Source organism: Equus caballus, chromosome 4, assembly GCF_041296265.1.
Source record: "Equus caballus isolate H_3958 breed thoroughbred chromosome 4, TB-T2T, whole genome shotgun sequence".
Lineage (NCBI taxonomy): Eukaryota > Metazoa > Chordata > Mammalia > Perissodactyla > Equidae > Equus > Equus caballus.
In genome coordinates this window covers 43573846-43862203 of record NC_091687.1, presented here as the reverse complement: position 1 = coordinate 43862203, position 288358 = coordinate 43573846, and the positions used below count along the sequence as shown (strand labels likewise).

The following is a 288358-nucleotide window of genomic DNA, read 5'->3' as shown; positions in this document are numbered from 1 at the left end:
GAATGTTAGAAGGTACTTTCCAGATAGGAACAAGAGAGCAGAGCCCAACATCCGGGTAACTGTATGCTCTAGCACCTTCAGCTTGCTCTCTGAGGTGTATCCACATCCTCACCGATGCAGCATGACCAAACGCAAATTTTGCCATGGGTGCTTCTAAGCCACGTTGATAATACTACGTCTTAGCACCACTTCTGAGCATATCATGCTGCCCATGGTAGGTATTCAGTAAGTGTACTGAATGACGAGACTCCATCTTATGGTGATTCTTCTCCCTCCTATGTGGCTATATCTTGTTTCCCCATTAGGATCATAAAGAGGGACAACACATTACAATTCGCCTGCCTTACAGTTCCTCACAGAGCATCACACACAGAGCGCTCTGTAGAGACATTGAATCCTTAATGCTTGCCAGTGCTCACAAATAGATGGGCATTTTATATTTATGTTTATTTATTCATTTACATTATGCAGTACAGTGTGGCCTTTTAAACTTTCACCAGCAAACAATGACAGCTAGTATAACACACCAGCCCCTAGGTGGAATTAGTCTTCCTTAGTTCTGTTGGAGAGCAGCAAGAGACAGAACATACGATCAACTTTATATGATATTTGATAATTCATATCCTGTTACTAAGAAGAATTACAAGCAAAAAAAAAAACATTGTCCTCTAGATAAATATAAATTCTCTCATTCAAATGGATCAATTCAAATGAATCAATCATGCAGATACAATCAAATGGATTATATTTATCCATTTTCAAGACCACTTTCCATTTATTTGGTTCTCTTTTCCGAAGTGTTTCTGAGGAAAAATAAAAGACATATTTCCCGTGAGGTAGTCTATTTGGAATGAATTATTCAAAGGGCAACCCAGCAATGTGTGCGCTTCCATAGGCAACACGCCGTCCACTGCTTTAAGGAAACATAATGTAAATAGATAAAGCAGTTAGCAGGTAATTACAAGCATTAAAGAAAGATTTTCCACTTTCCAAGGGAGAATTACTGCAAGCTTCCGTGTTGCATTGAACAGGAATTTCAACTTTTAAATTTTGATTTGCATAAAACTTTTTGTAACAAAGGCACACCTATAACAAGAATTTCTCCTCTACCGGAATTTGGAGTTGGGGCACACAGACTCCTTAATGGCAGCAGATATGCATTTCAGGGCCTTTTTGGAAATGCGAACCCTACACTGAAAAACCTGTGTGGACAGCAATTAGAAAAGCCAAACCCACCGATGAACATCTCTGCTAATTATAATGAGGAGGAGCCTGAGGGAGAATCTTCTAGCCCTGATCGCTAATCCAGTGAGATTACATCTGCATTTGAAAGGGGGAGGTCAGACCCCTCTACAGCTGTGACCCATTGGGTTGCCGGCCAATCAAAGACTCAGTGTGCAGCTGGGCCTGGTCATTTTTTCTCCCAGATCTTATCAGGCTTGACTCCTTTTCCCATTAGAACTCCCCTTTCTCACTTTCAGCCTCAATTTTCCCCAACTCACAAATACCCGGTGGAATAGGAAGGATCTTAAAATTCTTTTAATCCACTGATTTTCAAACTTGTTTTTTTTAAATCAAGGAATCTTTTCCTCAAACGAGGGCTCACCCAGAAACCCAAGATGTAAAACAGAGCCACCTGGATGTATTCTGATCATGGAGGGGAGCCCGGCCCACAGCCCACCTGCTGCACTGACCTGCCCCTCTGAGTAAGGACTTCAAGATAGAAATGCATTTCCTCCATGTGCGAATGAAGAAACTAGAGGTAGGACTCAGTGTTTCTCAATGAAGATGTCATTGGCATCTGGGAGCAGAAGCAGTCTTTACTGTGTAGGATTGGTCTTTGCATGGCAGTCACTTAGCATCCCCAGCTAAGTGCCTATAGTGCCTTCTTATACTTGTGTTGACTAAAATCAGCTACAGAGAGAGAGTGGGCTGGTTCCACCCAGGCTGAGAATCACATGGCCCTGGAACAATTTGCCCAGGGTTAGTCAGTGGTCATGGCCAGGATGAACCCGGGTTTCCTGATTCCCAGCCTATGTTCTTTTCTCTCCACCACGTAGACTTTCCTGTCAGCTGTAGTTTCCGCCCCCACCCCCCGCCCCTTTTGAGCTTTGTGCTAACAGTCAGGCACCTGTCCACTGAAATTCAGCTTCTACTAGCCTGTGACGCTGCCTTATTGTATTGCTACCATTATGGCTCTTGAAGTGGGATCCAGGAGTCTCTTCCATCTAAGAATAGAGATTAGTGTAGACGAAGGAAAGATACCCCCAGAACTTTCTCAGCTTCTAGAGAGCACAAATTTAACTCCTGGCTCCATGACCCAATGCCGCTTTTCAGTGAGATGTGATTTTCAATTCACTCACCCAGATGAGCTGATTCTTTTTCTTCTCCCCAAATTGTGCTGATTCTGGATCATCTATATGCTATATGACCTTGACTCTAGTAGATCATTTCTTGACTGCCATCCTCAGCAAACAGTAAGGGCTTTGGAGCCAGAGAGATGTAGGTTTGATTCCTGCCTCTTCCATTCATCAGCTATGTGACTTTATAAAGGACACCTGCTCAGTTTCCTCATTTACAAACCGAGGAGAAGAGAAAACTTGCCTTGCAGGATCCTTGTATGTATGATTGCAATAACGCATGTCCAGTACTAAGCACTGCCAGTTGCTTATTAAATGGCTCCTGCCACTTCTAAGATTATCACCATTACCATTTCCTCACCTTGGTATAATCTGTTGGAATAAAGTAAATTCCCCTAAGGTAAGTTTCATAAAGTTGTCACATGGAGGTGGCTGAGCACCCTAATTCTAGATTCCCTGCTCAGTTTCCTCTCAGCCTTCAAGCTTGCCCAGTAATGGCAGCCCATTTTGGAAGAGAATGGTAGACTCCCCTCTTCCTCCTGTAACAAGACCGGTAGGCATCCCTGTAGTCATCCGAGAGATCTTATTTCCCACTGATAGAGGGGTCGGCAAATTTCCAGACCTTTTAAAATGGGTTTTTACGAACCGTCTATCAAGTCTCCAGAGGGAGCTATCATGTCTGAGACAGCTAGGATCCTTTTTTTACTGACAGCTTGAGCTATGTGGTTGAAATCATTTTTGACAAGAAAAAAACAGGCTCAACTACAACGAAATCACGGACCGTCCACAGTGACCAATTTTCAAACTTCAAAATCCGTATGAGTGCTTAATTATGCCACACAGAAAAAAGAATTTCCATGGAAGTTTGATGCAAATTTTTGTCTTTTGCACTTAGTACTCAAAAACCAGTCGAACAATTTCAAAAATCATGGCCATTAAGTCAAACTAAACCAAACACATTGTTCTGAGGTAAATTTGCCAAAAGTTCTTTCAGCGTACAATTTGCTTTGCTGAATCAATTAGTTTTTGCAAAGTTATACTCATGTGGAGCCTTTGTTAGAGGCCTGTTTAAAATCTATCCATATGGTTAGCGTTTTAAACGATATATACAAATGTTGTATGTATATGAAAAAATACACTTTATTGAAAATAGTTAAGACCCAATAAATCATAACAAAATCAGTATTACGTTCCATGTTAGGAGTCTTTCAGTAGATCGGATTCAGCAGTTTTTCTTAATAGAAAGCTTTCGTTTGTTTCTGAGGAAATTTCGCCCAAGGAAAGACTGACACAGATTCCCAAGCTCCATTTCCCTGCTCTTCTTATTCTCAATGAAACAATAATTATGCAATTAATCTTGTCAACAAGTGGAGGTTGGTTTCATTTCTGTTGTTTACTAATTATTGTTGGGTAGGTCTTTAGATCCTTGAAAATGTTGCCCAATTGCGACAAACTACTAATGAAGCAAGACTTGGTTAATTAGGGAATAAGAGCAATTAGCTTGTCAGCAGTTAATTCCAACAGTCCCAAGAGAAATGCTACATTTAAGGATGCGTGCCACAGGAGCTATTGACCTCCAAACCTTCCTCCTTTTCTGTCACTGCGGCTTAATGGAAAGTCAGTTATTTTGTCAGGCTAATAACCGAGGTAATGAAGTAGCCTATGGCTCCAGCTTGCTACTCTGTTTTTCTCTTGCTAATTTTAGAAAGTTTAAAAATAGATGAATGGGTCTATTTTGGACATCATTAAAAGAGGAAACCCAAGGTGGGACTTTACAGCGACTTCTGAGCGCCTGCTGACCACCCCCAGAGCTATCTGGAGCTCATTAGTCCTCACAGAGTTTTCTCTGCCCAAGAAAAGTTGGTTGTGAAATTTTTAAATTAAAAGGCTTTTATGAGCCAAACCAGTTTTGTTTGAGAATTTGATTTAATAGATGAGGAAGGATGATTCTAAAAGATATTCTCTTGTTTCCATGTTTACTGACTGAAACTGTCTTTAAAAAGCAATGGATTTGGTAATTCATTTACGGCCTTTTTTTGTGGGGAGAGGGTGAGTCAGGCTGGGATGGGCGTTACTTATCATAGATCTTAGAAAATACCTTAGGACAACTTGACAAGCTTGACTTTACTAAAGAGTAATAATTTAAGTCAAGACAATATGATTGTTCTAATCTTGGACTCTCCATTTTCAGTGTAAATTCTGTGCAAAATATTCCTTCCACATCTACGCTGTGGCTGAGTCTGACTGAGACTGAGATATTTCACTGAACCAATCTGCTTTTCCCTGTCTCCCCATTCCTATAAAAGGCTGAGACAGGAAAGTGCAGGCCTTGCTCTTAGAAGACCAGTCACGGGCCAGAGCCTGTCCACCCCGTGGCATGTTTTAGAGTTTCACTGACCTCACCTTCACTTTTCCTCTTGGGAGCACTGTGAAAAATTCTTCTAAGTTTAAGCCATTATACCAACTACAAAGGATATAAAAGGAACATGAAAGTGGAGACGAAAATGCAGGCAACTAATCCCATCTCATCATGTAGTTTTGCTGAAGTTGTTGCCAATATTAGAGGCAACAGTGCTGATCTCGTTGGAATTCAAGGGACTCGATAAATAGCACTTCCTTTTCCCCCCTTCAGTTCTGAACCAAATAAGAAATAAGACAAAAAGGGTAAGGTGGAGGAGAGCCCATATTATCTTTATTTTCAATTGGTAGAGTTCAATTCAGATTTTACTACATTCTCAAGGGAAATTACCTCAATATTTTAAAGAAATCACCAAAATGTGACACTTTTAAATATCATATTAGAGAATGTGCTTATCAGAATATGGCTTCTATCATAGACAAGCAGGCTTCCTAACTGGACTAGACTCCAGGAGTAGAAAGACTTATTCCCCCAGCGACTAAACCACCAGACTACATCACATGGGAAAACTGCCCGTGTGGACCAAGGAACTGAGCGGAAGATGTGCTCGTGCTGGTGGCGGCATGCTGGAGAGGGAAGAGCTGGTTTCACACGTCCAGCTTCTCTTTCTAAACTCAGTAATCAGTTTAAGTCACTTCTCCAAGGGAGCAGTAAGGATGCGGCAGGAATAGTGTGCTTCCCATGTAGAATTCCTTCCACTGGAGTAGGGAAGAATTCTTCCTTTTAACAAGTTATAGACATAGGTTTTCCATATGATTACATTTTTCTGATTCATTAAGAAATGAAGAGGAGAGTAAAATTGGAATTAAACCTCTTTAATTTAAAAATTAAGGTGATTAACAATTTCTGCATTGTCAATAAACAAAGAATCTATAAAGCATGTTAGCAGTATCTAGAATTTTTGAGGGACTATTTTGATTCCTTAAGAGAAGATACTAATTTTAAGACATTTCAAAGTTCTCCTTCAAATAAAAAAGGACTATGCTAATTATAAAATATTGTTATTTGTCCAAGTAGCTCATATAGGCATATGTATTTCATTCTTACCAGAACAGTGGAAATGCTGAATAAAACTAATTCAATTATTTTTATTTCATTCTTGATATGCCATATTCTACCATATGCTCTACGTTCAGCTTACTGATGATTTAAGAAAGACTGAAAAGAAAGGGAACTCTGGGTTGCCCCGTATTTCCCTCTCCTTCTACGTGATTGTTTTCAGCTTAAATGATTAAATAATATGGGGGAGTAATACAAGCAAGAGAAGATATGATAGGCTTCCCTGATCATTTGTCTTTCTTATAACACTCTTGCTTTCCTCTTGCTTTTGAAACAAATTCTGTTTGGAACGGGAAGTGGTCTTTTGGGGCCCTTAGTGTACCTCCCCCGCCCCCTCTACTCAGTCCTAGATGTAACAAGCTTACATTGTTCTTGCTGTGAGTTTTGCCGAACTCCCATGCAGCCTGGGTTCGCCAGAGTTCTGTGCTCAGGGGGCACTGTGAATGCTATCCGCAGATGGGGCAGCCAGGAAGAGTGGGAGTTATGCTGCGTACACCTCCCTTGCTCACACGCGTGCTTTACTGGTCCATCAGACAGCATGTACGAAACACGAGTTCAAAGATAAAATTACTAAGAATTTCAAAACAGAGAAAGCAGAGAAATCAAACAAATGTGGGGCCTTTTTGAGCACAGGGCGCTGTGCAATGGCACTGATCATATGACGGTAAAACCCTCGGTAGAGGGTTGGGCCTAAGGGAATTCAGGCCACAGATTAGCAGCAGGGAAGCCCTCCTTCCCAGTCTTCCTTTCCCTCCATCCAATATGAATTCCAGGATAGTGAACTGAAAGGGAGAACAGACGCTGAAACAAGCCCTAATTCTTGTTTTAAGCAATTGCTCTCACTTTTGCAAGGGGGTAAGAGTACCAAAAATGAATGGGCCTTGCACTCACAGAACACTAGAGGCAGCAGACTGTTGCTGGCAAGAGTATTAGGGGTGACTTACCTCTCAATAAATACGAAGTAATTCTTCTTAAATTGTTATTCAAAGTTTTATGGACCCAATTTAGCGTTTGTGCTAAATTACGTTCCACTAAGCATAAAAGTATGTGAGTTTTGCTGCATTTTTGTGGGCATCTTGCAACAACCAGTCTGGTTAAATAAAAGTTTACTGTAATTTTTCAATTGATTTAGTAAAATTAGTATAAATATGTAGGTTTGGTAAATTAAACAGCTTTCAAAGTCCCTTAACCTCATTACATTTGCGACCTCTTTACAGTTTACAAAGTGCTTTTCCTACAGGATCCCCATTTCACCCCCATAATAACCCTGTGAGGTAGATGGGCAGACATTATTATCCCTACGTATGGATGTGTTTACCAGGCCTCTGAACTGGATTTCATGAACCTACATCCCTCCATGGCCCCAGCTGACTGGAAAGACGGGGGCATTTAATGCAAGGAAGATCAGACCATCAGCTAGACAAGGAATGACCTAGTGTGACCAGACTCTAAAAGATGAACTGGGCCAATTGGATGCATCTCTCAGCAGAGGTTAGGTAATTTGTCCAATACAGACCTCTTTATACAGCTCACACTGAGTCTCAACATTTCTAAAATAGGTCTATTGAGACATTTTCTCAAATTGCTCCTTTCTCAGTCTTCTCCAGCTTAGTAAAAGGCACTTCCATCCACTTACTTGCTCAGCCAGAACCCTAGGAGTCATTCTTGAGTCCTCCTGTCCCTCTATCCAATCTATCAGCAAGCTCTGCCAGTTCTGTCGATAGCTTCAGTCTATCTGCTTCTTTTCATTGCTACTGCCCACCCTCTGGTCCAAGCTACAATTATCTCTTGCCCAACTTTGCAACAGCCGCAAAGCTTGTCTCCCTGATCCATTCTTGCCCCATTGTAATCCATTCTCCACACGATAGCCATTGTGAACTGATAAAATGTAAATCAAACCATGTCATTCATATACTTAAAATTTTTCAGAGGTTATTCATAGTTCACGAGCTCATTGCCTTGACTTCCAAGGCTCGACATGATCTGGAATTTGCATCCCTCTCCAAGCTGACTCATACCAAGCTCTTCAGCCTCACTGGCCTTCTGTTAGTACCTGGAGCCCATCAAGCTCTCTCCACCTCAGGGCCTTTGCACTTGGTAGTCCCCCTGCCCAGAAAGTACTTCTGCCAGCTCTTTGCAATGCTTATTTTGAAATTTCTGTGGGATTAGTTTAAATGTCACTTCCACAGGGAGGGCCTTTGCTGGTCACCCTATCTGAAGTGATTCTCACCCCCAGTTACTCTCTATCCAGCTCCTATTTACTCCCATCATAGAATGTATCACAATCTATCTTATTTATTAATGTCTTTGCTTGTTTATTGACCTTTACCTCCATCAAAATGTATGTTTCATGAGTGCAGAGACCTTGTCTAAATCGTTTATCACTGCATCCCTAGCACATAGAATAGTACCTGGCACATAATAGGTACTTGATAATTTTTTACTTGAATGAAGAATGGGGAGGAAGTCAAGTGGATATATTAAAGTTGCCTGAAGTAGTGGAGACTGGGCCACCTGAAATACACTGAAGACTATGTACAAGTGGAGGAAATAAAAATTATGCACAAGTAAAGGAGAAAGCGGACATGAACAGGATTGCAGACATGAGCCAAAATCTGACAAAGAATGAATACAGGCCCTAGAGCTGCCTTCAGTGAGAACAATGGCCCAGTTCTTAACTCAGGACAGGTGTGTTCTGACAATAAATTCTTTTTCCAGATGCCCAAAGTCTCAAGTTTTTTTAAGTTACAAGACCGAAAGTACTTCTGCAGCATTGTCTTCTACCACTGTAGCTTCCATCGCGATTCTTTTAGCTACAAGTAACACATATACAAGTCTAGTCAGCGTGAAGAAAAAAGGGACTTTTGTTCACCTAAAAGAGTAGGAAGTCTGGGGACATTGCTGGTTTAGGCCTGGCTGGACTCAGAAACTCAAATTATGTCATGTTTTCTCTCTCTCTCTCTCTGTCTCTCTCTCTCCCTCTCTCTCGATTTCTCTCTCTCTGGATAGATAGATGATATACAGAGACAGATGATAGATAGATAGATAGATAGATAGATAGATAGATAGATATATTAATACTCATCTTTTTTTCTTAAACTTGCTTCCCTCAGTGTTATGGATTTATTCTCAGGCAAGTTTTCATCTTTTAGAGAAAAACATAGCCATAGTCACACGCAAAGCCACATTCTTACAACTCTTGATCCGGACGGAAGAGATCCTCTCTCTCTCCCAATGTCCTTAAGTGAATTTCACAGGACTCTTTTACCTGACTCAGTTTGCATGGGTTCAGGAGGCCAAGTCACTATGAATGGTCATTCTGGATGACCTGTCTAATCCTACAGCCAGAAAGCCAGGCACAGTAACAAGCAAGCCATGAAGACCACATGGAATGGGTGAGGTGTGGCTTCCCCAAGAAAGAGGTGCTAGCAGACAAAAATGACACATCCTCTACTGCTGTATTCCAGCCCCCTCCCACATGCCTTACAATACCCTGCACACTCCATGCTCTTCTAATTGACCAGGGTTTGCTCATGCCCTGCCTTGGATTCCCTTCTTTCTCAGCTGCCTGCTGAATTTGAGATGAGATGGTTCCTCTCAAAGCACTCTATGGCTGCCTCCGCGATAGCTAGCTCACTGCCCTGTGTTCTTTATCTTTGTTTACGTGTCTGTCTGTCTTTGTCAGACTGTGAGAGTCTTGACTTCAGGAACAGTGAGTGGGTGCTCAACATAACAGGTGCTCCACAAACAAAGGATGTGTGACTATTTCACATTCAAATGTCACAAAACTAGTGAATTAAGGAGCCAAGACTAGAATCCAGTGTCTTTCCCTTGGCCCATTCTTCAAAACTTGTACGGCATTATAATTGTATAAGATTCTTATGAGGGAAATGCTGTGACTTTCTCAGCCGTTGCAGCAAAAGCCTTAGTTTGGGGATTAATCTTGAGAAAAAGAAGAACAATTCTTCACTGAATAAATAAATACAAAAGGACTTATAATGCTCTACTGAAGTAATCGTATCATTGGAGTTTTGATAGCTTAGGGAATTTTTTTATTTTTAAGTTCTTTTTATAGCCTTTCCAATAGTTAATATTCCAGGTCAACATTTATCCACATACACTTACTTAGTGGATGTTAAATATGAATCTGACCACGCCAGTGACTGGGGACAGAAAGATAAGTAAGCCATGTCCCCTGCTATTGAGGAAATATAGTCAATAAAAGAGTCAGACACAGCAACCTACATGGTCCTTTAACATCAGATAAATCTTGTCACTCTTATGTTCAAAAATCCCCACTGGTTTCTCTTCTCACTTGTGGTAGTCTCCAAACTCCCTACCATGACCTATAACACCCTCACAGCTTGGCCTCCCCCTACCTGTCTGACATCCCTCCACTCCAGTACAATCAGGTTTCTACCTCAAGCCCTTGAACTGTTTCTCTGCCTGAAATGCTCTTCCCCAGATATCCATCATTCAATCCTTCACTTCATTTAGATCTCTGCTCAAATGTCTTCTCATCAAAAAGGATTTTCCTGTCCAGACTATCTACCATCCAGTTCTCAACATCATTCTCTAACACCTGCACCTGGCTTTCTTTTTTTTCAAACACTTACTACTAACTGATATATGTTTGTTTTTTCTAGTCTCTCTCTCTTTTTCATACACACACACACACACGATTATAAGCTCTATGAAATACAAATTTGCTGTCTTATTCATATTCAACAAATAGTTGTTGAGTGAATAAATGAATGAGTTCTTCAATACAAACTTTTTCAAAGTATACTGTACCCAATTATAAAAGTTATTCTCTTAAACTGCACTGATGATAGTTCTCACTAATGAGAACTGAATCCTAGTGTTTAGGTTAGGGCCTGGCTCTAGCTGATGAGGCTGTTTCTTATTTCTAGAGAACCGTTAAAAGCAAGACAGCGGACCAGATGTTGTGAAGGGCTCACATAGGTTTAAAATAAGATCCAGACTTCAAGGAGACTTTGGTCTCATAGAAGAGAGAAAATCCACACCTGATGGTACAAACGCAGTCAGTAACAGGAGTCTGAAGACAGAACGTGTTATGAAGGCTCAGAAGAGAGAGAATTCTGTTAGCAGGGTCAGAGAAGACTTGAAGGATGAACTGGTGTTTCAGTTAGGCAGTGAAGAATAGGTAGACATGTGGGAACGACAACTGACCATAGAGAAGACTTAGAAAGCAAAGCCATGAGACCATAGGAGAAAGTCTAGTCTACCTTGACTAACATTAATGACAGTAGAGGAGATAAAGATAGAATGATCCACTTAGATCATAGGAGTCAGTGAATAAGCTAAATAGTTTGGACTGTGGGAAGCAGGTGTGTAAACCTGTGCTCAAATCCACACTGGGCCTCTTGGACTAATCTAACTCTTTTGAAACCGATTCTTTAGAAAAATTGAAATAATACCTCCTTATCAGAGTTCTAACACAATAACATATTTGAAAGCACTGCCACATATTATATTTCATTAGTACTGGTTTTTGTTTGTTTATTATTCAGAAGACATTGTCTAGTCATGGAAGAAGTTTGAACAAAGGGATGACACAATCAGAGCTTTCCCTTATTGTCAAATTACCTGAGAGATCTGGCGCAATTTGGTTTTCCCTTGACCAGGTGTTTTTGAAATGCCAAACTCAGTTTTCTATTCTATATGTCAGCCGAAGACATAGTGACATTAGCCTCTTCTTCACACACATGCCACAAAATGGAGTATCCAAACTTAAACATTCAAAAAAAAAAATCTGAAAACGTTATGAGGTGGGAGAGCCATACTGCCTGGGTTTGATGTTGCCTCTTCCATGCAATAGCTGTGTGATCTTGCACAGGTCACTTTACTTCTCTGTGCCTAGTGGTTGGTGCTATGAGAATTAAACAAGATAATGCATATCAAGTACTTAGCACAGAGCCTGGCATATAGTAGATGCTCAATATATATTAGCTATTGCAATGTCATTGACGTTCTCTTAGATCCTAGCTAGATGAGGATATAAAGTTTAGTAATTTGGTTTTCATGTTCTTTATTAATAATATGACCTTTAAAAACAGAAGTTTTGAAGAGTAGGATGTACCTAAGTTTGAAAGATATGAAAAATTGGACTTAATCAAAATTTAAAAACTTTCTTTGTGTATCAAAGGACATTATCAAGAAAGTAGAAAGACAACTTATAGAATGGGAGAAAATATTTGTAAACTAGACGTCTGATAAAGGTCTAATATCTTAAATATATAAAGAAGTCTTGCAACTCAACAACAAAAAGACAAACAATTTGATTTTATAGTGGACAAAGGACTTGATAGATGTTTCTCCAAAGCAGATGTACAAATGTCCAACAAGCTTGTGAAAATATGCTCAACATCATTGTCATTAGTCATTAGAGAAACGCAGATTAAAACCACAATAAGGTACCACTTCACACCCACAAGGATGTCAACCCTCATACTTTGCTGGTGGGAACGTAAAATGGTTCAGCTTCTGTAGAAAACAATTTGGTGAGTCCTCATAAAGTTAAACATAGAATTGCCATGTGATCCATCAATTCCATTCCTAGGTATATACCCAAAGAATTGAAATCAGTTACTCAAACAAATACATGTATATGCATCTACATAGCAGCTCTATTCACAATAACTGAAAGATGGAAACAGCCTAAATATCCATCAGTTGATGAATGGATAAACCAATTGTGGTATATACAGGCAATGGAATATTATTCTGCCCTAAGAAAATGAAGTACTGATACATGCTACAATGTGGATGAACCCAGAAAACATGCTAAGTAAAAGAAGCCAGACATGAAAGATCACATACCGTATAATTCCCTGTATACAAAATATCCAGAACAAGTAAATCCATAGAGACAAAAGGAGATTGGTGGTTGCGAGGGGCTGGGCGGAGAGGGGAATGTGGAGCCACTGCCTAATGGGTATGGGGTTTCCTTTGGGGATGATGAAAACATTTTGCAGCTGCACAATATTGTGAATGTTCTAAATACCACAGAATTATTAATTTTTAAGTAGTTAATTTTATGTTATGTAAATCTCATTTCAAAAAAAATATGAAAACAAAATGGTTATTTCCATAAAGATATTAGCTTTACAGCCTTTCCTAAATAATCTTCTTATTTTGTACTCCCATGACCCGTGTTTCCTCCATCATAGCTTGCTATTCAGTGTGTTCTATTTTGTTTTATTTATACACCTACTACAGGGATCAGTAAACTATGGCCCACAGGCCAAATTTGGACCACTGCTGGTTTTTGTGTCGTTTGCAAGCTAAGAATAGTTTTTATGTTTTTAAATGGTTGAAAAAAATCAAGGCAAGAATAATATTTTGTAACACATGAAAACAACATGAAATTCAAATATCGGTGTCCATTCATAAAGTTTTATTAAAACATTGTCACTCTCATCATTTTATGTATTGCCTATGGCTGCTTTCATTCTACAGTAGCAGAGTTGACTAGTTATGACAGGCATTATATGGCCTGCAAAGCCAAATACATTTACCATCTGCCCCTTCACAGAAAATGTTGTTGATCCCCGATCTACTAGATTATAAGCTTCTGAGGGAAAGGAATCCTTTGAGCACTGAGCCTGATAATTTGTATATTCGAGAGTTTTGATAAATGTCTCTTGCTTTAACACTATTGTAAACTTTTAGTATTCAAATGTGTACCACAGGATTCCTGCTTCTATAATATAGTAAAATTGAAAGCACTAATTTCTTTATATTTCTACAAAGTTTGGCAGTTACCTAGTTTGATATTTAGCATAGGAATTCTACAAAAGATTTTTTTTACAGAAACTATATTGCAATAAGAATTTATCATACTCAAAAAGAGAAGTAATTGTGCAGTCTTTTTAAAAAAATATAAAATAGATGTTCATGTTGAAATCTTGAAAATTACACTAATGTACCATTCAAACTTTAAATGTCAGTACATAAAACTATGTTAGTTTTCTAGCACAAAAATAAATCAAGGATTGAGATTTTTCTGATCCCTGGCATTGCATCTCTTGAAGATAAATTCAGAACTAGTATTACATTAGTCTTTAAAAACTTCTATATTTAATATTTAATTTATTAGGAAAAATAGAATTCTATAATCAGTTTTACAAAGTGAGGCAACGCTTATGTTCAGGAGAATATAGGTAAAGATGTAAACACTAAACATTCGTGGAGTAGATATAAGGAAAAAGAGAAGCAAAAAAAACCACAGAGACTAGATTTTTTTTCCTTGATTGTAGGTGAAAAATGAGCCAGAATCTTGTAGGATAAAATGGTACTAAGCAGAAATCACTTAAATTTCTCAGACACTTTTCTAGCAAAATTTCTTCTTTCTCTGACTTTCAATATCTTTCATTCCTTATATCTCTGTGTTTTGCTCAGAAGGTTGTCTGAGTTGCGTGGGACTGTCAGTATAATCAATCAAGCAATCAAGTCAGTGACATTGATGTCACTAGCCTATTTGGAGTCCAGAAATCTCAACACTAAGCCAAGTGACTTTGGGCCTGTTCTTTCATCTTTCATCATCCATGATGACTCCATGTTTTCTGAGAGTCCTCCATTCTAACATTCTGGGAGCCTGAATAATAAGTTAAATTTATTTTTGACATTTGTGATTGACAAGTTACTCAACAATTTAGGTGAATCACATTTTTTTACAGTAATATGTAGATTTGGGCCTTTGTTCAGTCATGCACTGCATAACGACATTTCAGTCAATGATGGACCACATATACGACAGTGGTCCCATAAGATTAGCACCATATAGACTGGGCATGCAGTAGGCTATGCCATCTAGGTTTGTGTAAGTACACTCTATGATGTTTGCACAGTGATGAAATTCCCTATGCATTTCTCAGAACATATCCCAGTCATTAAGTAATGTATGACTGTATTTCTTCTTTCTCAAATATTCTCTGTGCATCTACTAGTATAGCAGACCTATATTTAATAGGGCAATATGAAAGCATTCTCAAGGGGTAAAAAAGCTATATGAACTTTAAATATCAATGGACTAAATGCTCCAATCAAAAGGCATAGGGTGGCTAACTGGATAAAAAATCAAGACCTATATATATGCTGCATACAAGAGACAAACTTCAGACCTAAAGACATTCACAAACTGAAAGTGAAGGTATGGAAAAAGATACTCCATGCAAAAGGCAATGAAAAGGAAGCTGGGGCAGCAATACTTATATCAGACAAAATAGACTTTAAAACAAAAACTGTAACAAGAGACAAAGAAGGGCACTACATAATGATAAAGGAGACAATCCAACAAGAAAATATAACACTTGTAAATATCTATGCACTCAACACAGGAGAACCTAAATACATAAAACAATTATTAACAAACATAAAAGGAGAAATAGACGGCAACACAATAATGGTGGGGGACTTTAACACTCCACTTACACCAATGGATAGATCACCCAAAGGGAAAATAACTAAGGAATCGGAATGAGAAAAAGAAGAACAAACAAAGCACAAAATCAGAAGAAGGAAGGAAATTATAAAAAATCAGATCAGAAATAAATGAAATAGAAACTAAAAAAATAGGAAAAATTATTGAAACGAAGAACTGGTTCTTTGAAAAGATAAACAAAATTGACAAACCTTTAGCTGAACTCACCAAGAAAAAAAGGGAGAAGGCTCAAATAAATAAAATCAGAAATGAAAGAGGAGAAATTGCAACAGACACCTCAGAAATACAAACGATTATAAGAGAATACTACAGAAAGCTGTACACCAACAAATTGGATAGTCTATAAGAAATGGATAAATTCTTAGAATCATACAAATTTCCAAAACTGAATCAAGAAAAAATAGGGAATTTGAATAGATCAATCACCAGTAAGGAAATTGAAACAATAATCAAAAACCTCCCCAAAAATAAAGTCCAGGACCAGATGGCTTCCCTGGTGAATTCTACCAAATATTCAAAGAAGACTTAAGACCTATCCTTCTCAAACTGTTTCAAAAAATTAAAGAGGAGGAGAAGATTCCTAACTCATTCTACCTGATACCAAAACTAGACAAGGACAACACACAAAAAGAAAATTACAGGCCAATATCACTGATGAACATTGATGCAAAAATCCTCAAGAAAATATTAGCATATCAGATACAGCAATACATGAAAAAGACCATACACTGTGATCAAATGTGATTTAGTCCAGGGATGCAGGGATGGTTCAACATCTGCAAATTAATCAACACGATACACCACATTAACAAAATGAAGAATAAAAATCACATTATCATCTCAATAGATGCAGAGAAAGCATTTGACAAGATAGAGCATCCATTTATGATAAAGACTCTGAATAAAATGGGTATAGAAGGAAAGTACCTCAACATAATAAAGGCCATCTATGACAAGCCACAGCTAATATCATTCTCAGTGGAGAAAAACTGAAAGCTATCCCTCTAAGAACAGGAACCAGACAAGGATGCCCACTGTCACCACTCTTATTTAACGTAGCATTGGAAGTTCTAGCCAGAGCAATCAGGCAAGAAAAAGAGATAAAAAGGGATCCAAATTGGAAAGGAAGAAGTGAAACTGTCACTATTTGAAGATGACATGATTCTATATAGAGAAAACCCTAAAGATCCACCAAAAAACTTTAGAAATAATAAATAAATACAGTAAAATTGCAGGATACCAAATACATAAAAAATCAGTTGCATTTCTATACGCTAACAACAAAGTAGCAGAAAGAGAAATTAAGAATACAATCCCATTTACAGTTGCAACAAAAAGAATAAAATACCTAAGAATAAACTTAACCAAAGAAGTGAAAGACCTGTACACTGAAAATTATAAAAGGTTGTTGAAATTGAAGAAGACACAAAGAAATGGAAAGACATTTCATGCTCTTGGACTGGAAGAATTAACATCGTTAAAATGTCCATACTTCCTAAAGCAATCTACAGATTCAAGGCAATCCCTACCAAAGTTCCAACAACATTTTTCACAGAAATAGAACAAAGAATCCTAAAATTTATATGGAACAACAAAAGACCCTGAATAGCCAAAGGAATCCTGAGGAAAAAGAACAAAGCTTGGGGGGGAGGCTGGCCCGGTGGTGCAGCGGTCCGCACATTCCGCTTCTCGGCGCCCCGGGGTTTGCTGGGTTGGATCCCGGCTGTGGACATGGCACAGCTTGGCATCCCACGTACAATGTAGAGGAAGATGGGCATGGATGTTAGCTCAGGGCCAGGCTTCCTCAGCAAAAAAGAGGAGGACTGGCAGTAGTTAGCTTAAGGCTAATCTTCCTTAAAAAAAAAAAAAAGAACAAAGCTGGAGGTATCACACTCCCTGATTTCAAAATCTACTAAAAAAGCTATAGTAATCAAAAAAGCATGGTACTGGTACAAAAACAGACACACAGATCAATGGAACAGAATCAACAGCCCAGAAATTAACCCGCGCATCTATGGACAGCTAATTTTTGGCAAGGGAGCCAAGAACATACAATGCAGAAAGGAAAGTATCTTCAATAAACGTTGTTGAGAGAACTGGACAGCCATATGCAAAAGAATGAAAGTAGGCCATTGTCTTACCATAAACAAAAATTAATTCAAAATGGATTAAAGACTTGAATATAAGACCTGAAACCATGAAACTTCTAGCAGAAAACATAGGCACTAAACTCTTTGACATCAGTCTTAGCAGCATACTTTCAAGTACCATGTCTGACCAGTCAAGGGAAACAATAGAAAAACAAATGGAACTACATCAAACTAAAAACCTTCTGCACAGCAAAAAGAACCATCAACAGAACGAAAAGACAACCTAACAATTAGGAGAAGATATTTGCAAACCATATATCTGATAAAGGGTTAATATCCAAAATATATAAAGAACTCATACATCTCAACAATAAAAAGCTAACCACCCAATTAAAAAATGGTCAAAAGATCTGAACAGACATTGCTCCAAAGAAGATACATAGATGGCCAATGGGTACATGAAAAGATGTTGAACATCATTAATTATCAGGGAAATGCAAGTCAAAACTACAATGAGATGTCACCTCACACCTGTCAGAATGGCTATAATTAACAAGACAGGAAATAAATGATGGAGAGGATGCTGAGAAAAGGGAACTCTCATACACTGCTGGTGGGAGTGCAAACTGGTACAGCCACTATGGAAAACAGTATGGGATTCCTCAAAAAATTAAGAATAGAACTACCATATGATCCAGCCATTCCCCTGCTGGGTATTTATCCAAAAAACATGAAAACATGAATGCATAAAGATATATGCACCCCTATGTTCATTGCAGAATTATTCACGATAGCCAAGACTTGGAAGCAACCTGGGTGCCCATCAAGGGATGAACGAATAAAGAAGATGTGGTATATATACACAATGGAATACTATTTAGCAATAAAAAGCATGAAATCTGGCCATTTGTGACAACATGGATAGACCTCAAGGGTATTATGCTAAGTGAAGTAAATCAGAGGGAGAAAGTCAAATACTGTATGCTCTCGCTCATAAATTGAAGATAAAAACAACAATAAACAAACACATAGAGACAGAGATTGGATTGGTTGTTACCAGAGGGGAAGGGAGGGGGAAAGAAGGCAAAAGGGGTGACTAGGCACATGTGTATGGTGATGGATGGATTGTAATTAGTCTTTGGGTGGTGAACATGGTGTAATCTACAAAGAAATCGAAATATAATGATGTACACCCAAAATTTATATAATGTTATAAACCAATGTTACTACAATAATAAAAATTATAAAAAAATAAAAATCTAGGGGGCTGGCCCCATGGCCAATGGTTAAGTTCACGCGCTCCACTTTGGCAGCCGAGGGTTTTGCCAGTTGGGATCCTGGGCATGGACATGGCACCCCTCCTCAGGCCATGTTGAGGCAGCGTCCCACATAGCACAACTAGAATATACAACTATGTACTGGGGGGCTTTGGGGAAGAAGAAGAAGAAGAAAAATAAAGATTGGCAACAGATGTTAGCTCAGGTGCCTATCTTTAAAAAAAAAAAAAAGAAAAATCTATGTGAATTTAAATTATTATTACATATAATCACACAATGTTAGTAGGATTAGAAGGTTCTCGAGTTCACCTACATGACTTTCATTTCACAGGTGAGAAAACTGGGTAAGATCCAGAGAGGTGAGGCACTGGAGATGTGAGCTTTTCTATTATTTCACGTTGCCCCATTCTAGTAGGGAATTGCATTCCAAATCCTTGCTGTTCCTGCAGTATTTGCCAATATTGGCTTCCTCAATTATAATTTTTTTCAGGCAATATTCTATTTTCTCACACTCTTACTTTTTTATTCCCATGGTTTGATTTCAACCTAGTCTCTGTTTCTGCAAAACATTGCATTCTTTGGTTGGTTTATCAAACAGTGATATCTAAATAGTATATTTATATTTCATCCAAGCATAAGAAGTCTATAGCTCATTAGAATTCAAGGCTAATGATATAAGATTAAGAAAAAGAAACAAAAATGAAATAAAGGGAAAATTTTTGCCTTATCTGGACAATTTTGATGTCAGATTCTTCTTCAAAACTATGGTTTTATAAAGAGACATAAATTAATCTGTCAAATTATACCTTCTTAACCAAAAAATCAGCAATAGTAGTAAGATACTTCTGGCATGAGTCCATTCACTCATTCAACAAATATTTATGGAGCCCTATAAATAGCAAAGCACTGAAGGAGACCCAGATGAAAACGAATGGATTAATGAGTTCCTTCCTTCCTAGGAAGGAATTTAAGAAATAATAATAATGACTTACGTGTATTGAGTCCTTCCTATGTGCCATGCTGTGTCTCACATGAGTTATCTCTTTTGACCTTTACAACAATATATTATATCCTAGTATATTATATTGATGTCAAGTTTAAATGAGATCCTAGATAAATCTTCTAGGACAGTGCATGGAGTATATTAGATTCTCCCAAAATATTGATTTCTTCTCTGTCCTTTTATTTTGCAGAAGACATCACCATTTTCCCTTCTAGAAAATATATCCCAGGTAGTAGGGGATTTCAGAGCTGACTGAATGATGCAACCAAAAGAACCTCCTGACTGAGCATAAGAAATACCCGCAGATCCAATGTGCAGCTTGAGGAGTGGAATGAAGGTCAACTGAAGGCAGAAATAGACAAATGCTCCTCTAAAGGAGCCAGAGACTGGTGCCCACAAGAGATGCTTGGAGATGGGAGGTAAACATACAGGCTGTATCCTAAAGGGTTGAGACAAGAAGAGGCCTGGGCTCTGTTTAGTCATGTAAAGGCTCATGTAGTCTGGGAGGCCCAGGTCCAAGAAACACACTGCAGGAATTGTGGGCAGAGACGCAAGTGACAGATTGGAGCCTGTCTCATGATGCCCCAGCCTAGATCCTTTAGATCATGGCTTCCAGAACCACAACAGACCAACGCTTTCCACAGAGATGGGGAGGAAGTTGCTAGAACAAACACTATACTGAAACTTGCCCCAAATCTGAACCTAATCAAACCCCAATGTTTTCTTGAGGTTAGAAAAAGCCTGGCTTAGCATTTTTAAAACAATATCTATTTGCCTTTTGTCTCCCTTTGCAGCCAGAAGTGGAAGTTCTAAAAACCCATTAAACCTTTGGGTTTTATTTTGTATTTATTTCTTTACTATATGCATTGCCTGGCCAAAACCAGAAAATGCTGGAACAGCACAAGCTCGTTCTCCTGAGATATCCAGATCAAAGTCGTTTGGAACTGCCTTGGCTAGGCAGCTGAATTTTTCCATTCTTATCCAAACCAATGCTTCAGTCCTTTGCAATTTACTCATAATGCACCCACCTTCTCAAGTGTTCTGAGGCATTTCTTTAGGCACACACGTTGGCCTTCAAAGGGTAACAAGCAATTGTGTGCTGGCAAAAGCTGTATTTTCAAGTTTGTACCTCCCTACCATCATCCAACAAAGAAAACAAGAACTTCTGGCAACTTAGTCCACTCTCTATATATTCCATACAGAGTGAAAATATAGGAAAGGCAACATCAAAGACACTCTTGCATAGAGATTTATTATTTTGCAGTGTATTTTACACTGCTAAATTATCCTCCCTCTTAAATATGGAAATCACTTTGGCCAAGTAAAATTTTAAGGCAGTGCATGTCATCCAACCAGCAAATTTACTGGAAAACTGGTTTTATTCCTTTCTTAAGGCTTTAGAGAGATTTAGAGGACCATTCCTTGAGAGTCGTCCAGATTTGGCCTATTAGAAAATTTGCATTTTTGTTGGGTAACTCACAATCTACATTCATCGCCCTATAGGTCTTTCTTATTCTAAGTGACTTTGACGCATAGATCCGTTACTTTTCAGAAAATTATTAAAAGTATAATGCATTGCATGCCACAATCTTAATCTTGTCTTCATAAAAAATTTCAGTTTATCTATAGATATTTGCCATGGTAATTCTTACCTTGATTTTCTTTTTTCCATGGGATCAACAGCAAACTAAAGTTTATTTTACCAAAAAGTCAACTCTCAGAATATTCCCCCACCTTTTCAACAGGATGAAGAAAATAATGATGTACCCTGCTCAAAGCTGCCATGAAAACATAGTAACGCCCATCCTTGCCTGTGACCTGTTTTAGTCTCAGCTCCTCTTTGGGTACTAGGGTATTTCTTCAAGGATTTTATACAGCCTTGGCTATTCCAGGCTGTGTATTTGCAGCCATGTTCGTTAGCACCATCTTTTTCCAGTGCCAAACGAAAACCATGTTTATTATCAGATAGATGAACTTTTAAGGTCAGCTACCCCATCTCAGTTTCTGATGTTTCCAAAATACACAAGTGCTTCTTTAGCTTTATAAACCTCCACCTGCTTCTTCCTTTCATGTAATTCGCCTTTGTTCAGTTATTTTGCGCCACCCCTGGAGTGTTTTCAAATATATTTCAAACCCCCAAGCAACCCCATTTCAGCTGATTGACTTCAGAGAACTCTAATGCCAGCCAGGCATTTTGCTGCAACCCCATTTAGACTCAGCAGGAAGAGCAGATTTAAAAGGCAGATTACGTTTTTAGCTTTTTAAAAACTACTTTATTAGAGAGGCTAAAAGCCACAGTGGTGGTAAGCTGAATTCTTTTGAAATACAAGCAACTTCAAGACATCGAGGGAGCAGTTCTTCCCCTGAGGAACTCCTCCTTTCGGCTTCAGTGATGGCAGAGACCAGCTGGCTCCAGGCATTTTTCTTAAGGGTCCTTGTGGCTCCAACAACAGAATTCATAAAAGCACCAAAAAGCTTTCATTTAAGGGTCGGAGACCTTTGAAAAGCAGCTCACCGAGGTTCCCACCCCTGGACTTCTGGCAGGCCATTTTGTGTGAAAGGGTTGGTTACATACTGGCCTCCATTAATTGTAGGGGTTGGCCAAGGGACAGTGGGTAGAGAACCATGGTGTGGGTGTGAAAAGCCACTTAGAAAAGAAGAGAGAATATCTGCAGGCCTCATTCTTATGGCAGGCAGCTAGGAGTCTAAATGGATAGAAAGATGACAATGATAGACAGATAGACAGACAGATAGGTAGATAGATAGGTAGATAAATGGATGCCACATCAGTGGGTACTGTTTCACACGTCATCTTAAAACATGTGCTGCAGGTTTTCAATGCCTTCCCTTTCACTTATTTGGGTCTGTGTTTGAACTATACCAGGAGCTTCTTGTAAAGTGGTCGAGAATTCATGAAAAGAAGGTGGGCATAATGAGATTTCTAGAAAGTCAACGAGATTCCCTAAGGAAGGTTTTCTTTAGAGGTTTTGAGACGAAGTGAACACTACTGGATTTTGAGAATGTTTATAGGGAAAGTGTACTAAGAAGCTGGCTGGATCTTATTTAGAGGCAAGATACAGGCTTAAACCAGAGATCTAACTAATCAGAGAGGGCAAATAGATGGCATCTATGCTGCCACCCACTCCCTCTGTGCCACAAGAGAACATCAGTAACCAATCATAACTCTTACGTGAAGTCCAGACACAGCCACAGAATCCTTCTCAGTAGCCTGTTTCAATCCTGCATGAATGGGAGATTCCTAAAGATTTGTATGGATCAGTTTAGAACCCAACCCAAATTCCCATGGGTGGGGCCAACAGGTGACAGAATTAAGTGGAGCTGGGAGGCTGGGTACTAGCAGAATGTCAAGTGCATGCCCCGTCTCAACAGGGCAACAGGTAACTCAGCTTCAGATGTTACCCCACAAGAATCTGGGACCAGTGTGACTAGAGTTTTCAAGAGTAAATAGAGATCCAATTTTGACTTGAAATCTCTTGATTTTTAAATGTTGGATCCAAAAAGAGGGGAAAAAAGTTAATGCTATATGGGTCAAACCAAATACATATGCAGAAAAAAAATAAAATGAAACTACATCTGCAGCCTAAAAAATGAAGCCTCAAGGCTTAGGAGAATTGAAGGAATATTCCAACTTGCTCTCATCTTTCCTGAACTACCTTGCTACTATCCTCAGCTTAAAAACAAAAGAAAACCATCTCACCAGGGCTTGAAGAGGGCATGTGACAAATTGCAGATAATTATAGCCAACGTTTTGTGGTTGCTGATCTCCCCTGGGTTACACACTAGCAGAGTCCTGAAAAAACAGGCAGACTTCAAAGATCAAAGTTTCCACGGCTGCAGAGGGGACCTTTCAACCAGCTTGCTTTTGTCTCGATCCTCCCCTACCCCAACCCCTTTTTGTCAATCACAAAGCAGTTGTCTGAAAGCTCCAATTCTGACATTGTCAGAGGCTAATGACAATATCAGGGGCCGTTTGCTTGTTGCTTATTTCATTCAGTATTCCAACCCTCTGGCTCTTGCTCTCCCTTTGGGCTGTTTACATACAATTTCCTTCTGGGTGGAACTTTGTTTTTCCTTTCCTTCTTTTGAGGCTGTTGTTTTTTCTTAAAATAGGAGGTCATTTCAGGCAGAAATGTGTTTTCGTCTCCTTGCTTCCTCTATGGCTGGGACTGGGGCCCTTTTGGAAAGAAGGAAATTTCCACTTTGTTTACAAGGAGGGATTGGTTTTCTTTGGATATTCTATTCGTTTGCTGGGTAGGGAGTTTGGAGTTCCTAGGATTATCTAAGGGGATCAGGAAAGTCATTTCTTTGATTTTTTCTTTAATGTTATACACTCTGCTTTCCTTATTCTTTTTCTCTAACCGGTTCAGGTTTTCCGCTGAATCTAAGCTTCCCATATGTCTTCCCTGCATTTCAGCTCTCTAGGTTGTCTTCCCAAGATCGTTCAGCTTTAGTTGTCAATCTGAATAATTTGACCAACATTCTGGACTAATTCCAGCATGAGTCATAGTTTTATTCTTCCAGTTGGAAAAGTAATTTTCCCCTTCCCTTTAAAATGCAGCCATGACCCATTCCTGTTACTGGAAAAGACAGACTTGATCATGCATACCTTTCTTCACCCCATCCTCCCATCTTCACAGGCTACATCTGTCAAGCAATCCATCACCCACATCAAATAATGTCAATATGCACCTAGGTGGATGTGGATTGTTCTAGACACCATTGAGAGTTTACCCTGGACCTCTGGAAGAATACATTCTAAGATAGAACATTAACCAAAAAGAAAAGTTTCCAAGCATTCTGAAGACAAACAGAATAAAATCCCTCTAAATAGGTCTTGTGATAACTTTGGTATGTTTGATGCAAAAGAAATATTAATTTTAAAATAACTTATTCAAGGCCACTTCCTATATGTGGTTTGTTTAAAGGACCACATTCATGAACAAATAATACTTAAAAACTTCAATTAAATGAATTCAAGCAATCAGATCTCAATTTTAATTGTTCAGTACCATTCCATTCCATAAATGCTTATGGTTTATTCTAACCCTGAGAACAAAGGTAAATAATGAAAAGTAAGGTAGGTGATCAGAAGGATTGAGGTCAGAAAACATGTGAGCAAAGCAGTTTAGGATGGTGCTTAGGACCCACATCCCAGATGCGGGATGAGTTCTCGGTCACCTTGGTACCAGCTGAGTGGCCTCAGGCAGGTTACTCACTCTGTCTATTCTTCAATTTTCTCATCTGTAAAATTAGGATAATAATAGCACCTGCCTCACAGAGTTGTTGTGAATTAATGTGTTGAAGACATGGTAAGTGCTCATCCCACCAACACGGCAATAATTCCAACCTTTATAGGGCGCTTACTCTGCATCGGCCACTGTCTTTACTTGAATAACTCTATGAAGTAGGTATTATTATTATTATCCTTATTTTACAGATGAGGAAATTAGGGACTCAGAGAAGTTAAGTAACTTATCCAGGGCCACAGAGCTACTGAGTAACCAAGACAGGATTCCAACCCAAATGAACTGGCATTTAGCCCAAGCCCTTAACCACCATGTAGCTTTTATGATCGACATCTTTTTAATGTGAAATGAGTCTTCATTATTCCAGGTGATGTCCTAAGGTTATTTCATCTTTAAATCAACCTCTTATGTTGCCCGTGACGGCACATACAATGTTGTACACTGAACAGAGATGTTCAAAATGGCAACTGTGTTCTCCGTAAGATAATCTCTGTCTCTCTCTCTCTCTCTCACACGCACACACACACACGCACACACACACACATGCACACAGATTTAGTTACCCTCACTGGACTCTACTTCCTAAGTCAAAGGAGTAACTGATGTATTTCAAAAACATTTTTGACAGTATGAAAAGAGAAAAGGGTTTCTAATATATTTTTGGTTTTGAATTAACCAAGAATTAGTTACTTAAAACCTCTTCTTCCTTCTTCCTTCTTCCATTCCGGTAAACTGAGATTTTTCCATGCAATGAAAGAAATACACATGGTTGAAATTACAGAGTCAAATAGTTTCAATTCCAAAAGTTACAAACTGCTCTAATTTATCTAGTTTCTAGAGAAGCAAACATTTTAGATTAAATTGTTAGCAAAAGTCCAAGTAACATTTTTGTTGTTCTGAGAAGTAAAATTTGAAGAACTGGAAGGAGAGTGGGTATGACATCAGAAACAGAAACATAAAACTGGGCCAGGAGTTTGTCGCTGTAGTATATTCTAATAATAAATAAATTAAACACCACAGGATATGTTTGCATATTTATAATAATATGCTATCTTTGCATGTAGCTTATATTTTATTTTATATTTTGCTTTACCATGTATGACTTCATTTGATTTGCAGAGGAGAAATAATATTTAATATTAGGTGAGGTAGGCAATAGAAATAGTATCAATTCATTTTATGTAGGAGGAAACTGAGGCTCAGAGAACCAATGACTTGACCTAGGTCACACAGCTGGTTACTTTCAAGGCCAGGACTTAACGTTTCCTGCTATTTCTACTAAATCACAATTCCCACTGGCACTTTTGCTGAGCTCAGTTTGACAGTTTACTTAGACTATTCTAAGATGGCTATTCCCCAAGGGTTGGGAAGCAGGAATGATTTCTGTGGGGAAAAGTCCAGAACAAGAGGTGCTAATACATATGGGTATGCCCCTCCCAAACCACCTCAGAAGGCCCTAGGCAGAATTTGAGGAAAAGAGGTCATTGGCAAGAGAGGGAGAAATAACAAAGGGCAAATGTCCCAATTTTCCCACATCTGGCTATGCTCATCCCACATTTTATTTTGTGTTAAAACTATTGGCTCTCAAGTAAAACTGCAGAAGTTGAATCCTGGCTCTACTATTGACTAACCTACTTTTGCCTCATTTCCTTGTTGTAGAACGAGATTCGTAATAGTACTGATTTTGTAGGGTTGATATGAGAGTTCAACAAGAGAGCCCATGTAAAAGATTTAGCATTGTAGCTGACTCGTGGTGAGTACTTAATGAGCACCAGTGATTATCCTCATGATTGTTTCATGCAGAGATATAAGTGGCAGAGCCAGGATATGAACCGGCCAACCAAACTCCAGAGACCAGTTTCTTAACCACAATCCCATACTGCCTTTGTACTTGCTCCGTCCATCTGTCTGGAACGCACTTCCCTAGATACCCATCAGCATGGCTCCATTCCTCTCTCCATTCAGGCCACTGCTCAAATGTCACTTCCTCTGAATGACCTTTCCTGGCTGTGTGATCTAAAACAGCACTCCTTCTGATTCTCTATGCTTTTAATTGGCTTCATTTTTTTTCATAGCACTCATAGCAACCTGATATGATATTGAATATTTATTTGATTATTCATGGATTGCTTTCTCTACCATTAGAAAGCAGCCTCCACGAGGGCAGGAGCTTGGTTTGGCTCACATCCATAGTCTTATTGCTTATAACACATTCAATTGTTTGCTGCATAAATCTATAAATTAGTAAGTAAAACACTCCTCAGCAGCAACAGCTAACATACTGAACCACTATTAACAGAGGAATTGAAATATGGATAAGATCTAGTTCCTACTCTTAAAGGACTTGCACTTTAGCTAGAAAGGGGCTCTAGAAAGGTCAGTAGAAACAGACCTAACCACTATGGTAGAGCATGCCAAGGTTGAAAGAGTGGTGCCAACCTCTGGGCACTCACACTCTGAGTCTCACCTTCTTACTAAGGTGCTGACTTCTCTACCAAGTCAGTCTGACAGTCTAACCTTCCCTAATGAAATGTTCTAGAAGCACATCTCAAAAAATCAAATGATATAATTCCAGAAAGCCATTTCAAGAGAGTTTAAATGCTCAACCCCACTATCTCTATGAAATCAGACATATCATTCACTTGGGATTGACATTCCCCAGAGAGTTGCAGAGAAAGTACATTGAGTTCTACTCAAAGCACATTTCCTCTTGGTATAATCTACTCCCAGGAGTAAAGTGGGGAAGTAGCTACTTCACAATTGCTAAAGATCTCGGGAGAGTGAAAAGCAAAATAGGCATTCAGCCTCATTCAGCCCAAACTGCTGGACTGTCTCTCCCATGTGTGAGTCATTAATCAATCCCGTTAAGTTATAATTCTTTGCCAAGCTAAGAAAACACAACCCAAACAGTAGCAAACATTTCCTCCCCTTGCCACTTACCCCTAAATATGAAGAGCAACCTTCCAAAAACTTCAGTCTTCCTGAGATTAGCAGGTCTGCAAAATGTCCATTGGATTTGTCCAGAGAAAAAAGGTGCCAAATTCGATGAAGTGAGAGAACACTGCTTGATTCTGACCACTCGCACTCACAGCTATTTCCATAGCCAAGTTAAAGCAATGCAGAGCTATACAGGATGACATGACTAAAATAAAATAAATCATTTACAACATGATTTCCCACTGAGCAGTGTTCTAAGACGTCCCAGGGTGGATAGTTGTTAGCTAACACAGAACAGACCCTAGGCTCTTGAGTAGCAAATCCTTTTATATGACAAATGACATTGTGTGTGTATTGATGAATGGTGACCACAGAAAAATGGCACCATATAGTAGAAACATCAATGGTTACAGCTGAGGAAGACTACACTGTACTTCATCAGAGAAGTTCACCTTGATGAGGTGTGATGGACCAAAGGGATGAATAGCCACTGGGGCAGTCAAATCCGCACTTATAAACAAGGGCATAGCAAGTGCCCAGGGTGGTTTATTTAAAGGGCAGCACAACGGAACATAATAGGTCAAGCGTCTGGTATACGTAATGTTATGGGTTAGGGGTTAAAGAGATAAAGATGCACAAAACACATTCCTGCTGTTAAGGAAGAGGAAAGTACTTACTTAAATGTGACCTCATTTAATTTGGGTCTCATAAAAACCTAGGTGGGTATATAGAGAGGTTCTATAAAACCCCATTTTACAGATAAGGAAGCTAAGGCTCCAAGTGATAAATGATGTGCTCAAGTCTTAACATGAGTGAGGTCTGAAGCTGGGACTTGACCCTCAGTCCCGGACTCTTACTACTACATCACACAGCATCTTTTAGACAACTGAAAAAAATGAACTCTTCATTCATACTTAACCCTGAGATAAATTAGAATCTGACTGACAACTCAAAACTTTTCATCACTTCGATGTGTCATGGCAAATATTAGTTGACTTTCTTTCATCAAACCATGATGCGCCCACTTGACCCAAATAGCCAGACGATCTCAGAACAGAAGCTCTGCTTCCACCCACAGTATAGTTCAGGACTTAAGGATGGCAGGCTGGATCTGAGGTGCTGGGAAGATCAGAGGGTCCTGAAATTCTGATTTTGCTCTGGGTTGGATCCTAAACGGTATAAGTGACCCAGAATTGGTACATTTACTCTCCATGGTTTACAGCTGGGGCTATCTTTCACCTCCTTCACCTGGTTTCCTTTCAGTGAGTTTTCATTGCACTTTTGGTTCAAATACCATTTCTAAACATTTTTGGTCATCAGAAGGTGTTGTGCCTTCATCATTGCAGTCATAGTAGCATTTTTATCACTACCTCTATTTCTAATGAAACAATATTTTCTACTTGTGTTATCGTTGTTTATGTATATTTTTATGCCACCTTTGAACTCGAAAGCCCTTGAAGACAGTATTTATAATCAAATGTTCTCTCTCTTAAGAGATAACCAACATGAAGTCTTGAATTTGATAAGTATCCAGTTTGTTGAGTAAGTAAATGAATCTTTCTCTGGTTTCTGCTCACCACTATATCTTCTTCAGAGAACTTCTGCTTGACTTTAGTCCAGCCTTATCCATAGACGGTCCCTTTTTACCTGTTGTCTTTTTGTAGTTCTCCAGCTCCATGATACTTACTTGTGTGGGGGTTTTTTAAGCATTTCTTGAGCCCAACATGAAGGAAAGTTCATAAAATTTTCAATTCTCTCAAAAATATTACTGGTGATCTAGTGAAACCAGGATCATCATGGGTGAAGAAAAATTGCCGATCAGTATTTGAAGGAGAGGTACTTTTCTTTTCCTCAGAGCCTTGAAATGCCCCAGTGAGCAAAGATGTTAGATTTACCTCAGTCCTGAATCTTTGGATCTCCTGACAAATTAGGAACTCCTGGCAAAACACACCTTATAGAGAGAGACGGAAGTTGGGAGACAGAGTAGATCACGTAATTCAATCTGCTTGTATTATATATGAAAAATGGAAGCCCAAAATGGTGATATAATTTGCCCAAACTCACCCAGCTCCTTAGTGAAAGGCCCAGAACTAAAACCCAAGTGTCCTGCCTACTCAGGTGTTTTTTTCTTTTTTCTCGACTAATCCAAGCTGCCTCTCTTTAAAAAAATAAGTCCTACTGATATTTTAGTTTCTGTTTTTATTGAATTGGTTTGGTTCCCTGAATCTTCCTCCTGTTGTCCTGCCTATCCGGAGTGCTAGGCAACTCTGAACTAAGAGCTCAGTCCCCTTTCCTCCAAGAGGCCTCTACTGAGCATGAAGGCACTTGTCTCACCACCTTGGGCAGTACCACTTTCCCTACTTAGACAGGGCATCCTTGTATTAAATCTGTCAGCCTAGAGTCCTTCAATAAGTGGCAGAGCTAAGAGATCATGCTCAGACTTGTATCGGTCAGGTGGAAACTAATCTACAACCGTGGGGCAAGTGATATTACACTCACTCTAGCGAACTTTGATTTAAGAATCAAAGGGTTTATTGGAGTCCTTTGTCATTATATTACTAACTTAGCTACCTCGTTTTTCTAGTCCTACCTTCTATTTTTTAATATTTTGCCTTTCTCCTATATGTTTGAAATGTGATTACTTTGTTTACTATTGCTTGAATTAAAAAACAACTATTTATGTAAAAAAAGATGAATTGATCAAATTCAATGTAGTATTAGAGTAAACTCTAATGGAAAGAACCCTAGATCTGAAATCAGATGATTTGAGTTCCAATCCAGACTCTCAGCAGCTCTGTGACTTCTACCAGGCACTGAACTTCTCTGAGCCTCAGTGTGTCATTTGTAGAAAGAGATAATAATTCTACAACATAGAGTCTGGGGAAAGCCGAGTGAGAAATCACTAAATGCATCTGGTGTGGTATGTGTTCTGGTGCTTGGGCTCTCACTATATGTCGGCTGAATCTGAAACAGAAGGATTTTCAAGAACATAAGAACAACTTCATTTATCAGAGTTTCTTTCACCATTGCTCTGGTTTCTCTTTTCTTATTCTATTAACACTTTCCAGAGTGTGTTTTAGAAATGCCAGATTAATTTTTAAAAATATAATTTAAATGAAATGGAAAGGTATCATAGTACGTATTACTAAACTGCTTATTACCTATGTACCTCTTAAGAGCTTAGTAAAGAAAAGTATTTATTCAAGAGAAGTGGGTTAAATCATTGCTAAATTCAGGCAACATTGTACCTAGGAGGGCAGAAGCAGAACTTTGGATGTCATCCAGAGAAAAACATTAAACAGCATGAACACAAAATTTTCCAGCGTGTACTAGAAAATAAAAATCTGCACTAAATTGAACACTGAAGAGGTCCTCGATTTTTCTTCTTTTTTATGGAGATCAAAATGGCAGTCTGAACAACCAATTTTTAAACTGAAAAAAGCAGCATTCATATTTTTAAATGCAATTCCAAAATAGTATTAAAATTAATAAGTTATCAGCAAGCACATGACCACAATCCATGTATTATCTTACTACATTTTACCCTCCACTTGTACATAGACTTCAGATAACGTGTAATTGTATTTTGAATTCTACTAACTCTCCCTTACATTATATTAGAAACACTTTCCATTTATTTAAATGGCTGCATAATATAGTTCATCATGCTGCTGAGTCTAGATTTAATCAACTCTTCCCCTAAGCCTAGATATTTATTTGGAAGTTCAATTAAATTCAGTGATTAAGAGGTTTTTAAAGAGCTCCTATAGTTTTCATGTCAGAATTCCCTTGCATTCCCAGTCTCATGGCCATTTCCATGATGCAGACTATGGCAAGAAATAAAAGAGGTGGAGAAGACAATCAAGCCCTTAAACCTACTATTATGGGGGGGGGGGGGGGCGGGGAAGGATAGTAAGGAGCAGGAGAGGCACAAAAATAAACCAAAACACCTTGTTTTAATGTATGTCTTCATTTATTGGACAGAATGATGACTTGGTTCCCTTATGGGAATTTGTTTCACCAGCCACTTTTTCTAATTCTGTATTCCCTTTGGCCAGGTAGAGAGAGCCTTAAAACAGCTGCAGGAAAGAATTCTGGACATAGTTTGCTGTGTGTTCATCCGCATGGTTTATATCCTGTCTTTTTATAGAAAAGGATTCAAGGCAGCTCACTTTGGGGATTTTATGAAGGACTTTTTCCTGTTTTTTTTCCTATTCCTAGAGCATTTTCATCAGTTAAAGAAGCTGAATTATATTTCTTAGAGTCTTACCTCATTTTACAGATATATAATATTTTTTAAATTTTGTTCTCTATAGAAATGAGTTTGATGTGAGCAGTTTCACATCACCATTCAGGGCTTATTACACATGGTCTCACATTTGTCTTTGCTATCTCTCTCATGCAATTACAACCTGGATGGAGTATCACTTGTTCAACCTTCTGAGGTCACAGAGCAGTCTTATCTGGTTTGTATCTATGCTAATCAGCTAAGAAGCAATGAGTTAAGTGATGAAAAAGCTAAATGTTAAAGGTTTCTGAATGCGGGGCTTTACAATAACATGCAACTAGCTGGGCTTTGGAACCCCCACTGTATAGTGCTGGCAATGTCCCATTGTTTGTCACAATGTGAAATCATTCCATCGTGATGTTTGCTCAATAACTGCATGATTTTTTGCTTGTTTTCTTTTTTGGTCTGTCTCTTTTAGTATTTATATGTGTCAAACTTCATGTTCTGTGCAGTGGCAGGGAGGCATTTTGGAAATGGGGGAAAAGGATCTGATCTCAAGCAAATACAAATCTTCACACTTGTATGGAACTTTGGAATTGAAGGAACATTTCCCACACGTGGCCCTCACAACAACCCAGTGAGACAGGACAGGAATGATTATCCTGATTTTACAGGAATGAAACGGACTCAGATTTTGTGACTTACTCAAATCAGCAGAACTAGAAAATGGAAGACACTGGGCTCAAACCAGGATATTCCTGTCCCTAATCCAACCTGCTTCCCACCATTCACAGCTATAATTAAGACATCTACTCAGTAGTCCCCCCTTTGAGAATTTTCTCTAATTCCTGGTTGCAAATTAGTTTTACAACAATCCAAGTCAAGGAGAAATCTGTGCACTGGTGAAATGACTTTGTCCTTTGACATGCCTTGACTCTCCCCAACTAAAGAGCTCATTTTATTTGTGGAGATATTACCAAATGCTAAGACTTCTCAAAGCAGCTAACAGATTGGGGCTTCCTAAACCACATCTTGAGGGACAAGAAATGTTACTCTCCCTGGCTGGTGGTAAATCTTCAACCAACCCAGGTGGCTTTTCTCTTGGGTTCCCATATTTCCTCTCTTCACTCAGCCAAAGTCCACATTCCTTTCCCTGTCACCACACACAGTTTGACCCAAGCCAGGGTGGCAGCTTCCTCTGTCCCTTTGAGGTCACAGCCAGTGCTGCTCTGTGGACTCTCTGGCAGTGGGCATTTGGGGACAGCTGCTGCCCGAGCCTTCTGCAGCAGCCCCTCCACCTTACTTGACAATGGCCTTGTGTTCTCTCTGGCTCCCTGGGAGGAAGACCCATCCTGCTCAGCTCAGGCCTCCCACCAAGTGTGTTACTTGGGGCCCTCAACTGAAACAGAATGGTGGTTGAGTGTTGGAGCTTACTTGACTATCATTACCTCTTCCTTGCTGCCCCACTCCCATCCCCGTAGCTTAATTCAGCCAAAGATGTCAGGACCCCACCAGCAGAAGTTTTGGATTGTTGTGAAAAAAATGTGAATATCTTCTAAGTGTTTTTTTTTTTTTTTTTACCCTCTATGCTGCTTTGAAAAGACATGAGAGGTGGGCCCAGTGCAAAGAGATATTTTTACGTCTAGTTTGGAAAAAAAAAGTCCTTGCTCAAATATCTGAGAACATTTTTATTATGAAAACCTGGGATGAACCACTGTGAAGATTGATGCCCCCATCACAAGGTCAGAGAACAACAGCACCGTCTACTGGACAGAGGACTGAGTTCATTGGTGGTGTTCTGTGCGATGGCCCTGAGGAAAATATGGCTGAAGCTGTGGGCCAGTGTACAGAAAGAGAAGCCATGAAAGAGGACCCAGCCATTTCTACACTCAGCAGATCTTGTGAGAGGCAACTGTTATGGGGGATTATTCCCAAAACAAATTCAAGGTCTTGAGAGTTGCCCTTAAAAAAGTTAAACAAAGTTATTCCCTATACATCTGTATCACCCCCAGCCATCTACAGTCATTTTTATGAGGCTGCTTCCACCATCAACACTTATTGAACACTCTCTCACCTTGACACCCACAAATTCATTCCTTTATTCATTCATTCAGCACCAGACCCTGAGCTAGGCAGGAGGGATAAACAAGTTCCAGCATCCTCAAGCCATTCTGTGGACATCCAGGACTGGGCCTGGGCAGGAACCTCTGTTCCCATATTTTCTCTATTAACTTCCTTTCAATTCTTGTCCTTTCCTTCAATTTCCCTTTGAGCCCTGTTCTCTGCTAAGTGGGATGTTGGAGTAACCATATAAAACAACGAAGCTGCTATATTAACCAGGCAATATGTTTCTTCTCTCAAGTAAATTCAAACTCTTGGGTCCTTAAGAAGGCTCTTCAAGAGTGATCCTAATATTAAGATCTTTAGGCAATTTGACCTATACACTGAGGATAAAGGGGCTGGGGTGTTGGCTATATGTCCCTCAACCAATCATTATAGTGGGTAGCCGCCATTTTAACTCATGCAAATGGCCAGCCCTGGCCAACAGGTTAGAACACAAAGCTCGAATTTCCTTAGGCAGCATTACTTGGTATGAACACATCTTTTTTTATTTTCCATTAGTAATGAATATGTGTATAAAAATGTATAACCAAGTCTATAAAATCAAGTAGACCACAATGATATCATCAGGAAGAGAAAATAATGTTAATACTGAGGCAGAATACTTCTCTGTAGATGCTGGGAAAATGAAGGAAAATAACTACCTGAGCCATATCTACTCATTATTAGAATAAACTTTCTCCTCAATAGAGATTATCTGCAGGATGATAGAGGGTAATTGCCCAGGGCTTCCAAACATTCAGATGAGGCAAAGCCCAATGTATGCACAGATTCAAGGCACTGAAAAAGCTTCCTGGATCCCTTCGTTCATCCCTCCCTTTTAAAAGCCAAATCAACAAAGACAAATTATATTGACCTTATTATTAAAAGTTTTTTAGGGAAACTGAGTTTATATATTGTTTTATAGTCCCATTTCAGTAGTTAAAATATATGCATCATTAAAAAGAATTTCAACAGCTAATTTAAAGCTCTGAATTAAACTTAAACCTGTATTCTAGCGGGGAAGGAGTGAAAAGAGTGGAATAGGGATAGAAAGTGACAATTAATCAGCCTCTTCTTAGTAGTAGCACTTGTATTCTTGAAGCCATGTCTAATTCTATTTATAAACATTTCTTTTCCACTATAAGCAATTCTAGATTGATGGGTTGGTTCAAATGAGCCATAGTCTCTTCAGCTTTCCATTAAATGTGTTAATAATAACCCATAGTGCTATGACAAATTACAGTCACAGAGCACCTTCTTAGGCTTTATCTGTTGTCCTTTCTGTTTATTTAGGAGAGAATGATGGGTGATTTGACTATTTGTGGATAGCTGTTAATTAATCCTTTCACTAACTTCTTTCATTAAGAGTCACAAGTTTCAAGTTAAACAAGAAGCCCTTGGTTTATATTTCTAATTTCTGAAAAGGATGTGAAATTTTGAGATAATGACAGCAATGTTTCTATAAATAAGACTCTCTAGTTGCCCATATATCTTGAACAGTCTTTGTTATATAGAAGAGCAGTTTCTGCTGAAAGTAACTCTCCCATTTGTCATAGGATAAGTTTTCCTCCCATGCTGGAGTTTCCGTGTCATAGAGTCTTGATTGGAAGGAACTCTATCATCCACACTGGTTCCTGCCTGCAACTTTAACTTTCTAGAGATCATGGGGGATCTCTGTTGTCATGAATGACAGGCCAACATTATACAGGGCAGTAGATCAATTCATGGTATAAAAATAACAGTAAACCTTCCTTAACTGGTTCAGTAAAATCAAAGTAATGGTCTCAAACAATTTAATTTCATCCTTCAAAGGCCAGTCACTCGGGGCCAGCCCGGTGGTGCAGCGGTTAAGTTCGCACCTTCCACTTCTTGGCGGCCTGGGTTTCACTGGTTCAGATCCCGGGTGCAGACATGGCACCACTTGGCAAAAGCCATGCTGTGGTTGGCGTCCCACATATAAAGTAGAGGAAGATGGGCATGGATGTTAGCTCAGGGCCAGTCTTCCTCAGTGAAAAGAGGAGGATTGGCAGTAGTTAGCTCAGGGCTAATCTTCCGGCAAAAAAAAAAAAAAAAAAGGCCAGTCATTCTTGAGCCTACTGTTACTTGAGAGAGGATAGTTGGTGTTATAATTGCTTCCCAGTTAAACGTTTTACTGTTATCCATCAATTTTACCCTACCTTTGCCTGTATCTAATCATCATTAAAATATAGATGATGTGACTATTTAAAAAATAAAAGAATGGAGGGAGGGAATTATTACCAGTGAGCAAAGATCTGTATTCCTTGAGTTTCAAAATAGTCATTAGCCTTAAAAACCCACTCTTCCTGCTGGGAATTCAGTCATATGGTGGCCTAATGATTTTTCTTAAATGAACCTTTCTAGTCAATTATTACTCCTTTCAGAGCATTTAGTTTGGTCTTTCACCAACAAAGACCAATCATTTTAAAGTCAATAAAAAAGCATTTCTAGGAAGCAGTGCCATTCTGTTTTCTAATAGAATCCAAGAAGCTTTCAGGATTTCCATACAACATAGCACATTTTATTAACATAGATTGTACCAACACTTCTGATGGCCAGTACTAAAACTGCAATGTGTGTACAGTTTGAGTTCCACTTTAAGAAATATATTCAATAGAAATAATTGGACACATACCCTAACACATATATACAAAGATGTTCATCACATTGTTGTTTATAAAAGTGAATATTGGGAAACCAAATGTCTCTCAATGAAAAAACTGGTGATACATTCATGAATGGAAATACTGTATAACCACTGAAGTGATGAAATCTGTCTGTCTCTATGGACAGTGAGATCTATATATGTGCGTGTATGTATATATATTGTTTCCAGGATACCGGTATTTAGGATATCTATAGTTGCATAAACAAAGGTATGAGGTCATTTTTTTGTTTTTTTCAAAAAGTATTCTACATCATGTGTAAGAAAGTGTGTGCACAGAAAGCCTTCAAAAAGGTATGTCAGAATGTTAAGAGCAGTTGTACCTGGTGTTGCACACCAGGGGTTGTCCCTGGGATCACAGGGGAATTTATTCTTCTACTTTATATGTTATATAATCTTTTTTCAGTAATCACATATATCTTTCATAGTTTTTACAGCTATTTTCACTTTAGGGGAAAAAGTAGCTCTTAACAGAAAATATTTTACCAGGCTTTTGTTTTTCTTAAAGGAAACCACTCATGCGAGGAAAAAATTCTATGCACAAAATACATAAATTTTATTTATCAGGAGTGATTAAAGAATGGGGCATTATAGTTAACTGAGAGTAACTATGTGGACTCCATGTGGGTACAGGCCAAGGACACATCAAAAAGAACACTACAAAGTGGCTTTCATTCAAACTTTTAAGACCTTCTATTTTTAATGACTGGACCAAAACCAAAAATAGGCATCTCTGGATCCAGCAGTTGTCACTGACTGGCATTGCTGGCTATAAACATAGCCAGTTCCTCCTCCCGCTTCTCACCCACAGACTCCCATATACAAAAACGACTTGAAGGACTCTAGCCAGTGGTATTCATGCTGGGTTTCACAAAGTTGCTGACCCAGGCTTGTCAGCAAAGGAGAGGGGGGCTGAGGTCCCTCTCCACCTTTTTAATCCTGGAATGATGCATAAAGCTCCTTTTGAAAGAAGGGTTCTATGGCAACAACAACAACAACAAAAAAGTTGTGAGACACACTCTCATTTTACAAATAGGGAAACTGATGCCTAGTGGGAATAAGTTATTTATTCACTGGAATGGAAATGCCAGGACCCTAATGCAGGTTCTCTGACACTTGTTCTGTTGGTTACTATTTTCACAGCACCATCTAAGATCTTTGCAGAAAGAAGCTCTGTAGGACAAGCAAAACCTCAGACGCCATGAAAGAGGAGTGCCTTGTACCAAATCTGACTGAAAAGTATTTAACGGTGTTTCAAATACAAAAGTTCTTATGGAAGGCAGCAAACCAAAATAAAAAAGTCTTTAAAATATCTAATGCAAGAACTCTGAACAGCCATTGTGTAAAATGTCACAAGAGATTTTCATCTTAGTATTTAGTGGCTGGCAGGAGGTGACTCAGTGCCATGGAATTTAATTTTAAATTGTTTTCAAATAAATTCACAGGATCCAAGCATGAAACTTTGGAAGGTGACGGGATGGCTTTGGAGATTTGAGAGTTTTTAAAGCCATATATCAAAGGTTACCTCTGACAGTTATGGGGATTTATCATGTTCTCTACCTCAATTGTTTCTAAAAGCTCTCAACCATGCTTCCCTGTGCAAGAAAATTAAATTTGGAATTCTCGCCGTCTTTGCCTGCCTGAGACCTCAAAATATCTAGCCCCATGTACCTAGAAACTGCTCAGACATTCCTTTCTGGGGGCTGTCATTAAATCCGTGTTTTCTGGATGGGGACACAGAGGGTGCAACCGTTGGTCAAGGTCACCCAGTGAGTCAGCGGCAAAGCTGGGAATGCAACCCCAGACTTTCTGACTCCCTTGCCCGTCCTCTGACCATCAAACCACACACTCCTGACCAGGATGAAACAAGCTTGTCTGCCTCAGCCTTCAGAATGAGCTGAGTGAAATTGCAGCTTACCCATTTCCCTTTCAAACATTCATCAGCTAATGGGCAAATCACTCCAGATCATTGTTCATTCTGAAAAATTTATTTTTTATTAATTTTTCAAGCAAATGCTATCTTAGTTTGGAAGAGCAAAAAAACCACTCCCCCCCCCCCCCATATTGTATTGTGTAACACTGGCAGTGTGGCCCCTTCGAAAACCCGCAGAAGCTGCTTCTTTTGCTCTGCCGATGGCGGGTTCCTTTGCCAGCTTCTCCATGTGGCCTTCCTTGTACTGGGGTCGGGCGTCCCGTGGTTCCTGGCAAAGGCACGTCCCGTGGACAAGCCAGGCCTTGACGTGGCTGTTCCTTCTTCTACTCCTTTGAATGCTCCGTGACCACAAGAGAACCCAGTTCTCCCGCCAGCTACACCCCACACGCCACTTGAAATGTAGTCAATGGTGACGGATCCAAGAGGGCGCCAGCCAGAGTCCAGAGCAACTTTACTAGGGACGAGGGAAAAGCAATACAACCAGATCTCCTGCCAGGGAGTGCCATCTCCTGCCAAAGACCACAGGGGGGAGAAAGGTTTTTAACACTCTGAGCAACAGGAATGGCCCATGGGTAAACTCTCCCTCGTTTTCTCGCAGCCCGTGAAGTTGTTTCTCCCAGCATTTTAAGCCTGTCATGTTTGATCACAAATATCTTCCGCAAAATGAACTAAATTATTTACTCCCAAAGACCTGTTGCCATTTTGGGGACAACTTTCCAAACTCTGGGTCGGGGTTTTCAACCAGCCTGCTCCATGCCTTCTCCTGTTGGCAGTTGGTCCTCATGCTCTGCGATGACTTTGCTCCCAGAAGCTGTCAGCAGAACACGCACAGCAGCAAACAGATGGAATCAGGGAAGAGGAGAGATGTGTTGTTACGGTGCGATCCAGTCTCCTCTGTCGCCTCCTGTGCGTTTGTCCAGGCCAAGCGTGCTGTGGCCAGGTGAGATTCCCCAAAGTCTTCTCAAAATTTAGTACTGCCCCTCAGGGAAGTGCCACAGCTGCCTTGGTACCCAGCCACCTGTCCTCTGCCTGCAAGATTCTCGAGGGCTAAGGCTGTGCCACTATACTTCGGAACAAAGTCTCCACTGATACACAGGGGGCCCCAAATCAGTTTCCCTAAAGGTCTTAAAATGGCAGACACTTAAAAGCTGATTCTGCTCGTCTTTCGCACCACACATGGCTCCAAATGCATCCTGTGATTCTATTCTTCAGCTCTTTCTGCACGAGCCATCAAGCACTATGTTCCCATGAGAAGAAATAAGTTTGCTTAATGTGACAGCACTGGATGTCCTCCAGGGAGAGTGACAACATAATTTTGTTTACTATTCACTGCAAGTTCTAAAGCAGTAAACTTCATTAACTTTTCTGATAAAACACAAAGACTCTATTATTTGCCTTACCCATAAAATTAAAAAAGAAAAAAAGAACTTTGATGTTCCCAAGAAGGCAATTTTTTTTGAAGTTTCTATTGCTCTGCCCAGGTGATCTAGAGGCTGATAGTGCTTCGGTTGGCCTCTGACCTATGATGGAAACGCCCAGGTCAGCAGTTCTATGCATACTCAGTATAAGCCTGTCTGCCCATCCGTGTATATTTAATGGTCCACCTGGCAGCTCGACTAGCGGGACGAAGAGGTGTTACATCTCTGGCTAATGTTATATATAGATATATATTTAGATATAGGTATATACTTTTCATTCACAGGGTAACACAACTACGAAGATAGATATCTCATTCAAAGCAGTCTCTCAACCAGAAAATAAGAGACTTAAAAATATAATGTGGCCCATGGAAGCCTGACTTAAGTCACAGATGGGGCTAGAAAGACTAAAGCCCCACGAAGGCAAGTGGGGAGGACGAATCAGCCTGGCCCTCCACCTTCCAGACCTGGTGGAAGAGCTTCCGTAAGCTTTAAGCTTGTAACCTTGATTCTCCGTCCACAGGGTGCAAATCTGCTCCTACCGTGAAAGATCATAAGGAAAAGTATCTGGAAAAAAAGATAATTTTTAGAAAACTGCTTTCCATTTAAAAAAAGAAAAAAGCTAGAAAACCAAACCAAACCCCCAAATTAGATATTGGAGCAGTTTACCTTATTTTTTTATGACCATTTTTTTTCTGCCTCAAAGAAATAGTCGTGTGTATGATTGTGTCAGCGAGCACAGGACCCAGCCTCTGCCTGCTCATAGAAATTAAACTGCTTTCGAAGGGAGTAGCAGGCAAGATAGCCCAAGAAAAGGAGTTTGAGGTCTTTTGAATTCATTAAAATTGATTTGGAGCACGATAAATCTTCTGTATATGTCAAACAGTCGTCTTTTCTGCTTTATTTTAAAAGCGGCATTTGAAGATCTGAGAGTAAACAACGACGTGAAAGTTTCCTTCACAGGACTTTCTTGTTCTTTTTTTCCCCTTCTAATAAAATGGTGTTTATGGCTTAATATACAGAGTTAGAAAGAAAGGATGTGAGTAGGAAGGCATAAAGATTTAAAAGTATGCAGACTCTAGGAATAGAACTGTATTTGGAGGCTGAACTTTAAAAAAAAGGCAAACTTTTTTTTTAATTTAATTTTTTGTTGTGAGAAAAATATATATAACATAGTATTCATCATTTTAGCCATTCGTAAGTGTGCAATTCAGTGGCATTAAATATATTCACAATGTTGTGTGGCCATCACCACTATCTATATGCAAAACTTTAACACCTCTGATAAAAATTCTATACCCATGAAATAATAACTCCCCATTCCACCTGGCCCCCCGGCCCCTGGTAGCCTCTATTCTACTTTCTTTCTCTGTTAGTTTGCCTATTCTAAGTATCTCATATAAGTTGGAATCATACAATACTTGTTCTTCTGTGTCTGATTTATCTCCCCAAGCATGTTTTCAAGGTCCATTCATGTTGCAGTATGTTTCAAAATTTCAATCCTGAAAAAGGCAAACGTTTACCTGTAAAAAAATCAGAATTTTGGTCTATTTTCTTCTTTGCACTCCTTGTTCTCTTGCACTTAATAACTCTCTGTAGAGGAAAGCAGAGTCTCTGATCTGAACCTGGCTTTACTCCACTTACACTCTTCTGAGAAGCTCAAGGGGGTTCCGGGTTTTGTTATTATTTTTTATTTATTTTCATTTTTATTTTTATTTCAGATCTTCTGGTACTGAGAACTAGCATTCTTGTCTTAAAACTAAAGGACTGAAAATCTTACATTGAAGCACTTATAGTTCACCCCCAAAGGATTTTTTTTGGCCCTCCTTGACCTAAATACTTGTTAAGATTTCCCTTCAGTTAAGGATTATAATATATAGGCAATGGGCTTTTAACACAACCCACATTCACGACTCCTCACTTTTTTTTATCACTTTTTAGTGTAGTGTTTCTCAACCCCAATGGGCCTAATGCCATCTTTTTACAAATGTTTCATGAAGACCCCTTTAAAGTTCTAAAACAAAATTCATAGACAATATAACCTATATATACCCATTACTTTTTTAAAGTTAAGATAATGCCTTAAGCATGATATAAATTAGAAATAAAAGGAGAATAATTTTAATAAAATAATGTGTAAATAATAATAAAATAATACTCCAATAATAACATATCCTAATTTGCTTGGGAATAACTACATTGAAAGACAGTGAAGTAGTCAGAAACTGGTGTTTACATTGAGAATCACCTTTGAAGTCAACAACTACAAATGCAAACCAAGACGAATGTGTTATACAGACAACTAAATCACTTGAACAATGTTGCAATTTTCCAACAATTATGCAAATTTCCAGAACAATGAACAACTTTAAAGAAAAGTTCTGAACAAAGTATAAAGTTTTATTCATAGAAAATTTAAGATTTGTTAAAACTGTGTAATAAATACATTGTACTTATATATAAAATGGAGTTAGATTTTCAGTTTCAATAATTCATAGGTTTGTTCAAATTCATGACTGTCCAGTTGGACATTTGATAGTCATATGGGATGCAGAACAATTCCCCATTGTCCAGGACTGTCCCAAATTTTCATGTTGACATCCTTAACATTTGCCCAGTAAATGTTATTAATAGCCTCCAATCAGTGTGACAATCAAAAAACAAACTCACAAATTTTTTAAAATAACCCAGAAGTATAACTAGGCTAGTCTTTTTAGAGGAGGGAAGCCAGCAGATAATTCTAAGTATTTCTAAGAATTCCCAAGTGTGTGTACATACCCCATTTCCAGAGTGGGGTCTGGAGGGGAAAGCCTCCAGGGACACCTCAGGCAGGGAGGCTTCTTGGATGGGTGCAGCTTTTTGAGTGACTTTCTTTGTGTCCTTGCCCACACCATACACCTGAGATCTTATCCTTTGCCTTTCTCTTTGGACACTTCATCTGCCACCACCTTCGCCAAGCTTCGTAATCATAGGAAAGTACATAAATAATTTTACGCGGCGTGGTGGAACCTCTGAGGTTGAACATGCAAATTATGTCCTTACAGCTTCAAAAAAGGTTCAGGTTCTTTCCTCCATTTTATTTTTCCCTTCTAAGTTCACCCTTAATTGCAGCTTCCAGTCTAAGGCTGCAAGTCTTGGCATAGCTCCCATACTATTAAAAAAACCTAATAATTCCTTTCTGTATGTGTCTCCAATCCCACCTCCAACTTGGTTCCGTGCCCACAATGTTCTCATGGTTTGCCTGAACCAAACTTGGTTACTTTCTACATTCTGTGCCACAATCACCCTGGAAACTGAGCTTTCTACTCTCCAACATTTTAGTGTCCCAGGTTATTTCTCTTGAGTAGCCAATCTTGCCACATTTCAAAGATATGTTCTAAAAGAGCAGATTTCTTCTATGTCTTCATAGAGTCTAAAATTTTTCTCCATCCCCATCACTTATGTTGTCTACTCAGATCCTCAAGATAATCCTGTAAAGTAGATCAGGGAGGTGACATCTTATCACTGAGGTCACTGAGGTACAGAGAGATTTATGGATTTGCCAAAGTTATACTAGCTAATAAGTAGCAGAACTGGGAAATAACACAGGTTTTGGTTTGCTTATTTTTGTTTTTATTTTTTTTTAATACTTTTTAATTCACAAGGCTTTTCAGGGGTTAGTTCACTAACCCCATTAAAACAAAAACCTCTTTGGTGAACTATTTCATATTTACCCTTTCCACACTCCTTTGAGATTTAGCAAGTCTCTCAAAAAGCCTTCTTGCTTTTCTTGTTGTCAGTACGGCTGGAAAACCCCTCATTTCCTAGTCTGTCATTGTATGCCCAGAAGTACATCTGCCCTTCACATGGTTTCAGGTGCCCTTGCTTTGACCTTTTCCACTATTGTTATTTTTTCTGGATATACAGGAACCTGAATTCCCACACTAAAAGATATACAGGACCTACATTTTGGTAACAAAGGTGTGACAATATTTTCCGGTTTATTTCTGAAGCATATTTTAAAAAGCACTTTTGACTTGAGACTTCTCAGAACATCAATTACTACATGTTCGCCACTTGCTGAGACCCCCGCTTGCCATGTATTTCACCCTGTTCCTACAACCTGGACTTCTCTTTAGCCTTTTCCTGCCCTAAAAGCCCACACAAACTTCAGGGCCTTGCTTACATATTGCCTCTTCCGTGAAGCTTTCTTTAAGCTTCTAAAATAATTCCTCTATTTCTCCCACAACACATCATCTCAAACCTGCTTAGAACTTTTTAATTCCGCTGAGTATTATAGTTAAATGCTCACAAACGTTTGTTTTACATTGATTCCTTTCTATGCTTTGCATTAAATTTCACTCATTTCCGTGTTCATCATTGTTATTATATCTCATTACTTCTTTCTGAATCCACTTTTCTTCTTTCTGGAGTAAACTCTCTGAGAGGATGTGTGGATGAGAAATCTCTTCAATGCTATATGTTTCAGTTGGGAAAGTTTTGGCTGCAAGTAATAAACATCCCTACTAAAATGGCTTAAAAAATAAAGGAACTCAATTATCCCACTTAGCAGCAGGTCCTGAGATAGGGCAGCTGCAAGCACAAAGAGATCATATAAAGGAAAGGTTCTCCCCATCATCCCACTCTGCCAGCTCCACCCTTCTATTCTGCTCTGGGATGAACTCGCTTCTTGGCAATAGCTGCCCCAATCCCAGGAATCACAGGCAGACATGACAATGTCCAAGGGAAGGGCACCCTGCCCCTTCCACTCTTGATCTCTTGAAAGGTAAGGAGACTTTTCACTTAAGTGCCCCCAGCAGACTTCTCCTCACATCCAATTGGCCAGGACTGAGTCACCCAGTCCTTCCCATACCAACCACTGTCAAGGATAATGGGATTACTATGACTGCCATAGACTAGTTAAGATTTACCCTTTGTTGGGCCAGAAAGTAGGGAAAACACGACTATCAACTTGGGACATGGATAACACTGGGTGTGTTGGACAACACTCATAGGAAAGACTTCCCAGAAAGCACTTAGTCCCCAGAGAGAGCTGTGCTTGAACAAGGCAAAGCAGCATGCACCATGGGTAGTGCCCTGGGACAGAGACCTCATGCCTGTGCTGCTTTAGCATGTACAAAGAAGCTAGGGCAGGATAGAAATACTTAACCGATCCTGTAGCAACAGGAATTTTCAGACAGGGCAGTGGCCTCGCTGGCGAGAATATGTGGAAGTAGAACAGCAGCCACTTGGAGGAGTTTTGTTTCCAACTCTGGTGTCAGCTGGAGACCTCATAGGTCTCCCCACTGAGCCAACTTGTTGCTAGGTTACGTAAGGGGACAGGGAGAGAGTTCCTGAGATGTGCCACGGATGTTGTCTTGCCTCATCCCTGAATCACATGGAGGAAGGACGCACACCTCGGAAAACTAGGGCTCTACCAGCGAGAGAGAAAGCTCTCTTGAGTCAGCTATTGGATGTGCCCTAAACCTTGAGTGCCTGAAACCTTCACCAGCTATGGCTAAATCTTAATTCTGCTTTCAAAAGTTCTTTTCCTTAACACTCTGAAGATTTTCTTTATTGTCTTCTGTCATCCAGTATTTCAGGTAAGAAATCTGTGCATTATCTGTTTTGATTTTCTGGAGTAGATGTTGTAGTTTTTAAAAATCTTTAATGTGCCAAAATGTCATAATTTTATGTGACTTTGGGAGATTGTTTCATCCTGTTTGGCACATAGTGTTACTCTTCAATCTGAGAGCTCATTTCTTTCTTCAGGTGTTATTTCTTTAGTCATTTACTTGAGGACTTCCTTCTTCATCTCTATTTTATTCCTCAGGCTGACCCAGGGGAGCCATGCATCATTAAATAGACTCTGGACCTAGCAGACATCTCATCCAGGTCTCTTAACTTCTCTTGCACACTTTTCATGCATTTGTCCCTTGTGCTCTGTTCTGTAAGGATATTTGGCTCCATTTTCTGGCTTGCAATTTAGCTCCTTAGTTATGTCTTTTCTGCTGTTCGGCCCCTCATTGAGTTTGCTTTTCTAAGAAACTTCGCTACTGAAATAAAACATACATACAGAAAAGTGCATAAATCCTAAGAGTACAGGTTGCTGAAGAATCGCTAAGTGAAGGCATGTGTGTAAGTCTCACAGGTAAAGAAAGAGGATAGCACAGGAATGTTGTCTTTGTTCTTTTAATATCGAGAGTGTATATTTCTGATATAGTAATTTGGTGAAGTGAAAAAATAAAGAGAAAGTGGAAAGTACTACCAGACTTATATTTAACTTAGTTTGCAATTAAGACAAGTGTTCATTCTGTAAGGACAGCCATTCTTGTCCTGAGGCAAAGAAGAATTTTGTTCAAGTGAGATAAACATGAAATCTTCTATCTCTATAAAGATCTAGTTCTCTATGATATTTCTCACAAAATTCCTAATTATTCTCTCTTGCTTATGTGATCATTTTCCTTACCCTCTTCCCTCTCTGGAGTATCAGTTCATATTTTTTTATGGCCAAACCAAGTCAAGCAGAAGATTCTCTGAACTACACCCTCTCCTAGAAATCAAAGAATAGATTATTATGCAAGTGCCCTGCCCTGGCTTAAGGTCCATCCTGAATTGGGGGCATTGGGAAGGTCAAAAGGAAATGACTATTCCCTCAGTAAGCAATATGTGGAAATGCCAACTCTCCCTGGACCATCAGTAAACTAGCCTGCATCTCTCCTCAGGAGTCATCTGGGAGAGGATGGTAGAGAGGTACGCTATCTTCTCAATCTGGGGCTCTGCCTGCTATTCTCTAAATTGTTCTCATTCTTTCTTCTTGTTGGGGACTGACTATCTTAGCAGATACTCTCAAGAGGAGAAAGATCTCAAGAAATTCACCACAACTTGTAGGTCTCATGTGAGTCCTATGAAATCTCAAAAAATATCCAGGTTATTCAGTGGCTGGAAATTTCTGTGATTACTCCAACTCAACAGATGTTTACTGAGTACTTATCATCTTTTTTCATTCATTCAACAAATATTTATGGATAACCTGCTCTGCATTAGGCTCTGTTTTAGGAGCCATAGTGGATACAGTAAATAAGATAAGACCCTTCTTTGAAGGAAATTCCAATTAGTTGGAAGGAAAAGGCAGACAGAAATGATGAAAACCAATAACGGAAAAAGGCATGTGCCCTGGAGCAGTATAAACAAATGACATTGGAGGCAGGAGAGGGGAGGTCAAGAGAAGGAGATCACACTCTTATCAATAAAGCAGGATGGCTCCACAGAACATAGCATTTAAGATGAACTTTGAAGTCAGGTAGGAATTTGACAGAGATTGTGGAGGGATGAGCATTCCGAAAGAGAAAACCACATAAAGAAAGGTCTGGAACTTAAGGTAGGCAAAGTGGTTGAGTGTGACTGGAATGAGACTAGAGACAAATAAGCAGAGATAGATTGTTTTTAAAAAGGAAAAATTTGTCTATGTACACCATACTTATAGATTACAGCTCTAACCAACAGCCATTGGAAACTGTAACATCCAAAACAAACATTTTTATAGAACAGTATAGGTTTCTCGAGTAAAAATAAATATTATTTTTGTTAATTCAATATAACCTAGGTTAAATGCTTTAAGCCAATAAAAAGTGCTAAAATGAACCCTTTCCTTAAGGAGTTCTCTTTTTGATAGATTAGAGGAATCAAAAATGTGCCCAGTTTTCCTCGGTAAAAACACAGGTAAGCTAAAGTAAACATTAATGATTAAAGAGCTAGATCTGGCCAAAAGGAAAATGGAAGGCTTTGGGGAAAATGCACACTTGAGCAAGGCTTTGAATGATGGGACAGGGGCTGGAGAAGATGGAAGTGAGAAGATCAAGCTCCCAGTTCTATCTGTAATGCTCATGGAGGACAAGCACGGCGCTCCTGGAAAAGCACTGAGCTCCTGGAAACATTGATGCTGAGGAATCACTTGTCCTCCAGACGTGAGCTGAAGAAGCACCCTGGCCCAGCCAATTAACTGTGGGTATTTAGTGAATTTTCATTAGCATAAATTGCTATGATGGATACAAATTTTATAAATAAGGGCTTTCTTTATCTTCTGAAATCATTATTACAAAATAATACCATATGTGGCCACTATCCCCACAAGGTGGGGTAAAAAAGGAGAGAATTTGGGGAAGGCTTCCGAGAGAAGTGGATGATGACTCTGAGCTCTAAGAGATAAGATGGAGGTATTGGGAGGGCATCCCAGACAGAGAGAGTAGCAGGTAAAGGTGGCAAGAGGGAATTTGATGGAATCAAGAAATGACAATAGTTCTGGAGGATGAAGCAGAGGAGGGTGAAAGGAGGAGAGTGACCACAGAGGAGATATGAGCCACATCTTCTCAGGCCTTATATACTATCTTAAGAAGTTTAGCTCTCATCCTAAAGACAATGGGAGTCGTCAAAGCATTTTAAACAAGAAGCAGACTTTCACTTTGGAAAAATCACTCTGGCAGCTGGAAGAAAGAAGTGAGTGCTAGTTGGACCAAAAGCAGAAAGACCAGTCAACATCCTGCTGCAGTTGGGTAGTCAAAGCCAGGTGGGTGCATATCACAGAATAGTAACCAAGGCTTGTTTCAGAGAGCTGGAGAAAGCACTTAACATTCGAACTGCCTGGTTATGTCGTTAAGGTCTCTCACCACTGCTTGTTTGTCAGAACATTGCTCAAGCCAATTTTTTAAACCAAAAGGCTTAGGAATAAGAATATCACATACACTGAGGAAATTTTAATTTAACTTTCCTGAGAGCGGGAAACCAACCTCTTGCAAAGTTCAGCACATTCCTCAAAGCTGCTCTCACTTTCCTGCATGGCTGAGTCAGGCAGCAAAAGGTCTTCGTTGCTAGGACAACTCCATACAAGGCCCTCCACACTGCGCTGCCCTCTGCTGCGCTCTCTCTCGGCTAAACCCTTTGGGATTGCTTGGAAAATTACAAACTGAAACCAGCAATGAGACTTCTTCACTTATCTTTCTCAGAAATTCCACTTAGATATCCTTTTCTGTCAAGCATTTTATTTCTATCGGTTTCTCCAACTCCAACTCTCTCTTCTTTGAAAGGAAACATGGATTTTCTAGTCACACTGCATTTTGTTTTCTGGTATTTTCAGACCTCATTTGTTATTATTCTATTTGTTGGAAACCTGTCTAAGAAAGGAGTAGAAAGGGAGGGGCAGAGGATGCATCTTGTCTAATAGATGTTGCTCAGGGCTAGGTGCCATGAGGCATCCAAGTACCAAATCTAAATGCATTTCCTTGTTAAAACATATGACCCCATACATTGAATAAGAGCAATATGGGGCATCTGGATTTCAAAAAAGTATTTGGCAAAGTTTCAGGATAACGAACAAGGTGAAGAAATGGGGACTGGATAAGTTTGTGCGGTTAGCATGATTCAAATCTGACAATACCCAGAGGGTGTTGATTAATGAATATCTGACATTTCGAAGGAAGGGCTCTAGTCTAGTTTAAACTCCATCCTGTTCAACAAATACAAATCACTTGGATAGCAACATATGCTATTAATTTTGTCGATGACTCAATGCATCTAGTGCAATGCTCAGCACTTAGTAATTGCTCAATAAACATTTGTTGAATTTAATCGAGAGGAAACTGTTGATAGTTTACATGACAGAACCACACTTCTAAATTAGTTCGTTAGGCTGAAAGTAAAAATATGAATGCACTAATATTGAAAAGGGATAGATGGATTTTTTGCTCTTGGGCTCAAATAATCAATGATATAAGTGTAGGATTCAGAAAGCCCAATTTAACATGTGAAAAAATTTTAAGATTTAGCTGACCACGAGCTAAATATGAATTAACAGATTGCTTTCCTCACCCTACAAAACTAATGCAGGCTACAGAGCATCAGGTCCAGATGAAGGGAAATAACAGCCTGTTTGCCTTTGTGCTGTTTAGACAACATCTGGAAACTGTGTTTCATACTAGGCACTGCATTTTAAGAAGATGATTAATCAAGAGACTGTGTCCAGACTAGAATGAACATAATGGCAAGGATCTCCTATGAGGAAAACGTAAAGACATTTGAGTTACTTGCCCAGATTATAAAACAAAATTTATGCAGGAGTAGCGGTAATAATGGGAGTCTTCATGATAACTACCTTCACATGTTGAAAGGCTATTATATACAAGCAAAATTCAAATTATTCTTGGTTGATCTAGAGGGCTTGGCTTAACCAGGACCTTGAAAGAAGTGAGAATAAAGCAAATTTTGTTGTAGATAAGAAATAATCTTTTGCAAAATAAAATGGTCAACAAATGAAGTGGTGAGTGCCCCAAAAGTAGTAATACTGAAAAGCAGGTTACTTTCAGAGAGAATTATTACATGAAGTAGTCTGTTGGATTTTGAAGTATTCCATATTTTGAAGTCCCTTCCATCTCTAAGACTGCCTAATTGTCATCATAGTTTATGGTCTGAAAGCAGAAAACAAATGGTGTTAAACCACCATCAACCAACTAATCATCTTGCAGACCAACACGATACATGGATTTAAGAAAGATTAATTCAGTTGAACTCTACAAGTGTTTTGGGGGTGCTTCTTTTATACTAGGCACTTTGTGGGTGCCAACTTTATAATTGAATAAGATGTGGTGTTGACCACAAGATGGTTACAATCATCTGGTAAAGAACGACCTAAATAGATAACTTCAATATGTTTCCTATAACTGCACATAGTAGGCACTTCTATTAGTTTCCAATTGCTACTGTGACGCATTACCAAAACTTAGTAGCTTAAAACATCACAATTTTATCTTACAATTGCAGGGGTCAGAAGTCTAAAATGGGTCTCACTAAAGCTAAAATCAAGGTGTCAGCAGGCTGGTTCCTTCTGGAGACTCTAGGAAAGAATCTCTTTCCTTCCCTTTTCCAGTGTCTGGAGGTCACTCATATTCCTTGGTTTGTGGCCCCATTCTTCCAGCTTCAAAGTCAGCAATGTCAGGGACAGTCCTTCTCACACTGCCATCTGCCTGCTTCTCTATTTTCTGCCTCCCTCTGCCACACTTAAGGACCCTTGTGATTATGTTGGGCCCACCCAGATAATCCAGGATAATCTCCCCATCATAAGGTCAACTGAATAGCCATGTAGTGCTTAGCCCAGTATTGTCAGATATTCCAGTTTTTCAAGGAATGCTGCAGATCTGGATACTTATATACAAAATATCAAAAACTTTTACACGGGCAACTCTTATCAAACATCTTTAGACCAGATTTGGCCCATAGGCCACTAGTTTGCAAGCTCTAGTCTAAGATGAAGAAAGGACTTAGCTGATTGACCAGGAGTCTTAATCTGGAGTCCCGGATAGAATTCAATAGTCTGTGAACCTGAATGGGAAAAAAAGTATATCTCTTTATTTTTATTTATATAACATAATTTACATCTCTAATATATCTGTTTATATCTCTCTATACTAAATAATAGAAAATAAATTATACACCTTATTTTTACTACCCTATAATAGAAATTTAGCATCTCCTTATTTATGAAATTTAGCAAGAGACCACAGTAGTATTAACTATCACCCATGGGAATCACAAATATTTTCATGTCACATTACAGTGTTGCAACATCTCAAAGTATCCTCTGTGCTCATCACTACCATAAACCTATGGCAATTTGTAGATCCACCCTAGATCTCATTGTTTAATGTATTAACAAAGAAGCACATATAACACCATATCACAGATTTTCTTTTTTCTTTTCTTTTTTTTTTCGAGGAAGATCAGCCCTGAGCTAACATCTGTGCCCATCTTCCTCTACTTTAGATGTGGGACGACTGCCACAGCATGGCTTGATGAGCGGTGCCATGTCCGCACCCGGGATCTGAACCAACGGACCCCAGGCTACCAAAGCAGAACATGCGCACTTAACCGCTGCACCACCAGGCTGGTCCCAACAGATTTGCTTTTAATATTTGTGAGTGTGTGTGTGTGTGTGTGTCTGTGTGAGGAAGATTGGCCCTGAGCTAACATCTCTTGCCAATCTTGCCCTTTTTGCTTGAGGAAGCCTGTTGCTGAGCTAACATCTGTGCCAATCCTCCTCTATTTTACGTGGGACGCCGCCACAGCATGGCTTAATGAGCAGTGCTAGCTCCACTCCTGGGATCTGAAGCTGCGAACCCCAGGCCACTGAAACAGAGTGTGTGAACTTAACCACTATGCCACCAGGCCAGCCCCCACTTTTAATATTTTGATAACTGCATTTCATCATATTTGGTTATCTTTGCAATGCTGTTTTATTTTATGAATTTAGAAAGATTATTCTGAGAAAAGTTCCATGTGCTTCACCAGATGGCAAAGGGGTTCATGGTACATGGGACACACGTGCATATCCCCGCTCTCCCCAAGAACCCTTGAACCAAATGAGAGAAATGAAGGATAAAGGCAACGCAAAGGACCACTCCAAAACCAACACTCACCTCTGCACATCTTTGATAAAATGTTAGTATGTGCCCAGGTGCCACTTGTCACTCCCTAACTGTCCCTGAGGCGGTGACATTAACTCTTTCAAGCCTCTTAGGTGCTGCAGTTAAGTCTAATTTCTGCTACCAGGAGTCACTTAGTCTTGGTGAAAACTGAAGCCTGCCGTTGTTAAACTCTGTTATTAAGTGGGCTGCCCTCCGCCCGGCATTTTGTTCAGTAAATAGGTCACACCAGAACTTCAGCTGCAGAGTTAGAGATGAAGTTTTTTTGTTTCGGTCTTGCTGGGCTGAGGAGCTTCTGATTGTTTGCTTGCCGTCTTATTTAACCAAAGCCTCTCTCTGCTGGTGGATGATGGCTGGGTACTTTGCAGGCTGGGAAATGTGTTTGGCCTGCTCCCGATCCGAGCTGTCTGCTCTGCTTGCTAGGTTTTGCAAATCTGAGCTCAGTTGTGGGTTTATTTAGTTCCAGGAGACTGGGGTTGGCTTTTCACATTCCTAGGTCTCGTGTGTCTGAAGACCTTCAGTTTGGCTTTACGAGTGATCCTATGGTGTAACACTAGCTCCTGAATGGTAACATGAGTTTGGTAATAATAATAAAACAGAAATAGGGAGCCATCAGAGATTATTAGTACTGGCATATGAATTAAACCATATTGCAACAAATCTGTTTCAAGGGTAACAATCTTAGTTTGGACAGAATTGAATTCAAGACCTCAGCCTTGCTGGCATTTCCCACATCCACTTCCTCTAAATGTGAAGTTTTCCAGATCGACTTAAATGGTGTATGTTCCAAACTAGCCTTCAGATAGTCCTCTAAAAGAAGTTTTTCCTACCAAGCTCTGTTTTCAAATGTCCTGATAGTTTTTGAGTTCCAGATAGCTGAATACTCCCAAAGCTATAAACAAGAGGGCCCCCATACCTGTCTGTGTTCCCCAAAAACCATAGATCTTACTGAACTAGAACATAAATAAAATAGATCTTACTGAACTACTACATAAATCTTACTGAACTAGAAAGTATCGTCCCCAAGGGCAGAGACATTTGTTTCTTTGGTTCATAGTGGTATCTCTAGCTTGGCACATGATGGGTGTTCAAAAGATATTAGTTGGTTTAGTAAATAAATGAATCAGTGCATCACAAATAAGTATAAGTACAGTGCTTCCTCCAGAGGTTATTGAAAGGAGTATTTAAGACACCATGTTAAAACATTCACAAACTCATAAGTCCTATGTAAGTGAATAAACTGGATTCACTGGTGCCATAAACCATGGTTAACCTCACACCCTCCCTTCACGTTATCTCCAAGGAGAAGTGCAGAAAACACATTTGTACCAACGTTAACAGTCTTTTGGTCATGTAAAACCTGTCTCTAAGCAAAATTGTGTAATTGGCATGCTGTCATTCCATTCTTCTTTTATCATTGCTATCCTATTTTGGGGGCCCCAATTTCCAGGGGTACAAGTCCTCACAAAATCTTGTACGTTTGACGTAATTCGTTTTGAAGATAGTTCCATCCTTACTCCAGACACTGAACATTTCTTAGCGTTGCTTCACCACCATGAAAACTTATCTTTCCTATATGCTATTCTTTCTCAGCTTTACAAAGCTAATCTGAAAAACTTTATGTATGTGGGTGTGTTATCAGCAGGTTACTGTTTGCGATATCTTTCTTGAGTGGTGCAAGTGTCTTTCATTAGGAGCAAATACTTCAGCTATCCTGGCAAAATGGTGGGAGAATATTGGTTCTTTAAGACCATTTCATGTTATACCACGTTGGCAACCACTTATTTTGTCCATGCATAGATCTAATCCTGGTAACACATGCCAAGGCTTATTTTGCCTCTGCTCCACTTTGGTACACTGAAAGACTTGGACAAATTGCTCCCCCTACCCCCAGCCCCACCTTAGTTTCTTCATCTATGAACTGAAAAGGGAGGAGGGGAGTGCCCCAGATAATCTAGTCCAATCTGCACCTAAAAGAGCAATGACTGGGGTTATCCATACTATGCTTCACATGACATAAACTACATTATAAGAGAAACCTGTAAGAGATGCCACTGTTTATTCTCACCCGCACTTGACATCACACTCTTAATGACAAGAGAGAAACTGAGGAGCCAAAAGTATAATATATATATATATATACATCTGAAAGTATATAGGCTCTATGAAGACAATAAAATGATTTTTAAAGACTGACCAAACTCACAGTCTGCAAAAAGAACTATATAAATCTTACCGAACTAGAAAGTATATACTGCACAGTGTGTCCTGATCACTGTTTTTATTTCCTCCACTTTCAGGATCTTGTGACACCTAGAATGGTTCTTCAGGCCACTTATTACTGGTCACACAGTTCTGTTGCAGGTTTCAGTGTGTCTAGTCTGAGCTGTCTGAGTCTTTAGTCTCATCCAGATTATCATCTTCACTACCCATCAGGGGGAAAGAAAGGTCTAAACTCACATTTGTTGTGGAAGAATTGCTTCCTACTTGACCTTCCTTCAATTTGCAAAAGCATAGGCACCACGATACTTGTTATTTAATAACATTAAATATGCAGGTCGTAAGATGAGGTTGGAATGCTATTATCCAATGGCTTGTGTCCTGCATAATATAGTCACATACACACATTTATGTTAGTGAGGGTAAGGCTAAATTGCTGTATCAAAGAGAACCCTCCACCCCAAAAAGCTTAGTGGTTTAAAGAAACAAATAAATTGACTTCTCATCATGTACCAGCCAGAAGTGAGTTGGAAATTCTGCTGCACGATGATCATTCAGAAACCTAGGCTAAAGATTGCTCAGCTATCTTCAATAACTGCCCCCTAATAACAGCCTAAATTCCACTTATGAGCCTAAAAATAGACCACAAACTGGTAATTTTATCACTTTATAGTTTAAAATGTGACCCATAAATTGATTTATCTCTTCATGCTATAAATTTGCCTTTTAAAAAAGTCACAGGGCCTGGGTGGTAGCGCACTGGTGCTCTGCTTCAGCTGCCTGGGGTTTGTGGATTCCGATGCTAGGCGTGGACCTACACACTGCTCATCAAGCCATGCTGTGGCAGTGTCCCATATACAAAATAGAGGAAGATTAACACAGATGTTAGCTCAGGGACAATCTTCCTCACCAAAAGAAATCATGGCATAGTGACTGTTTTTACACTTCATGTGTGGTAGGCAAACTGCTAATAAAACATATAGACTTCTCTTGCTTTTTTTAGCTCTATTGAGGACCAGATAAATGAATCTGAAGTCTTATTACCTGTATATACAATTCTTCTGTTCAATAGAAAATGTCAAGGATTGATAATAAAAGTCTATGTTTTTTAATGTCGTATTTGCAGTCATGTTAACACGCCAATGTTAGGCTGTCCTTTCTGGAGAGGGAACTAAACTTCAAAATATAAACAAAGGAATGAGTTCCTTTGTGTTTCATTTTTGTTGACACTGGAGTTTTCTTCTGAACAAAAATAAAGTCGGTTTTTTTCCTCATAAGTAGTGACTTTGACCAAAAAGGAAAAATAAAAAGACAACAATGTGTTGGCATGTGCCAGGAGACAGTGGTGACTGTTTTTATTTTTATAGTGCATTGAGAAAGACATTTAACCAAAAGTTTGAGAGACTGCTAAGAATAAAATACTTTTAAAGGTCTCCGGCTCCTTTTTAAAAAATGACCTGAAGGATGATCAGTATTCATCTTTGAGGGATAAACAGAAAGTCAAGAAAAGTCGGTCATCTTATAAACGGCCTACTTACCAAACTCCAGAAAACAAAAAAAGTTAAGCTATTCACATTCATAGAATTCGAGTTTGTTTACGGTCATGGAGAGCCAAGATATTCTATTGGACAAAACTGTCACTCGATTTCTCCGCGGGGCTAGGTCTCTTAGGGCAAGCAGACCCACAGCAGCTGAGCAAACACTCCGGAGTTATTTGCAGCTCAAGACCACTGCAAAGGCGGCTGGAGGAGGGGAGGGCAGCCACTCTGCAAAATCTGAGGGAGTGGCTTCTGGGAATGCGAAGGTCTCGGGGCGTCAGGAGCCTGTTATGGACTCAGTGCCAAGATGGTGAGACTCTCAGATCAACAAGGTCCCATTCTCACAGGCCCTCCAAGATCAGGTTAAGTCTGGGGTCCCCTGCCTGCGTCTGTTAGCCAGCCAACGACACTCAGTGCTAAGTCCCAGAGAACTGCTCCCCAGCCTTCCCACGGCTGTCCCACAGTAGTTTTGGCCCAAATCATTTCCTGCTACATTTCCTTTCTCCATTGCCATGTAGAGAAGTGTGATGGGGCATGAAAAATAGTATTGCGAGCCAAATAATACACTCCTTTTGAAAAGACTGGTCTGGTTCCTTGAATAAAAAATAATTTTGCTTGTAATTTTGAATGCTAGCCTACAAACTTGCAAGAAACCCCAAAGACCACAGGATGGGGTGATAGAGACTACAGTGTGGTAGAGAACAGAAAATGGAGATACGATAAGAACCTGGACAAAAAGGTCTCTAATTAGAAGATGCGACTCTGATGTTGGGGCCTTGAAGGCGTTCAGCTACAGGGAAGGCCTTTCTGTGACACAAAAGCGTGAGGTGAGGTTAGTTATAAAATATAATCTCTGCTTATATTAAGTCTGTAAAAATTAATTATGACAAAGGATAGTTTTAGTTTGTGTTATTAAGGACAGGTATGATGCAGCCTCTTATCTTGTAGTATATCCAATGTTAAGAGAGGTGGTTGCAAACTAAGGTTATCAAATATATGAATATGTAATTAATGCAAAATATTCTTGGCAGGTAATTCAGTTGGGAAGAAGTCATTCTCTTCTTCTCTAACCTGTGCACGCGTGAGCACTAGCACCCACACACACTCACAGAGTACTCAAGGAAGGACTGGAAAGAGAAAGATGAGTAAGGAAACACAACCAAGGAAAGAGCGAGGCAGAATTGGCAATCAAAACAAACTTACATCTGAAACGATGTGGTTAATAAAGTAGCCAAAGAATGGCCCTCAAACATCACAAAGTAACGCGAGAACAGGGACGTGTTCCAAAGCTCCATGAAGAATCAGGGAATCATTTCACTGTTCGAAATACAACAATATACACAACGCTAGTCCTCCTTACTAGTCATAACAAAAATTACTTGAAACATATACAGAGTGAAGGAAAGAATTTTGGTTTTGAATATTGAGAATTCAAGGAGAGAAAAGTTATTTCCTCTGAGGGCTGAAAATCTACCCAGAATATACATATGTATGTGTGTATATATATATATATATACATGTATGTATATAGTGACTTTATTAGTAAATATTTTTCTTTTCTCCTTCTCCTTGAAAGCCTGAAATAATTTAATCTTCTTACTAATTTTCTAGAAAACAGACTGTAAACACTCACATCATTAAATGTATAGTTAATGGAAACAAAAGAACAAGAACAAAAATCTCAACTGAAGCATTTCTCCAAGAGCAGATCTGAGTGAATTCTGTGATGTCGGAAGAACAGAGTAGGGTGGGTGCTGTGTAGGTTAATGCTATAGGCTAGATTTTAAATCCATTTGATGGTAACGATAAGTCACTTTAAGTATTGTCATTATGTGCCATTAATTAAGTTCAATAAACTTTTTAAAAATAAAATCATAAACTGAACTTCTTTCACAATAGAAAAATCTAGCAGTTACTGACTTAACAAAGTGACCAAATCTAGCATCCCTACTAATGAGACCAGTTGTCAGGATGTGACTCGATGCAAAGCTATTGAAGTGTGTAACATAACCTATACAGTATTCTCACCAAAATGTTTAACCCGAATATAATCACAAGAAAACAACCAAACAAATCCAGATTATGGGAAATTCTCTGAAAGAATTCACTCTGCCCCTTCAAAAACTGTTAATGTTGTGAAAGACAGATGGGAGAGGGGACTATTCTAGATTAAAGGAAACTAAAGAGCTATGACAAACACATGTAATGTATAATCGGTGATTGGATCCTGGATCAAAAATAACTGCAATAAAGGATATTTTGTAGATAATTGGAGAAATGTGAATACAGATTCTACATTAGATATTACTGGAACAATACTAAATTTCTTGGGTGGTTTTGAGGAGAATATCTTCACTCAGGAAATAAATGCTAAGTATTCAGGGATAAAAGGGTCACGTCTGCAAGTTGTTTTCAAATATACATACAGACCTACGTCTATGTGTGTGCGTGTGTAGACAGAGAGAAGTAAAAGCAAGTGTTGCAAAATGTTAAAAATTAGTGAATCCAGGCAAAGAGTATATTGTACTATTCTTTCAACTTTTTAGTGGATTTGAAATTGTTTCAAGACACTGAGTTGCTAAATAGTAGGTGAGAGCTATTTCTCTTTTTAGAAGTATTTCAGGTCATAAGTGAAGAAGGAATGATAGAATTAGACCATCTCCATTTTGCAATCTCTAATATACTTCTGGATCTAAGCATTGAGCATCAGTGGTCATAAAAGGAAAGATGATCAGATACCATTTGCCTTTTAAAAGAACACACCGCTATTATAAAGTGGTCTTGACAAAAAATGTCAAACCTGAAACTGACTAAACCTGTAGGTCGGCTGTTCTCAAACATCAGCAGAAGTAGAGTCACCTGGAAGGTTTTTTAAAACCACAGATTGTGGGACCACAAGCTCAGAGTTTCTGATTCCATAGTCCTGGGGTAAAGTTCAGTAATTTGCATTTTTAACAGGTTCCTCAGTAATGCTGAGGCTGCCATCCAGACCACCCTTTGAGAACAACTTCTCTAGATCAACAGACTGATTTACAGGAACTACAAACGACAGAGGAACATGTCAAATAATACCATGAGGATGCTATTGAAAAACCAGACTGTGGGTAGGTAAAGGAAAAAACCTTCTGTGTTTCTTAAATAAATAAATTGCAATTCAAGTAAAGATGAAAGGAGAACCTGTAGGTTAAAAGGCTTAAAAGATATACTAATCAATTGCAATATGTAAAATTTTACTTGGATTCTTATTTAACTGTTGTTTTTTTTTAAAGATTGGCACCTGAGCTAACATCTGTTGCCAATCTTCTTTTTCTCGCCAAACCCTCCCCCTCTCCCCCCTAGTACGTAGTTGTATATTCTAGCTGTGAGTGCCTCTGGTTGTGCTATGTGGGACGCCGCCTCAACATGGCCTGGTGAGCGCTGCCATGTCCGCGCCCAGGATTCAAACTGGTGAAACCCTGGGCCGCTGAAGTGGAGCACGCAAACTTAACCACTCGGTCACAGGGCTGGCCCCTTACTGGTTTGTTTATTTTTTTAAGTATTTATTACATTTATGAGACAATCAGAAATTTGATCATTGACTGGATGAATTATAGTTAATTTTTAGATGGTATGTTTTTTAAAAAAGAGTTTTTTTCAGAAGTACGTATTGAGATATTTATGGATAAAAAAGTTAGAGGGAAAAAAGTAAAAAAAAAATAAAGGCAAGAAATGTATTAATGTCAATAACTGATATAACAAAAGTATAATCCTCAATAGCTGATTTTTATTCTCCAGCAAGAATATTTTTTATCCTCGCTTGTTTCTTCCTTAATATTCCTGTTTAGCTTTTTTCCATCCTCCTTTCCTCTGCTGATGACTCAGCTCTTGGAAATCTGAGATGGGTATCACAATGATTTTCATGGTTAAATTCTCTTCGGGTTGGTGCCAGCTAAGTCTTTGCGAATCCAGGGTACACACGTGCTGATTTCCTCCTTCTTTTGACATTTTGAAATGTGAAAATACCAAACACACCCATATTCAATATAAGTTCTATTTTAGTTACAAGTGAAAATATCAAAAATTAAGTTTAGCTTTACTGTGAAAATATCCTATATAAAGAGTATGTGATGAATGTATAAAGAATAGCAAATGAAAACCCGTGATTGACCATCAGCTTAAGAAGCAGGACATTTTCTGTACCCAGAAAGTCCCTGGGTACCCATCTAATCACCTTCCCTCACTGCCCCCTCAGAGTACCCACTATGCTGAATTTTGTGCGAATTATTCCTTTGCTGTTTTACATAGTTTTGCTGCCTAACACTATACTTTTGCCTGTTTTGATATTTATTTAAACAGAATCAGAGGATACAGATTCTTCTGTGTATTTGTGTTGCTGCTTTACAACATTATGTTTTTGAGATTCAGCCATAAAGATATGTACAGCAGTAATCCATCCATTTTTACTGCTGTATAGTATTCACTTGTGCAGCTGTTCTAAGCTTTATTCATCAGCTCTTGTGCTGATGGACATTTTACTTCTTCCTTTCCAAATTTTATACCTCCTTATTTGATTGCCCTGGTACCTCTATTACAAAGTTACACTAAAATGGTGATGGAGAGCTGACTTTTTAAAGTCAATTCTTCCTGACTTTAGTGGAATGACTCCAGTGTTTTCCACTAATCCTGGTGCTGACTTTTGGGCTGAAACACGTATTTATATCATGTTAATGAAATATACGTCTATTCTTTTTTGAGAGTTTTTGTCAAAAATCATTGCTGAGTTTTTTCAGGTGCCTGTTTAATATTTGTGCAGATGATCATGTAATTCTTTTAATTAGTTCTTCCAATTGAAGAAATTTTTAATTTAGAAATGTCATTTTTCACTCATGGAATAAACCCTTCTTGTTAGTGATGCTTTAATCTTAAAATTTGTTACTAGAGTTTATTTCGGAGTTCAGTCTCAATATTTACAAGTGAAATTGGTGAATAGGCCTTTCTTTTTTAATAATCTGTCAGATTTTGGAATCAATATCATTCACTTCATAAAATTAATTTGGAAGAGTACTTTTTTTAATGTTGTGGCTATCCAAATAGCATTGGTTTTGTATTCTTTTTCACGTTTTGGTATAATTTTCCATAGACTCAAATGAACTTGGAGCTTTTCTTTATTAATTTTCTCTATTTCTTCTAAGGACATCATTTTGTTTAGATTTTTCTATGTCTTCTGATGTCAGTTTTGCTATATTATATTTTCCTAGATAAAAGTTATTCTTTTCATCCAGATTTCCAAATATATTTTCACAGAGCTGAGTGAAGTGTTATTTTTCTTTTACTTTCTTCTGTTTGACATTATTTCCCTATCATTTCTTCTTGTATTTATTTATTTTTTGTTCTTTTTTTATTAACTTACCCAGAGTTTTACCTATTTTATTATGGTTTTTAAAACTTTTTATATTTATTAGTACTATATTTTCCAAATTCTAAATCACTAAATTATTTTATTAATTACTTCCATTTGCTTTGCTTCGCTTTTTTCTTTTTCAGCCATGTGCTAAAACTTTATTAGTTATTCACTCTTTGGATTCTTCTAATAAAATTATTTAAAGCCATTAAATTTCCCCTAAAGGCTGTTTCAGCTGTATCCCATGTGTCTGGATACTTAGGATTCTCATTACTGTTCTTTTGTAGAAATTCTGTGATTTTAGTTTGGATTTCTTTGTTGACCTAGAAGTTGTTTAAAAGAGAACTTTTAAATTCTAGGCAGAAGGAATTTTTTTTTCATGAATTAATTTGTGATTTATAATTTTATGTCACTGTATCATTGGCTGTATTGTTTCTACATTTTGGAGTTTATTGAGCTTTTTGTTTTAAATGACCTAACAAATAACTTCTGGTGTATATTCAGAAAGCAACTGATGATAATTTTTATTTTCAAGGTATGCATTTTGCAATATATATGTGTGTATATATCAGGTTCACCCTATTAACTATTGTTTTGTCTGTGAGGAAGATTGGTCCTGAGCTAACATCTGTACCAAACTTCCTCTGGTTTTCATGTGGGATGTGCCACAATGTGGCTTAATGAGTGGTGCTAGATCTGTGCCCAGGATCTGAACCTGTGAACGCTGGGCCGCCAAAGCAGAGTGCACAAACTTAACTTCTATTCCACTGGGCCAGCCCCCCTATTAACTATTTTTATAGTTCTTTCTGTACTTGCATACATACTTATGTCCATTTGATCTGTCATTAACTGCTTCTCCCCTTCCAAGCACGTGGTAGAAACGCTTCACCTATCCTCTTTAGGTTAGAGACGGCTATGTTAATTGCTTTGGATAATGAAATGTGAGCAAAAGTAGCATGCAATTACTTCCAGGTAGAAATCTTTAAATGCTAGTGTCTTGCTTACTGTGTTCCTATTTGCTTGCCACATTACCCAAAAAGGAACATTTCAAATAAAGAAGACTCCATCAGCCTGCATCCTTGGCAAAGAAGACATTGAGAACAGGCCCCTGCTGACCCATGATGGACATGGAGTATGAGCAAGAATTAAATTCTCGTTAGCTACTGGATTTGGAGAGTATTTGTTACTTAGCAGGATAGGCATAACTGTGTTCTTCTGAATATAGAAGCAAGGGGTACAGCCGATTTCAAGGTAGATTGATTCAGTAGCTCAATTATGTCATCCAAGACCCAAATTTTTCCACCTCTCACTCTTGACTTTGGCTTCTCACTGATAAGAAGAGATGCAGCAGTTCTAAGACATGAAACAGCAAAAGGAAAAGCATCTTTTCTCTAGCTTTCTCACAGGAGCAGGGAAACTCTCATAGGAGCAGGGAAACTCCCTGTGCAGCAGAAGGCCCTTTCTTCGTCATTCACTAGAACTGTGTCACAGCCCATTTCTGAACCAGTCACTGGCAAGAGGGATGGAATTTTCATGGTTTACGTAGACGAATGATCTGGGATGAAATGGAGGTTGGGATGTCAACCATATTGACTTCTACTAATAGCAAATAATCTTTATTAGTGTGTATACATATGTAGGAACTATTACTTTTCAATATTTTAATAATTATAAGAAATAGACTATATAATTATCATGATAAATATAAGATATAATCTTTTTTACCATTCTAAGGTCATTAATTTTTCCCAAATTCTGAATTTGAAACTTTGGGGTTTATTTGGCAGTAGTTTCCATATTATGATTTGCATCTTTCTTAGGCCATTTACTTATAAAAATACATGTTGTCAATAGAAACAGAGAAAAGGTAAAATATATAAGATTATAACCCAAGGTATGCAATGATCTGAGTATATTTGTGTATTGGCAAATATATATTTGTATATTGCCTGAGAAAGGCAACGAAGATCACTTTAATCAAGTTTCCCATACTTTCTGACAACTCAGATGAGTTTGGCTCTTCTGTTTTACATGGCTAAAATATTTATTCTTATCCAGACATCAATCATCATGTATGTTATCTCCTTGGCAGACACTGCTCCTGTTGAATTTATTTATTTGTAACAAATGGTAGATGCTCTAATGATACTGTGGAATTTTCATAAGTTAATGATCTTAGATTTCAATTTGCTTGAGAATTATTAGTTAAAAATTGTTGACATTTTAAAATTTAAATTAGCTAAAAAGTATTTTTTCTATTTTCTAAAGTGTGACATGGGTATGTGTTTAAAAATGCAATATTTTTTCATTGTCGATAATTCTTATTGAATAAAAGGCAATTCAGAGTCTTTCTTAAGCATTTTAAGGCAGTGAATTCATATTAAAATCTAACAAACAGTTGGAAGAAACCAATCATTCCCAGACCAGATTATAAGCTCTTTGAGGATAAAAATCAAGTCTTAAAGCCACAATATCTGGTATACTGACTAAGGCTCAAGAAATATGATGTAATGAGAAATAATCAGATATTTAAAATTAACTTCTTATTAAAACAGCAATCTGTACTCATCGTTTAAAAAAATGAGGCAACTATCACTATCAATTTCTTGTGTATCCTTAATGGAGACAATGTATGCAAACAGGTATATGCCATTTGTTTACAAATGGGAAGATACTATACACAGGATTTTGCACATGCTTTTTCTACTTGGTAAAATATTTTAGAGATCATTCTTCATTAGTACATAAATCTTTTTTAAAATCCGCATCGTATCTTTTTGTATGAATGAATCTTAATTTAACCTGTCCCCGCCATGTATAAGTTTTGAGGTTGTTTCCAGTCTTTTGTTAGTAGAAGCAAAGTTGCAGTGAGCTCTATTTTTGCACACTGATGTGAGTATATCTGTAGGAGAAATTCCTAGAAGGGAAGTGTGTGTTTTCACTAATTTACACACCAACCATATATAAGCGTCAGACTTGCCATTTTTAAGAGCTTATTCAGAGGTTATCTTTGCAAATGAATAATTCTAAAAACATTTAATTGATTAGTTGGAAGAGCTAAATATTGAATGAACCCTGTCCTTGTGTGAAAACATATCTATTTTTATTTCACTGCTTCTTCTGGTGAGTTCAACCAATTGACATTATCGCAGAATGATTAACTCATGATTTCCAAAGCAATTTAATTAATTTGAGGGGTTTACAGGTATTTCATAGACTTTCAAATAGGAGAATAAATGGCCATTAAAAATAACAGAATAAATACCACCAGCAGGAATTTGTGAGAAAAAAGAAAGTAGATGGAAAAAGGATATTTTCCGATTGTTCCCTGTATTTCATTCAAGGCTCATTTCTCAATCACATTATCTTATTGTTTTTAAAAATGTTTTATGGGTCCTTTGTGAAATACTGAAGGTTACTGGATGTATGACTTATTTTTGCAAATCAAATGTTTCTTTAAAATTCAACAAATTTTCAATGAGGTTTAATTAGGCAGAGAAGCAGTTCAGAACTCATTTTAAAGCGTGCATGATAATTAGGGAACATCAAAGAGTATTGTTACATTCTAAACAGTAAACAACTGACTGTTAATGATTTAACAAATTCCAAATGTTATCTCACAGTACAGAGAACTGAAGCTTGTTTTTTAATGCAAGTATAAATTAAGCTAATAATTTACTCAATCCTTCTTCTCAAAAAATAGTTTCACCAAAAACTGCATCTATCATTGCAAGGGTCAAAGTTCATGGAATTTTGGAGCTGAGAGAGACCCTAGGTATCCTCCCATCCACCAGCAGATGAGGAAACTGACTGGGCCACTGTCATATTTGGTTACCAACAGGCTAAACTAGGACACAGTTTTCCTGGCTCTCAATCTCGGTCACTTTCTACTATGTTTTGCTGTGTCTGTATTAATATATGTAAAAGCTGAGTGTTGTGAGTATACTGTGAGTATATATATAGTGGTATAGTATATTTTTAAATCGACATTTTAAAAATCTCTTATGTTAAGAATCACTGTGATAAATAATAGGGATACAGCAGTGAATGAGAGGAAAAATATTTCTCTTTCAGGAGTTCATATTCTGGTAGGAAAAGCAAACACTTGTGATTAGAAAATGCACAAGGGCAAGAATGGGAAATCCTGCAAGGACTGATGAGCCTTTCTCCCCTGGGCTTGTTAGGAGTGATGGCATTGCCCTAGGATCTACCACATTTTAATTACAATTATAATCCCTTACCCTTGTGTTGCCCTTTACAGGTTTTAAAGCATGTTTCCATTACTGTAGCTGATCCTCACAGCAAGCTGTGAGGCAGATATTATTACCTCCATTTTCTAATTAAGGAACCCATGGCTAAGAGAAGGTGACTTGCCCAAAACCTCACAGCCAGAAAGTTATAGAACTGGGACTCGAACCCCAGGCTTCTGGTCTTTAGTCCAATGAGTTGGTCATAATATTAATCAACCTGAATTTCCCAAATTCCAGATATTTAGTTTTCTGGGAATTCTGAGGTCACTTTAGAAGGGAGACCCTTCAGTGGAAGTTTGGGTAACCTAAACATCCAAATTATAGCATGCTTTCTTGGAAAAGGAAAATAGTAGCACCCAAAAATTCCGTGGAAGTGCTTGTGGCTGTTAGTGAACTGTGAGGATGGCATTTTGCTAAAAGCATGAAACCACTGAAGTCAGCCTTGAGTTCCTCAATTTGTTTGCTCCATTCCTTGTCGTGGGGATAAGGCAACTTGAAAATAAAATGTCACTGACATTAAATGTGTCTGGAAAGACGTCTACCAAAATGTTACCAGTCTCTGAGTGGTTGGATTACAAGTTAATTTTGTTTTCTTTTTCTGCATTTTCCACATTTCCTACAATGATTACGTTACTTTTATAATCAAAAACTATATAATTCATCTACAGCTACAGATAATTCCCAATCTATTCACAAGGGAAAGAAATCCAAACTTTTGTAAGCTGGATACTAGGATGGACAGATATTTGGAACCTCTCCTAATGAATGAACACTCTTTTAAAAAAATCAATCTGTGAGTAAGCTAAAGAATTCATTCAGGCCTTCATTCACTCATTCTTGTAACAAATATTTATTGAACATCTACAACTTGTCAGGCATTTGTAGACACTGGGAATATAGCACTCAACAAAATAGATACAAATTCTTGCCTTCATGGACCTTCCATTTTGGAGGGAGAGACAGACCAAAAAGAAAAATCAAGATGAGTATCATGGCATATGTTAAATGGTGCTACATGATTGGAAGAAAAATAAAGCAGGGAAGAATGGAGTGCTGGGGGTGGGAGCATTTTGGATAGGGTAATCAGGGAAGGTGTCAGTGAGAAGGTGACCTGGAAGAGGTGAGGTAGTGAGCCCAATGGGTTTCTGGAGGAAGAGAAATCCAGGTAGAGAGAGCAACAAGTGCAAAGGTGGGGTCAGGAGTGTGCTTAGCATGTTCTAGAAACAGCAAGGTGGCCAGAGTGTCTGGAAGACCCAGAGCAATGGGGAGAAGAGTGGGAGATGCCATCAGCAGAAAAGGAATATGATCTGACTTATGTTTTAGGATCACTTTGGCTCCTATGGTAAGGATAGACTGAAGGCAAGCAAAGGCAGAAGCACGGAAAACACATAGGGGAACGTTGCAATGCCTAGCCAAGTGGAGTGGGTGGCTTGAACCAGGATGATAGAAATGGAGGTAGTGAGAAGTAGACAGCTTCTGGATGTATTTTGAAGGTGGGATCAACAGGATTTGCTTATGGATTGAATGAGGTTTGTAAGACAGTTAACAGCAACTCAAAAATTTCCAACTGAGCAACTAGGAAATTGGAGTTGTCATTTTCTCAGATAAGGAAGACTATGAGAAAAGCAGATTTGAGGTGGACAGGATCAGGAGCTCGTTTGTGGACATGGTAAGTTTGAGATGCCTATTCTCTATCAAGTACAAATGTTGATGTGACAATTAGATGGATATACTTGTTGGGAGTTCAAGGGAGCTGTGTGAGCTAAAGATATAAAGTTTGGAATTGTAAGCATGCAGATGACATGCAAATCCAAGAGGCCAGATGGGAGCAACAAGGAGCAAGAGAGACTAGATAAGAGCAGAGACCCAAGGAGAGCCCTAGGTCCCACCCGCATCTAGGGAAATAAGGAGAACCAAGAGACAGTGTATCCTGGAAGTCAAGTGAAGAACTAGGTTCAAGAAAGAGGACATGATCAGTCAGTGGTAAATCAAATGCAGCTGAGAATGATTGCGCTTGAGACCAGTTATTCCTCAGAAAAATTTGGCTAATGTTTGTTCCAGGAATTAACAACCCATAACAACTATACCAGAAGAAAAGCATTTCAGAGACTATGGTTTCACTTTTTGGCCTTTTGGCTAAGATCAAGTGTACAGGCCACGATATACTGGAAAAATGAAAGATGGAAACATGGATTTGAGGACCAGCTTCAGCACTAATTGGCTGTGTGATCTCGGAAAGTCATTTAACCACTTCAATCCTAGGTTCCTGCAACTGTAAGACAGAAGCAATACTAGCTATCTCGTTCTGTTACTATGAGGAATGATGGAAATAAAATCCCTATTATTGTTCCTAACAAATAACAGGCACTCAATAGATGTTAGTTTCCTCTGTGTTACTAAAGGGCATAGTGGTTGGGGTCAGTGTAAAGGAAAGAAACATAGGCAGACCCTTTAATATATTTTGGTATCTATGAAATTGGTCCTGGTGACCCAATTCCCCATTTTCCCCTCTTTCTAATTACTCAGGTGCCAAATATGTGTCCCTTGCTAAACTTTTAATTCGGCCTCTCAAACTGAAAAACCCTGAACTGAGGAATATTTATAAAATAACTGGCTCATGTTTTCCACACTCTTAATGTCATGAAAGCAAATAAAGGCTTAGGAACTGTTCCAGATTAAAGGAGAATGAAAAGTCATGGCAAATAAACACAATATGTGATCCTGGACTGGATCCTGGACTTTTGGGGGAGGGGGTATGCCATAAAGGACATAATATGGATAATTGACAAAACTGGAATATGGGCTACATATTTGAATATGTGTTGTTAATATGTTAGCAATGTTAAATGTCCTGAATTTGATGACTGTGCATGGATATCGAAGGCAATATCCTTGATTTAGGAAATAGCACTAAAGCATTTCAGAGTAACAATTCATTAAAAATAATTGTATACAGAATAAAGATAGAGAAAATGAAAAACAAAAGTGATAAAATGTTAAAAGTTGGTTAACCTTGGTAACAGGTATACAAAATATCTATGTAGTATTCTTGCAACTTTTCTGTAAGTTGAAATATTTTCGAAATAGAGAGTTGAAAAATATTGTTCCCTGGAATGTGCTGTTAATTACTTCATGCAAAAAGTTTCTTTCCCAGACCAGGTTTGGGACAATTTTTCTTCCACATACTTTATATATATATGGCAAATTTCACAACAAAGAAATTAAACAAAAATAATGAGGAATGTCTAAATGTCTGTATCTACATGGAACTGTGAAACATGAAATTGCAGGCCTTTGAATTGCAAACCCCTTTGGTTTAAGAAACCTCACACATGCACACACCGGTTATGCTTGGTTAATGTCTGAAAAGATACAAAGATACTTAAACAATGATTACTTCTGAGGAGTCCAATTGTAATTTTCTCCTTTAACTTTCTTTCCTGTTTGAATTTTTTAATGATGATTGCTTTTCTAATATAAAATATATTTTAACGTGAATAATAAATGTCACTTTTACAATTTGTGAACCGATAATGAGGAAGTGGGTTTGAAAGAGGGGAGCAGAGAGTTTCCTGCTGCAAATATAAAAATAAGAAAAACTAGAATTTGTCAGTCTTTGTCTTTTGTCTAGGCTCTCACTGTGCCAGGAAGCAGCATTATTACGAAGCGTGGACAAAGCTCACAGGCCTTCAGATATTTGGGTAAATTATTTTGAACCCCCGATTTCCTGGGGTCTGAAAATCCAAGCTTTCCCGTGATTTCTGCTAATTTCTGATCTTAGGATCCTATTTTTCTCTGCTCTTCCATCATCAGGAGCCACCTTATTGCTGCCTAAAGTCGCTCTGCTGCCTTTTACAAGGAATCCCGGTGTACTCATGGTTTAGAATTGACTAGCTTAAGTAAAGACTTGAAGAGTGGTGGAAGCACCCTCACCAGGCATTGCCAAACCCTCCACCGTCTCCCTGTTACATATTTCACTGACTTCCAAAAATGTATGCTCCCCCCTTGCATGCTGTATGCTCCCAGCCTTGCAGCTGGATGCATACCCTCAGAAGTGTAGTCACATTCTGTCCTGCAATTGTATCTCTAGTAGACCAACTGGGTCAGGTCAACCTCCCTAACCCAACTCCACTTGGAATTCTGGTAAATGAAGTGCTTCTCAATAAAAGTTTGTGATTATGGTTTGTAAATGAAACATTCGAGCAGGCATAGTTGTGGCAGGAAGTGGAACTGATTCATGGAAGCCGACGGGTCTTTCAGTTATCCACTCTACCTGAAATGCCCAGATATCCCCTCACCCTTGCCTCGTCCCTCCTCATTTTTTAAGATTTGAGTCTGGGGTTTCTTCCTGGTGGAAACTTTTTGTCACTCTCTCCTCCTTCTGCAGGCCCATCATCTTTATACACACATATCAGCTCAAACCATGCAAGTAAGTGAGGTGGTCCAAGGGTCTGTGAAATACAGAACAACAGCAACAACAACAACACATGACGCTGTGGTTAGAGATGCAGGCTATAGAGCTCTGCTGCCAGAATTCAATCCTGGATCCCCTACTGAATAGTTTTATCTCCTAGACACTTGCTAGAACAAGAAGAGGGGACAGAGAATTATACATATTCTTTTTAAAGATTGTTGGTGGTGCCAGCCCAGTGGTGCAGCAGTTAAGTTCACACGTTCCGCGTTGGCGGCCAGGGGTTCGCTCATTTAGATCCCGGGTGTGGACCTACACACTGCTTGTCAAGTCTTACTGTGGCAGGTGTCCCACATAAAATAGAGGAAGATGGGCACAGATGTTTGCTCAGGGCCAGTCTACCTCAAAAAAAAAAAAAAAACATTGTGGGGAATTCATTTTATTTATCTTTATGAAAATGAGGATGTATAGGGAGGCAGGAGAAGTTTATAAGGAAATCTGTTAACAAAGTTTAAAAAATCTTCCAATGAATTGCTGGCTTTGTTTCTCATCCGTAAGTATTCCATACCTTTTCTTCATTCTTTTCCCAGTTAACAGTCATTGACGAAAACATTTGTTTTTGTCTCTCATCAGACCAGGAAAAAAAGTCATGAAAGGTCTTTGAAGACCTGTCTTGTAGGAGTCTTGTAGCTAATTAAAATCCAAAATAGAGGAGTGATATTCACCTCCAAGTTGACATCTGTCCTATCCGTCTGAGCTGTGGGACTCCTCACCAAGCGTGGGGGGCAGAATGATGGCTCCGCAAACACGTCCTCATCCAAACCCCTGAAACCTGGGACTGTCTTAGCTCACATGGCAAAAGGGACTTTGCAGATGTGATTGAACTAAGGAGATGGAGATGGAGAGATTATCCTGGGTTGTCTGGGTGGGCCCAATGTAATCAGAAAGGTCCTTATAAGCCAAGGCAGGAGAGGAGGAGTCCAGGAAGAGATTTAAAGATGCTTCATTGCCGGTTTTAAAGTTAGAAAAGGGAGCTGTGAGCCAAGGAACGCAGATGGCTTCTCAAAGCTAGAAAAGGCAGAGAAACAGATTCTCTGTTGGAGCCTCCAGAAGGAACATAGCCCTTCCAACACTTCAATTTTAGCCCTGTAAGACCCAATTTGGACCCTTCTGACCTCCAGAACTGAGCAATGATAAATTTGAGTTGTTTTAAGCTACTAATTGTGTGGTGCTTTGTTACAGCAGCGGTAGGAAACGACTACACCAAGTCACCTATGGTATTTTCTTCCCTTAATTCTCTCTGGCTGAAGCTCTGTTGTTCAATTATTTGTTTGTTAGTTGTCTCCTCCCCACTCCACTCCCTCAGGAACCTGAGCTCCACAAGATGAGGAGGTGTAGCTCAGACTGAGCCCATTGTCTGTCCCACAGAGTGAAAGAATTACTAATAATGTTGTTGAAACTGAGGTTAGTCAATGCCACCAGAGACCAGGAGCACAGTATCCATTCTGATGCCTTCCTAAGAATTACTACGTGCCAAGTGCATGGCAAGTGTTAGGATGGGGAGAAGTTTAAATGCAGCTCCTGACACGCAGATTCAGTCCAGTCACGTGGAGTAACAATATAATATTGATTGTAAGGTTGTTTCAGAGCTATTAAAGTGCAAATGGAATAGCAGTGCTTTGAAAGTCTTGCATTTTATTATTTATTTATTCATTTATTTTTTTTAAGATTGTCACCTGAGCTAACATATGTTGCCAATCTTCTCTCCAAAGCCCCCCAGTACGTAGTTGTCTATTCTAGTTGTGAGTGCCTCTGGTTGTGACATGTGGGACACCACCTCAGCGTGGCCTGATGAGTGGTGCCACGTCCACGCCCAGGATAAGAACCAGCAAAATCCTGGGCCGCAGAAGTGGAGCGCACGAACTTAACCACTCAGCCGTCGGCCGCCCTAAGTCTCGAGTTTTAAAGGAAAGGCATGGTGCTCACTGTGGTGAAGAGCAGTGGCTTTAGACTCAAGGTATCTAGTTGAGAATCCCAATAGTCACTTCTTTCTCTAGGGTGACCTGGGGTAGTTACTTAATTTCTCTGACCTTAATTCCTCATCAGTAAAATGTGGAAACAAGATCCATGCCACATGTTGTTGTGGTAATTGTATGAGAATGTATACAAGAGGCTTTAGTGTAGCGCCTGGAACAAAATAATAGCTCAATAAATGATAACTTAAAAGACCAGTTCATTTCTCAATATTCAGAAGCAATTTTTACGAAACTAGGTGGTTTCCCAACCTTTCCACACCAGGAACCTCTGGAGCTGAGTTATCTTATTTTGAAGAGCTTCACTTCCCATATCTCCCCACTCCTTTCTCCATTCTCAAATCCATAATTTCTGCTCAGCGCTGAAACGATTTGCCAAACCAGATTCTGTCAGCTAGGGTTTCCCTTTGCCTACTTTCCTCCAAGGGATGGACCTCAGCCAGGAAAAGGGTTTTGGAAGTTAGTTAGGAGCCTCTCCAACTAAAAACACAAATGTGGTTTGGGGGGCACCAAAAGAAGGAAGACATATAAGGACAATGATTCTTTCATTGTGGTCAAGATGAATGAGCTACATTTGTTAGGGCAATTTTGTTTGTCTGTGTTCTTTTCTCTCTTTTTTTTAACACTGTACATCAGCATAAAATCCCTCATTGCTCATTTTCTACTGGATCTTTCTCAGTATGATTTTCACTGTTTTCTTTCCAACACCTCACTGCCAAGTTGATTAGAAAGGGAGCCCATGCTACCTCCCAAAGGTTAAATTGTGAAGTTAAACACATATGCCAGATTTTTCTTTCACACGTAAAAATGTTTTGTCTTGTTTCTCTTCCTTCTAACCCAACACACAAAAGTACTCAATCTCATATTCTGAATTTTCACCAGCTAATTCAGGGAATAATTAAGACTGATCAACAGACTAATAGACCAATGGAACAGAATCAAGAGCCCAGAAATAAACTCCAGCATATATGATCGACTAATATTTGACAAGGGAACCAAGAATACTCAATGGAGAAAATACAGAATCCTCAACAAATGGTGTGGGGAAAATTGCATACTCACATGTAAAAGAATGAAACTTGGTGCCTATCTTACACGACTCACAAAAATTAACTCAAAATGGATTAAGAACAGAAACCGTGAAACTCCTGGAAGAAAACATGGGGAAAAACCTATTAAAACCACAATGGGATATCATCTCATGCCTGTTAGAATGGCTATCATCAAAAAGACAAGAGATAACAAATGCTGGCATGAATGTGGAGAAAGGGGAACACTTGTGCACTATTGGCGGGATTGTAAATTGGTGCAGCCACAATGGAAAACAGTATGGAAGTTCCTCAAAAACTCAAAAATAGAATTACCTTATGATCCAGAAATTCCAATTCTAAGAATATATCCAAAGGAAACAAAAGCACTAACTTGAAAAGATGTCTGCCCTCCACGTTCACTGCAGCATTGTTCACAGTAGCCAAGACATGGAAACAACCCAAGTGTCCATTGATGGATAAATGGATGAAGAAGATGTCGTAAATATATACAACTGAATATCATTCAGCCATAAAAAACAGAGAAATTCTACCATTTGTGACAACATAGATGGACCATGAAGGCATTATGCTAAATGAAATCTCAGACAGAGAAAGACAAATACTATATGATCTCACCTATGTGTGGAATCTAACAAAAAAACCCCAAAAAACAAAAAGCCCACACCAAAGTCTTAGAAAAAGAGATTAGATATGTGGTTACCAGAGGTATAGGGTGAGGGAGGGAGGATTGGAAGAAAGTGGTCTAAAGGTATAAAGTTCTAGTTATAAGACAAATAAGTACTAGGGATGGAAGTTACAACATGATGACTACAGTTGACAGTGCTGTATGATATGTAGGAAAAAAGTAGATCCTAAGAGTTCTTATCACAAGGAAAAATTTTTTTTCTTTTCTTTTTATTGTATTTATGTGAGATGATGAATGTTAACTAAACCTACTGTGGTAATCATTTCACAATATATGTAAATCAAACTATCATGCTGTACACCTTAAACTTACACAATGATGTAAGTCAATTATTTCTCAATAAATCCGGGACAAAAAAGTGAATGATGAAATCCCTAACTCTTTGAGGGTTTAAGTGGTGTTATTACAATGCGGGAGCCGCTGTGTCTCCTTTCCTTTGTTTCCCAAATAAAAAATCTGGTAGCAGCCCCAGTCCTAAAGCCAGAGCCGTGGAATGGGGGTTATCACTGTAATCTCCTCATATGCTGGAGTCTTTCAGAAAATGCAATTTCCCACAGAGTGAAGGGTCTCAGCAAATATAACATCTCTCGCCCATTTATTATGGCAGCTACCCAGGAATCTCTGATAGGGTCATTTTCCTTTTGGAGAGGTAGGAAATTTGAGGAGAGTAGTCTGTGGAGTCATGCTTGGAAGGATAGACCCCTGGAAGAGCTCTTATAATTTATGATGGACAATGGCTGGGGGCTGCTGTTAACTGCAGCACAGCTTCCTCTGGAGAACACAGTGACTATGGAGTCTGCCTTTCTGGCTTGCCTGCTGAGACCCATGTGGAGTGGCACAGTAGGCACAGTAGGTGGTATGTAATTCTTAGGATCTCAGAAAGCAACAGAAGCCAACTTCAAACCGTTGCAAAAGAATGCAGGCTGTTTAACAGTGGGGATCTTCCAATCGAGGCATGTGAATGAACGTCAGCCTCCCTCATTTAGAAATATAAACCATGGTATATATTTTCCAAGTGAGTAAGTGTATGTGAAGACTGGAATCTGTCTCTATCTCAGGCTACTAAATTCAATTCCATTCATCATACCTATTTATTGAATGCTTTCTTTGTGTACAGTTCTGTACATTACCCTGTGGTGATACAGAAATGAGTGATGAGTCAGAAAGAAAGGAAAGTCATATTTATAGAGTCCATTCTATGTATCTGCTTTAATTTTTTCATAAATATCTCTTACAACAACCTGAGACACTGTGCAGTTTAGATCAAAGGTCCAGCCTCATGTAATGGAGAGTCAAAATACAGACACTTAAATAACATAGAAACTTCTTTTTTTCTCAGGTAAGGTGCTCTAGGACTGGTCTGATGGTTCTGTTCCTGGGACCCAGGCACTTTCTATCTTGTTGCTCAGCCATCTCTAGGGTACTACTCTCATCCACAAGATCCAAGATGGCTCTCCACCTCATCTACGTTCCCTCCCCTTGCACATACCACTTCTGCTCACAGCCTGTTTGCCAAAGCTTAGCCTCATGACCAAATCTACCTGGGAAATACAGGCTTGATGATAGGCAGTTGCATGCCAGGTTAAAAAGCAGAAATTTATTTACATGAGAAAAAAGGAAAAAATGGATATTGTGGAACATAGGTAGTTACGATGATTCCTATTTTGCAGTTATGAAGGTGAGATTAGTACAGGTTAAATAACCTTCCTAAGACTTCACTACACTATACTGCCTCTCTGTAATGCTGTGTGATAGTTGCTTTAGGCTTTTGGCTAAGCTATTCCTGCCAGAGTTTTTAGAGCCTTGAAATGCCAGAATTATGCATTTCCACAATAAGTTCTCTATTCTTTATGTAAAGGATAATAAGGCTGTGATGAAAACTGTTCAAGGTAAAGAATTTAAGAGGCTCAAGAGCTCTCAGCAAAGGAAAATAATGTTTTGAGTAAGTGGAAATTCCACTGAACTATGAGAAGAAGTCTAACAAACCAAGCAGCTGTGGTAGCAAGGTGGGTAAGACTTGCCTGGGAGAAGTCAAGGCAGGGCCCTCCATTTCTCTGGTTTTAGACCCTTGTCATGACGTTGTCACAACTACTCAACTCTGCCATTGTAACATGAAAGCAGCCATAGATTAGACACTACAAAAGCAAATGGGCTTGGTTGTATTCCAATAAAATATTATTTGTGGACACTGAAATTTGGCTTTCATATGATTTTCATGTGTCACAAAATATTATTTATCTTTTTATTTTTTCCAACCATTTAAAAATGGATTTGAGCTCATGGGCATTCAAAAACAGATGAAGGGTACATCCATACCACAGACTACTACAACAATAAAAAGAAACAAATTCTTGGTACATGCAACAACTTGGATGGATCTCAGGGATGTTATGCCTAGTGAAAAAGTCAATCTCAAAGGTCACATACTGTATGATTCCACTTATATACATAATATACTCAAAATGGCAAAATTACAGAGATGGAGAACACATTAATGGTTAGGGGTTAGGGATGGTTGGAGACAGAAGCGTGGCATTGACTACAAAGGGGTGGTATGAGGGAGATCTTTGTGATGATAGAATATTCCAGTGTCTTGATTGAGGTGGTGACCACATGAATCTAGTATGTGATAAAACAGCATAGACATACACACACATTGTGCCAATATGAACTTCCTGTCTCTGATATTGTACGATAATCATATAAAATGTAACCATTGGGGGAAACTGGGTGAAGGGTACATGGCATCTTTCTGTACTATCTTTGCAATTTCTCATGAATCTATAATTATTTCAAAATAAATAGTTAAATTAAAAATTTTGAAACAAACAGCAGGTTAGATTTGGCTCATGGGCTGTAGTTTGTCAACCACTGGACTAGAAAAAAATACAGAGTATATATAATAAAGAAAATTAATATGCATAAATATATGACTATACAGATCAATAAGAAAATGTGAAGCAGTCCATTTTTTTGAAATGGACCAAGTATATAAGTAATTCACAAAGAAATGCAAATGACCAATAAGGATATAAAAAATGGCTAAAACAATCCACTAATGAAAAAAATAATGACAACAAGGATTTTGCTACAGTATCAAACACATAAAAGATTAATATTATCAAGTGTTGGCAATGTTGTGGAGAAATGGATAGTGTCATGCACTGTTTGTAAGAGGGTAAATTGATGAATTAATTTTGAAAGACAATTTGGTGGTTTCCATGAAGAATTTAAATAAGCATCCCTTTGGCCCACCAGTTACACATCTCAGAATTAGTTCTATAGACATACTTACACAGGACCACAAAGATATGAGTACGAGGATGTTCACTATAGTTTAGTTGTTTTTTTTTAAGTACCTTAATTGTGCCATAATTTACATACCATAAAATTAGCTCATTTTAAATATATAAGTTAATGATTTTTATTAAATTTACAGAGTGATACAACCACTTCCAAAATCCAATTTTAGAACATTTCCTTCACTCCCAGAAGATCTCCTGCCCACTTGCAGTCACTCCCTGTTTCCACCCCCAGCCCTAGGCAACCCCTAAAGCACTTTTGTCTCTATAGATTTGTCTTTCCTGGATATTTCGTATAAGTAATGCATTGTAGTTTTAATTGGGACATGCTCAATACTCAGTTAACATAAAATTTCTTTCACTAATACTCTAATACCAGCTATGGACATGATTTAAAATCCTGCTTAAATTTAGCTTAAAAGCATCAAGGATACAGCTTCAATAGGGAGGAGATTGAAGGATATTAAATAGCACTTAAGAGAAATTGGTATTAACACATTTGCATGTATACTGTCTTCCTTCAGGATTTGATAAGCAAAATCAGTTGAACTTTGTCATGGAGTAATGCCATGCAGCTGTTATACTGTTCCCATCCATAGAGGATACAAAATCGATCCGTGTAATTTCAAAGCAGGAGGCATTGGTACTTTGACAGAGTTCCATTACACTGACAGTATTCTTATTATGCCAAATGTCTAATGCACACCTAATGATTGTATTATACACAGAAAGCTGTTATGCACTGATTACCAACTGCTGTTTATAATCTTTTGGATGCATTTTTCTGATGCTGAAAAAATGATGGAAAAACTCACAACAGGGAGAAAATGGAAGAGAAAGTGATCCATAAACAATAGGGCTTCATATAGCTTCATGTGGCTACATCAAGCCTCATGATGTCTGAGAGTCTTTGACAAGTTTTAGAAGCATGACAAATTTCCAGGCATAAGAGCAATAAAGCAAATAGTAGCCTCCAATTTAATATGTACATGGATGTCAGGGTTATGGTAACACTTGATATCATGAGTCCTTTGTGACTTAGGCCAGCTGGCAACTGCTGAGCCTACTACACCCCAACCGTAAATCATCAGTCATCTTAATCAATCAGAGGTCAATTTTCCTGTAGGGAAACTGCTTATTTAAATGTTCAAGGATATTTTCTATGTTTATTATGCTCCAATTATATTTTCAAATATTTGAGAGGTTCAGTAGAGAGGGAAAATAAAAGGACTTAGATCCTTTTAGCAGGGTAGGTGTTATCAATACCTGGCAACAGAGCCATTGTGAATGGAAAGCAGGAAGCATAGAGTGTTCCCAAATGGGAACCAATGGTTCCCAAATGGGACCAGATCCTGAAACTCTGCTATCTCCTTTCCATGTGGCATTAGAAGGCAAACATTTTGGAAGACAAGTGAGAGAGTAGTAAGAATAGAGGAACATCTTCCCCATGTTGGGCCAAACCCAATTTGAGAAGAACCAAGACAAGAGAGTGGGAGAAGAGCTTAAGAAACTGAAATTAGTTCGGCTTGACTAAAGCAGAGGTTGCAGGGAGAAAAGTGGCAAAAGATGAGGCTGAAATAGTAGACAAGAGCCGGTAAGCCAGGTTAAGGTCTTGGGAATTTATTCCAGGACAATGGTGAGCTATTAAAAGATTCTGAGTAAAGGAGTATAGCCTGATGGGCTTTGGATTTTTAAGGTTCACTTTGGGTACAGAGTGGAGAACAGTGTGGAGGTGAATGAGGCTGGAGTCAGGGAGACCAGTTAAGAGATTTTATCAGAATTCAGAAGAGGTGATGGTGCTTGCACTACCACAGTGGTGGCAGTGGAGAGAAGAGCTATTTACATGGTAGAATCTATGGTGCTGGAATCTTCTTAATTGAATTGGTGTGGACAATCAGGAAGAAGGAGGAGTCAAGGACAACCCCATATTTCTGGTTTGGGCAATAAGGTGGCTGATAGTGCCATTCATTGAGACAGAAATCGATATAGGAGGAGCTGGTTGGGATGGTGTCCATTGGACATATTAAATTGTTAATGACCAGAAGGCAAATACATAAATAATTATTATGAGTCTGAAGCTCAAGAAGAGAGATAAGGAAAGAAGTAAAGATTTGAGAGTCAGACATTGAAGCTATAGGGATAAATGAGATGAGACAAGACAGTGGGGAAACTGGGAAATTTTTACCCAGAGAGGGTAAAAATGTCACAAAGATAGTGTTATTGTAGATGGGATCACAGCCCGGGTCTTCTGACTCCTCTTATAGTGGTCTTGCCTAAGGACCAGAAGGGAGTGCAACCTGCATGTTAGTTGAGAGTCCCCGTTCAGGAAGCAGACAGAGAGCAGTTTGAGTCCCAACCTGGCCACGTATAAACCAAAGTGATATTAGGCAAGTGATCTAGTCTCTTTATGCCTTACTTTCTTAAGCTGTGGTAAGGAGAAAATAATATTATCAGCCTCAAGGGTGTTGCAGATTCAATAAGAAAGCATTTATCTCAATGTCTGACATGTAGTAAAGAATCAACAAATAATGATTCTTACTATCATCTTCAATAAAGAGAAGAAAAAAAGTTTCTTTGAAGATCATTACATATAGATTACATTGAAGTATATTGATTTTAACATCTTATTTTAATTTAGTCAACTTCCACTTTTAATTCTCATTTAAAATGCTTAATTTAAATTTATACAAATTATCACTTTTCCTTTAGACAGTAGTTGTACTGCCGGGGATTGGTTGGCCAAAGATCAAACTTTACGTGACTAGAGATGACAATTTGCATTCTATTTTGGAGTAGCTCTGCCTAAGGCTGAGAAAGACACAAGAACCACTGACAAAGTCACATTTATTTATATTAGGGGCTATTGGTATTATGTGTAAAAACAGTAAATTTCTCTATAAAGAATATCTCTATAAAGAATATAAAGGGTATCATATGTGGAGGGGAAAGTGCCTACGGGATGGGCAGTACTGTGTAATCTATTTTGGGGAGAAAAGAGCCCACACAGAAAGAACATGATAAATATGCTAAGTTTATACAATATGTGCTCAGTGATAAATATTCTAAGCATGTACTTCAATAATTCTCTCATCAGAGCAGCCTTGTTACCCCCACCATCAGCAGATACTGATAATTAATCAACTGAAATGAATCTTTACAGAATAAACAAATCTGTTATACATGAAGGATGATTATGTCTCTTTCAGTTGTGAAGGCTTTTCATAACTTATTCATGCCAACGTTGTGAAGACTTTTCCCTTAGGGAACAAAATCTTCTTATTGGTGAGACCTCTTTTTAGACTGTTGCTGGTGATCAGTGGCATTTCAGCCAAATTCAGTGGATGTAGGTAATTGGGGATGTAGATAAAGGAGGATATGGGGGTTCTGGGGTGTTATTCCATTCCATTCCCCAGAAGGGAGAGAGGGGCCCCTTAATCTGTTTCACAAATACTCGCAGTCCCACTGGCAGAGCTGGAATGGTTTGCCCTGACTGCACTCTTGGAAATGGACATGAGAGCGATCACATCCATATGGGAGCGGACAGTTGTACCGATAGATCTCTGCATAGGCTGCTTTGCAGCTTATACATGCAGACATTAACTTCTGTGGCTAAGGAATATGGAAAGAAAGTAGATTATGCCAGACAAAAAGAGGCCTCAAGTTGGTCCTGAAGAAAACAACGACAGCCCCATGAATAAAATGTACACATACACTCTAACTAGTTCCTAATACCATCTTCCTGTTCATATTAAAAATAATTCTCCACGGGTCTCTCACATTTTTGCACTTCTTATGAGCAGAGGCTCTGATGGCCTTTGCTCCAAATTATCTTATCAGAACATTGTAGAACAAACAGCCTTGGAAGCTCCTAGACATAGAATAGCATGCTTAATTTCCTTCTAAAAGATTCAGGTTCCCTAACTCAGTTCCTTTCCTGTAATGCAACCGATTGCATGTACAGGTATGACCTGGTCCTCTTTGTGTTGCCCTGTGGGCACTGAGGCTTTGGGAAACCAAAGCTGATATTCTGGCTATTGCTATTATTGCAAATAATAAGCTGTCCTTTTTCTCTGACCCAGGAGTCTCATGTCTTCTGCCAGCATCCATAAAACTTAGCTTGCAAGTAGACTGATATCTCAGACCCTTCAAAGTTGTTAACACTAAGTTTCAGCATGTCTAATATTTAATATGAGTTATTTTCAGTTTTAATTGTACCTTAAAAATTTGCCTTTGTGGTCCCACTTCTTCTAAAATGAAATTCAGGATAGAGAAAATTGATCTGTAGTTAGTACAAAGGGAAGATATTTCTGAAAGTGTTGTGCAAAGCCGAATAGTCAAAGCATGTTCTAAATCATCCAGAACATAGAAAATTAGAAAATATTTGTCTATGTTTTAATGACAAAAACCCCTAAAGAATGAAAAAATAGAATAATGTTTTCCCAAAGAGTCAGACATAAAATTTCAGAGTAGAAAGAGAACTTAAAAATGAGTTGATTCAACTGACTCCCCCCATTTAAAAAAAATAAGGCATCTGAGGACTAACTCTCATTGACTTCCTTTGCATTCTCCATAATGGCTTTTATAAACTTCTTCCACTTTCCCTAGAAATTTAGAACAAATTCAATGTACAAAAGTATTCATCACATCTTGCTTATGATAGATTAAAACGATAAGTGCTTAAAATACCCACCCACTAGAGAATGGTTGAGGTGTTGGTAAATTCTTCTGATGTAATATTAGGTAGCATTCATAATTATGTTTCTCAAGAATACGTAATGACATGATAAAATTTTATGACATATTGTTAAATGAGACAGTAAGATACATGAATTGTGTTATTCCAGTAGTATAACCATTATTATAATGTACACTCATGCATACAAAGAAAAGAACTGGAAGAAATTACTTTAAAAGATTAAAGTAGTTATAAGTGGGTTGGGGAAGAGGGATGATTTTTATTTTTCTTCCTTGTTGTCTTCTGTGTTGTCAAAATTCCTTATAACCTAATCAGAATCTTAAAAAATTATCCCTTAGGCAATAAAATCAAAATCCTATTCTTGGATAAGTAACTTACGCTGTGACTCAATCTTTGTTTAATCCCCCATGGCTCATTTTGGCCTCTCTCCTTTCCATTTATAACTCTCATCCCCAATGTGAAAGTGCACCATGCACGCAGGTTTGAGGGGTGGGGTGAGGTGATTGAATCTTTCCTGGTTCCTTGGCCCCCTACTCCATCCTGCCGCTCCTGCACAATTCATCATAACCTATCCTCATGTGACGTCACGCATCCTGAAAATCCCTAGAATTTTTACCTCTGGGAACTCCAGCCAGAGCCCTAGCTTTCCTGAACTTTTCTTCCCTTGCTGCCTAATGGTGCAATTGACTACAAACTGGGGACACACTAGGCAAAATGTCTTCTCGACCCATTCCCATTTCCTCTATCAATCTCCCCCTTTGTTGCGTCAACTTTTCCACCCTCTCTCTCTACACACACACACACACACACACACACACACACACAAAACGCTAGCTCTAGATCAGCACTATTCAATAGCAATATTACGCCAGCCCCTAAGTAATTTAAAATTTTCTATTAGCCACATTAAAAACATTAAAAGAAACATGAAATTAATTTTAAGAATATATTTTATTTAACCCAACATGTCTAAAATTACTATTTCAACATATCATAAATTTAAAAATTATTTAATGAGATATTTTACATCTGCTTTTCCATACTAAAATCTTTGCCATCCAACATATATTTTATATTTTCAGCACATCTCAGTGCACACTAGCCACATCTCAGGTGTTCAGCAGCCACATGTGGCTCATGGTTACGGTGTTGGACAGCAAAGGTTTGAGGAGATCTTTTCCTTCCACAACTTCTGTTCCATGTCTCATTAGCTTGGAGCTTCCAAAAATGTAAATGCATGGTGATGGCTTTCTGGACGGGCCTATCAGGACAGCTACTACATTTAACCAGGTGCTTTGGAGGAAATTGCCTGTCAAAGACTGTCACACACACACCGAGGAAGATCAGATGCCTTTTGTTATTATGCTCAGGAAGTAGACAGTCAGCTATGAATTTTGCTAGGGTGGGTGACTGAATCAAGTGGGAGTCTGTTCCTTTATTAAAAAATAGTTTCCAACTTAAGTACAGAAGCCAACGCTGTCCCTAATACATACCTCACTTAATGCCCACCCTCACCAAAGTAAATGGCTTCCTATTCCACCTCGTGACTGGCGTTGGCTGGCTGGCTGACTGGTTGGCTGTCTAAATTAATCAGGAGAAGAAAATAGAATGTTCGTACCTGATTGAGCCTCTGAAAATGAAGTGCACTCATTTCATTGGTGAAGAAACTAAGACCTGGAGAGAAGTGACTTGCCCACAGTGATATGGCTGCTAAGTGGCAGGATTGGATTGGAACTAAAATCCAGGTCCCCTGACCCTCAGTCCATTACATCAAGTCTCGTCACTTACTTTCTACAATGTTGGTAGAGCTAATGAATCAGGTCATTTACCACTAGAAAGTCCCAGGATCTACCCAGAACTACAGGCCATTCGCCTGCCCCTTCTACTTCCAATCTTCCTTTCCCAAGTCATCTCTTTACACCAAAGCTAAGAAAACACACAAAAATAATTACTCACTGTGATAAGTGCTAAAAGGGCCAGAAACAGGATGCAGAGATGGAGAATAACAAGGAGGTTCCTGCTTTAGAAAAGGAAGCACACCTGCAGACCTGCAGAATGAGAAAGAGGCTCAGGGAGGGGGCTGGAGTGCTCCCAGCAGAGGGAACAGCAAGTGCAGAGGCCCTGGGGTGAGAAAAGCTTGGCTTGGAGAGGAACTGAAGGCAGCCAGGAAGTAAGGGATGGGAGGGCCTGAGAGACAGGAGCGGGGGCACATTATGTGGGGTCTTACAGAGAAAAGCTAGACATTCCCCTAGAGTTTGGATTCTCCTGCCTTTTTTGATATATGGTGAGTTTCATTTTATTTTAAACGTTGATGTTTAAAGATCTTCTTTGCTTCATTATGACCTTAGGAGAATGAGCTCTGCCATCTGCAAGAGTCTTTGGAGGTCGAGTGTGCTGGCCCCTGTTTCTAGCAGCGGATCCCTAATGGACTCACTGGAAGCAGCAGGGAGTAAGATAAAGCACACAAAGGCTGGCGGCCCTGAGGCTGGCATTGTGATTGTGTCCCACTGACAAACAAGCTCAGACAGGAACGGTCTGGTCCAGTACCTTCAAATTGGAAACTTAGACCTAACGCTAATAGGTTGTTCTCAAATACTGGAGCACTTCCATGTTCTCTGCCTATTGGAGTTTAAATTTCTAGCTTCAAAATCAGATTTTGTAATACGTCTAAATTGATCTGCCTCTCTTCATTCCCCCACCCCCATGTTTTCCTGCCTTTGAAAGATCTGAGATAGTGTGCCCAGGCTTAAATAGTTTTCATCTGCATAATAGAATAATAGAAGGAATAAAACTAGAATAGAATCATAGCGTACTAGAGCTGGAAGGAGTCTCAGCGGATGGGTGCTCTGACCCTCTCATTCTAGGATTACTATTACTTATATCATATTATGTGCCAAATGATTTATATACATTCAATTGAATATCATAGCAACCTTGCAAAATGGGTATTTTTATCTCTGTTTTACAAATAAGGAGACTGAGGCTCAGAGAGGTTAATAACTGACCAAAGGTCACACAGCTGTAAGTGGCAGAGCTGGGACTGTCTGATTTCTCACTCAGTATGCCAGTTGAAGCTAGTTAGACAGACAGAGAGAAAGATTGATGAGGAAATAATAATAAGAGTCAGTGGCAGAATCTACATACCCCAACTAGTTCTCTTTTTTCTACCTCTTGGTTAGCTGTATAGAAGAGTACAAACGAGAAACAATATCTGAATAGAGTTTTTGTTCTCATTGTTTTGTATGTTTTTAATAAAAACATAGGTCTCATTAAACCAGTTTTGGTAAGATTATTTTACTGAGCATCTAATTTCTTAAAAAATTATAGAGCTCTCAATAAAGAGTTCCAGGAATTCTTGCCAAAGAAATGGCTGCACTAGAAGAAATGCTCTGTGCTACAGATGGCCAGAGCTGGAGAGCTCACTGTGCAGCACCAGCCGCTGCTCCGTCCTGCTCGTCAGACACTGGCCTGCTGAAGCACCTGCTTGTCCCTTCTGAGTGCACGGAGGGGCCAGGGTGGCCTAAGCCTGATTTGCCACTGCTTTGAGAGGCACTGCTGGGCCCAGAGGACCTCAGCCAGATTCATAAACACAGACTTGGGCTTGTGCGAGCCCCTGGGGTGTTCCAGTTCTAGGCTGTAGAAACTGGGCTCAACCTCTCTAAAGACTTTTGATGGCCTGTAATTCTGCTGAGCAGTCTGTTTTGCTTTACTGGGATTGTATGGGACTCTGGTTAAAGGTAGCAAATATTCTACTCTAGGAACTATTATTTCTCTAAGATTTGCTACACCAGTGATAACATTTTCAGAACAAAGTGTGTTAGGCAGAATAAGGGCTCCCCAAAGATGTTCACATCCTGATCCCCAGAACCTATGAATATGCTACATTATATGGCAAAAGAGAGTTAAGGTAGCAGATGGAATTAAAGTTGCTAATTGTTATGGGCTGACTTGTGCCCCCCTCAGAACTCATATGTTGAAATACTAACCCCCAGTACCTCAGAATGTGGCTGTATTTGGAGACAGGGTCTTTAACAAGGCAGTTACGTTAAAAGGAGGTCCTTTGAGTGGGCTCTAATCCCATATGACTGGTATCTTTATAAAAAGAGATGAGGACACAAGTATGCACACAGGGAAGACCATGTGAGGATACAGACCATCTACAAACCAAGGAGGGAGGCCTCAGAAGAAACTAACCCTTGATCTCAGACTTTTAGCCTCCCAAATTGTGAGAAAATGAGTTTCTGTTGTGTCAGCCACGCAGTCTGTGGTGGTTTGTTATGGCAGCCCTAGCAAACAGACCCACTAATCAACCGGCCTTCACATTATCCTGCATTAGCTGAGGGAGCCTGATGGAATCACAAGGGTCCTTAAGTGTAAAGGAGCAAGGCAGAAGAGGACATCAGAATGATGTGGCAGGAGAAGAAGTGGATCCGCTGCTGCTGGCTTTGCAGCTGCAGAAGGAGGGCCATGAGCCAAGGAATGCAGGTGGCTCTAGAAGCTGCAATGGGTAAGGAAGAGGATCCTCTCCCAGAGCCTCCAGAAAGCAGCACAGCCCAGCTGCTCTCTTCATTTTACCCATTTCAATGTCTGAGCTATAGAACTATGAGATGATAAACTTACATTGTTCTAAACACTAAGTTGGTAGTAATTTGTCACAGCAGCAATAGGAAACTCATACACAAGGGTTCCAAGCCTGTCTGTATAATGTGTCAGGATCTAAGGCATGAGCCTTGCTTCAGCATGGTTTGGACCTCTGTTTACTCATACCATTAGAAGATCTCCAAAATATCCCTACTGTTTCTGATTGGTCCACTTCTCTTGTCAGTGTTGTATAAGAAATCAAAGACCTTTCTTCCCCTGAACTGGTGGCTGGACTAAGGTATTGGGAAGAGTAACTGCTCTTGTCTAATGTCTTCCTGCGCGAAATAAGAATAAGCATTAAAACTGTGGATGAAACCAAATCATCACAGTGACTTTAATTTAAACTTCTACTCAGTGGGCCCTGTGAGATAACCTTCCTTGGTCTTTATTGGTCTTGGCGGCCTAGACAGGAGCTCACATTTTCAATGCATACATTAAACAAACATTGGTTGAGTGCCTTGTAGTGTTGCACGTACTGGGATGCGGCAACGAGCCAACAGAGTTGCATTCCCTGCTTTCATTCTAATAGGAGAGGCAGATAACAAATAAATAAATGTATGCCAGATGATGATAAGGGATAGAATGAAATCCTGAGCGGTAGGTGAATGGAGTGGGGGCAGGACACTTCTCTGAAATGGCAACATTCAATGAAGACCTGAATGACAGATCTGTGAATTCTCTGAGGGCCAGGACTGTGTCTTCTTCACATTTGCGTCTGTGTCAGCATCTAGTCCTCCAGAATACGAGGCTAAGTTGGCAGAGGCGGCAGTAGTCAGACACTGTGGAAGTATAAATAAAGTATATAATCCCGTGAATACTGGTCAGCGTCAGCTAGGGCCCAATCGTACTTCAGTCCTTTGTGCTCTTTGGATACACAGCAATCACATAACTCTTTCAGTTTAGCGCTTTTTGGGGGTACTATGTGCCATCTGCCACCCCAATACCGATTTAAGATACTTTCATTAGTAAACCTTGTAGGCTGGGGACTTGAATTGAAACTGGAAACATATATTCAGCCCCAAATTCCTAGTGGCTGGATCAGATTTTAGAGGTATCAGATTTTCTTTGCCTTCTGCAAAGTTCTGTATGGCTTGAGTGCTTCTGAATTTAGTCATTTATCACTGAATTGAGGTATTTGACTATCGACTGAATTTAGTCATTTATCACTGAATTGAGGTATTTGAAAAGTTAATAATTGTGATACCTTTTCCCCAGCAGAGCCCTGGTGGTTGCTATTATGGCCTCCACTTCCATTTTGGGGTAACTTTCAATATTCACATTTTATATTTGGTGAAACTGAGTGTCCACCTGTGTTCTGCCGAGGGTGAGGGCAGGTGTTCAAGTAGTTGTGTGTACCTGCTCTTCTCTCAGAAACTAGCTGTTCAAGGCTTTGCTCTCTGAGACATTATTGAGCATCATACCTCAAAGTTTTGGGGATTTGTTTTCAATCACACTTCTCAAGGTGTCTTATGTTTCCTCATCATGACTCACTTTCTCCTTCCCCTTCCTTCTCTTTTAACTCTAAAAATGTTGACACAGCTTTCTCCTTTGGATCTACTAAGAAGCTAGGTCATATTCACCTCTGACCTACCTTTAGTCCACTCTCAGAGAAGGCTTATCACGCTCGATCTGACACTCGGCAGGATTTCTAAAACAAATGACTACAATAGAAGGACTGGCTCTCTGTGTCCTTGAGTTGCCGAGTGTCGGCTGCAAGGTCAGGACTTGCGAGCTCTTCATTTACTTACTTCATGGTGCTCCCTTTGCTCTGTCACACGTATCCTTTACCAGCCTGGTATTACCTTTGCAAAATGCAATCCACACAAAGGATCATTGTTGCAATTTATAGTTACATGCCTAAAATTTCCTGCATGCTTCGCAAGCCTTCTTGCTGGATACCCTTTCCAGCAATCGAACCTGGGAGCCTACTGGGAGTGGTAGCAGTGCTTTTTGTTTGCTTGTTTGTTTTCAATGACACTAAGGAAAATCAGATAGTTTAGAACCATTGTCAAAGGGCATCTACGTTGCACAGCTGCTCTGAGAAAGGTGGAAGTTCAGAGCAGGACACACTGCTCACTCTTCTGACCTCCCAGGGCTCAGGCTCCTGCTCAGGCTGTGTGCCTGGGAGCCCACGAGCTTTCCCCATGATTGGGGTTGGCTGCTTTCCCAGCAGGCCAGGTTGGCATATGGCAATACAAGGCACAGATGGCTTTGGGGCCTGTATTGATTTTCTCAGCCTGCCATAACAAAGTACCATAAACTGGGTGGCTTCAAACAGCAGAAATTTATTCTCTCCCAGTTCTGGAGGCTAGAAGTCCCAAATTAAGGTGTCAGCAGGGCTGTGCTCCCTCCAAGACTCTGGGTGGAATCCTTTCTTGCCTCTTCTTAGCTTCTGGTGGTTGCTGTTGACCTTTGGCACTCCTTGCTTGTGCTGAGTCACTCTCGTCTTTACCTTTTGATCACGTGGCGTTCTTCTGGTGTGTCTCTGTGTCTTCTTATAAGGACACCAGTCATAGTGGACTAAAGACCCACTCTACTCCAGTATGACCTCATCTTAACTAATTACATCCTCCATTTCCAAATAAGTCACATTCTGAGGTCATGGGGATTAGGATTTCTAGGGAACACAACTCAACCCATAAACAGCGCCTGTTCAGTAGAAGTTCAGTGCCAGCTACTTTTAAATGGTAGGGAAGAGGCTGCTCTGGGGACAGAGAGGAGGGACAAGTACAAGACAAGTCACTTATCAGGAGGGCACCTAAGACTGTCAGGACAAGACAAAGTGGTAGGAGGCAATGTGGCAGGTGCCCAGCCAATTTCTACTTTATCTTCTCAGAGGATGTGTCATATCACGCTGTTGTTTGCAAGTCATGTGGGAGTCAAGGAGCATCTTTCCTATTTCAGGACTCATGACAGTTTAACTTATTGAAAATTTCATATTTTAGGGAATTCTAAAATGAAGGAGGAAGCTCAGTTGAGTCTGACTCCAAATGTAAGTTGAAATACACTTTTATCCACACGTGGATACATGTGCATCCTTAGTGTGGTAGGTTTGGTAAGTAGACTAACGGCTCCCAAAGGATGTCCACGTCGTAATCTCTAGAGCCTATGAGTGTTCCCTTACATGGCAGAGATTTTGCATATGTGGTTAAGTTAAGGACCTGAAGGTAGAGAGATGACCCTGGATTATCTGGGTGAGCTCTAAATGCTATTGCAAGTGTCCTTGTAAGAGGGAGGCAGCGGCAGACCACAGGTGGAAGAGGCCACGTGAGGGATGCAGTCAGAGAGAGAAAATGCTATGTATGCTGGCTTCGAAGATGGATGAAGGGGCCATGAACCCCTGGAAAAGGCAAAGAAACAGATGCTCCTTTAAATCTTCTAGAGAGAGCACTGTTCCAGGGACCCCTTGATTTTAGTCCCTTACAGCTCATTTTGGAATTCTTACCTCCAGAATTCTAAAAAAATAAATTTATGTTGTTATAAGCCACCAAGTAGGTGATGGCTTTGTTAGAGCAGACATAGGAAAATTATACTCAGAGTATGATTCCTTGTATTTAAATTGAAAAATATGACTCTCTCTACATACACACATCATGACATCAGGACTTGAAGAAAATACAAGGATATGTTAACAGTGGCTAACTCTGGTGGTTGGATTATGAGTGATTTTTTTTGTCATTACTCTGACTTCCTGAATTTTCCAAGATTCCCAGAAAAAACCCTTAACAGACTCTTGATTCTTTTTCTATTTTTTTCTTTAAAAGTTAAATAAATATTATTTGGTCTTAAAGAATCTTAAAATTTTGACTCTTACTACAACATAGATGAACTTTGAGGACATTATACTAAACGAAATAAGCCAGTCACAAAAAGTCAAATACAGTGTGATTCCACCTTTATGAGGTACCTAGAGTAGTCAAATTTACAGAGACAGAAATAGAATGCTGGTTGCCAGGGGCTGTGGGGGCGAGGAATGGGAGTGGTCGTTCAATAGGCATAGAGTTAGTTTTAGTTTTTCGAGTTGAAATGAGTTCCGGAGATTGGTTGCACAACACTGTGAATGTGCTTAACACCACTGGACCATACACTTAAAACTGGTTAAGATAGTAGATTTTATGTTATGTACACTTTACCACATTTAAATTTTTTTCCTTTTTTTTGAGGAAGATTAGCCCTGAGCTAACTACTGCCAATCCTCCTGCCCCCAGGAGACCAGCCTGCACCCTGTCACCGTTCCTCCGCCCCGGCCGCAGAGGTCGCCGCTGCTGGACAGCGCAGCCTGGGTCACGTGCCGGCGCGCCGTCCACCGCCCCCCGGCCCGGGCCCGCCCCGGCCTCAGGGCAGAGGCCGTCCGGATCACGCGAGCCCAGGAGGCCCGGGCCGGGCCCAGCCAATGGGCTGGCGGCGCCCGCATGACCCGCGCCGGCGGGAGGGCGTGGGGAGGCAGGCCGGGCGCGCACGCTGCTGCCTGTACCGCTGCTGCAGCCGCCGCCGGGACGGGAAGGGAGCCGCCCGGGCCCGCAGTGCCAGCAAGCCGCTGAGAGGGTCCCGCAGCCCCCGCACCCGGCGTGAAGCATGGCGGCCGCCAAGGTAAGCGTCGCCCGTTGCCCGGGGAGCGCCGGCCGGCCGGTGCCCAAGGGGCGCGAGAGGCGCGGGCGCGCACGTGCCGGGGCGTGCGTGGAGAAAGCCGACAGAAAGGGGCGCGGGGCAGCTGTTCCACCTTGCAGCAGCGAGAGGAGGGAGGTGACCGCCCCTCGCAGGCAGCACATGCGGCCCGTGCGGGGACCGAGGCCCGACCTTGCCGCAGAAACTTTGCCAGATGGACCTTCCCACTTGGCCCGGGACGGGAGTCGGTGTCTGGCTGGCGCTGGGCGGGCAGAGCCAAGGCCGGCCTGGAGAAGCCGGGTGCGCCCGGGTCGGGGGAGGCCGGGGTCAGCCGGTCCTCTCGGCCACCCCAGCGCACCCCTACTCTTGACCCCGGTTGTTGTTGACCCTGGCTTCTCCTTCCAGGGGTCACAGCCCTCGCTGAAGCCAGATCCTATTAGGTTTCAAAGGCTCCGCCCTCCCGTGGGTGGGGAAGTCACCTTGACTTCCGTGTTGGAGACCGCTTGGGAGAGTTGGCCTGCGCGCGTGTGCACAGGATCTCCGGAGGACCTGCCCACAGCTCCGCCCCCACCTTTCTCATCCTTCACCCTCCCCGCATCTGACAACACTTACATCCCGGCCTTTGAGCGTTTGAGAGGCTTCTTTTTAGAAATGACAAAACAGATTGTCCTGGGAGCCTGTAACTCCTGTGAAGTTCTACTTAAAAGGAATTCTGCATAATGTGAATCATTCACTAACCTAGAGGAAAGGCAACTCTGACAGCTTGACCTTTCCTCTTTCACCGTTTCTTGAAACCTGGACACCATTTCAGTCTCTTTGGACTCCATTTCACCTTTTCTGGCAGAATACCATATTTAGTCCCAATCACTTGAATCATTGGATTTTATTGCTTTTAATTTTAAGTTCACGAAGGCAGCCCTTTAATCAAGCCTATACAACTTCTTAGTTCATTTTAAGTGCAATGAACTTAAATATACCCAACATTTCAAACATTTGTCCTTAATCAAAACTCTGTGATAACCCTCAAGAGGAAAACATGGCCAACACATCATATTCCTATTTATTCAAGCAAACTAATCACATTTGCAATGGAAATTGTAAGCAGACAAATATATTTAAATGCTGTTCTATGACTTAAGTTTCTCCAGGCTCCCCAAATCTGCAGGCTCCTTCATGTTCCTGGACTATGTGGCCTAAGTGGCCTTTCTCTTTTCTGTAATTACTCTGAGTTCCATCCTCAGGAGTGTACTCTGGGTGTGGGTACTAGTGTACACATGCATATATGTAACTGTTTTAGGTAGATTCTCTGAGGATCACTGGGATTCACTTTTGACCTTTGACCTTTTCTTTGCATTAAATTTGCATGCAGTCAGGCTTTGTATGAATTAGTTCCCTCCGGGTGGGTGACTTCTTCCAGGAGATTAGGTGGGAGTAGATACCCATACTTTACTGTCATTTTTATATCTGCAGATAAATAATTTTACTTAATTTGGAGATAAAATAATTGAGAAAGCTAAATTGAGGAATACGCATATAAATGGAGTATAAGGTAAGACTGATCAACTAGTAGGAAGTAAAATAAGTGACATGGAAGCAGGCTTAACTTTTTGGCTGTATTTTTATTAAACTGTCACTTCATACCAATAAGTGTGGTTGAATTTTAGCCAAGTAGTGAGAGTGAGGGAAAATGAAACATTTCATTTTTACTCTTTGGGAACTTGTGTTTTTGTTTATTTATTCATTTAAACTTGCCTCTTTTCAGGATTTCTGATGGCTCACGTCATATACATGTATTTCCAATCCAACAAGATGTATCAAAGTTGAGTCAGAGTAGATGAGAAAAACAGGATAAAGAGAAAGTCAGATGAAGCCAGGAGTAGGGTTAGTGGAAAATAAGGATGTATTTGCTAGAGGTGACTGAATTTTCTAGGAGCCAAAGCAAACAGAAGACCATGAGTGAGGTCACTTCTTTGGGAGATAGGTTTTCTTGTATGGCTATCTGAGGGCCATTTCTCCCCAGATCCTTTTTTTTAATTGCAGTAACGTTGGATTATAACATTAGATAGTTTTCAGATGTACATCGTAATATATTTAGAGTTCTGTGTAGATTACATCATGTTCACCACCCAAAAACTAATTATAGTCCCTCCCCTCACATGTGAGCCTAATCACTCCTTTTGCCCTCCCCACCTTTCCCTATGGTAACCACCAATCCAATCTCCATTGCTATGTGTTTGTTTGTCGTTGTTTTTATCTTCCACTTATGACTGAGATGATACAGTATTTGACTTTCTCTCTCTCACTTATTTCACTCAGCATAATACCCTCAAGGACCATCCATGTTGTCACAAATGGCTGGATTTCATCATTTCTTATGGCTGAGTAGTATTCCATTGTGTACATATACCACATCTTCTTTATCCATTTGTCCCTTGATGGGCACCTAGGTTGCTTCCAAGACTTGGCTATTGTCTATAATGCTGCAGTGAACATAAGGGTGCATGTATCTTTATGCATTTACCTTTTCAAGTTCTTTGGATAAATACCCAGCAGTGGGATAGCGGGAGCATATGGTAGATCTATTCTTAATTTTCTGAGGATACTCCATATTGCTTTTCGTAGAGGCTGTACCAGTTTGCACTGCCACCAGCAGTGTACGAGGGTTCCCTTCCCTCCACATCCTCTCCAACGCTTGTTTCCTGTCTTGTTAATTATAGCCATTCTCACTGGAGTGAGGTGATACCTCACTGTAGTTTTGATTTGCATTTCCCTGATAGCTAACGATGTGGAGCATCTTTTCATATGCCTGTTGGCCATCCGTAAATCTTCTTTGGAGAAATCTCTGTTCAGATCTTTTGCCCATTTTTTAATTGGGTTGTTGGTTTTCTGGTTGTTGAGCTGTATGAGTTCTTTGTATATTTTGGATGTTAACCCCATATCTGATATATGGTTTGAAAATATCTTCTCCCAATTGTTAGGTTGTCTTTTCGTTTTGTTGACGGTTTCCTTTGCTGTGCAGAAGCTTTTTAGTTTGATGTAGTCCCATTCATTCATTTTTTTCTTTTGTTTCCCTTGCCTGGTCAGATATGGTACTTGAAAATATGCTGCTAAGACCAATGTCAAAGAGCGTACTGCCTATGTTTTCTTCTAGAGGTGTCATGGTTTTGGGTCTTACATTCAAGTCTTTAATCCATTTTGAGTTGATTTTTGTGCATGGTATAAGGTAATGGTCTACTTTTCATTCTTTTGCATGTGGCTGTCCAGTTTTCCCAACACCATTTATTGAAGAGACTCTCCTTTCTCCATTGTATGCTCTTGGCTCCCTTGTTGAATATTAGCTGTTCATAAATGTGTGGGCTTATTTCTTCCCCAGATCCTTTTACATGCTGGGAGTGAACTGCATTTGAAACTACCTCATGACCACAAATATATCTCTGGGTTCCATAAGGCTATTTCTTATCATATCCCTCTTGGTAGCTCAAGGACAGTACAGTAATTGTAGTCTTAAAAGGTTCCCAACACGAGCTGTGCTGGTCTATCATAGTCTGAGAATGCCACTAATTTAGTTGCCTTTGGGCACTATCCTTGTGGGGTGCTTCTTTCAGCTACTAGTCACTACTGGGCAGCCTGAGTTAAAGGCCATGCTCTTTGCTTTTTCCTAGAGTGCAGATATTCCATGTTGCCATGTTGAATACAGAGCCATAGGTTTAACAATCTCATCTGTGGGTAGGATTGACATCCCCTCTTGGAACTGGAGAAGCCTGTCTAGGAGAGAAGCTCACCTCAATGGAGTATCTAAGAAATTGGGCCAAGAATCTGAAGCTCAGCAATTGTAGGCAAATTCCAACACTCACTGTGGTAAATTCTTTGAATATTTAAGCAGATTTGATATTTTCTGGATGAATTTAGTCACATCTAGCAATTTCTTGATCTCTTGACCATTTATTCTTAGTTTCTTAGGTCTTTTATTTATTCACATGTAACTGGTTATTCATGTCCCTCTTCCTTTAAATAGGAAAGCTAGAATCTAGTCTTTGGTCTGCTTTTATTTTGATTTCTTCATGAAGATTACTACTTAACGATGCAAGAGGTATTTGTTTGTTCATGAAACGTTGATCTAAGACTCTTAGTATTTTGAGGTGAACTTAAAAAGCTTCCATTCTCTTGCTGCCTACTTTTGTAGGAATAATCCTTGGGGATTCCCTTGTTAGATGGTAAATGGTAAGTGTTTTGCCTGTGCAATTTGTGTTGTTTTGAGTATTTGTTTTAAACACTTCCAAACACTGTCCTACAGGTATTAAAATGAAAATGAGTTTTTAAAAATTATATTTTATATAACTCCCCAAACAATGCATTTTTAAAATGTAGTAATGGAGGGCTCAGCCTTTCCTTCCTCTTCACCTCCTTTTGGTTGTCCTGAACCTCCCCTCTTTGTCATTGCTTGAGTTTATACATTAATAATGATGAGATTAAGCTGGATAAAACTGTTAAAACTTAGAGAATGTGCACTTCAGTTCAGGCATGAGAGATATTCAGGTGTAAAACTGGATGTGGACCAATAATTTGGGTGAAATTAGCTGAGAACTAAAAGAATGAAATTTGGGGACAAATTAAAGCATGAATAATAATGAAAATTTAGTCTGTAAGACTAGTACACCTGGTATTGATAGTCCATTCTTGGATGTGTTGTTGCTAGGATCATTGATTCATCGAGAATTGTGTATTGCGTTCTTTCCAGTGTTCCAAATTGGACCCTACAGAGGATAGAAAAATGAATTGAACTAACATTTGGGCCTTCAAGAACACCACAGCCATACCTCTCAAGGAAGTACCCTAAGTGGGGTTAGGGTAATAAGGGCTTTGGAGCATCAGGGAAGGAGGAAGCATCTTCTGTGGGGGTATTTCAGAAGGAATGGATGAAGAGGAAAGACCCATTCCAGTGGTAGGAAACAGCAAATGAAGGGCAGAGAGTTGAGAGCACATGCTACATTTAAGGGATAGCAGGTAACCAAAAAAAAAATAAAAGAGCAGCTAAGTTACTTACAGCTAACACTTATTGAGTGCTTACTGGATGAAATTCAGTTGTAAATGCTTTTCATTATTAACTCCCTCAATGCCTCTAACAGTCCTGTGAATTACATCCTGTGAAGTCTGAGGGGTTTTCTCTGTCAGAGTAGGTGCTCGAGGAGGAAAGCGTTGCAAAGAGTAATCCTGGTCTTGCAGTCTCTGCCCTGGCTTACTAGATCTCTGCCCATGTATCATCCATGTTCCCCAGTGAGATCACATGACTTTACCAGCGTTGGTCAGCAAATAGAGAACTGGGGGGTGAGTGGAGGGTGGGAAGGGTTGAAAGCCGGTGCGTAGTGCAAGAAAATCAGGGAGCAGGTCTTTTTGGATATTGAATTCTTTTATAAGATTGCTGGAGGAGCTCTGGCTCCTTGTGCTGCTTTGAACCTTTGTCCTACCAGTAGCCTCTGCTTTTCTTGAGTTCTTAAATGGGGTCCTTCCTTCCTGTGTTCTCCACTATCTCTGAGGACTAGGCCTGCTGAACATGATTCGTTCCTGCTCTGCCCGCTCGGCATTTGCTGCTTCATAAACACCTGTCCGTCTCGCCCTGTCTCCTTGTGTTCTTTCGGTGGGTCTTAGAGTAGAGGAATGTGTGAGTCTGCAGATGTGTGTTGGCTCTGCTTGGTAGTAAGTATATCCCACTGATAGAATTCCCTTAGCCAAGTATTCAGCAGCAACTGAGCAAGCCCTTTTTTCATGGCGTCTTCAACCAGGCTCTCATTGGGTCAAACTGACTCAATTAATGATGGCTCTGGTCTGTTAGCTCAGAACTGTTCCCAGTGGCTGATTTTGCAGATTGGTGGTCTGGTTTGTTGATGGGAAACATTTAAAAGACGGAGTGCTCATGCTCATCATTTCCTTTGGAAATTTGCTGTGCAGTTGCGTGAGTGAAAATAGGCCTGGATGGTTCCTTTTGACTTTAGGTGCTGACAACATAGCAAAGTTGGCAGTGTTGAAATTCTTAGCAATTCAACTTAAATAAACCACTCTATTTAATGACTGTTATTAGGCTGGTAGCTTTGTCTTGATTTCCACATGTAGTCACAGTTTCCACATGTTATCCATGAAAACTGTTGACTTGATATGAGAGTCAGCTATTTCAGGGTACACTTACTGTTATATGGTAAAATACCTTTTTGCATAAGACTTGTGGAGCACGATTTGTCAGAAAATTGTATAACTAAAAGTGTAGGGGCGGGAGAAATTCTCCTTGACCCTCTCAGGGTCGCTGGCTGGGTATGAAAATCCAAACGACGAACATAGATTAACAGGAGAAGGGCATACAAATTTTACTGAATTTTTACATGTACATGGGAGCCTTCACCGGAGAATGAAGACCTCAAGAAGTGACCAGAGCAAGAAGCTTTTATTGCTTTTAGACAAAGAAACAGTGAATTTGTGAAGAATTGACAAGACAGGCAGGTTTGGGCTAGGAGTAGTAAATGGTGAAAAAGTAACTAGGAAGATAAAGGTGAGTTTAACAAGATTTATTTGGTCAGCTTTCTCGCCCCAGATTCCCCATCTCTGGTGATGAAAATTCTTCTCACTTCCTGGTGCAGGGAGGGTACCCTTTACGTGGGAGATTTATGACCTGTTTCGGGGAGTTAGGGTGGCTCAGGGGGAAGGTCAAAGTGGCCTTCCGGCTTCTGCTGTTTTCTCAAACTCCTTCAGCTTAAGATATTCAGCATGCCGAGGTGCTATCATTTGGGGTAGTGTGTCCTGAACCCCATCGTAAGCCTGATTTGAACAGACTTTTCTACCCCCAGACGCATGTTTAGTAATTTGTCGCAGTTAGACATGTGATTTGCTTGTGTCTGATCCTGGTCACAGTTGTAGGCTGAGCTGCAGAGGACCCCAACTGCTCGGTCAGCGCAGAGCTGCTTTCTTATGTGGGAAGAGGCTGCGAGAACTTTTTTTCTTCTTCTAAATCAGTAGCTCTGCTTTAGTGAAAGAGCCCTGGACTTGAAGGCAGGAGAACCTGGGTTATAGGCCCACTGCTTCCACTGATGGTGAGAACGTGGACAAGTCTAACTTCTCCGAGTGCTCAGTATCACCCTATGGAAAACAGGGACCATCTGTGACACCTGTGCTGAGCAAATGGAGTATAACTTGTGAAAGCACATCGGGAATTATGAAGTACCGTAGGAATATCAAGAGACGTCTGTTGGAGGCTATGGGACATTTCTACCAAACTGAAACCTAGGGGACAAAGATATTATTTGACCTACTTCAACAAAACATGGTGTGCTTTTTCAAAGCTCATGATCCATTAAATACTCATCATAATGGATAGCTTCAGATGTGTGGCCAGATAGCCATAGTGTGGCTACTTTAGCAGCCAGATTGTCTGAGAGGTCTTCCTGGAGCCTCGCTATTGCAAGTTTTTGGTCCAAGGACCAGCAGTATTGGTTTTACTTGGGAGCTTGGTAGAATTGCAGTGTCTTCAGCCTCACTCCAGGCCAAAGATTCTGTTGCATCAGAATCTGTATTTTAATTAGATCCCCAGGGGATTGTATGAACATTAAAGTTTGAAGAATATTGGTCTGGAACTCTCATTACTATGTAATTAATGTAGCTGCCTTTCTAAACTAAGGGTGTGGCACCTTTTGAATTGGTTGTTAGTCCAACTTTTTCAGAATTAAATACATTGTGACAAAATCCTGTATAGATTTTAGAGTTCTTAGGGCTCATTTTGATTCCTCGTTAGGGCCAGGGTGTTATTTTGGAACATGTCTCTGAATTATTACTTAAGAGAATGTGTGATTATTATACAAGGGTTGTACTTTTCTCCGTTTCTTTACTACTTACCCGTATTTAAAGTTCCTGAGAAGGAAATTATGCCTGTTCTCTCGACGTTCTTTCCTAAAGGTCACCAGTGACCTCACTTCTAAACCTTTCCGCCTGTGCCCCCTATTTCTGGCTTCACAGGACCCTGTGTCCCACCACCTTCCTTCCTGGAATGCCTTCCATCAGCTTTCATGATGTCACCTCTCATGGTTGGCTTCTTAACTCTCACATTACACCTTTATTCTTATTTGTGGGCTTCTTTTCATCCTCTGCTTCCCCCTAAATGTTGCTGTCCCCCAGGGCTCTGCCCGAGATCCTCTTCCCTCTGCACTTGATGGCTCCGTGTTGCTCCTCAGCTTGGCGGCTCTCAGACACCAGCCACGCGTCTTCAGCTCTGTTGGAAATCTCAACTTGTCTGTCTCAAAGATATTTCAGACTCTGCTTACTCGGGGTTCAATTCATTTTCTTGGTCATTCCTCACTTTCAGCCTGCAACTTAACTTTCCTACTAAAGTTTCTGGTTAGTTCAATTAAGTACCTATTGTGGGCAGCCAGGAGAGACACCATTGGCAGGAATTTGCAATGGGCAAAGAGATGGCTCAGTTAAACCGCTCTACTTCCCTGGAGTGGGTGTGTCCTGTCCCCTCCATTTATGTTCAAGTTCTCATTACTTTTTAGCTACAGCCTTGCCATAGCTTCCAAGCTGGTCTTGCCTTTGGTCTCTTCCCTGTACTTCCCTCTCCATTCTGCCCAGAACTGTCAAAGGAAGCTTCTAAGGTTGGCCCTCGTTGCCGTGTTAATAGCAGTACTGTGTTCACAGATACAGCACTTAACAGTTTTTAAAAATGTATTCAAGTATGTTATTGATACCAGTTATTTGCCAGCTCCTCTACTAAGTGCTGGGCTTCCAAAAATGTGTAAGGGATTGGACTTGTGTTCAAGAACTCACAGTCTGCAGGGATTAAAATAGCCAAGTAATATGAAGGCCCAAGCTTCATTATTTGGTCTTTATGATCATCTTACAAGGTAGCAGGAAGGTGTTGATAACCTCATTTGACAAATAAGAAACTGAAGGCTCAGAAAGTTTATGTAAAAACTGTAACAACAGCAACTTACATTTATATAATACTCAAAAGCCAGGCACTGTTCTAGGCACTCTGTCTATGAAGTGATTTAACCTTCACAACAGTCTTGTGACATGTAAATACTGTTATTGTCTCCATTATACAGATGAGGAAACTCATCTGTACAGAATGATTAAGTCTCTTGAGGCACGGAGAGGTTAAGCGGCTTGTCCAACGTCATACAGCTTATAATTGGCAGAACTATGATTTGAACACAGACAGCCTGGCTCCAGAGTCCATGCGCATAACCACTGTGCTACATTGCCCTCTTTAATCTACACAGTGTGGCTTCACGTCGCCTACAGAATCTAATTTGATCTCTTTGGCCAGCTAACGCCTCCTTGGTCTTGGCTGTTGTCTGACTTTTCCAGTATTGCCTCACACTAGTTCTTTCTCATTTCCTTCACGGCAGTTTGTGAATGGGACATATCTAATCCCGGTTGTATTCCATGTGAAGCTGTGGCAACAGTGTAGCAGGAGGAAAAGGGAGCCTACTCTTTGTTTGTTTGTTTAACTCAGAGCTCAGTCTGAGACAGGAATGTTTCTTTTTATTTCTCTATATTGGTGGGCAGATTTTGTTTATTTTTTCAGTTCTTCCCTTCAGTTTTAGGAAAAGGGCTCTTGGTTTTATTTTCCCATACCTTGAAGCACCTGTAAGGATTTTTAAAACCTGTGTCCTCAGTTTATGATTTTTACAGTTGGTTTGTTCTAAACAAGATTCAGATATAGTCCACACATGGCATGTGGTTGATGTGTCTTTTAAATCTTGTTAACCTATAGGCTCTCCCCACCCTGCTTTTTTTCTTTATTTCCTTACAGTTTATTTGATGAGGGAATTGGGTCATCTTTCCTGTGGTTTCCCACAATTTGAATTTTTTACTGATTGCATCCCCCATGTGTTCCTCTGTCCCCAGTGTTTTCTGACAAGTGATAGTTAGATATAGAAGCTTGATCAAGTTTAGGGTTTTATTTATTTTTACTTTGTTTTTGGCTGGAATACTTCCTAGGTGCTGCTGGATGCCTCTCTCAGGTTACTGGGTACTTGGTACTGGCTACTCACATCAGGAGGCACATAATTCCTGGTTGTGTCCAAAGATGTTATGTTTGATCAATAGGTTTGGATGCTATCTTCCTGGTCCACCAGCTTTTTGCATAGTGGTTTATTTTAGTTGGCTAAATTTTAATCTTCACAATTGTTCTTTCTTGTATGTTATGATTTTCATTCTTTGAATACACACGTGTGTCTGTGTATATATCCATATATACATGTGTATATACATATATATTATAATGGGCATGTATCACAGTTATTACAAAAAAATAATAGCTATTAAAATCAATTGGATATTAATTAATGGGTACAGAGTTTGTGTTTGGGTTGATGAAATGGATAGTACTGATGATTGTATAACGTTGTGAGTGTATGTAATGCCACTAAATTGTACACTTAAAAATGCTTACAGTGTTAAATTTTATATGCTTTACCACGATAAAAACAAATGAATTGCAAATGGATTGTAATACATTGAATTAAAAAAAAAATCATCATCCCCCGAGTGATTATTATTCCTCCCCAAAAAGAGTCAAAGTGAGATGGAGAGGTAAAGCTGTTGTTGACCGAAGAATGCTAGCTAATAAAGGTAGAAGGTGTGATAGAAGTAGAAAAAGAAAAAAAATCATTTCGTAATCTGCAAGGATTAACTGATTCAGGCAAGGGTCCTCAATCTATGCTAAAAACCATTCTATAAAAGATTGTTGGAATTCCTATGGTCTCAAAGTATCTCCCTGTAAATTACTTACTTATTACAAAGGAAGCAAGTACCCTTACAGTGGAGAGCTCTGCCTCAATCTGCGATCCAACTTAACATCATCAGGAGATGGGACAAGCTGGCATTGTGTACGCACTGACGTCATGCAATGAGAGGTACACAACATGGCCTTTGGAGAATTTTTCCCCAAAATGTTGAATCTGAATCTGATCCTGAGGAAATAATCAGACAAATCCAGTAAGTAGGACTTTCTGTAAGATCTCTGGTCTGACGTCAAAAATGTCAGTGTTATGAATGAAAGGACTAGGTTAAAGGAGACTCTCGGAGAGACATGACAACCGAAAGCAATGCGTGAACCTGGATCCAAAAATGAATAAATAGAAGAATGGCCCAATTGGAGCAACTTGAATATGGTCTGCCTACTAAATGGGCTGCCGTAACAAAGTGCCACAGACTGAGTGGCTTAAACAACAGAAATTTATTTTCTCACAAACCTGGAGGCTGGAAGTCCCAGATCAAGGTGTTGGCAGGGTTAGTTTCTTCTGAGAGCCTCTCTCTTTGGTTTGTAGATGGTCTTCTCTCTGTGTCTTCACGTGGTCTTCCCTCAGTGTCTGTGTCCTAATTTCCTCCTTATAAGGACACCAGTCTTAATGGATTAGGATGCACCTGAATGACCTCATTTTACCTAATTAGCTTTTTAAAGACCCTATCTTCAGGGTGCTGGCGCGGTGGTTAAGTTCGCACGTTCCGCTTCTCAGCTGCCCAGGGCTCGCCGGTTTGGATCCCTGGTGCGTACATGGCACCGCTTGGCACACCATGCTGTGGTAGGCGTCCCACATATAAAGTAGAGGGAGATGGGCACGGATGTTAGCTCAGGGCCAGTCTTCCTCAGCAAAACAGAGAGGACTGGCAGTAGTTAGCTCAGGGCTAATCTTCCTCAAAATAAATAAATAAATAAGTAAAGACCCTATCTCCAAATCCAGTCACATTCTGAGGGATTAGGGGTTAGGACTTCAACATAGGAATTCTGCGGGGACACAGTTCAGCCCATAACAGATATTGAATCGTTTTTTACGTTGTCTTGGGTTGAGGTTCTGAAGAATGGTCCTTGATGTTTCTTCTATTTGATGTGTCCGACTAGATTGTAAGCTCCTGAGGACAGGGACCATCTGGAGGTAACAGATAGCCCTCAAAGTACCTGTTGCATAACTTTTAGACACTGTTCCTTGAATTGTTTGTTTACTTCGCGTGCACCTCATGGCGGAGTGAAAAGAGGGAGGAGATTTTCCATTGTAAGTGTGTGGTTTGTTGGAAACTTTACTCTTTTTCTAATAAACTATTTTCTCAATCTCCTCCACCCCTCACCAAAATAAATAATACCAATTTGGGAGTACTTGAGAAGTTTTGCATGGGCAATCTCCAAGAGAGTGCACGGTGGAGAGTCATCACGGCAGAACAAACTGTCGCAAGCTGGATGAATCTCCATGACCACAGAGAGGGCTGCTTCAGAAGGGGACTCCTAGAGAAACGCTCTCCCTTTTAACTAAGAAAGCCTGGCTGCATTATAGGGAAACATTCCTGGGAAGTCCTAACAGTATGTCTGTTGCTGCTGTTTTGGAGCAGGAAGTCACCAGAGCTCCCTGGGTCATCTGGGTGGCTTGAAAGGAGAGCCTGGTGACGTGTCAGGCCTCTTATCTGGCTCTGCCAGGCCCACTGGTAAGGACTTTTATTCCTTCTGAACGTTCACACACTTTCTTTCTTGCAGGCTGACGTCGATTCTGCTTGCTTTCCACGGTGTCCCATCTTAGTTCCGGAAGTAAAAACTCAGCCCCTGGTTCTTTTTTTGTGGTGGTTCTTGGAGATTTCTCTTTGCCCGTTGTTGGTGTCCACCAGCTGTCTGAGAAGAACCTGGTCTTGACCTTTGCCCAATTTTCTATTGAGTTATTTGCCTTTTTGTATTGATTGGTTCCAAGAACACTTTTAAATTAAAAACATTGGCCCTTTGTCCTCTCTGTTGCTCGTTATTTTTTTTTCTCAGTTGTTTGGTGTTTAACTGGTTCATACTTGCTTGATTTTTTTTAATTTTTATGTTATATATTTATTAATCTTTTCCTTTATGGCTTCTATGTTATATGGATTCTGGGTTGTCTGTCATGTTTAGACACGGCTTCCCCACTTAATATTATGTAAGAAACCACTCATGTTTTTCTAGTACTCTTTATCAGTCTCTCTCTTTTTTTAAAGATTGTCTGATTATATGCATTTATTTTCATATAAGATGAAAGGTAGGGAATGAGTTTAATTTTTGTTGTTGTTGTTCAACCCCGGGAGGTCATGAAGCGTCACTAGTGCCGCATCATCAGCCAGCGTAACCTGCTGCCAGCTCAGCCCAGACCCTCTACTGGTTCAGTTTCTTAAGAGAAAATCTGATTAGCTCAGCAAGCCAAGAGAGCTCCCCTTGGGGCTCAGCTGTCCACTGATGACTGAGTCAGCTGGGCCACTTGAATATGGAAAGGATGCAAGTAACTGTGGCACAAGGCACTGCTAAATCCTGTTTCATGTTCTGCTTTCATTCACTCCTCAGTCCTCTCTATCTCTCTCTTTTTAACAGCTGAGAAAACAGGAGGTCATGTTGCTGCTAAGTGATAGAATGAGAATTTAAATGTCCAATTGCAAAGCCCATAAAGTAGGTGCAAATAGCATTCTAGGAGGTGAATCTGGTTGGAGAATCTGGAAAATCTTCCTGGATGAACTGGCATTTGACTTAGGCCTTAGAAAAATAGCAGCATTTTTTAAAAACTTCTCATTATGGAAATTTTCCATAGGAAATTAGGAGAGCGTAACAGCCCCCCTTGTCCCTATCTAGCCAGTTTCAGTAATTATCAATTTATGCAATTGTTTCATTTATACCACAGCCTCTCTCCTCCTCCCATCCCCCTGATGTTTTCAAAGCTAGTCCTAAACATAATATCATTGTATTTGTAAATATGAGTGTGTCTCTCTACAACAGATTTTTTAAATGCATGCCAGAATATCACATCTAAAAAATTTCAGTGATTCTTCAATATGATCAAATATCTACTGGGTACACATTTCACACATTTCTCCTATTGTCTTATAATTTTTTCAGTAGTTTTTTGAATTGTCATCTAAACAAGGTCCAGGCATTGCAATTGGTTGATGTGTCTTAGTTATCTTTTAACCTCTAGGCTCTCTTGCTCTGTCAGTCTCATGCTGTCTCTTTTTTCCTCTGAAAGCCAATATGATATAATGGTTGAAGTTATGGACTCCGTGTTCAAATTATTGCTCTGGGCAGGTTACTCAACCTCTCTGTACCTCAGTTTCCTCATCTATGAAAAGGGCATGGTTGTATTTACTTTCTAGGGCTGTTGGAAGGATCATTGTGCTCCTGTTTGTAAAGCTCAGAGCGGGGCCTGGGACAGAGTGCATTTTATAGATGTGTGAGCTGTGGATTTGGAATCAGAGAAGATGCTCAGAGTCATGTCAGAAGTCCATGGGCTGTGGGAGGGGGCGGAGGAGGGCTCGCCTGAGTGAAATTGTGCTCCGTCTTTGGGATGAGGATCCCCGCTATGCAGAGGGCGCCTGCTCTTTTCCTTTTGGCTTCCTCCTGGGTTCTTGACTGTTCTTCAGTTATATGATGTTGATGCACAGCAGAATTTTGAACAGGTAAGGTATTATTTAGTGGAAGCAACTTTTCTATTGTCCTTTGATTTGCTGCTTTCTCTTCCTCTGCATTTATTAAGTTAGCTATTCTCTCTCAGAAGCCATTTTCACTTTCTATGGCATTATCTGGGCTCCAGCAACGTGTGATCTCCTAAGTAGAACCTTTCAGCACTTTATAAATATGTCATATACTTTTTATATTCTTTTGTTCCCCATCAGGAACATACATCCCAGTCTTCAGAACAGCACAATCAGTTTTTATTCATTTAAGGAGCAGTAGTAATTTGGCACTTGCTAATATGTAACAAATTATATTGGGAGAGGTAATTACAATTGCAACTGGTTCCTAATTATACTGTAACCTTGATGTTTTAAAAAAATTGAGACTGAGTTCAGCATATAATACTGGAGAATATTAGTCTGCGTTAGGCAGGTCTGCCTTCTACTGAACCAGGGCATTTAGGTATCATAATGCCAAATCAAAAAGACTATTTTAAATTGTTTTCAGCTACAGTGTTGTCCAGTAGCATGATTCATAAGGATAACCTAAAGTCTCCATCTCTGTTTGCCAAATTCTTGACACATCCTCTAGGTAGTATAATTAGTGTCAAAATGACCTGGGCTGTAGGGTCATTTTTGGCTTTGTGATTTATTACTGCTCATGGAAGACGAAGTGTCTTAGGTACCTCGGCTTCCTCGTCTGCAAAATGGGGATATTAATGACTTTCCAGTGTAAATAATTTTAGTCATGTGTAAATGAGATGTAAAACCTGTAGAACCTTGCCTAGTATAGAGTTAAGGGCCCAATAGAAGTTAGCTGGTCAGTGTTAATTGCTCTAGTCAATAATAAATGATCCAACTCCAAAGACTTTACCTCCATGACCCCCACCTCCAGCAGAATTATGACCTTAGTTCTGCCGCTTCTCTAATTTGTGATAGCGTGTATCATCACACACTTTGTAGCAACCACTCGTTGATGAGTCTGTCATTCCCCCTGTGGGGCAGGGTCTCTGGTTTATTTGGCATGTCTCCTCAGTGCCTGGCGCCGGGCCTGGTACCTGGTAGGCTTCCCATACATGGTTGTGTTGCACGAATGAGCAAGTGGAGCAGCACCACCTAAGCCACTGGTTCTCAACTGGCAGTGGGGTAGTTTTGCCTCCAGGGGATATTTGGCAGTGTCTGGAGACAGTTTTGGTTGTCACCTCTGGGAGGTGGGGTTACTATGGGCACCCAGTGAGTAGAGGCCAGGGATGTTGCTAAACATCCTGCAATGCACCAGACAGCCCCCTATAATAAAGAGTGACGGACCCAAATTGTAGGGCCAAGGTCGAGAACCCTGGTCTAAGGCAACCTGACAGCCTGGGTTGTGACCTTGAAGAAGAGGCATGGGGCTTGGGCAGATCAACCTGTTTGACCTGCAATTTTTTCAAGTATAAAGGAAGAGAATTCAACCCGCTTCAAGGATTCTTTGAAAAGAAAGGGAGATTATACAGTTCCATGCCTCATGATTCTACCTAATCAGGTTCATCTTGATGGTTCTGGCTACCCACGAGCTTTTTCTTTTTTGTCCTTTTTTTATTTTTAATACACTTTATTTTTCGGAGCAGTTTTAGGTTGACAGCAGAATTGAAAGGAAAGTTCAGAGATTTCCCATGTACCACGTGCACAGCCTCCCCCATCAGAGTGGTACGGTTGTTACAATTGATGATCCATACATTGGGTGGTATACATCATTACCACCCAAAGTCCATGGTTTATGCTAGGGCTCACTCTTGGCATTGTACATTCAATAGGTTTGGACAAATTTTGTAATGATATGTATCAATCACTATGGTATCATACATAGTTTCACTGCCCTAAAAACTCCCTGTGCTCTGCCTGTTCTCCTTCCCTACTCCCTAACCCCTGGCAACCACTGATCTTTCTACTATCTACATAGTTTTGCCTTTACCAGAATGTCATACAATTGGAATCATATAGTATGTAACCTTTTCAGATTAGCTTCTTTGACTTAGAAATATGCATTTAAAGTTCTTTCATGTTTTTTCATGGCTTGATACCTCATTTTTTTAGTGCTGAATAAGACTTGATTGTCTGCATGTACCACAGTTTATTTGTCCGTTCACTGACTGGAAGACATCATGGTTGCTTCCAACTTTTGACAGTTATGAATAAAGCTACTGTAAACATCCGTGAGCAGGTTTTTGTGTGGACATAAATTTTGAGCTCCTTTGGATAAATACTAAGGAGCATGAATGCTGGCTCGAATGGTAAGAGTATGTTTAGTTTTGTAAGAAACTGCCAATCTGTCTTCCAAAGTGGCTGTACTATTTTTGCATTCCCACCAGCAATGAATGAAAGTTCCTGTTGATCGACATCCTCACCAGCATTTGGTGTTGTCAGTCTTCCAGATTTCGGCCATTCTAATAGGTGTGTAGTGGTATCTCGTTGCTGTTGTTGTTTTTTTTTGTGAGAAAGATTGGCCCTGAGCTAACATCTGTTGCCAGTCTTCCTCTTTTTGCTCTGTTTTATGTGGGATGCCGCCACAGCGTGGCTTGATGAGCGGTGCTGTGTCTGCGCTTGGGATCTGAACCTGCGAACCCCAGGCTGCCGAAGGGGAGCATGCAACTTGACCACAGCACCAGGCAGGCCCTCCTTGTTGTTTTAATTTTTATTTCCCTGATGATGTGCAGCATCTTTTCATATGCTTATTTGCTATCTGTATATCTTCTTTAGTGAGGCTTCTGTTAAGGTCTTTGGCCCATTTTTTAATGGAGTTGTTTGTTTTCTTGTTGAGTTTTGAGAGTTCTTTGTATATTTTGGATAACAGTCCTTTGTTAGCTATTCTTTTGCAAATATTTTATTTTTGCAAAGCCAGTCTTTGGCTTATCTTTTCATTCTCTTGATAGTGTCTTTTTCAGAGCAGAAATTTCTATTTTAATGAAGTCCAGCTTATCAATTCTTTCTTTCTTGAATCATGCCTTTGGTGTTATAAAGTTATCACCAAACCCAAGGCCATCTAAGTTTTCTCCTATATCATCTACTAGGAGTTTTACATGTAGGTCTGTGATCCATTTAGAGTTAAATTTTTTTTTTTTTTGAGGAAGATTAGCCCTGAGCTAACATCTGCAGCCAATCCTCCTCTTTTTGCTGAGGAAGACTGGCCCTGAGTTAACATCCATGCCCATCTTCCTCTACTTTATATGTGGGATACCTGCCACAGCATGGCTTGCCAAGCGGTGTATGTCCGCACTCAGGATCCGAACTGGCAAACCCCAGGGTGCCAAAGCGGAACGTGTGCACTTACCCGCTGTGCCACTGGGCCAGCCCCTAGAGTTAATTTTTATGAAGGCTGTAAGGTCTGTGTTTAGAATCATTTTTTTTGCACTTGGATGTCCAGTTGTTCCAGCACCATTTGTTGAAGAGACTATCTTTGTTCCTTTGTCAAAGATCAGTTGACTATATTTATGTAGGTCTATTTCTGGGCTTTCTAGTCTGTTCCATTGAGAATTATTACATCTTCTTGGAGAACTGACCCCTTTGTCATTGTATAATGTCCCTCTTTATCCTGATAACTTTCCTTGCTTTAAAATGGGCTTTGTCTGAAATTAATATAGCTATTTCTTTTTTTGATTAGTTCGTGCATAGTGTATCATTGTCCATTCGTTTACTCTTAATCTGTATGTGTCTTTATATTTAAAGTGGGTTTCTTGTAGATAGCATATGGTTGAGTTTTGTTTTTTGATGCATTCTGACAGTCTCTGTCTTTTAATTAATTGGTGCATTTAGACCATTGACTTTTAAGTGATTTTCGTTTTCCTGCTTGGTGTTCTCTGATCTCCAGTGTTCTGTGGTTTGGTGTCTGACATTGATTTGGGGGAAATTCTCAATCATTATTATTTCAAATATTCCTTCTGTTTCTTTTCTCTTTCTTCTCCTTCTGATATTCCCATTACATGTATGTTACACCTTTTGTAGTTGTCCCACAGTCCTTGGATATTCTGTTCCACTCTTTTTCTTTTACAGCCTTTTTTTCTCTTTGCTTTTTAGTTTTGGAGCTTTCTGTTGAGATACCATCAAGCTCAGAGATTCTCTCCCAGTTGTGTCCAGTCTACTCATAAGCTCATCAGCAGCATTCTTCATTCCTGTTAGTGGTTTTGATCTCTCTAGCATTTCTTTTTTGTTTTTTGTTACAATGTTTATTTTTCTGCTTATATTGCTGATCTGTTGTTGCATGCTGTCTACTTTATCTGTTAGAACACTTAGCATATTAATTATAATTGTTTTAAATTCCTGGTCTGATAATGTCAACATTTTTGCCATATTTGAGTCTGGTTTTGATGCTTGCTCTGTCTCTTCAAATTGTGTTTTTTGCCTTTTGGTATGCCTTGTAATTTTTCCTGATAGCCAGACGTGATGTACTGGATAAAAGGCACTGCTGTAAATAGGCCTTTGGTAATGGGTGGTAGGGCGTAGAGGGCGAGGAGGTGTTCTGTAGCCCCGTGATTAGGTCTCAATCCATTAGAGAGCCTGTGTCCCTGGACAGTGTACAAGCATTTGCCAGTTTTTTTCTTTCCCTTAGGTAGGAGAGGATGGCTTCAGGTGGCTGGAGTTGGGTATTTACCTTCCCTCCAGTCAGTTAGGCTCTGGTAATACCCCAGCAGGTTAGGCTCTTATTAAATAATTTCTTTAGAGGGCAGACCTTGTTATAAAGCACAGAATGTTCTGATGCATTTCAAATGGTTCCTTTTCCTCTCCTCCTGCTGGAAGTGCAAGGTGGTTTTTCTCTGATATTCACTGTGAGAATCAGGTTGAGTTCCAGGAGGTAAAACTCATAAAAGTGTGGGGAACCCCTAAGTCTAGGTCCCCCTGGAGGTTTTAAACCTTCCTCTTGTCCACACTGAGCCTCCAGCATTTCGCCTTTTACAGTTCAGGTTTTCCTACTCTGACACTGATTCCCGTGGAAGTTTCAGCTCATGGTTTCTGCTCTGGGGAGTGGTGATTCTCATGTTCTGCCTCTCTCTCCCATTTTGGGGGCAGTGGTTTGCCCGTTGACCTCATTTCCCTGACAGATCTAGGGAGAGTTGTTGACTTTTTAGTCTCTCAGCTTTTTACTTGTTATTAGGACAGAGTGGCAGCTTCTAAGCGCCTTACATGCTGGACTGGAAACCAGAAATCTCCCCCTCATCTTTTGACTAAGTTTTCTATATTGGAGAAAATCCCAACATTATAAGGGCTGCCTGGCAGAATGTGTAAGTCTTCCCATCTTTCCTTGCAGCCAGGACACGAGCGCGTGGTCTAGATCTGCCAATTAGATGCCCACATGTGACTCTGATTTGGAAGAGGCCAACACGAGGAAGCAGCTTGTTGTGAAGTTTCCATTCCAGCTGACCTGACGAGCAGCCTAGGCAACTGCTTTTGTTGTGGGATCTAAGGTGGATTTCTCACCAAGTGATTCTGGGATAGTTCTGGGCATCATTGGGGGAGCCTCAGCCTCAAGATGGTTCTCTACCCTTCCTAACGAGACTGTGATCACCCAATAGAATTTTAATAAACTGTGTTTCTTCTTAGCCTCTTATCTTTTGTTGCTTATTTCTAGCTCGAATACATGTTGGACCTCCTTGCCTTCCATTCGTATTTGGGATTAGAAATATATAGCTGTGTCCTCACCTTATGTTTTTTTAAGAGTAGCAAATAATCACTATCAACATTGTCTATCACTTTGGGATTTACAGAACACTTTTTTTTCATTCTAATTAGTCCTTAAGATAACTTTATGAAGTAAGTAGATTTTCTTGTTTTTCCCATTTTATAGATGAGGGAACTAAAACTCAGAGATGTTAACTGACTTGTCCAGGGTCACCAAGTTAGCAACACACTGGGACCCAAATCTTTACTCTAAACCTGGTGATGTTTCCCTGTATGAGGGTGAGCAGGCAATTTTCTGTCCTTGTAGGGAGTTGAAAATATAAACAGTTAGAAAAATGTCTATTTTAGAAAAGACTCATAGTGTCTCTTGTCAGATTTTTACTCTTGGGAACATTTACTGGAATGTTAGCTTTAGCTTAATAACAATAATAATAAAATCTAAAATTAGTGTGTTTAAAGTTATTTTGGCATAAGAGAATCCACAGCTACAACACCACCATTCATTTGTTAACTGTTATACTCTGCTTCTTAATACAGAATTTTAATGGTGATGGCTTTATCATTGTTTAATGTTTGTCTACAACAGTGCAGGCTTAAATCCAACACACTTCACAGGCTACTGAGTCCTGATAAACATCTCTGGCAGCCCTGAAATGACCTGCTTGTGTAATTACCCAACGGGTTAACATTTGTGGTGTCTGGTGCTTTATAAGTCAACTGTTGAGTGATGTGAACTTTTGAGGGTGGATTACACAGAAAGGTTGTGGTTTGAAGAATGCTTAACATGGCATCTTGTCTGTATGCTAATTTATATTTCAGTGACTTTTTTTATAACTACTGCTCTTCCTGTATTAGAACTTAGGGAACCTGTAGGATAAGGAATGAATGACTCAGTGAATTCAATGAAAAATTATTTTTCTTAAGTTTGATGAGATACCTCTTTCTTCCTCTCAAGTTAATGGTAACTGTATGGTTTTGAGGAATTCCAAACTTTCCTTTGCGATTTTATCAGTCAAGGTTCACTTGCAGAGAACAGAATCCATCTAGCTGGTTTGAGCAGAGGGAGATTTGTTACAGGGTATTAAATAGCTTACAGAATTTGTTGGGAAGGTGAAGAAACAGACTTCAGGTTGCACTCTCAGGGATGACTTCCAGAGCCTTACAGCAGAGCAGGCCAACAAGGGAGCAGTTGCCTCCTGTGCAGTCATAAAACTGTCTGCCACACGGGGAGTGTTTCAGAACCATGCTTCAAGTGACATGGGCAGGAGGTTGCCACAGGAAAATCAGATTCCAGTGATGATGCTTGCTGGCAGAAACAGCAGAAGCATGGCCCCCAACTTCCAAATCTTTGCTTTCCAAAACTTTGCCTTCCACATCTCACCCAACTTCGTCTGACAGCACCTAGGCCACATAGCTGCAAGGGAGTCTAGGAAATGTGGTTTTAACCTCCCAGTCTCTGCAGTACAGGAAGATACATGGGAAGAAGGGTTGGCCCCAGCTTCTAAGCTGTTAGGTCACACCCAGTAGTGCTTTGCATTGGGATTCAGGTCTATCCACTATACTTACTTCCTTAAGTACAAAGACCATGCAGGGACATTTCTCCCTCCACCTCCTTTTTCTGCTTGTCACTGCATGTGTGCATGTGTTTACATGCACTCATGGAGTAGTCTGCTTTTGATGAGCTGCCTCTTCTGGTTTGTATTTCATATCTTAGGTAAATAATTACTTCATGAAGGTAGACTTTTCAGTGTAAGCCTGTGCCTGTCTTGGCTTTCACACCTTTCAGGTTTGGAATGGTGATGGAAGAAGTATTGCTGAGTGAAGGCTGTGTCATGTGGTCAAAATAGCTAGCTGAGGTTGGGATCTTGGGTTCTAACTCAGTGGTTCTCAACCCAGCCAAAAATTATAATCTCGTGATTGAGCTTTAAAGGTATCCATTTCAGAGATTCTATTTAGATTGGCCTTTGTAGTTGAATTTGATCAGCCTGGACATTGATAAAACCTAAAAGTGCCCCAGGTGACTTGAATTTGCAGCTGGGGCTGAGAACCTCAGTCTTAATCAGACAGAATTGGACATTAGCAAAAGCTGTGGTTCTTAAACTTTAACAACATCAGGATCACCTGGATGGCTTATTAAACTATAGATTGCTGGGCCCCGCCCCCAGAGCTTCTGCTTGGGTAGATCTGGGGTAGGGTGTGAGAATTTGCATTTCTAAAAGTTCCTATTTGATGCTGATGGTCCAGTGACCACGCTTTGAGAACCAGTGGCCTAAAAGCTACCTGTTTTCATTGTAAAGATTTGATTTCTACTCATCTGGAAGACTTTCTTTTTTAATCAGCACTTTTGGAACGTCTGCTAGTTTCTGTTCTTTGCCAGAGCTGAGGCTGTGGAGGAGTGAGATGCCTTCTAGGAGATCGTGGTCTTACATCTCTAGTTTCCCAATGTAAGAGAAGAGCTTTTCTTTTCTTTACATTTTCGTCTTCAAATTAGTATCCCTTATTTTATGTAGGTTTTCTTAGGTTCTTCCCTACTGCCCCCTGTTAGCCCTAGTGATGATTTTGAGTACACAATTCTGTACCACTGTGAATTATTAAGGTAATGAGGCAGCGACTGAGGCTTGATTCCAGTGTAAGAAAGCCAGTTTTAAAATATTCCCATGTGTAGAAAAATCTTTCCCAGTGTCCTCCTCCTTTTGGCTGCTGTAACTCTACTAAAATGAGAGTGAATTTATTTGTCCTGAAAGATATCTTTCTGGTTCTCCTTGCTATGCTTCCTGCTACCCCATTTTAAAAACCAGTCATTGAAGTTATGTTATTGTTGGCTGTTTTTTTGTATCTAGGATGTACCCAGCTAGTATATACATTTTGCAAATGCTGTTGGTAACGTATTCAAACTATTATATCTGATGTTTGTCATGTTAAAAATTTTACATATTTAGTGAGCCTCAAATTTTGTTCTGTGGAACACAGATTCATGGAATTGACCTGAAATTTCCATGCTAAAGTTAAGTGAAGTAAACTTCTCCCAGTTTATGGAAAAAAAGTATAATGCATAGTTTTTCCAATTCTAGATCCCCCCTCTTTGTTCTTTAAGCTCAGCTTAGTGTGAATGTTATGTGCTTGAGTATAAAATTCTCTATTGTATTGATTTAAGTAGCAAATAGTAATATTGCATAGTCATCTGCCAAGAATCATTTTCCTTCTTGGTGATTTACTCCCTGTTTGAAACCCAGTTACTTTATTTAAAACTCTTAATGTAAAAATTTTGGTTTAATGGTGGAATGTATTCTTGTAAATGCAAATTCAGAAGAATAATGATAAAATCACGCAATTAGATTATAAGAATAGTAGCTGTAAATATTTACATGCTATTAGTGTATGAGAAAAAATATAACAATGAAAATCAGCCTTCTGGAAACTAAAGTTTGATGAATCTTCTAAAGCCCGATGAGCTAAGGCTTGTCAGGTGATGCAAAGTGTGCATGCCCAGCTGCTGTTCTGAGCTGGCTTAAAAAGGGAGGCTACGTTTCTGTGGCTTCCTCCTTCCAGCTCGTAGAACTTCCTGGGTTTGGTTTTGCCGCCAGATGGAGTCCATCTCAGTACACCTTCAGAACACTGGCACTTCTCGCTGTAGCTTTGTGTTGTCTTCAGTGAAGCTGTTAAGTGTTCTTCCTTCACTGCAAATGACACCAAAACAAGAAGGTAAGAGTGGGAGGTAGAAGTAGAAGTGGGAAGTCTGAATAGCCACGCAGCATTGGGGAAATAGATGGAATTAGTGCAGAGGTGGGGCCCAGAAGGCTCTTAGCAGTTTTTCTGAATCCATGCCCTATTGAACTGTAGTTATCTGTGCTTCAGTAGAATGTGCCCAGGACCTGATACGCATTTCAGTGGGCCTCGAGGAGTTCCGCACTGGCCATTAACCATTTGCTGTACTTGAAACTTTGGGTCTGTTTTCAAGAAGTAGCATTGGATGGGACTAGGGTAGCAGAGGAGATGAGTTAGGGAGACCTCAGTGTTTGTTTAGTGGCTTGGTGAATGTTTTTGAAGACTCGTGAGTTCCTTTCCCCTCCATCCTCCTAATTTCTCCCTTCTCAAGTTATGAGCCAGGCTACTCATCATGTAGACTCTTTCAAGAGTAAGCCTGGTAGGACGTAAATACTTTTCGATAAATAATACAAATAATAGATATCATTTATTGATTGTGTGGCCTTTTTATTAAGCACTTTATGTAATTATCTCCTATCACCCTTTCAACCATCCAGCATGTCCCATTTTGTAGACCAGAAAGTGAGGCTGAGAGGTCGAGGAACTAGCTCAGAGGTCACAGAGCCGTTGAGTTTTGAGGTCAGGCCTGCCCCCAGTCGAGGGCAGTCTGACACTAAAGCCATGTTCTTAATCACAGCACTGGATAGATACTGCAAACTGGTGGGGGTAGGGAAGAAATTGGGAGATTCTTGATTTCTGGGCGTGTGCTACATTATATTAGTGGTTAACGTTATGGTCAGTTTGGAGCTGCCTATGATGTGGCTCAATGGAAGGAGCACCACAGTAGGAGATGGAAGATTTGGCGTCTGATCTCAGCTCAGAAAACACTTAGAAATATAAGCACAAATTGGTGCTAAATCTGACTTTTGGGGAAATAATTGACTTTTTCTGAGTCTTGGTTTCCCCTTCTGTAAAATGGGGGCAGTAATATGCTCTCTCCAAGTCTCAGATGTGCTGTGAGGATCCACTAAGGTAATAGTCATGCTTTGAAAACAATGAAGCGTTTTATATACGTTAGGTGACATGGCTTAGAGGTGTTGGCTCACTATATGGATTTTCTCCCGTGCCCTAGACCCTGGAGAATTACAAAGTGAAAGCTGTATTCTTTCTCTCACAGAGGTGTGGTCCTGGTGGTGAGCAGTGAATCTGCATTTCGGGATCAGTAAGTAGAAGAATGCTGTGCAAATGTAGGGCCAGCTAAGTTCACTCTGAAGTAGCATTGCCCAGGGAAGGCTTTATGAAGAGCACGGCATAGTGAATTAATTAGATTTTAAAGGATGTGGTATTTAGATGGAGCAAGAATAGTTCACTTTGTGGAAACTTACCTTTGCTTTTTTTTTTTTTTTTAAAGAAAAGTGACCTTCATTTAGTCACATAAACTAATGATTTATTAGGATGGTTGTGTTTTAAAGATTTTTTTATTTTTTTCCCTTTTTCTCCCCAAAGCCCCCCAGTACAGCGTTGTATATTCTTCGTTGTGGGTCAGTCTAGCTGTGGCATGTGGGACGCTGCCTCAGCGTGGTCTGATGAGCAGTGCCATGTCCGCGCCCAGGATTCGAACCAGCGAAACACTGGGCTGCCTGCAGCGGAGTGCGCGAACTTAACCACTCGGCCACGGGGCCAGCCCCAACTTACCTTTGCTTTTAAAAAGAAACCCAACTGAGTACCAAGGGTCACCATATGCCTTTAAAAAAAATGTTACTTGGGGCCAGCCTGGTGGCATAGTGGTTAAGTTCGTGTGCCCTACTTTGGCGGCTTGGGGTTTGCCGGTTCGAATCCTAGCACTGCTTATCAAGCCATGCTGTGGCAGCATCCCACATATAATACAGAGGAAGCTGGGCACAGGTGTTAGCTCAGGGATAATCTTCCTCAAAAAAAAAAAATTTTTACTTATGGACTGTCTCGAGATGTGGAACTCAAAGGGAATTTCTCCACTCATAAAGAAGAGGATGGAGGCATTTTTATGCTGTTCCGTCTTCTCCAGTAGTGTTCTTCCTGTCCCACCTTTCTCAGTATATAGACCTGTAGGTCTCTATATATAGAATAGACACCTATAGGAGGGAATCTTCTCCTGAAACCTTTAGGTCAGCACTATCATTCATCTTAGATTGGTTATCAGTCTGTTTTTTCATTCTTAATTGAAGAGCAAAGAACACTAACTAATTCAGGATTTTTAAAAGATTATAAATTCTTAGGGATAAAAATAGCATTGGTGGTTATAAGTACTCAGCTGAAATTAAAAGAGTTATCAGTCATATTTTGGGAAATAAGGTGACCAACCAACTGGTTTCAGAAAAACTACCTCTCCCATTCCAGTGATTAGTTAATAAAATTATTCCTGACAGTGGCAGGCCAAGAAGCTCAGGCAGTTACATATTTAGAGACAGAGAACCCATTGTCCAAAGATCTCAGAAGAGCCTTTGCAAACACACCGAAGGGATTTAGAACAATTTGCATAAATCTCCCCATGGATAGCGACATGGCTCCAGTATTGGGGTGGTTCCAGGAACCCCTCCTTGGCTGTATCATGGAGTGACGCTGTGCTTGGTGAGAATTCAGTCTCATGATGGTTTTTGCCAGCAGGATTAGGTGATGGGACACTGAATAAGCCCACTGTTTGGTTCCACATAAGGACTCTTTTGTGTTGGCCTGGGGCAGCCATGTTCAAGTTTGTCTTGCTTTTTCCCCAATAATGTTTTTGGACTTTGTGGGCTGGAGAATTAAAATTAAGCACAACACCTATTCTGAGCGAATCTGTCAAGGTTTGCTCTTCAAAGGCAATCATAGCCCCTTGTATTTCTAGAATGTGGAGAATAATAGTCATATCTTTGTAGACTTCTGATTTCTTAAATTAAAAGTTGGGGAGAGGAGGAGACTTTTTACGCCTGTTCATGATAGGGCTGTGGGAAGTAATTCCCTTCTGTTTGATAATATGATTTGCCTTGTTCACTAACTTTTTTAATAACTGTGTTCTCTTGCATAGTTAGAAACAAGCTGTACTTTAATATTTAATATTCCCCTATGAAAGGGTATGGGGCACACTGGAGTGTAGTTTAAAAATACCAGGTGGTTACAAATCTGTTTCAACTTTTTTCTTCTTTCTGAAAAAATGATATACATTAAACACTACATATTAGGAGCTTTATGGTTTCTTGCGCAGAATATTATCATTCTGGAAGCCACATAAGGAGTCTAATATAAAATCTGGGGAGTTGTTTATGCACTGGGGAAATTTGGTGCTTTAAATGCAATAATGAAATCCACTAATTTCTAACCTGGAGTTTGTTTTCTTTCAGTCTGCTAGCTTGATTTCTCAGCTTTGTTCTAATAATATAAACATTTTTCTGTTTATTTATAGGTGGCTTTAACCAAGAGAGCAGATCCAGCTGAGCTTAGAACAATATTTTTGAAGGTCAGTATAAAGGAATCTATTTTGTTTCTTATTTGATTTGTGTTCTGTAACTTTTAAAGATTATTTTCAAGCAGGTTATTTCGTTGTTATATGTTTAAAATATCTCAAAAGGTATCTTTACTTAAGACTTCTAAAAGAGATCCTTTACAATTATATCTATTTTTTTTAAGTGTATCGGAAACTTGTAGGTGATTGTGATCATGTAACCTGTAAACATGGTTTACATTTTAATTTCTTTTATCTCATTTTGGTGTCAGGTATTGAAAAGGAGTTGCTGGGGATTTAGTCTTGCAACTTATCTACCTTTCCAGGATTGACCTGTGCAGTTTGATGAAATGCTTTTTCTCCTAAGAAGTTTAAAGCTCTTTGTAAACATCTCATAATCCTTCATTCATCCACAGGGCCGATTCTTGTCTGTCATTGGTGGAAGCCCATCATCGTTGTTGTTACCACCACCACCACTAGCACTACCATCATCCTCATCATTGTGGTGCCCCATGTGAGGCTTCACTTTGAATAATAGTAGATAGTAGATCACAACAGACAACATACAAGTTTATTTCCTTAGTTTGTTATACTTTGACCTACTTTGTGAATTGGGCAGTGAATGATTAATACTCTAAAAGTCTACCTCAGGTTCCCAAACACTGAACCACTTTTAATGTTATTCAGCTGGAATTAAGGTTTTCAAAAAAGAAAAGCCCACTTTCATAAAGATAATTTGAAAAGTATATATGTGGGCCTTTTCTAAACATGATAATAATGCAGCTGTGCTGTACGTAAAGAGGACCAAGGCTTCACATGAGAAACTTGATGTTCTGCTATGTATTGAATTTATGGCTTATAAAGTTATTAATTATGAGCATCACTTTCCTCATCAAAATCTGTTACTATTTAAAAAAAAATTGAGAAATCAGGGAATTTGAACACTGACAGGTTTATTTGATATTAAGAAATTGTTATTGGGGCCGGCCTGGTGGCACAGCGGTTAAGTGCACACGTTCCGCTTCTCGGAGGGCCGGGGTTTGCCAGTTTGGATCCCGGTTGCAGACTCGACACTGCTTGGCATGCCATGCTGTGATAGGTATCCCACATATAAAGTAGAGGAAGATGGGCACGGATGTTAGCTCAGGCTCAGTCTTCCTCAGCAAAAAGAGGAGAATTGGCAGTAGTTGGCTCAGGGCTAATCTTCCTCAAAAAAAAAAAAAAAAGAAATTGTTATTGATTTTTAGGCTGGGTAACGGTATTCTGATTATGGGAACTGTAAAGGTCTTTTTCTCTTAGAGATATACACTGAAATATTTACAGGTGAGATTTTCATGTCTGAGATTTGCTTGTCAATAATCTAGTTTTAGTGGGGTAGGAAAAATGAGTGGGCAGTATGATGATAATTTTTGAAATTGGGAAATGTAATATTGGGCTTATTATACTATTCTCTCTACTTTGAACATTTTCATAATAAGAAGTTACAAAAAATTGTAAAGGTTAAATGAAAAAACTTTTATGAAAGTGTTCAGCACCTGATATGCATTAGATATTGATTCAGTAAATGCTTGAAATTAAATAATTCAAACACAAGAGAAACAAAGACTCCAAAAGAAAATAGTTAGAAATATAAGCAGTTTTGGGAAGAAAAGAGGATACATTTGTAAGGAGGTTTGTTTTATGTATAAGACAGCAGAATTCTTTATAAATTTGTTTTTAGCCCAGAAAGGACAATACAGGATGAAGATTCTAAGGTGGAAAGGTATTCTGGGTAATCAAAGTCTAAAAAACTGAAATGCGTTTGTTTCTTACCTAGACTAGTGTCTCTTGCTATGCATGTTGGGCCCACCATGACTGGGATGAGCATGTATGAGGGAAGCATAGAAGTTTTCAGCATCTGTATTTAAGGTCTATATTGTAAAACTCTAAGGATGTAATTCTGGAAGACCACTTGCAGAAGAGCAGCTGAGAGGGTTGCCAGAGAGCCTAGAGAAATGGATAGAGCTCATTAACTTGAGCTGGCAAAGTCATAATCATTCTTTGAACTCAGGACCTGTCTGTTACTTCTATTTCCTAAGCCAGCCATAGTTGCAGGCATTCTTCTGACAGGAAATGGGAACAACTTAGAATGTCTCAATAGATGGATGCATCTTGGATACTTATTGGTCTCATGGTGTGAATCCAGTGGAAAGGCTGTATAAGCTGTGTCCACTTTTTGAAGCCACGTGACAACTGGTGAGGCTAGGTTAAGATCCTACTTTAGATCTTTTGGGACCAGATAGGCAAGTACTGTCTTCCCTTGAGGTGGCCAGGACTCAATGGCTTTTGAGTGAGAGTTCTGTATGACTTAGAGTCTGAGGGGATGATGTGGGGGGAATCATCCCTGAAGAAAACAGTGATCAGCAGTTTCTGGAAGAGATTGTGGATCTGGCAAAGGTTCGAGTGATCTCATCAGGCCTGGATAGTGTGGTACCGACGCAAATCCACCTTGGCTCAGCATGCTGAGGTCTCTTGTTTACCATCTACCGCAGACAGTATTGTGGTGGGGCAAGAATAGGGAATAAGGCGCCGTGGGGGCTGTGCCAGGCACGTCTCCACTCTGGCTGGGCTTTTCAGTTAAGTATGGATCAGCAGTAAGCACACTGTAAACCTGACTACTTTGCTGATTTTCTATGACTTTTCTCCTGACTTTTCTTCCTAATAAATATTCCAGCCTTCTTTCTGCTAAACTAGTTAGAGGATTCTTCTGTAGCTTGGGGGCAGTGGAGAGAAGCTCCATTATACCTTTTGGACTAGATGTGCTGGTAGCAGGAGAGTTGGCAGCTGTGGAGATTAGAGAAAGCCAGTGGAACTGAGACAGATTAGGGAAGAGGGATCCTGGAGGGCTACAATGGGCCCATTCTGGCTTATTTTATGTTTTGGAAAAGAGTTAAAATCAATTCCACTTTTTCTTCTTTTTTTGAAGTTGCTTACTGTATGTTAATACAGTGTTAGGTGTTGGGGAACTAGAGATGCATAAATCATGGTTCCTGCCTTTAACTGTCTCACTGTGTGTGTGTTTAAATGTGAAAAAAGAAAAAGCTGTAATACGGTTGATAAGCATAGTAGAGCATTAATTGGCAGAAAGTTGATGTGGGGCTATAAACATCTTCTTAGGGTCATTCAAGTTACGCAGAGGTGGTGATGTTTGAGCTGGACTTCAAGATGAGTACGTATTTATGAGATGGAAAAGGCAGAGGAGGGTTTGGGGCAAGGGAGGACCATTCCAGGCAAAGGCAACAGCGTATGCAAAGCAAAGAGCTGTAAGAGGTGCCAGGTGTATGAGTGGCCTGGAGCATAGGGTCTTGGGCAGTGGTACTGGGATGGGAGGTAGGGCGGGACTTGGTGTAAAACATTCCCAGCTTAGGGCAGAATAGCAGGCTGTTCTTGTGCTAAGTGGCTGTTAATGTTTTGTTTGGATGTGGAAGTTGAAGTTCAGGTGTAGTCAGTTTTGTTTCTAAATGTTGACATGCTTTTTTTTGTCTGCCTAATTCTTTCACTGCTGCTTCACGTTGATTTAAACAGGTATGTACTGAGTGCTTACAGTTTAAATAAAACACATGAAACTTTGCAGTGAGTGGTATGTGCAAAGTAGGCCTAAGCGATGACCATGTCTTAAAGGAGTTCAGATCTTATACAGGAGACCAGATTTCCAGGCATGCAGCAGGTAAAAAAGACTCTAAGTCTACATACTCAAGGGTCCATGTGTGTGGTTAAAGCAAATGCCACAGGAAGTGGATGGACAGACAGTCCCCATGGTGGGTAGTGTCAGAGAAGGCTCCTTGGAGAGGGGACTTGAGGAGGCTCAGGGATGAGTGGGAGCTGGAGAGGCACTGAGGAGGGTAGCCGTGGCATTCTGGGAAGAGGACCACATTCAAGGGAAGGCCTGGAGATGAGTTTGGGAGCAAACAGCCTCTCTAGGTTGAAGGGATCTTGCTCAGTCGTCAAATGTTTATTTAAATTCAACTGTGGCAAGCAAGGACTCTGTGGAGTATTACAGGATGTGGGTGACAAAATTAGAAAGATAATTGGGAGTTTTGTATTTCTACTCAACAATAGGAAGCCATGGAAGGTTTTCTCAGTAATCCAGTGACGCGGGGAGGATGCATTTGAGATTTGATTGGTGCAGTAAGGCCAGGAGGTAGACAACCTTGGGTGTAATCCTGGTGTGAGGCCATAATAACTTGATGAGGGTTGTGGCAGCAGAGGGAGTGGAGAATGGGCAAGTTAAAGACATCTTGAAGGACTATTTGATGAAAATGACTGATACTGTATAATAGATGAGAGAGAGCAGGGGATAAATATGACCACTGGATATATAGCCTGGGTGTAGGGAAGTGCCAGTAATAAGAACTGGGAAATTGAGGAGGAAACCATTAGCTCAAGGGAGTGCAAAGGAGGTGATGTATACTGTTTAGAAGAATAGAGTCAGAAGTAACTGAATGACTAGTGGAAGATGGGAAGACTGTGTAAAGGGACTAGACAAAGGAAATAGACCATATTACAAATTGTAATAGTAAGGTGCAGTGAATTGAACTTGGATTTGTATAATTATTCTTCGTCAACAAAAGAATATATTTTTAAAATTTTTGTAGGCAAAATTGGAAAAACAGTTCATTCCTTTTTTGAAAAACTTTTTGCTTATGAAGAAGCAGTTTATATTGATTGATGAAAATTTTAAAACCCGAAGTATATAAAGAAAAGTAGCTTGTGATCCCAACATATATAAATACATATTTATATATAGATATATCCATTTTTTTTCTCTCTCTCTGCTTCTCTATCTCTGTGTATGTATATACATTTTTTTTTCCTAACAAGAGAAAAATTACTGTTTGGTAACCAGTTTTCTCCCTCACATAATATGTAACAAATACCTTTTTCTGTAATCGAATGCATTTCTACAGTATTTTTATTGTTGCATGGTATTCCTATGTATGGCCATTTTACCATAATTTATCTAGCCACTCCCTATTATTGGATAGTTAGTTGTCTTCTCTGTTTGCTGTCATAACAACACTATAATGAATATCCTTGAACCTACATTTTTTCATATAGCTAGCATTTTCTTAGCATAAATTCACAAAAGTGACATTGGATTAAAGACTAGGTTTGCAACATTTTAAGGCATTTGATTCTTGGCAGACTGCCTTTCATGAAGGTTGTATCAATACACATTTTGGGTAGGAGTATGGAAGTTTACATTTCTTCACATTATGTTATCAACTCAGATATTGTTAAAAAGATAGAGCAGCAACAAAAGAACCTTTCTTCCAACTCGGTAGTTGAAAAATTGCATCTTATTTTAAATTTGCGTTTCTTTGATCAATGCAATGTATTTATTGACAATTTATTATTAATTACATTTTAACTTTTTATTATGCTAATCTATAAACATACGGAAAATAGGTAGTACAGTAAATACCCACATAACCACTACTTAATTTAAATTAATATTTGTCATTAGTTTCACATATATATTTAGTGGTATATTTCAGTGTGAGTTACATATCACCATAATTCACCCTCAGTACTTTAGCATACAGCTTCAAATAATGAGAACAATCTCCTTCATGGCCACAGTACCATTGTGCAGCTAATAAAATGGATAGTAATTCCTTAATAACATGAAATAATCCATATTCAAATCCTTAATTGCGTCTTATTCCATCTCTATAAAAGGGAGACAGGGTAAAGAATGGTGATCTGGTGCGCACAGCATTTCTGAGTGGCTGGAAAACAGTCAAGGAGAATTCGCCCTTCAGTCCCAGAGGTGAATGATTTGTGGCAAAAATGGGCAACGGGATGATTATGGTTCTGACCTGGCTTGTTCACAGTTTATAGACCTGTATGAAAAGACTAGAGGTAAGCAGGCCAGATAGGACCCCTGCCCTCTGAGCATACAGTGTAGTGACAGATTCCTTTATTCATTGGGGGTGATGGTGGTTTTTGTGGTGACAATTAGTTTATTAGTCAGAGTTCTCCAGAGAAACAGAACCTCTAGGAGATAGCTCTGTCTCTAGCTATATATATCTATCTAATTTGTCTGCCTAATGAGATTTATAAGAGGAATGGGCTCATGCCATCCATCATGGAGGTTGAGAAGTCTTGTGATGTACTGTCTGCAAGCTGGAGACCCATGAACATCAGTGCTGTAATTCAGTCTACGTCTGAAGGCCCGAGAACCAGGGCAGCTGATGATGTAAATCTCAGTCCGAGGGCTGGACAAGATATATCCCAGCTCAAGCGATGGGGCGGGGAAAAAAGAGGGGGAGTTCTTCCTTCCTCCACCTTTTGTTCTATTAGGCCCTTAGTGAAGTGGATGATGCCCACTCACATTGGGGAGGGCAGTCTGCTTTACTGAATTCACAGATTCAAATGCTAATCTCATCCAGAAACACCTCACAGACACACCCAGAAACAGTATTTAATCTGGGCACCCCTTGGCCAGTTAAGTTGACACATGAAATTAACCATCACAATTAGTATTCTATTAGTTTGTGCAAGGAATCCAAAAAGCCTCCCCATTTCATAAATTTGTGTTTAATCCTATTAAAACTTCCAAAAATTGTAAGGGAGAGAGGCTTCAGGAGAGAGGCTTGTAAAATCTATTCCCAAGGAAGGATTAGATAACTTTTAAAGATGTGGTAGCCGTAAGGTATAGTCCACCTGCCCTGGGGACCCTCTGTTCACTGCCGCAAGCGCAGTGGAGCTGCCTTTGTCAGCACGTTCTTCTTGTGATCTGCCTCTGTCTTCTTCTTACTTCTATCACTGTACATTAGTTTTGCCTGGTTTTCAACTTTATGTAAATGGAATCATAACAGTCTGTGTTCATGTGTCTAGTTTCATTCATGCTCACTTTATTTGTAAGATTCATCCACATTGTTGTGTGTATTTGGTGTTAGTTCATTCTCATTGCTGTGTTGTATTCCATTGTGTAAGCATACTACAGTTCATTTATGCATCCTACTGTGGGTTGACATTTCAGTTATTTTTCAGTCTTTTGCTATCCAAAATAATGCTGCAGGAGACATTGCAATGCTAAAGCATGTTTTTTGGTAACAATATATGTATATACACACACATACACATGTATATATGTATTTGTGCATATATGTACACACACATACATTTCTGTTAGAGATGTACTTACACGATGGAAATTGCTGGGCCTGTGGGTATGTGTATGTTGAGTTAGAGTAGATATTGCCAAGCAGTTTTCTAAAGTGGTTCACTAGTTTTCTCTCCTACCACCGAAGTGTGAGAATTGCATTTGCTCCACATTTTTGCCAACCATTATTATTTCTTTATCTTGTGTATGAGTAGTGGTATTGTGTTGTAGTTTTACTTTGCATTTTCAATGGAATTCTTTTAGGGGTCAGCAGCTTGAAAATGACGCTAAGGGTCATTTGGGGAAAATGAAAGTGTGATCATGGCCAAGAAAACTTCAAGAGAGAAGTAATACAGTATTTTTTTAAGCTTGCGTTCATTTGACAAGTATTTTTTAAACATGTTTCACTGTCTGCCAGGCACCAGTCTGGAAACTTGAGGACACAGCAATGAGAAAGACAGGAAAAAATCCTGTCCTGACAGAGCTTTCCCTCTAGTTATAGCAATTAAGATATATGTAATCTTACAAGAGTAGACAGGTCAATTGACAAGGATGGTCTGGAAACATCGCCTGCTGCTGTGATGACAAGAACTGTTAGCCCATCCTGGCATTCCCCCAGGGAGTTTGGGGGCAACCTTGAAATCCATCTTCACCCCAGGAAGCCACTGCCAACTGATCATAACTGGTACTGAAGATGGACTGGCTTTCCCAGCCTTTCCCCAGTGATCATATGATAATTTAGTATGTGGTAAACATGGCATCTGAAAGATGGGGAAAGGGAGAATGATTGATTTGTGGTCTTAGGACAACCAAGAGATTAAGTGGAAATAACTAAAGTTGGAGGATGTATTTTTTGTGTGTTACGAAATACAAAAATGAAGTACCAGTGTATTGAAATTTGAAGGTGAAAGATCTAACTTTAAAAAGACTAAGGGAAAATGTGGGTGAATATTTAGTTTTGAGATGAGGAAGGACTAGTTTCTAAACTTAGGAGTAATGGAAGAAATTGCAAAGGAGAAAAAAATCTATAGACTCAATTATATAAAAATATCCAACTGGAAAAATATTTGCAACAAATGTAATAGACAAAGTGGGGAAAAGGGCATGTTCGCACACTGTTGGTGGGAGTGTAAATTGGTACAATCATTTCTGGAGATGAGTGTGATAATAAGTATCAAGAGCCTGAAACTTCCTCTCCTTTGACTCAACAATTTCTTTTCCAGGAGTCCAGCCTTCGAAAATTGCCACGAATTTGAACAAATGTTACCTACAAAGCTGTTTACCTTAGCTTTGTTTAAAAATACCAAAACCGGAAATAATCTAAATGTCTGTTGCTGGGAAAAGAGTTAAATTGTATTTTTAAATAAATAAATTGTTCACTACTATAAGCAAGCATAGGTATAATTCTAAATCATAGGGTTGCTGTAATTAGCAGTGACATTCCCTTTGTATTTCCGTCTTGTTTTGTCTCAGGAAAATAAAAATATGATTCTTCTACATTTCCAAAAGCTGAATTCAGTGCCACCTGAAGAAGAGTGGGATTATTGGGCCATCTTTGAGTTTTTCTTTTGTACTGTGCTAAAAAATGTTAAATAAAAACCAGTAATATAGAACATTTATAATGTGCTCATTGTGTGTAGGGCATTGTGCTGAGTGTATTACATGACTGTTCAGTGATTACTGGCATGAGCCTTATGAAGCAGGTAGTGTCGTTCTGCCCATTTTGCAGATGAGGAGCCACGGGCCCAGAAAGCTTTACTTACTGAGGTGACACAGGTGGTAGGAGTCAGAAGCAGAGCCTGGTGCAGCCCAGCCAGAGGCACATTCCAAAGCTTGTAACTGCGTATCTAAACAAGAGCTTCTCCTGCATTGGAATTAAAATGGAGGACTAACAAGTGACTTTTTAAAACAGTGTTAATCGGGCTTAACTGTGGTTACAGAGGGAGCAGAGATGCTGTCACTGCACCTCACTTCACTGTGTTCCCCTGTCACTGCAGCGGCCAGTGTAACTTCTGTCACCCAGCTAGCCCTGTTCTTCTTGTAGCTCACTGCCCTCACCTCCCCACCCCCAAATCACTGTTCTGTCCCTAGGATCAAGAGGCCTTCCTGCTCCATAAGGATTCTGTGTGATCCCCATTGTTTCTGAGCATTGTTTCTGAGCATTTCCCACAGCCCCTTGAGCCCCACGGAGCAGAAAGTAGCAGGCTCCCACTTTTGTGAGCTACAATGTATCACACTAAGGGTGAGACCTGGTGGAAGGCTGTGGAAAAACGTTGCATGCCTCCCTGTTCTTATTGACTCTTTTTGCTCTCGGATGGAGAGGACACTAACCTGAGCATCATTTCATACCTGCTTCCATAAAATCTCACAAGAAGCCACACAGTTAATAGTTTGCTTTCTAGCTCAGCATGTCATCCTTTCTTGCATCATTGATGCCCTTGAAGCAGGGATGGGGCAAAAGAATCAGGTTGTTTCCATCCATGACTTCATAATTAATTCTTCTTTTTTTAAAAAAGCTATATGTCCTTGCTAAAGGACAGGACATAATTTGTCCTTCCAAATTTCTGTAAACCAGGCTCTCTCAACCTCAGCACTGCTGACACTGTGGGCTGAGTCACTCTGTTGTAGGGGCCGTCCTGCACCCTGTAGGATGTTTAGCGGCATCCCTGGCCTCTACCAACTAGATGCCAGTAGCATCCTCCCACCCCCACCCCAAGTTATGACAATCAAAATTGTCATCAGATACTGCCAGTGTCCCCTGTGAGGAAAAATAAAAACAAACAGGAGGCTTAGAGCTAGAAAACTCTACCCCTGGAAAGGCAGGTAACATATAGAAAGGGCTGGATCTCATAGATGGTTCTTGTCTGTTAGGGGACATTGGTGTTCATAGGCTAGACAATCAGATTAAACTGCCCCCAGTTGAGAACGTGAAATGTGGCAAACTTAATGTGTTTTTGCTTTTTCCTTGAAGTGATGGGAAATAACTGTCCTTGTGAAGAGTTTATCATCATATCTGATATTTATCTTTTGAAGTGTTTTGAGCTTTTTCACATATTGATCTCATGATTCTATACTTTTGAGAATAAAATGTCTTTTTTTTTTTAAACAGTATGCAAGCATTGAAAAAAATGGCGAATTTTTCATGTCTCCTAATGACTTTGTCATTCGATATTTGAACATTTTTGGAGAAAGCCAGCCTAATCCAAAGACTGTGGAACTTTTAAGTGGTGTGGTGGATCAGACCAAAGATGGGTATGTTTTTTTAATTATCTTATTTAATTTTTTTGTCTGAAATAGCTTTCTGTTGCTTTAATGATTAGGAAGTCGCTGTATACCTTTCCATCTCTTAAGAGCACTTTCTCTACCTATTATAATTAATACATTATTTTACAGATAGTATTCTTAACATTTCCTTCAGTGTTCCTGTAAGTTGTTATATATGTGTATTTTTTGACATTATTTAAAGAACTATTTATAGTTTCACAAAACTATTGTAGTCGATGAGTGGCGAGGAGATACACTAGAGTGTTTGTATGTATATTGGTATTTTTCAAGGCAATAGTAAAAATTCTGAGTAAATGCATAGCTCTATGACAACTTTTCTATAATCTTTTTTTCTGCTCAAATAACTTTGAAATCTCACATATGATTAGATGCTATGAGTCTAACAGACAGAATGATATGATTCCATATCCCCAAGAAAGGCATTCTGCCCAAGGTGGCATAGAGTCTGAAGTGTCTAAAATTAAATGGGACACTTTGCAAAATGCCTCTGGATTATTTTCCCCCTACCAGTCTTCTCTGTTTACATTTAAAAAATGAATCTTTCCTAAGCTGTATAAGATTGCAGTTGGCTTTTACCATTAAGTGCAGAATTTTGGGCTCCAAACTCTTGGTAGTACAAACACCAACGTTCCCTAATAACCAAGTATAATTTCCAAGAACTAGCCTTCTCTACAGAAACTAGTGACCCAGCCTCTGCCCTTGCTGCTTGCCAGCACCCCCTTTGATAGATTGCAGTTACCTGCCATTCTAGGGTGGTGTTTTCTAGCTCTGAGCTTTCTCCCTTTGTCAGGTGTCTGATTTTCCCACAAGCATCAGTTTGAGATACAAGCAAAGTAAAATCTCTTGTTGCACAGAGCATGTTCTCAGTTTTTACCAGTCCTTCCCTTTTCTTGTTTATGCACCTGTTGTTCCATCTTGCATGGAAATAACTTCCTCTAAAACGAAGGTCTTGCAGATTAGAAGGGAGTGGGGAGGAAATTGGCTGTAATATCCTGAGGGATTGCTGGATTATACCTTCTCTTTTGTTCCAGTAACAGTTACTTAGGTTACTTCTGTTTCTGTCTCCACCCCAAGGTGGGATTCTTTGCTTGGTAGGAAAATGTAGTGTATGAGCAGACCCTCGTGCCCTCCAAGGGCCTTCCTCGGCTGGTGCAGGGAGGGGCTGAGGCATATTTCACACTAGTCCATTGAGGCAAAAGCTCAGCAGAACATAGATTTATTCTAGTGAACATTTTTTGAGGAAAATTCGGTTGCTTCTCCATCCCCTGTGCTCATAAGATTCAGAGGAAGTGTGACTAAGCTCACATGCAACATGAATTATCTGACTCAATGTTTAAGATCAATTTTTTTCTCACTTGATGGTTTAAAATTTTTTTAAACTACAGAAAAATCTAAAGAGTATAGTGAACGCCCAATATGTACCCTTCACCTAGATTGACTAATTGTTAACATTTTTGATACCTGTATGCTTTTTTTAAAAGACACACTTTGTACACACACACACACACACACACACACACATATATAATTTTGTTTTTTGGCTGGACGATTTAAATATAAATTGCAGACATCATGTTACTTTAGCATTTATTTTCTAAGAATAAGAACTTGCTTCTACATAACCACCATATGTTATTATACTTAGGAGAATTAACCATCATGTCAAAAGTGTAATATCCAGTCCATACTCAAATATACCAACTCTCTCCACCTGCCCCCACCTCAAAGGCCCCATTGCCCTTTTTTTTCCCCAATCCAAGATCTAGTCAAAGTTCTTATATTACATTTAGTTATCTATTTTAATCTAGAACAGACCCTTCCCTTATAATGTTTTTTCATCACATTGACTTAAAATCTAGGCCCAGTTATTTTGTTGAAGCCCATGTTCCAGACTTGTGTGGTCTTTTCCTCATGGCTGGATTCCTGTTAATTGCCTTAATTGGGGGCAGGTTAGGAGAGATTCTCTGCTACCTGTTGTATCTCCTCAGGAGGTAGGATGATACGCAGTTTGATCACCTGGTTAAGGTGGAGTCTGCCAGATATTTCCATGGAACAGGGACCATTTTTGTTTTGTAATTAGTGGAAGATACTTTGAGAATGGTGGATATTCTGTTTCCCAGCAACCTTTCACCCAGTAGTTTTAGCATCCATGATGATCCTTTCCTGAATTAGTTATTACACTGGTGTTTGGAAAGTGATTTTTCTAATTCTGTCATTTCTCCTCTACTTATTGTCTAGTATTCTTCAGTAACGAAAAGCTTTCTTCCCTCCACCTCCTTTTCTTTCTCTCCTAATCTTTTATATCAGTATAACTTCATGGATTTGTTTTAATTTCAGTGTACTGTAATCTATTATGGTTATTCTCTTAGATGCTCCGAGTGTCCTGGTGTGGTCAGTGGGTGCCCCTTTAAGCTGGCTCCTGTACCCTCAGCTTTTGAATGTTTCTTGCTTTTGGCAAATAAGATATTCCAGGCTCACCTTGGATTTTTCCTGCCTCTGACCTGAATATCACTCTTTTCCCCAAGAAGCCCTGGTTCCTTTAGTGGGGAAGGGTGCTTAGAAACAGAGTTGGGCCCTGGCTTGTTGTTACTCGGGCATTACTGCTTCTCTGACTTGTCAGTGGCAAGAGCTGGAAAATACCCTTTAAAAAAATTGAAAGTTCACATTGACATTTCCTACTTAAATTTAACATTTCAGAGTTGTTTTCTTTGTCTTTTATTTTTTATCTATTCCAGTGAACATTTTGGTTCCTATTTACATTAATATATTTTTGTTATATATAATTAATATATATTATAATACATATAATTATTAATATAATTATATGGGCATTAATTTGTATAATTGTAATACCTTCAATGTACCTTGCCTTCTTTTCCATCCCCATCCCCTTTAACACACATGCGTTTCTTATTTCTTTTTACGTATACTCTCCGAAGATATACGCTTAAGTTCATTAGATGCCAGCAATATAACATATATTTTACATTTACAATGCAACATCACATACATATTTTTCAAAAGTATTTGACAAATCTGAAACGGTGGCTTTGTTTTCCTGGTTTTGCAGGTGAGATGACCGAGGTGCTCAGTGTTCAAGCAGTTTACCGCCGAAAGGTGCCCAGGCCTGCCTGGCTCCAGAGTCCTTGGCCTATCCAATGTTCTGAGCTTCCTCTTCTCTCAGAATCTCCCAAATCTTTAACTCAACATTTTCTTTCAGATTTTGTGTTATCTTTAATCTCGGTGTTTTACTGTGACAGAAACAATCTTAGATGGCCTCAATCCTTTGCCCTATGACTTTCTTTTTCCAATTGCAAAGACAATATTAACAGTGAACACCTCAGTTTTAAAAAGGAAAACAACCACCCATAATCTCCTCACCTTGACAAAGTATTTTGAATTTTTTAGTATCTTCCATGATTTGTTAACCTGCATCAATGTTTTATAATTTGAATTCATTTTAATTGTAATTCTCTTTTGTAATCTTTTAGATTACATTAATCAATTTTCGTATTTCCATATGCTGTTCATAGTAACAGTGTTAAATAGCTCCATCATTTTTTGTCAAAGACATGTGCTATACTTGATGAAGTCATGCCCTTATAGAGTTATTTCAGTTTCTAGTTTTCTCCAATAGGTAATATTGGAGTGAATATCTTCATGCGTATGACATGTATTCCTTCTGTTTAATTACCTGCTTAGAAAGAACTTAGACGAGAGGGATTCCTGGGTCTAAGGGTAGAAATATTTTATAGCTCACCATATGTGTTGTGATAATTCTTTCCAAAAGGACTGAGCAAATTGAAGAACTCGCCCGAGGTACTGATACTTACTGAGCTAGTAGCAAAGAGCCAGTGTTTGAGCCTAGGCCTGCCCAAGACCCATTTAGATGTTGACTTGCCCTTTTCCCTAACCCTAACGCTGACACACACAGCTCCTCAGTAGTTACTCCACAAATAGGTGTAACCATACATCTGTTCTCAATGTAAAACTGTGAATGCCTTCATTTCCCCTTCCTTTCCCTTTCTTTGGAAGCATAGCATTTGTCAAGTTCACAAGTCACAAATCATTCTCCCAAATCAACTACTGTTCCTTGAAAAAACTACAAGACAGAAGCCACATGTTGTCCCATGGAAGCACAACACACACACCAAACAGTGGGAACGCGCTGGTGTGGGCTCCATTTGTCTGGCCAGGCCTCTTTGGGGCTAGCTTGACTGGCCAAAGGGATTTTAGTGCATAACTTTATTAAAATTTGAAAAACTATTTGAAGATTGACAACTATAGGATTTAAAAATAATGACAGCTGTGCTGACCCAGATGTCATGGTGAATTGAAATACTAATTTTTAGGTAGGTACTGGTCTACCAACTGTGGTTTCTCGAGTGTACAGACCAGGTCCTGCATATTTTCATATCTCCAGTGTCTAGTCCAATTTCTGGCCTCTGTTTCACAGCAATTTGTTGACCAAACTTAGATAAATCTTCTAAGAAGGGTTTATCCCCTTATGTTTTGAAAGCCCAAGAGTATTAGGGAATGGAAACTCTAGTTCGAATTCTAGGTTACTCATTGTGATAGGCTGAATAATGGCCACCTGAAGATATCAAGGCATAATCCCTGGAATTTGGAAATGTGACCTTATTTGGAAAAAGTGTTTTTGCCAATGTGATTTGATTAAGGATCTTGAGATGAAGGTGTTACTCTGAATTATGTGTGATAAAATGCCCATCACAAGTATCCTTATAAGAGGCAAAGAGAAATTTGACACAGACACGAGCAAGAGCAGGAGGCAATGTAACCACAGACGCAGAGACGGGAGTGATGTGGCCCCATCCAAGGAACACCTGGAGCTTCCAGAAGCTGGAAGAAGCAGGGAAGGATTCTCTCCTAAAGAGTCTCCCTTTGGAGGGAGAGTGGACCTGCTGGCACCTTGATTGCAGACTTCTGGTCCCCAGAGCTGTGATAGGATGAATTTCTGTTTTGCTTAGCCACCCACTTTGTGGTAGTTTATTACAGCAGCTAATACCCTTACCTGGTAATACCGAATATCTAGGAATCTAATATCCTTATGTAGCTGTTTTCTTTGGAGAGTTAGAAAACCTGTAGTTGCAAAGAATTTTCAGGGGGAGAGATCAACCAGCCTGATCCCCCCAAAATAGCTTTTCTCCAGTAGCAGTAGCTTTTAGCTAGCTCCAGACATTTTCCAGGCAGAGACCCCTGCTACATGCTGTCTCCTGAGGGCATGGCCCATTCCTAAAGACTTCAGCCGTGTATAGGATTGGGCTGAGCTCTAGCATGAAAATCAAACCTGTGTACTGCATGAACTTGGGATCTCAACACTTCCAGCTTGTTAGCAAAGGGATCCTGTTTTTCTGGAGCCCTCTTGATTCTAATGATTCATGAGGCTATGGCTTGGTCAGCCTCCCATGCAGTGAGCTTCTCGCGGAATGCTGTCCAGTCAGCTTCTCGAGAGCAGCTGTCTGACAACCTCTTTCTGTGCCTGGACTCTTCTGTATGTTCAGGATAACATGGTGAGTGGAAAAAACATAGTGCCTCCCTTCTTGGAGCTTCTACTTTAGTGGAGCAGACAGGTGTTAATCAGAGAACCACAAATAAGTGTGAATTGATGTTGTGGTAATTTCTGTGAAGGAGAGACATGGTGTGAGAGACAATAAAGAGGGGCTTCATGCCGACTGGGAGGCCAGGAAAGATTTCCCAGTGAGTGCCATTTGAGCTATAGGAGTTGGGAGGGGGGTGGGGGTGCGGGAGTGCAGAGGACAGAGCTTTGCTGACAGAGGGAACAGTGGTTGCAGAGGCCTACATTCTGAAATGCAGAGGCTGGCGTGCCTGGAGCACGGAAAGTGCAGGGCCTGGTGTTGGGAGAGGTAGGCTGAGGCTAGACTGTGGAGGAACTTGTACTTCCTATCGAGGATTGGGGGCCCTTACCACGAGGGCAGTGGAGAGCCCTCAGAGGAGGATGTGAGTCTAGGGATCGGCACGATTTGCCTCTGCTATGCCATTCTCGCTATTACTATTTGAGTTCACCAGTCCTCACCCTCCCTTCTGCTCCCTTGGAATTGCATGTTGTGTTTTGATTTTCCCAATTCTACTGTTCTAATTGATTTAATGATGGGTTTAATCAAGATATGAAGTTCTTGAGGGAGATGAGGGGAAGCTTTGACTACCCAGGCCTGGAAGACCTTTGTTTGGTGGACCTCAGGGGCGAGGAGGAGGAGGTGGTGGGTCCCTGAGAGCTGCGCAGGGCTCAGACCCTAAAAGTATGACTTCTCTGCCTGCCGTTGGATTTGTTCATATGCTTTTTGATGTGTCTTTCAGATTTGGTTGTCATTATTGTTTTTGTTTAAAATGTGAATGAAGCTTTCTTTGTAAATCATCTCAGTGTAATTTTTATACGTTGTTCACACAGCTATCACTAACAGTGAGGTAAAAATAATTTTGTGTGTGTCCCTTTGAGCTTTGCAAATATGTTTCCATTTGTTGTTTGTTATTAACTGATGTCTCATTAAAGAGGGCTGGGTCGCAAAAGCTATTTTCACTAGTACCTTATCCTCTCACCTGGGAAGACTAAGTGGGGCCTGAATAAGCTTGGAGATGTGGGCCTGGCCTCTTGGGCTCAGAATGCTCTGCCTGTTACAGGTCCGACCCCTGTCTGTGTGGAGTGGGCACTAGGTGGCTCTGGTATCCATTTGCTTTGCTAAGATCGGGTATGAATTTACCAACTACATGTTTTCCATCTGAAGTGTAGATCTTTGCACTCCACACGAGAATAGAAGTTGGCTCTTCCTTTGAAAAAGGAATGTCAGAAATTTGATTTTAGTGAGGAGCTGTTGCGTCCGACTTACCACCTTGTCAGCCTCTGTTTTATTGAATCAAAATGATAGCATATAATCAGCATCCACAAATACTTCCTTTCTCTTCAGAGTACAGAGAATCAGTCCTGAGACAATTCCCATTTTGATGCATGAGAAATAACTGTGCCAAAGAAGAAAAAAAAAGAAATCTAGGGTTTAAAAATGCGTGGCTATATGAATAAGGTGTGTTCTCTGCCTTTCCCATGTTTGCTGTTTATCCTTCTGAAAAAAAATATTGTCTTTTAAGTACTTCACAAGGTGAAGGAGGATATAATAATGTTGTTGAAGATAAAATCATTTTTATATACCTGTTTTCACTTTGTGAGGCTGTTGCAATGAAATCCAGGCCTTGGCCACATGCTGGGAGTTAATGAGGTTTACAATTGGCAATACTTAAAGAGTATTAGGGTAATGTATTTAAACATCAGCCGTTCACAGTCTGAAATGCTCATCATCTGTCAAATATAGTCCGGAATCAATAAGTGGCGGTCTTTCAATTTGCTAATAAAGTTTTCTACGCTACTAGGGTGGACACAGCTTTCAGATAAACACCTGAAATTCATAAACTGTAAAATTGAGCAAAGGCATCTCTTTAATTTAAAAAACTTGGTAATAATCAACAGCAGTCACCTGAGAAGCTTAAATCTTCTTCTTAGTCATCAGACTCCCAAATTAATCTACCAAAACAAAAAGCCTCATTAGCAGCTCTCATTGAATCAGTGTTATTTTTTCTTTCTCTCAAGATGTCTGATTAACCCCCTTTCTTTTTGCATTACTCACTTTGTGTTAATATTTGATGTCTGAAATCATAGGGGGATGTGTGCAATGTGGTGGCTAGACACTGTCTGCAAGGAGTAAATTAAGAAGAATTCTTAAAAAGGTTTGTATTATGTCGCTGGTATATTAGAAAACCTTTAGGAATCTCAGGTGCCTGGGTTTATTTTTCTTTTTAATTCCAGAAAGGGTTGATTAATGACTAGGTGCTGATTTCACTTCTGATTCATATGTACGGATAGCCCTCCTACCCTTCCCCCTTCTTCTACAGACCAATTCAGGCCCACTTTGGAGAGTTTTGCTGCTATAAAGGGAAGGTGAGAAATGGGGCCATGGCTGGAGTGGGAAGGGATGTGTGCAGGGAGCATCTTTTTAAGGTGGATACAGAAAGCATAATGTATGCTGATGGGAATGACGGGCAGGAGTGGAGAATTGACACTGTAGGAGAGAAAAAGAAGAGATTCTAGTGTGTTGTCTGAGAAGGAGGTGGCCTCTTGTGAGAACATGGTGAGTTGATCTAGAACAGCTGTTCTCAGTGTGCTCCGTGGACCCCTGGGAATCTCTGAGACCTTTTCAAGGAGTTCATGAGGTCAAAACTGTTTATATAATAATACTAAGACGTGATCTGACCTTTTCACGGTATTGTATTTGAAGTGATGGTTCTAAACGCAATGGTGGGTAAAACTGTTGGTGCCTTAACACCAATTAAGGAGCGACACCAAACCCAACAGTGTGAGTAGTCCTTATATTCTCACCACAGTAACAGTGGTAATGATGATGCCAGTTCGGCTTGAGAATGTCCTTGAAGCAGCAGTAAAAATTGATTTTTCTTAAATCGCACCCTTGCGTACATGTCATTTAAAAATTCTGAGTGATGAAATGGGAAATACGCATAGAGAACATTCCTGTCCGGTGATGGTTGTCTGAGGAAAAGCACTTGACCTGCTGTTTTGAGTTGCTAGCTGTACTAGTCATTTTTTCCATACAACACTTTCAATTTGAAAGAAGGACTTATTTGAAAGAATTAAAGTTTTCACAGAACAGCTTCATGACACTTGAAGAGTTTTCAGATGTAACTAGTGGTGATATTAATGTGATTTTTTAATATGGTGTGATGAAATGTGCCAATATTTGGAAGAGCTACATAACTTAGGGAAATGTTTTTCAGATGACCAGTACTCAGTGTTACAAGATCATGCCTGGGTAAAAGATCTATTCAAAATGCAAGATAGACCCATGAATTTTAAGGTAACAGAGTAGGAAAAGTTCACTGATACCGTTTCAGATTCCACCTTGCAACCAATTTTAAGAAACCGTCACTTATTGGGATTTGATGCTGTTTCATAGAAGAATATCCACAGTTATCTAAAAAGGCAGTTAAAATACTCCATCCCTTTCTAACTATGAATCTATGTGAGGCTGAAATCCTTCATATCCTTCCACCAAAAGAACATATTACAGCAGATTGAATGCAGCTGTCTTTCATTAAGTCAGACATTTAAGAGATTTGCAAAGACATAAAACTGCTTTGTTTCTCACTATGTTTTTTGTTTTAGAAATAGTTATTTTTCATACAGATGTTATGTTTCCATATAACAGGTTTATTTGTTTTTAATGACTTAATACATATTTTAAAAATTTATTAATTTTAATTTCTAGTACAGTGAATATGATAGATATGACCCACATAAATAAAGCTCTTTGGGATTCTCACTAATTCATAAGCATGTAAGGGAGTCCCGAGACTCAAAAGTTTGAGAAGCGCTGAGCTAGAAAAATGGAAGAGCAGGTCGAGTAAAGGGCAAAGAAGTTGTGTAGAAGTTGTGGGATTTGGGGGAAGTTTTCTTCTGGTTTCCTTGGTTTTTCTCTGGGATATAGATGAGAGGGAAGATGTGGGTTGAGTATTGGCAGTTTGAGGAGAGAGAATATACTAAGTGTTCATCTAGAAGTGGGAGGGTGAATGGACAAGGGAACACAGCATAGATGCTGGGCAGGATCCACTTGAGGGCCCACCTGAGGGTTTGTAGTTGTGAAATTCAAAGTAGACCAGTTTGTGAGGCTGTGTGTTTTCCAGAGTTCAGCTGCTTAGCTCCTGGCTTGGAGTGGGAAGTGTTGGATATAACCAGGGTTGAGGGCTTGTCCATTGAATGATCAGAGTAGGAGAGGTGCCAGGGATGTGAAGGGCATGCAAGAGAGTGATTAGAATCATTGACTATAGGTTAACTGTGGATAAGGGGCAAAGACGGGATGTTGGGGTAGGAGGCAATGCGAAGGTGATAGGCTTATTGAATTGTAGGTTTCGGCGTTGTTGAAGATTGTTGAAGTTGGGGTGTAAGAGGGAGTGAGCAGGAAGACTAGAAGATGCATGAAATTGAGAACAAGGAGGTATTGCAGTTATTGGTAATGGCAAAAGTCTGGAGTCTGACCACAGAAGTGAGTGACTGAGGAAGGGTGGAGAAAAGGTCATTGGAGGAGAGGAGTTAAAGTAAGTGGGAGGCCTAGGTGTTTGAAGAATTAGTATATTAAAGTGTCAGTGAGCCAGCAGCTAAAATATGGTTGGAGGGTATGAATCAGGCATTATTAGGTGATAGAAACAAGGAGGGTTGCTGAGTGGTGTATTCAGATGATGTGAGTATTTAAACTGAGGGTGAGGAAGGAAGGGTTAGGGATGGTCTGGAAGACGCAGTGAGAGGGAAGGAGTACACCTACTCTGCTTATAAGCTTGGTGCAACCCAGGATTGCAGAGAAAAGCCTGTCACTGCTTAAGAGGGGGTTGGTGAGGAAGCATTGTGTCAAAGAACAGCTAGGTATTGGTTAGAGCAAGAAAGTGAAGGGATATTTAGAGGATTCCTCTGAAAGGGATCCCTTTAGAGAAGGGATTGAGGATGAGATCTTGCTCCGCATGCCTTGTTGAAGGCACAGTGGAAGGGTTTCTGGGAGAATGGTGACACAATACGGAAGGTGCAGAGGCCCCTTGGGATTAGATGTGGACGATAAAGGGTAAGGTGAGAGTCTGGGGCTGCTGGTGGAGGTTGCACAGGATACAGGGCAATGAGATTCGTCCTGGTGGACTCCAGATTGTGCATGCTGGGAGGTAGGGATCTTTGCAGAGGGGCAGGGGTGCCTGGGGATGGGCAATTTTATTACTTGAAGAACTTTTAAAGCAAAAATATTCTGTGGGGTTGGAGCTCTGCTGATGTTTTTTCCTAGATGTTTAGACCAAAGGATGAAAGAAGCCAACAGTTACTGAGCACATGTAGGGTTCCAGATCTGGTGCTAACAGTTTCTATCCATTTCCTTATTTAAGCTTCATAAGTCTTTAATAGGTACTTTCACTCTCCACTTACAAAAGAGGTGCAGAATCAGAGTTTAAATAATTTCCTCAAAGTCACACAGCTACTGAGTGCTGGTACTAGAATTTGGACCCCATTCTTTTTGGCTTGTGCCCATTCTGCTCTACCGTGGAACTTTCTGTGTATAGAGACGAACCTTGAAAATGGACCTTTCCACGAGAGCTTTGCATATGTCTTTGCTTAGAAGTTCCGATGCCCTTTGCAAGATTCTTAGCCACTAAGACTAATTATTTGGCCAAAGTAAGGCAGACTTAAAACCTCCATGAGAGCCACCCCAACTATCTTCCACACCCACAGACTTGTGTATGAAAAACTGTCCTTATATTTCTCACATTTATTTTTTTTAACCCAGGAATAGTTTTTGGACCACTTTTCCCCTTTTACCGTTCTTAGTCTCAACCTTGAGGTACCATTGCATACCATATTCTCAGAATTTGTGTCTTTACTGGGCCAACTGAAAGTACCAACCCTTTCTCCATACCCTTCCTAGCAGGTGAAGGTGCTCAGAAAATGTCTGAAAGAGCAAATACTGCTCCCTGCCTCTTGCCTTATTTGGTTGTCTCATCTGGTCTTGGCTTAGCTGCACCAGAGGTGTTTAAAACTCAAATGTAAAATTTTAAAGGAAAGGTAATCAATGTGAGCTCTGTTTCCTGACTCCTTGCAAATCTGTTTCTCTATCAATGTCAGTGTCATAGGCACAGGACGTAGCAGTTGCTTAAATTAAAACAGTCTTGCACTAATCTATGAGGAATTCCTGAAGTGAAATGTGAGGAGATTTTAGTGCCTATTAACCTTCTCATTGATTGTGGCATAATTGTCACTGAGTCACTTCCTAGTAAAAAGAGTGAGATTCTCAGACTTTAATGAAGGTTTTTGAGGGTAAGACTTCCATCACAATCTGATGTAAAGATTTTGGGATCTTCAGTCTGGAAAAGTAAGAGATGAAAGAAGATAACTTTCATAGAAATAATAGAGTAACTTAGTCTCTATAATAAAGGATATATGGTAAGGTAAAGTGGCCTTGTGTTATAAATCTGAGAGAACCTCAATACTTGAAAAATCTAGGTTAATTTCAGATTTCTTAATTCATTTAACAAATATTTATTGACACCAGCTGTGTGCCAGGCACTGTTCTAAACAAAACAGATAAGCATTGTGCTCTTATATAGCAAATACACAATGTAAACCGATAGATATATGGGGATAGACAGGCAGGTGGCAGGTGGCCTATTAAAACGAGGGAAGAAGATGTGAGCGACTGTGGGTTTGGGGTGCTCCAGTTGATAGGATGGTTAGGGAGGACCTCTTGGAATAAAATGCTAGTGACATGTGGGCAGAGACCTCAGTGAGAGAGTGAGCCATGAGAGAATTGATGAGTTGAGCTTCCTAGGTAGAGGGAACAACAGATGCAGAGAACCTGAGATGGGAGGGTGCTTGGCATCTTTGAGAATTAGCAAGGAGACCAGCTTGGCTAGAGACTGGTGATGAGCAGGAAAGTGGAAGAAGTCAAAAAGGTACCAAGGGGCCAGATTATATAGATCTTGTAGTATTTTATTCCAAATATGGAATAAAATATTTGAGAGTTTTGAACATGGGACTGATCTGATCAGAATTACATTTTGAAAGGATCTCCTTGACTGATTTCTAGAGAATAGAGTGGAAGAAAGGGAAAAGATGACAGGACTAGACCGCTAGTTTTAGAGATGGAAGAAGTGGTCTGAGTTGGGATTTTCTGATAGACTGCATATGAGATATGGGAGCAGACAATCCAAACAACTGAGGGAATTTAGGGGAGGAATAAGTTTGAAAGCAAAACTACAAGTTCTTCAGGACATGTTAATATTGAGGAGCCTATTAAACATACAGTTGTAGAGGTGGTCTGTTAGATGTTTGGGTATGGATTTATGTCAGGGGAGAGGTCTGGGTTAGAAATAGTCAACCAAATCACTTCCTTGATCTGAGCCAATTTTAAGCATTGAGGAGTTGGTGCTGTAATAATTCCTAAAGGTTCAATGAGTTGGGTGTTGTTTTTTGGTGGGAATGGAGGCCTTTTTTATATTGAGTATTATGAATTCACAGTTTTTTATAATATATTTGACATTTTTTAATCAATTGTGTTTATCTCATCTTTGGCCAGTGGGAGTCCTTTTATATTTTCCCCTGTGTCTTTTTTGATAGTATCCATTAATATTTGATAGCTTCCTTGCTTTCTGGCGAAACAGGATGTTATTTTATGTATTTCCTGCTCCACACCTGGAATTGGCCACTCTTCCGTGGAGCCCTTATTCTTTTTTGTTGTTGTTGAGAGAGAGTGGCCCTGAACTAACATCTGTTTCCAGTCTTGCCCTTTTTGCTTGAGGAAGGTTGTCCCTGAGCTAACATCTATGCCAGTCTTCCTCTATTTTGTATATGGGACGTTGCCACAGCATGGCTTGATGAGTGGTTTGTAGGTCTGTACCTGGGATCCGAACCTGCGAACCCTGGGCCACTGAAGCAGAGTGTGTGAACTTAACCACTAAGCCACTGGGCTGGCCCCATGGAGCCCTTCTTCTTTTATATTTAGAGACCACAATCTGGGTGTTAGGTGTGCTTCTTACTTTTGGGTTGTCATTGCTTTGAGAGCTTTTCAATGGATAGTTGGAGGAAAAAGGTCTTTAGTTCATACTGGTATTTAAAATTCAAAGTTAAATGGGCAAAATTAAATTCAAAGTATTTTTAGTTCTTTGATTTTCCTATTTATCTCTTAACTCTTTCATTGAAAATCTTGGTTACCAGCAACAGAATTATGTATTTCCAATATGTAAGATATATTCTAAATAATAACATCAGTATTGCTGCTAACAATTAGATACTGAAGGAAGTTTAAGATTTCTTTTCACCTCTATTTGTGCGTAGACTGTATCCCACTAAATATATTACAGTGAAAATACTGTGTTCTAAGGTTATTTGAAATAATTCATTTCTCTGTGTGGTTTTGCCACCAATTGCTAGATTAGGTTCATTCGTTTCAGTTTGTTTTCAATTTTTAGAGACTGCTTTTTTTCTTTTAGACTTAATTTAATTTTTGCATATGTAAAACATATGTTTCCCAGGTCAAAAGTATATAACAGGAGCAAGATCTACTCAGAGAAGTCTGACTTGACATGCCTGTCCTCTTCACCCTGTCTCTGCCCTCCTGCCATAGGTCACTCTTTTTTCCCTTAGTCTTTATTGTTTTCTTCCACAGGGCGTTTCTCCCCCAAATATAAGCAAATTGGTATGTGTGTATATTCATATTCATATTTCTCTCTGCATTCGGACCCGAAAGGCAGCTATGTAAATAAATATTCCTGTGAGAGAGTATATGTAGTATGTGCACATGTACGTGTGTTTTAGTCAGGGTTCTCCAGAGAAACAGACTGAATAGGAGATATATATGGGCGTAGAGGGGGAGTGAAGAGAGAGGGAGGGAGAGGATTGTTAGAAGGAATTGACTTATGCAGTTGTAGAGGCTGAGAAGTCCCACTATCCGCCATCTCCAAGCTGGAGACCCAGGAAACTCAGCGGTGTAGTTCAGTCTGAATCTGAAGACCTGAGAGGCAGGGGAGCTGATGGTATAAGTCCCAGTCTGAGGGCAAGAGAAGATGGATGTGTGGGCTTAGTCAGTCGGGCAGAGAGCACGAATTCTCCCTTCCTCCACCTTTTTGTTCTATTCAGGCCCTCAACGGATTGGATGATGCCCGCCTGCATTGGGGAGAGCAGTCTGCTTCACTCAGTCCACTGCTCATAGAGAAACACCCTCACAGACACACCCAGAAATAATATTTAATCTGGACATGTTTAACATTTAATAATGTTTAATTCCAGGTCCCAATCAAGTTGACACATAAAATTAACCATCACAGCATGTGTGTAATGTTAGTCCCTAGAACACACACACACACTCTCATACTCACTCACTTACTTTTGTCACTTAATCATATTTCCTAAAAGTCACTCTATAAATGTGTAGAGATATCTTCCTCATCCTTCTTATGGTTGCATAGCATAAGAATGTGCATTTTTAATCATTTCCCCAGTTTATTCTAATAGCTGTTAAAGTTTGTGTACCACTGCTTTTAAGGTTTACGTTATTCGGGTTATAAGGATATTTTCCCAGACCACTGTTAGGGCTCTTGTCAGAACTGGACGTACCATAATGAACTATAAGCCGTGATTACACTCAGCGTATCATTTTACTTCCTTCCATTTTCTCCCCACTTTCCTGCACCCAATGCTTCTGAGGCTGTCGGCCTCCCTTGTCCACTCACACGGGAAAAGGACTGTGATGTACATATCTTGCTATAACTCATTCTTCTGGTAACTGCTGCCTTCAGACAGAACAGCATTGTTTGAATGGGAAAAGCATTGTATAGTGGAAGGAACACTGATGGCGATTGAAAAATCACATTCACATTGTACTAAGTCTTTGAAAAGCCCTGGGACCTTAGACAAGTCACCTAACCTTTCGGGGCCAGTTTTCTCATCTGATTAGTTGGGTTATTACTTACTCTGTGAACACTTGAATGTTGTTGCCTGGTGATAACATCTGTGGAAGAGTTTAGTCAGCTCTCCCTGCTCACTTCCCTCACAGATACTGTTCCAGCATTCCTTCTCTCTCTCCTGCATTATCACCTCCCGCTTCTCCTCCCCCATTACTGGGATCTTTCCTGGAAACACACAAACCTTACAGTATTTTTCCCATATTAAGAAAAACATCTCATGATTCCACTTCCTCCTCCAGCTTCTACCCTACTTCTGCTCTTTCTGGAAAGCTCATCAAGAACACTGTCTCTTCTGGCCCTCGGCAGTTCGTCTCTGCCCATTCCTGCTGAATCCACTCCCCTCAGGTTTTCCTCTGCTGAGTCTGCTCATGTTAAGATCCTGACTAGGAAAAACTCCCTCTTCCTCCTGTGTGAGTCTCTTTTACTACTCATACAGAACACTTCCCTTCTGACACTTCTAGTCACCAAATGTGTGTGGGTTTTTCCCACACCAAGAATTTTGTGATGCCAGCTGAGTGTACTACAACTGAACTCAGTTCTGACACTATCCACCTGGAGATAACATCTGACTCCACAGATTAAGGGTTCAGTCCCACAAGACCGGCCCTCCCCCCCCCCCCCCCCCCACTTCAGATGCCAGTCTCAAGACCAGGTTATTACCTGTGCTTCTGACTGATCAGCTATAACTTGGAGGGTCTCACGACTCCCTCTGAGTTTGATTAGTTTGCTAGAATGGCTCACAGAGCTCAGGAAAACAGTTCACTTACTCTTTACCAGTTTATTATAAAAGGATATGATAAAGGGTACAGATGAGCATCCAGATGGAAGAGATGCATAGGGCAAGGTATCTGGGAAGGGATGTGGAGCTTCTGTGACCTCTCTGAGCTCCCCACTCTCCCAGAACTGGCATGTGTTCACCATCCCAGAAGCTCCCTGAAGCCCGTACTTTTGGGACTTTTATGGAGGCTTCTTCAGGTAGGCATGATCAGTCACTGACTACGTTTCCAGCCCCTCTCCCCTCTCTAGAGAATGTGGGGTTGGGCTGAGAATTCCAAGCTCCTCATCATTGGTCTTTCTGATGACCAGCTCCCATCCAAGAGTCGCTTCATCAGAACAAAGGACGCTGCTGTCACCCAGGAAATTCCAAGGGATTTGGGAACTCTATGTCAGGAAGCAGGGTCAAAGACCAAATAGTAGAAGAAAAGAATTTCCTAGTGCTCTTATCACCTAGGAAATTGTCAGGGTTTTAGGAGCTCTATGCCAGGAACTGCGAGTAGTGACCAGTATATGTGTTTTCTATTGCATCACACATCCACAAAGCAAAATCCAATGATAATAGTAGTCCTCAGATTAAGATAGTTGTTCCTTCATGCCTTCTTGAAATACTCTCTTCACTTTCAGTACACCACACTGTCCTCAAACCTCCCTGGGTGTCCTGTCTCTGTCCCCTTTTCTGATTCTTCCTCATCTCCCATTCTCAGGGCTGAGTCCTTGGACTTCTGGTTTTTTCTAACTACTTCTTGGGTAATCTCATCTCATGGTACTAAATACTTCAAAACTTATACTTTTGTGTCTCCAGCACTCTCCTCCCCATTGATCTCTAGAGTCCCATCCATCCAGCTATTTCCTGAAGATCTCTGTTTGCACGTCCCATAGGCCTCTCAAACCTCAGGTGTCCTAAACTAGGCTCCTGATCCTTCTCTTCAAAACTGTTCTTCCTATTTGCTGTCTCTGCATCTTTATCTTGCAGTTGCTTGGATCCCAAACCCTGGAGATATCCTTTCTTCCTCCTTTTCTCTCATACTTCACATTTAATCTTTCATCAAATCTGGTTGGCTTTACCCTCAAAATATAGTAAAACTCCTCTGTCTGATTTCTTAGCAAGGTAGCAGTAGCAGCAGCTGCTTTTCAGGCTTCATGATACCAATGAGGACCATATGAAAAAGGAAGATGGCAGAAAGCTGACCAAGAAAGATAGCCAGGAAAGACAAAGACCCAGGATACGTTTTGAGGCAACCCCCAGTGTGAGAAAAGGTCTGAAAGGAAACTCCAAGACAAGCTCAATTACTTGGTCTTGTTTCATAAAGGCCCATGGGATAACTATAGAGAAGTTTCCATCTCTTAAGTTCACAGCTGCTGTGGTCCTCTCTGAAGGGCTGATGATTTGAGGGTCCCTGACTGGGGCATCCCTTTAGGAGCTGCTTAGGAAAAGGCTCATCAGGTTGATTTCTACATAGAGCCCAGGTTCAGGATAGATGGTGATGCACCTGCTGCTGGTAAAGATGCTTAAAAGGGGAAGCAGGGTAGCAAATGTACATATCACTGTAGTTCTGCTTTATTTTATTCTCTCTGCAGGTTCATGTAAATGTACATTTTCAAAAATAAAACTGTTAAATTAAGAGCAAAAACCTAAGTTGGATCATGTCACTCTCTGGCTCACAATCCTGTACAGCTCCCCATTTCACTGAGAATAAAAGCCAGAGTTTTTCCTGTGGCCAGCAAGCCCTTACAGCGCTCACTCTCTCCTTCCCTAACCCCACTCCTTCATCTCCTCCCCTTCTTCCTTTAAGTACTTTGTTCCAGCCCCATTGGTCATCTTGCTGCACCTTGCACATACCATGCTCAGTGTCACCTCAGGGCCTTTGCACTTCCTGTTCCCCCAAGAAGCTCGCGTACTTCCTGTTCCCCCAAGAAGCTCGCTCACTTCCTTGAGGTCTTTGTTCCAATGACATCTTCTTAGGGAGGCATTCCCTGAACATGCTGTTTTAAATTGTACCTCCAACACTCCATTCCCCTCTTTACTATAGTATTTCTCATAGTGGTTGTCTTGTAACATCAAATTTTACTGTTTTATTGTCTCTCCTCCGCTTCATCACACACACTTGACTGAGCTCCGTGAGGGGAGAGATTTTTGTCTGTTTTGTTCACTGCGGAATCTGCAGATCCTAGAACGGCATGACTGGCTCACAGTAGCACTCCGTCCGTGTTTGTTGACTTGGTTTGAATGGATTGGATACATACGCACGGTGAATGTGTGAGGTATTGTATCAAGATGGTGAGGGGATGAGATGCTCAGGTTGTCTTTCCGGTTCCATGGTGAAATTCACCGAGTTGGAAGCTCTGGTTGTCATTTTCTCCTGGGAACACTCGCACGTTTTATGCAGTCTCTGTCTGTACTAGTTGCTAAAACTTTTAGCACATCTTTTTCTCTTGTGTCTTCACTTTTCCTCTCCAAATAGGCTGGTACCACAATAGTCTGGGGTCATTCTGGTTTTTGTAAAATTACTCTGACTCTTTGTATTGAGAAAACCACCCATAGGATTAGGTTCTTGATCCTTTTTGATCTTCCTGCCCTTCCTCTTCCAAACCCTGTGAAGGTCAGGGCGTCCCTGACTGGGCTCCATTGGGCACTGCCCCTCTGCCCATCTCTTCTAGTCAGCTCTGTCCCTCTGCTCCTGTCATCTCTGCTTATGGTCGAGTGAGTTATGGCCTTCTGCAGCAGAGTTAAGTAAATGCAGCCATGTCTCTTCTCTTTCAATAAATTTTAGTTCACATTATTCTTCTAGCTATTAGTTTAGAATATGGTTTTTTAAATTCACAAAGGGTGTTAACATTGCCATTTGGGGAAAACCCCCCTTGAAAGTACCTAAGGATTGGCTGAACAGATAATTCATGTTGAAACCCTGAGCATTGGCTGAATATGTAATTCATACTGAAACCCTCTTTCTGTCGCCTTATGATTTCCTGATCAGTGCTTTCTTCTAGAGGTTTTTTTTTTTTCAAAGTCAGGAAAGAAGACAGTCACCAACTTTCTAAAGGAAAAAGCATTAGAACGCTAATGTTGCTTTTCCACAATTAATAATAATTGTACCTAGAAAAAGCAAGACTCTCAAGTCTTGTAACTTAATTTGCTTTTGCAAAAATATAAAATACTCCCCACAGTTTCTAATTTTGATTATTCTTTACAGTTGCTGTTTTCTGTTGTAATTGCCTACATTTAAAAAAGCTTAGTATTGTTATGAGACGTTTAGAAATAGAACTTGTTAATGAATGCAGAGATAGTGTGGAATAGGATGGGGAAACATGACGGATCAATTAGGAGAGAAAATTTTTCTTTTCTTACCTGTTTTTGGGCATTTACATAGCCTCTTCCCAAAAGTAAAATAAAATATAAACTTAAGTAGACCAGGCTCAAACAGTTACAATAAATGCTTTTGGTTCTTTTAATGAGAATCTACATTGATGGGGCCCTGTGTTAATAGGTGAATTCATTGTATTTTGTTGGTGGTTATTTGTACAGTAGTCCCCCCTTGTCCGTAGTTCCGCTTTTTGTGGTTTCAGTTACCCACAGTCAACAGCAGTCTGAAGACATTAAATGGAAAATTCCAGAAGTTAGCAATTCATCAGTTTTAAATTGTGTGCCATTCTGAGTAATGTGATGAAGTCTCGCGCCATCCTGCTCTGTCCCACTTGGAAGGTGAATCGTCCCTTTGTCCAGCATATCCACGCCGTATATGGTGCCCGCCTCTTAGGCGCTTAGTGGCTGTCTTTGTTATCAGATCAGTTGTCACGATGTCCTAGTGCTTGTGTTCAGGTAACTCTTATTTTACTTAATCACAGCCTCAAAGAGCAAGGCTCGTGATGCTGGATCTATGGATGTGCCAAAGAGAAGCCGTAAAGTGCTTCCTTTAAGGGAAAAGGTGAAAGTTTTCAACTTAATAAGGAAAGGAAAAAATCTTATGTTGAGGATGCTGAGATCTACATTGAGAATGAATCTTCTATCCATGAAATTGTAAAGAAGGGAAAAGAAATTTGCGCTAGTTTTGCTGTCGGACTTCAAATACGTATGCACAGATGGTCCCCAACTTATGATGGTTAGACTTATGATTTTTCCACTTTAAGATGGTGCCAAAGTCATACGCATTCCATAGAAACTGCACTTTGAATTTTGATCTTTTCTCAGGCTGCTGATATTTGGTATGATCCTCTCTGGTGATGCAGGGCAGCAGCAGCGGGCTGCAGGTCCCAGTCAGCCACGCGATCACTAAGGTGAACAGCCGATACCCTTAAACCACTTTGTACCCGGACAACCATTCTGTTGTTCACTTTCAGTATAGTATTCAATAAATTATGTGAGAGATTGAACACTTTATTATAAAATAGGGTTTGTCTTAGATGATTGTGCCGCACTGAAGGGTGATGTTGTAAGTATTCTGAGCATGTTTAAGGTCAGCTGGGCTAAGCTAGGATGTTCGGTAGGTTTATTAAATGCATTTTTGACTTAGGATATTTTCAACTTACGATGGGTTTACTGGGACCTAACCCCATTGTAATTCAAGGAAGAGCTGTATAGGAAAAAACGTAGGATATAAAACTTCTGCCACTATCCCAAGTTTCAAGCATCCACTGGAGGTCTTGAAACGTATCCTCCATGGATAAGGGGAGACTACAGTATAGCTAAATATAATTAAATACGAAAAATTTGTTGTTTCTTTACGAGATGTTCTGCCAGTCCTTAAGCAAGCAAATTACAATCATGCATTGCGTAACGATGTTTCGGTCAAGGATGGACCGCATATACGATGGTGGTCCCATAAGATTAGTCCCGTATAGCCTAGGTGTGCAGTAGGCTATACCATCTAGGTTTGTGTAAGTACTGTGGGGGAGGAAGAAATTTTCCTCTACCCTTCTAGATTCTTCTGGCTGGTCTAAGGGTTAAATTGATGTGAGAAAGATTAACAGGAGAAAAATAAAGACAAATTTAAGAACATGTATACTTAGGAGAAACCCAAGAAGACTGAGTAACTCACCAAAATGGCTGAAGCCCTCACCTTAATTACCATGCTCTGCTAAAGACCAAAGAAGATGTTGGGGGTAGGGAGAGTCAGGGATTTCAAAGGGAAGGAAGGCAATTCACAGGTAGGTGAAAAGGAGCAAACTTTTGGAAAACAAGCATTTATCTGGCCACACAGAAACAGAAGAACACGGAGGGGAGCCCAACAAACAGGCTTTTCTAGGTTCCTCCCTATCTACCACCTACTTCATGTTATGCCAAGGTTATAGCCCACTTCCTGAGACAGGTTTTGAATCTGAATCCTTTTAGGCAGTTAAGGGGGTGGTAACAAGAAAAACTTTCTGAGTCCTTTGTTTCTTAAAAATAATCAGCCTAAAATAATCTTCATGTTAAGGAGACATTTCAGGCTGGCAAATTTTGATCCCCTTTAGTACATTCTGTGATGTTCGCATGACAATGAAATTGCTTAATGATGTATTTCTCAGAACGTATCCCTGTTGTTAAGTGACGCAGGACTGTATGTTCATGTAGTAATTTTTTTTTCTTTTTTGGTGAGGAAGATTGGCCCTGAGCTAACATCTGTGCCCATCTTCCTCTATTTTGTATGTGGGATGCTGGCACAGCATAGCTTGACATGCAGTGTGCATGTCTGCACCCGGGATCTGAACCCGCAAACCCTGGGATGCTGAAGTGGAGCATGCAAACTTAACCACTATACCACCAAGCTGGCCTCACATGTAGAAAATTTTAATCAATCTGTATGGGGAGGGGAGGGATGGAAATAGCATTCTGTTTATGTGGATTTGGGGTAAAATTCAGAAACACTACTTAATCAGAATATTATAATCAGAAATCACTTTTATTTCAATTCTCATTAATATTTCTTAAGTGATTAGGCTACTTTTCCCACTAGTGACAGTTTATATGATTTAGTTTTCATTTTTAAAATTTTGTTTGAAATCTTACAGTGTCTCCGATAATCATTCAGATCACGAATAGTCATGGGAGACACCAGAAATGTGACTGAATCCGTATTGATCCCACTATATCTTGAAAATGTTTTGCTTAAAGATTTATCCTTGCTGTCGATTTGTTTCTCGTGATTTACCTTATTTAAAAGCAGAGTGCTGAAACCAAAATGGCATAGAGACATTTAATACCAAGTTATTTTTTCCTTGCCAACCGCATCTCAGCCCCAGGACTGACATGGTGATTGAGGTTTTACTCACCTTTGTGAACAGCTGTATGAATATCGTGGAGCAGTGGGAGGTAAAAGCATAGCACCCACGGCTAAGTCACTCCATTTTTTGTGGTCAGTTCTTCCGTATTTTGGATTAGGAAACAGGTGTGAGAAGGAGAAGAAAGATCCCAGTTCATTGTTATATTTGTATCTTGGATCTCAATCCACATAGCCAAGAACTCACTTATTCTTGGCAGGGCTTTCTCTTTAGTTGCTCTTAGGGTGACTGAGGACAGCTCTGGGGCTGTCCCCTGAACCTTGGTCAGTTCCCCCACCCCCGCTTCCAGGATTTTGAAGTCTGCCTTTCTCCTGTGATGGGAAAGGTGAGAAAGTATATTGGAGGGAGCAGTGCCATTGGCGATTCATATTTTTTTTGTACGCGTCCTTTAAAATTAACATTGAAAACTTGGAGGCCCTTATGTAATGCAGATAATAGAGGGTAAGTTGTAATTGCTTATAGGCTGAGAGTTTAGGCTTACACGGAATTATGATGTGTGTCAGAAAAATCATTTCGTGGTTTAGGAGTGGTTGGGAATCTGGTGGTGGGAAGGCTCTAAGTGTTGAGACCATATGTTTTTAGAGCAAGCACGTTGTTCTTCTTAGACACGGATGCTTGTTTGGGGTGGCAGGGGATGGAGGGCTGATGGAGATTACTGGGGACGGCTGCTACTCTTAATGCAGGCATTGCCCTGGAACACCCTGTCTAAACCGTATATTGTCATATCTAAACTAGAGTATACTTCATTAAATTCTTAATAATTTAAAATGTTTTAGATAATTCACAATGTGTGCCAAACTTTCTATTTGTTACTATATGCCTTGATTTTTAAACAACTTCTTTTTTTGTTTTTTTTTAAAGATTGGCACCTGAGCTAACAACTATTGCCAATCTTCTTTTTTTTTTTTTCTACTTTTTCTCCCCAAATCTCCCCAGTACATAGTTGTATATATTTTAGTTGTGGGTCCTTCTAGTTGTGGCATGTGGGATGCCGCCTCAGCATGGCCTAACAAGTGGTGCCATGTCCGGGCCCAGGAACCGAACTGGCGAAACCCTGGACCGCCGAAGCGGAGTGTGCAAACTTAACCACTCGGCCACAGGGCTAGCCCCAAAACACCTTATTCTTTAAATTCATTTTGTTACTGAACTTGAGTACCTTATCTCCTCCCCTTGTTAGGAAAGAGAATAAAACAGTCTTTGACCATCTGAGATGAAATTGATGGAATTATTTCACAACTTTGAGTAAATTTTAAAAGCCTAATCTTTCTTTGCTTATATTGACTATTATGACCCTATTGATGAGCAGTGTTACCCCTGAAACTCCATCTGAGTTCTCTTATTAGAAATTTATGCAAATTCAATTTAGAATCAACACGTGGCACTTTTTTTTTCTTTTTCATAGTCTTAAATACAGAAAATCATAATCTATTTTAAGCTTCTTATAAATGATGAAGCACTTGTTTACATGGGTAAAATGACTCTAGCTAAGTAGTGTATTGAAGTTCCTGTTAATGTTTGCTATTAAATGACACCTAATGATATTCACTGAAGGGTTATGCTAAACCAGAGAGAAAATGTGTTACCCAGGCAACTGCCTCAGGCAGACTAGAGCTTCAGGCATATGGCTCTATAGTACACATTATTTCAGCATCTTTAAGCATAAAGAACCACACATGTAATTGACTGTGAAAAATTACTGCTCAGTTACTGTATTGTGTGGTCATAATAGAAGTAAATGAATACGTCATTGTTGTTGGAAAAAGTCTGTTGGGAATCACTTGTAGACTCCACTATTTAAGAAGCAAAAATACAATAAGAACAAAATAGCTGGTTTAATTAACATGTAAAATTGGGTTAATTTGAATTCAGCTGGCACAGCAGATATTAATGTTGGCTGTTTTTTGTGTATGATATTCTGGCTCAAGCCTGTGTCGTTTTATTTCTTCTTGCCCACACCATGAATAATTTTATTTTTAGAAATATGATAAGGGCTATTTTAGTCACTTAATTTTTGCTTTGCTGAAGGCTTATGTTGCGATCACATCAAAAAAGATTTTTATGTTTATCTAAAACATAAAGTTTATAATTCAATGAAAGAAAATGTTTCAATGTTCCTGAGTAGTCGATAATGTTTCTCGAAGAGGAATCAGTAAAACTTTATGTATTTTTTTAAAAATCTAGTTTACTGTTTATTTATTTATTTTTTTTTAACAGAGTGACTAACTCGGAGTTCGTCATTGGCAGATGAAAGAAAGTAGCACATTGACTCTTGTCATTTTTTTCTGTGACTGTGCTGAGGTGCCTTTTATTTGTTTTCGAATATCATTTTAATCATCATTACCTTGCTTCAGAGAGTCAAAAAAACACTTTGAGAAAGGCAGTGTGTTCTGATTAAGAAAATAGTTTAACTCAATCAATTTTTGGTATTTTAAAATGCTATTTGAGTAAAGAACCCATAGGTGAATATAGGCATCTGCTAAAAGTATGCATGAGAGAATATTCTGTTTCTCGGGCTGTCTTCTGTGCCTTGGGTGCTCACAAAGTCTCTTGAGTGGAGGGTACTTTTTGTGCTTTTCAGCTCTAAACCAAGGGAACAATCAAACTGGAGACAGAAGTGATAGGAGCAAAAGGTTTGGCAGGGTGGGCTCTCCAGGAGGCATTTCAAGTAACTGATATCCAGCGGCAACCTGACAGCTAACCTGTGCTTCGTGCAGAGGGATGGGCCGGTAGCAGTGGGCACTTAGAAAAGGCCAGCTGACAAATTTGTGTGCCTACTGGCTTTTCAGTAACTGATTTCTTATCTGCGATTTATCTCCCCTATCCTCCTTCATTTACTATTTTAGTAAAGTTGAAGCCGCCTTATCCAGCCTTAATTAAAAGAGTAAGAGAAGATGTAGGAAACTTAGATTGTTTTTTTAAATCTACTTTGCTTGCCTAAGTTGATTTTCCAATATAGTTTACAACTCCTTTCCCCTTTTTTCACCAGTGGCCTTTCTTTCCCCCATTTAAATTTTTTCCCCACTTTAAAAGCAATCCCCAGTTTAAAATGAGTTTTGGTTTTTTTTTAACTTAGTACACTTCCTTAAAAAACAAAAAGCTCAAGTTTTTCAGTAGATCTCAAAATGCTGCTTAACCCTCAATGTAATTAAAATACAGAATATTTGTGATGCACGTTATTATCTTCTCCTGTCAATATTGGTAATTATACAAAGTAGGAACAAGGTAATATAGTTTTTAAGGTTTTTTTTTTAATGATATCTATTAGTATTTAAGAAATAACAGAATATTGCTCCAGTCTGTGGAGATAGAGAATCTGATTTGTCTCTAGTTTTGAAATCTTGTGATCATTCTTTTCCTTGATGCAGTATCACTCTTGTGGGGATTGGCCACGATTAGAGCTTCTGTATGACTCAAAGGTTAAAGATGGGAGGTTGGGGGAGGCTGCGGGACACAGGGACAGGTTCTCCTGAGGTCACTGGGCAGTATTATTTAAGAGGGCAGGGAAGAAGGAATGGGGTATAGAGGAGGTGTAGGATATTTTTCTAGTGTGTAATTAACCGTTAGCAAAAGAGAAGTCTAATAGGGATGCATCAAACCTGGTAAATGTGTTTGATCTCTCTGATAAGGAAGAAAATGTGGAAGGTACAAGAATGCCCTCGATAAATCCCACTAGTTAACACAGTCAGCCTTGGGCAGCTCGAGTACTATTTGGAGTGAACTGCAAGGCAGTGGACAGACAGGTAGATCTGGAAGTATGGGTATATCACTTACTGAGTTAGGCTCACAATTACAAGAGCCTATAGATTTATCTTTTTTTTTTTTTTTTTGGCAATATAGAGGCAGTGATATATGCGGAAGTGGTATTTATACGTTAAATTCATGATAACAAAACAGTAAAATTGCCAATAAAATCTTTAATAGGTTTTTAAAGCCAGGCAGTAGCCTACTTGTTTGAACAATATTCAGTCTGCCAGATTTTCACTGGAGCCATGAATTTAAATAGGCCCTTGGCAAACGCTACAGTGAGATTTGAACCTGAGTGAGTGCCTGGTCGAGCTGGGGAGCCCAGCTGGCCTCAGAACAGATGCACTCCAGGGAATGCCAAGGCCGGTGCTGAAGCCAGAGTGGGCAGGGAATGGCTCCCTGTAACAGAAAATGGGAGAAAATGAGATCGTAAAGTGAAAGGCATTAGAGAGAGCGCCTTTTGTAGATCAGGAAAGGAGTCTGCCCCTACTTGCCCTGCAAGATCATTCAGCAAGGTAGGCAAAGGAAAAGCTAGAACTCGGGCCTCCTTCCACCGTATTACTGAGGGTCTTTAGAATATAAAGTTAGGTAATAATTCGTTGTCTCTTTTGGAGCGCGTTAAGAACAATTGTGATGAATTTACATAATTGGGGCTGTGAAGCTTAGTTTGTTTGCTCTTCGACCATCAGCTGGCATATTAAATAAAATCTTTATTTATGAGCTCCTTCGTCATCTGCCTAACTAGTACTTTTCATGTCCTCAGTAACTTCGGGACCTGCGAGTCTGTGCTTCTGGCTACCACATCACCTGCATCCACAGGCCACCGAGTGTCCCCAGTGTGTGTGTGACCTGCCCCTGGGCTTTGAAAGCTGTATGCTGTGACTGGGACCAGCTCCCCTAGCTCTGTCTAGAACATGTATCCTGGGTTTAACCACTTCTCATTTCTCTCTCCTGGTACAACCCTAGTCCAGCCCACTACGGCCGCTTCTGACTGGACTTACTGTTTCGCCCTGCAGTCTGTACTCCACAGTGTCCTGACTGTTCTTTCCATGAGGTCACTTCAAGCCCTGCGTAAAACCCTCCAGCAATGACTGTTTCCCATGTAAACTTGGGATAAAATGCGCACAGCAGTGTGTGCCCTGCACTCTCCTTCATCCCGGTCTCCCTTCTGGCTTCCCTCCTCCTCTGCTCCGGAGTGGCTCAGGCATCTCCCTGCCCCATGCGACTTGCCAAGGTTGGCCTGTCTTAGGGTTGGCCCTTGTACTGAGGTTTCTTCTGCCCCAAATCCCCTTGCTCCAGATCTTCCCAGTGGTTCCTCCTTTTCATTATTCAGATTTTAATGCCACCTCCCAAGAGGCATTTCCTGAGGACCTTAGGCAGAGCAGCTGCCTCTCTTCTCCATCATCCTCAGGCTTGGCTGCATGGTAGAATCATTTGGGAAGTTTAGAAAAATGAATGACTGCTCAGGTCCCTCCTCAGACGAGTTAGAGGCTCACTGGGGCTAGCAGCCCTGCTTTAATGCATTCCTTTATTTTGTCCTCTACAGAGCGGTTATCTGATTATGGGATCATCTTACCTTTGTGTTTGTGCCCATTGCCTGCCTTCTCCACAAGAATGTCGTTCCTTGAGGTCATGGAATCTGTCAGTCTTACTCAAGGCATCCTCAGTGCCTGGGGCATTGCCTGGCATCTAATAGGTTCAGGGTACATATTTGCTTGGTGGCCTGAACAGTGTATATTTGCAAGGTATTTGGGAGGAAGATAAGAGCTGGAAGCCCCAAAAGTATCAAAGATATGAAAATCATGGAGGCCAAAGGTCTTTTGATAAACTTGCCATCACAAGACAGCCCACTTCTGTTGGGGTTTGTTTCCTTGACATTCACAGATACTTGAACCTGGGTGGTCTGGTGGTTGGAACCCCGTTTTTGGAGTTAAGATTTTCCATTTATTTTTATCTCTGCCATTAATCCTGGACAATTGTTTGGTTTCTGTTGTAACACACAGAGGAGGGTTATAAGAAGTTATTTTTGCGAAGCACTCTTGTGGTTAGGAACCTTAAGTCAAAGTGGTAATTGGATTTTGATATGGTGCATTGTCTACAACCAAACTTCCTGAAGTCTGAACAGATCAGATCCTTATGTGCAGTTGCTTCAACTTTTGTAGCCACAGAGTTGGCCTGGAGATAGGAGCCAGGCGGGAGATGAAAGGGACCACATGGGGTATAAGGCACTGCTGAGCGAGAATAAGCAACAGCCAGGAGAAGAGAACTGGCGGTTATCCACCTTGGATCCCAGAATCAATGTGATTCTTTCTGATCGTTTGTTTCTGTTTTCACTCCCCCCACCCCGCCCCATGCCTGCATCTCTTATTCAGTCCTTGTGCCACTAACCAAGTTTAGGTCCTTGCTGTTTTATTTCAGATAAATTTTTTTTCTTATAAAAATAATTCAGTATATGTATTATTGAAAAGATTAGAAAATAGAAAAAAACACTTAAAGTTCTAATATTTTAACTACCTAGAGATAACCATTGCTAACACTTTTGGTGTATGTCCTTCAAACTTTTTGTATATCTGTATAAAATATTATTTTTGTCCATTTTTAACAAAATGGGATCATTTTCTATATACATTTGTATAACAGTTTTTACTTAATAACATGAATTTGTTTATAGCAATTTGTAGTGGTTGGATAGTATTCTGTGGACAAATGTTCCTTTATCTAATCAGTCACATATTGTTGCATATTGAAGTTGTTTTCACTATTATCAACAATGCTGCTTGAACATCCCTGCAGATAAAATTTGCACGTGTTCATTAATTATTTTTTAGGATAAATTCCTAGAAGTGGGATTGTCGTGTCAAAGACTGTGGGCCTTTTTAAGACTCTTGCCGTGTTGCCCAATTGTCCTCTGGAGAACATAGCACCGTATACTCCCATCCCTTTGTCATGTGGGGCCCTTCTTTCTCTCTCAGGCATTCATGACTCTTCCCTGGATTTAACGAACACATCTCCCCAACTCCAGGCTCTTCTCCTTCCAGTTCATTTAACACTCCTCTGCCAGATTAAATGGTCTGAAGCACAAATTCATCACGTCATTAAAAATCTCAGACTTTTGTCATCTCAGGACATGAGCACGATACCTTCCATTGCACTTGCCCTCACTCTGACAAACTTGCACTTCTTGTGGCTCTTCACCTCCCGCCTTCCTTTCTTGGTTCTTGGTTCATCATCTGCCCCTCTGGGCCACAGTTCTTGGGGAACAGAGTTTTCCCTTTACATCTGTGTATTCCTAGCACTGGCCCATGCCCGGCAGGTGTAATAGGCACTGAAGCCCCTCCCTGCTGTTGGTGTCTTCTCCGTCCCCTACCTCCCATCTCTGCTTGATCGTGTCTTACCTGTCCTGCAAGACTGATCTTACATGTCCACTTGATCACATGTTCCCCTTGACATCTTATGTTCCTAATTTCACTAACTTTCCCCATCTCCTCCTTTCTCTCAATTTAACAATAATCTTTCCCTCCTTTGAATTCATTGAGTAATTTATCTCCAGTTCTCTTATGTTACCAGCTTTCCCATAATATCTTAGTTTTCAGTCTGTATTCTCTATTATATTTTAAGTATAGGCTAAGAGCTGTCCCTTGCAAAGTTGAGAAGTGGGAGAGAAGAGACCTAAAGTTACGCTACTATAAAGAAGCACTGTCCTCATTTTGGTGTGTATCCTTCTAGTATATTTCTGTATATGTAATAGATCTGTAATCTTACATTGTCCTAAGCATAATGTACAGATGCAATCTACTTTTAATCTCTTTCCTCTTTGGCTCAGGATTTCATACTGGTATCTAGTGTTTTAGCTGTTTTACCTGGACTTAAAGGAGTTGTACAGTTGGTGCTTTTATAAATGAATTTCAGAAGGAGAACAACAGCTCTACTGGTTTGGAAAACAAAAATGACTTGCTTAAAAAACCTCTGGGTCCAGCCCCGTGGCTCAGCGGTTAAGTGCACACGTTCTGCTTCGGTGGCCCGGGGTTCGCCGGTTTGGATCCCGGTTGCGGACATGGCACTGCTTGGCAAGCCATGCTGTGGTAGGTGTCCCACATATAAAGTGGAGGAAGATGAGCACAGATGTTAGCTCAGGGCTAGTCTTCCTCAGCAAAAAGGGGAGGATTGGCAGTAGTTAGCTCAGGGCTGATCTTCCTCAAAAAAATCCGAAAACCAAAAAAAAAAAAAACCCCAAAAACCTCTGGTGGTGTCAGAACCGTGAAATAAAGTAGTTAGAAACCTCCCCTCCCCTGATCTCTGAATGGTGTAGCCTATGAGAATGTGACTTCTGTATTTGCTTCCATGGTAGCTGACCCATGTCCTATTCTTAGCTGTTGCAGGTGAGCATCAGTGTCAAGTACTGTTCCTGAGATACTAGTCCCAGAGTTTATCAGAAATGTGTGATTTATTTTAGAGGGCATCTAACATTGTCAGAGAAGTCTTGGAAGTTGAGGGTGGAAAAGGATCTGAGCTCACCAGCCAGGTCTGAACTTGATTAAGCTTGCATTCTTTGTTGTAACTTATGCTAATACCCATCAAATCTGTAAAGCAAGACTGAAGTACTGTTTATATGAAAATATATATATATAAATGTTTTTAGATATCATGCTGTGAATGAATACAGTACTGTGTAATTATTCTGATAGCCTTCTAGTCAGATTATCTTGAAAATCCAAAATGATCTTGATGAACAGTAAGACATTATGATTTCATGGTTCATCTTACATACCTCCTACATAGATGCATAATACTTGTATCTAACAGGATTACCAAATTACATACCTTTTTGGTGTCTGTAACATGCCTAAAATACCAGAGTATTCGTTGGCCAGTTATGGTTGTGAAACCACGGTGACATTGCCAAGGAGGATTTGTTCATGCACATAGTTAGTCTTCAGGTTTCTCATACCATTTTGAGAGGTAAGATGCTCTTTTTATTGTATTTAAGCCTTTCTTTATTCAAGTCATTAAACTTAAAATATCCCTTTTGTAGATAACATACTGTGTGATTCGCTTTTAACTAATCTACCATCTGTGTGGGGATAATTTAGCAAATAGGATTGTTTTCTGCCTTCACAAACTGCCAGCACGTTAGACCGGTGAGCAGTGTAGCTGTGTGGTCGTTGGTGCCTGCTCAGAAGGGTCATGGGGCGTGAGGAGTGGTGGTGAGAAGAAAACAAACAATCAGAAACACGTTTCTCCTCTGTACTGCCTCACTGGTCTAGAGAATGGTGAGCGAGCATCCCTGATTGGAATGCTCCCTGGCGGTTTCATTCACAGCTGTAAGTATCCTTTGTTTAAAAAGTCCCCAGTCTGTGTTTCCAATTCTTGGCCTCAGTCAGTTTGCTAGGGCTGCCATAACAAAGTACCACAAACTAGATGGCTTAAAAAAAAAGAAATTTATTATCTCACGGTTCTGGAGGCTAGGATCAAGGCGTCGGCAAGGATGATTCCTTCTGAGGACTGTGAGGGAAGATCTCTTCCACGCGTCTTCCCCAGCTTCTGGTGATTTGCTGGCAGTCTTTGGTGTTCCCTAGTTTGTAGAAGCATCACTCTAATCTCTGCCTTCATCTTCACAGGCGTTCTCCCTGTGTGCATGTCTGTGTCCAAATTTCCCCCTTTTTTAAGGATTCTAGTCATATTTCATTAGGTGCCCGTTCTACTCCAGTATGAGCTCATCTTAACAAATTACATTTACAGCAACCCTATTTCCAAATAAGGTCATATTCTGAGGTACTAGGGCTCAGGACTTCAACATAAATTTTTTGGGAGACACAGTCAACCCATATCAGCCCATTTGTACTGAGTTCCACACTGGTCCTTTTGGTTTCCTGCTGGACGCCATACTTCAGTGTCCAACTGGTACCGCAAATTTAACACAATCAGAATTGGTCTTACTCTCTCACAAGTCCCTTCTCTCTTTTTCCTTTTTTATTCTTTATCATCATCTCACTCAGTTATCTAAGTTAGAAGTCTTGGGAATAACTTGGACTCTTTCTTGTCCCTCAGCCTCTGCCATACCATCGCTACCAAGTTTTGTCCTTCCTGCCTCAACTGTGTTTTCTAGCCTTCCGTCTGTTTTTAGTCTTCCTGCTCTAGCTCTGGGTTAGACCTCTGCTGTCAGGCTGTCTCCCCACATCTCATCTTTCTTCTGTTAAATTCGTCTTCTGTTAAATTCGTCTTCTACACGAGTTCCTTTTCTAAAACAAAAATCTGAACCTGATATTTATTAACTCTAAAACCTTCAGTGACTTCTCACTGCCTGCAAAAAAGACAAGATTCTGTAACTTGGCTTTTAAGGTGCTCAATAGGTGGCTGGCATTACAAGTCAAGCCACTCTTTGACTCCTCATGACCTATTAGATACAATGTCAGTGATGCCTATGCCCCTCTCTGAACACAGCACACCCCATTTGTCATCTCTATACTTCGCTGTGTTCTTTCCTCAGTGTGGAATGACCTCTCTCTACCCTTCTTTCTTCTCTCCATCTTCCCATATCAGTTGGAATTCTATCTCAAATGGAAATCAAGACACCTGGTTTTTAGGCCATTTTTTAAATGCCAGAAGTCAATTGTTTCACCGTATACGAGTTATTAACTACTTCTAGTTATCTCAAAAGTAAAAGGAGGAGGTTGAAGTAGATGATCTCTTAAGATCTTTTCAACTTCAAAATTTGTTCTTTAAATGCTACAGCTCCTTGCAGCATTCTCCAATTTTTCTAGTCAGAATAAATCACCCTCCTTTTGTGCACCTTAGTGCTTTACTTCTTCTTTTTCTTTTGACCCTCAGCTGCTGCGTTCTGATGGTATATATGCGCATGACTACCTCCCCTCCCCACAACAGGTTGTAAACTCCTTGAGGCCAGGTGGGAATGTTTGACTCAAACTTACTTCCCTTCCCTTCCCACCCCTGGTGTTGCTTGCCCATCGATTCTCAGTGAGACAGGCTGTATGGTAGAGGATAAAATGTTCTGGGCAAATATTCTTCTGTTAAACATGCTGTTCCTGAATGTTTCCATGCATTCGGAAGGATGTATCTTGAATGGGAAATGACATATAGTGTATTGAACACACCATGAGTTTTTCCTTTCTTTGTGACATTATTATAATCAGGTGACATTCTGGGAAACAGCTAAGTTAACTTGGTAACATTTTGTATAAAAATATGTTCTCTCGGGGCTGGCCCCGTGGCCGAGTGGTTAAGTTCGCGCGTTCCGCTGCAGGCCGCCCAGTGTTTCGTTGGTTCAAATCCTGGGTGCGGACATGGCACTGCTCATCAAACCACGCTGAGGCAGCATCCCACATGCCACCACTAGGACCCACAACGAAGAATATACAACTATGTGCCGGAGGGCCTTGGGGAGAAAAAGGAAAAAATAAAATCTTTAAAAAAAAAAAAATATGTTCTCTCTGTAAGATGTTGAGAAGTGATTAAGTGTTCTGTGAAACATAGGAAAATACTCCTGTTGTCGTCTTCCCTCTATATCCTCCAGAGACTTGGACGATCTCAATGGATCATTGGATTATTTGGACAATTAAATTTTAAAATACAAAATCGAGGCAAAGAACATTTCTAGGAAAGCTTTTGTGAATTTGTTTACTTCTTGGAAGTCAAAGCATCTGTGGCCTGTCATGCTGTTCCTGAAGGATAGAGTTGATCTTGTCATGACCTTGCTCAGAAACTTTCGATCATTCCTTATTTCCTAGAGAAGACTGACTGGGCCCTTTGCTTGTCTTCAGGCCCATCTCTGGTCCTGTACTTTTAATCTCCCTAGCTTTCTTGCACCTGTCTTTCTGCAGGCGTGTCCCCTGCCTAAAATGCCCTCCCTTCTACACCCATTACTACATACCTGAATTTCACTCATTTTTCACTACCCAGCTCACATTCCGTTTCTGCCACAAAGGCTTCTTTCATTTCTTACCAGAATTCTGTTTCCTATTGGTCTCTGTCTTATGATTTGTCTGTTTTGTATACTGTTTCTAGACCAGTGTTATCTGCCTCACCAGACTAGAAGTTCCTTGGAGTCACATTTCTAATCTTATTTATCTGTATTCCACCCCCTGCCCCGCAGCATCATCACTAGTTCAGTCGACAAGTGGTCAATAGATATCGGTAATGAATGAATCTCTGGGAATCATTTTTTCATGGTGTATAAAGGTATTAATGAGTGTCAAAGCTTCTCTATTTTGCTATTACAAAATCACATCTTAATCTAAAGTATCTAAGCCTTAACTCTAGAATCTAACAATATGCCTGAAACAAAAATGATATGTTGGGTAAAACAGTTACATTTGAAATTATAATGCATTTAATGTGTCACCATATCCTCAAACCTGTCATGTCTTTTCGATTCTGTACATTGTTATTTCAGTCCACTCTATATAAAGGGAAATCTTAAGTGTTTGTCAATGTTTCTAGGTTTGAGTTTTAATTTTTGACAATGACATTTTCTTTTTCTCTTTAGTGTATATTTGTGTATGCTTTTATTTTCCACAAGCTACTGACTTTATGCTTTGTGCTTGTTTTATGTTGCAGATTAATATCCTTTCAAGAATTTGTAGCATTTGAATCTGTGCTGTGTGCCCCAGATGCTTTGTTCATGGTGGCCTTTCAGCTGTTTGACAAAGCTGGCAAAGGAGAAGTTACTTTCGGTAAGGGACGTGAATGTGTGTGCACCTAAGAAAGCTCAGACTGTGTGAACATTGTTTTTTTCCCCGAGAATGAAGCATATGGAAATGCTTTTAAGAATTTCGTGTATCCCTTTAAACAAAGATATCTCAGTGTTTTGGAGCTCCAGTTCAAACATCTCCCTATTTGAAAAAATAAGTTTTGAGTTTAGTAATTTGGATACTCTGGGTTAGTTTTAAGATGAGGGAAGACACAGCATGACTTTTTCATGAGAGTCATAGAATGTGAGAGCAAGACAGGGCTTTTATTCATCCCCTTCACAATCAGTAGTGCTTTGCACTGATAGAATGAAGATGTTAGCAAACTGCCCAAGAACAGAAGGCACTCGTGTCCCAGTACTTGGTGTCCTTCCCTTGTCCTCATAGAGTAGCCTGAGGCCGGGGGTGCTGCACAAGGTGGTAGTTCAGAGTGATAGGTGAAGAACCTCGTTCTCCTCAACAATGCGGCCCCCCACCTGGGTTGACAGTGCCTGCTGTGCTGCTGCCGTCTTTATTTTGAAGGGCAGAAGCATCTTCAGGGAGATTAGCTGCCAAACTGCAGAAAACTCTGAAGTTTTTTAAGTATTAGAAGAATGGGAAGACCAGGAAGTGGTGGGGCTGTGGTAAGTTCTTTTTTAAAAATAAACTGGCTACTAAAGATGGATTTGACAGGAAGTACCATGTTTCCCTTGGACCGTGTAGTGTCCGGCATGTGTTGTCTGTGTGTGTGACCCTGCTAGAGAGAGCCTCACCCAAGAAGAATTTAGGAGCCCTTTTGTGCATACAGATTGTGCATTCAGGGGAGATGGCTGATGTGTCCATTTCAGTTGTCTTTATTTGTAGTTTCCCATTCATTCAGACCTCTTGGGCTTGTCTTATATGATGGATTGTGGGAAATGTACAGATGAGGGGAAAATACAGATGGTGTAATATAGAACCATCTGTTTTGGAATTAGTTCTGGAAGGGTTCTGGAGTTAGAGAGACTTAGCTACTTCCAGCTCTGCCACTTTTGTCTCTGAGCCAAATTAATTATCCTCTCAAGTCTTTATTTGCTTTATCAGAAATGAAGATAATACATCAAGTATAGGTAAGACAGTATGATAGATTTATTCCAGCAGCCATCCCCCTCCCCCACCCATTCCTCCATGGCCATTTGGCATGACAGTTATTTAAGGCTAGATCCACTGGGGCAGAGACAAAACCACATATATTTGCCTGGTTTTGTTTCACATAACCTAGAAGTTCAGATGCTTTCTGTTAACACTTCATGAGGATTATTTAATATTTAAAAATCCCTGGAATAATTTTAGTTTTTTCCTTTTCCATCACCTAATTCCTCTTAGCATCACTGTGACCACAACTTTTCAGTGGAACACCAATAAAAAATGTCCCCATTAAAATCTTCGAGTAATAAATGAGCAGCTAGCTCGTGGTGGCATTGATTTACCAGTGGAAGCCAGTTTGATGAAAATGTTATGATAGCGTTTCCTTGGGATGAACAAAGAAAACCCTGTAAGTTTGACTGGGTTTAGTGCAGGTGTGGTCTCTCTCGTCTCCCTCCTTTCTGCAACAAGTCTGGAAGGAGGACTGGGAGAAAGCTAGGCTAGAGACGGGACAATGAGGAATGGACCTCAGATGTTTTCCTTGACTCCAATAATCTTCCCTTCACGGGCATGAAGTGGTGAGCTCTGTTGGCACCAGCCACACCACTGGCCGGGTGGAGGAAAGAAACAAGAGACCAGTGCAGAGAGGGCTGTGTGCGTTAGTGTGATTACAAGAAAAGAACAGGCGAAGAAGCAGGATGTAGGAGACGGGAGTCATCTGTGAACTGTAGAACGAAGAACAGTCGCGTGAGAATTCTGTTTCTGCTGCTTATTAGTGGTTTGTTGATGGGCAAGTCAGTTCAACTTACTGAGCCTTATTTTCCTCATCTTTAAAATCAGGGTAACAACCTACCTTACAACACTATGTAAGGACTAAAAGATCTACCGCATATAAAGGTGCTGTCTAGAAAACAAAGCCCTTTATAAAAATAATATTACTAAAAGAAATAACTCAAGAGAACAAAGGATTTTATGTTTCTTCTTTTTTTCTTGTTCTTTGGAAAGCCCTTTATTTTTAAACTTTCAGTTTAATCACTGGCCAGTTATTCAGGAGTTTCCTTGCCATTTTTTCTTTGTTGAACAGTATCCTATCTCTTAGGACATAGAGATTGAAATAAGAAATTGGGGCTTCCAAGGAGCTAAAATTATGGTTACATCATCAGTTGCATATGACTGTTGTCAAAGAATGTACAGCCCTCCGCCCAGTACCCTGCCTTCCCCAGGTGGTTTGTTCCACCATCTGCCTGTTTCACAAAACATAAACAGCACATGTCCCCTATCCATTTATGATGAGCTGATGGGGTCCTCACCCTGCGGGTACCATAAAATGTAGCCTGGGCTTTTCTGAGCTATTAATCCCTATTTAGGATTAAACTGAAAGAGAGATGCATAGTACAAAGAAGAGACCCAAATGATCATCAAATTGCAAAATAATAGCTGACTTTTTTTTTAAGAGGGATGATTTCCTTTTTTTTTCTTAAAGATTGGCACCTGAGCTAACAACTGTTGTCAGTGTTCTTTTTTTTTTTTTTTTTTCCTCCTCCTTCTCCCCAAAACCCTCCCAGTACATATTTGTATACTCTAGTTGTGAGTGCCTCTGGTTGTGCTGTGTGGGATGCCACCTCAGCATGGCCTGATGAGCGGTGCCATGTCCGTGCCCAGGATCTGAACTGGCAGAACCTTGGGCCGCTGGAGCAGAGTGCGTGAACTTAACCACTTGGCCCTGGGGACGGCCCCTATAGCTGACAACATTTTTCATAAGGTAGGGTAGATTCATCCAGTGGAGATGGGTGCTGTGTATAACAGGCTTTTGTTCAAGTAAACAAAATCATTTCAGGGATGTGGCAGCCTAGGGAGTTTAGTTTCAACAGCAGATATGTTCAGAAGAAGCTAGCAATAAGTATGTTTTCTGGGAAACTCATAATGGGGTTGAGGAAATTAAAAAAAGAAAAAATGGAGTTGGGCAGAAAAGAGGACTTACCTGGTCAATCCTGGTCTCCTAAAGCCATAGTATTAAGAGAATTCCAACCTGTGACCTGGCTGTCTGTTGATATGAGGCTCTATGAGGTCTGTATAGTGGCACGGTTAGCTCTGGTCACTTCCTTAGCTCCTTGTAAACCTTCACCCAAGAATGACTCTTTGTATTTCAGAAGGTTGTCTACCTGGGGGTGCATCTTTGGGAGGAGTAAGCATGGAGCATGAGAGAGGAAGGGCCCCTTTTTTACCTCCGTGATTGGCTCAGTCACTTGTCATGGGTGAGCCTGGTTCTCCCCCTATACAGAGTTTCATCTGGGGCCCTCCCGTGGGCGGTAGGGGAACTGGCGAGTGGCCTCAGATCCCTTGTGTCTCCCGGCTTTGCGTTTCATCAGAGGAAAGCACTTACACTCTTTATCTGTTTACATATTGCGTTTCCACATACGAGCTTGTTTGAAGCAGGGCTAGTATCACTAAGCTCAGTAAGCACTGGTGTTTGTCAACAAGCTGGCAGTTTCATGCTCCCGCTAACGCTGATTCCGATACACTAAACAGAAATCCAGTGGTGTGAGGGGCAGATAGTCAAGTGTCACGTTTCAGTGAAACCTTGCCCTGTTTTCTCTGAGGCCTTGTTTATGTTTACCGTATTTTCATGTTTGATCACTCCCTGAGTTTGCTATAATGAAAAGATCTTGATTAGGACAATTTTGTTCCTTTGATATCTGGTTCATTATGTCTCCTATTTCTTTTGAGGGAAAAGGTATCTCCAATATTCTTGTTCTCACTGTTTTCTTATTCTGATGCCAGATATATTTTTAAGTATTTTGACATATCAACAGGTGTGTTACAGGATATCAGTATAAGTGGGAAATGCTACTTAATAATTTGTGATTCTGTGTGTGTAGAGAAAAAATGTTTTGTTCTGTTTTCATTTGCATTTTTAGCATATTATATGATAGCGATTTTTTTACTTTTAACTTTTAAAAGTATACTTTATTGAAATATAGCATACATGCAGAAGATGCATAAATCATAAGTATACATCTTGATGAATTTTTTGCACAGTGTATATACTGTTTTATCACCATCCAGATCAGAAAGAGAATGGTACCAGCACTTTACAGGTCTTTTCTCAGTTACTGGCCCCTAGTCCCAGTGGTAACAACTGACATTGATCCCTGTCATTTGGTTTTTGCCTGTTTTTAAACTTAATAAAAATGGAACAATATAGAACATACTCTTTCATTCTGACTTCTTTTGTTCTAATTTTATTTGTGAGATTCATCCATGTTTTTGTTGTGTGTGCGTTTAAATACTTTGTTCTTTTTCTTTTCTCTATAATATTCCATTGTATGACTCTATCCTAATTTATTTATTCTTTCTACTGTTGATAGGCATCTGCACATTTCCAGTTTTGGTTGCTGCAAATAATGTGCTTTGAACATTCTTTTACATATTTTTGGGTGTGTGGGAGGTGGGACGTGTGTGTGTAGGCATTTCTAGGAGACCTGCTGGGTCATAGAAAATGGGAATATTTAGCTTCAGGAGATACTGCCAAACAGTTGTCCATAGTGGTTGTACCAGTTTACTTTCACACTGTCAGTCTATGAGAGTTCCAGTTATTCTACATCTTTAACACTTGGTATTGTCAGTCACTTTTATTTTAGTAATATCTCACCATGTAGCCTTAATTTGCATTTCCCTGATTGCTAATGGGTTGTGCAACTTTTTTTGTCTGTCTTTGAAAGAGGTGAACATCCTCATGGGATATAAAAGAACTTCGTGAAAAGTGTGAAGACTCATGCAGACAGAGGTGTTGTGTTCAAAATGGGCTTGGAGGTGGGGTGGAGAGAGGAGGATTTGAGGTGGAGGAGACCACGTGAGCAAAGGCTTAGAGTGGAGGGAGCACGGTGAGGTATGGGATCAGGGCCTCACAGGGAGTTCCTATGACAGGAACTTAGGGAGGAGTACAAGATAAAATTGTAGAGATAGATTCGAGTGCTGCTAAAGATGACCTTGAATAACTGGGAAAAGAGATTAATTCTTTCAGTCATTCAACAAATACATTTATTTATCCAACATATTAGTTTAGCAGACTTTTATTGAGCAACTATGATGTGCCAAGCCTGTTCTAATTGCTTGAGATATATGAGTAAATAAAACAAAGATTTCCTCTTTCATGGAGCTTACAGTCCAGCAGGGGGAAAAAAATAAAAATAATAAATAAGTAAATTATATAGTTTGTTAGGACATAAGTGATGTGGAAAAAATAAGTAGAGCATGGTAGGAGGTTTCAGGAGTATGAGAATAGAGCTGTCCTAAATCGAGTGTTCAGGATTGGCTTCATTGAGAAGTGACTTTGAGCACAAATTTGAAAGAGCTGAGGGAATTGTTCATGTAGCTATGGAGATGGAGGAGGGAAGAGACTGTCCCAGCCAAAGGAACGGCTGTCGCCCAGGTTTGAAGGCTGGACTGTATTTCGCAGGTTTGAGGAACAGCAAGGAGGACCCCTGTGAACTGAGTGAGGCAGGGGGGGCCTGGTAAGAGAGGAGCTTGACAAGTAACAGGTCTGATTAAGTAGGGCCCTGTAGGCCAAGACTAGGACTTGGACTTTGATGGTAAGTGAACCCATTGCAGGATTTTTTTCTTTTTTTTTTTTTTAGCGGAGGAGTGACGTGATCTAGTTTATGTTTTAACAGGATCTCTCTGGCTGCTGTGTTAAGAATAGACCATGGAGGGGCCACAGTAGAAAGAGAGAGGACAGTTAGGAGGCTATTGCAGTAATCCAGGTGAGGGATCCTGGTGGCTTGGACCTGAGTGAGGTTAGGGATAATTTTTTTCTTTTTTTCTTTTGAGGAAGATCAGCCCTGAGCTAACATCTGGTGCCAATCCTCCCCTTTTTGCTGAGGAAGACTGGCCCTGAGCTAACATCTGTGCCCATCTTCCTCTACTTTATATGTGGGACGCCTGCCACAGCATGGCTGGACAAGCAGTGCGTAGGTCCATACCCGGGATCTGAACTGGCAAACCCCAGGGCGCTGAAGTAGAACATGCGAACTTAACTGCTATGTCACAGGGCTGGCCCCATGATAGGGATATTTTGAAGAGAGAATCAACAGAATCTCTGATGGATTGGAAGTGTTATGAAAGAGAGAGAGGAGACAAGAATGATTTCAAAATCTTTGGCCAGATCAAGTGGAAGACTAGAATTATCAACTGAATTGGGGAGGACAGCAGGCTTGTTGGGGGCGTGATGGGGGAATACAGGAGCTTTCTTTTGGATGTGTTTGTTTGATGCCTGTTGGATATCTTCATGAGAATGTCAGACAGGTACATAGATAAGTGTGGAACTGGGAGGTAGAAGTTTGGAGGTTTTTGGCAAATAGACGGCGTTTGAAGCCATTTAACTGGATGAGATAAAAGACTAAGTAAAGACAGGGATAGCTCTTGAATGCTTACTATGTTGTAAGTCTGGAGATATAGCTGTGACAAGACTTAAACATCCTTCTCTTCAGAGAGCTACATTTTAGGAAGAGAGACAGCAAGCAAATAAAAAATGTAAAATGTGATGTCAGGATGTACTGGCTGTAATGTAAAGTGGGTAGGTGGGACGGAGGCTATCTAAGCAGATCTGGAGGAGAATCTGTGAACACTGAGGTGACGTGATGTGCGCTGTATTGCAGGAAGGGTTGGAGCTGTGGGGGTCTGGAGGTGATGGTCACTTGGGAGGTACCACAACAGTCTAAGCAGGGGTAGTGGAGGCCTGGACTAGACTTGTATCTCTGGACCCCTCCAGGGCCATTCTTAAGGACGAATCATATATGATGTGGCTGCTGATTGGCTGTGGGGTGAAAAGGGGGTCAAAGGAAAGGAAGAGGGATCTGGTAGTAGCTACTGAGCTTGTCCTGCTCCAGAATCCTGTGGTTTTACACAATCTCTTGAGAGAAGGAGTGTAACCATCCTTTGAATCTTTAAATTTGTTGATCACCTACTATATACCCACCCTTGGGCTTAAGTGCCTTGTATGTAATTTTTTATTTAATCCCCACAATTTAGGAGATCTATACCATTATAATTCTCTTTTTTCTGATGAGGAATTGGCCTTGGGGGGAGGTTAAGTAACTTGTCCACAGTCCTGGAGTTGACCGTGGTAGAGCCAGGGTGGCAGCCTGGTGACAGCCAGGTGTTGTTCACTATGGCATACTGCCTCCCTCTGGTGGTGGGTATGCTCTGTGAGGTGGGCCCTTCCTTCACAACCTAGATAGGTGCCAATTAGTCCATGCTGGTTTCTCAGTCTATATCAGACATTAGGGGGATTTAACACTCCTTCGCGAAGAAGTAAAGCACAGTAAGCAAATGCCTTAGTTAAGATTTTGTTTATATGGCCATAGTGGAAAGTAATTATTAGGAAGAACGTACCTGGATTAGAGTTCTCAGTATACATAGAAAGTTGCCTCGGTCACACAGACATCCAGGTAATTTGTTGAAATGCCCTTTACGTGGGCTTTACCCAGGAAGCTTTCTCGTTTGATGTAACAGAATTCCGAGTGGACAGGGAATCACAGCGTGGGGGTGGGTGGGGAGGTGGTCTTTTACAGGTTGAGGGTAGTAGAGGAGGCCCTTGATTGGAATGTGCAGCTTAAGAGACGTGGGTGCCATGTGATGGAGCACCCGCCACAGGGCTCTGAGCAGTTTTTATTTGATAGGAGAGGCAATTGGGAGTCCCGCAGGGCCCTTTCGAGGACGGAGACAGGATAGAAATGATGCTTGGGCAAGGTGGGTTTTGTTGCATTAATTGGAACGTGGGGCAAAGCCTGAGGCAGAAGTGCCTGTGGTCATTGTGTAGGCTTCCAGGCCCTCTGTGAAGCAGGCAGATCATCACTCCCATTTTGTCAGTGGAGGAACCGAAAGTCAGGGTTTGAAAGGGCGTATGGGGCCTCTGAGCACATTGGTGCAGACACGTTGTAAATGGTTGTTTTTCAAACACTTTTATTTTCCCAAGTTTCATTTAATGATTCTGGGAGAACAGAGCATTTTCATTATGAATTTTAAGAAAGTATGTGTGTGTGATTAATGAAACTGTTAATCTGATATATTTAGTGCACCCACTAGTCATCGGTCTTTTCATGATGCTATTTTAATGTTAACTATTCCTATTTATCAATATTTCTTCAGTTGTTGAATCTGCAGTAGGCAACAGTAATGGCCTAGCTCAGTAGTGATGGAGGACCTGAATCTTACTTTTGTCTAGTGAAAGTCACATTTGGACCCCTGAAAATTCAAAGTATGTTCTATACCATAGCACTTCCTTAGGTTGAAATGTAAAATTTTTATTTGCATGATGCCATTACATGTTTTTCTCTTCCTTTGACTTCTTTATCTTTTCCATTACAGTGAACAAAATTTCATGAAATGTTTTTAATGCAGTTTTAAAGTTGTCATTTTTAGTATGTGAACATAAGCTCCCAATTTCGTTAAGTATGTGGTGGTGGTGGCGGCAGTGGTGTGTGTGGGTCTGCAGTTTTTAATTGAACTTTAAAGACAAGGGTTCTCAACTCTGGGGTTCTGGATGAGTGTCAGGGAGTCCATGAATGGCCACAGTTGTTAGTAATATTTTGTCTAAATGAGCATTTGCTCTTAGTAAATCTCAAAGGGCTCAGTGATCCACTGAAAGATTAGAACTGCTTTTTATAGAGGGACATATATCTTATTTAAGAGTTTTCCAGCACTGCTGTTAAAAACTTCAAGTGTAAGATAGTCTACACCCTGTACCTTACTGGGAGTCTTTGGCTTGCTCACTGCTTCAGCTGTCATTTGGCCTGAAATCCGAAAGAAACTAGCCCAGTCTTCCTCTTTTATTGGAATCTGCAGTGGCCTCTTGTCCTTTAATCATCACTATTGAATGATATTGTAAGTTTGGGTACTTTATAGTGGTGTATCCTATTTATGGTAGTAAGCATGTGAAAAAGGATTCTCCTACCAGACAATCATAAAGCCTACAATTTTTAGTTTATTAAGGCTCCTAGAAGTCCTACAGAAAAATAAATCTCTTTAACTTTGTCAGACTTATTTGAAAAAGACCTTTCTTTTATGTGTGAGACCTAAACAAAATCCACAGAACTAATGAGGCGATTTCTAATGTCCTTTTCTAGCTAATTCTCTGACATGTATGTTGGTGTTTGGAGGGGCCCTTTCAGGGTTCACAGTTAGATTTTGTCCAGGAGCACCTGCTGTGATGAAAATGAAGTTGTTATGCTCTGGGCAGTCAGACAGGCTAGATGACATGAGGAAATATGTGGAAACAACCCACTTCAGTCATTTTGATTCAGGTTGCAGAAAATGAGAGTTAAAAGTATGGTAATGAGAAGTTTTGAAGGTAAGCACCCAAATTTAATACTAAATATAAAAAACTAGAGGAATGTAAATATTGAACTAGAAGAAGACAGAACTTTAGCCATCATTTTTTAAGCTCACTGGAAAGAAGATCATTTATTATTATCTTTGTAAAGACACTTGGAAAACGAAATATTCAAAAGGATAACTGAGGGGGAAAATGGTTAAGAGTCGGAAAGAGCATTATTTGGGGAAAGTTCTTTGTTACTGATTCTGATTTTGGCATTTCACAAAAATAATGTGTATTGTGATGAAAGGAACTTATTGTCCTAGAGTAGATTTTATTTTATATTATTTTGGGACCCAAGTATATTTTCTTATATACATTCCAATAGAGAACAAGAATATTGAGTAAGAACAGTGTGAGTTTTGAAGTAAATAACCTCAACATTGATAGAATTGTGGCATGCCTGAGTATTGAATGTGTTGTCTGAGATCCCAGAGACTGTTCAGAAGCTGTTCCAGTTCATTGGGTCAAAAATCCACTATTTACGAAAAGCTAAATACGGATTTGCACGATTGACCATAATGGCTTCAATTTTGAAAGATAGTAGTATCAGAGAACACTTCCATTTGGTGGGATAATTTGAGAATCGTCCATGCTCAAATGGCTAAAATATTGTACTTTTTGCTACTTCATCACTCCATTTTAAAAATAGAGTGGGGGTGGAGGGGAAGGCCTGTTGAGAAGGTGGAAGAATGTCAATTGGAGAGTAAATCACAATAACCATGTGAAGCCACTCCTTAGTTAACTACTGCCTGAAGGTTACCTGTTCTTTCGAAGACTGTCAGTATGGAGAGGCTGTGTTGGGGGCTTCTGCCCCTGGTGTGTGTGTGGGTGTACACACGTGTGTGTGCTTGTGTAAGGTGAAGGGAGAAGAGAGCTTGTGAATAGGAAAGAAGAGGTGGAGAACACAAAGCTCACAGTAAATCCTAAAACTTGAAGCACTGGGAAATTTTGACTATTTTAAACTGTACTGCTCACTTAAAAATAGTAAAATTATACCATTATTCTTTCAGTAAGAGAGAGAGATAAAAATACAGTTTTTCTAAATTGGAAAATTTGCTGTAATTTTGCTGCTAATGACTGATTTCTTCCAACAGTTGCAAGGCAGTTTTTGCTCTGATAGGTTGATAAAGGAAACAAAATCAAGAACATATTGGAAGTTCTCAGAGAAAATTACAGTTTAGGTATATGTTGGGGGTTGATCGTTAGACATTTTAATTGAAATAAAACAGTTTTATACTAATATGGATGGGATCACTGTGGGTGTACATTTGTAGTACATCTGCTCTTGCAGCATATAAGTAGGGTTAACTGTATGTTAATGCTTTTGCAAGAAAATTATTTTTGATCACATCCGTCTAAGGGAGCTAGCTTAGGAAATTGGTTTTTAAAACAATATAGATATTATACTTGCGTTTAGAGAATGAATTAGAACTCTTTGTACTGCTTTAAAAATTTCAAAGAGTCGGAATTTTTTGGTTGTGTTCTTCTCTAGTGGTAACGAAAGTTAACACTAATTAACACAGTGGATGATTAAAGCAAGCTTACACATCTGGAGAGTGACCACGGTCTGCTCTGTGCCTCCAAACACTGTTTTAACTGACCTTCTTTTGATATTATGAAAGACTGCTAACGATTTATTCTATCCAATTGAAAATAACTTTTTCTAGCAGATTGAAAGCATCCCAGTTGGCCTCTCTTGCTGCTGATTTGGGTAATGCATGTGATAGAAGATTAATGTCAAATGCTAAATGTCTGCCAGCCATTAACCTTTTTTGTTAACAAACATTTGCTATGATGACTTAAATAGTATGTTAATCTTGAGGATTTATAGATCCATCAGATTATAGAATAGGAAGGATTCTTATCAATAAGGCAGACCACACGTTCTCATTGTAATAGTGTGAAGGTGTTCATTACAACTGTGGACTCCCTGGCTGCATCTCAAATCTCCCCAATCAAAATCTCTGGGCGCGGGGCTTGAGAATGTGTTTTGAACAAGCTCTTCAAGGAAACGTGGTTCGTGCTGCAGTTGAACAATGGCTGGTGTAGTTTATGGCTTTCTTTCATGGATTGTGGAAACAGAGAGGGGAAGCTGACTGGTTTCATTGGAACCACAGTGTTAATCTTCCAGTGCTACTAGAAGGATGATGTTCTTTTCTAGGATGCCACATGACCTCATATCAGGGTAGTCTCACTCTTCTCTAAGTACAGAACCGGAAGAGTTTTAAATTAGCCCTAATTTTTACATATGCTAACACTATATTTGACTTCAATATAATATTCAGTTCAGCTTGCCTGTGTGTGTGCGGTATGTCTCTGTGTGTGCTTGTTTTTTGAAAGATACTTACCATCACTGTGCCTATATGTTCAGAATAATAATACTAAAAAGTTTACAGGGGCTTGTAGAGAACTCAATTTTAATGAGATGGGCTGCGTGTGTGAAGTACTTATTCTGTACTTACTCTGTTTTAATGGCACCCATTTTCCCCCTAGAACTTCCTTGAGCGAGGCTGAATTGTAGCCAGAATACTTCTTTCCTCTTCAAACCATTAACTGTGATTAATATAAAAAGGCACTTGTCAAAAGGGTTTGAAATGGCAACCTTGATGTTGGAGCATGTGGCAATACTGATGGGTCTGCATCCACTTACTCCATTATGTTATTTAACTTACGAATTCAACAATTTGTCTTTTGCTCCCTGCTTAAAAGACAATGGCCGTATAAGCTGTTGTTAACCAGATCAGCAGGGTGGAATATTATTTCCCTTCCAGGGAAACCACAACTTTCTTTGAGGATTTAGCACACGTTAGAGAAAGCACCCCAGTGAAGCTGTTCAGAGAGAAAGTGCAGCCTTTCAGTGACTCTCCTTTGCCCCTGAGAGGGCTTACTTTGAGTTTAACAGAAACATCCTTTTGTGTTTATTGTATTACTGAAATTTTTAGGATCCATGAGAGCGATATTATGGCTCAGTGTTTGAAATAATGTAGCTTGATGAACCTTTTTTATTTTAATGGGAAACTCGTGTTCATTGATTTGCAGCTTCAAAAAATGAATATTTTGGAAATTAAAGTACATTAATTTAGTTATTCTGTATGGAAACAAAAACGTAGAAAGTTAAAATTTGCATAAGTGAAGACCTTGATGATTTCAGATTATAGTGTGGTGGAGGTTAAGGAGTAAGAGCCCATAGAATTTGTAAAAACATTCAATCTAACCACTTAATGGCATGTGCAAGTAATTTGCCAATTAAATATTTGTAGTATCTGAAAAATCTTCAGAGTAAAGAGTGGAGGTTCTTAATCTTTCTTAATTTCATACTTTCAGAAACATAATAGAAAATTACTTAGTTTTTGATCACTTTTCATTCAAAATTTTATTATATGAGCTAAGAGAAGGATGGATTTTAAATATTTAAGGAAAATTATTGCTTTTGGAGAAATGTGTAAAATATGATATTTCCGAATCATGCTGTACCTAATTTTTTTTGTGCCATTTATAAATATTTGGTGCCCAGATAACAATTTTCATAATAATTAAGACTTTAGATTTTGGAGTTTTACCATTGTAATGGTCACCTGCTATGTTTAGAACATTGCATGAGGCCTGCTTAGCTCTAGAACAACCCTCTAAGAAAGATGTTTTATTCCTATTTTACAGACTGAGGGAATTGAGTCAGGGTAAGTAATTTGCCAAATGTCACTCATTAGTAAGAGGCATTTCTGACAGTCCCAGGTTTTTTGAAAAACAGCTTTATTGAGATATAATGCACTAACTTAAAGTGTGTAATTCAGTGGTTTTTAGTATATTCACAGATTTGTGCAACCATCACCACAGTCAATTTTAGAAGGTTTTCATCACCCCAACAAGGAACCCCATACCTTAGCAGTCCCCATTCCCCACTCCCATTTTCTCCTACTGCCTCCAGTGCTAGGCAACAACTAATCTACTGTCTGTGTCTATGGATTTGCCTATTCTGGACATTTTGTATAAATGGAATCATTTATATGTGTTTTGTAAGTGGCTTCTTAGCATGTTTTCAAGGTTCATCCATGGTGTAGCATGTAACAGTACTATATTTTTATTGATGAATAATATCACATTGTTATGGGTATACCACATTTTGTTTATTTATCCTTCGGTTAATGGACATTTGGGTTATTTCCACTTTTTGACTATTATGAATAATGCTGCTGTGAACGTTTGTGTGCAAGTTTTTTGTGTGGACATACGTTTTCATTTCTCTTGGCTATATACTTGGGAATTGCTGGGTCATATGGTAACGATGTTTAACTTTTTGAGGAACTGCCAAACTGTTTTCCAAAGTGACTGCACCATTTTCCATTCCCACAAGCAGTGTATGAGGCTTTCAGTTTCTTCATATCCTCACTAACACTTGTTATTAGTGGAGGTGAAGTGGTATCTCATCGTGGTTTCGGTCTTCATTTCCTTGATGGCTAATGATGTTGAGCATCTTGTCATGTGCTTATTGGTCATTTGTGTGACTTCTTTGGAGAAATGTCTACTCAACTCCTTTGCCCATTTTTAAAATTGTCTTGGTATTATTGAGTTGCAAGAGTTCTTTATATATTCCAGAGTTCTTTATCAGATACATGCAAGATTTTTCTCCCATTCTGTTGTTTGTCTTTTCACTTCGTTGATGGTATCCTTTGAAATACAAAAGTTTTAAATTATAAAGTCCAATTTATGTATTATTTTCTTTTGTTGCTTATGTTTTTGGTTTCATATCTAAGAAACCATTTCTTAATCCAGAGTCACAAAGATTTATGCCTATGTTTTCCTGTAAGAGCTTCACAGTTTTAGCTCTTATATATGTAATGTGAGATAGGGTTCCAACTTCTTTCTTTTGCATGTGGATTTCCAGTTGTCCTAGCATCATTTGTCGAAAAGACTAATCTTTCCCTATTGAATTGTCTTGTTACCTTTGTTGAAAATCAGTTGACTGTAATTGTAAGGGTTTATTTCTTGACTGTCAATTCTATTCCATTTTGTCTGTATGTCTATCTTTATGCCAGTACCACACAGTATTGATTATCGTAGCGTTGCAGTAAATTTGAAATGCAACTTTTTTTTTTTCAAGATTGTTTTGGGTGTTCTGAGTCCCTTGAATTTCCATCTGAATTTTAGGATCAGCTTGTCAATTACTGCTGAGACGCCAGCTGGAATTTTGATAGAGATTACACTGAATCTATAGATCACTTGGGGGCTTTTGCCGTCTTAACAATATTAAGTCTTCAAATCTATGAATATAGTATGTTTTTCCATTTATTTAGGTTGTCTTTAATTTCTTTCAACGTTTTGTAGTTTAGACTATGTTTTGTATGTCTTTTGTTAAATTTATTCTTCTGTATTTTATTCTTTTTGAGTTTGTTATAAATAGGATTGTTTTTCTTAATTTCACTTTTGGGTTGCTTATTTCCAATGTATAGAAATACAGTTGATTTGTGTATATTGATCTCGTATCGGTCAACCTTGCCAGGCTCATTTATTAGCTCTAATACTTTTTTAGTGCATTCCTTAGGCTTTCTATACACAAGATCATCTTATCTGTGGCGGAGCTTTTAAAAATCACAATTCTTTCCACTACAACCATACTCTGTAGCCTTGGAAATTTACTAATTTAGGAGAAATTAGTTGACTTTTCTTTTTTAAAGATTTTATTTTTTTCCTTTTTCTCCCGAAAGCCCCTGGTACATAGTTGTATATTCTTAGTTGTGGGTCCTTCTAGTTGTACCATGTGGGATGCCGCCTCAGTGTGGCTCGATGAGCGATGCCATGTCCGCACCCAGGATTCGAACCGACGAAACACTGGGCCACCCGCAACGGAGCGCGCAAACTTAACCACTCGGCCACGGGGCTGGCCCCTAGTTGACTGTTTAAGGTTATATTTAGGAAAGAAACAATTGCTACTTTGTAATTGTCTTTTCTAATCTTTAAAGAAAAAAAAAAGCAGACTTTTAGGGTGGAACATTTGTGGAGAAAGCAAAGTCCCACAAATAAACTCAGTTTCCTTGAGCTTATTTGGGGAAGTCTTGCTTTAAATAATATTCCCATTATTTGGTGATATGGGAACCATAGACCTTCTAACCATAGTTCGTTTGGCACAGACTGAAATAACAGTGATTATACTTTAAGAGATAAGCATTCTAATTTGTTTTTAGATTCAGGAGGAGTGGCTGAGCTAAGAAAAATGACCTTCAATATCCAAAACATACCTCTAGTGCTTCATTCGTATTCCGCTGCTCATTCAGTTTTGTTTCTTTGCCTATTAAGACCTCAACCTTGGGGTAAGATTTTAAGATGTTATGTTTCAGACTAGGAGAGAACTTCTTTAATTCTAAGTTAGTGATAAATCTGCCAAGTGATGCTTATTTGAAAGCCATCAGCTGGTGAGTTATGAGTCCTAGTTATATATATAGTTACGTACATATAATTCACTGAAAAGTCACCAAAAAGCCTAGAACATCTTGGGTTTCCTTTTTCCTCTTCAGGACTACAGTTAGATTTGGAAATCTCGGGGAATGGTAAAGGTTTAGTGATAGGATGCCCCTAAGATTGACTCCTGGTGTCTTTCATGGTAAGCTCATGGAATTTCAAATGAGAGCCGGAGTACAGAGCAGAACTTAAAAAGTGCTTTGGTTTTTAGTTTCTGATTTTCCAGCTATATGATAGGAGGAGTACTCTCAGGTCTCATAGCCTCACAAGGCATGGAGAAATCTTAGACAGTCAAATGTTAAGCTAGAAAGCTATTTGTGCCTCCTAAAAGGAGAAAAGAACGTTAACCTGAGGTGATATTACAGTGTTTTCCAAAGTGAAGAGGGAAAATTCCAGGAACCCATTGTGACTGTTGGGCTTATGGATGTTGTTTCTAATCATGAACTTACAGAAAAATGTAGAGACCAAGCATTTCAGAAAATGAATGCCCCAGAATGACTTATCAGAGCAGGATGGAATATTCAAAGACTTATGAACCTATAAAATATTTTTGGAGAAAATTTGAGTTTTCCAGAGTGGCAAAACTTAATATTTTAATTTTTTAAAAGTTGATTAGCCATGAAAATGAGTAGAAATATTGGTAGTTTTCCTCTTTACCAATTATCCTCCTTCTCTCTTGCACGTATCATTTGGTTTGTCCAATTAGATTGGCTTGGCAATCTTATGATAATTGAGTACATAACCTCTATTAGGGAAGTTAGGAGAGTGAAAAATAAATTTTGTAAAAACTGTTCCAAGTGGTAAAAAATCTCCATCTCTTTTTCTGCAGAGTCCTATGACCAACTGTTCTTCCCATAGCAACTTTTTCTTCAACATAAATGTAGCATCAAGTCCTTGGGGTTTAAAAATAATAAATTTTGCTGCTGCCAAGTGATGCCAGTGTCTTTAACTTCCTGGAGCAGGATTTGTCATGTCTCAGTGACCCCTGGTGGCTTTGGTCCCAAGCCCTCTGATTGGACCCTTAACTCATTTCAAAAGAAATGAACCCTTCTTCAAGCTGTTGCTCTCCACTGAAAAACTCCCTTAGAGATCCATCTGATTAAATACTAGACAGCCTTTAGGACCCAGGTCAAGTTTTATCTTCTCCAAGAAGCCTTTTTCTTCCACTTGTCTAAGTGCCTCCCTCCTTAAACTTGTGTTTCCTTGCCATGAGGAACTCCTACAGTTTACCCAGTAGGAGTTGGATAGCCAGTACTATTTGGATCTATTGTCTAATTATTTCTTATGGATTCGATTTGGATACAGCACCATGTCTTCTACCACCCCTCCCCTTCCCGCAGGGCTTAGTACAGTGCTTATAAGCTGGGCTACTTAGAACTTGATAGCTAGCTAGCTAAGAATTGGCATTCTTACAACAGCCAGTATGTTAGAACAGCTGAGAACTGATAATAGGGCCACATTCTCAGGGTCATGTAGTTTGTAAACTGTCCAGCTCCAGGGAGCACCAGTCCAATAGTCCATGAAGTGAACGTCATTCACTGGATGATACAACATGGTAGCCCTGCATGTCCTCTTAGGTCTACAAGTGACCTGTGTTTATACATTACTGCTTCACATTTGCTGGTCTGGAGAATCTTTCCTACCTCCTTCCTTTCATATTTTTGTCTGTTTCAATAGGAAGTTAAAAAATAATGAGTGACTCTAACCCTTTTATAACTTTTTACGACAATATTTTTCAAAATAAAGTCGTGGATCCTTGTATCAGAAAAACCTGAAATGTTGGTTGAAATGCAGATTCTTCAGTCCTTCAGTCGATTTGAATCAGGCTCGGACTGGGGCTGGAGACGGGTGGGTGATTCTTAGGCACTTCGCTAAAATCTTAGGAAATGATTGTTGAAATAGCTTCTTGGTAAGGTGGAAACTATAGTGCCTCAAAGGGTTATTACCACTGTCCTTAACCTGTTGCACTGTTGTGAACATTTTGTGACTTATTTAAATTCAACCACTTCTTAGTAAGCAGTTAGTGCTCTATGCTCACCACTGTGCCTGCCATGTTGGGAGAATGAGATGTCTAGAATACAGCCTTTGCTCTCAAGGTGTTAATAATCTATGTGGGAAGACAAGATGTACAATAAATGTGTGTATGCACAACACGTATCTGCAAATGTATACATACTATATAGAGATAGTTTTAAAAAACAGATTATTATTAAGAGTACAGGTCTATAGGATTGACAGTTTGTAGAGATGAGATATGTCTTAGGGGTCACAGATGGCTCTATACTTCAGAGAGACTAGATTTCAGTACTTCAGGCGGGCATTTGCATAAGAATAGTGGAATAGTGGAAAAGGCTCTAGACCTGGTGTTCAAAGTTCACATTTTGGAATTCAGGTTAGGGCTCTAGTAAACAGTGAATGTTAGTTACTTTAATTATAGGAAAAATAAGATTGTGGGTTGGGGTAAGGGACATCTTAAATTCATTCACTAATTTTTAGTAACATATATATATATATGTTTACAGTTTTAGACCATATAAATATTAAAATGGAAATGAGTACCTTAGCTTTATATGCCAATATTTGGTTAATAGCTTCTGTTACTTTCTATGGGATACTGAAGGAGAGGTCAAGAAAAGAGAATTTCATTTTTGACAGCTATCCTACAATTATTACATTAAAAATTTATTTCACCAGGATGCTTGGCAGAAAGGAATCTTCATTTCCTCAGAATGCTTGGTGGAAAAATTGCCAGAAAGCCATTTTTATTTATATATTATTTGTTTATAATTGTATTATAGTGTAAAAAAATTGTTTTTTTTTTCTTTTGGTCACATCTTTGTCATTTGAATGTCATTTCTCATTGGATAATTTATTGGTCTAGATTAGAAGATTGTGGGAGCCTTCCTCAAATCTCTGTTGGGCCTGCTTCATACAGAGATGGAAATTTAGAACTGGAAATGAGCTACAGATGATCTAGGTTAATTTCTATTTTACCACTGAAAACTTACACATATAGCCGTTAGAACAATACCTGGCACATAGTGAGTGCCTAAGAAATTTTAGTTACTATTAGTAGTGGAATTTGAACCTAAGTCATTTGACTTTTTTTCCCCCTTTAGTTGCTGAGATTATTAACTTTGATTTCTTGACTGAGTCCATGAGGATTCTGACTTTTATTTCTGCCATGGTTTTATAATCTGTTTGTGTTTTTGAAGTTGTGTTATTTTTATAAGACAAAATTAGCAATGTCCGTTTAATAACAGATTTTATAAGGAAGAACTGATATTCTTTGTTTTGATGAACCTTTCTTTTCTCTTTTCAGAGGACGTTAAGCAAGTTTTTGGACAGACCACAATTCATCAACATATTCCATTTAACTGGGATTCAGAATTTGTTCAACTGCATTTTGGAAAAGAAAGAAAAAGACACCTGACATACGCAGAATTCACTCAGTTTTTACTGGTGGGTCTAGCTCTTAAAAAGTTAAAAAAAGTAAATAAGTAAGACTGGGATCCTGATTTACCTCCCACTTGCCAACCTTGGCCAAACGATCCTATTTGGAAGTATTTATTAGTGTGTAGAAACCATAGGATTAAACGGGCTCTTATGAACTGTGTAGAACCTCTTCATGTTTAAAAGGAATATACCTTGAGGCCCCAGGAAATCACATGATTTGCTGAAAAGTCAGGTAAGTCAGGAAGGGCAGAACTGGAACTTGAACTCGTGGCTTATGACTGGTTCTACTAGTATTTACCAATACTTTGTTTTCCTTGAGAAATAGCCAGATGTTGTCATCAGCATCTAGCCTTGGAATTGTTTCACCCGAGGCCTTTTATGGACAAGGCACTGGGTCTGGAATTGACTGCATACTGGAGTCACCTGGGGAGCTTTAAAAACTGTTGTTGCTTGGGTCCCTCACCTCTAGAGATTAGATTTGATGGGGTGGAGGGGATAGGGACAGCCTAGGCATTGGGATATTAAAACTTTCCAGATGCTTCTAACGTGCAGCCAAGTTTGAGAATCACTGTTCTAAGAGCACTTGCTGTTCTCGTCCCGGATTAAACTCTGTGGGAGGGGGAGTTGTCTCCATTTCTGGGGTGCACCTTCCCTGGCCCAGTCCCTCCTGCCTTTCTCTCTTTACCTCCCTCCCTCAGTTATGGTCATGTTGTTGGGCCACTGATGATGCCCGTGGAAGAGTAGTAACAAAATATGATTACAGTTTAGTTTTCCTCCTGAAGCATACTTTTAAAAATGTTTTAATTCCAATATTAGCATTTCGTCACTAAAGGTGAATATATGATATGTAGGCCTATGTGATAAACTAGTGTTTCTTTTGGATTTTTATGCATTTGTTTTGTTTCTCTAACAATTAAATTTTATTTCTATTTTATTAAATATAGTATTTAATGAGACTCGGTTAAGGCCGTTAGTTTGATGTGTTTAAATTCTGGGTCTTGAGGAAAAATTTGCCCGGGAAATCACCTTCTGTTCTTTGTCACTAGAAGTGTCCTCAGTGGGTGTCCTGGGTGCCCCTGCTTCTGTTGTGTGCCCAAGACCTTGCCAGAGCTTTCTGAGGAGTGGTCGGAAACACGATTGTGGAGTGGAGGTGGAGGGTACAAGGACGTACACACATACGCCATGCCGTGTGCTCATTCAGTTGGCATTTTGTGGTCTTCATTCTCAGGCACCAGCATATGTAATAAGTTGACTTTAATAGGCGCTTCTCTTTTGACTTTTACTGATGTTGTTATGATATATAAAATTTGTCATGCTGTTTAGTTTGCTTTTATTTTCCTGGTCTTTGGAAACTTAAAACAAAATGTCTTAAACCTGCCTTTGTATTTTTTTTCAAACATATTAATGCCTATGAGTACCCGTTTTCAGTTGTATATAAACACAAACCTACTTACATAACTCAGGTGGAGAATGGAATGTGAGTTGGATTTTTGATGTTGTTTACACAAGACATCGGCGCGCAGTAGGAGGTGGTATTCATTTTGATGAGGAATAATTACAATAATGCTATTGAGACAAATGCCTCAAATTGACTTTATGGAATACAGCCTAATTAACTTTTAGTCTTAATGGCATGTTAGCAATAGTGAGGATGATCGCGTTTCCCTTTAAGCAAGTATCAATTATGCTGAATTGAGTCAGCTCAATTGAACCACTCACAGCGGCTTCTAGGCCTTCTTCAAGATATGGAGAAGCCAGAGTCAAAGATCGGATGACTCAGGGATTACTGAGTAGATTTCCAGCTGCACTTTGTAGGGTGTTCACTTACATTTGACTCCATTCTATAATGGTGAGTGGAAAAACATTCCATTGTGTCCTGCGCAGGATGAATTTGAGGTTGTGGCCAGAATGCAAGTGCTAAACTTCTACTAGATTAAAATGGTTATGGTGGATAACTATCTTGGTTAGGCCCTTGCTTTTGTGTCCCACTGCAGGCCCAGATTTAAAGGAATTAATGGAAGTATCATGATAGACTTTATATGAATGCCAGTGAAATGCCAGTTTTGATGTCTCCATTGGGTCACCGCCCCCCTCCCTCCACTTCACATGTTTGGTTTGCTTCCTTTGAACTCTTCTGAATGCAGATAGAGCTTCAAACCTCTACTTCAAATGCTTTGTTTGCTTCCTTTGGGCTCTTTTCTGGATGTAGGGAACTTCTTAAAGATATGAGAGAACTTAATCTCCCATATTGCCAGCTCTTGCTTTGTCAAGCATGCTCCCGCCTTTCTGCTCTAGGGCAGGGCTCGGAAGCAGGCACCAGCTACCTGGCTGGCGCCAAGGTTGTGAAAGCAGATGTTTAGCTGCTTGAAATGTAAAAGAACTGCCTGGTGCATGCTGCTACCTGTCACCTGATGAGAAAGAGGAACTGTAGGGGCAGCTGAGAAGTGCTTGTGCTTTCAAGGAGCCTCAGCGGTGTATAGAGAAAACCCTGCTCAATCCCCCTGAAGGTCCTAGAAGGTAGTTCAGCCAACTCAAACTTTAGGCTTGCATGTGTAAAGTTACCTATGATTATATATGTACACGTGTTTGTGATTGGTGGGCAGTGCCATCCTCTGCAAGGTCAGATTTCTTTTTTCTTCATTTAATAAATGTTTTACTATATCTAAGCAAGTGTGTGTTTGTTATAAGCCACCATGTGGCTGTGAGGACTCTCCATGTTCACGTGTTCATCTGTGTACTGTCTGGACAAGCTCCCCACCCACCAAGGTGGTGCTGGTCATGGTCACTGCTTGAATGTTGTTCACTGGTGTGTGGTTTTCTGTGCTTTTGTTCTAAATTCATAAAGTGGTGAATCAATTTGATATTCTTTGAGCCTTGTTTGTACTTTGCATCTAAATGATAATATTGAAGCAAGCAGCAGGAACACAAAGCCCCCTTCCTAGAGTCTTGTTCCTCGTTGACAGGGAAGGTTTTCAGAAGCAAGTGGGCCACAGTCCTGTTACCCCACCATTAATACTGTTGTACCTACTGCTACTGTTCTTTAATGCCCAGTTGTATCATCTCCACTGAACTGCGTGAGTGATGGTATATATGTGTGAATACAGTTTTATATGTGGGTATGTGTGGGTATTTTAAAATATTCTATAAACTTTTCCACATACCTCTACTCTCAGCTTCTAGATCAAAGCTCTAGTTTTATGGTTGCTAGCTGAAAAAAAGATTTTAATTTACTGAATTTTTAGAAAACACTTTGGAGAAATTTTCCGTTTCTGTACCCCATGGAACTAAGTGGTGTTGACATAAAACTCTCTACCCTGTCTGGAAGTATTTTCTGTGCTGTGATTATTACTCGCATGGGGCAAACCACCCAATTCAGCAGATGCTTACTGAGCATGCAAGGTTTGTCGAGAGGCCTCTGCAAAGGGCTGAGAGGTGCAAAGATAACGACTTCTGGGACACTTATAATTTACAAGTCCAGGAGTTGTTCCTGTGTTTATCCGTGTGACAGCTCAAAAGGAGCAAATGCACTCAGGTCTAAAATGTATACTCTACAGGTTGCTCTTTTGTGGCATAAACCTTTATGGCAGCTGTAAAACCGAAACCAACATTCAGAGTGTGGTTAGTGCAGCCATCCAAAGTACCAACTTAAAGAGCCAGACACCAGCATGATGTCATCTAGTTAACTGCCTGTTTCACAGATGAGGAGACTGAGGCCTTTCACGTTAGAGGCTCTTAGGGAGATTTTTTGTGGCTTTGATTTGCATTTCTCTAGTAACTAATGATGTTGAGCATCTTTTCATGTGCTTATTGGCCACTTGTATATCTTCTTTGGAGAAATGTCTATTCAGATCCATTACTCTTCTTATTGGGTGAGCGTTGTAGACAATGGTGAGCACATAGTGAAAGAAAGTCTTCTTAAACTTTTCTACCAAATTATTCTGTAACAGTTGATATTAAGAGTCAGTCTCAAAAACAGAAGTAATAATAGTAACAATCTGTATAATTTACAAAGTGCTTTTAAATACTCTATTTCCAATAATAGCATCCCCCAATACCCTGAGAGGTAATTTTATCATTATCCCCTATTATATGCAAAAGAATAAACAGACTCTAGGGAAAAATTTTGCATTTACAGGTAATTTTCTTGGCAAAATGCTCATGGTTTTCATTAGGTTCCCAAAGCAGTACCCCAAAAGAGTACAGAGCAGCTGTTCCAGAGCTTAGCTTCTTCCGTAAGATCACTGACATGTGAGGGATTCAAAAATATGATGCTGTTACTACTATACTACACATTCTCCAGGGCCAAGGCTATGAAGAGTTTCTCTTCCTGGAAGGGGCTGTGCTTCTGAGTGGGGGTGTACAGTGATGCATTGCTGAACATTTAGCATTCCTGATTGCTACCCATTAATTGCCAAATATGATAATAAAAAAGCCTTTCGTGGTGTATGTAACTCTCATTTCCAATTGATTTTTATTTTTTTTTTTATTTTTTTTTTTATTTATTTATTTATTTTTTCACTGGTGAATTCTATCAGATATTTATTTATTTATTTTTTTATTAATGTTATGATAGATTACAACCTTGTGAGATTTCAGTTGTACATTTTTGTTAGTCATGTTGTGGGTACACCACTTCCCCCTCCGTACCCTCCCCCCACCCCCCCCTTTTCCCTGGTAACCACCGATCAGATCTCCTTATCAATATGCTAATTTCCACCTATGAGTGGAGTCATATAGAGTTCGTCTTTCTCTGACTGACTTATTTCGCTTAACATAATGCCCTCGAGGTCCATCCACATTGTTGTGAATGGGCCAATTTCGTCTTTTTTTATGGCTGAGTAGTATTCCATTGTGTATATATACCACATCTTCTTTATCCAATCATCAGTTTCTGGGCATGTAGGCTGGTTCCACGTCTTGGCTATTGTAAATAATGCTGCGATGAACATAGGGGTGCAACGGACTCTTGAGATATCTGATATCAGGTTCTTAGGATAGATACCCAGTAATGGGATGGCTGGGTCATAGGGTATTTCTATTTTTAACTTTTTGAGAAATCTCCATACTGTTTTCCATAGTGGCTGTACCAGTTTGCATTCCCACCAACAGTGTATGAGGGTTCCTCTTTCTCCACAACCTCTCCAACATTTGTCGTTCTTGGTTTTGGATGTTTTTGCCAATCTAACGGGGGTAAGGTGATATCTTAGTGTAGTTTTGATTTGCATTTCCCTGATGATTAGCGATGATGAACATCTTTTCATGTGTCTATTGGCCATATTCATATCTTCTTTTGAGAAATGTCTGTTCATGTCCTCTGCCCATTTTTTGATCGGGTTGTTTGTTTTTTTGTTGTTAAGCAGTGTGAGTTCTTTGTATATTATGGAGATTAACCCTTTGTCGGATAAGTGGCTTGTAAATATTTTTTCCCAATTAGTGAGCTGTTTTTTTGTTTCAATCCTGTTTTCCCTTGCCTTGAAGAAGCTCTTTAGTCTGATGAAGTCCCATTTGTTTATTCTTTCTATTGTTTCCCTCAACTGAGGAGTTACAGTGTCCGAAAAGATTCTTTTGAAACTGATGTCAAAGAGTGTACTGCCTATATTCTCTTCCAAAAGACTTATTGTCTCAGGCCTAATCTTTAGGTCTTTGATCCATTTTGAGTTTATTTTGGTGTGTGGTGAAAAAGACTGGTCAATTTTCAATCTTTTGCATGTGGCTGTCCAGTTTTCCCAGCACCATTTGTTGAAGAGACTTTCTTTTCTCCATTGTAGGCCCTCTGCTCCTTTGTCGAAGATTAGCTGTCCATAGATGTGTGGTTTTATCTCTGGGCTTTCAATTCTGTTCCATTGATCTGTGGACCTGTTTTTGTACCAGTACCATGCTGTTTTGATCACTGTAGCTTTGTAGTATGTTTTGAAATCGGGGATTGTGATTCCGCCGGCTTTGTTTTTCTTGCTCAGGATTGCTTTAGCAATTCGCGGTCTTTTGTTGCCCCATATGAATTTTAGGATTGTTTGTTCAATTTCTGTGAAGAATGTTCTTGGGATTCTGATTGGGATAGCATTGAACCTGTATATTGCTTTAGGTAGTATGGACATTTTAACTATGTTTATTCTTCCAATCCATGTGCAAGGAATGTTTTTCCATCTCTTTATGTCATCGCCTATTTCTTTCAAGAAAGTCTTGTAGTTTTCATTGTATAGATCCTTCACTTCCTTGGTTAAGTTTATCCCAAGGTATTTTATTCTTTTCGTTGCGATTGTGAATGGGATAGAGTTCTTGAGTTCTTTTTCTGTTAGTTTATTGTTAGTGTATAGAAATGCTACTGATTTATGCACGTTAATTTTATACCCTGCTACTTTGCTGTAGTTGTTGATTATTTCTAATAGTTTTTCTGTGGATTCTTTGGGGTTTTCTATGTATAAGATCATGTCGTCTGCAAACAACGAGAGTTTTACTTCTTCGTTACCTATTTGGATTCCTTTTATTTCTTTTTCCTGCCGAATTGCTCTGGCCAGCACCTCCAGAACTATGTTGAATAGGAGTGGTGAAAGTGGGCACCCTTGTCTTGTTCCTGTCCTCAGAGGTATGGCTTTCAGCTTTTGTCCATTGAGTATGATGTTGGCTGTGGGTCTATCATATATGGCCTTTATTATGTTGAGGTACTTTCCTTCTATACCCATTTTACTGAGGGTTTTTATCATAAATGGGTGTTGGATCTTGTCGAATGCTTTCTCTGCATCTATTGAGATGATCATGTGGTTTTTGTTTTTCATTTTGTTGATGTAGTGTATCACGTTGATTGACTTGCGGATGTTGAACCATCCCTGTGTCCCTGGTATAAATCCCACTTGATCATGGTGTATAATCTTTTTGATGTATTGCTGTAATCGGTTAGCCAAAATTTTGTTGAGGATTTTTGCATCTATGTTCATCAGTGATATCGGCCTGTAGTTCTCCTTCTTTGTGTTGTCCTTGTCAGGTTTGGGGATCAGAGTGATGTTGGCTTCATAGAATGTGTTAGGGAGTTCTCCATCTTTCTCAATTTTCTGGAACAGTTTGAGGAGAATAGGTATTAAGTCTTCTTTGAATGTTTGGTAGAATTCTCCAGAGAAGCCGTCTGGTCCTGGACTCTTATTTTTGGGGAGGTTTTTGATTACCGTTTCTATTTCCTTACTTGTGATTGGTCTATTCAGATTCTCCATTTCTTCCTGATTCAGTTTGGGGAGATTGTAGGAGTCTAGGAATTTGTCCATTTCTTCCAGGTTGTTCAATTTGTTGGCATATAGTTTTTCATAGTATTCTCTTATGATCTCTTGTATTTCATTGGTATCTGTTGTGATTTCTCCTCTGTCATTCCTGATTTTATTAATTTGCGATTTCTCTCTTCTTTTCTTGGTGAGTCTGGCTAGGGGTTTGTCAATTTTGTTAATTCTTTCGAAGAACCAACTCTTTGTTTCATTGATCCTTTCTATTGTCTTTTTTGTTTCAATATCGTTTATTTCTGCTCTTATTTTTATTATTTCCCTCCTTCTACTGACTCTGGGCCTTGTTTGTTCTTCTTTTTCTAGTTCTGTTAGGTGTCGTTTGAGGTTGCTTACGTGAGCTTTTTCTTGTTTAGTGAGGTGAGCCTGTATTGCGATGAATTTCCCTCTTAGGACTGCTTTTGCTGCATCCCAAATGATTTGGTATGTCGTGTTCTCATTTTCATTTGTCTCCAGATAATATTTGATTTCTTCTTTAATTTCTTCAATGATCCATTGTTTGTTGAGAAGCGTGTTGTTTAGTCTCCACATTTTTGCACCTTTCTCTGCTTTTTTCTTGTAGTTGATTTCTAGTTTAATAGCGTTATGATCAGAAAAGATGCTTGATATTATTTCAACTCTCTTGTATTTATTGATGTTTGCTTTGGTTCCCAAAATATGGTCAATCCTTGAGAATGTTCCATGTGCACTTGAGAAGAATGTGTAACCTGCTGTTTTTGGATGAAGTGTTCTATATATATCTATTAAGTCCATCTGGTCTAATTTTTCATTTAATTCTATTATTTCCTTGTTGATTTTCTGTCTGGATGTTCTGTCCATTGGTGTTAATGGTGTGTTGAGGTCCCCTACTATTATTGTATTGTTGTTGATGTCTTCTTTTAGTTCTATTAAGAGTTGCTTTACAAATTTTGGTGCTCCTGTGTTGGGTGCGTATATATTTATAAGTGTTATGTCTTCTTAGTGGAGAGTCCCTTTTATCATTATATACTGTCCCTCTTTGTCTTTCTTTATCTGTTTTGCTTTGAAATCTACCTTGTCTGATATTAGTATAGCGACACCTGCTTTCTTTTGTTCATTATTAGCTTGGAGTATTGTTCTCCATCCCTTCACTCTGAGTCTGTGTTTGTCTTTGGGGCTGAGGTGTGTTTCCTGGAGGCAGCATATTGTTGGATCTTGTTCTTTGATCCATCCTGCCACTCTGTGTCTTTTGATTGGGGAGTTCAATCCATTTACATTTAGAGTGATTATTGAGACGTGGGGGCCTACCACTACCATTTTGTGTCTTGTTTTCCGGTTTTCTTCAGTTTCCTTTGTTTCTCGTCCCATGGTTTAATCTGTTCTGATGTAGAGCTGCTACTCTCTGTTGTTGTCCTTCTACTTATCTCCTCTGCTCTTGGTTTTGTAGCCCCTTTCCTTTTTTGGATTTTTCAGGAATGAGGGTTTTCCTGAGGATTTCCTGAAGAGGAGGTTTTGTGGCAATGAACTCCCTTAATTTTTGTTTATCTGGGAAAGTTTTTATTTCTCCATCGTATTTGAAGGATATTTTCGCTGGGTAGAGAATTCTCGGCTGTTGGTTTTTGTCCTTCAGATTTTTGAATATATCATTCCACTCTCTTCTAGCCTGTAAAGTTTCTGCTGAGAAATCTGCTGATAGCCTGATGGGGGTTCCTTTGTAGGTTAGTTTCTTTTGCCTGGCTGTCCTTAATATTTTCTCCTTGTCGTTGACTTTTGCTAGCTTCACTACTATATGCCGTGGAGTTGGTCTTCTTGCATTGATAAAGTTTGGAGATCTATTGGCTTCTGTCACCTGAAGATCCATCTCCCTCACCAGATTTGGGAAGTTCTCAGCCATTATTTCTTTGAATAGGTTTTCTGCCCCTTTCTCCTTCTCTTCTCCCTCTGGTATACCTATAATCCTTACGTTGCATCTCCTAATTGTGTCTGATAATTCTCGGAGAGTTTCTTCATTTCTTTTAAGTCTTGCTTCTCTCTCCTCCTCTGCCTGCAACAATTCTATATTGCCATCTTCCAAATTGCTAATTCTTTCCTCCATATTATCGGCCCTACTGTTCAGAGCATCTAGATTTTTCTTTTTTTTTTTTTTTTTTTTTAGCCACGCGGCAGCCCCAAAACTCAATTTTATTTTTTTTATTTTTTTTTTTTATTATTATTTTTTTTTATTAATGTTATGATAGATTACAACCTTGTGAGATTTCAGTTGTACATTTTTGTTAGTCATGTTGTGGGTACATCACTTCCCCCTCCGTACCTTCCCCCCACCCCCCCTTTTCCCTGGTAACCACCGATGAGATCTCCTTCTCAATATGCTAATTTCCACCTATGAGTGGAGTCATATAGAGTTCGTCTTTCTCTGACTGACTTATTTCGCTTAACATAATGCCCTCGAGGTCCATCCACATTGTTGTGAATGGGCCAATTTCGTCTTTTTTTATGGCTGAGTAGTATTCCATTGTGTATATATACCACATCTTCTTTATCCAATCATCAGTTTCTGGGCATGTAGGCTGGTTCCACGTCTTGGCTATTGTAAATAATGCTGCGATGAACATAGGGGTGCAACGGACTCTTGAGATATCTGATATCAGGTTCTTAGGATAGATACCCAGTAATGGGATGGCTGGGTCATAGGGTATTTCTATTTTTAACTTTTTGAGAAATCTCCATACTGTTTTCCATAGTGGCTGTACCAGTTTGCATTCCCACCAACAGTGTATGAGGGTTCCTCTTTCTCCACAACCTCTCCAACATTTGTCGTTCTTGGTTTTGGATGTTTTTGCCAATCTAACGGGGGTAAGGTGATATCTTAGTGTAGTTTTGATTTGAGCATCTAGATTTTTCTTAATCTCCTCTATTGTGTTCTTCATTTCCAATATTTCTGTTTGGTTCTTCTTTATCGTATCAAACTCTTTTGTGACATAGCTCCTGAACTCGTTGAGTTGTCGGTCAGAATTCTCTCTTAACTCAGTGAGTATTTTAATGATGGCTGTTTTGAAGTCATCATCATTTAGGTTATATATCTCATTTTCTTTGGGATTGTTTTCTGTGTATTTGTTACTTTCTTTCTGTTCTGGAGATTTAATGTATTTTTTCATATTGCTTGATGATGTTGATTTGTGCCTCCGCATGGAGATAGAGTTTAGTTGCTCCTTTCACTTGTTTCAGCTGCTGCGGTGGGGGGAGCAGCTGTTTATACTTCACCAACCAGGAACCCTGTCCGTAGTTGCTAACTGGGCCTGGGCCCCTCTTCGTAGCCACAGTGGCCCTTTGGATTCCCTCCTCTGCCGTGGGGGCCGTCACGGGGGGCTTCAGGCTGCAGGGGCCTACTGTTGTTGCCCACCTAGATGCGCTCTCTCCTTGGGGTCTGCAACGGTGTTATGGGCTTTTCCAGCGGCCAGGGGTGGGATCACTTATATTTGTCGCTCCGTTGCTGTCGGCACCCACCAAATCTCACTTGTCCTCTATGGGTCGCAGGAGAGTTATTGGCATCTTCTACAGTCTGTGGTTAGTACACCTAGCTATGCTGCTTTTGCCCTGGGGTCTTCCAGCCTTGTGGCTGGCGGCTGGGTGCCTTCTACTGGTGCTGTGCAGAGGCTTTCCCTAAGGCTTCTGTGAGCCTGTAGGGTTTCCCCCTAGGCTACTAAGCTGGGTCTCTGGAACTCTCTCCAGCCCCAGTCCTCTCCGAGATCTCCGGCAATCCCTAGCCTCACCGGGTGGGCAACGGCAGCTGGGGGTCGCCCCGTCCTCTGGGCTTCTCTCCGGGCCTCTGCCGGGAGCTCTGAATGCTGGGCGTGGCCCCTCTGCTAATGGCAGACAGAGAGTTTTGTCTGCTGCCTGGGGGAGCTCCGGCGCTTCCCCTCCGGGTCGCCGGACCCGCCTTTGAAAGTTCCCCCGCCCCGGTCCTCTCCGAGATCTCCGGCAATCCCTAGTCCCACGGGGCGGGCAACGGCAGCTGGGGGTCGCCCCGCCCTCTGGGCTTCTCTCCGGGCCTCTGCCGGGAGCCCTGAGTGCTCAGCGTGGCCCCTCTGCTACCGGCAGACAGAGAGTTTTGTCTGCTGCCTGGCGGAGCTCCGGCGCTTCCCCTCCGGGTCGCCGGACCCGCCTTTGAAAGTTCCCTCGCCCCGGTCCTCTCCGAGATCTCCGGCAATCCCTAGTCCCCCGGGGCGGGCGTCTCTCTGGGACCCTCCGGGCGCCCCGAGCACCAGGCTGGGTCTCCCCGCCAATGGCGGGGAGAGACTCTCCCCGCGGGCTCAGGTGCGCAACTCCAAAGTTTCCCTCTGCGTTTAGGAGTAATTGCAGGGGGTTTAAGTAGGGTTCTGGTCACCTGTTTCCACCGTCGCTCCTCTGTTGTGTTCTCGCTCCTGCCCTAGATGTGTGTGGATCCTCTGGGGGCGTCCGTTGGAAGAAAGCCGCTTGCGGGTACTAGGCTGCCCGTCGGGGTCGGAGAGTTTTCACCTATTTCCACATCCTCCCGGAGGAAAGTCCGTCCGCCTTCCGATGTATAGTCGCGTGGGTGTCTCAGACGTCCTGAGATGCTGTCTGGATATCCTTTGTCAAGCGATAAGTGTCCAAATAATTGTAGACTCGAAGGGCGAGAGACAAAGAGGACTACTCACGGCGCCATCTTGGAATCAAGTCGTCCAATTGATTTTTAATGTTTTATAATCACAGGTATATATTTCACGTATAATTATTACAGTTTTAAGATAATCTACATATAGTTTCCAGTGGCTCCAATCTCGGGATAGAAAAGTCTAGGATTGTTACCAAATGCCATAGAGCTTGTTAACTAGAAACTGTTGTATTAACAACCTCTCCTATAGCATTTTCCAGTTTAGAAAGTGCTTTTACTTGTATTTGTTCTTACAATGACCTCGGGTGTTAAGCATTTGCTATCATTTCTGTATGAAGGATGAACACCCAGAAGATTTGGAGATGTTTTTGGATTTGTTCAAGATCAGACAGGTGGAACTGAAGTTGATTTTAATTTTCCTAAATCTCTAGCAATGTTTTTCAAATTTTAGTGTAAAAATTTGCTGAGGTGATTGTTTTAAAATGCAGAGTCCAGGGAAAACTGGAAAGCCATATGTAAAAGAATGAAAATTGACCATTCTTTCTCACCATTCACTGAAATAAACTCAAAATGGATCAAAGACCTAAAGGTGAGACCTGAAACCATAAGGCTTCTAGAAGAGAATGTAGGCAGTACACTCTTTGACATCAGTATTGAAAGGATCTTTTCGGACACCATGCCTTCTCAGAGAAGGGAAACAATGGAAAGAATAAACAAATGGGACGTCATCAGACTAAAGAGCTTCTTCAAGGCAAATGAAAACAGGATTGAAACAAAAAAACAACCCACTAACTGGGAAAAAATATTTGCAAGTCATGTATCTGACAAAGGCTTAATATCCATAATATATAAAGAACTCACACAACTCAACAACAAAAAATCAAACAACCCAATCAAAAAATGGGCTGGAGACATGAACAGACATTTCTCCAAAGAAGATATACAGATGGCCAATAGGCACATGAAAAGATGTTCATCATCGCTGATCATCAGGGAAATGCAAATCAAAACTACACTAAGATATCACCTTACACCTGTTAGAATGGCAAAAATATCCAAAACCAAGAGTGACAAATGTTGGAGAGGCTGTGGAGAAAAGGGAACCCTCATACACTGTTGGTGGGAATGCAAACTGGTGCAGCCACTATTGAAAACAGTATGGAGATTCCTCAAAAAGTTAAGAATAGAAATACCTTATGACCCAGCTATCCCACTACTGGGTATCTATCCTAAGAACCTGAAATCAGCAATTCCACAAATTCGATGCACCCCTATGTTCATCACAGCATTATTCACAATAGCCAAGACGTGGAACCAACCTAAGTGCCCAGCAACTGATGATTGGATAAAGAAGATGTGGTATATATATACAATGGAATACTACTCAGCCATAAAAAAGGACAAAGTCGTCCCATTCACAACAACATGGATAGACCTTGAGGGTATGGTGTTGAGTGAAATAAGCCAGACAGAGAAAGACGAACTCTGTATGACTCCACTCATAGGTGGTGGTTAACATATGGACAAAGAGAACTGATCAGTGGTTGCCAGGGGAAAGGGGGGTGGGGGGAGGGCACTAGGGGTGAAGTGGTGTACCTACAACATGACTAATAATGATGTACAACTGTAATTTCACAAGGATGTTAACTCTCATAACCTTAATAAAAAAAATATGTCTATATATAACTACACTAAGATATCACCTTACACCCATTAGAATGACAAAAATATCTAAAACTAATAGTAACAAATGTTGGAGAGGTTGTGGAGAAAAAGGAACCCTCATATACTGCTGGTGGGAATGCAAACTGGTGCAGCCACTATGGAAAACAGTATTGAGATTCCTCAAAAAATTAAAAATAGAACTACCATATGACCCAGCTGTCCCACTACTGGGTATCTATCCAAAGAGCTTGATGTCAGCAATTCCAAAAGTCCTATGGACCCCAATGTTCGTTGCAGCATTATTTACGAAAGCCATGACATGGAGGCAACCTACGTGCCCATCAACAGATGATTGGATAAAGAAGATGTGGTATATATATGCAATGGAGTACTACTCAGCCGTAAAACAGAACAAAATCGTCCCATTTGCAACAACATGGGTGGACCTTGAGGGAATTATGTTAAGTGAAATAAGCCAGTTAGAGAAGGGCAATCTCTGTATGACTCCACTCAAATGAGGAATTTAAAAATGTAGACAAAGAGAACAGATGAGTGGCTACCAGGGGAAAGGTGGGGTGGGGGGTGGGCACAAAGGGTGAAGAGGTGCACCTACAACACGAGTGACAGACAATAATGTACAACTGAAATTTCACAAGATTGTAACCTATCATTAACTCAATAAAAATTAAAGGAAAAATGCAGAGTCCAGGGCCTCTCTCTCCCAGAGAGTCTGGATAGGGCCTTTCCAGCAAGCATCCTGAATTGTGATGTTCTAGGTGGTCAGGGCTGCACAGCCCTGACTGTTCAAAAGCACAGAATCCAGTAAGGCTGACGGGAGCCCAGAGAGGCAAACAGGATCAGATTTGTGTTTTAGAAGGATCACTCTAGTTCTTGTGTAGAAAATCAAATGAAGAGGGACATGATCGAGGAGAGGGAAACAAGTTGGTTACTTTCTAATCCAAGAGAGAAACAACTGTGGCCTGGGTTGGATGGTAACGGTAGTGAGCCAAAGTAATTGGGTTCAAGGGAAGTTAAAGGGTTAGGCCTGACCAGGCGTGGTGATTTAGTAAGATGGGGACAGTTAAGGATATGCAGAAATCATGGCGGACTCCTAGGTGTTAGGCTTAGGCAAGTGGGAGGATGGTGGTGGTTTCCTGAGATGAGGAGCACAGGAAGAGGAGTTGTTACTGAGGGGCTACAGAGCAGTACTTTGCTTGTAATCACCTTTCATGTATGTGTTGCTGGATTGTTTAAACCTCCTCTCCTTGGTTCCTTAGAGTTAGGGTGATACTATAGGAGCCTGACCGATGGGTGTTTCTAAGGAATTCTGTTCCCCGTTTGATGGAGCCAGGAAATTTCTTGTTTCCAGAGGCCTTCCTCCTATTACTCTAGAAAGAGGAATCATAAAGAAATCATCAGTGCTTTAAATTGGTGGGGAGGCCAGGTTTTGAAGTTGGGGTTCCATTAGTTTCGTGAATTCTAGTTACCCAAGAAACAGGATAGCTGACTTGGGAGGGAATGGGGCTAAAAATCCTCTCTAATGTCTTCTCATCAAATAGAGTTTAAGAGTGAGGTTATGACCCAGTTGAGAGCCCTAATCACAAAGGTGTGAGTCTTTTACCATAACTATATTCAGGTGCCTCTTTTGTCAGACAAGGATGACGACACCCTCATCCTCATCATTTATGAGAGGTGAATCATAGTTGATAGAGCTGGGAATAGAACCTGGGAATCAGAGCTGTGTCTCGTGTCCCAGACTGGCCATTCACATTGGTAAAGACCCTTGTCATCAGATCACATGAGCCCCATGACAACCTTGTTGGATGCCAAGACATATACATGTTAATAGTGAAACTGAACGATTTTAGTTCTTTTTCTTAAGTCAAATTGAACATTATTCTGGTTTATGAGTTGGCATGGCGTACAAATCAGCCTGTCTTTTCTGTGTAAAATGGACATTTTGGTTATTCAGGTTCTGAGCCCAGAGAGTAGAGCTCTGGAAGCGTGTGGCTCCCAGGTGCTGGTGGTTGCCACATGTCCCTTTAGAGGCAGGAGAATCCCTGTTCCTAGTCAGCTGTGATCTGGGCTTCATAGTCACCATCACTTATGGTTTGCTACCGTATCTGCTATAGCCTCCTGGTATAACGTAGAACTTTCAACACAAAAGCCTACATATGTTAAAAAAGAAATTGTTCCCCCCCACAACCAAACAAAGGAAAACATAACCTTCCACCATGGCTATGTCAAATTCTCAAGCTTTGGAATAGATAGAACATTTCAGGAGTTAACAAAAAACAATCACTTGTAGAACTTGCTGAAGCCACAATTGTTTAAACAGCTTAGTGGACAACTAACTAGGTCCTTGCTTAGGACTGAGTAACCCAAGCCATTTGTGCCTCTCCTTTGTCCCCCAACTTGCCATCTGTGTTAGTTAAAATATCTAGACCATGGATGTTTAGTAGCTAGAGACCGTGACTATATTTGCATTTTTAACATGTGAGTGAATGTTTCTTATGTTGATTTTAAGTTGGACCAGGTGGTGTCTGCAATATAGCTTTGGTACTGTTTCATAGATAGAGCACCACTTGATGTTCCAGAATGAAATAAAAAGTAAAAGTGGCAAATGTTGCTGGCCCTTAGCCCTTCCAAGAGATTAGATTGTGTATTGTCTCCAAATGGCAGCCATTGCCAGTTTAGCAAAGGGTGACCAGAAATGTGATAATACCCTGGTCACTTGGAGAATTAGATGCAGGACACATTTCATGCACATTGCACTTTCTACTCTGTGCGCAAAGGAAATCGGAATTCATTGTGCAGTTGTGTGCATGGTGTTAGTCAGCTTGCTGTTTTCTTGAGCAGCCTGTTGTGCAGGCTTTTACAGTAACATCCTGGTAAAAATGAACACTCCATACAACATCTCCCCAGTAGTTACCCACTGTGAAGTTTAACAGTAAATCAGAAGAGCAAGGAAATTGAGATGGAAAAACTCTGTACTTGGTTTCTGCCGAGGTGTTGCTGGGCGAGTAGTGCCACATGCGACACTGCTGCTAGAGAGTCTCAATTAAAAGCCCCACCCAGTGAATTAGGGATGAAATTTCACCCTGGACTCTCAAAGTCTGACTGCCTGAGCTGAGTGCAGGGAGCACAGAAAAATGTTACAAATGAGAACTGCTTATTTCTCTACCTATTTCATTGCTGCGTTCCACCATGTAAGAATATGTGGATCTTTCATTAGAATTTTTTCTCCGAATTAGCATAGGATTATGGAAATGAGGTAGATACTTATGTTAAATAGTATACAGATTCTGATACTTGAGGTAATATAGAATTTGTTTGAAATAGGGCTAAATGTGAAACCATATTTTTTAAGCAAACCTTCTTTATACCTGCTTCTTCCCCAGAATTCTTCTGTCGCCACCCCTAAAAAGGAATTCTTTTGAATCGTATCCTTACTGATGATTCCTTTCTTTTATTCAAGGTTTAGACTTTTTTTTTTTAAGTTTCACAATTGTACAAAACACAAAAGTGCAAACTATCCAGAGACCTTTTTTGGTGTTCTTGGCTTTATAACATAAATCATATAGATCTGCTGCTTGTTTTGAGGGTCTATTGATCTAGTTTTTTCTGTTCCTGATAAATTGTTCTCAGGGTGAAGCACAAACTTACATGTCTGAATAGAGGTGGAGAGAATTTTTGCATTCAAAATATACCCACTTGAAAATTGTAGATTATTAAGGAAATGATGGGGCCTGGAACTATTAGAAGTGTGACTGTTAGACCTAAAGTCGTGTAACCCCTACATATGTTTATTTCTGTACAGCAGGCAATTTTGAAGAGTTTGGTTTTTTTTTCCCTACAGCAATCTGAATGTGTGTGTTGAAGTAGCTGGAAACTGCTGCAGTAAAAGCCTATTCCATTAATCATCACGCACCAGCATAGAGGGAACAGAAAACAGTTCCCTAGCAAATGTTAAAGAGAAATTGGGCCTCCCTTCCTGTGCTTGAGCAGAACTGCCCTGGAGAGAGCTCTGCAGCTCCCTGCTCGCTCCATGACCTTGTGGCCTCAGGTGGAGGAGGGCCCTTTCTCTTTAGTCCTTGCTGTGTCCGTCAGCGCCATTTAGCAAGCACCCCATTGCCCGACACGAAGAGCTCTCTGCAGAGCTATGCCAGCTTCCCACCTCTCTGGGTTTCCACAAGGTCTCAGGCCCTCGATTTTATTGTCTGTACTCACTTATTTGAGTATCAGTTAGATTTTTGTCATCTGCCTGCCCTTTGTATGTACTGTGGGATGATCTCATATGTTTCTACGAGTATTGCTTTTTCCTTCTGGTTTTCGGTAGGCCTCCCCTTAAAAGGAAGAGGCAGTCCATATAGGTTGATTATGGCTCTGGAGCCAGACCCCCCCAGGGGCATATCCGGTTTCATCCTTAGTGTCGTATGATGTTCAGCTGCTCTTCACCTCCTTTTTCTGTATGCAGAATGGAGGTGATGGTAGAGCACCCTTTATAAGCTTGTCAGGAGGCTTCAAAGAGATGAAGCAGGAAAAAACAACAGTCCCTGGAGCGTAGCACACACTTAGTAACACTTAGTAAATATTAGCCTTTTGGCTTTTCTCCCTAAAATCCTATCTGCGTTTCCCCGATTTAAACTTTTACCTGCACCTCCAGCTTTCTTTTGTTTATAGCTTAACTTTTCTTTATAACTTAAACTCGTCTCACTCCAAGTTTCTCATTGTGGTCAACCACCTCATCTCTTTCTCCTTAAGTATTTTCCTTTGTGGTACATTCTCCCATCTCCCCCGTAATCTCAGGGGAGAAGTCTTTGAGATATATCTTGCTCCGTTTTTATATACAAGTTATCACCAAAACTTTTCTTAAAATCTCTTTTCCAGTCATCTGTCCAAATCTACTTATGATTTTACCCAAGGCAGCATAAGTTATTGGTTAAAAATCTCAATTTTGGAATCAGACAATATCTTGGTGTAGATCTCAGCTTTGCCACTCCTTAGCTGTGTGACTTTGGACTAGTTACTTAACCTCCCTGAGCTTCAGGTGCCTCTTTGTAAGAGAGGATGTAATTATTAAGAGAAGATAATTATTACTTTGCAGAATTATTGTGAGGCTTAAATGAAATACTGTCTTTGAAGTTCTTGGCATAGCCCCTGGCCTGGAGTAAGTGTTGAAGCATTCAGCTGTTACTGTCATTCTCCACCCTGTCTGGTCTTCACACTGTTCCTGTGGCTAGTTCAAAATGACTCAGCAGAACCACTCTTCCTTACCAGGTAATTTTTTGAAAGACTCAAAGAACTTATATTGGAAGGGGCTTTAGAGGTTTCTAATCCATTCACCTTGACAAAAATCAAAGCTACTGTTTGTTAAGTGCCTGTCATGCATGACGTCTGTTTTTTACAACCCTGTATGGTAGGTGTTGCTGGGGTCTGAGAGGCAGACACGGTCCCCTAAGCTCTCCCAGCTAGGAGTGTCAGGACTGATGTTGAGCTGTGCCCATTCCTGTTCCAAACTGCAGGTTTTTGTCATCATAACATATTGCTTCCATAATCCTCTCTATTAAAATAAATAAATTCCTTGTCACATGTTCCTCAGCCTATAGTTGAATATTTCCAGTGACTGGAGCCTGCTACTTCACATGGTAGCCCATTTCTTTGTTGAATAGTTGTACAGATTAAATACTTCTGTGTTTTTGTGCTGAAACCTGATCTCTATTTTCTCTCCTTTGATTTTTTTTCTTAAGAAATGTGGAGAGCCCATCTAACTTCTTTTTTACCTGATAGTCCTTTAACCTTTAAGAACTTTTTATTTATTCAGATTTAAATGTTTGAATGTAACTACTGCTTCTTCCATTGTTCTTCCCTACCCTGCACTTATGATGAGTTTATCCAGTCTGGTCCCTTTCGTTTAGGAAATGAACATTCTCTTACACAGGCTCCATTCCGTGCGTACCAAATGCTCTCTGTCCCAGTTTTATCCCTCTGGGTTTGGATGGAGAATAGGTCAGGGTCTTGATAGCCCTAAGTACGCGTTCAGTTTTCCCTAAATAGCTTTGGAGGTGCCAATGGAGAGCTTTGATTTTAAGTCACTCTGCCATAAGTAGTGAGCCTGGATTTTTATTTCAAAGGTGTTTCATTCTCGAGTTAAGTATTTATGGAGTACCAATGTGTTAGCTCCCACAGGCCTCCTTATTTGTCTTTCTCCTCTTCAGTCTCTTGGGGTTATGAGAAAGCAGCAAACAGAAAGCAAGGCCAGGACAAGGCCTTTTAGATTTGGTTTCTCTCCTGCATGGTCTCTGCCATCGTTGGGAGAACAATCTGGGACTCTGAGTGCACAGAAGACTTTAGCCATAATGAAAAACTTTCAGGAATTTTATTGTTTTCTCATGAAAATTGGCAACCGAAAATATCTGGTTCATTAAGAATAAAGCGAATTGAATTTTTACTTTTTCATGAGATTTCATAATCTATTAAGATTCCTAAGTGTCAAATATATTTTGTAATCAAATTCCTGACAGTAGCATTCGCCCAGCTCCCCGTGCAGTAGAGTGAAGTATTAGGAGCATTGTGAGTGGGCGGAACTGCCAGGGTTTGAATTCTAGCTTTGCTGCTTCCTGTCAGGAGACTTGAGTTTCCTCAACTGCTACCATGAGGTTAATAATGGTACCAACCTCCTAGGATGGCTGTGAACATTAAATGAATTCCTGTAAAGTGCTTCAGAACAGTGTCTGGTGCATAAAACATGCTCGCTGAATGCTATCATGGTGGTCGTATCAGTTGAGGTAATTAAGTCTCATTTCTTCACCTGGAAGAAGAAACCATCACGGCATAGACAGATGTTCTTCAGAAGGCAACCCACATCTTTAGTAAACTACTTTCAAAGTTGGAGAAACACCTAAGTAAATGTTTTTTATTATATCCTTCTCTTTAGAAAACTACATAGATCTAGCTTCTTGTTCTTTCTGGAATTTATAATGTCCCCACTGTTTAAGAGCTGTTACAAGTGTATTCTCAAGTTGGTCATCATTATGGTTGAAAGTGCTTTCTTATTCCATGAGCAAGGAATCCCTGCTAGTAAATGTTTAATCATGGAAGTGTAGGCACAGAGATGTGTAGTGGCTCCATCCTCATTAGAAGTGCACGCCCTGTCCGCACTGTGAGTGTTGGCCCCCACTTGGTGTCCGTTACCCATTTTGGCATTACACCTAGGTTGGTGTTAGTGTCCTTGCTCCCTGCATTCTGAAGAGATGGGGTGGCCCGGGAAAGCGATGCTGTTTTTGGTCTAAGTGTCTGAGGATTGCTAAGACTCTATAAGTTATAAACTAGGGGAAATGGTAAATAACTGAACACACATTCTACTATTGTTAAGAGTAATCTTGGCTTACGATAGCTTTAGCAGTGGGTCTGGCAATTCAAAGGAGCTGTGTTCATTTACTTTCGATTGAATACATACTGTGGTCATTTTTCACTACAGGGTGTTTTAACAGTTGGCTTCTGCCTTCCTCTTAAATTGGAAGCACTTGTACAGAGAACCCCTTTTTGTTCAATAGATCATGATTTGTTCATTCAATTGGTTTTACAGAATACCGATTACCGATAGTTATGTCTCTGATTTATTGAGTGCCTACTATGTCTAAAGCATTCCGCCCACACCATAAGTGGGATGAACAGGACAGAGTCTCTTTTCCCTGGCAAGGTAGGAGGAAAGACAGGAGTGTAAACAACTGATTTTAATGTAAGATGGACTCAGACAAGTCTTATAATTTAGGTTCAGGCAGGGGGCACGAGATCGGATCAGTTATTTCCATTAGGAGGCCCAGTTATATGTACTTATTTGGTGGGTGTGGTGGGATTCCAGAAGCTAGAGAAAGGGCCAGCAGTCTATGCTAGGTGGAGAGAAGAATGTGAAGAAAGGCCCCAAGGTGTGGAAGATCTGGCAGGGCTGGGCATGGGGTGCTAGAGACCAGGCTGAGAGTAACTCCTCATCGAATCTTGAATACTCTCCTTCAGAGATGGCTCTTTATGATGAAAGGCCATCAGAGGTTTCTGCAGAGGGGGATGGAGGTCATATCTGAGATTCTGAAAGGCAGCTGTTAATGTGAACAAGGTGGACTGCAGAGGTCAGAGAGAAGCTTCACTGACAGTTGGGCCCGATGCGGTCTGAGGAGCGCCTGAACCAGTGACATCAGGAGTGAAGAAGAAAAGATGCATTTGAGTGAACTTTCAAAGGTCCAAGTGACACAATTTGTTAACTGATTTACTCTGGGGGAAAGGAAGCTTAGAGAATTGAAAGCGACAGATTTCCATGTTAGATAACCAGGAAACAAGATGCCAATAATTGTTTTGGACATAGGAGAGACACCAGGATTGAGGGCTGGATGGGGGACATGTAATAGTGGGTTCAGCAATGTGTGATTTTTTGGCCTTTACAGGGTACCCACGTGGATATATTCTCTGTGGTCCAGCAGGTAGGAGTGAGAGAAAACGGATCTGGGAGTCAAGCCTTATAAGAAATCTTTGAGGCCTTGGGAGGGAAGGTCTTTGTCCAGGAGAGTAGAGTGAGAAGACCTGAGTCTAAAGGTCTGACAAATGCCTCCTATTTAAGGAGTGAGTGGAAGAGGCACTAGAAAGATGAGGGTCCCAGAAGAGAGTTTCAGCAGGAACTGGCTGGGTCAAATTGGCAGATGCCGTAACTGAGAAGAGGTTTTTGAGTAGGATAGGAACTCTGATTCTCTATTATACTGTCTTTTTAAATTTTTTATTGTAGACATTTTCAAACTATACAAAAGTAGAAAAGTATAATGACCCCCATGTCCCCATTACCCTTTAATTACCATTAATATTTTATCAGTCTTCGTTCATCTGCCTGCCTCTCTCGGGGAAGAGAAGGGAGAGTTTGTTTGTTAGTGCCATTGAGTCAACGTCGATTCTAGTGACCCTGTGTAGACCAGAGCAGAACGCTGCTTGTCTTTTTTGCGCCATCCTCTCATCTTCCGGCGTTGTATCAGACAATGATCCAGGGCTATTCATAGGGTTTTCATGGCCAGTTTCTCAGAAGCAAGTGGCCAGTTCCTTCTTCCTAGTCTATCTTAGTCTAGAAGCTATGCTGAGACCTGTCTACCATGGGTGACCCTGCTGGTATTTGACATACCTGTGGCATAGCTTTCAGCATCACAGCAACACACAGCCTCCACAGTGTGACAACCGACAGACGGGTGGTCTGTTTCCCTTAGCGGGAAATGATCAGGTCCATGGAGATGAGAGTGCCGAATCTTAACCACTAGACCACCAGGGCTGGCTAGAAGGGAGATGCAGTGCTTTAAAGCCTTATCAAACTCATGTCATTTCTCCCATAGTTTAGTTTGCACTACTTCATAAGGACAAATGTTTTTACTCAACTATAAGTTAGTATCTCACCAATGTTAAGAAAAAACTTATTTTTATTTGAATAATTTGAAGTCCTTGAGAACCACATCAGTGATGCTTTTTAATTCCATAGAGATTAGATCTCACTCTCAAGGCCCATTTGGGAAATGGGCAGAGTGGCCCGAGGACGATAATAAAATGCTCTCTGCAGAACGAGTGCTTCTCCTTCATGGCATGTGATGGGTTTTGATAGGAGGCTGTGTTTTCTTTTGTGTGTACACTTATCCCCTGGGAATAGCAACAGAAGTCTAAGATTGGGCTTCCCCTCTAGACCATGTGAATTAAAACAAATATCCATTGGTCCTGCCATGGTTTAGCTACTTCTGACTCACATACCATCCAGTTCCTAATTCTAAAGCAGTGGTCCTCAATTAGGACACATGGCCCTCTCTGGAGGCATTTTTTATTGTAATGGCCTTGGGCTGAAGGAGCTACTGGCATCTAATGGGAAGAGAGATGGTAGGGATGCCCAGGACAGCCTCGCATAACAAAGGGAGAACCTGCTCTAAATGGCAATAATGTCAAGGCTAAGAAACCCTGTTAGAGGAGTAGCATGTTCCATAAGAGAACCGCCCTTTTCAGTCTGTTGTTATGTCACATGTTTGTGGACCAGGTTACCATTAAGAATTTTTCCGCTGTGGAGAGAGGTTAATATCCCCGTAGGTGTTTTTCCTTTGATCATCTGCATCACCTAAGCTGGGTTTGGCCACATCTTTGAGCTTACCAAACTTCATTCCAGTTTTTATTTTCTTTGTGTCCTTGGACTCTAACAGGGCATGGAAGTGATTCGGTTTCTTTGAGTAGGAGATATAAGGTGGAATGCACTTTCCACTTTATGTTCACTGGTCTGAGCAAAGTTCTCTCTTTGGAAAGAGAAAATAGCTTGAGGTGGGTGCTATTTAACAAGCAGATGGAGCTGTTAAATCAAGATATAATCTGTATTTCTTCACCCTAATTTGAAATTGAGAAGTTATTTATAGTGATTGAGAAACATAAATTAAGTATTTCACCTTCTTTCTTTGTAGGAAATACAGTTGGAGCATGCAAAGCAAGCCTTTGTGCAAAGGGACAATGCCAGGACCGGAAAAGTCACAGCCATTGACTTCAGAGACATCATGGTCACCATCCGCCGCCACGTCTTGACACCTTTTGTAGAAGAATGTCTGGTAGCTGTAAGTTGTAACTTGCTCTAATGAAGTAGTTTATTCTACCTAGCGTAAGCTCAGTAAATAAGGGATTATAAGAACAATTCTTACAAATTATGTAGAGTTTTTTCCTCTTTAAAACACTAACATTTTCTTAATGTGATCATATATATGACCAAACTTACAGACAGTGTGTGTTTGGGCTAGTTTTAGTGGATAGGTTAATTTGTTACCTGGATAATATGGAATATCTTAAAGAAATGTATTAACTGGTTCTTTTTTTTAAAAAAAGGAAAAAGAAATTTATGATCACATACTAATTTTGCTTTATATTTTGAGGTATGTCGAATGTTCATCTTCACTTTTGTCTATTCTCCAAGGTAAAATTTTTTAAAAAACTGATGCCTACAGATATATTTGTTTGAGTAGTCAGCAGAATGGGAACCCTGAACTTTAGATTCACTTGTTCTTTTAACGTGTGTGTTGAGGCCACAGTGGCACATGTGACAGGAGGAGCCCTACTATTCTGTGTCACAGAGCTTCCATCCTGGTGGCTGTGCAGCCACTCTCTTCACATCAAGGTCCCAGAGAGTGTCCTGGAACATTCTGTGGTGGTGGTTCCCAAGCCTTGATCATGGACCATAAGAATCACCAGGGATGATAATTACAAATTCAGATCCTAAGGTCTCTTCCAGGCCTACCGATTCATCATCTACAGGTGGGGAGGTCCTATAACCTAGTTTCTAAAGCTTCCTAGATAATTCTGATGATCTCTCAAATTTGGGGACGCTTAAACAATGATAACTCTCCTCTTGTTAATCCCAGGGAGAAGCCTTTTTGAGCATTTTCACCATCATCTGAGTTTCCCACAATGCTTACCATAGGCAGGAACTCAGGGTAGCTTGTCATTTTTCGTTTTTTTTTTTTTTTTTTTTGCTTCCTGGTGCCTCTTTTTGGAGACATGGCCTTATGACAAGGCCTTTCTCATTCTGGCACTGTGTTAATCCAGCTCCGTTTATTGGTTCCCCCCTTCCCTTCTCCATTCTAAACTCTCATGTCAGCTATTTTAAATGATTACTAAGTGAAGATTTATATGGTTGTTACCTTATAAAGAAGTGCTTTCCTAATAAAAATATTTTGCCTTGTTAGGGAACGATAGAATTGGAAACCTCAAATTGAAGTTCCATTCATAATGGACGTGCTGTCTGTTTCCCTTGCCCCTGTGAAGAAATATGGTTTCTTACAAATTCTGATTATCAGAATTCTGACCGGTCTTAACCTCCATCAAAGCATATGACATCTCATAATTTTACCATAATATGCTTGTTTGCCAGAAATCCCACCAATGTAAAGTCTGTACTTAAATGATTATTTATTGCTACTTATAAGTAACATGACAAATCATGATATTAATGTTAGATTGACCACTTTTCATAGCATGTTTTGTGTTGGTATAATATAGTTTTGCATGTTTAAGCACACACGTGTGCATGTGTATAATATACTTTTACATGTCTAAGCTTTTAAGAATTGCTCATTAGTTGAAATAAACAAACTTATAAAACATTTCCAATTGAAATTTGAACTCGGTAAATTACTACTGGTCCTGTTGTTATAATCCTACACATGTATTTATTTAGTTTTCTAGGACTTGTTTGGAGAGTACAAGTTCTGGTCATGATTAGTTGCAGTTACTTCTAAAAATCATTTATGGCTTTTTTTTTTAATGTGAAAGAAAAATCCTTATGGCCATTTCTTATACACACTTCCCTGATTACTTCCAAAACTAGCATTTTATATATGTACTTCTGAATCTTCTTCATTCTATAAATTCTTTGTTCATTTTTCTTCTCTGCTTTCTTATTTTCAACTTACTTAAGGCTGCTGGAGGTACCACGTCCCATCAAGTTAGTTTCTCCTATTTTAATGGATTTAATTCGCTTCTTAACAACATGGAACTCATTAGAAAGATCTACAGCACTCTGGCTGGCAACAGGAAAGATGTAGAGGTGACTAAGGGTAAGTGAGAATAAATCTGAATTCTTGCCTGCAAGTATCTTGGTGTATTATTATTATTAGGATGAAGAAGGCAACCAAGGGTTTATTTTATAGGTTTTTCTATCCCACTGACACACATTAACCATATGGTACATGTGTGTTCTCCATCCTTTGATCAGACAAACAAAAGCAAACAAAGCAATCTTTGGCAAGTTTTAAATAAACCAAAGATAGTCTTTGAATGAGGGAACCATGTAAAGTTTCGTAAATATTTTCAAATCTTACTAGAACCTGAGCTTAATTGGCAGCCTCTAAAATGGCCTTCAGAGATGCATGAGAAATTCCATAAACTTATACTGGTGACAGTGTGTGTTGATCTGTAGTTTTGGAGCAAGACATCAGCATTTCAGTGAGATTTTTTTTAAACCGAGGATTCCCTTAGGAATTCCACAGCTTCACTAATGCAACCTCCTGGAACCTATGCATGTGATGTTTCATATCTGCTTCCTTGTTTTCTCTGACCTGCAATTTGATTAAGATCCTGTGTCATTTATTCAAAGCCCTCAGGTGACACCAAGATTGTAAAGTCAGTGTCAGAGAAACTCTGCTGCGCCCTCTTTCCTAATGAATGAAAGAACTACAAAAATTCTTAGCCTGTTTGTCTTGACTTGAATTCTATGACTGATGATAGTGAAATTTCTGATGTTCACTTGTTCCGGTGCCTTGAGTTAATGCTGCGTTTAGTGGCTATTCCTTCTTGAATCTTTCTCTTTTAACTCTTTTTCCATACAGAGGAGTTTGTTCTGGCAGCTCAGAAATTTGGTCAGGTTACACCCATGGAAGTTGACATCTTGTTTCAGTTAGCAGATTTATATGAGCCACGGGGGTAAGTTGGCCTTTTTTTTTTCTTCATTAGCTTAATAAAAGAAGTTTAGGAGGTAGGAGTGGGAGGAGGGAAGCAAACCTAGAAAGAAAGAAGCCAATTTAAAGACGACTGAAATATGGGAAACAAGAAAAGGAACGTTTTAAAGTCCCATAATGTAAATTTTAATAAATTTGTATTTTGTCATTGCTTGTGTTTGTTTTCCCTCCAGACGAATGACCTTAGCAGACATTGAACGAATCGCTCCTCTGGAAGAGGGAACTCTGCCTTTCAACTTGGCTGAGGCCCAGAGGCAGGTGGGCACAGGAGCAAATGTGTTTCCTGGGGTTTCTTGAGTGGGCCCCCCCCACCCCTTTTCACTTGCAATTGCCTTTTTGGCACTGGTATCTGACCTGCCATTTTTCCACTTTGCACCAAAGATCTAGACAATTTCAAAAGGCTGAAAGGAGAAATTACTTAGAGATGTTCTGATTAACAGATAACTAGTGTTTGCTTATTTCTCTCGAAGATGGGATGATTTCCTAAATATTGGGAACCTAATGCTCCATGAATAGGCAGAAGAGCTTTTCTTCTTCACTAAATCTCATGGTGAGAGATGTGGGGAAGGCGTCCTATTTTGGTGTCGCTGTCCCCAGCGAAGCGGCGCATTGCCAAATGGAAGCCGTCTTTGCTCCGCAGAGAGGTACTTCATCAGTGCATTGTCTAACTGCCATGCCTTCCGTTTTTCTGAATATCAAAATGAGATAATTTTGTTTAGTCTGGAGTCATAGTTTGAAGGCTTTTAGACCTATTTTCTCTGTGAAAGGATTCATAAGTTATGTGGAAACAATTTGAGGAATGCTAAATTTTATTTTATGGTTAACAGAAACCGATCTCTTGAAGTTGTGGGAGTCAGAAACTTAAGACATGGGACCTCCTCATTTAACTCTTGCTCGACTTTCTGTAGATCACGATTAGAGAATAAAAGCCTTCATGGCCTGTGTGGGGCTCACATGATGTTTGTAAAGTAAATCCACTCACAGACGAGCATCGTTTTAGAAAAATACCTCCTTTAAGGCAAAGCCATCTCTGAATCCTGGGAGACTTAACAGTTTTTGGCATGGAGCTCTGGGTCTGTACAGAGACGCCAGTTTGACCACAATGGGTTGATGCGGGCTACATTTTTAGGACTGGCAGGCCTCGAGCCAGGACCCCCTCCCTTTAGTGCTTTCCCACCCCAATGCAGTGGGGAGTTTTGTGTGCACGGTGTAACTCGAAGTGGTGGGTGTGTGCTCAGTAAATCCTAACTAGGCACCTCTGGAAAACCAGCTGGCTGCTGTTAAAAGCGGAAGCTGATTTCCCCGAGTGCGGGAGAGAGAACTGTGTAATCACGTGCAGAGGTTGAAGCAACATTGCTCTCCCCTCCCTTTGATTTTTAAACACTGCTTACCAGATGATTATCTCTTCGTCTCTGTGGTACTAGCTATTGTAGAAATTTGGGGATTAAGAAAAAGCAGAGAAGTTTTTGTTTAGATTCCTCCTGTTCTCCAGCTGGCAGTGGTATCCCGCAATTTTTCCTTCATGCCCTCCGCAGCTTTTGAGAGTTTATGATGGGTGCTTGTTGATACCAGCCGTGAAAGGGTTAGATGAGATTGATGAGATTTACAGCAGGAAGTGACTGGCTGCTGCTTAGAGGTTTAGAGCAGTTCACAATGGCCTTGCCTGGAATATTCTTTACTATATGAACCCCACTGGGCCTGACAACATTGACAGACTCAAGCAATGGAGGTCACCCACCCGGCAGGCTCGGTGCTAGCAGTTATCCTCAACAGAGGAGTGCAAGAGTAGGAATCTCTCTTGTCTCATTTCTTGAGCATGCTACATTTCTAGCTTCAGAAAAGTTAAATAAAAGTCTGGGATTTCATTTATTTGTTTTTTAGATGAAGAATTAGTGATAGTGGTAGGGCACAGCCCACCATTATTTTCATAGTATTTTCACTCATTATTTTGATTCCAGAACCTCTCTAAGCATTGCATGTATATCCATGTAAATAAAACAGTGCCTGTCTTATGGATGCATCTGTCAAAATAAAGTTACTATTGACTTCCAGCTATACAGGGATAGAGTTGAAAACACCCCATGGAATTTGCAGAAGAAATGTTTTACATTCTAAAAGATGCGTTATTTCTATGTAAAGCTATTTTCGGTTAAATGACTTTGAAGGAATTTCCAAATTATCTCGTTGTATTGGAATTGTGTTACATTGACAGCAACTAAAATTTAGTAGGTTGATAGCTGGAGTGGGTAATTATTTTTATTGTTCATGGATTTTAATTATTGTGGCTTTTGAAAAAACTAATTTTATTGAATGTATTTATTCATTCAACAGGTATTTATTAAACAATAACTATATACCACCCTCATTTGACAACTCTCTGTGACATAAAATTACTATTTTATTTATGTAGACAGAGAAATGCAATACTCTGAAATGTTCTGACATCAAGAACACTGTAAGGATAATAGGTCAAAAGAAAACAATAGGGCCGGCCTGGTGGCACAGCGGTTAAGTTCACACATTCTACTTCTCAGCAGCTCGGGGTTCGCCGGTTCAGATCCCGGGTGTAGACATGGCAGCGCTTGGCAAAAGCCATGCTGTGGTAGGTGTCCCACATAGAAAGTAGAGGAAGATGGGCATGGATGTTAGCTCAGGGCCAGTCTTCCTCAGCAAAAAGAGGATTGGCAGCAGATGTTAGCTCAGGGCTAATCTTCCTCAAAAAAAAAAAAAAAGAACAACAATTAAATAACAACTGACTGGCCTGAATTATGAATTTAGAAAAGACAGACAAAAAGAGAAGAAAGTAACCATCACCTGTAATACAACCACCTAGTTGTGGCCACTGTAAATATTTTGAATGTCTCTGGGTGGTAGGATAGCCAACATGTTAGTATTATTTTTATATGCATAAAAAAATAATTGCATTAAAAAATAACATTGCACACAGTCCTTAATATTGTTTGTAAAAGATTATCATGAAATAGTTCAAATGTTTAAAAAGGTAGAATCGTGTCGTGAATACCTGTCTCCCAGCCATATTATTTTTAACCAGTTTTCACTTTATAATACCTTATGAACATTTTTCTTAATATCATATATTCTTTTACAGTATCTTTTTTAACATTCTTTTTTTTTTAAAGATTGGCACCTGCGCTGCCATCTGTCGTCAATCTTTTTTTCTTCTTCTTCTCCCCAAAGCCCCCTGGTATATAGTTGTATACTCTAGTTGTGAGTGCCTCTGGTTGTGCTATGTGGGATGCCGCCTCAGCATGGCCTGATGAGCAGTGCTGTGTCCACGCCCAGGGTTCGAACTGGTGAAACCCCAGGCCACTGAAAGAGAACGCGTGAACTTAACCACTTGGCCGTGGGGCCAGCCCCATTTTTTTTCTTTTAACATTCTTGTAGCTTGATCCTTGTTTCCGTACATGATTATTTTCTACCCTAACGTTTTACAAGTAGAATTGCAAGGTCAAAGGTCATATACATTTTAAGGGTTTGGGTATATATTACCAAGTTTCCCTTCAGTTTATACTTGATTAAATGGCAGTTTTGAGAAGCCCTGTTTTCATCAACTCTTGCCAGGCTGAGTATTGCCATTAAAAGCAAACAAAGAAACAAACCCCAAAACCTGCCAATTTGATTGATGAAGAATGATCTCTCATTAATGTTTTTAAATTTGTATCTCTTCGGTGACTAATGAGAATTGAACATTTGAAAATAGGTTCATAACATTTTTGGGGGGTACATAATGCCTTTCATTCTGTTAAATTTGATTTTAAGCATTAACAGCAGTAATAACTTTTCAGTATTAAGAACTTAGAGAATCTAGCCCTACCTTCCTGTTTGACATTTTAGTTGTATCGTGAATTTAGAACCCAGGGGTAATTTTTAAAAATAATTTGTGCTCTTGTTTGTTCTATCCTTTCTACCTCCTGTCTTCCCGCTCTCCAACTGCTGTGCTTGCAAAGAAGTCCTCAGTCAATTCATCTCGACCAGTTCTCCTACAAGTCGCAGAGTCGGCCTACAGGTTTGGTCTGGGTTCTGTTGCTGGAGGTTAGTCACGGATGAATGCAAACTTTTTATTTTTCTTGTTCCTCTTATTTTTTCTCTGATTTTCCACCTAGAAATATTAAAGGGCAAAGCCTTCTCTGGTCTTCCCCAAGCCAGTTACTAGTCTGTACCTGAGATGGGACAAGAGCAAAGGGAACTTCTTCCCCATCCCTGCATGTGACCAGGGACGAGGGAATGGCTTTTTTTCTCTTGCTTATCTGCAGATCGGCTTTCTAAAGACAGGTTAGTAATGAGGTTAGGCTGTAGTGATGTGCTTCTTTAAATTTGAACTGTCTACGATGTGCTTTTATAAGGAGACACTTGAATGAACATCCACAGTTGTTTATTAAGAGTATAGAAAGTTAGTGCAGTTTTAAAATCTGCCCATGCAAAATTTGTTTCTCTCCTTTTATCAGTCTTCTCTGACTTTCACGAGCTTCCCCTTTCCTCCAACTGACCTTAATTCCTTCTGAAATATTGGTATTATTTGATTTTAGCTGTCGGAGCTACTGCCGTGTATCCTATTGATCTTGTAAAAACTCGCATGCAGAACCAACGATCAACTGGCTCGTTTGTGGGAGAACTTATGTATAAAAACAGCTTTGACTGTTTTAAGAAAGTGCTACGCTATGAAGGCTTCTTTGGACTGTATAGAGGTTAGTGCCATGTGCTAAATTCGTGTAAGGTGAAATAATACTCAAAGGTTTTTCCATCCGAATGCCTGAAATGTGTTAGAGAGACTGCGTTAAAATGGAAATGCAGCAGATTCTCAATTATCCATGCTAATGGAAGTAGGCTGGAGGCTTCTAGGGCATGGCTAATCAGAACAGCACGTAATCTGAAAGCCTTTTGTATTGCTCTGTCGTACGTTTTGTTTCTTAAAATTATTTTTATAAATGTGTTCAGTGAGTTTTTAAAAAGCTCGTATTGTTTATGTTCTTGAAACAACTTCAATCACCAGCTAATAGAGGCAAGCATCCTGGGGACAGGACAGAGAGCCCCTGGGGGATTGATCGTCCTTGAATATACCAGGAAAAAGTCTATCAAACGGGTAACTGAGGATTCAGGAGAGCTCTCCTCTACTGTCTCTTTCTGAGTTCAGGGTGCCCCTTCCTTTCCTCGGACTCTGTGCCCAGTGGAGCTGATTGACACACCACTCTAGCCAGGCAGTCCTTCTGTGCCCTGCTGCTTCTTTCATCGTCTAAGTTTCATTAAGCAACGAGAACAGTAGCAAAATATGTCATCACTGATAGAAAGGATCCCAAGACCCTGCCTGCTTTTCCACTACATTGGCCTAAAGAGGCAGGACTTTGCTTCCCAGCCCTCTCTTTGTGATTGCCTTCTACGAAGGGAAAAGAAGTAAGTTTATTTGCATCCAGGAAAACACAGTATCTCAAGGCAGTTGAAGCTGAGCCACATTACCATTTGGCAACCGCAAAACTGGCAGGATCTTCCTTCCCCGCTCCGACTAGTACTTGCTCTAGAAGAAGAAATTAATCTTTCGTACTCGGTGGCGACAGACCTTGGAAGTGGCAGCCATGGGGACCTGTGCCTCTGGGCCTCTTCTGCCATCTGCTGACTCTAGTCTTTACCTTAAGCACCCAAGTTAAGAAAAACAAAGACCCCTCTTGAAATCTCTCACCTTAGAAACTGGGAGCTTTCAAACTCCAGAGAAGTTCCATTTTGCAGGTTCTATTGTGTAGGTAGATAACGCCCATCAAAGGTCTTTTGATCTTTTTCTGCCCTCTTTCCCTCACCCCCTACCTCGTCTTACAATTGGGAAGGTCTTTGACCCCAGGTGATTGATGATGACCCTTCAAGGGTCACTGCCTTCCATTTGAAATACTTTTCCCTCCTGGTGACAGCAAACCTTGCAAATGAAATGTCTCCCTCTACTACAAGGTTAATGTCACAGTTCCTGCTTTGCAGTGATTCAGGCAAAGGCTACCACCTTCCCCGTTCTCGCAGGTTGTTTTCTGCAGGGAGAGCTTTGAACCTCAAGTTGGACACACGTCTGAGCCTTGGCGTTGCTTCACAAACTGCTGTTAGGGGCTTCCTTTGGTATTGAATTAAATGCCATGGATGCCCTTAGAATTGTGAGAAATTTTTTTCTTCTTTTTTTGTCCTGCTGAATGTCTTTAATGTGCTTGTGTTGACCCAGTTTGTTTTAATCTGGAATCCCTTCTCTTTCCTCTTTGACCACACCCAGCAGGTCCTGCTTCTTGGTTGCATCTGGATTTCTTTCCTTGACCTGTCCTTTTGACCCCATGGACAGAACAGCTTAAAGCACACCTGAGTGCTGAGGGCTGCGCTGGCATGCGCCACCCCACAGACCTCTTGCTGCTTTAGTTATTACCTCTGTGAGATGGAAGGGGCCGGTGTTAGCCCCTCAGGGAAGGGGAGTGTGCCGGCCTATTAGAGAGAAATGGAGGCTCACTCTGAACCCCAAAGAGGCGGCTCCTCACCCTTTTTCTGGTTTAGAAATAGCCATTTATCTAACCTGTTTTGAATGCCTTAACCCTCAGGGGTCCTCAGTGAGAGGATAAGTAGGGTGTGAATATAAGATCAGTTCTGGGAGTCACCTGTGTTCATTTCTCCCTGATTTCTTCTCTTTTCTAGTAGACGATTTTAAAACAGAAGATTTACTGTAAGACTTTGTTTAGTTCCATTCTGTAATTTGGATCTTGAGAGCAAAGAGATGATTGGCAGTTCACGTTTTTAAAAAAATGGTTTATAGTCTAATTTCGTAGATGACTTATTTCTATTAATTGGTTGGGGACCAATTAATTCCCTTTAGTGCCTTGCACAAAGTCATTAATTAATAATTGTATATAACTGCGTACTTGTAAATGCTTATCATTGGGTAAGACAGATCAGATGAAATGGGAAACCATTATTACTAGCAAAAAACTATAATAGAAACAAAAAAAACCTGAAGTATTTCTAAGAATCAGTATTCTAACCTTTGTATACAAAGTCAAGATATGCATGATTCTTTGACTATAAATTTCTCATTAAATGTAATTTTATTGTTTAAAAATTTTATTATTCCCGGGGAAAACTTAAATTTCAATTCTGAGAATTTAGAATTGCTACTGTTAATGCTTCACCTGGCAGTATTTGAGAAGATGTCAGTGTACATCTCTAATTTATAAACATGTTTTGAAATATTGAGCATATTTTTTCCTATTATGGAATTTTGCTTAACATGTAATTTTTCCGCATCAAGACATATATAATTGCTAATATTTCCTGAATAGTGTAATTTGGAAATGTTGTATAAGTAAGTTCTCTCCCCTATTTTAAAATTATCTTTATGCATATTTTGGAAAAAAGTTGGCAGTTGGCCCTGAAAAAAGTTGCTTACAGCATGTATCCTTATTATAAGGTTAATAATCATCTCTCTGCTTTTCTTTTTGTGACAAGAATACAGATCTCTAAAGGGAAGCTGTTTTTGTGTTTAGAAGTAATTCCTCGTAGAACTGCTAAAATGAAAGTTATTTTTAAAGAACACTTTCAACACTCCATCGCTTTTTCTTTTCTCTGGTACGTGCCAGCATCTGCACGCAGTTCTGGCGGTTACCCAGTCGTAGTCAGGGAGCAGGTTTGAGTCACTGCCCTGTAGTCCAGAGGAGACTGATACCACCGCTGTGGGATTGTTAGCGCGTGTCTTCCGTGGACGTCGAGTCCTGTGCCTCGGACAGCCACAAGTCACTTTGGTATTGTGAGTTGGTTAGGTCTTACTCTGTTTCTTTGTCTCGGGAGTCTCTCATTTTGGGGGTAAGTTTTGGTTGTTAGAAATCCTATGAGACTGACTCTGCAAACCTTCTCTATAATACAGACTGCTTTCTTTGCAAGAAAATGATTGCTTTTCCTAGGTTTTTCTGTAATTTTTGAAAATCACAACCCCGGTTGAAATAACACCAAGATAATCCAGATCTCCCTGAAGTCCCTGTAAAAAAATCTTCGTCTGTTTCTCCCCTGTCTCCAGATTGATGTTTGGAGACAACTCAGGTGTTTAAAATCCTTAATGAATTACCTGACAGCTTATTTGGTTTGCATGAATCGCATGACCAAATAAGTCAGTTATTGGCCTGCTATAGACTTGGCTATTAAAGAGAAACAATTGATTGGGTAATCATCCATACTTAAATGCTCTTAATGTTACGGGAATAACTGATTTCTGCCTTCAAACTTTGCTACTCTCTCCTCCCTCAAATGCTTCAAGTAATGAGATGAGCAGTCTTAGAAATGGGAAAATAATTTGGGGAGGATGTTGGGGAGAAAGATGGATTCAGGAGGAATTAGGATCCATGAGAAAGACTTCTTAAAGAAAGGTTTTTGTTTTTGTTTCTGCCGATGGGAAAAGCCATAAAGAAAATCTGCCAGAAAGAGAAATTAGATCATTTTATGAATTAAACTTAATTTGGAACACAACTTAATCTTTTAGGTAATTGCCAGAAAACTTTTTTAATCAGTGCATTGATCCAGGCTTGCAAAGTTTTAAATGTATCTGTTTCAAGTTGTCTGTGTGGTGCAAAAGCAGTTATCTTCCATCCTGGAATGTTCTCAAGGTGACATCTAGAGGATATTGTGGTGATATCTCCAGAAGTTATTGATATGTTTGCATTCTAGAAGGAAGTTTTGTCAGACAGCTAGTTTAAGCTAGGTCTCTTCTTGTGGTTAATGGTTCTATATAAGAGAGTATCCAAGTTACATGGATGCCCAGTGAGATTCCTCTTGTGGCTAAAAATAAATTTAAAAATCCTAGCACCAAAATAAGATGATAGGAGTTCCTACAACTCTGTTTTGCATAGCTTAAGAACACACATCTTGGAGCAAACCGCAATGAACTTCGCTGAGTCATGGGTGTCCATCCTCGTCTACCAAAACATCTAATAAGTGCAAATGGATGGGTTTGAGTCTTATTTTCTTGGCCAATTTCACTTATGGTATTAAGCTGTGAAAAGATCAAAAGGCAGATATTTGGTTATAGGAGACCAAATAAAAATGAATGAAAGACTTGAACAGTTCATGAGCTGGGTAATTGAATCTCCAGAAATCTACAGTGAGCCAACTGTACTGAGCACAGGGCATTAAAATAGGAGACTAAGGTAACACAAACTTCAGCTAAGGTGGGTGGGGTGTTATCAGAGGCCTGAGGGGGCCAGATGAGAGCAGTGATGAGCTTGGAAAGTTGGGAAAGATGACAAAAAGGTGAAACTAGACGTAGCCTGGAGAAGAGAATATTAATAAACAAATTAGTTCCAGGCCTCAAGAAGGATGATTTATAACGAGCTACTGTCATTGCTGAGACTGAAACAAGGGAAATAGATTAAACCTCAGCAGCAAGGAAATAGTTTAGATACAAGAAAAGATAACTGGAACCCTGAAAGTTGCCATATACCAGAGTGAACAACTAAAGGGGTGGATATAATCCATCTTCCCAATGATCTTCACTTCTGGAAAGCCCCAACATAGAGGAAGAGTCAAAGGAACTCAAGTTTTTTCTAGACCATGATCAGTATCATTCACTTACTGTAACACTCAGTCTCCCAAAGGAATCCTGAGCCATAGCTAAGATAGCAGATGGTTCTTAACATTTTGAGTAAAACATTTAACCCAGATAAACAAGCGTCTAAATCTTAATATCTGCCATTGCCCCCTGCCCCTGCCATTTCCCCAGCTCCTCTGTATAGTCCCTTGGGATAGCACCCCAAGAGCTGGTAGAGAACTGGATTGTAATGAGGATTGTGAAAGGGGATAGTGTAGTTGGGAGGGTGGAAATGCCTTATGCCTGGGGGCAATATGAGTCAAAAGCCGACAGACAAATGGGAGGGGAGGAGGGAGGGAAGAATGCTTGAGCAAGTGAAGAGAGAAGGCCATGGAAATAGGAGCAGGAATAAAAGCTGTGGGACAGGGGCGCAGAGTGCTGATAGCTCCAGAATGAAGGTTAATCTGATGTTGAAAGCAAGGAAGGTTCTCTGGGAAGATAGGGGCAAGTGTAGTGGCCTCAATGGTGAGGTCAGGAGGGTAAGAATTTAACATCGGAGGGGTTGCCTCTGGGTTGAAACTAGATAACACAAAAAAAGTGCTGGAGGGGGCTTTAGCTATAGCAGTAGGGGTCTCTTAGGCATTAATTTCCTGTACAAAATTCTGCTGCTTGTCTCTGCCCTGCGTGTCTTCTACCCCATTTTATGTGCTCTGAGCTACCTTTCTCAGGGCTGGGCTGGGCACTCTTGAACTTGCTTTTGTCTGACCTGAGCTTGAAACGCTGCCTTAGTTGTGGAGGTTCTTCCTTATTGTGGCCCCTCAACATCTATGCTCCTGTTGTCTCGTCCAGCGTGGTCTTTTGGGACACCTGCTACATGTGGTTACTGTTGTCCATGGACGTCACCCTGGCTCCTGACCCCACTGGCTTTCCCTGAACCCCATTCCCAAGTTATTCCCTGACTTACTCATTCACCAGGCCGTAACCTACAACTTGGCTCTGCTGTTCGGTGCTTCCAGTGTTTAAAGAACCTAACATTCAGGAGCTGGAGAGGAAGAGATGGAGGCCTGATGTGGATGCCTCTCACGTAGCCACCCTCCTTTTGTTGTGTGAAAGGGCCAGTCAGTACAGGGTGACAGCCCAGTGTGAGCGGGGCTCAGAAAAAAGTTTCAGAACAGTCTGGGCCAGAAGAAATGCCTTTGTAGAGCAGAGAAAGAAGCTGGAGCCGTAAGTCCACTAGAGTGAACAGGGAAGAGCTGAGTGTTAGGGGTTCTGGAGCTGTGATTGAAAATAGTGGGGACCTGAATTCGACTCTGAGTGCCACTGCATGGTCACCAGGCAGTTACTGACTTGGAACAAGCTGCTTACCCTCTCTAGATTCCAGTTTCCATGAAGGAAGAAGAGGAGGATAGTGATGATGATGGTGATGTTGATAAAGATAAAAACAACCAACCAAAACCACTTCTGTGGTACTTACTGTGTGCTTGGCCCTGTTCTAAGGGCTTTATGTATATTAACTCATTTCATCTTCAAAACTACCCCATGAAGATGGTACTGTGTTTATCCCCATTTTACAGATGTGGAAACTAAGGTACAAAGAGATTGGATAACTTGCCCATTACACAGCTAATAAATAACATTCTGAATGCAAATTCTGGACCAGCCTGGCTCCAGACTCCATGCCCTTAATCACCTGGCTCTCCTGCCACTCAGTAGAAATTATGTTGTAAAAAGTTGCTTATCATCAGAGGTTGAGAAATGTTTAAGTTCTTAACTAAATTAAAGTTCTTAACTACAGTAAAAATGTAGTTGAGGGGCCAGCCCCATGGCCTAGTGGTTAAGTTCAGTGCACTCCACTTTGGCAACCTGGGTTCAGTTCCTGGGCATGGATCTACACCACTTGTCAGCAGTCATGCTGTGGCAGCAACCCACATACAAAATAAGGAAGATTGGCATGGATGTTAGCTCAGGGTGAATCTTCCTCAAGCAAAAAAAAGAGGAAGATTGGCAGCAGATGTTAGCTCAGGGCAAATCTTCCTCAGGGAAAGAAACAAAACAAAACATGTAGTTGAAGATGTATTGTTATGTCTGTACTACTCCCTTGTCTTTGCCTAAAGTGGGCGGGGCCACTAGACACTGTCAGACCGTATGTGCCCTCACTGCTGTTCTAAGGATGGGCATAAAGCCATGGGAACAGCCTTATACTAGTTAGCTAACTCTGGGCTTGAACATTATTCAGGCTGAACTGCTTCTTGTAAGCAAGAAGAGAATCAAGGATATGCCTTGAAGAGTCAGGTAGAAAGAAACATCACATTTTTTTGAATACATAATATAGGTTGTGAACAGTGTCTGGCTCTTTGTGTACATGTATTCATATAATTATCATAATAAACTAGTGAGTCATAATTAGCATCCTTGGCTTACCAGTAAGGAACCTGGCGTTCAAAGAATAATGTACCCAAGGTCACTTAGCATGGAAGAGGTGCAGACGTGGGGTTCCAGCCCAGGTCTGTCTACCTCTAAAGGCCATGTGCCAAGCCCTTCATTTTGCTGCCATGCCATTGAAATAAATAGTTTTTTTTTTTTTAAGGATTTTATTTATTTCCTTTTTCTCCCCAAAACCACCCAATACATAGTTGTATATTCTTAGTTGTGAGTCCCTCCACTTGTGGCATGCAGGACACCACCTCAGCATGGCCTGACGAGTGGTGCCATGTCCGCGCCCAGGACTCGAACCAACGAAACCCTGGGCCACCAAAGCAGAGCGCGTGAACTCAACCACTTGGCCACGGGGCCGGCCCCTAAGTAGTTTTAATTAGGGCAGCATTATTAATGAGTTTTGTGTAGTCCCTTCCAACTCTGAGATTCTAGAATTTCTGAAAAGTTTTTAAGTAAAGAATAGCATAGTAATCCTCTGATCTAGCACATACTCACAGGAACCTCCTTTTGGGGTCCCATATGAAGCTTAAGTTGGAGGTTCCTGATGTGGGCTCAGTTCCCACACCTCTAGCTCTGTTCTCACTGGGTTGCAAAGGGACTGGAATCAGAGGGGATAGTGTGATTTATATCTCAACCCTATGAAATTTGAAGACAAAATACTATATTAATATTGTACCCTGTAAATCTTTTCTCGCATTAGCAGCCTTCTGGTAAAGTTTGCCAAGGAAGCATTGCCATATGTGCTGATGGAGCCGAACTAAAATGAGAAGATTAGAAAACTAACCACACTAATAAATTTCATTTGAGGCAGTTGGAAAATAGACTGCTGTTTTGACAAGTTAGAAACAACACACACATCCATTCTCTGTTTCTAATGGTACAATGAATTTCCAGAATTCAACAGATGCATCTTGTATTAGAAGCCTAGTTTTTCTGCTGAGTTACCCAGATGTCAAACACACGTGTCCTTTAAACTTCAGTGTGATCGTGTTGAAGGGCCTTAACGAGCCTGGCTGTTTTAGGCATTACTGAGCCATGTTACCCCTCCTCTCTCTGAAGTCAAGGAACCAGGAGGGTGATTGAAATTCCCTCCTCTGTGACTTTTCATTGTCCCGCAGAGCATCAGACCTCCCAAAGGATATTTACCCAGGACTAATGGTGTCAAGGCCTGCATCTGTGACGGTAGTCCACAGCCACCTTTGTTTCCCTGTTTGGCCAGGGTAGTCACCGCAAGAATGGTACTTATCCAGGACCTCCCTCAGGGCCGACATCTGGCCCAGGTCTTAGGAATGGATTTGTACTTCGGTTTTATTCTTAGTGAGTTGAAGTTATTCATTTAATAGAGTGAAACTTGGGGCCTTCGATTGTGTTACTTTGACCTCCTAATTACTCTCCTTGCCTTGGGTCTCTGCTCATACCATCTGTCCTTCACCTGCCTCTGGAACTTTTTCCTTTATGAACTTTACTCTGTACTTTAAAAGCCACACTGTGCATCTACAGAATTTGGTCCAAGCTCCTTAGTGCGGCCTGGGAGAGAAGCAGTGCAGGGCACCAGGTGAGAGCACCCCCGAGCCAGCCTGCCTGCGTTGAACCTACTGCCCCATCTAACAGCTGAGTGACCTTAGGCAGGCTCCTTGAAGCCTGCCTCAGTTTCTTCATCTGTTCATGGGGATAAAAGTAACATGCACCGAATTGTTGACTTGTTGCGTGGATTAAATGTGTTGATTCACATAAAGCACATAGAGTAGTGCCTGGCGTGTGGTAAATGCCCCCAAATATGGGCTGTTGTCATTATCACACTACTGTTATTTATTACAAGGTCTGTGATCTAACCACAGCCTCCAGTGATCTTGCCCTGACCCTGAAAGTGCCATGATCTTGAGGTTTTGGTGCCTTTTCACGTACTGTGCCCTCTGCCTGGACCACCTTGCCCTCTGTTCTACTCATGTCTCTTCTCTCCACTGAACCTCTGCTTATTCTTAAAGGTCCAGGTCAAGCATGTCCTCTTTGATGCTGTCCTCCTTCCTGCAGGCAGAATAACTAGCTCTCTCCACTGTGGTCCCGAAGTACTTTGATATCCCTGGGCTGAGGCGCTCACCACTCTATTCTTAGGTGATTTGTCCCCTCTGGCACACGGAGACACCTAGGTTTCCCTTTTCTGGTAAACCGAGAATTTCTCCAAGGGATGGCACAGATCTTATTGTATTCTTCCCCGTTCCTTCCAGTACCAGGCACACAGAAGGCATTTGATAAATGTTTGCGGAACAAATAAATATTTGCTGCCCTATATTTAGTCTTAAATACAGGGTTCTCTCTTTCGTTTTTTGCTGTTCACAGTGCATTACTAAATTTATAGTGAGAAAGACAAAACTCAATAGCTTAAAAGGCTGGCTGAAGTGATTGTATCTAATGCTGTAGTCATTTGGCTCCGTGGGCTGTTTTTTATTAGTCATTTTAGAAGACTGTCACAGGGTAGTTACAGAGACAAGAGATCATCATTTAAATCACAGTGCTTTCAGCCCATCCATGGTTTTGGTCTACAATTTAATGATGAGAAAAATACATCTAGCGAGTAAATATGTAGCTAAACATTTTGGTACTTGACCTGAATGCAGAGAATAAAATGAAATGTTGTAAATGTTAAGATGTAGTTTAAACAGCTTAGCCCTGCATTTTACTAGTAGAAATTAATGTACTTTCATAAAGTAAAAATAAAGCCTTTCTTCTCATATTACAGATACCATATTATCTCATGTTATATGATATAAGATTAATAAGTGAGTCTAGTATGGGAGGAGAGAGTGCTTATTTTGTATAAGAGCACTTGCTTTGCCCAGATGACTCCATAGCCAGGTTTTCTGTGCCACTTTGGTTCGTTTAGATTATAAAGAGCATAGCCCTACTCACATAGGGGAGCTTTTGATGAGAGTTCATGTGAGAGAGAGAGAAGGCAGAGATCTCAGAAGGATCCCAGGTTGGGGTTTCACCAGAACCTGGCCTCAGCAGGGACTGGAGTATGGTCAAGGCTGGCTCTCCCACCCCTGCATCTTTCATGGGCTGTGTGTTCTCTCTCTTTGGTGTCCATTTGCTCCACATTCTCTTCTCTCCGCCAACCCACTTCCTTTTCTTCTTTGTGGTTTCTGCTTCCTCATGGCGTTAGCACATACATGGCTTCAGCTGGCTGCTTTCCCCATTCCACAGGGTATCTTCTCAGTTTGTGGCTCTGTGCTAACTTGCTCCTCACCTCTGAGGACTCTGTCATGCTCTTGGGAGAAGGATCCTGACTGGCTTGCTCTGCTTTTGGTACCAGGTCATAGGGCCCAGGTTGCTGAACTCACTGGCTGCATGTCTTTTGGGTGTCTTCCCCTTGTCCAGTCAGCTGTGGCCCAGGGGCTCAAAAATATGGTTGTCTAGAGAAGACATTGCAAATTCAAATGTTTATAGCATCCAGGCAGGATATCGACGTGAACAAATAGGCCGGATGTGAGAGGCAGATGCACGTTTGCATATTAGGCACGGGACAGAGTTGAGTGTTGTCTAAAGGCATAGACTCTTAAGCCGGAGGGCTTAGGTTTGGATCCCAATCTCACCATTTATCAGCTGGATAACTCAAAACAAATTACTTAATCTCTGTATGCCTCAGTTTCCTCTCTGCAGGGTGGTTATGAGGGTTAGTGAGTTAGTAAAGTGCTTAAAATGGTGCCTGACACATAATAAACCGTATGTTAGATGTTTTTTAAGAAAATTTTCCTTGGCATCAGCATCCTCATCACTTAGTTCCACAGTGAAATGAGTTTTCTGCCATTTTTCCTGAAACACGAAACTGTCATGGTCTATTTAGTTTTCCCTTTCTGTAGAGGCACAGCACACAGAAACATTTCCTCTATGGTGAGGATATCAGCAGAGCAATAAAAACGATGCATGACAACTGACACTTGTCCTCATTGCCATGTCAGCATTAGGCCATGGTGGGGACCTTGGTGAATTGATGCTTAGGTCCTGTCTAAAGGGCAGAGCCCCGTCCAACTGGAGCAGATTGCTGTGATGTCAGAAAGAGGCCCAGGGCTGTCAGATCAATCTATCAATCTATCTATCTTTACAATAAGTTCAAATTATTCAGTAAAACACATCTGCAGGCTATTGAGTAAAACACATCTGCAGGTTGGATATGTACAGACCTCAAGCTAGTGACTTTTGGTTGCAAGCTGCTCCTTTAGGAACACGGTACAGACAGGGCTGGTCTCTCAGGAGAGGCTGCAAGTGGACCTTTTTCTATAGATGAATTAGAAAATTGTACTTACTGACAAAGGATGACACCGTGAAGCCCCTCTCAAGGACAGCAGTATGACACAGGGAACAATATATTCTGATTCTTGGGGTGAGCTTACTGTGTGTTTCCAAGAAAAGGCTTTTATTTTCTTAGAAAGAACAAATGAAAATGATACCATTTTTTGGTTCAGAAATGTAGGCCCAATACTGCTGTGACTGCCTTTCCTGGAAGTGACCCTTCCTCTCAAAGGCCACACCTGCCCCTTGTGCTCTGATTCTTAATTCCCACTTAACCTAACATGTCCAAAACAGAGCCCCTTGCTTTCCACCCATACCTCTTACTCTCCACAGGCGTCCTTGTCTCTACCCAGGTGTTCATGCTAAAAATCCAGCAACAGCAGTCAAACCCATTTTTCTTTCTCTTTGTCTCCTCTCCCAATACACACAGACACACACACAAAATCAGTATGTCCTGTCTATTTTCCACGCAGCAGTTGGAGTGGTCTTTTAAAAGTTGAGTTAGCACGTCACTCTCCTGATTGAAATCCTCCAATTCTTTCTCATCTGACTTGGAACATATCAAGCTCAGGATCCTGGCCTACAATGTGACTCCAGCATCTGGCTCCTGCCTCTGCCTCTCCCTGTGCCTGCTTCATGCGAGGCGGCACACTGATGTTTCCTCTCATTTTTGAGCACACCAGGCTTCTTCCTATTCTGCTTTCTTTGCCCTATCTGTTCCCCTTCCCGGAATGCATTTTTCTCCAATTGTCACTTCTTTAGGAATGCCTCTTCCCTCCTTCCATCTGAGACCAGTCAGAGCAAGAACCTAGTTTGTCTTGCACTTGTCACCACGTCATAGTTGCTAAGTGAATGAATGGCTGAACTCGGTGGACATTTGGGGGTGGGGAAATGAGAAAAGTGTTAGAAAAAAATAATACGTTCACTAAAGTCCACTTATTTAAGAGACAGGAGAGAAAGTGCAAACTTGTTGTGAAATAATGAGATTTCCTCTATCACTAATACTGTTGATTTACCGGATGTGCAAACGATCCAGAATGTGAGAGGGAATTTACTTGGGCCTGATGTGGCTGTTAGGCATTAGTACTCAAACATTCCATTTTGAGTATTCCCATTAAAGGTAATAGCAGAAAATTGCAGCGAAGATTGCCCTGGTTTTTAGATGGTGATCCCCTCTTTAGAGCTGTTGATTTGTTTAGTTAATGCTAATTTATTTAATAAACTTCTACTTTTTGTTGTTTTTTAGGTCTGTTGCCACAGTTATTGGGAGTCGCCCCAGAGAAGGCCATAAAACTTACAGTAAGTCTTTTGTGTTGATGCTTCTTATAAAGGGAGTTTGCAGACACTCAAGAATCTAGCAGATATTCTTATGTGAATAGCAGGTTTGTGTTTCTTTAGAGGTGCTCATTTGAATGTAGGACACTCACCATACACAACTTTTCATTATTCACCATTTAACACTGAACATCCAAAAGTGTGATAATATATTTGAACGAGACTTTTGGTGATCGCCATCATCATCATCATTGTTGTAATGGCAGCAGCAGCAGCTAGATTTCCTTCACTACCTACCATGTTAGGTGCTTACATGTATTATCTGTTACAGTTTCAATCTCAAGCAAAGTGTGACCCACAGTTTATAGATAAGGAAAGTGAGGCCCACATGGTTTAAGTATTTACCTGTGTTCACACAATTCGTGGGTAGGAAAACTAGAATTCAGAATCAGAATTTTCTGACTCCAAAGCATGAACTCATTTAATTACACATGCTGTTTATAGAATTCATTTTTTAGGGTGTATTCTATAAGCTTTTGCCAAAGCCACATATTGAGGGATCTGAGTTCTAGTTGAAGTTGGTCCTCTGTCAGATCGTTTCTCCAGTGCCTGGCTCCCATATGACAGGTGGAAGGTATTCAGAAAGTGTTTGTGGAGTGGACAGATATTGCCTTTATATCGCTAAGGTCATAAAGCCCCAGAAAGTTCAACTCTACTTTTTAGATTGGGCTGTGTAGCCTTGGCACCTGAAATTCTTTTTTTTTACTGTCTTATTATGTGATCTTGGGACAGCTAATCTTATTTGGCTTTTATCTTCCAAAAACATGATTGATCCTTAAAATTGCTTGTGATGCATACCATTTTGAGAACATCATAATTAATTAATTGATTAATGCTATTGATGTTCCTTGAGACATTTTTTTACATACTGAGTTTCTACTAAGCTGGGAAATCTGCTCAGCCAAATTTGTCTCAGTGATGCACTCATCATCGAGAGGAAATACTATTTTAGAATAAATCTGGTTGGACTTGAAAGTGATTTTTGATCAAACCTTATAAATAGTTTTTAAGTTATGAAAAGTATGTATTTTGTTTCTGTTGTCAATATGTCTCTCTCCTTATGCTATTGTAATTACAGGACACATTTGAGTTTAGGGCTTATCAGTCATCTGTCTTTTAATATTGTTCTCTCTGAAACATCAGGAATACATATATATTTATTTACTTTTTTAAAAACTTACATATATGCTATTAAGAGCGCTTCTCAAACTCTTTTAACATCTGTTAATTTATGCAGTTCAAAATTAATAGACAGGAAAAAATAACATTTATAGATATGTTTTATATGTGTTTAATGAGTTTCTTTATGTTTTTCATCAGCTTCTATAAATGTTTTTCTTCAAGGTGAATGATTTTGTGAGGGATAAATTTATGCATAAAGATGGTTCGGTCCCACTTGCAGCAGAAATTCTTGCTGGAGGCTGTGTAAGTACCTTTTGCAGATCTCTGCATTGGAAAGACTTGTTTCGCATGCATATCATTACCCTGGTAAACAGTGTGGACTAAGGTTTCTGTTCAACCACAGGTCCTGAACAAGGACAGAGTCTACTAGGGCACCTCGGCTTTTCCTAGACAGGCGAACCACTCCTGAGGTGGAAGGGTAAATGTTTCTGATATTATTGCCTGTTAAGTCATGCCTGTTAAATTTGTCACTGCTTGCGGTTGGTTCTGCAATAGAAGTCATTTGTGGCAGAAGTGTTTGGCCCTTGAAAAATCTTTGCTAACTTTTCCTAAAGTTAATTTTTAGTACATTCTTTCCTCATGGCACCCTCTGCTGGGTCAGGCACTAAAATTTGTAGTGTGAAGTCAGCAGCCGTAGCTCTCTGCTTTGCTTTCCCTCATAAGTGCCACCAACTGTTCAAGCTTCCCAGTGCCTCTGGGAGAAGGATGCTGGGAAAGAACTGGCTGAGTGCTCTCTGCATTGTCAAAAGCGCTTGGAATGAGTATTTCTTTATATGGATGAACAACTTGCATCTTGTTCTGAAGTTCAGCAAAGCATTGTGTCTTGTTTTGTCTCATGCACAGGTTTGTTCATGTGAATGTAAATACTTTAAGTAAATTAAACTCATACAAAGACTGGTACTATTTCAAGATAAGGTTGGTTAAATAAACAGGCTTTGATCACTAGGGCAATACAATATTGGTATATTTTCCATCTAAACCTGTGTTTCTTTTCTTATAAGAAAGATGAGGTCACTTTTTTTTTTGTTTTAATTTGCTTGTTCTGTGCAGGAAATGGTATTCATAAAATAACCTTTTTTTGAAAATCATTGAGTTTAGAAGCTGGGCAAGCACCTGAGAATATTAAACCTTTGTTTGGAAAGGACTTATTGTCCTGTCTAACATTGGACAGGGGTTCCCTGAAGGTAGCAGGAGCTGAGGAGTCCTAGCTCCTGGTAATTCATAAGAGATGGGCGGAATCTGGCTGCTGCCTGACTTTCTGTTTGATCACTGACCCGTCGTAGACAGCCAGGTTGGATCCCCTTGTTCTGTAACTTTAGGAGCATTCAGGATGGAAAAAGGGAGACTTTAATGTCCTAAATAAGAAGGGCAAACAATAATAGTCAAAAAGAATTATCAGGAGTTGCAGAAACTGCTCTTCCCGGTAAGTATTGTTCATTTCAAACAACTGTAGTTTCCGTTTGAGTAACTAGATTTTCTAACTTTAAAGAGGCATAGCCATAAGCTGTATCTAGCCCATTCTTCAAGCTGTTGCAAGGGGCCTGAGAGAGCAGGGCGTTTCACTAACTCAGGGGGGTTTGGTTTTTTAAAAAAAAGTCAGGTGCGAAACTTGCTGGAAAGGCATGATTATATATCTCTGGAAGAATTTAAAATGTAAAATTAATGATGTGATACCACTCATGATTTTGGCAATAATCTTGAGGTTTATTTTCTTTTCAATGAAAGCATTTTGCCCGCACGTGGGTCTGGGTGCCAAGGAGATCGGTTGTGGCACGCCTTGCCTACTGTAGGTGGTCCTGCTTTCTTGTATGTGGTCGCCCATTTCAGACACAAAGCACAGATTGGCATCAGAAGTGGTGCCTAGTTACTGTAAAGAGGTGCAGCCCTTTTTCAAACCTGATCTAAACACAGGCTTAAAATTGGAGCCACTTGGGCTTTACAGCTACTTAAAATATCTGTGAAATGAGGTTTGCCATCCTTCATCTCAAAGGCGGTAGACAGTGGTCCTTAGTGTTTCAAGTCCCCTATTTTGCCTTTTTTTTTTCCCCCCAGATAAGCAATCCTGTAGGTAGCAAACAATCCAGCCCCCTTTAGATCTGAGTAGCGGGATGGATGATTCCGTTTTCCATGTGTCTTTTGAAGTAGTAGCAGCATCTCTCTTTGCAGTCTGACACAGTTTTCCCTGTCATCGGAGCCAGTCACACGCCCTAGACAGTCACTGTGAGTTCCACAGCCTCATCTGTCCCATTGGGAGCACAAAGGGTTTTGAGAGGTTGTGTCACATGAGCAGTTCCCCTTCTTAGTTCACCCAACCATTGCCAGGTGTTGACTTGTAACGCCCTGGGGAGCTCACCTTGCTTCTTTATTACTGAGAATGAGTACACACGGCTAACTTTTGCACTTGTAACCAAAACTGCTCATTTCTTTGAAGATGGAAAAATTTGCAGGGAGGTCTTTGTCTCATAACATTCATAGTGCTTAACAATCTGTTTTGTTATATGTATATATATTTTTTTAGAAAAACAATAAAAAATAGTAAATTTAAGGGGAATTTTGGAAGAAAAAGGAAATAAATCCAATCCTATTCATTAATATATTTTTGATGTAATAAAATCTGTAATTGAAAACAGATGAAAATAATGTTTCACTGACATATGCAAAAAGGTGACTCTAACTTTGTTTTTAAACTCATCTTTTGCACTATTAATTTAGAGCAGTGTTCAAATTTTGGCTTGACTCTTCTGAGCATTTTTATAGATTCACACTTAACAGTAGTGGTGTATTCAGCACAGTTCAAGACTAAACTAGATGCCGAGACTGATGTTTACAAACTCGAAGTCTGAAAGGTTCTTTGTGATATGTGTTTTCTCCCTAAGTTGGTCTTCTACTTTCTAAATTAGGCTAGAAGTTGTAGGAGTTTTGACAGAGACCTGGACCCTCAGGCGTCCTTACACAAAATATATATACCTTCTGTTTCTTTGCATCCTTCCCCTTCTAGGGTCAGAAGCTCAGGCCCTGTAGAGACACATAATTGGTGATCACTGTCAGTGACGGCAGAGGCTCTCAGTAAATGGGGCAGAGGAAGGCTTGTCACCACTACTCATTTCCAATTAGATTCCCACTGACTTTAAAAACTAACATATTATGTCTGAGTACATTGTTGTTATTGCTGTATTTCTGCTATTTTAGGAAAACACATACGTAGTACTGTGTGGTCTGTAGGTTGTAGTCCTTAAGTCAGCAAAATAAGCGTGTACTGACTGTCTTCTGTGCATCTAGTGGAATAGAGAGTTGAACTCCTGAGGGGGCTGGGATCTTTAGTTTTTGATCCTTGGATCTTAAGGTTGTCAGATAAGGAAATACAAATGGTACCATGACTGGTTTCAAGGAAGATATAAATATGATGATTAATTTATTTGCCATGAAAACCTATATTGCAATGAAAAGAAATAATATTCATCAGAAAAAAATATGTGGGAAAAAAATAAGAACCTCTGTCTTATGAAGCTTATATTTACTAAAAATTGTCGACATGCCAATAAAAAATGATACTATTCTGGGAAGACAAGTGAACATGCTTTTGATTAATAGTCTTTTGATAATGGGTCCATGGTATTTTTCCATTGAGATACATACACATACATGCATATTTGTGTGTATGCATATATGTGCAAATATATCTAATGCTTATGGGAGTTTATATTCATTTGACGTGGGAAAAATAGATATGTTCGTGTCACTGGTTCTAAAAGGGATTGGTGAGAATATCACCATTGAGAAAAACATGGCATGAAGAGCAACCTTAATTGCTCCCCCCTACAAGTAAGTATGACCCTAATGTTGTCACCTATATTCCCATTATTGTGGTAATTCCCATATGTATGACATTTTTATGCCTGTTTGTATAGCCATGTATCAGATACCATTTTTAAGGCAAGTTTTTATTACTCATCTTTTTTTTTGCATCACATTCAATTGCAGTTAATTTTTATGATTTTGAAAAACAAAAAGATACAGGTACCCATGTGTGTACCACTTAGCTTAAGATGTCAGTCTTGACAAATGCAGCTGGAGGCCCTCATGTGCCTGTCCCTGTATTGTGGTATAACAAGTCGTCCTAAAACGTAGTGGCCTCAGACAGCAATCTATTATTGTTATCTCTCATGGTTCTGTGGATTGACTGTGTTCCACAGGGCACTTTTCACTATGCTCTCTGTGTGGTTATAGGCAGATAGCAGTTGAGGCTGGAGCCATCTGAAAGCTCAGCTGGGATGGATATGGAAGATGGCTCCCACTTGCGGTTGGCAGTTATGCTTACTGTTGGCTGGGAGCAGCCGGGGCTGTTGTCCAGAGCACCTGCTGTGGCTCTCTGTGTAGCTTGGGCTTTTCAAACCTTGGCAGCTCGATTCTAAGAGGAAGCTTCTCAAAAGCAGGCATTCTAAGAGTCTGGGCCAGGTACTGCAAAACTTCTTATGACCTAACCTTGAATGTCACTTCCACTGCATTCTGTTGGTTAAACAAGCCACTTATGCCAGCCCAGATTCAAGAGGAGAGAAATTAGACTCTACCTCTCAATGAGACTAATGGCAAAAAATCTTTAAATGGCCACTGGAGGGTTCAGTAAGCAGTGTTGTGGGACAGGAACATCTTTGCTGCCCTCTACTTTATGAAGATTTTGTAGTTAATTTCATGTCTTCTCCGAGGATCTATTGCTGATTCTAGAACCCATTCCTGCTCCAGATTGTTCTTGGTTGCAGAGGGCAGAAAGTCTCTAAAGTAGCACTAACTAAATGAAGATTGACCTTAACAGGTGTATATGAAATGAAATTGAAGGCTCTTAAGAATTGAGGCAGCTCTGGGAACCTGGCTGCTTTCTCCATTTTCTCCTCTTGGCCTTCTTGGTCTCTCTCAGAGTGACCTTGCATCTCTCTGCACGTTGTTTTTTAGAGGCTTTATTTTTTTAACACAGATTTAGGTTCACAAAATTGAGGGTAAGATACAGAAATTTCCCATATACCCCCGGTCCCTACACATGCATAAAGTCGCTTATTATCAACATTTCCCACCAGAGTGTTACATTTGTTACAGTTAATGATCCTACATTGACACATCACAATCATTCAAAGTTCATAGTTTACCTTAGGGTTCTTTCGTGGTGTCATACATTCTGTGAGTTTGGACAAATGTATAATGACATATATCCATCATGATGATATCATACAGAGTATTTTCACAGCCCTAAAAATCCTCTGTGCGCTGTCTATTCATCTCTCCCCCTCCCGACTGCTAGCAACCACTGATCTTTTTACTATGTCTCCGTAGTTTTGCCTTTCCAGAATGTCCTATAGTTGAAATCATACAGTATATAACTTTTCCAGATTGACTTCTTTTACTTAATAATGTACATTTAAGGTTCTTCCATGTCTTTTCATGGCTTGATAGCTCATTTCTTTTTAGTACTTAATAATATTCCTTTGTCTAGATATATCACCACTTTTTTATCCATTCGCCTACTGAAGGACATCTTGGTTTCTTCCAAGTTTTGGCAGTTATGAATAAAGCTGCTATAAATGTCCTTGTGCAGGTTTTTTTTTGAAAACATAGGTTTTCAGCTCCTTTGGGTAAATACTAAGGAGTGCAATTATTGAATCATATGGTAAGAGTATGTTTAGGTGTCTTCTGAAATGGCATACCATTTTGCCTGCCCGCCAGCAGTGAATCAGAGTTCCTGTTGCTCTGTTGCTCCTCAGCATTTGGTGTTGTCAATGTTCTGCACGTATTTTTGCTTTGCTGTTTCATTTTTTCTCGTCCTCAGCATGTTGACTTCCTCAACAATTCCCTTCACATTCTTTCTGCCCATCTGGCCTCTCACCGTACGGTATGACCTTCAGCCTCTTTGTATCCTCAGCCCCAGCTAATTAGCTGACGTTGCTCACTTTTGTTTTGTTTTTCATTAATTACTGAGAGAGGAAATTTGATAGGCAAGCATCCGTGCTATATGCCAGGCCATAGAGCAGCTTTGAGTCATGACCTTACCCAGGTATTAGTAACTTTACTTCACAAATCCATTTGTTTCAACCATCTGTAAATGTGTTCAAATCCTTCTTGTACCATTTTGGTTTTAGCTTCAATTCTGTAAGTATCCCCTGAATAGTAGTGTGTGTACTTTTGTCATAAAATATACCAAAAGCCATATTCCTTATGATTGAGCTTAAAATCCCTTGAGATTTCAGACTCAATCATATCAAACCAGGGAGAAAATTTCCTCATGTAATGAACACATATGCTCTGGCAATCAGAGCTGATGAGTCGGACTGCCTAAAGTGGGTTTAAGTCCTATTTTTGTGATCTTTCCCTTCCCAGGGTTTTCTGGGAGATGTGGCTTCACAGTGTAGTTTTCTTAAGGCAGAATTTTAATTTCTCTGTGCAGGTCTCTGCACATATCCTACTTATAAATGTAGAATGATGTGAGGCTCAATCATTAAGTTGAATTTCTATGGATTGCTCCTAGTACCATGTCAAGTAGCCAAGATTTATGATGCATTATAATGATGCTATGGAAATGAGGTTATTATTTTTTTAATGCTTACATCTTTATAATTCACTTGTAGTTTAATGAAAATCTAATTACTTACATTGTTTTCAAATTTTATTATTGTCATTATTTGCAATATTCTCTGGGAGATTTTTTTGCATACTCCCCAAACTGTAAGGCCATATTGTAAGTTTTCTTTTTTTGGTTCATCAGTGGTATTTCCTAGTTTAATAGATGATTTCCAACAAGATTAAAATGAATTAAATTATCCTTTCTTTCATAAGCTTTACATTATTTACAATACTTTTCATTTATTTCCATATTTTTACAAACTTAAAATTATACCAAACAGGGGCTGGTCCAGTGGCGTAGTGGTTAAGTTTGTGTGCTCTGCGTGGGCAACCCAACGTTCACAGGTTCCGATCCTGGGCATGGACGTACACACCACTCATCAAGCCATGCTGTGGCAGCGTCCCATATACAACACAGAGGAAGATTGGCATGGATGTTAGTTCAGGGACCATCCTTCGTCAAGCAAAAAAAAAAGAAAGAGGAAGATTTGCGATAGATGTTAGCTCAGGGCCAATCTTCTTTTTCTTCAAAAAATTGTACCAAATATACATATTTTAGTGAACATCATATCACAAACATTTTCTGTATTTCAACATATGTGATAATTGTGATTTTTATTATGAAAAAAATAACCATGTTAAAGTTAAGGTAGAAAACAAAGCAAAAGAAACTACCCATAATTCTTCAATTTCCATATTTTAAGTTTTCTTAATTTGTACTTATGTTTCATCCCTGTCCTCCAACTCTGTTGACTCCAAGGCTTAGAGACTATATCGGGTATTCTTATGACCTATCTTTGTCAAATATGGTCCTGCTTTGCCGCTTGAGAAGCTCTTCCTTTATAACTTTGTGCTGACAGATAATTACATCCTGGGGACCTTGGGTAAATGTTGAATGAGTTGACACATCTGTAAATGCTGAGGACAGGACCCATGTCTCACTGTTATGCCTCTGTGCTGAGCCTTGTGTCTGACATATGAGAGAGGCTTCAAAATATTTACTGCACGAATAAATGCTTGACAAGAAGGTGTTGGTGATGAGGGCGGTAAAGGTAGGGTAGTCGTTTGATATACCGTGTTGCTATTAACTTAGATCCAGATGGCCAGTGAAGAGGCAGTGACTCCGGGGGTTGGAGGGGGGTGAAGGAATTGATGGACTTCAGGGAATAGCTATAACATGCCTACATATGTAGATATCCAGGATGTTCCACAGGAAACATTTTCCATAATAACTCAGTAAAGGAACCAACCTTTAAAAAGCTCCTATTTATTTTATTTGGCTTCATTTCTAAGAATGGCAACTAACCCCCAAATATATGCGGCACCTTAAGAACAGAATGAAGGTAAACAACTTGGGGTATTTGGCATAGCTTATTCAATGTTGCTTATGTTTTTAGTAGAAAAAGATTTTATTGAATAGTTACCATGTGAAATTACCATGTCAGAATCATGAAGGAATCATATCAAAGAGTGGCTTTAGGGGCCAGCCCAGTGGCTTAGTGGTTAAGTTTGTGTGCTCTGCTTCAGTGGCCCTGGGTTGGCAGGTTCAGATCCCAGGCGCAGACCTACACACCACTCATCAAGCCATGCTGTGGTGGTGTCCCACATACAAAATATAGGAAGATTGGCATGGTGTTAGCTCAGGGACAATCTTCCTCAAGCAAAAAGAGGGAGCTTGGCAATAGATGTTAGCTCAAGGACAATCTTACTCACCAAAAAAAAAAAAAAAGAGTGGCTTTAAAAAAAGAGAAAGTGGGCCAGCCCCATGGCATAGTGGTTGAGTTCACTTCCTCCTCTTCAGTGGCCTGGAGTTTGTGGGTTTGGATCCCGGGCATGGACCTACACACTGCTCATCAAGCCATGCTGTGGCAGCATCCCACATGCAAAATAGAGGAAGATTGGCACAGATGTTAGGTCAGGGACAATCTTCCTCACCAAAAAAAAACAAAAAGAGAGAGGCTAACAACTGCACACCTAATAGAATGCCTAAAATCTGGAACACTGACAGCAGCAAATGCTGATGAGGATGTGAAGCAACAGGAACTCTCATATTGCTGGTAGGAATGCAAAATGTTACAGCCACTTCAGAGGATAGTTTGGAGATTTCTCACAAAACTAAACATACTCTTACAGTAAGATCCAGCAATTGCACTCCTTAGTATTTATCCAAAGGAGTGGAAAACTTATGTTTTCAACAAATACCTGCACAACCTAGCAGCTTTATTTATAACTGCCAAAACTGGGAAGAAACCAAGATATCCTTCAGTAGTTGAACAAATAAACTTGCACAGCCAAAGGAACGTTACTGAGCCCTAAAAAGATATGAGCTATCAAGCCATGAAAAGACTTGGAGGAACCTTAAATCCATATTACTAACTGAAAGAAGCCAATCTAGAAAGGCTACATACTCTGTAATTCCAGTTGTAGAACATTCTGGAAAAGGCAAAACTATGATAACAGCAAAAAGATCAGTGGTTGCCAGGGTTTGAGGCAGGGAGAGATGAATAGGCAGAGGACAGAGGATTTTTAGGGCAGTGAAAATACTCTGTGTGATGTCACAGTATGGGTATATGTTATTGTATATTTGTCCTAACCCACAGAATGTACAAAGAGCGAACCGTAAGGTAAGCTATGGATATTGGGTGATTATGGTGTGTCATTGTAAGTTCATCAGTTGTAACAAATGTACCACTCTGGTGGGGGGTGTTAATAATGGGCAGGCTATGCATGTGTAGGGGCAGGGAGTGGTATATGGGGAATCTCTGTACCTTCCCTCTCAATTTTTTTTCCAATTTTTTTTTTTATTGAGTTCATAATAGTTTATATCAATGTGAGATTTAAGTTGTACGTTGTTTCTTGACTGTCACCACATAAGTGCTCCCCATCACCCCCTGTGCCCACACCCCACCCCCCTTCCCCTGGAACCACTGAACTGTTTTCTTTGTCCGTGTAATTGTTTATATTCCACATATGAATGAAATCATCTGGTGTTTGTCTTTCTCAGACTGACTTATTTTGCTTAGCGTAATTCCCTCTAGGTCCTTCCATGTTATTGCAAATGGGATGAATTTGTCTTTTTTCTGCCTGAGTAGTATTCCATTGTATGTATATACCACATCTTGTTTGTCCAATCATCGGTTGATGGGCATGTGGGTTGCTTCCATGTCTTGGCTGTTGTGAATAGTGCTGCAATGAACATAGGGGTGCATATATTACTTTGGATTATTGATTTCAAGTCGTTTGGGTAGATACTCAGTAGTGGGATAGCTGGGTCATATAGTGGTTCTATTTTTAGTTTTTTGAGGAATCTCCATACTGTTTTCTATTGTAGCTGCACCAGTTTGCATTCCCACCAGCAGTGTATGAGGGGTCCCTTCTCTCCACACCCTCTCCAACATTTGTTAATTTTAGGCTTGGTGATTATAGCCATTTTAACAGGCATAAGTGGCATCTTAGTGTAGTTTTGATTTGCATTTCCCTAATGATTAGTGGTGTTGAACATCTTTTCTTGTGTTTATTGGCCATCTGTATATCTTCTTTGGAAAAATGTCTGTTCATCTCCTTTGCACATTTTTTGATCAGGTTGTTTGCTTTTTTATTGTTCAGTTGTGTGAGTTCCTTATAAATTATGAAGGTTAACCCCTTGTCAGATATATGATTTGCAAATATTTTCTCCCAATTGGTGGGTTGTCTCTTTGTTTAGATTCTAGTTTCTTTTGCCTTGTAGAAGCTCTTTAGTCTGATGAATTCCCACTTATTTTTTCTTTTGTTTCCCTTGTCTTAGAGGACACGGTATTTGAAAAGATTGTTTTTAGTTCAATGTCAAAGAGTATACTACTGATATTATCTTCCAGGAGTTTTATAGTTTCAGGACGTATCTTCAAGTCTTTGATCTATTTTGAATTTATTTTTGTGTATGGTGTGAGATAGTGGTCTACCTTCTTTCTTTTGCATGTGGCTGTCTGGTTTTCCCAACACCATTTATTGAAGAGACTATCTTTCCTCCATTGTATGTTCTTGGCACCTTTGTCGAAGATTAGCTGTCCGTAGATGTGTGGTTTTATTTCTGGGCTTGCAGTTCTGTTCCATTGATCTGTGTGCCTGTTTTTGTACCAGTACCATGCCATTTTGATCACTATGGCTTTGTAGTACATTTTGAAGTCAGGGATTATGATACCTCCAGCTTTGTTCTTTTTTCGCAGGATTGACTTAGCAATTCGGGGTCTTTGATTGCCCCATATGAATTTTAGTATTCTTTGCTCTGTTTCCATGAAGAATGTCATTGGGATTCTGATAGGGATTGCATTGAATCTGTAGATTGCTTTGGGTAGCATGGACATTTTAACAATGTTTATTCTTCCAATCCACGAGCAAGGAATCTCTTTCCATCTCTTTATGTCGTTATCAGTTTCTGTCAGTATGTCTTATAGTTTTCATTGTATAAGTCCTTCACCTCCTTGGTTAAATTTATTCCTAGGCACTTTATTGTTTTAGTTGCGATTGCAAATAGAATTGTATTCTTGAGTTCTCTTTCTATAAGTTCGTTATGGGAGTATAGAAAAGCAACTGATTTTTGTAAGTTGATTCTATACCCTGCAACTTTACTGTTGTTGTTAATTATTTCTATTAGTTTTCCGATGGATTTTTTTGGGGTTTTCTGTATATAAGATCATGTCATCTGCAAACAGCCAGAGTTTCACTTCTTCACTCCCTATTTGGAGTCCTTTTATTCCTTTCTCTTGCCTGATTGCTCTGGCCAAAACCTCCAGTACTATGTTGAATAAGAGTGGATAGTGGGCATCCTTGTCTTACTCCTGTTCTCAGGGGGATGGTGCTCAGTTTTTGCCCATTGAATATGATGTTGGCTGTGGGTTTGTCATATATGGCCTTTATTATGTTGAACCTCTCGATTTTTTGTCAACCTGAAACTACTTTAAAAAAATGAAGTCTGAAAAAAAAGAGCCGGTGAATAGCAAAAAATGTTATACCAAGGCACTATCTACATTTAGAGGTTTCTGAGAAACCGATGAGGCACCTCCGTCACAGTTTGCCCAAAAAAGTCCTCTGGGGCATGGGACTAAGGCACTAGACTGGAATAAGAATTCTGCTGCCTGCCTGCTTCTATGAAAAGCTCTTTCTCCAGACTTCTACTTGGACTCTGGGCAAAAATAAAAGAGATATCTGATGACGCTGAGGGTTCACAGGGATGGCCTACCTGGCTAAGGGCTACCTTTGGTGGCTTAGAAATGTCATCTTATTAGGGAAAAGTCCAACTCATGATAGACGCTAAGCCAGCCAGATGTCTATTTTCCTTCCTTTCTCTTCTTTGGGAAAGGCTCAGAGTTGTTTGACTCAACACAGTCCAAATGTTGGGCCATCCTTCTAGTTTTCTAATAAATAGGGGAGGGGTTTGTTATGATGTGAAAATATAAAGAAAGAGTGGGTCACAGCTTTCATACAGTTAAGGTACTTGAGACGTTGAAGGTCTGTAAATCATTAAGCGATTCTGGTAGTAGGAGTCAAAATAGACGTGTATAACGGGCAGAGTCCAAATGTGAACATATTTGACAGATCTACAACTTAATTGCTTTTTAATGTCAGTCAAACAGATTCTACTTTGGTTTCTTGGCCAGGCTTCTAAAGGCCCATGAAAACCCTATGAAGTTGAAAATATGAAACTTAATAGTTGTAAACCTTGTAAACTGTATGGCCTTTTTCTGCCTTACCATGTAGTTAAGAAATTGTGAATAGGAAATTTCAATTTGTTATCTGTCTCAAAAACAATTAAGAGGTGAGATTCTGTTCTCTTTTCAAAGTTCTTAATAGTCATTACAGATTTTTTTTTTACTTGAGAGCTTAATTTACACACCAAATTAAAGGAGAAAATCCTATATTGCTTTATGTTTAGAGATGTGCATTTAGTCAGGGTGTCTAATAAGGCATATTAGTTGAGTAGAGCTGCCATTACAAAATGCCACAGACTGCGTGGTTCAAACAATGGAAATTTATTTTCTCCCACTTATGGAAGCTAGAAGTCCCAGATCCAAGGTGCCTGCAGGTTTAATTTTCTTCTGAAGCCTCTCTTCTTTGCTGGCAGACGGCCATTTTCTGACTGTGTCCTCACTTGGTCACCCCCTCAGGCTGTGTGTTATCTGTATCCTACCTCTCCCCTTCTTTTAAGGACTCCAGTCATTTTTAATTAGGGCCCACCCATATGACCTCACTTTGCCTTAATTACCTCTTTAAAGGCCCTGTCTCCAAATACAGTCACATTCTGAGGTACAGGATTAGGTCTTCAACACATGAATTTTGGAGGGACACAATTCAGCCTAAAACACTAGGGGTTAAGATAAAGGTTCTTTTCTCAGCTTGCAATATGGACTCAAGTTCCTGACTGCAGCAGAGTGATGACCCCTCTTGAAGTGCACTGGGTCCGACATTTTCCCTTCAGAGCTGGAGAGGGCGAATGGCCTCTTGGCCTCAGGCCCCCTCACATTTGCCAGCTTCTCTGTGACGTTGTTGAAGGCCTGTCGTCAGTATTTGGGAACAGTAGCTGACTGCTGTTGGGCACTGTGCTTTAATTGAATTCATCCACTGCTGTTGCTGGGTATCTGTTTTGTACCTGTGATCCTTATGCACAATGATAACACCTATACCACATACAAATTATTTTCATGTCTCCACTTAACATTGAGTTAGGAAGAGAGTAAATAGAAAATATGTTGAAGCTTAGATTTCTTAAGAAATCTTTATTTTTCCAATTTATTCAAATATCAAATACTGTCATCACTTGAGCATTCATTTTATACATAATGTAAATCATTAGACATTTACTAGTGTAGACCTTTTTTGTAGTGCAATTTTATTTGTATTCAAATAATCAAAATACTGTATTTGGGTTTTAGTTAAAAAAGTCATATTCTATAACTTCATATTAATCTATTTCTGACACATGTAGGCACACATTTTAGAATGTCAGTGTGCAATTAGATATTCTTAGCACATGTCATTTGTGAAAAGCGCTTTAAATCTAAGTACATTCAATTGAGCATAATTAAAATATCAAGATACATATTCTTCATATACATTTTGCCACTTAATTTTTTAAGTAGCTGTAAGTATCTACCATGTGAATTCAGATGAAAGGGAAGTGATTACAGTTTATTTAATGCTTTTAGTTTAAAATATAGCAGGAATTACACTGTGTTAAGAAAAATACACTGCTATGTTTTCTGTGGACAGCAGATTAATGACAGAATTGATTTTTTTTAATGCAAGACAATATTTTTTGAATATTCTAAAGACTGTTGCCTAGAAGTGTTTGGGACAGGGTTGGGGGAATCATAAGAAAGCAGGCTTTCTCATCTTATGCATTCTTTTGACTCAACTCTCCAGGTCCTGAGAAAGAATGTTCGAGGATACTATCTCTGTTAGTAAAGAAACACTGGAGGTGGACATTTAGCTTGCTTCCAAGTCTTGGCTGTTGTGAATAATGCTGCAATGAACATAGGGGTGCATGTAGCTTTTCAAATTAATGTTTTCCTGTTCTTTGGATAAATACCCAGACGTGGAATAGCTGGATCATAGGGTAGTTTGATTTTTAATTTTTTGAGGAATCTCCATACTGTTTTCCATAGTGGCTGTACCAGTTTATGATGGACCTTGAGGGTATTATGCTAAGCAAAATAAGTCAGATGGAGAAAGCCAAATACTGTATGATTTCACTCATGTGGAAGACAAAACAACAACAACAAACAAACATAGATACAGAGAACAGATTTGTAGTTACCAGAGGGGAAGGGGTTGGGGGGAAAGCAAAAAGGGTAAAGGGGCACATGTGTATGCTGACGGATGACAACCAGACTTTTGGTGGTGAACACAATGTAGTTTATACAGAAGTCAAAATGTAATGATGTACACCTGAAAATTATATAATGTTATAAGCCAATGTGACCTCAGTAATAAATAAGTAAATGAATAAATAAAGGATTGTAGGAAGGCTTGTTTAGTTTGCAACAGGTGAAAGAAAGTGAATTATGGGCAAATGTGAAGTGGAGTTCCTGAACTGATCCTTTAGATAATGTGTTTAGGCTGCTGCTATTTCCTATGGTTATAATAATGACCAGACAGCCTTAGCAAGTCATTTTGAAGGCACATGTGACTTTAAAACCTATTTGTTCACAATTATTGGACCTCAGGTGTGTTAAGATCAGTTTGGTGAGGGTCACTGTTCTTGGACTACTTAGAGAAATTGAGCAGTACATTAGGATTCTGGATTTTGTTGCCTTTCTAAATATTTGATTTCTTGAAATTCTGTTTTTAACAAAGAAAGAGATAATCACTTCCCACGATAAAGTTACCAATGCGGAATCAGAAGTGTTAACCATGAAGTAAATTATTATATAACATGGCAAGAGGAATTTGGGGGGCAAAATTGTGAGAAAGAAATAAAATTTGCAGAAGCATCTGGGCCCTGAACAAAAGTTGTCATAGAAGCCACGTTCCAGGTTCTTTGCTGACTATCTATCTAGCCCATTTCAGATAGGGGGTATTAGAAGAAAAAACCTATATTTTGCTTCGAGCCTTGAGAACCATATTGTGTGAAAAATGAGACCATTTGGGAATACTGGTGCTTTGTGGTGATGGAGCCCTATTCACTTGAGAAGCTTGGTGTGTGGGCTTCATGCTGACACAGTTGTAGCTTCCACTCTCCCATTCCCTTTCTGGTTGCTCTCAGGCCTCCTTGATGCAGAGGTGAGTTTGTGAAGATCATGGACTGGAGACAGGAATCACAGCAGCTGAAACTGTCATATGGAGACGTGAACTTGCATTTGTATTGGGAGCGATGAGGCATCCAGCATCCACTTTAAAAGTCCAAAAACTTAGAAGTTGATCTTGACCCTTAAGGATCATTGTGTTGCCTTTCTTCTAGCAGCCATATTACTTGGTCAGAAGAATGTGCACTGTGCATCGTGTTCAGCAGTGGGGAACCTTTTGTGCCACACCCAGTCTAGTCTCTCTCTTGGTCCCTTTCACGACCACTGGTGCACATTTCCAAAGTGATTGGCCAGCTCTGGGGGCAGTCCACACCTGAATGGAACAGCAGAACCAGCCCCACAAACAGTGTGGTAATCCACTAGTTATCCTTGTAGCCATTGTCATTTTGCCAGCTCCTGTAGCAGGACGTGATTAGCCATTTCTCAATAACAAAAGTATTTCAAAATTAAAAATACCCACAATTTATTGAATGTAGGCTTGAATTTAATTAAATAAAAATTAAATGAATTTAAATAAAAACCATCTGGTTCTGTTAAGCTCTGCTGTGTCATCCATCACCTACTTACGTGAGTTCTTTGATTTTTTTCCTTTTTTACTTGATATAGCTACTTCCTACCAGTCCTCAATACTTACTGCACTTTCCTCAAAAAGGAAGTTTAGTTTACAGATTTCTAGGGAAAGAAAATTTGAGAACGCATGTGTACTGGCTCTGAAGGAGTTTGGTGAGCTAAATTCGCCTGAACAGAGTTCCGTCATATATTTATGGTAATCAATACCATTAATTGAGCACTGTGATATGCTAGGCACTGGGCTGAATGCTTTATGTACATGTTTTCATTTAATCCTCACTTAATCCTATAAATAACATTTACAATATGTGCCCCACGAGGGTGGGGATCTTTGTCAGGTTTGTTCTCTCCTATACGCCTGCTGTAGAGTTGGCCTACAGTTGGTATTTGTTGAAAGCGTGAAGAGCGTTAATGTCAATGTGCCCATTTTACAGATGAAGTAAATTTGGAGTGGGTGGGATAGGAAGTCTGCCAAAGCGTAGGCTGTCAACCATGGTGCCGTACTGACTCCCAGCAGTGTCCCCCATTTCTTGCCTGATTGTTCTGTGTCAAGCACCATGCTAGACAGCTGGTCCATATTACTGTCTTTAGTCCTCACAGTGAGTCTGTGAAATGGTGTCATCTCTGTGGTATAAATAAGAAATCTAAGTCTTAGTAAGTTGGAGGAACTTGTCTGAGGTCACATACAAGGAGATGATGAAGCCTGAATTAAAATCCAGGTCTGTCTAACTCAGTTGCTCCTATCCTGAGCCACTGTGCTATATTTAGGTAAAACCCTCACTAGTATGGTTATTTTGTAAGCCCATTTGAATAAAATTGAAAACATGTCATTAGTTATACATTTCTGAATCTTAAATATTCCTCAAAGGTTTGGATTTGGCATGATTTGGGGATTTTATCACCTGCTGGCCTGGCTTCTTCATGATTTGTTGTCTAATCTACAAAGAAAAATTTAATGCATCTGATGAAAATAAATTATATTATACCTGGGAAAAAAAACTCTTCTATATTTCTTGGTGCACTTTTAATGTCTCTGAATCATTTATTTATCTCTTCTAGACAGAGGCTCTCCAAGTCATGGGAATTCTAATTCATGTGATCAGATTAACCAAAGATTCAGGAAGATACTCTCTTTAAACAGGAAGGAGAAAACTGAGAATGAACCTATTTTAAAGCACAGGCTTTTTAACACTCAGCAAATCAGCCTAGTGATTCTGAGCATGGGTGAGGAATCAGGCCAGCCTGAGTTCAGATTTTCTCTCTGCTTTGGACAGAATTCTGTGCTTTTGTTTCCTCATCTCTAGAACAGCAGAAATATAGCCTGTGTCAGCATGAGTGGAGGAATGCAGGAGATAATGTCTCTGAAGAGCATGGCACAGTGCCTGCTATATCAGAAGTGCCCGACAAATGTCTGTCTCTGCCTTCTCTGGGAGAAGCGGAGAAAGGGTTTGCAGGGCTATAGTCGTTCGGAGAACTCTGTCTTCTTTCTGGTCACTCTCTTGGGCAGTTTATTCTTGAGAAGTGAGTCTCAAGACAAATACCCCCACCTGGTAGTAGGGAAACCACATCCTTCCAGAAAGGGACCTGGAGGACAGACGTATTTGTAGCATCCATTATTGGAGGGCTGGCTGGCAGTCATCAGTGCAGAGATCACATGAGGAGAGCCACATTCTAGAGGAAAGGCTGCAGTGTCTGGATCCCATAAAGGTCAGAAGGATACGAGTGGGTAATGCAGGTGAAAACAAAAGGAAGGGGGGAGGAGGAAAGCATCCAGTGGAGTCCACTACCAGGATTATCGTCCCTTCTGCCAGGAGAGACCTCATAGATTGAGAACCACAGTTTGAAAAATATAGACGGTGCTAAAAGCCCTTGCAAAACTGATAAGAGAGGGCCGACCCCATGGCACAGTGGTTAAGTTCGCACATTCCACTTCTTGGCAGCCTGGGGTTTGCCGGTTCAGATCCCGCGTGCGGACATGGCACCGCTTGGCACACCGTGCTGTGGTAGGCGTCCCACATAGAAAGTAGAGGAAGATCGGCATGGATGTTAACTCAGGGCCACTCTTCCTCAGCGAAAGAGGAGGATTGGCAGCAGTTAGCTCCGGGCTAATCTTCCTCAAAAAAAAAAAAAAAAACTGATAGAGAATTCCCTTACCAGCCGTTGAATTTTATGCAACAAAATCTTGGCTTCCCCATACGAATGTAGTTTCAGACTCTTGAATTCTTCTAACCTGTATCAGCTCTTGGTTAACTATGTACACTATAAATAAAGAGTAAAAAGATAATTCTGGGAAGTGTACATAGAAGCTGGAGACTCCCCCAGAAAGATTGTGTACTGTCTTCCTCTTCATAGTCCATGGGATTGATGCAGAGATGGATGAAAACGAGCCTCCTAGTCTTCTCCTTTTAAAGAAAAAAGATTAGGAAACCATGGTGACTCATTAGCATGCTCCCAGAAAAGTGAGTTGGGCAGAGAGGAACTCCTAGCTATAGGTAGAAGGAGATCTGCTCTGCCATTGACTGTGCCACTGAATAGCTCTTCTTATATACCTTTTCAAGGGACCCAGTGACCCTACATATCTGCATCTTTTCATTTGTCTGGTCTTGGGCTAAATTTTAAAAATTACTGATACTGTAAGTGTTTGTTACTGTGTACAGGAACAAAATTCTCCACCTGACTTTTTGTTCAGAATATTCCTGTCTCCAAATATATTCAGGAAACCTTATTGAGGTTTTATTTAGGTGGATTGTTTTGAATTTTAACTTATGGAAAAATTAACACCTTTGTATTTGACTGTTAAATTCATTTATAGGAACCTTGTCATTTTTTATATTTGCATTTTAAATTAATTTGCAGGTAAATTGACATCTTTACAACATTGAACCTCCCAGTCTAAGAACAATAACTTCTTTTTTTAACATTCAAATCCTGTATGTCCCTTTGAAAAAAAATGTGGGGGACGGCCCCATGACCAAGTGGTTAAGTTCACTCGTTCCACTTTGGCGGCCCAGGGTTTTGCAGGTTTGGATCCTTGGTGCGGACATGGCACCACCCGTCAGGCCATGATGAGGCGGCATCCCACGTGCCACAACAAGAAGGACCCACAACTAAAAATATACAACTGTGGGGGCCAGCCTGGTGGCTCAGTGGTTAAGTGCGCACGTTCTGCTTCTTGGCGGCCCGGGGTTCACTGGTTTGGATCCCGGGTGCAGACCGCTTGGCAAAAGCCATGCTGTGGTAGGCGTCCCACGTATAAAGTAGAGGAAGATGGGCACAGATGTTAGCTCAGGGCCAGTCTTCCTCAGCAAAAAAAGAGGAGGATTGGCAGCAGATGTTAGCTCAGGGTTAATCTTCCTCAAAAAAAATAAATAAATAAAAAATAAAAATATACAACAACTGTGTACTGGGGGGATTTGGGGAGAAAAAAAGATTGGCAACAGTTGTTAGCTCAGGTGCCAATCTTAAAAAAAAATCTTTATTTTTCTTTATTTTAGTTCTATACATTTCATGTTAGGTTATTCCTCGTTACTACCACTTGTGGGGGAAAAAAAGTTAATGTGTATTTTTTGGTGTAGCAGTTCCATGTTTTTCCTCTAAAGATATATGCATTTGAATAGGAGATTCCTTTTTTAAAAAAATGCTTTTTAAAAATTTTTTGTCGCAACAATGCTGGTATTCAATACTAGTACTGTGGCTGGTATTCCTTACTAGCACTGTGGGCAATAAAATGTTCTCGTTCAATACCTAGTAATACCTGGGTAAGAATCCACATAGGACTGAACTGAATCATTCCTCGTCTACAGTCCTGTGAGCACAGTGGACTCTTAGTAGAGAACCTGCTGTGGTGCTCTCTGGGGCTCTGGGTCCCCTGGGGCAGGTGCAGATAAGCAGCCCTAAGCAGTATTTAAAAACATCCCCATCTGATGTGTCTTCCAATCTGTTTGTTTTGAGCTGAGGGATAGAATGCGTGAGCAATTGCATTGGGCTCATCTTTCCATGTCATCTGCTACTTCATCTTCTTGTCTGTGTTGCAGATCAGACTAACTTCACTGTAAGTTCTTCTGGAGAGCCGGAATATTATTTTACTATTGATTCCGAGGGGTCTTTTGATGTTGTTTTGGTTTATGCTTCCGAACTTCAGTCCTATCTCCTTGTGTCAAATCCTGATCCATTTGATTCTATTTTTCTTTATCTTTGAAGCATAAATAGTAAGGACAACTACCAATTGTCAGTTTCTGCTCTGAAACAAAATTATCCTGCAACCTGTGTGTCATCAAAGCAAATCTACAGGCCTCATGAAAAGTCTACCTCCCCTCCCCCTCCTGCTCCCGCTTCCCTCCCCCCTTCCTCCTCCTCCCCTTCCCTCCCCCCTTCCTCCTCCTCCTCCTACTCCCCCTCCCCCCACCCCTACTTTACTCAGAACTTGTGCAGTTTTGCTTAAGCATAGTATAACTATCCCCAGCTCTGTTGTATCTTTTCAGCCTCCCCTAGAACTTCTCTCCTTAATACCCCAAATAAATTTTCATTCTACCTCACTGTCTTTCATAAATGACTATCATTCTTTCTCTTTCCCTTCCTTTGAAAATGTTGATTACACCAGCTCTCTCTAAGGCTCCTGCATCCATTTCCCACCTTGCTAATCATGGATCACCCCATATGCTAGACTTCGCCTCCCTGTGTCAGCAGATGTTGTTGGCCTTTTTGTTGTTGGCCTCCTTCTAGAAGCCCCTTTCTTGACATCTGTACCTGGATTACTGTACACTATGGTATATAGCAGAGGTTTCTCATCACTTCTTAGGTCTCACTCCAGCCCGTATAATCTCCTGCCTTCAGTTAGCACGTATGTAGGATGATGCCCTCATCTCTGTCTCAGTCCTTAACTCCCAGCTCACCTGTGCATTGCCTTCTGGATGTGTCATGTATCTCTTTAAGTCCCTTTGTTCCTGTTACACAGATGCAAAAAATTGGATCCTGTCTTTGACCCTACCCACTCCTTTTGCCCCGTCCAGCAGTCAAGCCCTGTTGATCTCTATTGCATCCATTAGTCACCCATCCCACCCCTACCTTATTACCAATGTCATTGTTCTAATTCTGGTCTTTTTTTTTCCTCTCTCACCTAGTCTGCTAAAAACCTAATTGTAATCCCTGCCTCACAAGGCTGTCCCTCCCCTCTGCTGCCCAGTCATCTTTCAGAGACATAGATACTAGTCAGGACACTCTCCAGCTCCTAAGCTTCATTTGCCAGCTCTCCTTCCCGCACACACACACACAGACACACATGTGGAGGCACCATCTCCAGAATACAACCCCATTCTGCAGGGTAGCATTCTAGACCTTCCATGATTTGGTCCCAGCAGTCTTATTTTCAGCCATTCTCTTTCATACCCCTTCCATGCCATCTGAAGCTAACAGCCCAGTCGATTCTTCTCTGCTGCCACATTAAACAGTGTAAGTGCTCAGGCTCTAGTGTCCCCCAGGTGGTCTAGCTTTGTATCCAGGCTCTGCCTTCCTGGCTGTGTGACCGCAGGCTAGTTACATAACCTCCTTCACCCCTTGCAGCCTCTGTTTGCTTACTTATAACACTGGAATAATACCATTACCTACCTTATGATTAGCTAAGACTGAAAGAGAAAATTCTTACAAAGCTCTCAGCACAATGCCTGGTCCATAGTAAGCACTCAGTAAATGCTCGAGGACGATAGCGTTGACCTCATAATTATCGTCCTTATTAAAATTTCACTGGACAGATGTGGTGCTGGTCTGTTACTCTGTAAGTGTGGCCAGTCCATGTCACTGTGCCTTTGTGCCATTCTCCACCTGAATTACCTAAATCCTAATTACACTTCAGTCACCAGCTGATGTGTTATCTTCTTATATGCCTTCCCACCTCCCCAGATTAGCCCAGCTAGCAGAAATCTTGCCCTCCTTTGAATTGCCATGGCAATTTATCTGGACCTTAGCTCTTAGCATATATTATAATTATGTTTCCTCATGTGCCATTTTCTCTATTCATAAGGCATACATTTATTGAACTCAGGAGAGCACCCTTTCTTTGCATGCTGGCTGTGTAGCCGTGGGTAAATTGCTACATTGGTTTGCTAGAGTTGCCATAACAAAATGCTGCAGACTGTATGACTTAAACAGAAATTTATTTTCTCACATTTCTGGAGGCTAGAAGTCCAGGATCAAGGTGTCACCAGGATTGGTTTCTTCTAAGGCCTTTCTCCTTGGCTTGAAAATGGCCACCACCTCCCTGTGTCCTCACACAGCCTTTTCTTTATATTCACAAGTGTCTGTATCCCAGGTCCCTCTTCCTAGAAGGACTCCATCACATTGGATTAGGGTCCACCCACATGACATCATTCTACCTTAATTACCTCACTTAAGGACCTATTTGCAAATACAAGGTACTAGGGCTTAGGACTTCAGTGTATGAATTTTGGTGGAACACAATTCACCCATAACGTTTGCTTTAATCTTTCTGTGGCTCAATTTCTTCTTTGTAAAATCTGGAAAAAATACCTCTTGGATGGACTGAAGATATGTAATATATGCAAAGCAATACCTCATAATGTATGTATACTTGATGAATATTTATTACCTCTACCCCTACTTCAAGCTCCTGAGAACAGGAATACTTTCTCACTCATCTTGTGTCCTTGCAGTTCCCAGGACAAACTTTGAACAAGATTGCTTATAAATATTTGGCGAATAAAAATATGATTTAATGATCAAGTAGCAATAAGTGTATGTGATTCTCTTTAGATGGATTCAGATACTGCATAGTAAGGAAGATTTCAATAAGAAAGAATATACCAAGAAACCTGTAGAGAAGTCAGGTGTCTCCACTGTAAATATATTAGGCCACATGGAGCCAGTTCTAGTATGGAAAATCTTCCCCTGTCCTACTTGCCACAGATGCCAGAAAGTCATAGGGAAACGATTTGTGACAAAATTGCACACACACAAAAAACAGTATCTTCACACAGCCAGAGCTCTCAAGCCATGAGGGACACAAAGACATTGTGCACAATAGGTGTTCCTGTCTGCTGTCTGCAGATTCGGCTCTCTTTGATCTCTGCAAAGGAAGGCCTTGGGTGAGGTACTGTGAATGAATAATAGACCAGAATGAGCCAGAAGAGCAGCAGGCAGTGTGCTGCTCAGTGATCAAGTCGTGGTGATGCCCAGACACTGTGCATCTGATGATAAGCATCTTCTCTTGGTGCCTTGGAGTCTCATTTCCTTGCAGCTTGACTCCAAAGGACTGATTCATCTTCGTCACCTCTACAATGTGCCACTTGGAGACTGTAGGTTCTTTCTTTCCGAACCCACCAGAGGTCACAAGTGTGTCATTATTTTTTCTAGTATCGCTATACTCTTTCTTCCCACTACTGCTGTTCCCTACCGCTCTCAAGTGGATTTGACTTTTGCACCCTCCTTAGTGACTAGAATTCATTTTGCTGTGCTAAAAGAATTGGTATCTATCCATTGGCTTGGAGTCAGGGAGTTGAATATAAGTTCTTTCTTTATTGTATATAATGTTAACTTTTATGAGTATTAGTAAGGATCTAAGATAATGAATAAGACAGCAATTCTATACTACCTAAGAACTGTACTGTTTAATAATGGTAACACTGGATATATATTAAAAGTTTGTTATGAGATCAAATGTAAAACAGAAGTTACTCTCTGAAAGAATGTGGAAAACAGATTGGAAATCATAGCTTTAAGTAAGCCTGTTAAGCAGCCTCTCCGTTGAAAGGGAACCTAGAGATGACGTAGTAAAGTGATTCTCAACTCTCACGGCACAGTTTAAATATATAGGAAAATTTTTTAAAAAGGCAGGTGCAGAAATTCTGGTTTAGTTTGTGTGGAGTAGGGTCTAGACATCACTTCTTTTTAAGAGCTCTGCAAGCAGTTGTAACATGCAGGCAGGCAGGAGAACCATCAATTTAGGAGCTTTAGATGAAAACAAAGCAGCTTGTTTGGAGTCACTGCTCTGTCTTGAGCACTGTGCCGGCCACAGTACACTTGCCATCTCTTTGGTCCTCACAGTAAGTGAGACGGTTTGACAAATAGAGGCTGAGGCTCAGTCTTTGCTGTGATACTCAACAGCCTCCTTACCCGCTGTTGGTGGTGCTTGGTGAATTTGCGTTGTGTTCCTGCTCTATTCTTCAGGAAGTTGGATGTATGCTGACTGCTTTCCATTTTACCCTTGGTAGACAAGGTCCTTACCCACTTTTGAGCTTCTAAAAATGAGCTGCAGGCAATTCCAGCTCATCAGCAAATCTTTCTCAGCAATTCTGCCCCCATAAAATGATTTTAAAATTTTTCATTTTTGTTGATTTTTTGCAACTCAGGAGCTCAGGTCCAGAAGGCCAAACGTAGTCCTTACTGTGCCCTTAGCACTATTACTAGGCCAGGTCCATTTCATTTCCTCATCCTGCCACCCTTAAACAGCTCCCTCCGTGTCATGTGGAAAGATGCAGGTGCAAACCCACAAAATGCTCAAGGACTCTAGATAGGCAAGGGGTTGGTCTTCCTGTCTACGTGCAGGTCGCAGCATCACAGGAGCAAAGCGTGGCTTTCTGAGCCCTGGAGCAGAGGGAAGAGGAAGTCTTTGTGTGGACTAGAAGAACACACCAGCCTCTGGGTGTGTCATCTCATGCTTTCCTTCCCACTTTAGAAGGGCCTTTTGATGAATCCAACCCAGGTTTTTTCTACCAAGATTGTTTGGCCCACCTCCTTAGAGTCACCAAGGAGGGATGAAGGTGATGGGCAAAACATGGTAGAAGCAAGTAAGGAGAGGTGCTCTGTGTGGTAGTCTAGACTCAGGAGAATACCAGTGCCTTCTAAACAGTTTTAATGTGTTGGGAGGGAACGTCTTGGTCTGTTTTTAAGAACAAATGTGTCTTGACTAAGGTATCAAGTTGGTAAAAATGGAAAAACAATTTGATTTAGAGAATTAATGGATGAACATTTTCCTTTTTTTTTCTTTTGGTTAACATTACTATGTATATTAGATTATGCAGAAGTATTTGTTTTTCTTTATAGAAGTAACAAATGATCTATGTAGAAGAAATTTAAAAAGACAGCAGAAAAGAAAATAAACCATTTGTAGTCTTACCACCTCAAAAGCACAACAGTGGTATCTGTTTTCTACATGATGGTAAGGGATAGCAGAGGGAAAGGTGTATATGCACTTGAACATAGGAGAGTTTTTACTTAACAGTATATATTGAACATTTTCCACAATATTTTTTATTGGCTGCATAGTATCACATTGCATGAACATACTCAAACCTCAAATCCATTCTTTACCACTGGATAGTTATGTTTCTAATTTTTATTTCCAGGTATTTTAAACAATTCTTCGAAGTCCATTCTCTTGACCAGTTTTGATCAGCACAGGCCGTTTTGTGAGGGCTCATACACTGGGTAATAGGATCAGAGAATGTTACAAGAAGTAGTTTTGTATGATATTGACCCGAACTGTGCCTGTTGCCATGATGGCATCTGCTAAGCTGTAAAATGACAGCACCATGTCTGTGATCTGGTTTGGTGACATCGCTACATAATAAAGATTCTGAACTACACTGCATGTCAACTTTAGTTTGGATGATATAAAAATTTAGTGTATTTGTGACAAGGAGTAACAAGTTGAAGTACAGTAAGAAAGAATGTAATGACTTAAAATAAATATAGGCTTAGTTTCAAAATAGCTAGCTTAAAATTTCCCTTATAGTGCATTTTAAATATTTCCACTGATGATCTTGGAGGTGTGGCGCCCAGCCACTGCTGGAATGAAATAACATGCATTGTTCAGAGTTTGGGCCATAATTGATGTAATGCATATTTTTACTGCTTTGACATTTATCTTATATGAAAAGAGAAATTCTATACACAGGTAATACATAAGTGAAATTATAAGAATATGTAACTCCATAAAATGGTGTTTGATGATTGACCTGATTTTTAAGAGAAGAAAAAGTAGCTTTCATCTAAGCTTCTGTGTCCTCTGGCAATTTTTGAGTCAGTGCCAGAATGGTGAAGTCCTTCATGGGAGAGGCTGTGTCCTCCCTGTCCGCTCCTATTCTGACAGGCAGATGTCTCTTTATTTGGACACTATTTGTTTTCCATTTTATTGCTGCCTTTATGCCCTTGGCTTTGAGCCTTGTTGTGGCAGTCGGTTGTGCTTCAAGGAATCTTTGTCATTTTAGTGCGAAGACTTTGGTGAGGCAACCAAAGTCTCTTTCTGGCCTTTGCCTCTTTGAACCTCTGCATGAAGGAGGTGGGGCTCTTTACCTGAGGCCTCCTAGGCAGTAACTGTATTTTGATTCAAAGTCGTAGTCACTAACTGTTTCAATTGATGGGACAAGGATTGAACCCACAGTCTCTTGAGGATAGAAGATTCTAAGCTCCGTTGAGGATAATCACTCATCTCTTCCTGAACCACCTTACCATTGCCCTGCTTTGATCCTGAATCTTTTCTTTTTCTCCTTTTTAGGCAGGAGGCTCACAGGTAATTTTCACAAATCCTTTGGAAATCGTCAAGATCCGTTTGCAAGTGGCTGGAGAGATCACCACTGGTCCCCGAGTCAGTGCCCTGTCTGTCGTAAGGGACCTGGGGTTTTTTGGGATCTACAAGGTAACTTTCCTTTTAGTCATTCATTTGAGTATCTGCTCATCTCCTAAACTAGTAACTGCTCATCAACGTGAAATCGATTTGTCACATTTCTATACCTGGTGAAGACGTTCTGCTGGAGCCCATAGGGTACATTCATGCCAATTACAAGGAGGTGCCCCTTGCTACCCTGTGCCACAAACTGTCCTTAGACATACACAAATCAAGGGTGACTAGGATGTGAGTGACGCCCACTAGTGTTGTTCAGTGCACAGCTCTTTGCAGCAACACTGACTAGAGCTTTATTTGGATTTGTTACTGATACAAAAACCTAATTCTCAGTGCTGTCCTCCATGGAGGATAGATGCAAAGATCACAGGGCAGCATCTTTCTGGAGATAGGCTGAGCTCAGTTTAAGGAGAAGCCCACACCAGATCAGAAATTTATTTTCTGATCCTATACATTCCAGACCTATCCATATATGCTTTGTCATAATTATTTTCAATTCGAATTTCTCATTTAGAAAATAGTTTTTCAGAATGATTGCAAAGCCAAACTTTTAGAAAATTCTTGAAATTTGTTATTCACGTTCCTTTACCAAAGAAATTGTATTGGAATATACTAGAATTGTCATATATATGTAATAAGGTTTTCTCAAACATATGGGGTTCATCATTTTTCAAAATGAGAAGAATCAAAAAAAGTATTTCATGGCCAACTTGAATAAGTAAACCTTTAGGGATATAGGAGGAGAAGCCAAATGTCTACTTAAAATAGTTTTCATTTATTTACCTATAAATATATAAAATCGCATTGTAGAAAATTAATATTGCTTTTTTCTGTTACACATATATCAAGAAATATTTTGTTTGAATTCTTCATAAGAATTTTGAATTAGTATCTTGATCACCACTTTTTGAATCAGCCATTCACGTGATTTTGCAGAGTACATCATCTTCATTTTTATCTCAAGCTGGCAAGATGAAGGACTCTTGGACCACGTGTGCAATGTTATCCTTGGAAATTTCATCCCACAGACACGCAGCATTAGGACAATTGTTTTCTTTTTTCCTATTCCCAGATCATCCTGAATGGATACAACCGGTCCCATAATGTAACAAGTTATCATATTGCTTTTTAGAGTGAACTTTAAATGCCTTGTTTTGACATTCAACACAGCATTTATGAGCTCCCACCCCAGGAACACTTTTTTATGCTTTTCTTTTTAACTCAACTTTTGCAGATAACCGTAGTAAACATCCAGCGTTAGTAATAATTGAAGTGGTTTCAGGCAAACCTCCCTTCCTTGCGTGGTACTCTGTACTTCCCAAGGTCAAGTGATTAGAAGAGTACCCCATGATCTGAGACTTTGTAAAGATCAAATATAATGTGACACTCTCTTTTCTGGGGTTAGTTTTAGGGGAGAAAGCTTGCCTTATATTTAGGCATCTCTGGTATTTAGGAATGAACATGCTGATTTTTTAAAGTAGCACTTAAAATGCTCAATCTGTGCAATGGAACACAGTGTTATAGCTATTTCACTTACCAAATTATTATCCAGCTGTAAGAAGTAATCAGTATTGTCAGGAGGCATAGCATTGATCAATTTGAAGAAAAATGATCTTCCTTTCTAAATTTTTAGGCTCTTGCGGACTATAACATGATATAGCAGCGTGTCACTTTGACAAGATGCCAAGCCATCTTTCAACGGGTTGTCTGGCACAAAGCACTTAGATGCAATGGCAGTGACTGCTATCGCAATGTCTAGATGGATAAAATGGTAAAAACTTGTTTGCTGACACAGAAACGGAGACTGTTAAACTGCATACCTGCAAGTGATACAAGTCAGAGACTTAGTCCTTTTCATCTTCACATTTCATAATCTTAATCCCTTTTAACACCCCTTGGAAGTAATTGGTCTCCTGATTTTGTAGTTAGGAGAATAGAGACTGCCAGTGATGATATCTGAGCTGAAATTGAGGCTCAGAAGTTTCTTGTTTCCACTTTTGTGCTAAAATTGCTTTCCTGAAGTGAGCAGGATTGCTCAAGTTTGAGCAAGAGACCTCTCCCATATAAAGTTGGTTTAATTACTAGCCTGGTGGTTTCATCTAGTTCAGAGGCATTCCACAGGGCTTGGTGCTGCCGACAAAACGCTGCTTTTGGTGTATGGGTAATTACTAAGTGAAGTCATTAACACTTTGAGCTTCTGGAAATGTGATTTCATTGAGTGACCTGGCAGTCTCCTCCTTTCTGCTGGTCACTGGTATCATCAGCTAAATTCCGGGACACCTGTGAGCCTGGACTGGCCTCAACAGAGTTCACCTCTCCGTTCAGTCTGATGGGTCTTGTATTACCACCCTAAGGGCATCCTCATTTATATTATCCCAACTTCCAGCCTTGGGTTTTGTTTCTTGTGAATCTCTCTTCTCCAGGCTCACCCACCTTACCCCATCCCTCTATGGTGAGAAATCACTTTAGCAATTCAGGATCCATTCTTTTAGAGGCATCAAAGCTTTAGCGTTGCTGTGTAGTTTAATGTGTTTTGGTTTCAGGATAGCACTTTTTAGTAATAAAGCTTTTCTCTGTTTCTAGTTTTGGTTGGGTAAAGAAATACAAATGAGCTGGAGTGACCTAAAACTTTTAAACCTGAGATATGTCCCTCCAGGTGGATCTTTAAAAAGAGAACTATTGTCCTAGTTGGGACAGGTAATCTTCATTCTCCTTCCCTGGGTCCTTTTGTTTGCTGCTGTTAACATGACAATGTGGGACCCGCAAGGGGTGAGTGGTTGCCTCTGTCTGTGTGTTTAGGCCTGCAGTGCTTAACCTCACCTAAATTGGACTTAACTGGGCTTTCTATTTTTCTCCTGAATTGACTTGCAAAATACCCAACTATTCTGTGACTTCCCAGTAAATGGTAATTAGAATACTTGCTTTAGAAATACGTTTACAACTGAAAAAAAGTGGATGTGGTAAACATTTCACATTCCTGAGGTTAGAAATAGTTTAGAGCCGATATAGTGAACTCTATAAACAAAGCCCCCCACTCTTTTGGGAACATTTAGAGATTTAGTTATGGTGCAGAGGAGGTAGATGATTGAAGTAAAGGCAGGCTAATGAATTGCCTTTGAAAGAGCAGCTTGAATATAATGCAGTTTTTAAAAATCTGCAGCATATACTACTTTTCTTAAGAATACATGAGGATGTGGTTCCCTTTCCCTAGGTAACTTTTGTTTTATTACAAAAGCCCGTAAAGCATAAGATAAGTAAAATAAATTCTGTCATAGGAAAGAAAGCAGTATGCATCTACTTTTGAGTGTTACCTTTTCCATAGGAGCCAACAGAGCTGTAATGAGGGGATGGATTACACCATAGGAATGGAATGTAACTTATCCTTTAACAGTTAATGGCCATACAGTAATACAGGCTAAAAGATGCTTCCTTGAGAAGCAATGGAGCAGTTTATGTCTCCTTTTGAGAACAAAAAATGGTCAGTAAAGCAATGACAGCTAGGATCCATCAAGCATTGTTGAAAGTCGTTTTCAGATTGTGTAATCACAAATTAAACATCGGCTCTAGCAAGGAAAGTCATTTAGAAATATAGGCTCTATCTGCTGCGTTCTAATCAAAGGCCTTTGTCCCACTGCATTTGACAGTATTCAGATACATTTTTCATCCACATACGTATATGTTGTGTGTGTGTGTTCATTCATAGTGTGTGTATAAATGCATCATTGGTGCTACTGTGCATAAAATCAGAAAGCAAGTAATGATGTATGTTCTTGATTATTCTGCTAGTTATCTCAAAGGGATGTTTGTTTTTTAAGTAAAATACAAGTTTATGTTTCAAAAAATCAAATAATTCAGAAATTTCTGAAAGAGTAAAATTCTCTCTCTATTCCTTGCCTGCTCCATTCTCTCATCAAAGGATAACCACTACTTGTGGTTTTCATATATCTTTAAGAAAAGAAAACCTTTCTACTTACATCAATATTTATCTCTCCTCCTTCCCTCTTTCTTTCTCTCTATATTACAAATTGTACCTGATGCGGGGTCGGTGAGCTGAGGAGTCGAAAGAAAGATTTCTTGGACTCTCAAGATCTGGCAGTAGTGCTCTTTTATTTAGAGAATAGTACGGAATAGCATGGGGACAGGACCCGTGGGCAGTAAAGAGCTGCTGCATGGGGACAGGACCCATGGGCAGTCAGAGCTCCTGCTGCTGCCCTGAGTTGAGGGTTAGGGCTAAATTTATAAGGCATGGGTACGTGACTTATTTTTACTGGAAAAAGAAAAGATGATGTAAAAAGTCATTAAATGATTTCAGTGCAGATGGTGTCTGGTTATTGTGCGGTCGTATAACTTTGGATACGAATCTGGTCATATAGATCGGCATGTAGGTGAGGATGACCTGAGCTTCTCTCCCTGGGGCAGCCCTAATTCATACCATAAAAATCCACCGGGTCATATAGTTCGGCATATAGGCCAGGTCACCTTGGGCTTCTCTACCTGGGGCAGCCTTAATCCACATCAGTACCCATATCAATGTTGTGTGTGTGTTTTAACAAAAACAGAATCTTTCTAAACACAATATATCTTAAAGCTCTTTCCTCGTTTTATTTAATAGCTGTCTAAAATTTTTTTAAGTTTTTATTAAGTAGTTTCCTATTGATGGGTATTTATGCTGTTTCCAGTTTGGAGGTATTACAAGCAATGACAGGGTGAACATCCCTGCGTATATTTTGGCATACTTTTGGGAGGATACACAAATGATAAATTCCTAGCAGTGAAATTGTTAGGTCCAGGGGCATGTGCATTTTTTAGTGTTAATAGATTTTGTCAAGTTGCATCAGTTTATCAATGTTATCTTGGTAACATATAAGTACAGAAGAATAAGTTCTCCATTTAGGAGCTTTTAAAAATATCTGTTTTTATGAGCTCTTGGCCCTATAGGAAGAAAACAATCATTTAGTCATTACTTTGAGGACGTTGTACCCTGCTGGCTTTCTAACACTGAGGGACAGTATGTGCCTTTACAACCACCATAGTAGCAGTGCTCACCCTCCTATTTCTCCTGTGTTCCACTTTCATCTGCACCTCTGTGAAAGTCTCCTCATGGGGTTCTTTATTTTGACTCTTGACTTCCCCAAATCCATTGTCCTCTCGGCAGCCAGAGTGATCTATTTAAAATGTCAGTCAGAGAAATTCATTCACTCAGCACACTTCCACTGAGAGCTGACTGTGTGCTATTCTAGCCATTGCAGGTGTGGCTGTGAAAAGCCAAGTCCCTGCCCATAGGTTGGTGGGTAGAAAAGTCAGCCATCAAGAAAACAAATGGATGACATCAGGTGTCATCAGGTGGTGCTAAGAACCTTGAAGAAAAAGAAGGCAGAATGAGGGCATGGCAAAGGGCCCCGGCAGGATGGAATGCAGGCAGCCGGCGAGGGGGGTGCATTTTAATAGGATGGGCAGGGAAAGCCTCTCTGACTATGAGATGATATTTGAGCAGAAACCAGAGGAAATGGGAAGCTAGTGTGCCCTAAACAAACTATGTCTCCCTGGTGAAAATCCAGCCAGCGGCTTCCTATCGTGCTTAGAAGAGAATGCCAACTCCTTCCCTGCTGGCCTGTCTTCTCCACCCTCCCTTTTGTTCCACCCCCTACTCTGCCTGCTGCACTGACTGCCTTTCCTTTCATCAGGCTCAGTCCCTCTTGCCTTCCAGTCTTTCTGAAGGCTCTCTTCCTCCTCACGTCTTAGCTCAACAGATAGCTGCTCAGAAAGACAACCAGGTCACTCGCTGTCATATCCTCCTCTGCCAGTTCTCTACGGAGCACCCATCACCATCTGATATTTTCTCTGAGTGTGTGTGTGTCTCCCTTATCAAGAGTACTTTGATACCAGACGCCTATCTTGTTCACTGCTGCTTGCAACAGTTTCTGGCACATAAATAGACATTTGGTAAATATCTATTGAATAAATGAATGGTAAACAAAAGCCAGGTGTTTCCAAGTTATAAACAAGGATATTGGAGGACAGAAAGTGAGTGAATTGTCAAGTAATGACCAAAGAGGACTGTGATATTGGGGAAGTCATATGTAAAGAAAGCAACTAATTATATGAGAGGTCACTTTCCCAGTTTCAAAGGCATCCATTCATTCACCCAGCAAAGCTCTGCCTTGGGCACTAGGGATATGAAAATAAGTCAAAATACATGGTTTTATAAGGAGTGTACTATCTCGTAGGGGCAGTCAGACAAGTAAACAGATTCTTGGAATACAACATATGTGCAGTTGAGAAGGGCTGTCAGAGTGGTGTGCACAAGGTTCTAAGTGGTGGCACATAGCAAGAAAGCAAGGAAGGCTTTCTGAAGGGGAGATGGCCTTAAAAGATGAGTCATGGTTAACAAGGTAGAAGGCAAATATAAGTGGCATGATTGTATTTAAGGAAGAATAATTCAGCTTCAGTCTGGAGAATGCCATGTGGGAGAGCAAGACTGAAGGTTGAGAGGCCAGTTGGGAGTATGAATGCTGGGGATGAGTGGGGAGGAGGGGTGACATTGGCCTAAACTTAGGGCCATGATGGTGGGGATAGTGAGGGGCATATATTTGAAGGGGATATCTGAGAGTTAGGCTCAGAAAGTCTTAGAAAGTGATAAAAGGTAAAAAGTAAAAGAGGATTAAAAGATAACTCCCAGATTTCTGGCTTGAGCACCTGGATGGATGATGATTCTGTAAATTTTAGAATTTCGCAGTATTTGAGAAGCTGCAAGAAACCTTAAAAGACCTTCTGGTGTTACTTTGATAATTGAGAAATAAAAGCCAGAAATCTTATGAGATCTAGCTAGGTGACTTAGGTAGGCAGAGGCAGGGCTAAAACTGAGACTTTCTCCTGACTCCCTATCCAGTGTTTTTCTTACTCTACTGTATTGAATGTAGGACTGGAGCTTTCTCAGAGGGATGGGGACTATAGATGCCCTTTTAAGGTTTGTCTGCATGCATGAATCTGTGAGAGTGGGTCAGATCTCCACATGATGGGACACCAAGGGTGGAACTCAGAAACCACCTACATTTTGGTTGCAGAAAGAAATATGGGTGGAGAAAATAGCAGAAGCAGCTGCCAGGTGGAGAACTGGAATGATCAGTGTTGTGGGAGCTCGTAGAAGGATGAGATATAAGGAGGAGGAAGAAGAGCTGAGTGGTATCAAGTACTGCAGAGACCAAGGGGGATGAAGCCCAAGAAAAGGAGGAGGTCGGTGATTATCATTAAGAAATCCCAATTTAGGTAGAATGGCAAAAGTAGAAACCTACATGAGAAAATAATAGCAGATACAAACCACTCAATCTAAAGGTTTTACTGTGAAACCACAAAAGGGACAGAGTACAGCAATTGGAAGAAAAAGTAGAGCCGAGGTACAATGTTAGGGGGAAGTGGAGGTTGAGAGATTTGTTGTTTGTATTAATTTTGTTGGGAGAACCGTGCCCGTCTGAAGAGGAGAGGAAAAAGGGTCACTGAAGATGGAAGGATTTGAAGCATCTGAAGGTGGCAAGATCAGATATGGTGCTAGGACTATCAGAAGGGACACAGAGAGGAGTCCAGGCTTGGGGGTGGCGTGTGATTGTAAGCTCCTGAGAGCCGGTGTTTATGGAGTGCTTATCCTGTGCTAGGCCCCAGGCTTGAAGCTGTGTGTGCTTTACATCATTTAATCCTCGCTACAGCCTAGGAGGCAGATACGTTTTTTTTTTTTTTTTTTAGCTCAAAGTTACAGTTGAAGAAAGGAAGCCTTGATGGGTTTAGGTAATTTGTCCAAGGTCACATACCTTGTAAGTAAGTGGGAGACTGGGTTTCAAACTCAATCCAATCTCTCTTTGAAACCTGAACTATCACATATCTATATATTGAGCCAGAAGGAGAAAGCACATGCCTGATAATTCAAGGAAATTTAAAAACAAGGTTATATGCTAACCATAGATAGAGAGCAGTTGGCAGGTTTGTGTCATTGTTGTCAGTGAGCGTGCTAGGGAAATGGAAGTGAAGACAATTGAAATGGCACTAAGCATCATAAATATGTGATAACATAGCCAGGGTGGTTATATGATTGTCCAATTGCTTTTAGTACCCAAGGCTATTAGAAAATGTTAGATGTTACCGGAGAATGACTCAATTTTGCTTTGTTTTGTTTTTTCGAATAAGAACATGTTACCTTAGATCTTATATCAACTCTTTAAATTACAGAAATTAAAATTATTTTATCCATTGTGAGGCAAGAGGGCCCTCTTATTTTCTTAACTCATATTAACTAGAATACCAGTACAAGCCACATATGCTATGCAGAGAACCACATAACCTGCCAATGGAGCCATGTTCCTATTCCAAATGATGTCTTTGTGTTCATTGAAAAATAGTTTGTGCCTTCCTGATAGCTTTGTCAGTATCTGCCACAAAATGAATACTTCGGAAATTTTATCTTACTAAAAGGCAGAATTTTAGAAATTACAGAAAGAGGGTATCAAGTACCTCAAGGGGCCACGTTTTGTATCTAATATGGTATGAACTTGTGAATAATATTGGAAGTCATGTGATAGTGGCCATGTTCTGCTTGGAGTTTGCTTTAAAAGAAAACAAACCAAAAAAGACCATGTTTTTTTATCTTCCTGTGTTTCAGATGCATCATCTGTAAAAAGAGGCTAGCAATAGTACCTACATGTTCATAGGATTGTTGTGGGGGCTTTAATAAAATGAGGCACATAGGGGCTGGCCCAGTGGTGTGGTGGTTAAGTTCGTGTGCTCTGCTTTGGTGGCCCAGGGTTCATGGATTCGTATGCTGGGTGTGGACTTTCACATCGCTCATCAAGCCGTGCTGTGGTGGCGTCCCACATACAAAATAGAGGAAGATGGGCACAGATGTTAGCTCAGGGACAATGTTGCTCAAGCAAAAAGAGGAAGATTGGCAACAGATGTAAGCTCAGGGCCAATCTTCCTCACTAAATAAATAAATGAAGCATGTAAAGGACATAGGATAGAACTTGCCACATAGTATGCATGATGTGTCAGTTATTATTAATTTTAAGTTATTTGGTGTCTACTAATGGATTCTTGCAGAAATACTCAGCTTCTTCCACTCTGCCCCAGTCCTGGGTAGTTTCTGAAGTGCTGTAGTCAATAGCCTTGAAAAATTTTATTTTTATAAAACAATACCCACAGGAATTGAGTGTGCTGAAGGATACTAGAAAAGATTCTTAAAAATATTAGAAAATGATTAATTTTTTATCATTCTTTCATTCATTCACCAAATACTTGTTGGGGACAGACACTCTAGGAAGTGCTGGAGTTACAAAGATGAATACAGTATCATTGCCTTCTAAGTGATCAGTGTTAATGGAGGTAAGAGAATATAACCATATAATTCTAGTGTCATAAAGTTCTTTTAAAAATTAATTTTCATAGGCAGTATAGTTTTTAAAGGAAGAAAATTCAGATATAAAAAGAGTCCGTAATAATAAAGTATTAGTTTCCTAGCCCCATGCCACAGATAACCTATCTTTCTAGAGGCAAACATTTATATCAAGTTAGTGTTTTGTTTTGTTGTTGTTTGTTTCTTTTGTTTTTGTTTTTTTTACTAAGTGCCTGCAGGATTCGTTTTAACATTTTTTTAGCTAAGCTTTTGGAATATAATACGTTGTCCTTCATGTTTAAAAGTATTGAACATGATGCTATTAATCCACTGTTCATAGAGTGCTCTGAATATGTTTTACAGAAGTGATCTATTTCTGCTGATCTATCCTTACATTTCTCTGCGTTCTAATTGTGACCAAGGTATGCATTTAAAAGATGGCCAGTTTAAGAAATGTTCATTGACTATAAAATTAAGGAACTATGTCTTGTGAGCCAGAGTCCCATGTAGGGTATAATGAATATAGCAAACTAGTATTAACTTATTTGATAGGGTTAGGTCTTCCACCAAATCAAAGATTGACGCTTAGCCTGATAAATGTAGAACTCTGCTGGGATTCAGATGTGAAACCACATAAGAGTCATACCCCAGCTGCCAGTTGTTTAAAGAATATATTAGCTATTTCCATTTTCCACCCCAGCAGGGCAGTTTGCTTTTCACTGATAATAGCAATTACCTTTATATCATCACCTTTTATTGAAGATCCTTGTAATAGGTATTGTGCTAGGTACTTTATATTAATCGTTGGATTTAAATGTAATTCTTTTGTTGGTACAAATGTTATTCACATTTTATAGATGAGGAACTTGAGGTACAAAGATTTTAAGAACTTTATCTAACATCAGATAGCTAAGTGACAGAGCAATGATCTGAGCCTAGGTCTCTGACTCCAAAGCCTATATTCTTGGTGCTGCAGTGCCCTGCTGCAGTTGTAGAGTGGCAGAATTCAGAAATAGATTCATATTTTAGATGATGCATTTTGACTATTTTTTTGAATGCAATCTCCTTCTTCTCTGAGAAGTCATCCTCCTCAAGAAGGCTTGCACAGAGAAAGGTGAAACACGAAGAGAACACCCATCTCAGCTAGCCAATAAGTAATATTGGTGGACATTGTAGAGAAACGGCCTTCATGGAGTGTGCTGAAGGGGGTTGGAATAAAGAGCTTTTTTCTTTCTCCCTGGGCTTTGAGCTCTACATCAAGGAGGAAAAGAAAAAAAAGAATTATCAGGGGCTTTGCCAGCATAATACTGCACATTTTGAAGGAAACTTGTCAAGAGAATGTGTCAAAAGCAAAGCAGCTTAAGCATCTCCTCAATAAGTCATGAAATTCTCTCTGTACGGTTTCTAGCCATTGGCAGGTAGGATATTTGAACTGATCATCCTGTTGAAAACAACTAAAAATGTTACATAATATATTTTAATATGTTTTGTAAAAGCCTTTTCAAATTCATGACTTGTTAAGGAATATTCAAGCATAAAACTTAGTGAGGTAAGTAGAACCCTAAAGCTAGCTTTGGCCTTGAAAGCATTTGCCAAACACTTGAACTTGAGTGTTAATGTTTGATGTCTCAGAGGACAAGCAAGTACTGCCCAACTTAGTGTAAAGGAAAGGGCTGGGACTAAGGTGAGACATCTAGGTCACAAAATTTAAGGAGGCACTTCTAGGTGCCAACCTTGCACTTGCATGACCCTGATAGTGAGTGCCTCCTTCAAATCTCTACTCTAGGTACCACTCTTGCCTTATCCAATTCCTGGTCCTGAAGAAGTTCCTCCCCAAAAAAGCTGGGACCTCAAAGGGTTACATCCTCAGTGTAAGGTTAAAATGAAAATGCTCCCTTCTACTATCCTGGACTACAAGGAAAATTGCTTTGGTACTGAGTGGAGGGAGAGAGAAAGGGGAGGGGAAAATCCTCCCCTAAGAATCAGGATTTCCCAGCATGTCTCACATGGGCTTGCAGGCTGAATTTATATTTCTTGGGTGATAAGAAAACTCTCAAGCTGGGAATTTACTTTTAGATAATCTTGAATTGGTATTGCCCCCAGGTTACTGACAGAAATAAACACAAGTCCTCCCAAAGGGAACCCACCATCAGCCCAGACCTCAAAGAATTTTCGTAGATAATGTTTCAAGGAAAATGAGCAGCTCACAATAAAAAATCTCCAATCACATAAGGAAACAAGACACTTTAAAAAGAGATAGCAAAAAGAACAGGAAGCATTTTAAACCTACAAAGATTTAAAATTTCAAAATTACCAAATATAAAATGAATGTTTTTATTTGTTTTAAAAAATTTAAATGGGTGAAATTTTATAATGATTAAAATTTAAGATTCAACATTTCAAAATTCTGGCCTTAACACCAGAATAAACACAGCTGAAGAGAGAATTAGTGAACTGGAAAATAAGAGAATTCCTCAGAATAGAGAGGCAAAGATAGATTGAGACACAGAGGAAAGTGTGAGATGGTCTAATAAGTACAAAAGCAAACCAGAAGGAAAAGAGAGATGATGACTGAAAATTCTCCAGAGCTATTGAAAGCTATCCATAGCCTCAAGAAGTATAACAAATCCCATGCAAGATAAATAAAAATAATCCAGACTAGACACATCAGAGTGAAACTGCTCAACACTGAAGCTGAAGAGCAGCTCTTAGGTGGCCAGAGAGAAAAGCAGATTGCCTTCAAGGGGGAACAGTTGACCTGACAGCTAACTTAGAACAGTGGAAGCCAGAAGATATTTGAATGGTATCTTCAGTGCATGGATGAAAAACCTGCCAACATACAATACTATATCCTGGAAAAATATCTTCTAGGAACAAGGGTAAAATAAAGACATTTTTTAGACTAGCAAAACTCAAACTATGTCACCAGTAGACCCTTCCTAAAGGAAATTCTAGAATGTATTTCAGGGAGAAGGAAAGTGATTCCAGATGGTAGTTTTGAGATGCAACAAGGAATGAAGAGCAAAGAAAGTGGTAAATGTTTAGTCTAAATAACATTGCCTGAATTAAAAATAATGTATATCTATTTATACATAGATAGATATATATATGCACACACATGTATATACATGCATACATACATATATATATAATAGTAAGTATAATGCTTAATGTTTATAAGCTAAAATTATATAACAATGATAAGACGGGGGAAGGTTGCTTCTAATTTAAGCAGTCTAAAGTGCATGAATTGTACATGAGGAAGATAAAGATAACAAAGACTGTAAGTTAAGCGTGCATATTAAAATTTCCAGGGTGTAAACCCTTAGACTAGAAATAGACTATGCAACTTGCAAATAGGTAATGGAAAGAAGCAGGGGGAAAGAAGGCAAGAAAAGAGAAGAAAAAAGAAAAATTGAAAAGAGGGACACGTTTTACAGATTAGTTTTGTGAAGGTGACATGCTTAGAGACTAAAATTCCGTGTAGTAAAACTCTGTACTGCTTGGCAGCTTGGAGACTGAAATTTCATGTAATAAAATTCTGTGCTACTTATTGGATTTCCAGCCTATCTAAATGATGAGCATCATTGATGGCAAAGCAAGATACGATCGAAGAACCGTAAAGAACTAGAACTGACACAGGAGTGACATTTCCTACAAATAAGCCTTGAGTTTCCAAGATATTTTTGTTAGAATCGCAATGAAATTAAGGAGAAACCAATATCCTAAGAGCCCCTGGACTAAAGAAATCAAATAATAGTCATGGATATTTTATATTCAAATTGAAGTAATTTCGATGTCACTGATATTATTGTTGGCTGGTTTATTTGGTTTTAATACCTGTGACACAATCACATTAGTCTTGGCACCAGTGATATTTCTCAGCAAGATACTGAAACTCACCCTGTTCAAAACCCAGGCACGTGGGCCTAACCGTCCCCAGACTGCCAGGAGCTGCCAGGCTGTGTGTACAGGGTTAACTAGCTTGGGAGGAACCAAGAGGAATGCTAAGGGATCAAGACATGACATGCTGCCCATTGTTTGTAGCTCCGGGATCAAAATATACAATTATACATGCCAAATAAATTCTAAACCTGTAAGGGAGGAAACGAAGGGTGGCTCTGACTACAGGTGCCAGAAGCATTAAATAACCTTCTCAGACAAGGTGCACCACTGTTGTCTTGAATGCTGTAGGGTCCCCCAGTCTGGCGTTTACCCCCATGCTAGACAATGTGCATTCACTGCAGGAGTCTCCCAGACCTGCTGGCTCCTGGTGCCCAGCCCTGACACAGAGGTGCCTTTGTGAGTGTAATTACCTTCCCCTGTGTTAGAAATAGTCTGTTTAGAGCAATATTTGCAGGTACAGCTAGAATAAGCAGGAATTAGCATGCGAAAAGACCTGCCCTGGGCCTGACTTCTTTATCAGCAACCATCCTTCAGGAGTGATTTTTTTTCCTCAGATTGATTGGGCAGGTGTAATACTGTCTAAGACAAAGAGCTTTAAAAGAAGAAACAAGACATTGGAGATAGCAGAGTGAGAGTGTGTGTGTGTGTGTGTGTGTAAGATATAGATCCTGTTGTGTTAGATCTTTTCACAATTTCATGTCAGACACAGCTGCCAGAGTAAACTTGAGTGGATGATTCCAGCAACTTAAGAATTGAATAAAGCTTTCTTGGGCTTTCAACACAGTGTCCACATGAAAAAAAGCAGGAGAAGCAAAATAAATCATTCCTTTGCCATGGCGATCCTGTGGCCAGCATCTCTATGCCTGTCTAATTGGCCTGTGTGGATTGTGGACTATTAACTTGAAGTTATGAGAAGCCTACCCTTAAAGCATCTTTCCTAGACCTTAATAGAAGGATAACGGAGAGACTTTAGAGTGATACAGAATTGGAACAGAGCCAGACTCGATAATTAAACTAGATCTGAGTTTTGATTCTAGTGTATTTACATATATGTCTCCCCTGAGATGCCTTTTATTGTTCCTGTCTGTTATTAGTGGGCCTTTTATTAAAAAGGAGAAAGAAACAATAATTTCCCCTTTTTGGAGAAAGAGTGCTTTAATGAATAGTAAGAGATGATTGCATTTTGCATTTATTTATTTCCCCAAAGTGATTTTACTGCATGTACAAAGGAAATGCAGGGCCAACCAGAGAATGTCTGAGGGCAGGGCTGCCTAGAGAACCAGGGAGAAAGACTCAAAGCAGGAAAATGTGGGGATTTTATTATAAGGCAAGAACATTTAAAGATTTATTTTAGGTGGCACACACTTTGTAATTTATTAATTTTTTAATAGCCAAGGTAATTATTTTTGTGTGCTGACGCAGGCTCTTGGGCAGCACGGAATGTTTCCTTTTATTATAAAGTTGCCTGTTCGGAATGGCTGATCATTTAGTAAAAATTGTACATGGGGCAAGTAGAATTCAAGTCAAACAGGTTTGTGTTTTGATGTAGGACTGGGGAATGGGTGTTCACCACAAAGTGAAGGATTTATCAAGGAATCTGGGAGCGAAACATTCTCACTGTTGGAACTTTAAAAGCCTTTTTCACATCCTGCTTCCCTTTTCATTGTGCGGGAGCAACAGGTCAGGTATGGCCCGAGGCGGCCTTACAAATTGGCACCTGCCTTTGTGCCTTAGACCTGAAGGAAGTCGTGAGGAAAGGAGGCCAGAGAAATTTAATAAGTCTGCGCCTTTTTCTCCAATCTTTTGCAAAGTGAGCTTTCCTTAGGGGGCTTTGATGCCTGGGGTGTGAGAATGGGGGGTACCTCCTGGCTCAGGAAGGTGATCCCTGCAGGGAGACGCCTGAGCAGGAGCTGGGCTCTGGAAGGATGCCGGCCCAGGAGAGCCAGGGAGACGCAGACCTCTTCACCCCCGCTGTGCCTTACGTTGTACTGTAACTGCCGCATTGCGTGGGACGTTCACAGTTAATACCTCATTTATTCTCAAAGCCCTGGTCCTCCCCCAGCCAAGAAGGCAAGCTTCAGTATTTCTGACGAGTGAGGAAGGTTCAGAGCTCGGTTTCTCCCAGTGTTCATCACACGGCTACGCAGTGATGGGGAGAGTTCTGCCCGGGGTTCTTCATACCTCCATCAGTGGAAATTTGAGTTTTCAAATGTTTTAGCTTGCTGGCAAGGCTGTGCTGCCTCTGTGGAGCAGAGATGGTAGCTGTTTCACATGTTATTTTTCTTCCTTGACTTTTCTTCCTTTTTCTCGGATAATCAGAAACCTAAAAGTTCTTGCCCAGTCTGACATTCGCTCTCATATGCGTAAATTATTTCACCACCCTGTCTGATCCCTGGTAGGGAAACTACAACATGTTCCTAACCATGTTTCCTTGTGTTTCACAATACAGCTCCACCTTTTCCTTAGATTTGTTCTTCTTTACGTGTTTGTTTGATCAAGCCATTTTCCTTCTCCGTGGTCTGGAGCTGTTTTCAGACATCTCTTAAAGCTCATCACACCCTTACTAGGATTCGTTCTCACACTAACGTGTGATTTCAGGCGAGGAGGGAGAGTTCCTTCTTGGGAAAACCCAGCTGCTTCTTCCCATGGCCTTACTCTTCTTGTGTCACGGGAATGTTTCTAAAATCAGATCCTGTCTTCCCGTGGCCTTCTGATCATATGGAAGCCACATACCATAAGGAGAGCTAATCACTGCCTCTCTCTCCTTTTTTTAAAATTTAATATCCCATTACAAAATTATCACCTACTTCCTCCTAAGCCCTGTTGTATCCCCAACAAATTCTGTATCTTTGTTTGAAAAACTAACAGCTTAGTTTTGGTTTCTAATATATTTTTCCAAGAAATGAGTTAGTTTTCCTTGCAGAAACCTGACAGGGTATCCCAAAGCCTCTCACTTTTCTTTTTAGTTGTGGTTTTTTTAATGGGAATTGGCAAAGCCACATCAGGGTCACCAGGAACATGTCTCAGGCCCTAGCTGACCGCCGAAGATTTTGCTAAGTGTTTTCTAAATTAAATCAGACAGTAGTTCCTGGCACCTGGTTGCTTACACTCTGAAATAGGCAACACTGACAGAGACAGATGTAAGAGCATGAGGAAAACTCAGAACAGCGGTGAGAAAGTGTAGATGACATGGAGCCATATGGAATCCACTCCCTGCCTATCCTCAGTGGAAAGGGTGGTGTTTGGGGTTTAGATGAATGAAGAGGTGGTATTTAAGAGGTTGACATTCCCAGCTTGGCAATCATCAAAAAAGATGCAGAGTGATAGGTGCACCTTGACTGATCAGGTGAATAGGGCATTGAGTAGCTTTACCTGAGAGGAATCAGGCTGACCAGGGAGAGGAAAATAGGAAAGTGAAGTCATTGCAAAGCTTTGAGAAGGGTGAGAATACTGGGCTTAATCCACAGGACAGCCAAGACCAAAGATGGTGGTAGAGTTTTTGAAACAACAAATGCAAAAGAAATTTAGACAATATGGCTGAAGAATGAAAGAGATGTTAGACAATACTGCCTCCCCCTAAAAAAACATGCACCATGAATTTAAGAAGAAGAAAAGGCAACTCAGAACCACAGAATTATGATCCCAACTGTGGAATGGTAGTTAATATTACTGTTGAAGTAAATGCTCCAAAACATACACTGTACAATAGTTGTGGTGGTGATCTCAGGCTGGTGGAAATTAAGAGCAATTTAAATTTGTAATACATTTCTGTATTGTCTATGATAAGCACTTAATAATTCATAATCAGGGAAAAAACAAAGGGAAAATATTACCAGCAAAAAAGTGGACAGAGCATGTGTACTGAAGTTTAGCTCTAAGATGTGAACATTTAGGAGATGAGGTTAAAAGTAAAAACTCATAGATTTAGTAAAAAGCAGGATTTGTGGGAAGAGGAATTATATCAGCCTAAAAAATTACTCCGAAGCAATTTGTTTAGAAAGACAGTAAGTAATATGGCAATGTTTTTTACTATCTGGAGGGAGCCAGACATGAGGAAGATTTAACTGATCTCAATTTGAATTGATTCTTTGGTATCTAACTTGAATATCTCCTGGACAGAGTCTGCATGTGGGCAAATAGCTAGCAGAACTTACAGGAAGGTTTCCTTATTTTATCCAAAATAAGGATATGGAGGCCAGCCCCGTTGCGTAGCGGTTAAGTTCACATGTTCTGCTTCAGCAGCCCGGGGTTCGCTGGTTTGGATCCCCGGCACAGACCTACACATTGTTTATCAAGCCATGCTGTGGCAGGCATCTCACATATAAAGTAGAGGAAGATGGGCACGGATGTTAGCTCAGGGCCAGTCTTCCTCAGCAAAAAGAGGAGGATTGGTGGGGGATGTTAGCTCAGGGCCAATCTTCCTCACAAAATAAAAATTAAAAATGAGGAAATGGAAGTGAAAGTAGAGAGACAAATGGATGATAGTGTTACCCTTAAACAGTAACTACCTGGATTATAACTTTTTAAAAAAGTAATCATATGGAAAGGATTGGACGCTACACATGGATATTGGCATTATACTGTACTTTTTCACCTTGAAAAAACTGGGGGAGGTACAAAGAACTTGAGAGTCCTGAGTGTTGGACCAGTCTCTGGCACTGCCTCCAAGGAAGTCCCCCTGAGCAAGCCAGCAGCAGGGCTTTTAATAAACGTGCAATTGATAGGTTAACTGTCCTGAGCATCAGTTTGCACATGTATAAAATGAGGAATTTGGGTGTGGTGGATTTTGTGGTTCTTCTTTTCAGTTAGGCATTTAACAGTTTGGGGGTAGACAAGATGCAGAAATATGGGCTGATTGGCAGTACATGATGTGGATCTGTCCTTTTTTGAATCTCTGTACTCAAAGTAGACAGAGGCATCTTAACACCTTCATGGGTGAGTTGACTGAGGAATAGCCAACGTGACAGAATCCAGATTCCAAGCATTTGTTCCAATTGAGCCAAACTGGGATGAAGTTAAACAGGATTAAACATAAAGTCCTGCTTATATTACTTGTTTAAAGCAACTAATTGTTACCGTACACATAGGTTAATAGTAGTTCATATGCAAAAGACTAAGGGTTTTATTACTCACAAACTCAGTTTGAGTCAAGAGTATGATGCAGGTGTCAGAAAAGCTAGGGCTACCATAACAGACGTGTAGTTTCAGGAGCTTTGACAGATTGGAGCCTAGCATCAGGCAAAAATGCCCAAGCTCCAACATCACTAGACCTCAGTAAATGTCACTGGGCTTGGCTAAATCTGTTGAATCTGGATGGATTCATTATTTTCTTTGAAGGATCTCTAAATTTGGTGGAAATATTTAGGTATTAAAAAATCTGTGAAAGAAATGGTATTAAATCATTGAGTGTTGAAAAGAGGTGACTTCCTTCCCATTTAGCCTACCTGAAGCACAATATACATCTTGTGGTTTTCATTAGAATAGTATATCATATTTCTGGCACACATCAATTCTCAAGGCCTCCCCATGGCATTATTTTGGCATGAGAAATTATTTTGAAGACTTTGCTCTGGTGGCTAATTGTTCTACACACAGCTCTTAAATGCGTAGGAATTATTGTAAATATTTTAAGGCTTTAGAACAGGCATTTATCAATGTTTCATAAACTCTGGAGGGTAGGAGTAAGTATGTGAATAAATTAGGGGATCCATGAACCCCTTGAAAAGGTATATAATTTTTTACATATGTGTAATTTTTTCTGGGAAAGAGTCCAACACTTTGATCAGAGTCTCAAACAATATGAAAAATAAACCCCTTCCCCCGCCACCTATATAATTTGTCTACTTCCTAGTGTGTAAACAGAGGCATCTTGATTGTTGCTGACTGTCTTCTGAGAACAGATCCTCCTGGAAATGCCAGTGACCTGCCATCAGCAGGGATTTACAAGGATGTCGCAGGCAGCGTTCCAAAATTGTTTCAGTCGAAGTCTTACCGTTAGCATAAATGAGAACTGCCCCCTCTTCCTCACACCACACAATAAAATTTGTTTTATTTTTAAAAACAAAATTCAGATTTATTACTTGCAGAATTGGGGTTATTTTGTTTTCTGTTCCCCTTTCAACTTGTGAGTACAAATTTGGTCTTCTCCAGGAATATTTTGTTCTGAGGTGAGTTCCAGAGAAGCTTGATCTTCTCAATGGGATATGTGTTTCATGTGGTTTTTCTTCCTTTTCAAATGTACAGGGTGCCAAAGCCTGCTTTCTGCGGGACATTCCTTTCTCGGCCATCTACTTCCCGTGCTATGCTCATGTGAAGGCTTCCTTTGCGAATGAAGATGGGCAGATTAGCCCCGGAAGCCTGCTCTTGGCTGGCGCCATAGCTGGTGAGTGTCCCTCACAGAGCTCTGCTACCATCCCACCCCCCATGCCGCTGCACTGGAATTTTTGCCTACAGTTCTTGACAGCGCACAAATGAGATGGCTATAGACTGCTTTAAAGAGCTACTGAAAAGAAAGGGAAAGAAATTAATCTTACTTCTGGCAGATTAGACTATTAGACAAGCTTAATTTCTTAACTCCAGAAAAGGCTCATTAAAAACTGGTGCATTTTGTGGTGGTGTTGGATTCCAATTCAAGTTCCACATTATTTCATAGTTTTACTTCATAGTGTAAGAAGGAGAACTCTTGAGTTGGAAGTTTTTAAAAATCTAAATACTTATGGCTTAAAGGTGTCTGAGCAAAATAGTGTCTAAAAGCTTGTCCAGAATTTAAACAGTACTTATTATCGTTTAGAGAAAAGAAATGCAGTAGAACCAGAAATGATTTAGGCTTGTTAGTTACCTGATTCCTCCTAGCTGTGTAAGGTTGTAGAAACAGGGTGTGTGTGTTCATTGAATCCCAGAGAGCAGTGACTGTTGTTTTTTTTTTTTTTTGGTGCTATAGCAAAAATGTCAATAGAAAAAAATAGATATGGTGGTTGGTTTCTACAATCCCAAAGTAAATCCCTAGAGGAAATTTGATTATAGCCACAGCAGGAATCAGTTCAGTCTTTGATGCTTCTCCTTTCCAGAGACCCTAAAGGCTGGAACGATCTGGATTAGCTCTCCAGGTGGTGACAAACATTTAATGAGTTAACAAACCCTAAGGCAGTCATGGCATGCCTGGGTCCAGGCAGTTTTGATACAGGTGTTCTCATCAGATATGTGGCTTGAGTCTCTGGAGCACAAGCCCCTGCTTTTGAGAAGTTGTTTGTTGTGTACCCCCCCCCCCCCCCCGCCGCCGCCGCTAGCCTAGGGAGCCCCTGGAGGCAGGAACCCATGTAGCTCCCCTTTAATTAGTTAATCCCTTTTCTTCAAAGGCGGTGATATTGGCGGATGAGGCAGGATTGTCCTTCCCTGGTTCTCAGGAACCCTAGTAGTATGAGTAGCAATGAAACCACTCTGCCCATCTTAAGAAATCATGATTTCAAAACTAGAATATAGAATTCCCACTTTTAACCCCAACTTGGCCATTGATTCACTGTGTCCATTATATGTCATTTACGTATATATAAATGAAAAGTTTTTACAGTATAATTCACTTCACATTACTTATTTGAGATAAGGTAGGACCTAATGAGGAGAACTGACACACCGCACCACTTGGTGTGTGATGCTAGGAAGTGACTTAACCTCCCCTGAGCCTTGGTTCCCTCAACTATAGATGGAGATGATAATTGTACCCACTAGAGAGTGTGGTTGTGAGACTCAAGTAAAAGTCCCCATGTGAAGGACTTAGCTAGGGCCTAGCATATGGTGAATCCTCAGGACATGTTAGCCAGTGTTATGTTGAATCCAAAAGAACCTGTCCGTAGGGCACTCCAAAAATCAGTTGTGAAATCAGAAGGTAAGTGTTAGAGCTCAGGTCAAAGTCTTGGACTCTCTCCAAGCTTTGTTTTCTTCACACCACAAAATTATTACCTTTAACTCCTCCTTGGAGAAGATAGCTACCCAGATGTGATTTAATCTCTGGGAAGGAGTTTCCTAGGTAATCCATACTATGAGAGCTGTAGAAATTACTAGAGGATTTTTTTCTCTTTTAAGGTTTATTTTCTTCCCTTTTTTTTATGATTATGAAAGTAATATTTCTTATTGTAAAATAGTTGGAAAGTACCAGAAAGGGTAAATGAGACAATATTATCCATTACTCCACTACTCAAAGGTAATCACTCTTTAACATTTTTGCTAATTTCCCTTCTTTGAATGGTTTTGAACGGAGTTGTGATCACGCTGTGTATATGTGGTTTTCACTTCGTATCGTATCTGAAGCACTGTTAGCCATCACAGCAAAATGGTTAATGGCGTGTGCTGTGAGGTCAGACTACCCAGCAAACTGCTGTTTGCCCTCTTATACTTGTGTGACCTGTGCAAGTTATTTAATCCCACTCTGCTTGTTTCTCCATCTATATATGAGGATTAAGTGAATTAATAGACATAAAGATCCAAGAAAGTGCCTGGCACACAGTAAGTATTTTTAAATGTTTGATAATATTAATTTTATCATGTCATTTAAAACTTTGTACACATAGTTTTTAATTGCTGCATACTTATCTAATCCTCAATTTTAGATAACTTAAATTCTTTTAAAAAATATTTAAATACATGGTATTGTACAATAAACGTCTTTGTGCTTAAAGGCTTTTCCCCTATTTTGGATCATTTTCCTTGGAGAAATAGATTCTCTAACAAGAGTTTGCTGGTAATAAGTATGATTTTTTTAAGGCATTGTCACATTATTCTTGAAAGTTTGAGCTATTTTACATCCCCAAGCTGTTGTTATTTTGGCCCTATAGCCATCCTGTTGTCTTTCAGAGTTGATTTCTAGATACCTTCTCTATTAGTTACCTATTGCTGCATAACAAATTACCCCAAAACTTAACCAGCTTAAAACAGCAAACATTTATTATCTCATGGTTTCTCTGGGTTGGAAACAGCTTATCTGAGTTATCAGGGTTATCAGCTTATCTTGAGCCAAACAGTGTTTTTTGCCTCATGATCTGTCATGAGGTTGCAGTCAGATGTCAGCCAGGGCTCTAGATGCCTTGACTGGAATTGGAAGATTCACTTTCCAGATGGGTCAATCACATGGCTTTTGGTAGGAGGCCTCAGTTCCTTGCCATATGGCCTCTCCATTGGTCACCTTGGATGTCCTCTTGACACGGCAGCTGGCTTCCCACCACCCTGCACTCCCCACCCCCAGCAAGATCAGAGAGAGAGAAGGAGAGGAAACGCGGTGGGGAGGCACAGAGGAAGGGAGGGAGAGAGAGAAAGCAAAGCAGAAGCTGTGATGTCTTTTATGAACTAGTCTTGGAAGTCACACTTGTACATTTTCACACACTATCCTATCGGTTATACTGATCAGCCCTATGTAATGTGCAAGGAATTGATACAGATGCAGAAATATGAATACCAGGAGGTGAAGATCATCGAGGGCTGTTTTGGGAGCTAGCTCCCACATTTACTATAGAACATTTACTCTCATTTTGTTGTCTATCTTTCCCTTCCTTGTGGGGTGGGAAAATAGAAGACACAATTTGTCATATTGTTTTTTTCTTCAAAGAACAGATCAGCTACAGAGCTTGATGGTTTTGTATATTCTACAAATCTGTATAAAGTATGTAATGAGAACTAAGCTACTTTCTTAATTTAATAATAGATATTAGAAGCCAATGGCAAATGTTATAATTACCATTGTCATTATTATTTTAGAAGTTCCAGTCAGTGTGGTAAGATAAGAAAAAAGAGAGGCATAAATATTAGAAAAGAAGCAATGAAACTATCATTATTTGCAAGTGATTTTTTTACCTGAAAATCCAAATTAAAATCCTAAAAATGTATCAAAATTAACAAGAAAGATTAGTATTTTGTTATAAGATGCACATAAAAATCTATATACAGGGGCCGGCCCAGGGGCACAGCAGTTAAGTGTGCACATTCCACTTCGCCAGTTCGGATCCTGGGTGTGGACAAGGCACCGCTTGACAAGCCATGCTGTGGTAGGCATCCCACATATAAAGTAGAGGAAGGTGGGCATGGATGTTAGCTCAGGGCCAGTCTTCCTCAGCAAAAAAAAAGAGGAGGATTGGCAGCAGATGTTAGCTCAGGGCTAATCTTCCTCAAAAAAAAAAAATCTATATACAGTGATAAGCAGTTAACTGATGTCATGGGAGGAAGCAGGCAACTGGCTGCTAAGCATAGACCCTTGCTGGCATGCTCGACCAGAGAGCAGAATTCAATGTGGAGAAGGGCAAGAAGACCTTTGTTTAGAAGCATGCACAGTGCGACACCACCACAAAAGGCAGCAAGCACAAAAATGCACCACACTGTATGGGCTGTTGGGTGGAACATGGGTCAGGCCCCCACGTTCCCTCTGCGGATACCAGTGAGAGCAAAGGCATTTCCTAGGGAGAGGACATACTGATGGAGTATGCACAGAATCCCAGGAAGCACATCCAGGGTCAAAGTGATCTTTGCTGTCATTAAGAGAAAGGAGAAAAGCTTATCTCAAAATAAGCTATGATGAATAATAGTTGACCACTAACTTACTTATTGTAAGACAAAAATGTCTCATGACTATTTTGTATGTCTTTTTATATCTAATATAAAATATAGATTTTTATATAAAAATATTTTTTATATTTTACATTTAAATTGATCTCTTACACAGCATACATATATTTTTGTTGAACAATTTTATTATAAATAGGATGGATCTGCAATTAAATGAATATGATTATGCTTTCTATGTTTTGATAGTAATTTCAGTTATTCAGTAAGTACTGTCTTTTTCCAAAAATTTGATTTGAAGTTAGATTGTTTTAGTAATAAGCAGCTTTTAAACAGATGATTGTTGGTATCTCAAAACCTAGAGGATATTGATTTTTTTTTAGATTTATGTATCTAGTTATAAACTGGGAATATCTTTACATACTAATATCTACTCCATTAATTCACAGGATCGTGTAAGATTAACCGATATTTGAATTTATGTTCATTTGCCAAAGGGTCTCAGTATGTCAGAAGGTGAGGGCTGAAGCAGGGAGCCTGAAATTAAGAAACCAAATTCTAATTCCCTCTGGTGAACATGTTACATTTTGATTAACGAGGGGCATTTCAACATGGTGTATGGATAATATCAAATAAAGTCTATCTAATACTTCTCACATTTCATAGAGTGATCTATCAGTCACACCAGATGATCTTAGTTGTCAGAATGATGAGCTAGAGGAAAAAGTCAAGCTGTGGTGACCGTTTTGTCTTTGAATTAAATAGCCTAGACTGAGCCGTGATTCATGAATATCTTCAAAAGCTGTTCACAGCACAGATATGGAAGTGTTAGATGTCTGTGACTGATTATGGTACTTTCACAAACATTGTCAGAATTAAGTGAGGAGAAAAGTACTATTGGCACAAATTTGCTACTTTTGTGGACATAAAGCTTAAGATAATTTAAAAGCAGTTCTTAAATCCTTACAAAAAAGAAAAGGAGAAGTTGGATCAAGGTAACAGCCTGAGCATATTCATCAGTCTCTCCTCTCCTCCCGAATACCAGAAAACACGCTTTTAAAAACTCCTTCTTGGCACTAGAAAATATTAGCCCCGGCCCTCAGAAGACAGGAAACAGAAACGTGTTGACCCTGAAACTGGACTGAAAGAGGCCACAGCCCAAAACACTGGCAGGAGAAACCACTTCTATTAATGTAAGAGCAGAACGAGAGAATGTGAACTCTCAGTGTAGACTAGAATGCCCGGAGTGAGGGCTGGAGGTTTTAGGGTACATCATTAATAAGAGTTAAAGAACTGCATTCACTTCAGGGAGGTGGGGCCTGGTCCTCTCTCCTCCTTTTTACAGTATGTGGAGCTTCAGGCAATACTTGAATTCAGGCTTAAAGCCCAGAGCTGTATTTGAAAAAAAGAGACCACTGCCTGGGGAGGGTAGTTATAAGGAATTGAAAGAAAGCAGGGCAAGGCTTAAGGTAATTCTAGACCTTTACCACAGATGCAGAAAAAAAAATAAACTAATGGCAGCTCTTCCCAAGAGGGGTATGAACTAATTCCTTATACTCGCAGAGTGAAGTGCGCCACATTTCAGCGATTTGGAAGGTCCCCACCCTGCCAGCCTCCCTTAGCCCCTGCATCCAGCTAACAGGCCTCCCCCATTTCCCAGAGCCCACAGACGGCCTTCCCATTCAGGAGAGAGGCCTGTCAATGATAGATGCCATCCACAGTACTGATCAGCCTGTCCTTTGAACTTGAATATCAATAGCCAGCCAGGGGTCCTCAGACCAGAAGGAGCAATAAGGTTGGTAAACAGAAGGACTACAGAGAAAACAGGCAATTCAGGGAACAGGGGAGAACTTTTAAGAACTAGAATTAGGGTCCTGAGATTTGAAAGGAATCATCGTTAAGGAAGCTCTCTTCAAAATTAGTAAAAGGATTGCCAAAATGAAAAATCCACAGATGATCTGAATGACAGAATGGATATGACCAAAGACCAAATTAGACATCTGGAAAATAAAGTCATGGGAAAAAAACCCAACTCAGGAATAGGGAGCAAAAATACACAGATGACAAATAAGAGAAAACTGAAGACGTGTAGGATTAATCCAGGAGGCCTAACATGTATTTAATGGGAGTTCCCTAGGAAGCAGTAATAAGGAAAGGACAGAAAAGAAATCAGTAATAGACGATCGCTTCTCCTTGCAGTACTGGCTGCTTCGAAATGCCAGAGGACGTCGTGAGCCTCCATTACATTCCTGGCATTGAGGAGGCAGAGCGAAACTCCAGTTAGTTTCTCCCGTGCCAGGACTCAAAGGTTACCCTGCAGAGACCCCTCTGCGGCCAAAGAAAAAGTGAATTTAAGAGAGAGGAAAATATGGGATATATGAAACAGAGCAAATAAAAGTTAAACCTGAGAGTCGGTCTAAATGACTGCTAACTTTGGTGTATATGAAGGAGGTAAATGCTAATTAATGTACACATTGTCAATATTACACTTATGTAATAAATGCATATAATATTTCAATAAATTTAATTAGAAAAGGGATCAAAAGGGGAACAACTAGAAGCAGAGAAGATTATAAACCATATTACAGGATAGCAGAAAGAAACCTAATAGCCACACTGAATGGATTCAACGCCATGGTAAATACAAACATTTTTAGCTGAGTTGTGAAGGAAGATCTGGTCAACTGAAGTTTGAGAAAACAGTGACATAAAAAGATGGAAAGAGAAAGGATTGAAAAATATGTACCAGGAAAATACCAGTAATAAGCAAGTGTAGCAATATTAATGTCAAACTAAATGGAATTCGGGGTTTAAAAATAGCATTCAGAAGCACAGAGGCATGTTTCACACTTATAAAAGCTAAGATTCACTAAGAAGATATGTCATCAACTTCTCTGTATTATCAACATAATATTTTCCTATAAAACCTGAACTTAAAAGTATGACAAGAAGGTGATATTTTCTCATTCTAAATGAGAATCTTTACACTTCTCTTAGAAGCTGATACATCAACTAGATAGTATAGATAAGGAGGCAAAGGGAATTTGGAAAACTCTTAACCTTGATCCAAAATAGATAAACGTTAACTTCATATCCCATAAACAGAGAAACCATTCTCTACAAATGCTAACAAGCTGTTTATGAAAAGAAAGGATGAGTCACTCCACAGTTGTATTTTGCTAGTCATGCTTTCCTTTTGTCGTAAATGAACTTCTACTCTGTAGTTTTGGGGCACCCTTAAAAAGTTACAATTTTTTTGTTGGCTGGAGAGCATCCCAAGTTGTTCCTGTCCTGTGGGTAGCGAGTGGCCCCAAGGGCTCGTCATTTGTCTCATCACTGAAGCATCAGGTAGGCTGCCAGTCCCCTCCCTGTTGAGGAACCTAGAAAAAGCCTTTCTGTTTCCTAGCCTCCTCTTGCTCTCCCATCTTTGGGAATAGAGAAAACTTGACCTCTTCATCAGCATTGGCTTAGCCTTTTGGAAGCCACTAGAGACCAGGCAAATTTGCTTGGAGTCTTTGCCAACCTTGGCCTCGAAAATCAACAGCTGTCTGGTGACCAAGCTCTTTCTGGTCGACACTGCTTTCCTGCCCTTGCTTTGGAGCAGGCTGATGCTGTTCTCCAGGTTAATTTAGCAAATCTCCACACCAGAAATCCGCTGTCTACAGGGATGTCCACAGCTCCTCCAAGGCCCGAGCAGCTGTCATCCCAGGAGAGAGGGGAGCTGGGGATGGAGGGGTGAGAGTGGTGTACAGGCTCCCATATTTCAAGCACCCTCCCTCCTGGCCCCACACCACTCAGTTTTGCCAGGCAACTTACTAAACATCTTACACCTTTCTTCTGGCATTTTTATTCCACTGATCAGTATCTTTCCTCCCTGCCCCCCATACTTCTCTCTTTTTTCATAACAAGGAACTATTTATGAAAACTACCCTAACTGAAGGAATCTTTTTACCCGTTTTATTGCTTGTATGACTTTCACAGTCACACTCTAACATACTTGCCCACCGTTGTAAGGAGGATTTTATTGCATGTCTAAAGCAGACAGCCTTGCTAAACTCTTTCTAAACCAGGAAGTAAAACAAAATCGGTGGTGTGAACACAGAGGGTTTCTAAGCATTTTTCATGTTTCCTTCCATTATGTTGGAGGATAAATTCCTGGCTCAAAGTTAAAATAATTCCTCTAAGCTAATAGGAAATTCAGTATGACTTACTCAGTGAAGCATTGGCTATAAAGTGAGCTTTTTCACATGCAAAAATGTGATGCGTTTTATAGAAACTATTCCCTAAGATGAGTGTTTGAGCCCAGTAAAGATGGAAGAGGATGAGATGCAGCTCAGCAATATGAATGCAAACGTGTCCTCTGCAGGTTTCCCCAGACATGCACGCACACACTGTAGCTTTAAAGCTGTCTGGTGGAAGGATGAGATGGGGCTGGGAGCCAGACCACGCTGGTTTGGACAGAAATTCTTACAGAATTATTAAGCCTTAAAAAAAGCAAAGGAGATTTATGCATCTGCATTTGACCAATTTGGTTTGGAATAGGTTCATAATGGAAAAGTAATAAAACCATAAGAGACAGTGTCTTCTGAGTACAGTCTCGCTTTTAAAAAATCTAAACATGGCCTGCCCCATTTTGGATAAAATGACTGTAGAAAAATTTCCCGTTGGTAATTTTGGGAGGGTTTTTGTTGTTGTTGTTGTTCCTTTTTCATTGATTAGCAGCCAGTATAAATTTTCAGCTTTCTGTCAAATATTTTTTCTGGCAATGTCAGTCTTAGGAAAAAGGAATCCTAAAGTGTTATCTGTGGGAGTCGCCCCCTCTGGCCACCCCGCCACACACACACACACACGCACACACAGTGTTTGTTTAGCTATCAGTAAAGTCTTTTTCTGGTGTAACTGGAGAGGTTAGGGTTTGCAGGGTGAGGGGTGGTCGAGTGTGTACGAGGAGGCACCTCCTGTGCCAGCAGCCGCAGAAAAGCATGAAGAGGAAACGCGTAACAAGCTTCACCTCTGAAAAATCGGACCTTAATAACTTCGCGAGTTTCTGATTTCAACAGGAAAGCACCAAAAAAAAACCCCAACTTTCTCCGTTTGTTCTCAGCCATTTGAAGTAGTGTTATTGATAAATAATTCCTTAAAACTATTTAAGAATACTGCATAAGCATAACAAATAGAGATGGGCTGATGTGGGGAGGGGGAGGTAAAGAGTGTCTGTAGGTGAGTCCGGGCCTCCATCTCTGCGGACGGGAGTCACAGCTGTGCTTCCGAGAGGGGACAGTGAACGAGGCATTTGATTCCACAGGATTCTTAACTTTCCTTGCAGGGCCAGCAGTTCAAAGCCCAGTTATTTTTATATAGTGAGAATGTGACCAGACTGCAATGGCATTGTCTTTCCTGCAGGTATGCCTGCGGCATCTTTAGTGACCCCTGCTGATGTTATCAAGACACGATTACAGGTGGCTGCCCGGGCTGGCCAAACCACTTACAGTGGAGTGATAGACTGCTTTAGAAAGATACTGCGGGAAGAAGGCCCAAAGGCTTTATGGAAAGGAGCTGGAGGTATGGAAATAATGTGTTCTTAAGTAAACCTTTGGTATCAGGTAAAATTTTTTTTAATCTAATTATATCTGTTATTTCCCTATTTTTTTCGAAGCTCGTGTGTTTCGATCCTCACCCCAGTTCGGCGTAACTCTCCTGACATACGAATTGCTACAGCGATGGTTCTACATTGATTTTGGAGGAGTGTAAGTATCACACTAAATCCGCAGGGGAATTCCAGCTGCTTCTAATACTCAGTCATCCTTGAGGCAGGAACCTCAGTCTAGTCCCCGTGATGAACTAGAAAAGATGGATGTAAATAGTGAAATCATGTGATCAGACTCATTTCAAAGGGAAACATACAGCCTAATAGAATGCCACAACTCCTTTATGATGCAGATTTTAACAGTTTTTCTGAGGAAGATTAGCCCTGAGCTAACATCTGCTGCCAATCCTCCTCTTTTTGCTGAGGAAGACTGGCCCTGAGCTAACATCCGTGCCCATCTTCCTCCATTTCATATGTGGGATCCCTGCCACAGCATGGGTTGATAAGCGGTGCAAGGTCCGCACCCGGGATCTGAACTGGCAAACTCCGGGCCACCAAAGCAGAATGTGCAAACTTAACTGCTGCACCACCAGGCTGGCCCCAGATTTTAACAGTTTTTGAGTGTTGTTTTTACCAAGTTAAAAAAAATAACAAAACTCAGATTCTCACTCTACTTTGTCTTCTTTTAGGAAACCTGCGGGCTCAGAGCCAGTTCCTAAGTCCAGGATCACACTGCCTGCTCCCAATCCTGATCACGTCGGGGGCTACAAACTGGCAGTCGCCACATTTGCAGGGATTGAAAACAAATTTGGACTTTACCTACCTCTCTTTAAGCCGTCGGCATCTACCTCGGCAGCTGTCAGTGGAGGCCCGTAGGCTGAGTGCCCCTGGGAGACTGTGTCGCTTTGTTGCTGTGGTGAAACGTGCCTCATCTCAGACTGGACCAATGGTTCATTCTTTTCACTTCCATCTCTTGTTTAATTCAAGCCAAGGCTTTTTATAAGGTGAAATCATTCATTTTCTGTGTGTTTTCTTAACCAGATCGTTGTGAAATTATTCATAATTCTTTGGGCCTCTGCTCGCAAACCTTTCTTTGTATCTGACATTTGCTGGGATTGGTCAACACTAACATGATTTGGGGGAAGGAGCAAGTCTGAATAGAAATTAGAGCTGTTTTCCTTGGATTAAGATTATAGTCCCAAAGAGGCTACTGTAAGGCAATCATGGTGCTCAGAGCAAAGTGTTTCGTGTATGTTTAAACTGATAGGAAACTGAGTGCATATTTATAAAAATTAAAAACACTGGAAGAAATGAAAAATTATCAGAAGTAGCCAGCCTGGCTTCAGATTTTAAATATGCACTAATTCTGTCTCTGGGTTGTATTATGAAGCTTTTATGTGAAACATGTTTTTGTAATGAAAACCACATTGGAGATGTTTAATAATCATATTCTGTTGCTGGTACCAAGACTACTGGGGGAGAAGTCTTTGTATGTTAGGGAAGTACTTGTTGCATTTTATAATGTAGACAGAGGAACTATGAGACTCGGCACCTCTCCTGGATGTGCTGATTTTGGGTAACTGCTCATATGATGCACATGTGCTGATTACTGCCTCTTTCAGTAAACACTGTCGAAAACGCATGCGCCCTATTCCTAGTACCTACCCTGATCCCCTCCTGACTCCCTTAATTGGCACCCATTTGCTTTTAAAATCCACTTTATCTTGAATCATGTAAGACAAATGTATTCTAATATAAATTTTTATTTAATTTGTGGTACCTGTGGTCAGAAGGCTCATGTGTTTGGGAAGAACGAAATAAACTATTTTTAAAGCTATTGAATTATCTGCTCTTTGTATGTCACCTGGTGAATGACTAGAATTGTCATTGTTGGACTTTATAGGTTTTGTTTTGAAGGGAATTTTACTCATATTGGCATGGGTATGTCCTCCTGGTCTATGCACCCTCATTTTCAGTATGCCATTTTCAGAGTGAGTAAGACAAACTACACTTAACCCTGGTTGAGCATGGAATGTGTAGCAAACTGACACTTTCATTCCAGTCATCCCCAGTGCTTTTTTCCCCAGCAGTTTCTTATCATGAGAATTAAAATAATACAAAGTTTCACTGGAAATTGGGCATGAAAACCGGTATGAAACGATTGCAGTTGTATTTCCTAATCTTCTCTGACTCTTCCTCATACCAAAACCATATACCACTGTATCTGATGTTCTATAATATTTGGCCAACAATATATTGCTTTGGAGAAGGTAGCTGGTCTTGAACAGAATTTCAGGCTGCTCTTCTTGGTCAACAGTCACGCTCCTGAAGAGGCTACTGTCTGTTGGTAGTCATTTTGAACATTCCCCTCCATAAGAGATGCCCATTTCTCATTCTCTGTCTTGCTGTAGGTCAACGGGTTGACATTCAAAGTTACTGTTCAAAATTAGAGTCCCTGCCATCCACAAGTCTAATTTTTCTTTAGTGAACCAAAGCTTTGCCATCCTCCCCAGAAATAGGAAACATACATACATGGCTCCCTTCATGGTTTTGGTTTGGCAAAACCAAAGAAACAACCGCCCCTTCTGCCTGTCCTCACCCCCAGTCGCCACTCAGTATGATAACTTATAGATATTTATATTTTAATCTCAAAAGCCAGTCACAAAGCTCCAAATAGATCTTAGAAATTTGGATGGTGTTATAATAACAAAGCGTTCAAGCTTTGATCTTTTGAATGTGGAGAGTCTAAAAGTCCCTGAGTGTAAATCTGCATTCCTTTTCTGCACTTGCTTGAAATTTTATAGATCAAATTTTCGTGGTACAAACACTGAACCAAATCTCAGAAATGGTGCATTGCCCTGCCTGCTTCTTTAAGAGGGGTTGTGGGGCTGGCCCAGTGGCGCAGCGGTTAAGTTCGCACGTTCTGCTTCAGCAGCCTGGGGTTCGCTGGTTCGGATCCCGGGTGCGGACGTGGCACTGCTTGGCAAGC

General features: G+C 40.1%; 1 protein-coding gene across 2 annotated transcripts; it reads left to right on the top strand.

Moving 5' to 3' along the window:
- Positions 1 to 91209: 91209 nt before the first annotated feature.
- Positions 91210 to 287206, top strand: SLC25A13 (solute carrier family 25 member 13). 2 transcript variants are annotated; one of them, XM_023639244.2, is made up of 18 exons: positions 91210 to 91490; positions 118708 to 118761; positions 129006 to 129148; positions 164054 to 164169; positions 183441 to 183580; positions 207550 to 207696; positions 209550 to 209688; positions 210460 to 210553; positions 210762 to 210846; positions 214557 to 214641; positions 215136 to 215294; positions 228102 to 228154; positions 229535 to 229615; positions 255833 to 255973; positions 275484 to 275622; positions 285186 to 285344; positions 285439 to 285529; positions 286059 to 287206. In XM_023639244.2, the coding sequence occupies exons 1-18, from the start codon at positions 91476 to 91478 to the stop codon at positions 286243 to 286245; spliced, it is 2028 nt and encodes a 675-aa protein (XP_023495012.1). In that variant the 5' UTR covers positions 91210 to 91475; the 3' UTR covers positions 286246 to 287206. The 2 variants fall into 2 exon arrangements, with proteins under 2 accessions (XP_023495012.1, XP_014594633.2); XM_014739147.3 differs by having other exon boundaries at positions 91239 to 91490; positions 214560 to 214641.
- The last annotated feature ends 1152 nt before the right edge of the window (positions 287207 to 288358 follow it).

What these genes read in the sequence shown, in the direction of transcription:
- SLC25A13 (XM_023639244.2), top strand. An exon ending in CAAAGGAGAAGTTACTTTCG is followed by an intron (nt 164,170 to 183,440) that starts GTAAGGGACGTG and finishes TTCTCTTTTCAG; the next exon opens with AGGACGTTAAGCAAGTTTTT. An exon ending in AAATTCTTGCTGGAGGCTGT is followed by an intron (nt 229,616 to 255,832) that starts GTAAGTACCTTT and finishes TCTCCTTTTTAG; the next exon opens with GCAGGAGGCTCACAGGTAAT.